The sequence below is a fragment of the Onychostoma macrolepis genome, chromosome 06, assembly GCF_012432095.1.
Source record: "Onychostoma macrolepis isolate SWU-2019 chromosome 06, ASM1243209v1, whole genome shotgun sequence".
NCBI lineage: Eukaryota > Metazoa > Chordata > Actinopteri > Cypriniformes > Cyprinidae > Onychostoma > Onychostoma macrolepis.
Window position 1 is genome coordinate 18,496,742 of NC_081160.1, and position 250,768 is coordinate 18,747,509.

The 250,768-nt window shown below is 36.3% G+C and overlaps 3 protein-coding genes across 31 annotated transcripts in view; all 3 read right to left on the reverse strand.

The window, feature by feature from the left end:
• The window catches only part of sgip1a (SH3GL interacting endocytic adaptor 1a), a 79,406-nt gene extending 64,153 nt beyond the window's left edge, over positions 1 to 15,253 (reverse strand). For 18 of the 20 annotated variants that reach the window (XM_058778284.1, XM_058778289.1, XM_058778303.1 and 15 more), the window contains exons 1-2: positions 15,002 to 15,253; positions 14,207 to 14,350 (exon numbers count right to left, since the gene is read on the reverse strand). The gene's annotated coding sequence lies outside the window, so the exon portion shown is untranslated. Of the gene's footprint in view, positions 1 to 13,166; positions 13,255 to 14,206; positions 14,351 to 15,001 lie in introns of all 20 variants that reach the window. The other 2 variants (XM_058778285.1, XM_058778283.1) reach the window with 1 other exon arrangement.
• Positions 15,254 to 20,246: 4,993 nt separating this feature from the next.
• On the reverse strand, positions 20,247 to 176,596 carry pde4ba (phosphodiesterase 4B, cAMP-specific a). 7 transcript variants are annotated; one of them, XM_058780150.1, is made up of 17 exons: positions 176,214 to 176,596; positions 139,250 to 139,345; positions 127,340 to 127,575; positions 62,105 to 62,299; positions 61,008 to 61,044; positions 60,848 to 60,918; positions 59,258 to 59,307; positions 34,588 to 34,700; positions 27,113 to 27,206; positions 24,616 to 24,791; positions 24,424 to 24,522; positions 24,154 to 24,318; positions 23,965 to 24,064; positions 23,724 to 23,878; positions 23,478 to 23,600; positions 23,167 to 23,349; positions 20,247 to 23,087 (listed from the first exon to the last, which is right to left on the reverse strand). In XM_058780150.1, exons 2-17 carry the CDS (start codon positions 139,289 to 139,291, stop codon positions 22,710 to 22,712), a joined length of 2,217 nt encoding a protein of 738 aa, XP_058636133.1. In that variant the 5' UTR covers positions 139,292 to 139,345; positions 176,214 to 176,596; the 3' UTR covers positions 20,247 to 22,709. The 7 variants fall into 7 exon arrangements, with proteins under 7 accessions (XP_058636133.1, XP_058636135.1, XP_058636132.1 ...); XM_058780152.1 differs by lacking the exon at positions 176,214 to 176,596 and adding an exon at positions 172,650 to 172,694; XM_058780149.1 differs by lacking the exon at positions 176,214 to 176,596 and adding an exon at positions 171,904 to 171,933.
• A 13,819-nt stretch (positions 176,597 to 190,415) lies between these two features.
• On the reverse strand, positions 190,416 to 234,830 carry lepr (leptin receptor). 4 transcript variants are annotated; one of them, XM_058779230.1, is made up of 20 exons: positions 234,710 to 234,830; positions 215,964 to 216,034; positions 211,893 to 211,945; positions 210,213 to 210,407; positions 209,081 to 209,198; positions 207,872 to 208,053; positions 206,054 to 206,199; positions 205,507 to 205,645; positions 201,552 to 201,824; positions 201,353 to 201,458; positions 201,055 to 201,266; positions 200,241 to 200,392; positions 199,767 to 199,920; positions 195,647 to 195,729; positions 195,340 to 195,556; positions 194,717 to 194,920; positions 194,512 to 194,589; positions 194,169 to 194,262; positions 192,959 to 193,034; positions 190,416 to 192,768 (listed from the first exon to the last, which is right to left on the reverse strand). In XM_058779230.1, coding segments are annotated over exons 2-20 (3,255 nt in total). In that variant the 5' UTR covers positions 215,966 to 216,034; positions 234,710 to 234,830; the 3' UTR covers positions 190,416 to 191,997. The 4 variants fall into 4 exon arrangements, with proteins under 4 accessions (XP_058635213.1, XP_058635212.1, XP_058635214.1 ...); XM_058779229.1 differs by lacking the exon at positions 234,710 to 234,830 and adding an exon at positions 219,301 to 219,656; XM_058779231.1 differs by lacking the exons at positions 215,964 to 216,034; positions 234,710 to 234,830 and having other exon boundaries at positions 210,234 to 210,407; positions 211,893 to 211,965.
• Positions 234,831 to 250,768: the final 15,938 nt, after the last annotated feature.

A 250,768-nucleotide genomic window follows, 5' to 3' on the forward strand; every position in this document is an offset into this window, starting at 1 on the left:
TAAGAGGCTCTTTAGTCATGTTTATCAATCTCTTTGAGACACAATCAGCAGCGTATTTAGGTGCTAAATGACTGAGATGGAGAATATCAAAGAAAGCAGATAGACAGCAATCTGAAACATGAAAGAGCAGGCAGGACAGAACAGTCCAATTATTTCTCTGCAGAGGACAAACACTATAAAAAGAACCCAACAGAACACACGCGCACACACACACACACACACACACACACACACACACACACACTGTACAACCAGGTATATAAAACACAACACAGAGATGGTATCATGTGAATCTTCATGAATAAATATTATATAAAAAACTAAACAAAACAGAAACACTCAAAAACATAAATTAAAATTAGTTCCTGTAGTTCAACTGGTAGAGCATGATAGTAACAACACCAATATCATGGATTTCATCCTCAAAAAATGAATGTTGAATACACCGTAAGTTGTTTTGGATAAAAGCAAATGTAAATATAGGCTATTGTAATGAATCTGCCTCCTGCTGTTGACTTCTTGTCACTGCATGCGATGTAAATAAACCATGACAAGCTGTCTATGTTAGTTTTGCTTCTAGGCCTGTTTTGGCAGATTCATGATGTGTCTATTAAAGATCTTGGTTATGTAATACAGTTCTGTGGACATGCCTGGGTCAGTGACACTGCGCGGAGGGCATATTTATATCAGTTTCCAATGAAATAATCCTCAGTTTAAAGTTAACAAACTAGACAGATACTTGAAAGGTCATGTTTCTTTTTACACATTTGTTAGAAGCTGTAATTCAGCAATTTAAAATGCATTTGTAAGTCAAGAATATATATTAAAAACCTAAAGAACATAAACATCTCATATGGCTTGTTTTAATGAAGTGCCAGTTTATGGTATTTGCTAGCTACTATTTCAATGGATAAATAAATAAATGAATACATACATAATCTGCTAAATTTAGTGAGTAACCAGTAAATATTTTGAACATAAAAAGCACTGTGCATGTCAAAAATAAAATTATATTATTAAAAGAAATGTGTAAAACATCAATAAAACTGAATCTCAGGCTGAGAATAGCACCCTACAAACTATTTCTCTAGTGTGCATCATGTATAATGTGCTCCGTTTCCAAATTTTCTATATGCATGGAATATGTGGATGACAGACTACTGTACATTTGCTTAAATGTGTAGTACATAACAGAGCATGCTGTGTAATACTGTATCCCATAATGCAATGCACTCAACTTGACCTTACATTTCAGTCTAGCAAATTAAATTTAAATAATATAAACTAAAATAATAAACTAAAAACATCAAAAATACCATCAACTCTTTCTTTTATATGATCAGACTTTTAAAAATTAAATAATCATACACTTGAAATTAAAATCAAATTTAATTAAACAAATCACTCATAAATTAAACAAACATACTTCTATTTCTGAGATAATAAGTGGACAGCACTCAATTACTGCATTAATTGTATTGAGGTCTGGCAACAATTTAGCACCCCATTCAAAAATATTAATAATTGCATATTCAATAGTGCTTCAAATTCTTAAAAAAAACATAGAAGGCAGTATACAGGCAGTATACACTATATGCAGCATGCAATTCTGCACTGCAACAATTCAGTGCAATACTGCCACCTTGTGCTATTTAATGTAATTTACAGTCGTCGGCTTGTCAACGCAAGACATTCTTTGTATTTTAGACCAAAAAAGAATATTATATTAAATCAAATAACTACAATAGATGCCCTTATGTAAATAACAGATACCCCTTCTCTTGATATTCTTCATTTTTTGGTTTGGTAAGAATGTGTAAGTTTGCTCCTGACTGAATTAACCAGAAAAACAAATGCACTTAGTATATGGGATGATGAATCTGCAGTTTAATGGAACAGAAAATGTCAAATAGTTGTAGTGAGATTTACTTTTTAATTCAAACAGTGCTAAGAATACAACAGAGGTTGCATTTACATACATGTTCACTGGAAACTAAAGGAACTAACTGTTTTTGTTGTTGTTGCTGTTGTTGGTACTTCACCTAAAAATTCTGTTCTTTTGTTATGTACAAATAAAAGAGCCTTTTGCTGTCAGAAAAGGCCTAGGTTTTATCAAAAGCCACATATTTTGTAAAACACTTCTCAATGTTGCATGAGAGATTCAAGCTATGCTGACACTATTCTGTCATAAGGTTTTGGGAAAATATCTGGGATGGGAGAAAATTTAACAGACAGAAAGACAGATACAGCAAAAGACAAATATGTGACAGTTTTTAAAAAAAAAGAGACGTAACATGTAGCCAGCTGTGATATTCTCAAGTCCCTCTTCTATCTCTTTCATCCCACTCTCTCCCTCTCTCTCTCTCACATCTCGGTTTTTCTCCTGCAATTCTCTCCTCCTCCATGTTTGCTGGCCTACTTTCCCCCTCAAGTGTTATTTTAGTCTCCAATAGATGGCAGGCAGGCTCTGGGCATCTGGATCATTAGTCTTCACGTACATCGACGCAAAGCAGCGACCAACTGATTTAGAATCGGGCGAGTGCGTGTGCTGGGTGTGCACCTGTTTGGCCTTAATTGTGCAGTAAATGGCTGCTTATCTGGGGATCTTCAGAGGGTGTGCTCGACATGCAAACGTGTAATTCTGCCACAGTGCTGCAGGAGTCAAAAAAGGGCCCCAGAGTGTGTCCGAGTTCAAAACCGCCCACAACCGCCCATCTCACTGGGTGTGATTGTCCCTCAAGACAAAGTCCACCCATAGGCGTTGAGAGATCCCTATTTAGGGGGCCTAAATCTAGTCAGTGGCTTTCACAGGCGGCATAAGGGGACAAAGTCTTGACACGTGCACTGCATTTCTCATCTGAATGCTCTTGGTTCCAGTGAAATTAGTACATAAAACGCAAAATACAAAAAGGAAAAACTAATAATAATAATAATAATAATTCACCACTACTGATATTAAAAACAGATTTAAATGTATTTTCTACTATAATAAATGTTAATCTTAATTTATAAAAGTCATGGTAACACTTTACTTTACTTAAAGTAGTTTTAATTCCATATTAGAATGATTTCTGAAGGATCATATGACACTGAAGACTGGATTAATGGCTGCTGAAAATGTGTAGCTTTGCCATCAGAAGGAATAAATTCAATTTTAAAATATATTAAAATAGAAAACAGTTGTTTTAAATTGATATATACACACATTACAATATTACAGTTTTACTATATTTTTGAATAAATAAATCCTTGGTGAGCTTAAGAGACAAAAAAAATCACTGTTTAAAAAAAAAAGATTAAAAATCATACTGTCGTTTTAACAAAAAAAAAATATATAGAATATTAACGTTGTAACAATCATCTGTATCAATTAAAAATGATTCTAAGAATGGCCTTTTAATAATGAGGTGTTTACACAAAATTATATCGTCAACAACTCACTGGCATAGCCAAAGGATGAATTCCAGTAAAAGACGTAAAAAATTGTTTATGATAACTTCATATCTTTTCATCTCAGTCAGAGCCATTAGAGCTAATGAGGTCAGCACTAAATAGGAAAGGTGATGTATGCGGGTCACTCGCTTACATGAAACATACTCTTATAAACAATTTTTAAAACCACCAAGTTACAGTTTAAGTAGCTTAAGTCTCATTTGAACCTTTTTTTCTGTTTTAGTTTGATATTCAGCATTTGTTGCTGATATGAGATGCTGTGATACGCTCTAAAAGCTGGTCAAGCTCAACTCCTTTTGGTCAGCAAGTAGGCAGGAAGTGAGCTGATGAGGGTGTGTGAAAGTGTGAGACGACCCTCGTCCGTCTTCTACAAGGCATTGCTTGGCAAACGGCACGTAGGCAAAGGAGAGGAGCAGACGGGCACGTCGCTAATCTTGCCATCGCTCTGCACCAGGAATGTTGTTTTGGTTTGGGTCACTCCCGTAATCATCGTCGCTCATCGGCAATGGAACGAGAGCCAGTGTTACACAAAGCTTATGAAGACGTGGGGACTTTCCACACGTGCAGACGTGTTTAACAGTTACCCTTCAGTAGTTTTGGGTTCAAGAGAGGTTATGACTTCGTTCGTTTGCGCTGATCTCAGTGCAAGCCAGTCTGAATCAGCAGTGCTGTAAATGCTGTGAAGAGATAAGGTATCCACCACGTTCTAGAATTGTAGATGATGTCTTTTCTTTGCACGCCTGTCTGAAGAGAACAGACAGAAACGTCATGCCCATTCAGACTGACTGATGTGCCTTCTCAGATTGTTGAGCCCAATGTATTTTTAATGCAACTCCCTTGTGTCTTCGATAATTAGTTTGCATGATTACTGTTGCTTAAAAAATTTGACTGTCTAGATTCCTGTGGCAGAAATCACCTATTCAACATGGATAAGTGAAGACAATCCATGAATCATTTAAACAGAATGCCACCCTCATGTCAAAACTCTCATGATTTTTTTCCCCCCTGTGGAACAAAGAAGGAATTACTATCAATATAATAAAAATGCTTTCATCCATACAACAAAAGTTCATCACTGACTGCCAAATTTATCATCAACCAGTAAGTAAGACCTGTGAAGATATGTTTGCCATGACACTGCCGTTAAATGTAAATAACCAAAAAATTGGCACCATCATTTAGTCTAAGAAGACACTGAGCTATAAGTATAAATAAAAATTCTATGACTGATGCTTACAGGTTCTTAATAACTGCACGTTTAACAAATCCTATCCCTGTCTTTTCCTACTTCCTATCAATTAAAGGCATCTTTTAAAACTCCTTATATAATCAAAATAATAGCACTTTTAAATTTTAATACATTTTACTCCAATTTCTATTAGTGCCTAATGAAAAGTCTCCCCATACAATACTAAAAAAATAAAAAGAGCATAAGTACATATGAGAATCTAGCAATGACCTAATATAAACCACAAACTTTAAAGCAATATATTTTTCACCTCATTAAAGAATCATTTAAAACTAGTTCAATGACTGCAATAAATTATTTCTGATCTGAACTGATCTTATTAGCGATATATTCATAGAAAAAGACATAATCAAAAGAATAATGTACATTGAGCCATTCATTAATCACAAAACAAACCCAGACACCGACGGAAGCATAGGAGTATTGCATCATCCTGAAGGAGTTTATTTTGTGATAATGAGCAGCGGACTGAACATTATACTTGCATGACGTTTTGCTGAATAAATAATAAATGGCCATGAAATACTGATTTGAGTTGAAATTACTTAATTTAATGAGAAGAAAGTGCCACGAGAGCCATAAGCCTGACTGCTTGCTAGGAACAGCAGTCAAATGTACAGTTTTGAGGTCATTATGCCAAAATATTAGACTACAGAATGCTGCAATCTAGTGTTGTCACGGTACCAAAATTTCAGTATTCGGTACCGATACCAGTGAAAATCCACGGTTCTCGGTACCAATTTCGGTACCACATGCTAATTAAAAAACACACTATTTTTAATAATAAAGTCAAACAAAAATAAAATGTACAAAAATCAATGCCATTTTTTATACTTATTTAAATTGCGTTTCAAGTTTTTCCGCAAGTAATAAAAGTATGAAAAACAGTAAACAGTAAAGTTTCACCCAAATTTAATTTGTCTTTTAATTAGTGAAATTTAAACACATTTTATTTTTTTGGTAAATAAAGGGGATTTACTATTCAAATTAAAATATGGAAGAAATATATTGTGTGATTATTTCTTTAAAAATAAATATTTTTTTTCAACAGTAGTAATAGTATCACATACATTCTACTAAATAATAGTAATATATTTCTGGCACAATGTCTTTTAAGATAAACCTTTATTTTGACGGGTTGCCGTGAATACCTTTAAATTTCTGTGTGTAGCTATATGATATGACGCTGGTTTTACTCAAATGAAACGGTAAAATGTTCGTGAAGTGACTCTCAGAGCAGTTCTGTAGATGTTGTTTATGTATTTATGTCCTCAGTGAGATGGCAGATGCTGAAATCACCGCGAGCATCACGCGCACTTCAGTGTGTGTAGTAAAAAAAAATAAATAAAAAAATAATAAAACACGTGCGTCTCTGCCATTCATTCATTCACACAGAGACTCGCAGAACATGTGGGATTCATATCTCAATCGACTTTTGCGGCTTAATATTTACAGATACTAGTCCATGCCGCGATTTGATTAGTGTAATGACCTACTTTTGATTAATTCATCAATGTAAATTCAGTCTTTATAACTGGATTCCGAGATTCCGTCTGCATTTTCTACATCGCGGAAAACCGACTTGGTACCGAAGTACCGGGTATTTTGACATCACTACTGCAATCAACCAATCAATCAGCATCACATATATTGATATTCTAAAGATTTTTGTAATCTTCACTCACATGATTTATTAATAGAGAGAAGGTCATGTGTGTTGACTGTCCCCGAGAGCACGGCTGAGAACGAGACAGTGGAAAAGTTTAACATGCCAGTCTTATAATTTGAATTCTCTAGAGAGGGTCTCAGTTTAGGACCTCTAATAGTCTGGTGTCATTATAATGTGTGTGTGTGTGTTTGTTTGTATATATTTAGTTCTACTCTCAGCAGTTAGCGGTTCTAGATGAGACCTTAGGCCTGAATAAACAACGCAGTAAATGTACTTCTGTACCCCTCCCCAATCTCATTTCCCGCATCTCCCTCACTCCACACCTAAAGCAGAGTATACTTCCCATAAACTGGGCACACTAACTGCATAGGGTAATTTGTGGTTAAAGGAATATTTCATACATAAATGCACTTTTGCTGAAAATGTACTCACCCTCAGGTCATCCAAGATGTAGATGAGTTTGTTTCTTTATGTGAAGAAATTTGGAGAAATTTAGCAGTGCATCATGGATTCTCTGCAGTGAATGGGTGCCGTCAGAATGAGAGTTTAAACAGCTGACAAAAATCACAATAATTCACAAGTAATCCACATGACTCAAAAACAATTTTTAAAGTGAAAAGCTTTGTGCTTGTACTAAACAAATCCACCATTAAGGCATTTTAACTTAAAACCATCACTTCTGTTCATATAACCAGTTTATAATCTATAACAACCAGAGAAAAAGTCCATCCCCTGTTGTCCTCTCACATCAAAATCCACCGATAGCACTGTTTTGGGCTGTTTTCGCTTATAAACGGTGCTTGATCGGTGCATATTTCTCTCCTTTTTCAGATAAGACAACTTTTCCCTGGGGAAAGAAATATTATGAAGAGAGGACTCTCTTAGCGGAAACAAGAATTTTAAGTTAAAAACATCTTAATTTATTATAAACACGCAGCGAGCTTTTTCACTTCATATTTGTTGATATCAATTACTTGTGATATTTTTATCAGCCGTTTGAACTCTCATTCTGACAGCACCTATTCACTACAGAGGATCCATTGGTGACCAAGTGATGAATAAGCAAGTGTTAATAAGCAAATGATAATAAGCAAGGTGACAAATGTGTTACAATGAAGAAACAACTCTTGGATGTCCTGAGGGTGAGTAACATTTGAGCAAATTGTTATTTATGTAAAGACAAGTTAAACGAGTAATCAACTACTTGAAGAATATTAGTTTAGTACATACTCTTTACATTAATTTTGTGCAATATAAGTGGTATAAGCAAAGACTTTGGATATGCAAAGACGGTGCACACCGATTACTTATGAATGGGAGAAAGTGCAATGCACAATTTGGCGGAATAGTCCCACCTTCTGAATAAATAAATCAATTACTAATTGGTAAACTCATCCAATCACTGCAGCTGCTGTTATAATACTGGTTTTGCCTGAAAAATATTTTTTTTTAACACTACTTCAGAATAAGAAACAACATTTATGAGACAGCTGTCACATTTCATTGGTGATTTCAAATATGATATTTATTTGCAAGCTTGGTGGACTGAAATAGCTGCCCGAGAGGCATTTAAAAGATGGCCGCCAAGAGAAATGACTTGCCTTAAGGGACTTTTTTTTTTTAAGTGACGGCGTTGCATGTACCAATCCCATTATCACTCAATATTGTTTCCTGTCCCGTCTACTGTTTCTATCATAAAACAGAGCTCATCCATCTCGGCCCTCTGGCATACTCTTCTCCATTTATGACTGGATCACTATAATTTGGGTTGTGCGTATGTAGTGACGGAGAAGTGCCTAACTGGCACAAATAACCAGGTCTCTGTAATAGATGTGGGATTTCTCAATCTAAATAAATGCACAGTGAACTGACACTTTTGGCCAAGCTCTATTTCTAGACTCAAGAGGAAGAATCACTTCCGCCATATGACCCTCTGATGGACCCCACATTGGTTAGGTCAATTGTGGGGGTCGGATCTCATGAGATTGTAGTACTAGAAGAAGAGATATCCGGCAGAACCACTAGGGAACCTGTATGTAGGGCACTCCTACACACTAAAAATCTGCATTGACACATGAAAGAGAAACGATTGCGCCTGCTTTCCTCCTTGAGGCAGTGTGGGAAAGCATAGGAGCTTTAAAGAAACACACAAAGATGCTGGCAGAGACTATGCTTGTAGGTAATCTGGCTCATTTAGGGCCAGTTAACTAGCATGTGATAGAACATTATGAAAAACATTTTTTGTTGCATGTGCAAAGACACGATGAAGAGATTAAAATGGGTTTCCTTCCCTTTTTTTTCTTACCAAGAACTATGAGTATACAAGGCTTCAACCCACTCAAAGACTGAATCATCTAACCCGAAACACAGCTCACCAAGAATATTCCAGCATCTTTCATCGTGCTTTTCCATCCGGCAAGGCTAAATAGTAATGATTTTCTCTGCTGACCTAGTCAGTTCAAATATGAACTTGCCCAAACAACATCAACCAACTGTCCAACCAACCAACTACCTGTATGTGTGATAAATATATATTCAGATTTTCTTTTTTTTATTTGGTTGTATCAAATTATCTGTTTGATTTCGGAATAATAGCTTGAGAATATAATAGTTGTGCAAAATAATTTGTTGATTTTAGCTCATTCTAACTGAAGCTTTCTAAAGTATCCTAAGTTAATCACTGTAATTTCATCATCCATGTTTGACACAACTGTCCAACACAATAAAGGCAGTCATATAGAATATTGCATAGGTTATTTTCTTTAGCATTTCTGCTGTAGTTAAGACAAACTTCCTTGTTTTCGATCTTTTCTATTATCAGAAAATGAGTGCGTCAATATATGAATTTACCACAGTTCATTATTTCACAGTTCACAGATCACAGTTCAGTAAACTTCTTGATTTTTTCAGTTTTTGTATTTGTGTTATATACAGTGCATGCATAATTATTATGCAAGTTGGCCATAGTTTTTTTCCAAGCACATTTGACCAGTTCCAAACCACATCAATCTTAATAACTACTATTAATTTTGTATTTAATCATTTATAAGTGACAAATAATTGTTAACTAGGGCTGGAAGTGAAAAATGCCTCATATTCAGGTGTGCATAATTATTAAGTAGGTATACTTTTACAGGTAAAATGCGCCAAAAAAATAGATTTATCTCACACTGAAAAGTCAAAAGTTATTATGGAAAATATATGGGAAATATTCAAAACTAATGCAATACAAAAATTGCAAAATTAAATCATGACCACTGGACAGAGAAATGCTCATTGGCTTAGCAGGCTCACAATAAAAAAACAGGTGGAGAAGAAAAGATGCATGTTAACAGCAAAAGACTTAAGGTATTGATGGATGGATGGACGGACGGACGGACGGATGGATAGATATTGCTAAATAATTTTAATCATCCTGTTGTGTGCCACTTGTAAGTCTGTTGAGGGACTCTAGCAGGCCTCTAATCGTTTAACTTAAATTTAGAATACACTGAGGTACAGTAGAGCTACAATAAATCCAATATTCCATTCTATTAATGTATTGTATGTGTGTGTGTGTGTAAACTAGAGGTCTTCTCAGGTCCTAAAATCCATACCCGACCCCAACGTGCATAAATAATTTTTTTTACATTTACATTTAGTCATTTTGCAGACGCTTTTATCCAAAGCAACTTACAATTGGGGAATACATAAAGCGATTCATCTTGAAGAGGCAATCAGACAGATGAAGTGCTTGCAACACCAAGTCTCAGGCATTGTTCAAATAAGTACAAACTACCAAAGGAAGGAATAAGTAAAGAGAAAGATTTTTATTTTTATTTTTTTAAGTTTAGGATGAAGTCAAGTGCTGTCGAAAGAGATGAGTTTTCAGTTGTTGCTTGAAGATTGACAGGGATCCAGCATTCCGGATAGGGGTGGGAAGATCATTCCACCAGCCAGGAATGGTGAACGAGAATGTTCTGGAGAGTGATTTTGAGCCTCTCTGTGATGGTATCACGAGGCGTCGCTCACTAGCAGATCTCAGATTTCTGGAGGGGATGTAGATTCTTAATAGAGAGTGCAAGTAAGCGGGTGCTGAGCCTGTGGTTGTTCTATATGCAAGCATCAGTGTCTTGAACTTGATGCGAGCCGTGACTGGTAGCCAGTGCAAGGAGATAAAGAGAGGTGTAACATGGGCTCTTTTGGGCTCGTTGAAGACCAGTCGTGCCGCTGCATTCTGAATCATCTGTAGAGGTTTGACTGTGTTTAAAAAATATTTTAAATATTTTAAAAGATTTTAAAAGATAAACAGACCTGATGAAATTAGACCCGAGTCCGAGCTTACCTGACCGGATTTATTTTTGAACCCGACTGGACACGAATGTAAAGGCATTGACGTGTGCACAGCCTGCAGCCCCGCATCAGTCCGGAAAATCCCGGGGTCCTGCTGACTGATTTGGCCTCTGCTCCATTACTTTAATTCAGTTCATTCACTTATTTATTAGCCTATTACTTTATATTTTTGCCTGCCTGATGGATTCACATTATTTCTGAGTCTGGCTTTCAATTGTAACCAGTGGATTTGAAATAGGTATAAACGTGATAGTTTTATAAAAATGAAATCGATAGGTTAATAAATCATGGATTTGCTAGTTTTGTCTGCAACGTTATTAACCTCATCTCCAGTGAAGGGCTTCTGCACACAAAAAGGAAAAGCCTTGCATTAACACGCAGCGAAATGAAGTGAGTGGATTTTCCAGATGGATCTCATATCTATAAGATGGATTTCTGAGGTTACAAACATATGTTCCTTTTTTACGTGCGTTTCTCAAAAATGCAAAAACGCATCCGGGAAAATTTAAAAGAATTCGTGTCTAATCGGGTCCATTTGGGAAAAGCACATTTATTTTAATTACCCGAAACCCGAGGCTGCTAATATCGAACCGAAACCGAACCGTGTCCGAGGAACTCAAAGAAGTTTTGGACCCGAACCCGGGACCTCGGGTTTTTGGATCCAAGTGGACCCGTGAAGACCTCTAGTGTAAATCCACAACTGTTTTAAATGTCCCACACAAAGGTCTCTCCTGTCGACCTCATTCTGGGATGAACCTTTTCTAAGATGAACTGGGGAGCCATTTATCAAATATGTTTTCCTTTCTCTTCCAAACTTTGCTTTTGTAGAAATGCAAGGAGCTGTTAAACCTTGAAAATCAAGGTCACAGGACACTGGCAAACGCTCATTGGTATAGAGTGCTGATTTATGGGACGTGAAAGGAGTCAGGCAAACGCCAGCTGCTGCAACTATTGCTGAGCCATGACTGGGTCAACAGAGGTTGCGATGGCGGTATGACAAGTATGACGTACGTAACGGTTTGGTTTCGGTTACAGCCACCTTGCAACATCATGTCACTCTGTCGTGCCAAGTTGAAATGAGAACAAGCAAAAATGTCTGCGCAGCGGCAGCATCGCTGTTTCAATTACAGAGGGTTTGAATCACTGTCACTTGCATAATCTGCTTAATTAATAGCACAGCTGTTGCTAGGCATTCAGACATCTCAAATGAAACATGGTTTGTTTTCAAACTGTGTCATGTTTCTGTGCTGTGTGACTTCAAGCTTTCGAAAAAGGATCTGATAGTTCCCCTCGCTCTTCGACGGAGATGAGTGTCCCCCATCCCCCCCCCCTCCTTCTTATGACAACTTTTTGCGATTCCGATTTCACTTTAATGTGGACTTTTGCAGGGCTGTGTCACAAATTTTAACCAGCTGTTAGATTTCCTCAGGTAAGTGTGAGTAAATATGGTACTGACTTCAAATGGATCCTCGTGAGCTGGGAGCCATGAATGGCATGAGCAGCCAAAAAAAAAGTGTCAGCTCAGAAAAAACTGAGACTTTTTTCTATAATTAAAAACAGGAATCATGCTTTATCATAATTTTAAACTATTATAAATCTCAATAAACTATTGAAAAAAACTCAAAATTGTAAAATGACTAAATAGAGCAAAAAGTTCAAATCAACTGCCAAAATGATTATTTGATCAAAAACAAATGACCGGTTAGCAATTTTCCTTGCTAAGCTGCATGTGTACAAGGACTCTGAACTTTTAATGTTGCTCCAGCATAAACAGAAAAAAAATGTGTTTGGGGGAAATAGAAATCTATCTGATTTTCTTCATATATTGAATATGTGAGAAAACATGAAAAAAAAAATGCGGCATTGCTTAATTCACAAAATAAATACATTTAAATAAATTTATAAATTAATGTATTTTTTTATTTTGTAGACCATTTAAATATCTGTTAAATAGCTTAATCAGGGTAGTATTAAAAAAATGTAACAAAAAAAAAAACTAAACTAAATGTGTCTTTTATGGTCCCTCTATTTATGAATGATAAACATCAGATTCTGCAAGAGTTGTGTAAATTAATCAATTAAACACTATATATACCTTTGTACCTTGTTGTTTCAAATAAAAGTCCCTCAGACAGGGTGTTTACCAAAATCTAAACTGCATTGGATGGTTTCTTTGTAAAAAAATACACAGTGAATACTTAACAGGTTGGATTCATGGGGTGTTTCTCTTTTCACAACAGAAATAAGTTTTTAACATTAACAACAAGAAGCATTACAAGAAACATTGCTGGTTAGTTAGTTAAAGAGTCTTGAATGCAAAAAGTGGATGGTCTGACTCTGTAATGTCACAGAAAGCATGTCTTGGCAAGTTACTAGGTCATATTTTGTGTCTTGTCTTGGGCAAACGCTACCCTATATTGGATACGTGTAACCTGAGCTGAGTGTGTGCAGTGGGTCACGTACTGTACTGCAGATCTCAAGGAGGTGTTGCAAACGGTAGTTCCCGCAAACAGTAGCCCATTCAACTTAAGCTGTCATCACGCCCTTCAGTCTTTACAATGCATTATTAAAATAGAAAGAATCTCATGAAAATAATACACTTTATCTGACAAGCTACCTAACACAGCATGTTTTCCACAATGTTAACAGTAATGCAAACCTCTGAGGATTTCATAGCCAGCACAAGTCCTTACTTGTTACAGTCTATCTTACTGCAGCTGGCTACACTGGTTCCTCTTAGTGAGAAGACATGCCTGCTTTTAAAAAACTGAGAATGCGCATAGTTTTGAAAATACTGTAAAGAGACTGTGTATTAATTATGCCCTCTGTGTTGAATAAATTTGGATTCTTGTGGTGTTGTGACGGGATTTTAAAGGGATAGTTCACCCAATAATGAAAATGATGTCATTGTTTACTCACCCTCATGTTGTTCCAAAACTGTATGAGTTTCTTTCTTCTGTTGAGCACAAATAAAGTAATGCTGGTAACCAAACAGTTGACTTCCATAGTAGTTTTTTTCCATACTATGGAAGCCAATGGCTACCGACAACTGTTTGGTTACCAACATTATTCAAAATATCTTATTCTGTGCTCAACAGATGAAAGAAACTCAAACAGGTTTGAAATAACTTGAATAATTTGAGAAAATGATGGAAGAATTTTAATTTTGGGGAGAAAACTGAAAAGAGTCACTGATGAAAATCAGCTGGTTTTCTTGAGCAGATTTTGCCATCATTTTGCCATTGTCCATTACGTTTGTCTTGGAAATCTTTTAGGCCTCCAGGTTAAAATGTAGAGTGATCCCTATATTTGTCTTAACATTTTACATTTAATAGAATAATAGAGGATATCACTAATATTAGCAGGCTTGAATCTATGCATTTTAAGTGGTTATAATAAAGATTATCATACATGTCATGCAGCTACTGTATTGCTTAGCTACTGATAAACTCCAAAACAAAGTAAACAACAATACCTTAGGTAATACAGATCAAACTATTTACCATGACTTTCTTGAAATCTGAGGTCCTAGGATCGAAGGAAACATGTTGTGGTCGCCATGAGGTAAACCCGCATGTAAACAGAGAATAAACCTGCTGATCCAGCACGACTGCACTAATTCCCCTCTTCACCTGCTGTTATATCACCTACGTAGACAAAAACACAACTGTTAATCCACTTTTAAAAAACGATGTACAAAACATGCTTAACATATTTTTGTACACTAGCATAAAGGATGTAGAACTGCAATATTCAAACCATAAATCCCAAAATACTCCAACTTCCCCATAATTAGCCTTAACAAATCTCAAAACCACATCCATATTCACCCCTAATACAATGACTGTCAAACAGAAACCCATGGCTTCTTCAACACAGTTCTGAAGGACAGTATCTTAACCTAACCTAAAAAGTTTTGAATAGCCTAACCACACTAAATAAAAAAATAAAATAAAAAAACTTCCCATGGATGGGGTATGAAAAATAAAGCTAAAAATCATATATTATCTAAAGTTATATAATAGCTCATGCTAGTTTTGCTCCTTAAAAAAAAAAAAAAAAAAAAAAGTAAATATCTTGTTTTAAGCATGTTTACATGTTGGTTACTGTACAGAACAACAATACAAAGAAATAGGCTACTGATGATTTTGTGCAGTGTATCACGAAAGCTGACATGATTTATTTGACATCGCTTTGTCGAAATAGAGTAGGAAATAAAACATCCTCACATTAAATGAAAACAGAACCACCTCCCATAACTCTAAATTAAAGCACAACAGCAAATGAATCCACATTACCACATTTCCTCGGATTCCTGCTTCGCGCACTGTCTCAAAAACACCCGCCGCCTGTGTGTGTGTGAACCTGCCCTTCACAACATAAACAAACTCTCTCACACTACTAACATTCACAGAAAAAGAAAACAAAAAACTCCAGCTTTCGCTGAGGCGCAGATCCGACAAGACAATTTTTTGTAAAGTATAAAGAATCTGTATAATATTGGAGAGTTAATTCAAGATTAAGACGTGACTAGCATTAGAGAGAGGAAACTGTTGCCACGTGATTAAGAGACACATTGAGACCGATTGGACCGATTTATTATCCACGTATTATTTTCTAAAATATAGATTCCACTACACTAAAATGTTATGTACATTGTTTTGAGAATATATGGATTATTTTATATTAATATAAATATTAAAATTAAATATGAATATACTTATTATATATTAAATATTAATATACGTATTAAGTGACGTATTAATATTCAAGATACGTTGCATTAGTAGTGCTGATTTACTGATTAGCCAGCAACACAAATGCTTAAAATGTAGTTTTTTGTTGTTGTTGTTGTTTTCCACCGCAGAATGCTATTAAACACAATTCATAATCTGAGATTTGACGGAAATGTTCATGACTTGACTTGAAATATGACAAATGACAGAATTATAAACACTGAAGCTTAATTATTTTGATGAATTGTCTTTGGATAAAGGTACATTTGTTTTCACACTGCTTGCTGTGGGTCATTTTCTCTGTTCAGAACACACAGATCAATAAATCCACATTGCATAACCAAGGCAATCCCGGATTGATCGAAAATCCTTACAGCAGTCACACTCAAATGGCATCGTGCCTACCCTTATGTAAATGTGAAATCATTTTGCCTTAGTGTTTACACAAAAAGAGGAGGTTTCATTTCTTAAAAATTTCCAAAGTTTAATACAGAAGTGTAACAAGAGTTACAGATGCAGTCCAGTGATGAGGTTGCCATAGTAACTGCAGATCATCAGAGGCCTAAGACATTGTGTTCTAGCGCAGCCTGTACTGCATGCGGCTCTGATGTTTGTGGGAGAGACAGAGGATGATTAGCATTCAACATGATATCATACGGTCACAACTCATGATATGATCTCTCTCTCTCTCACTCACTCTGCCTTCTCTGTGGGGAATCAAGACATTTAAGGTTTTCATATAAGGTTCACATCACTTTTGTAAATGTAAATCACACACACATTCCAACACACTAAATGAAGCATAAAGATGGCTAAACATGAGTGCATTTTCTAAATGGCTGTTTTATGCATAGGCCTAATTTGTGTGTGTGTGTGTGTTTGTGTGAGTGTGTGTTCACTCGTACTGTGGGCCAGCTGAGGCCAGGCACATGCTGCATCCACCAAATGTCAGAAAGCATTTCGGTTCCTCATTTGAGGCAGAGCATTGTCCCCCAGGGGAGAGCAGCTTCCCTTTCTTCTCCTCCTCTCCCTGCTTTATCCATCCTTCCCTCTGTCTGCCAGCTTCACTGCACTGCACTTCTCTTCCCGGAGAAGACACAGCTGAGCGGATGCAGGGACGTGTGGGTGGAGGGAAAGAATCGTTTAGAGAATTATGCAGCTAGATGATACTGCGCCATTTCACATCATTTTAAAATTATTTGTTAACTTTGAGTATTATTCAATACTTATTCAATAATGAGTTGATAAATGTAGTGTATCATTCTTTATGTGCAGTTAACTCTTCGGACAATGTACAGTTCAATGCATAACACATTTTTGGACACTTAAAATGACTAAATGTGATTTTATTAGATACAACATACCAAAACAAGTGGCTTATGCAAATCAAAAATGTGTTTGTGGTGTGAATTCCTTTAAAATACCTGCCGGCCAGTTTGATATTTTGTTATACAGTCAAATGCAAAGATAATCATACTTTGATACTTTTAAGTGTGGTTTGCTCTCTCTCTCTCTCTCTCTCTCTCTATATATATATTATTATTATCCCCCACCACCACCACCAAATAAATAATTTTTGTCATTTTTGGTTGCATCTCAGTATAGGCCTGCTTGTTTATTTATTTTGTGGAGACCAGGGACAGTTGTCATAATTTTTACATCAGTATATATTTCAAAGGATTATTCATTCATTAATTCATTCATTTTTATATTTTATTTTTTGATTAAATTTATTTATAGGCACATACAGTGCAGGGTAAATAAGTAAATAAATTAATGCATGAATGAATGGATGGATGAACGTTAATTTAGATTTTTGATGATAGTATGCTCCACTACTATAAAAGATTTCACAAGTCTTAACCTTTTGTTTAACAGAATGTTTAAACAGAATGAATGAATAAATGAATGAATCAGGTACATTAATATGCAAATATAAATCCATTGTTTTGGCCAAGAGTTATTGCAAATAAACTGTTGTATTAAATAACACACTGTACATTATCTGATAACCTGTTATTTATTTATTTATTTATTTTAGCGCTGTCAAACGATTAATCGTGATTAATCGCTTCCAAAATAAACGTTTTTGTTTACATAATATATGTGTGTGTGCTGTGTGTATTTATTATGTATATATAAATACACACATGCATGTATATATTTAAGAAAAACATGGTATGTTTATATATTAAATAGATTTATATATAATATGAATTATATTAATATTATAAATATATAAATGTAAATATTTTCAAAATATATACTGTATAATAAATATACACAGTACACACACATATTATGTAAACGAAAACTTTATTTTGGATGCGATTAATCGTTTGACAGCACTAATTTATTTCTTTAGGTTTTTCTTTATTGTTTGTTTGACAGTTAATTATTTAAAGACAGCAAAACACCCACACATCGCTTATATCAATTGTTTTTGCTTCAGTATCAGGCTGCTTGTAAACTCCTTGATTGTTTCTAGTAAGGGATGATGTCTTGGGCTGCTGTGCAACTGTGAACAAGCAATAAAATAAATCAAGCAACCAACCAGCACGCAGACTGGAAAAATCTCCTCTGACACGCCATCAGTGCTGAAAGCCTAGACAGCTGCCGCATGAGAGCCCAGTGAGGGAGCACTGCTGACCCGCAACTAATGAGTGTGGAAAATGAATTTCGTAGCACTCTCTGGTTGAGTACATCAAACAGAGAGTGAGTGAGGGAGGAAGGGGAGATGAAGAAAGAGGAGCAATGTAATTTTGTCGTCCAGACAGAACAGAAGAAAGCTCTCTCTGTGGAAGGCCTTTTTGAATCCATAAGTCTAAATGGACCAGTTTAAAAGACACGCCGTTTCTGGCCATTTTGGCACTCTAGGCCTGTCACTGGGGGTGATTTCCAAATTTGTCACAGCAATAAAGAGTAAAACAAGGAGCTCTCACCAAGCCCCTTGTCTGACTCCAGATGGGAAATTTCCAAGAAGAATGGAAATTGAATATTTTTAGACCCCTCGGTTTTTCCCTTTATCAATCTGAAAGAAGTTAAGAAGTCCTTGCATTATTCTCCATCCCGTTGTGCTGTGCCTCATGTTTTTAAACTCACATATATTTTAGATTTTTATTTTTTTGCTACACAATTTTAATCCATTAATCTAATAGCCCTGATTTAAATGTAAAGTTAGACTAAGTTTAACAGAATGTACCCACCTGATACACAGTCCCATCAACCCATTTTACTAGAAAACACAACTACAGTATTGTTGATCCCATGCACAAAATGATTTAGGCATTATATGCAATATTTATAACCTACTGTTGTGACTAAACCACCCAAATATTCCTCACATTAGTGTGTGTTTGGGTCTGTTTGTATATGCACACACACTTATGTCAGTACGTGTTTGAGTGTTTTATGGATTTCATTTTGAATCGATTTTGGTGAGCAGGGTGAGCTAGACATCTTTACGGGCAACAACTCACAAGGAGAAAGACTGTCAGTCTCTTCTCCTAATTGGTTGGAGGTTAAAAATAGCTCTGGCTAGCCATCATGAGACTGATTTACAGCCTTCATTTACAAGGCTAACACACTCTCAGGGGGTTCTTCGAGCACTCTGCATGATGTTTCCAAACCCTTAGTTATCCATAGCCGTGGAGGTCCTACAGTATTCAGCACTCCCTCTTGCATTTATCAGTAACAGTAACCGACTCAGTCATAACATTTGTCGATTGCTTGCATTACAGCAAGGTGCTTGAGCATGAGAGAGGCCTACTTGGTTATTTTATGGCAGGCATTTTACCTTATGGTTCTCCTATAAACATCTGGAGTCAGTTGAAAACATGTATATGTATGTATGTATGTATGTACGTACGTATGTGTATATATATATATATATATATATATATATATATATATATATATGAAATGTGAAGGATCCTGGCCTGAAATGGCCCATGTTCCTCTGACTCTCTCATTTTACCTTTCTTCTTGCCTCACATAAATTCTTGAGATTCTGGGCAAAAGGCCTCAAAATGATTCACACACAGAGATTTTACTCGGGACTGTGTCATTTGAGGGCTGACTTAGCTGGAGGAACAGAACAGGACTGATATTCGCTGGATGCAATGTGACCTGTCACACTGGATTCAGCTTCAAACAAGACGACCACACAAAGGGTTCAAATGCAAATCTGATGACCTCATTTAAGTTCAAGGTTCCTGTTTTCACATAATACTGTATTTTATTTGTCTTTAATATATGAAGCTGATATTTATATTTTTAATGTTTTTGAAAGAAGCCACTCATGCTCACTAAGGCTGATCTTATTTGATAAAAAAAAAAAAAAAGAGCAAACAGCAATATTGTGAAATATTATTTATGATAATTAAAATAATTCCTTATTACTATCAGTGAAAGCAGCTAATACTTTTGTGGAAACCGTGATACTTTTTTCAGGATTCTTTCATTAATAGAAAGTTCAAAAGAACAACATTTATTTGAAATAGAATTTTTAGTAAAATTGTAAATATATTAACTGTCTTTTTTGAGCAATATAATGCTTCCATCCTTACTGAAAGAATTAATTTCTTTTTAAAAAAATCACTTTTTTTTTAGTGTTGTATGAAATCATGGCAATTTCTTAAAGATGCTCATATGATGTCATTATAATAAAAGGTATTGTATTTATTGTATGTAATGTTATAATATTTATATCTATTTTACTGTTATATTGTTAGAGTAAGTGCAAATTGACAAGATATTGATGTTCATGTAACATAAAAGCGATGAAGAATGAGATTAACACATGGAATATATTCATGCTTTGTCTTTAATCACTTCATAGAAAAGTAGCTTCAGATTTTATTGAACACAATATACAATATTATTACCATACATTGTGTGAAACATTGAATATTCACCTGCAACAATGTGGGATAACCAGACGATAAAAACTCATCCCTCATGCAGATAGCACTAATTCTGTTGAATCCTTTTGGACGCAAATCGGACCAAAAGATCTCAAACATAGATTAACAAAGTTATACTGACAATTTGAATTTCAAAACTGCTAACAAGGTCAGAAAAATAGTTCACATTAGCACAAATAATTACAGAAGATCACATTTTCGTAATTATATCGATTTCACATTGTTGTTCAGAGATTGTGACATTGGTGACCAATTCCTCTCCTGTAAATGTGCATTTACAGGCCACTTCTGAGCCGTTTTTAGCAATCTCCATTCAAAATGTTGTATATATTTGAGGGCCACATTCTGTGGAGAATCTCGTGAGATACTGATTTATCGATGTTACACCAAACAGTGATACACAAAGCTTCTAATATCTGACAGATGTCTACAGTATGCATTTATGTCTTATCTACAGACTCTCCCCGTTACCAATGGGTCGCGTGTCTCATAGGCTACTGTTCTGGGCAGTTGAAAATTGTGCAATATATTCATACATAGTATATATAATATATATTTATTTATATTAAAACATAAACAATATTACTAAATAAAACAGACTCAGTCCAAGAGCCCACTACACAAGAAACACCACCAGTTTTAGGTAATGCAAGTGCATATAAATTAATCCATTTACAAAGAAACATTTTTTTCTTATGTACAGTCAACGGTAATAAATACACTGTTATAAACAGTAGAGGACCAATCTGAGCGCATATAAACAAAGTGAATGGAAGGAGTCGTGAAAAGCGTGGGCTGGTGATCAAGCGACCTGACGGACGCTTGCACACACAAACACAGTAATGTGTAGACACACACACATATTTATATATATATATATATATATATATGTGTGCAAAAACATACATTTGCATGCTACTTTGGCCATTAAATGTTTCCAATGTTGAGACTTTGAGTGTAAGGTAGGTAAAGTACCTCAAAGTATGAACTGCACATGGTGACTATATGTGTGAGACGACAATGCTAATGTCAATAGATTCATTATAAAACTGGCATGTTGAAAACTGTCGAGTGAAATTGTTGAAGTACTAGAGGAAATATAAGTGAGAAGTTTCAAACCTTAAGTTTTTTTTTTTTACGGGATGGGGAAGGAAATCAATTTACATCAGTGTTTTTATCTGTCTGAAAAGTGAGCCAATCACAAGAAAAGATAACATATTTGATTTAGAAGACAAGTGAGGAAATGTTCTGTATCAAAGTGTGTAAAAAAGCTACAAAAGCTAGTTTAGACTGCTTTTACTCTGTGTGTCTGTGGTATGATGGGAAGAATGAAAAACTACTGCTGAGAGGAAGACAATTATGATGAGTCAAAAGCAAATTAATGTTTAAGTGAATAAAGCTTTGGCTTCCCCTGTGATTTTGTACATTATGAGACCCCTGGTGATTGGATTTTTTTGGGGGGTGGGATTGCTTGTATTTTGTTTTACGATCTAAGTAAATGGGGTCTTCATATTTAAGGGTATTTAAAGTTTTTTGTGCAACAATGCATTTACCTAACACAGATTCTTTTACCCTAATGTGGGATGGGATGATGTACGGATCCAAATAAACAGAGTTTGTGCTCATATTTAAAAAGTCCGACACAAATGTAGCTAGAATAAACAGAAAGTGCCTCTGTCATCATTTCTTAGTTTTCTGATCGTTTGTCAGATGTTTGGATTATTAAGTTATATTGCCAAACAAAGGAAGACACTAAGTTCTCTCTCCAGCGTAGATATAAAACAATTCTGCATGTTCGGTCTGGTTTGCTTTAGAAAACGAAAACATTTCAACGTACAGTTATACTAAAACGTGTTCAATAAATAAAAGACTATTAAAAAGACAATAGTAAAAAGGCACACAGTCTTTAGACAAATGGTACAGAAAAGTAAACAGTTTCTCTCTTTACAAATACTTGTTCTTCAGTAGTTCATGTTTGACCTCATCACACACACCCATAGCTTTACAAAAAGTTTGTGTTGGTACAAAAAAAGAGAAATCCTCTCAGTAGTGTCTACTCCTCACCACCAGGTAAACAAACAAGCAAACTGTCCACGTTGGCCCCAATCCTTCATGTTTATCAAAGTCGCCTGTCAATTGTTCAGGTCCAAAATGTCTGCAGCATTTATTTCCTGAGAGCTCCTACCAAACTGTCTCCAAACGTAAGTGCAAGGAGGGCAAGACATCCTCCTCCCACGAGGGCCTAAAAAAGCACCCCATGTGGGCTTTTTAAAAAGCATCAACTGCAAGATTGCTCCTCTCGCAAGGGAAAAAAACAGCTACCGCCTATTAAGAGACGCTGAGTCCTATGTGTCGACAGGTGAGGCGTCTTCGGTAACTATCTGGATGTGTGTAGTAGATTCCATTTCTTCCCCTCTGTCTTCTTCTTCTTCTTCTTCTTCCACATCCTCTTCCTCGTCACCCTGACTCTGTTCGTCTTTTTCCGTGCCTTCTGAGTCCTCTTCCTCTAGTGTGAGCTCAAACTGGAACTTGTCAGGCCCTGAACCCCCGCCATTGCCTTCTTTGTCGGGCTGGTAGAAGGGTGGGGAAGGGCTCTGGGGGATCATGCTCTGGTACCAGTTCCGATTATCCTCCAGTGTGTCCAGGATATCCTGGGCATCCGGATGCACCAAGTCGGCCCAGGTTTCCCACAGCGGGTGGACGATGTAGTCAATGAAACCCACCTGAATAGAAAAATGCATTAGATGTTGTACTTCAAATATGGTACTCCATGAGACCGTTACATCTCGTACAGTAACTGACCTGTGATTTCTCTACCGAGGCAGTGTGTTTGTCACACATGGGGCTGATCTCCATGCCACGCTCCCTCTCTCTGTCACCCTGGTGAAAAAACTCCTCCATGATGCGGTCGGTCCACTGCCGGTACAACTCTAGAGACTTGGTGGGATTGCTCAGATCGGCGCAGTGAACCATGTTCCTCAAGACCTGAAGTAACGTCACAATTTTAGACAACTGCAGTTCATCATGTTCCTCTAATTTATCTAAATCCTCTCAGTTGGAGATCATGAAATCATTGGATTTTCCAATGGGAAGGAGAACAGAAAGACTTGTACCTGTATCCTGTCTGTGTAGTTGTCCAGAAGTAAAACTCCTGAGCTTGTCACTTTCTTCGTCTCTACCATGGTCTTCAGATCGGCCAGTAAGCTCATGTGCTTAGACATGTCTGTGGCAAGTACCTATTAACAGGAAACATTGAACAATATGTGTTAGCATATAAATCATTGCAATGTAAATGAAAGCAGATGGCCAAAAAGGAAGGAAGGAAGGATGGAAGGAAGGAAGGAAGTGAAGAACCTCACCATGTCGATGACCATCTTTCGGAGTGACTGCCTCTGTTTCTTAGTGAGGTTCTGGAAGATGTCGCAATTGTCCTCTTGGAGAAGTTTGAAGCCCACAGCTAAGTGGTGGTTCTCCAAAACGGACTCATCGTTATACATGAGCGCTAACTCAGAGTCTGTAAGAAATTAGCAAATATGCAATTAATTTAATTGTCTCCATAAACGTTATACTGACAGTAGGGTGGGAATTGAGAACACTCACTTGTATTGATGAGGAACTGGTTTGAAACTCCAGGATGGTCCACATCATGAATAGCTGCTGCAAAAATGGCTGCCAAGATCTCAAGATCCGTGAAGACAGCCTGTTTAGGACAAATTGAAATAAATGGTGAGATATATGAAATCCTCAGAAAAAACTCAGAAAATTGCACCTGAAGAAAAGCGTTCTTACATCTAGAGCAGGTGTGGACAGCAGAATGTGAGTTGACTGGGCCACATCAGCAGCGTGAAGGCTGTTATGATAGGCCACATCTTGGTGGTAATGATCCTCAAGGGTCATCATATACATCACAAAAGTATCTGCCGGGATCTTAAATGTTTTAAGCAAGTCTCGTTCCTGTTACAGAGAGAAGCAATATTATTACAATCTTGAACAATATGACGTTTTTGTTGCAAAATGTTGGAGGTCAAAATCAAAAAAGAGGCTGGAGGAAGAACTGACCTGGAAGATGGCGTACATAATGCAAGTGAGAGGCCGGTTGTTAGAATACTCGGAAACTGTAAAGATGTTCAGGCCCCATTTGTTCAGGTCTTCTAATTCCTGGAAAGAGAAGACACAAGGGAATGAGATCAAGAGACATTTTCAGCTGAACACACCTAAGAGCACTAAAGTATTAGTCAATCTTCTACCTACCTTTGACAGTAAATCCTCTTTGTCGGTTTTGACGCCGAAGCGAGCGATGCCGCAGTTGAGGCTGGGCCCGTGGGATACTTTCTTCACACCACTGATCTGAGTCATCAGCTGCTGCTTTTTCTTCTTCTCGCGGGCTTTAGGTGTAGGCGAGGGAATCTCCACGTCATTCTGCTTGTCTGTGAGGAACAGCAAGAACCAAATGATTAGAATGATTTTGGTCTCTTTCCTGGTGGTTACTAACCTTACACTCAAATTTCCAAAGACAATGTGGACAACGAACGTTTGCTAACCACGGAGCCGAGATGGTCCTCAAATCTTTCTATACAGATCATGCACAACTGTGTCAGTTGTTGGCAGATCACATTCCAGATTACTCAGTCTCTTCATTGTAGTTTTCACACAGACGAGACACATACATGCCCGCACAAAAACTCATTGTTGGGAAACCGACGGCCATGTATCGTGTTTCCCTTAGTGACGTAAGCAGACGCCTTTGGCCCAGGTGCAGCGCCACAGATGAATAGCTCACATCTGCACTCAGTTCGTGTGCTTCTCAGGATTCGTTGCCCTCGAACGGCAGAACAGACACCCAATTCACAGCGACTTTGCCACTGAGCTATTCAAGCAGGGTTTGCCCCTCCTTTCCTTCTCCTCTAGTTCCACTCTCCATTTTCACTGTGACAGACCTGTCAACACACTGCAGGGGAGCCCATGTCTGCTTCATATGGTATCTCCAAAGGTCAACCCTCAGGAGATATAAATTGACAAAAAATGGCGGCACAGCAAGGGCATATCTCAGGGGCAAAAATGCCATAAACTTTCATGTTAGGGATTTCCTCGTGTGGAAATGCTAATCCAAATTCTCCCAAGGAGCCACAGGCCATGAGTGGACTGAATTCTTATTTTCAGTTTCTCAATTACTGCAGATAACGTTGTTCTCTCTAGCCATAAAGCTCTGACACGTCGCTGAAAGACTGCGATAACACCTGGTAATAGCCTCTGGCTTGATGGGGAGTGAGAGGAGGCGAAATATGAGGGTTGGTTAATTCATTACTGTCATTATCCTCTTCACTCATATGTCTCTGTTAAACATGAACCCGTGCCGTAATCAGCACTGCAGTCATTCAGATGGGCTTATATCCTGAGTGAAGAAATGCGAGGCGCCCTATTACAATGACGGAACGGAAAGGGACAGGGATGAGGGAGTACTCGTTTCTCTTTCATCTCAAAAGCTTCTATCTGTTTTTCGCTCCTTCTCTTGTGGTTAAGATGCCTGATCAAGAGAAAATGCCTCCTATCTGATCCCACAGAGCATTCGCAGTGCTCATTATAGCCAATTTGCTTGTTTTCTCACAAACATCCATCAGAGCTCTTTTTTCTTTTCACCTCGTTCCTTGCAGGATTCTCTGTCACATGTCATTCCACGTCTCCTTCTCATATAGAAAAGCAAACAACCAAAGGCAAGCCACATGTACAGACTGTGTGCACAGATCCAAGATTTCAGAAAAAGAAGGAAAAAAAGGAAATTGACATCATGGCCGGGTCAGATTTAATCTCATCTCTGCTAAACTCACGTTTTGATGCAGACAGCGAAATCACAGAGGCATAAAGACAGCAGTCACACGTGACAGCGCACAGATGTTTCACAGCTAACATTTAATCCCAGGAAAATCGAACCACGTTTAGTCCCAAATGATCCAAACACAAAGTTGTACACCATCAGAATGGACACCAATATTTTTTGCAGATTTTGTCATCAATTTTTTTAATTTACACTGCAAAAACATTTTTAAATTTATATTTTTGCCTTTTTATCAAGTAAAACTTATAACTTCTAATGTATTACGTTTTACAATATTTCATACAAATTTGCTTAAAGTAAATGTAATTGTTATTTTTTGTTTTCAAAAATATTTTATTAGACCTAAATACTGATTAAAATTTGGGGTTTTATGCAGTGAAACGGGAACTCACACTGCGGCAAGGTACATGAGTGTTTGTGTGTTTAGATGGGGCATGCGATGGCGTCTCGATGAGAACACAGGAGCTGGATGAGTCACAGGTTCTCTTGCCTGGATGTTCCGTGCTGGGGGGTTCCACCGTCAGCATTGCTTTACAGCAGGATCCCATCCCCCTCTGTCTCTCCCTCCCTCGCCTAACTCTGCTCTCCTTTCCACCCTCCCCTTCCTCTTTTCCAACTGCTGCATTGGGAATCTCTCTCCTCATGCAGAAACGAAGTCTGATGCCATCTCACGGCATTCCACAAACAAAATGAACCTTTGTACTGCATGTCTTATCTTTTAATATACAATACTTTCACAACTAATGGATTTATTTTTTTCGTTTTCATAGCTTTTCGATATACAGCATCAGTGAGTCTAAAACGCAGTTCAGCTCTGGAAATGACGCAGCCAAAATTCAATCCACAATGGCGTATACTGTATATAGCCAATGTTTAGTGATGATTTAGCAGAAGAGTGAATTTGTGTGTGATTACCTAGGAAGGTGTTGGAGATGAACTCCGACACCTGATTGCCAGATCTGCTCATCTCAGAGAGGTGCGTCAGCTCCCTGTTCAACATTCTCTTGAACTGGAAAAGATAAAGAGGGAGAATCATTAGTCAAAAACCCCCAAAAAATGTTCAACATTGAATCTTCAGCAGGGCTGCCATTTTTCAAGATTTTTAAAATTCCTTTATATGGGCATGCATTTACAATGAATAATGATATAATGAGTAAAATACCGCAATGCGTTATGGGGTACAGAATGTTAAATATGACCAAATATATAATATAATAAATGTAAATAATCGTATTTAAAAAAATCGTATTTAATATCTTAACTTCTAATAACTTATCTCTAAATATCTTAATATCTAATATATTTAAATCTCCTTTTAAAAATGTTCAAGCATGTATTTTAATGCATTCATTTCTCTTGTTTTTAAATAAATCTGTAATACCTCATACCAAGCATAAAAAAAATGCAAATGCATAAAGAATGAGAGAGAAGTGCAGTACAAGAGACCAGGTAGACACTGGTTGAGATTTCATTGGTAAATTGCAATTTTCAAACTGTTGCCAAGTTTAAAGTTATTTTTTCTTTAGCATTTTTTTTTTTTCACATATAATGTATGAATATATGTTCCCAAAGCAATGATGTGTTTCCAAAAAGATGCAATGTTGGCAAGAAATAAATAAACAAATGCATATATAATTAAATAAGTCAAAAAAACGGCAGCCATATCCTGCGCAACATCTCTGATTTTTAAACTTCATTAGTACAAAGGGATAAATCACAAAAACAACCCAAATATAACTGTGCTTTTGACATCCAAATCAACATCTTAGCCAAAATACAACAGATTCATTTGAAAAGAACAGCCCAAAATAGAGCTCGGATCTAGACATTCCAGCACAGGATGCCACACAGCGAGACTTGCTGTAGGTTTTCCTCCTCAGTGTCTCTCTAGACCACCAACAAACACCGAACCAAAACCAACCTCCATTAGCAGACCAAAAACAGCTTAGTAGCCGCCATACACACCTTAATGTAACCCCAGGATACAGAGAGAAGGTAATTGGCCTCAGGCATTTTGGATCGTATTTAAGCTCCCGAAATCCACAACAGCACACTCCTATACCACGAAGGAAAAGAGCCAGAGAGAGGCAGACGAAAGGGATTCTTCTGGTTGGGAAAAACGAAAAATCCCCTCTTCTCTCCTCTCCTACTCTGCTTGGTATGGATTAGTAGCCGGAAAGCAGACACAAGCCGTCTTCACGGCAGCTCTCGGCCGAATCGCTCTGCCGTTGACTGTCCATGGCTGCAGATACGAGCGGGGGCCGACAGCGGATGGGAACACCCGTCCTGGGCTGGAGGATGATCCAGAGAGCGATGGCCGGAGCTGGAAGCGAAGCGGAGGGTCTGGAAGTGCCAATGAATTATGGAGGAGATGAAGGAACAGTGGAGCAGAGGGAGGGAGGGATGAGGGAAAAAAACGCTGGGATGCTCATCTGGCTGGAGGGGGGTCTTCCTCTGCTGGATTAGTGCCGCTCCGCTGCTGCAGTACGCTCGCGCTGTCTCATCATCTCGCTCTGTCTTTCTCTCTCTCCTTCTGCCTCGCCCCCTCCCTCTCGCGTCTCTCCCCTGGTCTCGAGTCTGTCAGCCCCAGCAACACGCTCCACGGGCACATATGATTTGACATAGAGATGGCAGAGGAGGGGGGGAGCCCCTGCTTTGTTATGCGGGGAAAGCGCGAGAAGAAAAAGACACGTAAAGAAGGACAGAGTCTAAGGACGCCCTAGGCTTTTTGGGAACAATTCATCGACTTTAAGGGATTCCTAATCGAGTACAACTTGTAAGAGCGAAGATGGGAGCTTTAGATGAGTCTGGGTTCTTTCAGGCTTGGTCAGCCTTCTTTATTGCATTCCAATAATGCATGAGGCTTCATATGGAGGCTTGGATAATTGCCTCTCTTTGTCTTTTTTCGGTGACATCAACACCCCACCCACAACTCTCTCTCTCTCTCTCTTCGCCTTTCCGTCTACATCCAAACACCAATTACACCAACATCCCAACGCCATGGCAACAGCGTCATGTGACATGGGCTGCCGCTGAGGCTTCCCTCCCTCCCTCCCTAGCCTCCAAAGATGGCTGCCCAGGAATCACGAGGACACCACTGCGTCTCAATAACATCTGCCAAATAAACCCTCAATTCATCACAACGGGGAGGAGGCAAAGGGCCAAAATCAATGAGCCATCCTTGATAAAGCCACCTCAGGCAGAGTCCAATGACAGGGAAAACCCTTAGTGAATATGAGGAAAAAATAAGCCAATTGTTTGATTAGGATGGTGTTTCGATGATTTAGCTGGTCAACTTATTGGTTTCCTAAATGGACAATCTTAAATGTACCCAAAACCACTAAAACCAGCAGACCAGACCAGGCTGTCCTCATCATCCTCACCTATGATGGATAAAAAGGTGCATTTCTTAACCCAAAAAAACACTAGATGCATAATTACACAAAGGATTTACATTGAAACAATGTAACTCAGGAGCTGCTTGTACATTTCATAAATAATTACAAAGGAACAGCGAGTAATTTTCAATTAAATATGAAATCTTGAAGTAGAAAGACTGAAATAGCATTTTCTTGTAAACAGAGCCTGTTTTCGCCCCTTAACGCAGAGAAGTTGGTCTCAGATTTGAGGAGCTAAAAGGTTTCATGCAATGTTTTTGGATTCTCCAAACTGTGAAATGTATGTGCGTGTCTGTGTTTGTGCGCCTTCTTGAGAAAAAGAGAGTGGGAGGGAGAAAGGGAAAGAGGGGGGAAAGAGAAAGACGGAAAATAGCGAGAATCTCTGCATTATGCTGCAGTGGGGGTTCCTCAGCGATGCGTGAGACGTCTAGTCAGAGCTGTAAACAACTCTGACATATCAAAGACGCGCTGCCTTCCGCGGCTCACATTTCTACTTATCATCCATATCAGTAAATCCATGTGAGTGTCTCTCTCTAAGCTCTGTGAGGAACATGGCTGTGGGGGTGGGGGGTTTCATTCTGAAAGACCCTTCAAACACTTGATTAAAGATAACTGATTCTATCAGCTAACAGTATAATGCATTTAGAGGCAAAAAATTATATATTTAAGAAATTATATCTGGATAGTTGACACATAATGATCTATATGAATGTATATTCATCTGTCCTGTAACCATTTTCCTTTATTTTTTTTTTAACTACTTTATTTAAATGATCCTACAAGGTCATAATTTTTAATGCAAATATTCTTCCCACATTTCCTTAAATATGTAATTACCTCAAAAAACCTACCTTGTAATTAAAAAATAAGCAAATTGCTTTTTAAAATTGTTTTATATGGAGCATAGCTTGTGACACCAACAAACGTGTCAACTTCCCAAATATATTTCATGTTAACAACCCATTGGCAGCAAATATGCATATCATAATAATTTTTATATACCTAGATGCAAGTTTTCATTTGTGCATTTCTTTAAAATAGGATAATCAGCAATTGGATGTTATTTTATTTTCTCCACTAGTGGGTGGTATAAACCCACAGATATTAAGTGAGATAGATTTGTGCGGTCACCTCACATTGTTCGCCGGCGGGCTATTCAATCGGTTTGTACTGTCATCATGACCTTGTCTAATGTATCAGTGTGTTTGATGTAGGACAGACAAGTCAATCAATCAATCATACATTTCACTTTTCAGCTGTCCATACTGTCATTTGAGATCTGTGTTCTTACTTCCACCTCTCTCTCTGTATTTAAACTTGTATGTAAATGTCACAGTACACTTTTCTTTTTTTTTTTTTTAAATAACATCTAACTACAGTAAATGTCTCGTGTACATCATCTAGTGAGGAAAATCCCCATTTGTTTCTTGGTCAGAAATTGTGGGAGTTTTGTTGCACAGAATGACATCACTTGAAAAGCACATAATTGCAAAATCGGCAAATTCTTAACAGCCATTGATATATGATGATCGCTGGAAGAAGACTTTGAAAGACTGTGACGCACATTGAGATGACAAACGAGTTCTCTGGTATATTAGAACGGCAACATCAATAATGACATAACAGCTTCTGAAGAAATCAGCAGCTCTTTGTGTGCCAAACCAACAATGCCTGAGGATACAAGCCCAACGTTTCACTTCCTCTAAATTTCTCAATATGTGCACAAATGTGTGTGTGTGTGTGTGTGTGTGTAAAGTCAACTAATGCACAAAGTAAAATAATAAGTAGTTACTAAATTACAGACTAAAACATTTGAATCTGCTTTAGTCTCAATTATATCCACAATGAGGAAGCAATCTAAATCCATTAAGATTATTAGGGAATTTCAACTGTTTAAAATGGATTGTTTCTGTGATTATCAGAAAACAAAAATAAAAACACTCAAACTGAACATTTAAACAACTATTTTAACAACAATTTGCATGCAAGCTTATACTGGTGCTCTCAGTCTACAACCAACTAAATATGCAGGAACTTTAGAAACTAACACTAGTTTGACTTGAGACCATCAGCTCAATATTACATGGCTCTGACTGACTTCTATTATAGATGTGTGACTATACAACTCATTCGTTTAAAGTTGTAACTTATAACCACACTGTTTTATCCACATTGTCTTGTTTTTTATCCACTCTATATCTTATCCACATTGTAACTTATCAACACAAGAAAGCACTGCGCAAAAAATAAACCTTTCCAAGAATTCACTTTTCATCTATAAAGCACACTTATCATGAGTATTCAGAAAGAAAAAAATCAAAAAGCTACTTTAGACAATAGGTATGTCCTTGAAAAGTCCACAAAGTAACATCTAACAAAAATGAACAGCCCACTAACAACTTCTAAACGTACAAAACAGAGGCTCACCTTTTTCCAGCAGTTAACTTTTCCAATCTTTCTCTGATCTTTCTTCTCAAAGCAGCAAGCTCCCATTTTAAGTGAGTTAAGTTTTCTAAGTCCTGCTTGCTGTGAGTCTGTGTCACTCTGGCTGTCTTGAGTCTTAAGTTTCAACGTTTGACAGGCGCAATAGCGTTACTGACTAATTTTGAGCTGTGAGCGCTGACTATCCTTCAGTGTGTGAGTGTGTCACTGTATACACACTCCCCCTCTCACCTTGGGACCGCCTCCTTCCGACACACACAGACACACATACACTGGAACTCTAACCCCATTGCAACATAGTTTATATGGTAAATAGAGTGCAATCAGATCAAGCATACTGATGTGATCTCACAAAAATTTGAAAGTTTTAAAATGTAGTTATAAGCTGCATCCAAAGGAAATGGAAACTTTTAATTATCCTGCTTTTTAGATCTTTCTCCTGAGGACTTTATTAATTTCACATGTCCCCTCTAGAGTTTTTAAAAGAGATCTCAAAAAAATGTAACAATCTAAATTTTTTTTAAAAAGTTAGATTTATAAGAAAGACTTATTATAATAATTCAAATATTAATATTACATTAATTTTATTTAGGAATTTCATGACAAACATCTGAAAAAAAAAGAAAAAAAAAAAAAGCCAAAGAGTAACAATGAAGCTATAAAATGTATGCAAATTTGTAAAATTCATAAAATCTTTGCCATTTCATAAAATTTGACTTTACTTGTTTCAAAATAGTCTGAAAAGGAACTTTTCAATTCAGTGACTACATTTGGGGATTCATGGCCATGGACTTTATCTATTTAAACAACTTTGTCAATTTATTGTAACAAAAAGAGTGAGTCTGCAGTTCTGTTATCTTGACTGGAATATCCAGTTGACTGAAACAGAATCTACATATTACATGTTGGCAGAGAAATCCTGGCACTGATACTGTATAGATTTTACATGCACACACAGCTAAAGTGTAATACACATCAAACGGCACAGGCGTTCAAAAGGGCAGAAAAAGGTGAGACGTCCTGGTATTCTCTGTACAAGTCTGATGGCTATCTTTATGTGTTATTTCCACAAACTCATACAAAAGCTCCCAGAATATGAGCATGTCTTGAGCCAATCATGACACAGTCACAGCTTTTGTAAATGTCCCATTTTCTTGCATATGTATTGCATTGTTTATTCATGAATATTATTGTTGGCCTGTATGCACCGAAATAAAATGATGAATATTTTAGTCAGTTTCCAGTAAAATTATATACACCCTTCGACTGATAATTTTACTTTAGATGCAAAAAATAGATAAAATAATAAAAACATAATAAAAAAAGAAATGCAAATTCTCTTTTTTTCAATCTTAATAAAAAGCATTAACATGCATATTTCCATGAAAAGTAAAATGATCATGTTTTAAGGATGTTTAGATACTTTTACTGGAAAACACACCAAAATTCATGATTAAGAAAATTATTAACAGTAAGAATTCTGGGTCATCCCAAAATCCGTCCCTTTCCTGCATATGTATCTGTATGATTGAGCCTCTGAGTGTGTGTGCGGGAGTTAGTGTGTATTCATCCCTATTGTCTGCAGTAAAAGTCCCTGTGCTGCAGTGTATGCCTGTTTGACGTCAGCAGAAGAAGAAACAAACAGGGAGTGCGGCCTTGCCCTGCCATACAGAACTCACTCCTATTGTAGTCTGGACCCGGCTAGAGCTTAGGAAGGAGACAGGAAACCTGAGTCACAGCTGCAGGACATACACACACACACTGTGGAGCTATGCACTGAATCACATGAGATGACACTGACAGCGACGTGAAAACAACACATAGTATTTAAAAGTACAAAAAGGATGATGAACAATTGGATCAAATTCAATTATAGTGCATATCATTTTGATCTTTGATTATGCAATAAAGTGCTGTACATGTATTCAAGTCTAGAAAAAAACAAAAACAAAAAAAAAACTAGATCTAATAAAAAGTTAACATTTAACGTCATAAACCTCATTGTTAATATAAATCGGCCAACAAGCTGTCAATCAAATCAATTTCAGAGCATACCGCAGTGCACAGCATTTCCAAAGCATCATAAAGGGGTGTGGAAAAGAGAAGAGACATGCTAAAACCTGTTCAGTACGCTGGGAAGACTTGCTAACACATTTATACAGACAATGTGTGAGACTGTTATGATAGTAAAGTGATGTGGCGTCTCTAAGGAAGCCTTATACTTCAAATACCTTGGAAAACGCACCATAACTAAATCATAATAAAGCTTAGAATTTCAAATCTATTTTGCATATTCAAACAGATTCCATCTGAAATCGCATTAACCGCTAGAAAACAGCAGCCTGAATTTTTAATGCAAGCTAACTGGCACCAGGACCGACTCTCAATAGCTCCATTCACAAAGCGGCCGTTGAGAGAAGCATTGCAAACAAAAACAGACTCTAAACTATCACGAAAAGTTTTTGTGTACGCTGTACTGTGCAAGCATCCTCTTAGAGTTTTTACAACTTCCAGAGGAGCTCTTAAAAGTGATGTGCTGCATCTTCTCACCTTGTTGGAGGCCATGTCGCTGACGGAGCGGTATGTCTGGATGGTTTCCAGCTGATCCAGACACCAGTCCAGCTCCTCCATGGTCTCCACGGCCAGCTTCTGGTAGGACTCGTCTGGACAGAGACACACAGAAACGGGGGAACCGTGAAAATCCTGCTGCACGGCCACTCGAGCACAGCCCGCCAGACGTTCCTTCATCCTGGGCTCGCACACACACACGCATACGCACACACACTCCCAGACTGTATGAGAGAGTGAGAGTGGGTTCTTCTGAGCGCTAGCTGTGAGAGATCTCCCCCCCTGCTCGCTCCCTCTCATTGGCCTGGTCCTTGTGGCTAGGTGATACTGCCTCTTTGGCTTTGTGCCCCTTCCTCTCACCCCCTCCTGCCTCTCTTGGTGTCGCCCTCTCTTTGCGTGCCACTCTCACTCATGTCTGAGAGTTGGCTGCGGTGGGGTGATACAGCCTTTTGGCTCTGTGCTTCCTCATTTCACTGCCCCGTTTGGCATTTATCTCTCTCCCATCCCTTCCCCTTTTTTTTATCATTTCTGGCGCTTGTAGGCTCTGATGTCAATAGAGAGGAGACAAAGGGGGGTACTTTGCAAAGCTCGCTGCATAAACTTGTACGTAAACACACACACACACACACACACATACTTGTTGTGAAAAACAATTTATCTTGTAAAAATGCATTAAATTAAAACTGAATGCACATTTTAAGACACAAATATTCACTGTATATTCACTGTGATTTCGCTGGCAATATAAAATTAAGCTACATCTTGATGATTTAATTTATTTGTACATTTTATTTAGGAGATCATTAGGTTTCCTAAAGGCGATTTTCTGGAAGACATTTTATTAGCATCTTTATTTCAAGCTTTAGTAAATTTGATTTCTGTGAATCAGATTCATTTGCATAACTCAAAAATGCACCGTGTACTTTTTGCCCTGCATGGCATTTTTGTATTTTTCATGTATTTAAATGTTTTCATAGAACTTACACTACTGTTTACAAGTTTTATTTTGAAGAAATTAATATTTTTATTCAGCAATCATTCAACTGATCAAAACTGACAAAGAATTTTACAAAACTATTACTAAACTATAACTATTCATCAAAGTAAATAAATGAATAAAAGTAAAATTAAGTTGCAAAGCTGTTTTCATAGCTGTTTTATTTATCGTTATACTGGTGCATATAAAAAATATATTTTTTTAAAGGGAAAAAAAAACATTATTCCATTTTTAATTAGATTTTTAAAATATTTAGCTTTTTATATTAATCATTTTAAATCTACTTGGAAAAAATACCTTTTAAATATAATGGGACATATTAAAAAAGATGAAAAGGCTATACTGTTCAACCAAACAAACAACAAAAGAAACAAAGGCAACAAAAAGCACATTTACACACACAAATGATACACCAGCACGTTTTATCTTGCGCTTGAATTAATGTCAAGATGTACGTAAACGGGTCTGCATCATTCCTTGCACGCCACAGAAATGTATGAAGCATAGGCGTGAGCTGTGTGTGTGGGTCTTGTTGAAGCATAGATGTGTTTACAGCAGAGGGGAGTTTGGTGAATCGGTGCCCTGTGGCTTTGGGACACAGACGAGCCCTTGTGCGCGTCTGACTTTGCTGTGGTGGGTCTCCTAGTTGCAGAACAACACAGCAGCAGAACTTTAGCAAGGCCCTGTCGAATGACGGCACTTCTCTCTAATCTCCACACGTTCAAAGCCACACAAGCATATTTGCTCTCCGAACACCAGGAGAAAAAGCTCTTTGGTGTGGGTAATGCTTTTTTTCTCTTTTTTTAAGCGTATGGAGAGGTACCTGTAGACTACAACACCAAGGCAATGTCGAAAAGCTGGAAAGCGGATTTTCTGAGCAAGATTTACATTCTCACAAAACTGGACAAAACCAGTTTTATACCTAAACGAGAGCAGCTAAGCATAACCAGATTTTTATATTTCTGAAGAAAACTGCCATAATGCTAGGGTGCGTGTGTGGATGCCAGAGCATTGGTATACGGTTGCTGAGGTGTTCTGTGTGGCTTGTAGTGCATTGGTATCCGGTTGCTAGGGTGTTCTGGGTGGTCGCTAGGTGGTTGCTTACTGACCCAAGCCAAGAGACCACCCTCAAGTCTCTAACATTCCCGTCTCTAGATAAGACTCAAGTCCCAACGTTAAATCCAGTTAGCTTTTGAGAATATTTACATGAAATACTTCAATTAGTTTAAACCATCTAATCTAAATCAATCTAAACTATTATTGAATTATGTTCAATAGAAAAACAAAGACATAATACAAAAGCAAATGTAAATAATACTATAATGGATGGATGGATGGACGGACAGACAGATAGATGATGGATGGATGGATGGATGGATAGATAGATAGTAACAATTAAGGTTTAGTTAACTTCATTTATTACTGCAAAGAATAGTTATGGTGTATCTTTTAAGTGTTCTTGAAATTTTATTCACTTTTCTTCCTCCTTTCATTTCTATCCATACACCGCTCTGTAAAGGTGATATGCATACACGTCTTGGGTCTGAAATCTGTCATTATGAGGCAAAGCATGTTTGACAGGACCAGTGAGGTGTCTGACCACATGTGCGTAAGAAGGGTTTTTCCCTTTCTCTTCCTTCGAGACGTGCACAACACAGACAGACGCACAAGCGCCGATGGCCCTAGCAGATTCGGAAAAAGGAGGCAACGGTCCAGGAAATATGCAGACATATGGCCATGCTGCAGTTGCCCACATACCATGAGGTCATCCAATTACAGACAGAAGGGGACAGATTTCAGCTAATAAGCTGCCATTACACATGCATAAACAAACAAAAATAATGAATAAATGAAATAATGTGCATTAACCACGCAGTTACATTTACCAAAAATATGAATATGTATTCAGCCAGTCAAGTGATCTCAACATGGCAGCCACCATGAGTGGGTGATGCATCTTTAATTAAAATTTTTAAATTGAATTTACATTTCTAGGCCTAGATTTGACTACAGTCAAATATTATATTACAGTATTGACCCGAATATAAGACAATGGTTTTTCCTTGGAAATACATCTGAAAAAACGCGTTCGTCTTATATTCAGGGTCTAGACTTTGACATGTCAATAATACACCCACAACAATAGGTGGCGCCAAAAACGCATAAAACGAGTGTGCCATGAAATATGTAATGTAATGTGTGTTTTAAAGATCGCGAATGAAAACAAATGAAAAAGAAAAGCTTACAGCAGCATGATCGTGACTGTCATGTTAGCCTGATGGGACCAAACTTCCTCTGTAAGTCATTTTAAAACATAAGACAGTACCCAGATTTGAAGACCACAATAAGATTTCACGTCTACTGATAATAACATTTTGGTAGGCTACTATGAGATTGATAGCCTAATTGTTATATAATTCAGATGGGCTACCTGTTATTTCAATGGTATATCAAAATTTTCCAATGTCATTGTTGGTACATTTTACCAGTATTTACCATACTTTCAAAACAAAAATTAGAATTGGAAAAATATGCAATATGAAAATAATTTAAGAATAAATGTGTTTTACAGAGAGAAAAAACAAGATTTGGTTTTCAAAAAGCCTTTTTCCAACAGGTACATCTGGAAAAAGGGGGGTCGTCTTATAATCAGGGTCATCTTATATTCGGGACAATACGGTATATACAGTGCCCTCCAAAAGTATTGGAACAGTAAAGACAAAATTGCTCTGTTGGCTGTGGAGTCAAGACATTTACAAATATGATTAAAAGATGAATATGAGACAAAACTACAGAATGTCACATTTTATTATTGGGTGATTCAACACATAGATGTTTTACCAAATAAGAAGTTCAGAACTTTTAGAGTTTCATCCCTCTATCTGATGTGAGCATAAGTATTGGAACAGTTGCCTCACAGGTCTTTCTAAGTGATCAGCTGTGTCCTGTTGCATTAATTCTTCAGATATTAAAAGCAGGAAATGTGTTGTATCAGTTATATCCATTACTTCTGCATTCTGAATCTTGCATTCGATGATGACACACACAAACAAGGATGAAGATGAGGGAGCTGACTTTGAGAGAAAAGCAAGCAATTTGGATGCTAAAAGAAAAGAGGAAGTCAATTAGAGCTATAGCAAAAACAAAGGGCATGGAGAAATCAAGAGTTTGGAAACCACCAGCGACACCAGCAACCAACAACTACCTGATCGACTGAGAAAACAACAGTAGTTGATAACAGACAAATCATAAATACTGTGAAAATTAACCCTAAAAGACGTGTCTGTAAAATCACCAACAACTTGCTCTGACAATCTACTCTCCTCAGGAGACTTTGACACAGAATTACAGATGCTACACAGCAAGATACAAACCTCTGACCAGCACCAAAAATAGAAAGGCAAGACTAGAGTTTGCAAAAAAGCACAAAAGTGAGCCAGAAGAGTTTTGGAACTGTGTTTATGGACCAATGAGACAAAGATGAACCTTTATCGAAGTGATGGGAAAGCAAAACTGTGGAGAAAAAAAGGGAACTGCAATGATCCCAAGCATACAGCCTCATCTGTAAAGCATGGTGGAGGTGGTGTCATGGCATGGGCATGCATGGCTGCCTCTGGAACAGGCCCTCTCAACTTTACTGATGACTTAATGTATGATGACAGTAGCAGATTGGATTTGGAAGGGTACAAAACCATCTTGCCTACCAATATTCAAGAAAATGCCACCAGATTCATTGGGAAGTGCTTCATATTGCATCAGGACAATGAACCAAAACACCCTGCCAGTTCAGTCAAGGAATATATAAGGGCAAAGAAATGGAAAGTCTTAGATTGCCCAAGTCAATCTCCAGATTTAAATCTGATTGAACATAAATTTCACCAGCTGAAGAGGAGAGTAAAGGCAGAAACTCCCCAAAACAAGCAAAAATTGGAATTGGCTGCATTAAAGGCTGGGAAAAATATTTCAAAGGATGAGACTAAGAGTCTGGTGATGTCTATGGGTCACAGACTGTTGTGATGTTGTGCGCAAGGGATCTGCAACTAAATAATAGCATTTAATTTTTTATATCTGCCTTATGTTCAACTGTCCCAATACTTATGCTCACATCAATGAGTGAGATGAACTCTAAAAGTGCTGTTCTTTTTATTTGGTAAAACATGTATGTGTTGAAACGGCAAATAATAAAATGTGACATTCTGTAGTTTTGTCTCATATTCATCTTTTCATCATATTTGCAAATGTCTTGACTCCACAGCCAACAGAACAATTTTGTCTTTACTGTTCCAATACTTTTGGAGGGCACTGTATGTAGTTTTTTGTTTTCTTCAGTTATACAACTTTTAATGATCATTTCTCGGCATAACTATTTGTGTGTGAACTTGACTTGCATCACTTGACAAGTGTAGGTGTGGTGTTATAAGAAAACGTATCAGCATACCGAGAGGTTGGGTTTTGCGGCCACAAACTGTGTTTGCATATGTGTCATTTGAGGTTACTTCAGATCACAAATATCAAATCATGTCTTCTGGTCCTTTGAGGGTGTTAATGCCATGGCTGCGCGCTGTGCGTATGTTTGTGAGCTGTCGGATGTGGTGTGTGTGGTAACAGCTGTGTGTCTGTCTTCCTGATGTGCACTGAGAATTAGTTGAGAGCATGTGCTTACATGTGTCATTTTCCCTCTCTCACTCTTTCTCTCATTCCTTCATCTATGCCCCTCCTGAATTCATGCGTAGTGTCTCAACGCTTAGTCAAGCAGTGGAAGGATAAACTATAGCATTTCCAATAAAGAGGAAGCATGACGACTGACGTCAGCTCAAATCTCAATGGACCTACTAAGAAAACACTTCCTCTGGTTCTGATTGTAAGAAGAGAGGGAGAAAGAAAAGAAAGAAAGAGTTGGGGAAATTCTGGAAAAGCTTGTTTGTAGCCAAAGGACATTGTGAAACAGCGTAACAGATGGGTTTCTCTCTGTGAGAAGAGAAAAACTGATGGCTTGGTGAATTTAAGGGAAATAAACAATCTCATTTAAATTACATCAATTATATATAATTCAGATTTATTTAAAAAAAAAATATGAACAATGATGTAGCCATTTGGGACTGGAGACACTTTACTAGATGATTGACTCTTTACCAAAAGTCAGTACATTAATCTTTTTTTATTTATTATAAAATATATACTGGTAATTTAAAATAAGGAAATTCCGGAGAAAGAGAGAGAGAGAGAGAGAGAGAGAGAGAGAGTGTTTTTCATTTTAGTATTTTAGTATTAGTATTTCATTTTGCTTTCTAAAGACTAGTCAGAAATGATCAGTAATGATGTCATTATGATAATAATGTAATAATGAGTAATTATGATTATTTTACTGACAACCATATTTTTAACAGTAAAAAGAAAAAAACATACTCCTAAATAAAATAAAATAAAATAAGCGTTCCTATCTTGCGTACTTTTTAAGTATAGTTTGTATTTTTCTGTGGAGCTTCTCCTCACTGTCATCTTGCTCACTGGTAAAATTCTCTGTAAAGCTATTTTGGAAGAATATTTATTGTCATAAGTGCTATAAATAAATAGGTTGGAGAGGTTTGTGCATATTTTACTTTAAAAAAGAGTCTTATTTGCCATTGTACTGTAGGTTTTAGAGAGATGCTCAAGAGCGCCCCCCTTGTGTCCACTGTGCACCCACACTGGCGTGGACCTCACAGTGAAATATTACTCAACAGACGATGCAGCAATGTGTAGGATTGTGAGGGCTGATAGTGGCAGTAATTTCTGACATTTTTTAATCATACGGACAACTCAATATACAGCACATACAGTAGCTCAATTTCTCAGCCTGAAGCATGGATAAGAAGAATTGGAGGATCTTGATTTTTTTCAAAATGAATGTGAAAGATAATTGTGTAATTGAAACCGTACACAAAGATCTGTGCTCATTTATAATGTAATAACCCCTCTCAACAGATGTTACACACTAGATGCAACAGTGGAGCATCATAGAGTTCAGTTTATGGTGGTTTCGTCTCAACATGGCAATTCAAACTGTTTCAAATAAAATGTTTTCCATTAGGAGGCAGAAGCCACTGTTTTGGCTCTGCGGACTTCAACAACAGACACATTGAATAAACGAAGAGTGCTGGAAAAGACCGCAGTGAGACGACCCGACCACATGAATGGGAGTCCTCTGCAGAATTTGAAATGGGTGCTTGTTGAATTGGGCATGTTAGACCACACAAAACATGAGACTTTGAAGCCATATTTTTAAAAGAGAAAATGGCAAAGGACAGCCAATGGGCAATACGTTATTGAGGGCTGAGCGTTTTTCATTAAAAGGTTGGAATATGTTTCAGAATTTCAATGTTTAATTGTTAAAACATTCTCTTTTTTCCCAGTTTGTGATACAAACTTGGCCCCATTTCCATGTGTGGGTGTGAGAGAGACAGAGACCAGGCCAAATCCACCCAAATTAAAAGCCTGTTTATTGAAAAACAGCCCCCTCAGTTCTTCTCTCTCCATCACAGAGCTGTCCGTCAGCCTCTCTAAAACTATTCCAGACATATTCCACACTCATATACAAGGGTACGCTTCAGAATCAAGAACCAAAACTCGGTAAAATAACTGCCAAGCCTGAAATTATAGGATGCGGCATGGCACACAAAGAACCAAGCAACAGTGATCTAAAACTCTCGCTCAGTCTTGACCCAAACCCTTCTCCTCATTCTTCACCCATTTGTTCAGTTATAGTCAAAATCGCCCCTTCATCGCAACACACATCTGGCATCTCCAAGCTAAAAAACTCACATTTGCCCAATAAGGCAATGAAAATCATAGCAGGACTTAAGAAATCAGTTTTGTAAACATAGGTAGAGCTAGAAAACAACAACAGGAATCAACAGTAGGTCCATATTTGGAGTTGTAACAATGGTTTTCATGTTGGCAATCAATACTATTACATTAGTATTGATAGATAGGTATATGTAAAGTTTCGTTATAAAGGTGCAGTCACATTTGGCATTTCTATCTGTGAAATCCAGTCATTTTAATAGGAATAGACAAGATCAAGAATGAAAGATTACAAAGGTTTTGAAACAGGTTCAAGTTGGTCATGTACATTAACAAAAGACAACAGACCTTTTTTTGCAGAAATTTCCCTAATGCCTTTACTTAAACCCACATAAACAACATTCTGAAAGCGTTTTATTTCCCCTGTACATATTTTTATGAATCTTTTACAGAATATTGCATTCATAGAAACTGACTGGTTGATTTTATTGTATATATAATCACTAAGCAAAAATTAATAAAACATGTTAATGTTTGATTTGACACCAGTTAAAGATGTGTATGTCTCTAAAGTCTGTATAAAATGGTTTACAATCCTTTTTAGATATTGTCAGTATGTTAATACTTTACATTTCAGTGTCTATCCAAATGCAGCAAACTGTTTGTTCACTTTATGTACAAACACATAGAGTCCGCTTGAGATCACTGTTGACAGTGGCATCTGGAAGTTTCCAGATTTGTTCCATTAAATTCAGAATTGATGAGCAGCATTTCATGAGTCAATAGTCAGTTCAGTAAGGGGACGTGGGGTAAGCGACCACACAACATCCAAACTTGTATTCATGAGGTCCTGGGTGGTTAAAGCGAACATACACACACAGGGAAGGCTTTGTCCTTTCACCTGGCTTGAACCCTGCCACCAAAGTCTAGAGTATTGACAGACCTCAATAGGGCTGTTGTCAGTAACTCGCTGACCCATTCCAACCCCATTACCATAGACTAGGAAGCCAACATAACCCAATTAGTTCTAACTTTTGTCAGGTTTGGTTTTTCTTTCACTCTTACCATTACTGGAACAGCCAACGGAGATTCCTGAGGGAATCTGGGGTCAGCAGCATATGATGATGTGCAATGCTAGAAGAAATTCACGATGGATGTTTTAATGGATACCAGCTGGAGTTGTAATGATTTTGGGATCGCAGCCAAATAATGGGTGAAATCAATTTGGAAGTAAACATTATGATGTCCTACCCACAAGGGCAGAGCGACACTCTCTCATACTGTATGTGCATATTTGTGACTGTACGTCACTGACACTTTAGTTTTTTAGTGTTTACAAGCAAAAAAATATGTTTAGAGATGTAGCAAATGTATGTAAGATTCTTGTACGATTAAAAAAAAAAAAAAAACTCAAATAGTGCCTCTTGGCCACTCTAGTTTGAAACAACCCTGAGGGTAAAAGTGCCTTTCAAGGGTGCAAAAATTTTATTTGGAGTTCGCCCAACATTTCAATTCACATGTAACTTCATCTGTGTTCAATAAACAAATCCATATGAATGAAAGAACTAGGGTGGAATAAAGGGTGGCAGAGGGGAGTTGGGTGGAGACGACTCATTACCAACTAAAAGCTAAAAACTATTTTACAGCATACACTGCAGTAAAACAAACCTGCAGCCATCATGCTCACCACTGTTTCATCACTCTGGTTTTTCTTTCCCTTTTAAGAAAACAGGATTGACAGGATATGTTAGGTGCACACGAGAGGAAAGATTTACGATCAACATGTCAAGAGCATCCCAGCTCATTCACCTGTGATTTCCCATAACGCAACAATGCCAATCAATCATACCGCTGCTAAAGCTAAACTTAAGGTTTAGCTACTTAAACCTACTGTTTTTTGTTTTGTTTTGTTTTTTTTACATATACACATATAAAGAGAGATTCATCGTAGATTAATATGCCAAAAGCGTCTTTTAAGATTAGTTACATTTCTTCATGCTTTACAATTATCTCTTCACAAAAGTTAAAGTTTCCCAACAACAACAACAACAACAACAAGGTATATTATACCTTTAAGCTGGCAGCAGACAACTTAATAGAGATCATTAAAGGAATAGTTAATCCAAAAATTATAATTTTTTGACACACCAACATGTTTTTCCAACCCTTTTTCATCACACACAAAATGAGATGTTGGGCAGAATGCCAAATCTACTTGTTTTCATACAACAACAGAGAATGGGTAATTAAAAAATTACGTCTTCAGAGCCAAATGGCATTGGTTCAGGCATATCACGGGACCAATCTTCATACACTAAATTTGAAAAAGGCACCTGTAAATAAGTTTTGAAAGATATAAAAGATTATTTTCTGTAAATGACTCCGGAAGACTTATTCATCTGTTTCAGTCATGCAACTTTTCTGTTCATCTGTCATATTTATGACCATTAGCGGGGCAAAGTAATGGCAGTGAATACAAAAACACAGAGGTAGCAAGAAAAAACGGTTATCACTGGATCCGTGCCAGGTCCCAGAAAACATTTTTAAATGCATATGCCCCACCAAATCTAACATTCATGGACTTTTTTTTGGTCACACTTTATTTTAAAGTAAAATTCTTGCCATTAACAAACCATTAACTATGACTTTTATAGTATTGGGGTAGGATTAGGGATGAAGAATATGGTCATGCACAATATGTATTCTTCATATCTGTTAATAATAGGCATGCTAATAAGCAACTAGTTTTGGTCAATGCACTTTATCGAATTCTCTCATCAGAAACAACAAAGTGCAGATGTAGCCTACCTACGTGCGATGTAAGAGATTAATTCATCATACACTGCAGACAACATCACTGATTATAGCTTATAGTTTTTTTAGAGTGCTTACACTCACGCTTCAGTAATATTCTTTGATCATGTAAATGTTCTTTGTTCACTGTATAATTTGTTCGTTGTTTGAATAATAGTGGACATGTGCATCATAATTAAACTTAAAATGTCTTTTTATTAAACGTGATCAGCTTAAATTCAAATTTAAGTCATATTAAAATATTTTGCTGCAGCACCCTCAGCGCCCCTAGTTCCCGCGGCCATGGTTATAAACATGGCAGATGAGTGGAAAAATCATGTGACTAAAACAGCTGGAAAATTGTGTGTTGAATAAATCATATATTTATTATACTTATTTTTTGGAGCAATCACCGTTGATTTTGTTGTATGGAATATATCCTTTGTGTTTCACATCACATAACATTGTTTAAATATGGGGGTGAGTATGATTAAATTTGGTTGAACTAATCCTTTAATTAAAAGTTGTGAGCAGTCAGTGTAGTATAACAGTGTGTTGTCTAATGTGAAGCATTACGTGAATGTTTCTCAAAAGTGGAAAGTATGCACGTGTCGGAAGGAACGTTAAAAAGCCTCTAATAAAATTCTAACCAACAAACCTGTTAGTTCACCTGCATTGGCATAAACAACTTCCAATAAGTTGACTCACACATGTTTTTATTTGTGATTTATTTCCTCATTCTCATATTCTGAGAAGGAAATAAAACTTTGAGCCACTAATGTCATTTTTGTCTAAGTTCTCTTAAATAACTGGAGACTGTTTTTCCCAGCTGTCCATAGAAGATTTAAATCTGATTAAAACACCCAAACAAAAGCATCTACTCCTAACTCTCTCTGTCTTTCTTTCTCTTTGAGCTTATTTGAAGACATGCAGGCCATTTGGCAGGGTTGTTCATTGGGGAAGGGCAGTTCGTCTGCTTTATGGCTGTGCTGACGTCAATGGCATAACTCAAATAGTTAGCAGGGTGCATGCTCCCAGCTTTCAAAAGCTGCACCACAGCTGAGCCAATGCTAAAACCTGAGACAGACTTCTCTCAGACAACAGTCTCAGCTGACATCTGTTCTTCTCATTGAATACTACTCATCTTAAAATGTATATATTTGCTAATAGATTCATCAACATGTTGTCTGGACAAAGCTTGAAATACACAGTATATAGAAAAGAGGTAGTGCTTTGTGTATTTAAGATGCTCATTCCTGACTGGGACTTTACACTTTTTGTTTTGAGATTTGAAAGCGTTAGGTCTACAGACTGACAGCAAAAGACATGACTCTTTCTAGCTGACTCTAACACTTGACAGATTGACTGACCCATAATATCTCTGCTTTTCCAGCTATGCCCCTTAATCCCTGTGAGTAAAGATAGCAGAGTGTTTTCGAGCCATAGACCTCTTGCTCCTATTGGCATGATTAACTCTGTTTGAGCTAGTGGAGACACCAAAGTCATTGAGAAAAAGAGTCAACAAAGAGCACTGAATTCTTTACAATTACACCAACAAAATGTGACAAAAATAAGAATTCTCATTTTCAGGCAGACTTGAATTCCTGCATCACTGATTTTAACGTATGTTAGGGAGTGTAAAGTCAGTTTTAAAACACTGTTGTACTCACAAACTGACTCTTGCTAACACGGGAATGAGCAGGTCAGTGCTGGTAACAGATGCCAAGGTTCAGCATAACTCCAGATGCCAAATCATTCATCTTAAAGAGATAGTTCACTCAAAAATGAGAATTCTGTCATTAATTACTCACCCTCATGTCGTTCCAAAACTGCAAGACCTTCGTTCATCTTCAGAACGAAGAAGAAACTAAGATATTTTGGATGAAATCCGAGAGATTTCTAACTCTGCATAGACAGCAAGGGAACTACCACGTTCAAGGCCCATAAAGGTATTAAGGACATAAAATAGTCCATGTGACATCAGTGGTTCAACCTTAATTTTATGAAGCTATGAGAATAATTTTTGTATGCAAAGAAAACAAAAGTAACAACTTTATTCTACGATTTCTTCTCTGCCGGTTTAGTCTCCACTGCCTTTCACAAGAGTACCGCGATGCATACATGTGCATTCCTCTGCTTGTAAACAAGGTGCAGCGCATGTCGGTTCTACGACCGATATCAGAATAAAGTTGTTATTTTTTATTTCTTTGTGCACAAAAGTATTGGCAACACTTTATTTATAAAGCCTTTATGTATAATGCATTATAAAAGTAGTTTTAATGCATTAATTATGCCTTGTAATGCATTATACAATCTCATGAATAATTGTAACCACAGTTAATACATTATAACACTTATCAATTCATTGTTACACTATGCATTTTAAATTAGGTTATAATTATTTACGACAAGATATAATGTAATACAACGCACATTATGAATAATTATAATGCATTATACCCTATAACAGTGGTTCCCAACCTTTTCATATGCCCCCCCTACGTACACATATGGTAATCTGAGCACCCCAACCCCCATTTATATTTATTTATATTTTATTTATATGCAATAATAATATAATTTTTTTTGTCTCTTAGAAATGCACATTTGACATTGAGTTGACAGTAGTAGTTTGAGTTAGGATGCAGATGTAAATTTATGTTCATTATCAAAATCAGTTACATCTGTAAAAATTGCAACAACCTCCTTTATTTATATGGTGAAATTTTTCTGACTGTTTTTGAGTTTTATTAAAATTAACCATTGTTCTTCCATAGTAGCATACAATTACATCATGATAACCAGACATACCACACATATAGCACCTCAATACTGTGGTAAAAATGCAACTATATGGTTTCTTTTCCCTCAGGTTGGGAACCGCTGCCCTATAATAACCCTTTTTAATGCATAATATATAAAGGCTTTAAGTAAAGTGCTACCAATTCTCGTAGCTTCATAAAATTATGGTTGAACCACAGATGTCACATGGACTATTTTAACAATGTCTTACTACCTTTCCGGGGCCGTGAACATGTCAGTTGCATTGTTGTCTATGGAGGGTCAGAAAGCTCTTAAAAATATCTTAATTTGTGTTCCGCAGCTTAACGGAGGTCTTATGGGTTTGCAACGACATGAAGTGAGTAATTAATGACAGAATTTTTGGGTGAACTATCCCTTTAAGACCTGCAATGTTCTATAAACCAATGTCCTACAAAGGCCGCCAAAATATAGAAAATCCCTGTTTAATGGTCATTGCCAACCCAATCTCATGAGAAACAGTGGGTGGATCTGGCTGCTGGGAAAGCTGTGGATTCCGAAATGACTAAGCAATCAGAATCGCTTTTGTCAGGTTATGAAGGATAAAAAAAACACAAGGTGGTGATTTCGTAAGAATTTGTAAAATGTGATTGTACAGAAAACATACAAAGCAAAGGTGCACTCTGTCAGTGAGGTAGATTGTACAATGTACAAATGCAATTGTATGAATTCATACGAATTAACCACATATTCGCCAAAACGAAAAATAGTTAGCCATGAGAATGTGTTTGTCATTCCCTAAAAGAAAAGTGCTGGGCAAGGCATCCAAAATGGAACCAACGATTATCTCTAGCTACTAACACAGATACAAACCACAAGAACATTTCATGCAAAATCATATTTGCATACAACATTATAATATCTGTTCACTAGACATTTAAAATATATTTGACTATTCAAATTGTAAATATACAGTACACACACACACACACACACATATATATATATATATATATATATATATATATATATATATATATACTAAGAAATTATGTAAATGTCTTGCACTTAGTGAAGAACATTCCTGAAGTTTCTGTAAAACTATAATAGATTTGACTAGACAAAAATTGATAGAGAACGGTGAGTTATGTAATATTCCTTTGAGAGAAAAAGGGTTTGTGCTGCCATTGCAAGATATCAGCAAAACAGTTTAGGAGCCCTGTGTCTCAACAAACCTATGTTAGTCCTTCAGTACGAGCATCTGAACAATCCAAGGTGATGTCAATGGTGGAGTGTACAGTATATAACATTTATATTGGCATTTGAAAACAGTCTTTAGACTATGCCAAGAGGTTTGGTCTTATTGTTCATACCATAATTATTACATAGTGGAACAATGTGGGGTTCAGAGTGAATCCAGCTGCTTTTAACAACCAAATAAAAAAAATAAAAAAATTATAAATGCCATCTGTCTGGATATCAGATGGGCAAAATGGTGCATCAATACATAATGTAGACGTGCATGACGCACTTTGCGTGTTACAATCCAGCCTCCGATAACTCCAACAATCCCCTTTGTGCAAAAAGACACTCCTCTTGCTGGAGACCAGAGGTGTTTGAAAATATTATTGATGATGTCACGCCGTCTCTAGGGGTCTTGTGTGTATAAACACAGTGCAGGGCAGGGATCTGAAGCCTGTTTGGCACCCAACAGTGGACCAGGGGCTTTGGGAAGAGAGTGTGGCATTCCACACTTTCGCACACAGAATCAACACACATTCTAGACATCAGTCAGGCAGTGGGGCTGTGATGACATGTACACATTTCACACAAACACACTCGCACACATCAGTTAAGTCAGCTAGTGGTCAAATACTGAAGACAAATGCAGATACGGTCACGTAGACACATAAGCCACGCACACAAAGGCCAGGGAGAAACGTCTCTAGACTCTACAGCTACATTACAAGGCCCTTACTGGGTAAGGATGTGGTGTACTTAAATATCACTGACCCATCATGGTCTTCCAGCCTCAAAGGGTTCCATTCTGTTGACGTTTTCCCACTTTATTGCCAGACCCTGCCTGTTTGGGTGGGCTGTTGCTAGAGCGGTTGCTATGGCACCCGAGCCTGAGGTAGATGATGAATGGAAATGATTTGACCAGAGGTACCATGTTGTTTTCAAAAAAGAGGTTTCTACTACTAAGTTTGTAATTCCTCTCCTGGAATGAATATGGCCGAGGAGTTCTGGTAGATTCAACGGTTTATACGGTTTGGTCCAAAAGTCACTTTTATTATTTGATTTGATTTTTGCAAAAATTTATTTGATTAGTGACCTATACATAGTACAAAATTATAAAGATTTTTTTTTTGCAATTTCTGTCAAGAAATTTCTCTCTTTTTAATCTATTTTTTTAATGCTCAAAATCTTAAAATTGTATTTTACGGTTTAAATTACATTCCAGATTCTGTCCAGGGATCACAGATGTTTATTAATGTGCACTGCCATGCTTAAAAATAAAAATAAATAAATAAAAATCTTCAATTTGATCTCAGATGTTTGGACCCCATTGCATGCCAAGCAATATTGCATGCTCCAACTAAACAAATATCATGCACAAACACATAAGTAATGACGCACATGCTAATGGATGGATCCTGCATCTTTTTTATGGAAATAGGGATGTAAAACAACAGAGCTAACCAGGTATGCGTGTTTTTGCATATCCGTGCAGAACAAACAGGAAGAGTCTGTCTTTCTTCCTGGTCATAACCATAAAATGTCTTCTTATGGTCTTTCCTGCGGTAAATGAGCAAGCAAGTGGAAATACAAAGCTCATTGTTTGGAGCTTTTCATAATCTTCACCTCCTACACCCTGGGTGCTCTTGTCTTCCATCAAGCTGTGAGATGAACTTTATTCATGTAGCATTGGCAAATCAATGGAGAAAAAAAGAATTAATAATATACTCTCATAAAATTTCTGTTAATATGGAAGGGAAATCCGAGTTCATGCCTCCAGATAACAGAGGAATTAGCCAAAATATTTGTGGCCGCTCAGTTTCCAAAGTCCCATTTGAATTCACAATATTTCCACTCATGCGCAAGCTGAACCTGCGGTTTTACACGTGAGGCATTACCTCTCATGCCATTCTGAAGCATGACCCCAATAGCCGTGACGATGACACTGACGCAGGTTGTCGCTCCCTTGGGTGGACCACTATAAAGACCACCATTGTGATATCCAGTGAAAACAACCTCCAAAAACAGCCCTGCCAGATAATACCAGATGGGGAGTTTGAGTGTTTTGTTGAAGCTAAAGCCGTTAACGCTAAAATCATTAGCCAACAAAACCCCTGCTGAGGAAATAACTTCAGCGAGAATGCTACCCACAACATTTTGATCTGAGATCACATTTCACCCTGTCAATCCTAATCTAAACCATTAAACCCAAACAAGCAAGCCATTCCTCAAGCTCTGACGCAAAATCAGATTTAGATGAGCCACACTCTGATCTTTTCCACTTTATTATAAAAACATAGAAAATGAAGCTGATTCAGGTTCAGCATGAATAGCTTGCTACTGACGTAAGCATCACGGATCAAAGCTTGAGTTGTGGGTTAAGCTTGGACGTGTGGCACGTGAACAACCTGCACACATATTCAATACTTTGAGCGCACAAGAGCGCTGAGGCGAGAACTTCAAGGGTTTTCCCAGAAAGCATTCCCAGGCCACTTCTCCCTCTCAATACATCTGAAGTCAGTTCACACTGACAGTGACCTGGAGTGAGAAAAATGACCAGAACCATCCCTTTTATAATGAAAATGGTTGATTTTTGGAAAAACGTGAAAAAATAACTTTGTAAATGTGCATGTCATCAAGCATTAGCAAGATGGAGAAAACATTGTTACTGTGAGAAATACACGTTCTATAGTGTATTCTGCATTGTGAATGAGATTTATTTTCACACCGATACTCGTTCATCTTGTTATTCATTTAGATGATGTTTCGGTAACACTTTATTTTAGGGTCTCTTAACTAGTTGCTAATTAGCATGCATATTAATGGAATATTAGCCATTTATTAGTAGTAATTAAGCACATATTAATGCCTTATTCTGCATGACCTTATTCTACATCCCTAATCCTACCCAATACCTAAACTTAACAACTACATTACTAACTATTAATAAGCAGCAAATTAGGAGTTTATTGAGGGAAAAGTCGTAGTTAATAGTATATAAGTGTTCCCTATTCTAAAGTGTTACCGATGTTTCTATGCAAAGAAACGTAAAAAATGAGCAAACTTTTGTATAAGTAAAAAAAAAAAAAAAACACGATGACATGGGGACACATTATGTAGAAGATAGCAAAAAATATTGTAAAAATTAGCATTAGGACCAATTCTCACTATTAACTAGTTGCTTATTAGGATGCCTATTAGTAACATATTGGCTGTTTATAAAGCACATATTCTGCATGACCATATTCTACATCCCTAATCCTACCCAATACCTAAACTTAACAACTACCTTACTAACTATTAATAAGCAGCAAATTAGGAGTTTATTGAAGCAAAAGTTAATGGTTTGCAAATAGTGAGATTTCCACCTTAAAATAACATGACAAAAAAAAAAAAAAAAAAATGTTCATGATATGGTGCAATATGCACTACTACAATGTACATAGCAACTGAGGGACCTACTATAAAATGATCTAAATCAAGATCACTTTTTACATAGACAATATTACTCAAAGTAACAATGCAGTCCGAAAATGTGGGGGCTACTATGAGTAACTGGTTCTGTAATGGTGACACTTCAATGAAGAATTCACCCTAAATATAGACCTAGACAACCATTACTAAAAGTGACAGAAAAGAGCATCATGGAAAAGAAAGAATTTCCCCTGGGGAAAAGGAAATGGATAGTTACTGGACATAGGAGTGACTGCTCAGCAAGTCTAGCACAAACAAACATGGACAGCCTAAAACTGTGCACCCTGACTAGTCCTGTGACTGGAAGTGTCACTATATCTAGCTCATGTAGTAGATACTGTAACAGAGCAATGGCAGGAAATGATCACCATGGCAACATTGTTTGGTAGCACTTTCAGGGTGAATCGCACACTGGTATCATTTCAGATTAAAATTAATTGCACGCTGGTCAAGGTGCCCTTGACCAGAGCTTCCTGGCACCATGTTTGGGTGGATCTGGCTGCTGAGAAAGCCGTGGATTCCAAAACGGCTAAGCAAACAAACAGAATCACTTTTGTCAGGTTATGACAGATAAGAAAACTTTGAAGTGAAGTAAAGACTAATTAAATAATTTTCTTATTGACAAGCTTGGTTGGACTGTTTGTCCTTTCGGAAATAAAAGAGATGTTTAATAACATGCCATTTCATTGCACTCAGATGTTTTAAAGGGCTTAGTTTTGACTTAAGTGGGGAAAGTCAGCCAGCTCGACCCCACACTAGGCCAGCCAGCTGATAAGAACCTTGCACTGTCCTTCTCTAGGTACTCTGTGAACACATTACAGCTGTCAGTCATTGTGGCTTCTTCTACGTGCTGCAGACAGCACTTTTCTGCGGGTCCTCATCTCCCTAATCTTACAGACATATTTATGTTTTACAGAGGTAACAGTAAGCTGACCTTATAACTGCATGCGTGTGAATGCGCAGGCTAGCTAGGATGTGATAAGGAAACGGCCATGAAGTTCATTTGCGCATTACCCCCTGTTTATCATTTCATTAGGCTGGCACAACATCTTACAAGAGTCATGAAACATTCACCATCATCAAAAGACTTCATAAAAGTCCCCATAAAAGTGTTTCACATGTGCTTTGTTTCATAAATTCCTGTATTCCTGAATCTTCTGAAGTACCGAATATGCATAAATGTTTTAAAGTAAATGTTTTGAGTGATGATTAGACGATGTGTCATGATATGTCAGATTATCTGATTATTTTTAATGCTAATACACCAGAAAATGTCTGGTCCCACTTGGGACCTTGTGGCCTTAACTACTATGCACTTACATTTAAATGAATCATTTGGTACAATGCAATTATTGTGTACATAGATGTTTTTACATTGCACATTTTTAAAAAATACTCACATGTAATTACATATGTAATTAATTTCTAATTACACTGTTGACCCATCCCTTAAACCTACCCATGCTCACTAAACCGTATCCCACCTCAATAGCAGCAAAAGTGTTTTGCAATACAATATGAACACAATAAGCATATTGTACTTATTTTTTGATGTAAGTACACAGTTAAGGCCACTTAATATAAAGTGGGACCAAATGTTTTAATGAAAAAAAATTACTTAATTTAAAATTATGTGGTGGATTAATAAAATATGAGTACGTTTATAGGCATACAAGTTCACTGTGTGCTTCCACACCCTGAATTATGCTCTATAGCAAGTAAAAGTTTTATCAGAAAGTCCTTGAGCACCAAGAGCAAGGAAGATGGGAATAAGGAACCTAACACATTCCCTTAGTTTGCGAAACAATGATACTAACGAAGTGCAACGAACCCTTCTACTGGTTTTGCCTGAGGTGTTTTTTTCCGTATAGAAATACGTGCGGAGATGTCAGTCATGAATTAATCTCATAGAGTAAACTATAGTCAAACACTGCTATTGTATGCTTCTCTGAAACGTATCTCTCACAAGCCAGAAAATAATCTCCAGGGCTAATCTGCCTTCTCTGTAAATACTCTAGATGTTGATCTATGATCAGTTCTCCAGATCCAAATCTCCTCCTTATCTTGTCCTAACCCCAGATTAACCGCTGCAGTCGTTAACATGTCTGCTCTCTTCAGCATGAAGAATGGTACGGTCTTACCTGTGACTTTCCTGAGCTCACAAAAACACTGAAAACATATAGTACCGGCAATTCTGGCCATCACAACAAATTCCTCATACACCACAAATCATGGATAAATGAACCCTACAAACACATACAAACCAATGTGGAAAAACTCATTCTGCGGATGCAAAAAGGAATGTACAATATTAAGCTCATTGTATACAGTGTAACAAACCACAAGGCACCTGATCCAGCAGACATTATGAGCGCGTGTGTGTCCGCATCAGTGCGTGTTGAAAGAGAAGACAATGGTATTTGTCAGTCTACATCCTATTTTCCCCATTTGGTCATTAAGCCACAGACAAGTTCATCTCACGACCTGTGTGTGCGAGGAATTAACACTCGCACACTGAAAAACACCTCCTGGGTTCCGGAGGATTCCAGCGGTATGGGAAAAACAGGAAAAATCTGCGCTCTCCTTCCTGCCCAATGACCCTGTTTGTATGACACACAGGAGGCAGTTTAGGTGCAGGCAGTAAGTCAGTGGCTCCGTCTCATTGTCTCGGTTATGGTTACATCACTACAGTTCTGCATGCATTGGGGGGTTACATTGTGAATGGAGATTACTGTCATTGTTTTCTGTCAGATTAGTCCCTCTATCTGCATTTAAAAAACATAAATAAATAAAAACAGCCTTGTCATTGCAAAAACATAGATACTTTCTCTGTTCCAATATGTAGTGAACTGCCTCGCTAGACTCTAACTGGTGATTCACAAAAAAACTTTTTTTGTGTTTAAAAGGTCAGTGGAGTTCCTGTAAGTTTTTTTTTTTTTTTTTGAAGTTTCCTTTATTTTAAAATAAATACCACGTTTTTAAAGTGGGTGTCATGCACGAGATGAGAGATAAGATGCGAGGTGTGAGCGTTAACGCGTCTATCTACCGCATGTTTACATAGAAGCAGGGCAGAGAAAACACTAAGTGTGAACAGCCTCTAACAGTAATAGCGATTTGGAACTTTCTACACAGGAAGCAACTTTGTGCCACAAAATCCAGACTCGCTATTAATTTAATGGAGTTTTACATTAGCATGTTGCTACGCCGAAGGCCCGTTCACACCAAGGACTATAAATATAACAATAACTATAAACTATTGCTAATCGTTTTAATTGTATGAGAATAGGGAAGTCCACACCAAAGCAACCAAAGAATGTTATTGTTGGAATCACGTTCAGAGCAATTTTTTGTCATCTGATGAACAATAAAAACATTGACAGCACTTTTAGCAAAAAAAAAAAAAAAAAGAAGAAGAAGAAAAAATATTTGCTATTTTTGGTACTTTTTGGTACTGAATCAAGGTTTTTTTTTTTTATGTTGCTTATTGCAATACATTTTAAGATTGCCTTAACTGTTAAAATGACATGTTATGCTGCCTTGCTAGAATTTGGCTAAAAAAAAGGTGTATCTGGAGGAAGCATAATATAGAACAACCTTAATAAGCCCTTTTGAACCCTTAAAATATTGCCTCTGTAGGCAGCGTACTAGATTTTGGAAAAGAGGAAGTATCTATGCTTTTGCAGTGGCAGGGTTTTTTTTCTAAATAGAGATAAAGGGACTAAACTGAAAAGAAAACAATGACAGCAGTCTTTTTTTCTTATTATGCATCACAAAAATATGATTGAAAGTAGATTAGACCTAGAATAATTTACAGTACATTAACACACAGGCACTTATAATTCTATTGAATACTGTTGTAATATATTTTACATACAGTAGCATACTATACTGTATCATTTATCTGAAACATAAAAGTTTTAAGAAGCCATGCAAAACCTCTCCAAAAAAAGTGCCATTTATGTTGTAAACAAATGCATTAATTCTGCATGACAATCACATTTTTTCAACATAACGAAATTAATGGCTTACTAAGAGGTGACTAAGTATGACGTTTTACTGGCTGCATAATAGCAGGCACTTATCAGAGGCCGATCAAGCCTGAAGAGCATCAGGAAGTGAATCTCAGTCCACCTGGTCTAAGAGGAAGTCAACAAAGCCGCATGCAAGCTGACTGACGTCAATCACAACCCACTGCACCTGACAGGAACTCCTATTGACTGCATTTCTCATGCTCTTTGCTTCAGTATAATGCCACTTACCACTTTTCTTCTAAATTACGCATTGAAGACACGGTCCCTTTTGCCGTAGGCCACACTTAATGCTGTTTGGCCTGATTATTGACATTACAAGTGTGTTTTACTGAAACTACTCAGTGTTACATGGAACTGAACTCCTGTGCCCTTTATACTTTTTCCTCCTGAAACAAGAACATAAACGATAGACACACAGACAACATATTATATCCCTTCCCTTCCACTCTATTCGATTTTTCCTTCTTTCATAGAAACATATTGATTGTGATTACAGCATCCTAATTACAACCACCAAACCAAACTGTACAGGTCAAACACCAGCAATCTATAGTCTTTGTTCAACCTTTTCCATATGCTTTCAAGCATATATATTTTTTTTATGACACAAATTTGTTTGTCAAGATATTTGTCAAGATAGGAATTGTTTGAGGAGAGAAAATGTGATCAGGACGCAAGCCAGATTTGAACCTGTCTCCTCCAAGTGAGTGCCAAGGCTCAATGTGCCCGTTACAAATTAGCCCATTTTTCTCTACCTTATATTATTTTTTTTACACTGCAAAAATTATGTCTATTACTTAGTTTTTTTTTAGTTTTTTTTTCACAGTACAATGTTATAATTTAAACAAGACAAAAAGTCTTGATCTGATACATAAGGTTGTGTTACAATAATACAGTCAACTACATAATCTTCTTGCATCTCATTAAACAAATCTTGCTGAAGATGACATTTTTATGCAGCCTCTTTCTTCTATTCCTCCTCTAAATGTGAACAATCTCTCTCATATTATCCTTCAGAAATGACCTCACTCCGCCAAGGTTTTCTTGACATTTCTAAAAAACAGTCTGGGCTGTATAATAGAGGCTCCAGTGAATGGCCTTGTTCTGTTTAGTTAGCATAGATTACAGTTCTTCTGAAATCTCTGTCTGGCGTGTTCTCTGATATCACACTGGGAGCCATCCTCAAGGACAGAGGGTGAACTATGAGGAATTTTCCCACCCGTTATACTAAGCCTTCTGCTGAGGCAGGCCTGTTTGTCCGTTGTGTTATTGTATTTGGCAGGTGTGCATGCATGTGAGAGACCAACACGTAGCAGCCAGGGCCTTTTCCTATAGTCTAACACGTTCTGTGCGACTAGACAAAACAGCCACTAATATGGGCACTGTGCTTGAATGTGTGTGTATGTGAGTCTACTAAACATTTCAACACTGCCGGGCCAATCAACAGAAGCTGCGGTGGAGATGAGTGATAGAAGAGGGCAATGGTGTGGGCAGTCACGTAGCATGACAAGAGGTCTCTCTATCATTAAAAATATACTTAAAAACAGCACAACAATAACATTTAAGATGGAGTTATTTTAAAAGTATGGGAAATGTCTTTAATCCAAAGAGTAATAACTAAATATCTAGGATTTGACACACTTTTAGGATAAAACATTTAATAAGAAATCTTAGGAATTACAATCAACAGTCAGTATTTGAAATTCTGCACTCGCTTCATACTTAAAGGAATAGTTCACCAAAACAATCAAATTTAGCATTCAATCACTGTGTAAGCACTGTAAACGTCTGTGTAGCTAATAAAAACATCACAATAATTCACAAGTAACGACACATGACTCCAGTCCATCAATTAACATCTTGTAAAGCGAAAAGCTGCGTGTTCCATTATTAAGGCGTTTTAACTTTAAACTTTTTGCCAGTCCATAATCCTTAATAACACTTCCTTCGGTAAAAAGTCCATCGCCTCTTGTCCTCTCACATCAAAATTCAGAGACATATTTGTTTAGAACTGTTTCGGACAGTTTCTGCTTGTAAACAGTGCTTGATCTGTGCATATTTCTCTCCTGATTCAGATGATACAACTTTTATCATAGGACAAAGCAATATTAGGGATAAAGGACCAGTATTTTAGATCACAGCAACAGTTTGAAGTTAAACAAAATGTTTTAAAAAATGATGTGTTTGTTTCTCACACAGATTTTCACTTCAGAAGATGTTACTTGATGGACTTGAATCATGTGGATTATTTTTGGATTATATTATCAGCTGTTTGAACTCTCATTCTGACGGTACCCATTCACTACAGAGGATCCATTGGTGCGCAAGTGATGTAATGCTAAATTTCTAAAAATCTGTTCCGATAAGGAAACAAACTTAACTACATCTTGGATGGCCTGAGGGTATAAGTAAATTTTCAGCAAATGTAAATTTTTGGATGAACTATTCCTTAAAATCACTTTGCTATATTAGCATAACTTGTAATTTAAAAATTCTGAAAAATACAAGGATTTTCACTAGTGCTCTACGACTTTTGGACCTCATTTTTAATACTTTTTGCAGTTATAGATCTTACCAGGTAGGCACACTCTGGTGATGGGGGGCTGGTTGGACACGGGGGACCTCCTGAAAGAGGAAATGTTGAAGAATTGCTGAAAATGTGGTCGAATAAATACAAACAAACAATTATGACACAAGCAGAAAACCCCTAAAATTCAAACACTTCTGTGTCATTCCTTTGCGTCATCTCTAACTATAAAAGGATGCATAATGTCAAAGCAAAGAGCATATTTCCACATTAAAGAAGAATGAAAGAAGCTCTATTCAAGCCTGTGCATTTTGCAATATATTTTCTTCTTAAGTGCATCATGGATTTGATGTGACACTCCTCTTTAATACAGACGTATTATTATGATATCACAGGGTGTGTCTTCTTTTCCGTACATACTTCCGTAGAATTTCCCTGCAAGCTCATCTGAACCGGGTTGCCCTTGGACAGACTAGCGAAGAACCCAACAAAAGCCTCTTAACAGTGCGGTATAGTTGCCCTGACGTAGATCCATGGTTATTTGGAAGGGCAAAATAGTTCTTCCATGAATAACACCAAGTAAACACCTTTTTCCCCGTTTACCCTCATTGCTCAGGTGGAAAAATGGAATTTAGGGGCATGTGGAAATCTTCTCTGTAGGCAAGTGATTTTTGGCGGGGATTTGAAATCTTGAAAACTGGTGACAAGTTAAGTGGAAAATGGCTCTAGTGAAATGTCAGTGTGCATGGGTGGCTGAGTCCATAAAACAACTGATTGGAAAGACTGCCCTCTTGTGGTTGGTCTTACAAACAACAGAGTGGACTGTAAAAAACCCCAAAATAATTAAAATGTCTATATATTTATTTTTTTAAATGAATAATAATAACTACAACTATTTTTAATAAATTAAGAACACTAATATTGTACTACATTTTATGAAGCTTTTTTTTTTTTAAATAATTTACATTTTAATTACAGCTTAAATACAAGAGATGTGAAGCACATAACATATTAATCAATTCATACAATAAAAGTGTTTTATTTGAGCTTTTAAGACTAAAATGGCATTTTAGCAACATTAAGAATACTGTTTCAAGCTTTTATTTGGTCTGCGCTACTGACATCATCCCTGTTGGTGGAGTTTGGTCCATGTAAACAGTATTTTGTGGATAGTTATATCATATTACTCTCTGGTTTCATTACAGATATCGTGTGCAAGTGACAAGGTTTAGCAGCTTTGTATTGTCCGAGGAGATACAAGATTGGATTTAACTTTCCTCAGGTTAAGCGATTTTATTCTTCAGGCTGGTAAGAGATTATATCACACATTTTGTGGTGTAATTTCTAATACATTTTTCAATTTTTAATTTGCATTCCAATATAACACCTTGTCCCACAGACAAGTCCATTACTGCATGCACATTTAAAAAAAAAATTTTTTTTACTGTGGGGCAAGTCAAAAATATTGCAAACATTACCGTAATCAACAGAATCAACAGAATTATTATTTTTTTGAACATAGAAATAATCCTTTAAAAATCTGTTATTTTTTAGAGACAAAAAGTTTGAATTTAGTGTTTTTGAATTGTCTATTTAAGTTTAGATGAAAGTACAGCTTCTGTTTACAATAATACTTACTTGTTAGATGTGCACTGAACGTTGGTCAAGACAGTAAAGTTGTTTCTGACACTTCGAAGGCTCGCTAGAACCTAGAAAAAGACAAAAACGTTGAGGTAAAACCAAGCACACGTCCATCTGAAACATAATCCTTAAAGAAACATGACACTGATGTGTTTACCTGAGCAAAAGGTGTGACTATCAAGTCATCCCCATGCCTGTAATCAAGTGAGAATACATTAACATCTTAAGCGACTGACACTCAAACAAAGCATACACTATAATTTAAAGTCAACATGAAAACAAAATTGATCCTATTTACTTTTTTAATAGATGTTATTGTGAATATTTCAATGGCGAATACTGGTTAAGACCGGCTCTTTTTCTGAAATGATTTTCCTTTTCTGCCTGACATCTCTTACGCCATGCAGACTACTGGAAATGCAACCAATAACCAAATAGCTATTAATTGTTTTAGCAAACTCCTATTCGGTCTGGCTACATTCCCGTCCTGCCTTTTTTCATGGTAAACATCTAGTTTTCAATAAGTAATACTACCTCACGCATTAGACTCATTGTCAGATGAGTCTCCTTTCAGTTTCAGTACCCTAAATGCCACCAAAAAATGGGTTACCAAGAACAATCCAGCACATTCCTCAGGGTTCAACAGATATTTGGCATCTAAGACTCTGGAAAATGCGTTCTTATATAATTCCAGGCAGTTACTGCCAGAAGGCTTGGGAAATAAGGCCTTGATTGAGATACGTTCTGGCATGCAAATCTCACTGCCATGAGCAGCAGCGCATAAATCAACTCCACTAATCAGCCCCGCCTCCACCTTTACCCCGCAGAAATGTTTGGAAACAGAAATACTAGCGTTGATGAAAAAAGAGGCATATTAAACAACTTCAAAGTCCTCAGATTACCAGATGCTGGATGGTTTAGTTGTGGTGACAAATAAATTAAAGTGCTTTCCCAGTAACTTGGCTCATTAGCGAAGATGATTCAGTAAAGTACAGTAAAGTGTTTGTAAAAGTACAAAAGAAAAGTAAAGTAACTGAACTTACTAAATCCATCCTTAACAGATGCAATGTGCAGGAAAAACCCACAAAATGCCACATTTTTCCCTTAAAAAAGCTTAAACCAACCTAGGAATGTTTGCTGGTCTTAGCTGATATAAAACCAGCAAACCAGTTCAGGCTGGTTCTAAATGTTGTTGTTTCAACAGGTTTAATACACAAAAGTAGCTCTTAACACATTTAAAACAACTTTACTCACAGTTCTGAGGCGATAGAAGAATTTCGAGACATCGACTTTGGTGAGAGGTCATAGTCACTGTCTGAGCGGTAGAGGAAGGACTCTCGCCGCTGGTTGTGGCCGGGAAAGTTTGTGTGCAGAACCAGGCCAGAACCTGGTGAGGCCTGGGGGTCCAAAGGACTACAGCTTGCAGACGGGCCATTTTCCACATCGAAACTGCAATGGCACAAAAACAGTACATTAGAATTAAGGTAAGAACGCATACACCTAAATGCTGTCATTTTAACATACACAATATGTGACCCTGGACCACAAAACCAGTCTTAAGTCGCTGGGGTATATTTGTAGCAATAGCCAAAAATACATTGTATGGGTCAAAATTATCCATTTTTCTTTTATGCCAAAAATCATTAGGATCTTAAATAAAGATCATGTTCCATGAAGATATTTTGTAAATGTCTTACTGTAAATGCATCAAAACTTAATTTTTGATTAGTAATATGCATGGCTAAGAACTTCATTTGGACAACTTTAAAGGGGATTTTCTCAATATTTTGATTTTCTTGCACCCTCAGATTCCAGATTTTCAAATAGTTGTATCATAACAACCCATACCTCAATTGAAAGCTTATTTATTCAGCTTTCATTTGATGTATAAATCTCAATTTTGAAAAATTTACACTTAAGACTGGTTTTGTCGTCCAGGGTCACATATTATTTCTATTACTTAATACACTTTTCTCTTACTGAAGACTAAGACCGTTAATTCCACCTTGGCCATCATCAAGATTCAAAGTTAAATATAGCTTAATGAAAATTTCAGGAGAAATACACAAGCTGTCCCCTGGGACCGGAGAGCTCTGGAAAGTCTCAAAGATTCCCAGCACTCGGGGCGGAAGCTCGTCTCATCTTTCCAAACCATAAGGAAACATAGTGGAGATGGTCTCAGCCCACATCAAAAAGAAGAGAAGCAAGGGGAAACACATTACGTTCAAGTCAAATAAACAGTTTCAAAAGAAGCTTGTGTTCGGTTCAGATGTGCTTGTGATTTCAGAGCTAACAGGGAGGAAGTAGCGATGGTCTTTACACTCAGAACGCCAGAGGTTTGGTGACCTTTCGCTGTTGCTCCAAACACTGGAGAGTCTCAAAGTAAAAAAAAAAAAAACAAGTTTTAAAGTAAACTAGGGAATAGGAGAACCATTCAAAACCAGTTCCTTGTTTTGCTGCTGTTGACCAATGGAAATTTACTACATACCATACAAACCACACACACACACACAGAATATGAATATTTCTCCAATGATAGTGAGAGTTATTGAGATGTTGCTGAGTGGCCTGATCCACGCGGAGGTCCGGCGTCTGACAACTAACAGCTAACACTGAATCAACATCCTCCTATTGTGCCCCTTTTTCCTGTTAGCCTGCCATTAACAACAACCATCAATAGCATTTGTGTGTTTTCACGCTGCACTTAACCCCGTTTTATCGTCTTTTTAAACCCAGCAAAGCAACATTTCACACTTGCATCTTTAAAAATGGGTAAGCACATTTCTTGCAGCCATGGTCTGGGAAAATGTATTCAGGACAAGCTAGATTGTACAGTAAAAGTCGTTATATAAACAGGTTGTGTGCTGTGTTTAATCAGTCTATGATACTGACACCTCAAATATGTAAATAAGAATATTAACCCAAGATTTGATACAAAAGAGATCTGAATTTATGGATAATTGTTGGGAAATAACATAAGTAAGTAACATAGCCTGCACAGCTGTTTTATACTCTAGGTACATAATTCCATCAAAAATAAGTCCAGAAGTTCAGATTGTCCTCCTTGAACAATAAATCGACAAAGCCTCTACTGGAATTCCCTAACCCCGGCATCTCTGCGGAATTTAATCTTCAAAACTCAATTATAAATGCATCTGTTTACTTGGTCTAACTGAAGTGTTTAAGCAGTGTGCCTTTGTCTTGTGACCACAATCAATTCATCCCTCATTTTCTTGCAAATGTTCCTGTCTAGTGTAGTTTTTGTCTCTGTATTTCTGTTTGCAGTGTAGCTTGTGGATATTTGTTCTTCTGGTTTCAGTTGCAGTTGTTTCGTGTCATGCATTATGAAGAATGCTATTTAAATGATTATTTTTAATAATCCTGTTAATGTCACACAAAGTACAATACAACTGAAAGCAACAAAACGAAATATTTGATAAATGAGATCATCAGTCAGATATGAGGAGTGAGACACTGCACTAAGAATAAGGAAAACCACAAACATTTTCTGATGTGGCCGCAATGCTCGTTTGACTGCATGCACAAGCAACACATAAATAAAAAACAGCAAATGTCTGCTGTCGCAGCTCTATACAGACAATAAAGGGATTTTTGGGGTTTCTACATTCATTACTTTCTATAATGAATAACACCCATAATGATAAAATAGTTATAACAAAACTTAATTCTATAATGTTTATGCTACACTGCTTAAGTGTGAACATCCAGGAAGGGTGTGATAAACCAGTAAATGACACTGCTTACAAAATACCATGTGAAACAGGCCTAAATTTTGGTGATTTCTCTCCCTACAATATACATTCAGCCTGCTTGATCATTTTTTTCCATTATATAGAAGGCTTTTATGATATAAAGCAAAAACCGCAGATGACTCAACATCAAATGCTAAACAAATGAATCTAATCAGATGACGCAAAGCCAGACAACACACTTGCACGGAAAATGACTGACTGGCAGTTGTTGTTTTTTCAGTGTGAACATGATTCTCAGTGACACTTCTTTATTATAGTAAATGGAAATTCTTTGTAACAAACTTTCAATGTGAGTCTGACAGACAACTTCATGAAGTAGCTGTTGTGTCTAAAGCAGAATACACTCTGGGTCATTTGAGCTCTCTGGAGAGGTCAAGACTGAAAAAAAACTAATAAAAATAAATACCAGGAAACGATACCTTTGACCTCAGCTGTAACCAGTATCTCTGATTCCCATGACATTATAATTACAGAGTTCATGTAAAGGGTGATAGTAGTTTTACACTGGGAGGAAGTTAACCATGATAAGTTAAGTACAAGTTAAGTACAACACGTAAAGTGGCCAAGTTGACATCTCACAACTTAAAGACCCCATGATGTAATGATGTATATATTGAAACAGGAAGTTTGGGAATTTTCAATAGCCCAACAAACTTACTTACTGTACATCACAACTATCAACCATAATTTTCTCATTCTAAAGATTGGACAAGAATCTATAGTGCAGGATGAGTCACAAATATATTTGATTTGTTTCCAAAAAGCGAAAGACTAGACTGTAACTTTTAAGTCAGAACTAGATATCTACTAAATGTTAATTATGTCAGTGTTTAGGAGTACACAAGCATATAGTCCATCTCAAAGAACAATCAAAAATGTCACAAAATACTCTAAAGCTTGTTCACTATCGCTCATTAACAGTGTTATTTTAGTATTACTTATGTAAGGGATAATCAACGGCTAGCTGTGCATTAAACGATTTGAATGCACGACGTGGAGGCGAAGAACCACCGGAACGATAAAAATGACGGCTATTTTCGTCTGTATTACTATTCAACTGTAACTGTATGTTACTATGGTTACCAATGTTAATAGGAAGCGCATTAATATAGAACGTGATTAAACTGACCTGGAACTACCTGTGCAGTTCAACGAATTTAATCAACACCTGCCAGCCAATCAGAATCCAGTATTCAGACAGACCATGGCATAAATACTTTTATTTTTATAGTTGCAATTTTTACTTTAATTTCAATTTCAGTTTGAGTTATTTTGTTATGCACGTTTGTTAGTTTAAGTTTTTTTCCCCTTTCATTTATTTTGATTTCAGTTTTAGTATTAGTAAATTTAGTACTTAAACTTTTATTTATTTCAATTACTTGCCCGGAAAACATTTTTAATTTTAGTATAATTTAGAGAGTTTTTTTTTTTTTTATTAAATATAAATATTTATGTTTTATTTTATTTCAGCTTTAATTTAATTACTGAAAAAATAAATATATATTTGATATATTTTTTATATTTTTAGTGTTGTTATAGCTAACTAAAACTATTTTTAAAACTATTTTAAAAATAGTTTCAGTTAGCTATAACAACACTGCTCAAAATATTTATTGTGACATGAATGGTTATCATCAACAATTTCAAGAATAATACTTGACATCAGAGTTGACCATTTTCATCAAAGATCCCTTTGTTGTTTTAAAGTTAAGATCTGACATTTTTCCGTGATTGCCTCACTTGTTTTGATTTGTAATAAATGCGCAGACAGAATATCACATGGCTTTAAGCTAATGAAAATGTTTTTCAGCGACTAAATAGAATTGTTTGGTGTTTATATTTTCACCATGAAACAAAAAGGAGAGAATGTTGTTTCCAGTAAGTATCTAATTAGCCTGTGACTGCTGTTGAGTCACTGTCTGGTAACACATACACAGCACAACAATAGTTCATGTAGGGCAGCTCCAAAAGACATCCTCTACTTGTCTGCTTTGCTTAAATCGCCACCACTCTAACAATAGTCCGTCTTCACACAAAGAAACGTTATAATGGGTTTCAAATCATAAAGGTCTCTGTGTCTCACATACGTTTTCAGTTCCTCTGCCTGTTAGTGGAACTGCTTGACAAAATTACAAAATAGACTTCACTGTAACATATGAGCAATTAAATTACATTATCAGGCATCAGATCTTTTGTAATGCTTGATTTGATCACATGTTTGTGGGGAAGAAGGGGACTTCTAAGGACTTCCAAGTTACACTGGATTCTACTCTGGCATCAAAAACTCAGAGACAGGAGAGGGAAGTTCATATGAGTCGGTCCGTGAGAAGATTCAAGGCTGTGGACCCTGCTTTAAATGGCATTCTACAAGACTGAAAAATGCAGAATGCTTGCTGATTTTCCATGACATATTTCAGAATAAACAGATGCCCAACTCTGGGGATCATTTAAGATGACGTGGTTGTTTTGAAGAAATCAGTTGGTATGCAAGAGAATGTTTGTTTGTGCCAACTTTAGTAGACTAATCGCAGGAGAAACACCCCCTGGAGTAATCGCTGGTGCCTTGCTTAACTCCCTGGTCCTAATGTCAACTTTACATGTGACCCTGGACCACAAAACCAGTCTTCAGTCGTTGGGGTATATTTATAGCAATAGCCAAAAATACATTGTATGGGTCAAAATTATCGATTTTCCTTTTATGCCAAAAATCATTAGGATATTAAGTAAATATCATGTTCCATGAAGATATTTTGTAAATTTCTTACCGTAAGTGTATAAAAACTTCATTTTTGTTTAGTAATAGGCATTGCTAAGAACTTCATTTGGACCACTTTAAAGGCGATTTTCTCAATATTTAGATTTTTTTGCACCCTCAGATTCCAGATTTTCAAATAGTTGTATCTCGGCCAAATATTGTCAGATATTGTCAACCCATACATCAATGGAAAGCTTATTATTATTTAGCGTTCAGATGATGTATAAATCTCAATTTCAAAAAATTGACACTTATGACTGGTTTTGTGGTCCAGGGTCATATATTTGCTTTTTTCTAACCTGTACAGTATGTTCAGATCACTATTTTAATACTTTTTTAATTAAACTAAAAACTATTTAATATGACTTAATCAACCAGAATGCACACGTTTAAATCAAAGTCATTTTTAAATGTCAAATCATATATACGGTAAATAATTTCGTAAGTTAACATGTTTTGTATATTATGCATGTGTATATTTTAAGTGTTCAGTTCAAAACCTTTGTACACCACTGTTCAAAAGTTTGGGGTAGGTAAGATTTTTTTAAAGAAGTTTCTTATGAATTTACTTGATGAAAAAACAGTATAAAAAAAACAATAATATTATATTTTAATATATTTTTAATATGTTATATTTTAATATATTTTCCTGCGATGGCAAGGCTGAATTTTCAGCAGCTATTTCTCAGGGCTTCAGAGTCACATGATCTTTCAGAAATCACTCTTACATGCTAATTTGGTGCTCAAGAATATTTATATTTAAAATAGTTGTTCTGCTTTTCAGGATTCTTCAATGAATAGAAAGTTTTAAAAGAACAGCATGATATTTTTGTAACATTATAAATGTCTTTGACACTTTTGGTCCATTTAATTCGTCCTTGCTGAATACATATATTCTTTTAAAAATAAAATATAGTTTATATTATGTATATTTTGTATTGTAAACTGTATGCATATTTGTGTATAAAATTCTGCATAGAGTCAGGAGAACATTATTCTCATTCATTACACATATGCATATGGTGAAGTGTCAAAAGTGATTTGACTGCATAAATAAAATCCAACAAAATATCTCTGACTTCAAAGGTTGTATTTAAATTTCACCAATTCAACACAAACCACATATGCTGTCTAGGCAACATATTGTGTAGGTAAAAGTACCTCACAGAGCTCAGTTTCAAGCCACACATTTCTGCCTATTAGCACAAATCCAAACAACGTGGAGATTATCTTTGTTGGCATTTGGAGTCATAGGAGACCTTTACACACCCTACCCGGACGTCAGAGCATGCTGTGTGTAAACACAGATGTTCACAAACTCATTCATTCATTCATGTGTTTGACAATTAGAGTATATATAAACATGCATTACACATTGACACAAAGATATATTCATAACTGAAGAAACTCATACACATGGAAAAACTGAAACATGCAACAAATAGCAGAACTGATTAAAAGTTTGAATGCTAAACGTTTACATAAAGTACATACATACATAATTAAATTAATAAATGAATGGGCCAGGGGATGACTGAATCAAGGTTATTATAGTTAACAAACATTAACAAAAAATAATAATAAAACCATTAAAAAATGCACTACTTGAAATAAAATTAGTAGCTAAAAAAAATGAATTCAATTAAAAAAAACTGTAATAGTATATTATAATAATAGTATAATAGTATCTCAATTATACAAAATAAAATAAAATTAAATAAAATTAAATTAAATTAAAACATTGATTTCTATGCAAAACCCATTTCCAAATATCTCATGAGAGGGTACTTAAAACCAATCTTCCGTCCAATTAGGGAAAAATGTTATCATTCCAGAAGCTTATTTTAGTTGGAATTGAGATAAAGCTGTGTGGTAATGTTTACCCAAACAAAGTAAAGCAAGAACAGGTCTCAGGTGTGAAATTACAGTAGAGGTGAAGGTATCAACTGATATCACAAGCACACAGAGTGTGCATTACATGCAATCCAGTGCATACACACAATAGCCGATGGAAAATGTACAACAGCTGTGAACAATTTGACTCTTATGTAAACACAGAGCTCCGTTTACTTACAAACACAAATTCACTAACTGCTTAAGTAACAAAAATTCATCACAATGAACTCAAAAATAAGCCCAGAAAAAGGGGGTAGAATAAGTAAAAGTACAGAAAGTGATACTATAGATGAAGATGACATCTGATCGCTATGTGACAAGGGTCCTGAAGAAAGGGACAGAAATTCATGACGTAGACAGACAGAGAGATGGACAAGTAGTGGACCATATTTAAAGTAGCACTTTGGATACGTAGCTGCAGTAATTGCATACATAAGCAAGCAGAAAAAAAAAGAGGGAGGAAGAGAGAGTGTGTGAAAGCATGTGAACCAGATAAGAGTCTGAGACGTAACAGAGTCAGAAGAAGAGGAGGTTAGTTCTAACCTTAAGGTGGAGGTGTGCAGCCTTTTCACCACCTCCTCACTGAAGTCAAAATGAACCCTGCCTCTGTGGCAGGGCGACCTGCGGAGCATGGCCCTGGAACACACCGCTGTGCTGTTCAGCGCGCTCTAGTAGCGTCTCCCCTGCATGACTCCCTTAACACTTAGTGCCCTCCCACAGAGCTCAACTTCACCGCACAGCCACTTCCTTTTGAAGTCCAGCTGCGCTAGCACTCAACTCAGCTCTGAGAGAGAAGACAGCCACACATGAAACCTGGGGCGGAGCTCTCAACGAGGAGTTGGAATGTCTCATTCCTAAATATCTGTTGCAGACACAAACAAAATACATGCAGTTTGATTTAATGTTGGACAGTCCACATTCCAGAAGGGTTATTAAAATCTCTTTCTGAATGCAGCAAATCGTGGTTGGAATACTTCTGAAGAAGCGTAAAAGGGGTTTGGGCTTTTTGCGACTTCTGAAATGAAACACTGTCTATTTCAGTGACGAACTTGTGGTAAGACTTATGAGCTGTAATGAAGAGGAACTAAAAAAAAAAAAACATCCAAAATGAGTGTTACTACACTGCAATTTGTATATATTGACCTACATTAAAATACTAATAATTATTGCTAATGCATAAACTACAGAGTTCAACAATTTAATTTGAACATTTTAATTTCCTTTGCCTGCCTAAAGTTGATCTGTAAAAATCTTAATGCATTTAATAATACTAATAATACTGTTAAATGTAATTATTTAGAAAATCTCAAATGAATATTAATTTTTTCTACAGTACATTATAATGTAGAGATGCTTAAATGCACTAAAATAACTGATTTTTAGTTAGCAGTGTTTTGCTCTCTCTCTCTCTACACACACACACACACACACACACACACACACAAAAGTAATAAATATAAAAAATAAATAATATGAAAATAGCATCAGCTACTTATCAGTCAAAATATAAAAATAATCATCATCTTATCACTTTGGACAGAATTTTTGTATCATTAGACCTCAATATATTAGAATCCTATTTGCAAATAAGACAAAGATTATTGTAAGTAAGTTTTACAATAAAAGTCTTTCTACTTTAAAAATTCATGTTTAATTCAATGTGCTACTTGCCATTGTGAGAGTGAAAATTGTCTAAAAGGAAATCCTACTTCAATTTTTTTCAGTGTATATCCTGTCTGTACAATTTATCAGTCAAATATATGAAAATAATTATCAGCTAATTGCATCAGATTTGTATTTATTATATAGTATGTTCTGTCTGTACGATATGCCTGTCTGCATAATAGTTTGACAGACAGCCAACAGATTTATTGAATGTCAGACAAGTAAAAGTTGATAGTGGAAAGATTTTATTTTATTTTTTATTTTATTTTATTTTATTTTATTTTATTTTATTTTATTTTATTTTATTTTATTTTATTTCATTTCATTTCATTTCATTTCATTTCATTTCATTTCATTTCATTTCATTTCATTTCATTGCATTGCATTGCATTGCATTGCATTGCATTGCATTGCTGTAATCACCTTACCTGAAACAAACTGACATCACACCTGTTGGACAGCAAAACTTGCCATTTTTCAGTGTGTGTGCTGTTTGACTTTTACCAAGAGATCAATCTGTGATGCTTAGAGCATCTGTTGTTCAAATGTCTTTGTGCTATGTGAATTCAGGGGTCAAAGGTTATCAGTCTGAATTTTGGTATGCAGTGGAACACAAAACTGCATGAGCTTGTGCTTCCGGTCTTGTGTTTCCGTCACATGCATATAAGTAGAGCATCAAGTATAGAGTATGCTACGTTGGCCGAGAGAGCTCAACGCGCAGCAACTTCAGAAAACACGTGCAAATAAAAAAAGAACCAGCAGATCAAGAAAACATCTTCAATCAATTTGTGTTGCAAATGCTCACAACACAACCTAATAAAGAATATTATTTGCAGTGCGTTTCTTTGTTTGGTTGTGTTGTGAGCATTTGCAGCGCGTGTGTTGTCAAATTGATGAAGTTGTTTTCTTAATTTGCAGGTGTTTTTTTCTATTTGCAGTGCGTTTCTTTATTTGCTTGTGTTGTGAGCATTTGCAGCGTGTGTTGTAAAATTGACGAAGTTGTTTTCATAATTTGCAGGTGTTTTTTCTATTTGCACCGCGCTGAGCTCTCTCGGCCATCGTAGAATGCTGCTTGCTTGCTTTTTTTATTTACTTATTTCAGTTTTTTTGAGCATGTGGAACATGTAACAAATTAAGTTCTGTAACGCACAATAAAAAATAGTCCAAAACTGAAATCCACTCCAGAAAACATTATTACCATCAATGAGAAGTGTTTTGTGTTATAGGATTACCAAACATTCCAATCATTCCTCCTTACTAGTCTTTCCTACACAACAAGTCACTGCTGTTTGATGTGTGATGACGTGGCGGGTTCCCAAGAGTTAAAGAGTACCCTGAAAATCTCTTGTGATCTTTAGTCATCATAAAAACTTGTTTAAAGATGACTGATCTGTCGTCATTGTGTACAATGCTAAAATGCTTACTCGTCCATGAGCTCTGCTGAGAGGAAATGAAGTTGTGAAGAGACACGTGAAGCTAAACAGAGTAAACTTTGACACAAGACAAAACAATTTCTAAGTGTGTAGTCTGAGCTGAGCAGAGGAGCAGAGGAGACAATGGCAGTGCAATGGCAGGAAGATCTGTCTACCGTACAGCTGATGATAATAGGAAAAGAAAGACTGAGTCAAACAGGCTGGTGTGAATTCAGAGTTGACTCACTATGAAAAAATGTCACATGACATGTCGAAATGAAACAATTAAACATCATTCCTCAAAATGTGTCTAATTCAAACATGCGAAAACGTAATAGGTTATAAATGAAACACTTCGCACTCTACACTAGCCTCAGGAGCCGTGATTACACATACGACTGAATCATTTATTTAATATGCTTACTTATTTAATATCATCAATTTAATGATTTCAATAAAAAATGTTTAATTAAAACAATGCAAAAGGAAATGGCTGTTAAGGGCTCATGGGTTTGAGGTGCACAGAAACCTAGCATGTAGTGCACTTACAACAGTGCACTGTATTGCCCACTAGATGGCAGAATTTACAAATATAGAAAATCAAGCGTCAAGTAAGACTTAGTTGACATTTAATAAAAACCTTGCCTGCTGAGTCTTTTATGATAATTTGAGCCAGTAAAACTTAATTGAGAAGAGATGATGAGCAACTAATTAATATGAATGAACTAATAGATCAAACTTCAACAATAAACAGGATGACTCACAATATGAGTAATATTTGCTTCTGCAATACTCCTAAAATATTTCATAACCCAATAACTCCCATGCTTACTCAACATCGTAAATAACAGTATATATTTTATTTTAATTAAAATACCATTTTCTAATCACTTGGCACACAAGAAAATACCAAAACTGTCTACCCTAATTAAAACCGTGGTATAAAGATTAACATTTATAGTTTTTTACGTCTTCAAATGTTCAAATACATAGGAAAATCCTACTTTACACATCTCTCACGCACATTAACCATAACAGTATAAAGTGTATTATAAGCTTGTGCACTTACTTTGATGTATTGAGAATTATGTTAGGTAATTGATCATTAATTAAATTGACAATTGAATGTTTAATATTTAATCCAGCCGATTTAAGGTGGAAAAAAACAAAAGTGCTGATCTTAAAGGCATAATTCACCCCAAAATGAAAATTCTGTCATCATTTACTCACCCTCCACTTGTTCTAATCCTGTGTGAGTTTCTTTCTTCTGTTGAACACAAAGAAGATATTTTGAAAAATGATAACCAGCTGACGGTAGCCATTGACTTCTGTAGCCGTTTTTCTCCATACTACTCAAGTCAACTCTTTGGTTACCAACATTCTTCAAAGCACCTTCTTTTGTGTTCAACAGAAAGAAAGAAACTCGTACAGGTTTAGAACAAACTTGAGTGAGTAAATGTTGATAATGTTCATTTTTGTTTGAAATATCCCACGAAGACACTCATCTCTGTCAGTGTGAACAGTAAAAGGCTGACCAAACAGGTTGAGGAGAATCAGAACAGTCCAGAATCACTAAACAGACTTCATCTACTTGGTTACTTTGAGCCGTTACTTACAACTAACCTCCATACTTGACACTCTGATACCCGAGTAGCACTGACACAAAGGAGACAAAGAGTGGACAGCAGCACGCCAGCTCTCAGTTCTAATGTCATTTCTCTGACGGTGTCTGGGGTTGATTGGTGATTGACTTTGAGGCGCTCAAGTAAACTGATTACAAATTATACTTGATTATAATTTCACCTCAAGTAGTCTACAGGAACTGTGGAACAGAAAACACGTCAAAAATATTGGAATTTAAAGTTTCTTTTTTATGGAAAATGTATTTTTGTTACTCTATAATTCTGTACTGTTGACAGGATTAAACTATTACTAATTTCCTCTAATTATAAACCTGAATAAACTGTAAACTCTGAACAAAATCTGTGTGAGCACTTATCGGTTAAATCGCCTTGACAAAATACATAAGATTTTAGAGAACCACTAACTTAAATATTTCTCCTAGATGTCTTAAATTGTTCTCTGTGAATATCACTCTTGCATTAACACCAAGCACAGTCATTGTCTTATTCTGTCTTAATGTGTTCTAAATCACTGAATCATTGCATAACATCCACATACCTGTCACTATAGGGGATATTTCACGGATTCATGTGACACACTCGCTCTCTCACTTCTAATCAAAGTGCAAAGACCTTTGTTTACCTGCTCTGTCTAATTCAATCTAACAAGTCCAATAGGAACTTCATGCATCTCTTTGATTTATTCACGGATGTGATGTTCTTTGACAGGTGTGAGACAGAGGACAGCCAAGGAGAGAGAGCAAAAAAAAAAGGAACAGTTAAAGGGACAGTTCACCCAGAAATGAAAACCCTGCTTTATCTGAAACCTTTTGATAATTCTGCATGAAGAACACCCTGAAATGACGATTATGAAAATTATAGGGATCACAATTTCTGCAATATTTACCTGATGGTTAATTATCCTAAAAATGTTTCCTTTTTATTCATCATTTTACATTATCTTGCACTGGAAGAAGCCTCATGCTTGTGGTTGCCAGATGTCAAGAGCTTAAATCCCCCAATCAGAGCTTTTTCTTAAATGGATACCTGGTGTTCTCCAGTCTGTTTTCTTTCATGTGATCATTTGTATTTTTTGCTGTGACTAAATCTTCAAGCAAACCTGAACTGTAATAAATCTGAACCTAAATCTTGACAATATCGCTTGAGATTGAATAAATACGTAACCTCTGTGCGTCAGAGTATATTGGCAATTTTCATTTTTGGGTGAACTATTGCTTTAAAGCAAGTGAAGAAAAAGACATTAAGAAGAAAAAGAAGCCAGGAAGGCTATTAAAATGTGAAAAAAGAAAAGAACTTGTGGAAATGAGTGTTAGAGGTCCTTGTACACTGAGTCTGAATTTTTTTTTCATATTCGACATCCTTTCCTATCAAAATGCTTGTTGTGAAAACGCAGAAAATCGAAACTGATCCAAGTTTTTTAATGACGGACGAAAAATTCAGACTCAGTGTGCAACGACCTTAAGGGCTGATCTTCTCCAGATGGGCACAGGTAGGGAAGAATGGTAGAAGTCAAAAGGACCTGACTCCCACTGTGAAGCCGGCTATCTGAGAGCCCAGCGGACCCAATCTACACGCTTTCACCTTTCACCGCTAACTCTATACAAGCTTATCTGACTGGCAAAAACACAGGACAGCACTTAAGTTTCAGCTGCTAGGATAACTGCCTGCTGATCATGAAAATGGCACATAACCGCTTCTCATTTTCATGAGTAATGCGGCCCTATCAGGTGTCTGCTGCTTAATGCGCAATGTATTCCATAATTGAGCAAATAGACTGTATTAAAGCACTGGGATCAGTTCCATCTCTAATACAGGCGATTTCAAATCTCACTTAGGATGGAGGTGAGATGGGGAAGTGGAGGTATAGGGATGCGGAGCTGTGAATTACATTTCAGGTCGATTTCAAAAAGTGGCTGAACTGGTAATAGGAATGCTTCAAATGTCAATGAGTCAAAGAGTTCATAAAAATGCTTACTATGAGTTGCATATGTATTATGAGGGATAATGTATAATCAGTAAAGGCTGTACCACCCTGAAGTTTTTTTTTGTGTGTTTGTCATAGTTACTGACTGTATACTACCCTGTCAGTAAAGTAAAAATGTCATACAGTATATTAGGTTATAAATATTTTATTTTTATTATTTTAAAATAAATTTTAATTATATTTTATTAAATAAATATTTTATTTAAATACAAATTAAAAAGCCATATAATAAACAATCTTGACACGCTAAAGCAGAATTAAATTTAGCTAATTATGTTTTTCCTATCCAATTACATTCCATGAATAATTAAATAAGGGTACTTTTAGATGGAAATACTGTATATGCCACAGTACTGAATGTGCCATATTCGGAGACCATCATATTTACAAAGTACACTAAGGTACTTGGTATTACCACAATATATGTCCACAAAACCATGGTAGTATCTATTGGTCCTTTTAGATGGAACTTTAATATACAGTATATGCCACATTACCAGTTGACTAACATATTCATATACCATGGTATTTACAAGACACGCCAATGTGTTTTGTATTACAGTATGCCACATATTTTTTATCTATTACAGCATATATCCAAAAAACTCTATATTACTATATCTATTTGTTCTTTTAATTCAATGCATTTTCTACATTAAATGTAATAATTATAATGGAAACTCTGTAAAACCTTGTTGATACTTTCTTTTTAACAGCCAAATTGTACAAACTCAAAAATCATGTTAGTTCAATCCACAAGTTACCCTGACTTCACTGTTTTCTGAATGTATGCTATAACAATAACAAAGTTTTTTCCATATCAGACACTTGTATTACACTGTTAGAGGGGTCAGCGCTGTTGTTGGACATGATATGCGCAGAGCAGAGTATTCTATGACCCTGTCACAAAGCATGCTGTAAGCTGATCTGCCATACAGGCACGACAGCTGCCTTCTGTGTGCAGCTTTTACAAATGACTTCTGAAACCAAATGTTTGAGGGGAGCATGTGCACCTAATCCTGTTAAACACAATACAGGTATATACAAGCAACAGTCTATCTTACGACAATTGATCTACAATTAGTCAACAATTAATTTCAACTAATCAGACCTGTAGCCAGCTATGAGGTCCCAAACCCGGTACATTTTTCATGTTCAAAAAAAAAAAAAAATTTCTGAATGACTAGTTTGCAAACTCCTTATATGAGTGTCTGCATGTATAATTAAGTTTAGACAGTTTGCAAGACGGTTTAGCCTGTCATATGAAAATGATCGCTCCAAGATGCTGCCAAAGTGAACAAGGCTTGAGAGAGTCATGAGTGAATGCGCGGGCGCAGCCTTGTTGCCAGATCACGCTATCATAAGCATTTTTAGACTTGTCTTTTACACTTAATTTGACACTTTAGAAAGTTAATAAAGTGGGAAGTTTCAGTTTAGGGTTAAGCGATATCTTTATATTATTTGCAAACGATTTGAAATAAATTCGGTTTATTATTATTTTTTGTTGGTGTTTTTGTTTTGTTTTATAGTAATATCTGGCAACACTGCATCACCAGCACTTAAACTGACAGTAATCAAAAGAGCTCACAGACAGGTTATTGCGGACAGGATAGCACATTCGGTAAGTCAAATGCAAAAGAAATCATGATATTATCTGTCGGAAACGCTATCAACGCTGTCAAAAACAGTAACATTTAACACTAGAACACAGATCTGTAGAACAAGTAAGTTAAAGAATGAAATTAAATATGCAAACACTAGCCATGAAGAAGTCTATGCTATTTCAGTAATAGTTAATTACAGTATAGTAGTATATTGTTGCATGATTAATAAACAACTGATAAAATTATCCACCCCGAACATACAGTAAAATATTAACAAATTTTAATGTAATAAATATGATATAATTGAACAGTGTTCATCCCTCAAAAACAGAGAAAACATCTTTCACAAACATCTACATCTCTGTCTCAATGAGTTGTATTAGTTAACCCCACCCCAGACCTCACTAATTTTCAAACCCTGGCTACCCAGTCAACAATTTGATCTCACAGCGATGTCACCATGAGCTCACGGGATACTCGTGATGAGGTCACAATGTGAGGTAACAGTGAGCTAAAAGTGTAACCTCACAGCGCCCTCACTGTGTGCTCATACTAATGTGAGGTCAAAGTGCACTCACTGCACAGAGACTAGGTAGCCAGCATGCATTGCAGCATGAAGCTTTTGATTGTCACCATTGTTGAGATTCATACACTGATTCTTGATGTCTCTCTTTGTTTTTAAATGACACAGTAGTTCAGAATGTTTGTGTCTTATCACGCTTTTAAAATCCTTCATAAATGATTATGACACTGCTGGATCCTATACTGAATAATTACAGAGCTGTTATTAACAACTTTAGATTAATAACTCCTCACAAAGACTGCATACCAAATCTACGTGATATTTGCACTGTTATCATCAGCAACAAACCAATATCACCTGGTTGCAGTCTCTTTTTGGTTTTCCTTGCCATAATAAATGTGCTTTACAAACACAGTTACAGCAGCCCCAAAAAACATAATGTTATAAAGTCAAGGCTCAAGAGCCCAACTAAAGCAAACACTACTCACCACGATGGTAACGTCAAACAAAACAATAAAACATCATCATCTAAATCTGTTAATTCTCAATAAGCACTTTTGTAGATGTCTGACAGAAATAAGAACCCCGCTCATCTTTTTGAGTTCACAATGAGCTCATATATTACTCACACTGTGAGGATCACCGTATGAGAATGGTGTGATGTCACTGTGATCATCGCGTGATCTCACGTGTTGACTGGGTACTGTTATGCCATTAATTAAATATATTTACTCTTTTAGATGGAGAGGGTCACCCTCATGGGGGCAGCCATTTTGAGATCACATGACCAGCCAAAAACAACACTGAATGTTGACCGACTTTAAATAGTACATTTCTATTGCAATGGCATCGGACACTTTTGTTTTTGCAAGGTGCATCATCTAGCCACTAGGTGTCAGTATAACATCCAAGGCAACTCTCATAACAACCACCAAAACAAACAGAAAAGAGTGCATCTTTAAGCAACTCTTTCAAGGAAGAGCTTCAGAAATTATTTTAAAACACCTGTTTAGTTCAGTGTAGTACAGAGAGGAGACAGATACACTGAATATCGCAGTATATAGAATATACTACTATATTAAATTAAATATATTCAAAAATACTAAGTAAGCGCCCACTTAGCTCTTCCATTAAGGCTGGTTATCAATGAGAGAGAGAGTGATGAGTATATATCAAGCTGAGCAAGAGTGAATGGGAGAGTGTGGCAAAAGGTCATACATTTTCATTTTTTCTGAATTGAAGAAATTCACTATTTTCTAAGAAATTACTGGAGAAAAGTTCTTTCACAGCCACGCTCTCTTGCCAAGTCTCCTCTGCATGAATAAAATGAAACCCCATCCACCTGGATCTCAGTGTGCTGGAGTTATAGGGTGCCATGTAGGCTTTCAAAATCCTTAAAAGCCTCTGTACAAGGAACAGATAACCTTAAAACTGAGGGCACTAAGTTTAAGAGCCAATTTTGAACATTCTGCTCCCAAAACACTGTGCAACTGTGCACCTAGAACATAAATTAGTTTGATTTGCCATTGCAAGTTACGCAAGCTAAGTCAACTAATCCAAACAAACGGTTTGGATACAAACAGCGGTTACAACCCTACACCCACATTCGTGCTTACCAGACCCAAGAGTGCCGGCGGTATGAGTAGGTACCCAGACTCAGACAAGACTTTAGAAAGCTCTTGTTGTCCGACAGGTTAAAATCCGTCATATTTAAATTCCCAACAGATTCAGCTGTTGTCCAATGGAAGCTCTTTGAACTCTAAACTCATCCTTCCACCAGTCAAAAACACTGGAGGGACTCAGGGTAGCAGAGAGAGGGTTACTGTATCTGTTAGTGGGAGTCTCTGGTTGCATTGTCAGTCGGTCACGCTTCTATCTCCTCAGGGGGTCGAGTATCATAGATCCGCTCACACCTGGCAGAAGAAACGATGTCTCTTGAGTGTACCGCAGCTCTTTACTTTCAAAAACAGGAAGACGGTGGCCTCTGCTCAGCAGTAAACAAGAAGATCCGGAGTGCAGGGGAAATCACACAGTCAGTAAGTCTGTTTCCAGTCGCACTTAGAGACAGAAGACACGTGCCTATTTTTCTTGCACAGTTTAAATGTTACTCTGATGGATTTTATCAACAAGTAGACTGTACACATGGTAACAGTCTAGAAAATGGAAACCAGACACCCCGCTGATCTCTGTGGTGATGACAGTCTCAGAGGATTTATGCTTTATCCAAAATCCATTATAGTTGTATCTTTCTGTCCTAAAGGAGAGAGATTAGCAGATGATCCCTTTTATTTGGTATCTCTCTGGCCCTGACTGGCTATTTCGGTTCTATATTTAGGACTATTTTCTGAGTTGTTTTTGTAGCTTTATTTAGATTCTGGAAATCTAGTTTTTGGGTGCATACTAATACAAAGCTATGGTTAAGATGTAAATAATGACAATAATAATAATACTAAATAATACTTTTATTCATGCATTAAATTTATCAAAACTGACATTTATAACATTCCAAATCGGGAATGTTATAAATCACGACAGATTTTAGCACAGTATTGCATTTTGTTAATGTATTTGGTCTTGGCAGAATAGATCTGCTAAGCTGCTGCTGCTGTAGGTTATTGCTGTTGTTGTAGATTTTTGCTGCTGCTGCTGTTACTGTAATCTAATTACTTTTTCTGGTGACGCAGTAAAGCAGGGGTACCCAATAGGTCGATTGCGATCTACCAAAAATGTGGGCACCCCTGCAGTAAAGTAATGAGTTACATTTTAAATGTATATAATTTGATTACAGTTACTTATGTCAATAAAATTACGTACAAATGCAGTGTTAAAAAAGAAGTAAAAATCATGTTTTGTGCGTCAGTATGCCCTTTAATAAATCACCGGAGAATGCGAGCTAAAATGAGAGTCCTACAACATTTAGATGCAATGAAAGGTTGCCTATCATATTTCAAAATGTTGCACTCGACATATTTTAGTCTGGCATTATAGTTTGGGAAAAGTTTAACAAGTGAATGTGTACAAGTTTATGTCACAGTAACACTAATAAAGTGAAAAATAAATGACTCATCAGAATGAGATCATCATTTGTATTAAACCGCATCGGCATCACAATTCAAGGTTTATTCCTCACAGTGCATCTTTTTCCAAAAACGAAAAGTAGCCGAGATGAACATGTTCGCGCGTCTCAAGCATGTTTTCACGCGGATGATTATCTTATAGCGCATGATGTGCGTAGGCATGGTCACATTTTAAAGGTGAGCTCAGACGGAAAAGACTGGAGAATACGTTGGTTTCATACGGATTATTTTATCAGAGAATATTTGTTTTCGACATAACTTACTTCATTTAATAATAGACACTTCAAGCTTTCTTTAGATATACTGTATTTTTCATGTCATTCTCGTTCATTCTAGTGATTCGTTTCAGGAAGATATTCACGGAGACTGAGAATGCAGAAAGCGCACCCTATTTGTTTTCTTTATTTTACAAAACCCCCAAAAAAATAAAAGTTTTGATGATATTGGGAGTGAATCAGGGTATACAAATAATAGGCCAACTTATGAATTTTTTTCAGTCAATATGAAATTAATGAAAGAACTATGAGTTTCTCTTTGTAGTGTATTTTTTAGGTTTGATAACTTGAAAAGTAAAGTAAACTTGAAAGTAAAGTAATTAGTTTTAATGAAGTAATTAGTAATTTGTAGTGGATTACTTTTTTTTAGTAACTTACCCAACACTGATAATAACCCATAGCAGGTCTATACAGGTGGAGCTGGGGAAGGTGGAGGGTTTCAGAGGAGCTCTGAAAGTGCATTGCAAAATGCTCAAGCAAATGCTAACCAGCCATTTAAATGTAAAGCAGCAAGCTCATCGGCTGCATATGTAACATGAACCAATCAACTTATGCCAAGTCGTTTATTGCTGTGAATATCATTAGTTTATGTTAAGGACCAATCGGCATGTGTCATCTAGAGTTTCATGACAGATCTTGGCATTATAATTGAAAACAGTTAATATTTAACACTATTACTGTTTGTACTGTATTTTTTATCAAATTAATGCAGCCTTGGTTAGCACAAGATACTTCTTTCAAAGAAACCTTAACAACCTCAAACTTGAATAGTATTGAACTCATTTACCCTTTTTAACATGAAGTGCCATTTTTTAACAGTTCTTGTTAATTACTATAGGCACCTCACACCCATTTCTCTCCCACTATTTTCCCCAGCATGCACCATCACAGTATGAATAAATCATTCTAATTGCTGCCTCATTGTTTACTGATGTTTGCATTATTTGCACTGATGTTGTTTGTTTTTAGTCTTCAGTTACGTGTCAGCATGTGTTTATAATTAAATGCACTTCTTCCTTTAATGTAAATGTTTATTCATTTTTATATGTGTAGCAAGCTGCAATCTTCTTATTTTGAAACAAACTCATCTAAAAATATCTTGCGGTAAAATCTCCTTAGGTTCTGTTACAAAGCAATGGTATGGATTTTCATTCTCATCTCAGTCAGTCTGTTAGCTAAAAAGATCAATTATCATTTGTTTATTGATTTGTTCTGTTGCTTTCTGCAAGTAGCATGCTGTATAAACACCAGTTGCTGACTTTTTGTGTCAGTCAGTGCCCTTTTGTGTGCTGAGTGAATCTCAAGTCGTTCACAAGTTTTATTATTCATTATTAAAATGTCACTCTCTACAAATCTGCTAAAATTGTTCAGCATTACTTCTATCAAAGTATAAAAACAAGAATAATAGCCATAACAAATTTCAATACCAGGTTTCAATAAGATTGTAATATCATTTTGTGTACAGCATCAGTCATTTTTACACATTTTGAACGAGACTAACATATCGAACGACAGTTGCAACAGATCATCATTCACAAACGAGATACCCTAGTTCATTCAGTTAGTTTACGAATGAAATGCATGGAAGCAAATCAGATCAATTCATTTACTTAATATTTTTTTAAAAACACTGACATGAACAACAAATTGTTTTCTTCTAAATATGATCCCTACTGCAACAGTAAAATATTCTTAACAGCCGTTTAAATATTTAGCCCTATTTTGCCCATCACAAAGATATGATTGCCTTGCAATTAGCACGTGAACTGATCTGTGAATTATTCAAATAACTACCACAATTTCAAATACAAGTTGTCAGTCTGAAGGACAGCTGTGAAAATGAAACTGCATTCCAAAGATATTAGACATAAAACAAATATGTAAAAAAAAATTATGTTTGGATGTGCGAATAATTGTTGGTCAGGAATTATTAGTATCAATTAGGGGTGGGTGATATGGCAAAAATATCATATCATGTTTTTTGTTTTTTTGTTTGTTTTTAAATATCACAATTTCACGATTTGATCATGATTCTTTGTCATGTTGGTTTTACTATTTTGTCTGAGCAGTGCAGCCAAAATAATTTCCCTATTCTAAAGACAAAGCCTTTCAAGGTAACAAAATATAAAAAAGAATGGTGGATATTTAGGCCAAAATGGGCGAAGATAAAAATCTTTGTCATTATTTTATCTTTGTTATTAAAAATAGGAACAAAGATACACATTACACACATAATATATGTCACGGTGCACACAGCAGGGAGGAACGAGGAGACGAGGATAACTCAAAATAACAGTCTTTAATGAAATTCCAACAACGGCAAGACAAGGCAGGGCAGACACACATGAAAAGGAACTAAACAGGCAGGAACTAAATACACAAGATAATTAACACACACAGCTGGACGAAATCATAATCAAACTTAACAAGGACAGGAAAAACTATATAAGGACACAAGAGGGCGGGAAACACACGACAGAGGACTGACAATATACAAATAAAACAAACAGTGCTTTATTTTCAGGTACAATAGGCATATTTAGCAGAAGCATTCAAGAAATTGAAACACTATATAGATTGATTCCCATTAAAGCAACTGTATTATTATTTTTTTCAGTCAAGAGTAGCGAGTTATTTTTATTCTCTTTGTGTTTTGTTGTTTTAACATTAAAAAAATACAAATTCTGTCATCTGTCTGTCGATTCTGTCATAGTGTTTTATATTTATACCATCATTTACTCTCTCAAAATTAGTTTTAACCTGAATGAGTCTTTCTTCTGCTGAACATAAATGCTATTTTGAAGAACGTGGAAAACCAAACAGTTGCTGATCCACAGTGACTTCCATAGTATTTTTTTCCTTCTTTCAAATTCAATGTGAACCAGCAACGGTTTGGTTACCCATGTTCTTCAAAATATATTATTTTGTGTTCAGCACAAGAAAGAAATTAATACAGGTTTGGGACAACATGTGAGTTAGTAAATAATGACAGAAATTAAATTTTAGGGTGAACTATCCCTTTAATGACAGTAGGCAGCATGTTTAGTTCTGTCCCTTTAAGGCCTGCACACATCCGTTTCTCTCTCAATGTCACGTGTGTGTGTTCCCATTTAGGTCCTGTTTGTCCTTATTTGGTGTAATTGCTGTTCTGATTATTATGCAGCGTTCCAGGCAGGTTTTTGAGCCCGTAAGTCACGACTTCAAACCACGACTCACGACTTTGTAGCATTCCAGGCAAGTCACAGTTTACCTAACGTTACCTTAACTTCAGCTATGCCCAACATTTCCATGTGGCGATATACTTTCACGACATACTTATCGTTTCAGACACATAACATTGTAACACATAATCGTGTGTGTGTGTGTGTGTTATTTATTATTATAATTATATTATTAATTTGACTGCAACGTTATATTGTCCTAAAGTCTATTTCTCACCGTGTACCACTTGCATAAACACCGCATCTGTCGGGGCTGCCATTGTTGTTTCGCAGGCTATGTGACGTCAGAGCGTGGAACTGGGGAGATGGTCCTCACTGCAGAACACAAGATCCAGGGGGTGGAGTTGGATCTAGATCCAACTCCTCCCACCTTACATAGACCTAAACCTACCCGTCTCCACCCCCTGATCCATAAACCCACCCATCCCCACCCCTAAACCTACCCATCTCCACCCCCTGGATCTTTTGTTCTGCAGTGAGGGGCTACTGGAACTGGGAGTACATTGATCGAGTCCGAGTTCACGGGGGGGAACTTCTGGGAAGTCACGGGTTTGAATGCCGTTCCAGGGCACTTTCACGGGTAGGAGGTTGGAAAAACACGGGTTACGGGTTGCTTGGAACGCGGCATTAGTTTCCATGGTTTTTGATGAATTACTCCAATCCTGTTTCCGTTCTTCCTAATCACGTTCCCTGTGTTCTCCCCTGGTGGTTTGGTCCGCTGTTATATGTCTTCCCGTGTTCCTGCGTTGGATTACTTGTCATTAAAAGACTATTTATTCGGACCTACTCCTTGTCTCCTCGCTCCTTCCTATTGTGACACTCAACTGTTTACTTTCATTTTAAACATAAGCAACTGAGCCTATATGACAGTATTAGCGCAAAAAATAACTTAGTTCAGTAATCAGGCGCTGTTAGACAGGCTTTTCAGTGCGCGAGCTTCAGGTGTACGGGCTCAGAAAAAGCGCACGTCAGACCAGCGCGTGAATAACGTTTAACCGGCAAGGCTTTAAAACACACGCATATAATGTATTTTTGTGATTGCGAAAAAGTGCAGTGTCCCGTGACAGTAACTCTACCGCTGAGTTAACACTGATGTGAGTGTATGTGGCGTTGTACAGTATATTGAGACGGATGTGAATGTGCGCTGTAGCGCGATACAGAGGTCAGTAAATGAAAATGGAGTAAAGCTGCACCTGTCAATCTAAATCTATGTCATGTTTCCCAGCTCAAAATGACTCAGTATGAAACATGGCAGACCGAACAGCTATACAGTGTTAGATGCCATACTGTAAATCATTTAAAGCACACAACATCAGCAGCATTAGCTATTTTTACATGGTTACTGAGAGGTTTGAGACTCAAAATGACACAGAACACAGCTAACTGTGATATTTGTGACCCTGGATCACAAAACCAGTCTTAAGTCGCTGGGGTATATTTGTAGCAATAGCCAAAAATACATTGTATGGGTCAAAATGATAAATTTTTCTTTTATGCCAAAAATCATTAGGATATTAAATAAAGATCATGTTCCATGAAGATATTTTGTAAATTTCTTACCGTTGTATCTCGGCCAAATATTGTCCTAACAAACCATACATATATGGAAAGCCTATTTATTCAGCTTTCAAATTATGTATAAATCTCAATTTCGAAAAAAATTTGTTTTGTGGTCCAGGGTCACATTTAATAAATAATGAAAATCATGTTAAAACATAATTGTACCTTAATGCTGGAGGCCACCAGCCACAAAACAGAAAAAAGGAGAAGGAAGTCAGCAGGAAGGAAGTGCCAGTCAACAGTAAGTTATTTCTTTGTATGCTTTTGTACAGTTATGGTTACAAACTCTCTCTGCCTCCCACAGTAATCTTTTGAGGGTCCCACTTTATATTAAGTGCCTTAACTACTATGTACTTGCATCTAAAAATAAGTACATTGTACTTACTGTGTTCATATTTTATTGTAAAACAGTTTTGCTGCTGTTGAGGTGGGAGACAGGTGAGGTTAGGGACAGGTTTGGTGGTATGGGTTGGTTTAAGGGTGGGTTAAGGTTTAAGGGATGGGTCAACAACAGTGTAATTATAAATGAAATTACAGAAATGAATTAAATGCAGGTATTTTTTAAAAAAAATATATAAAGTACAGTGTAAAACATGCATGTACTGTACACAATAAGTGAATTTAAATGTACACAGTAGTTACATTTAATTGCAATTAATTGATATTGCAATAATATCATTATCGTGAATTAATTTGACCACAATATTCATGTAGTGAAAATCTGATATACTGTAGTACAAAGATCTCTAGGCTAAGAGGTTTTGTATGTTGATTATGCATTATTGATTTTTTTGTAACTGGTTTATATTGGAGTACCTGATTATTAATCATACGAAACTGAATGAATAATTTTTAGTATTGAAAATAGCTTTCTATATCCTGGCAAAAGCATGAATACTTAATAATGTATTTCTCATTTTTTGAATTTAAACAAGGAGCAGTTTATGTTTTTGTCTTCTTCCCCCCTACTTGTTAGTTCCCTAAGCAAATAAAATAAAAATTTAGACTGTCGCTAGTGATTGATATCAGCCTTGGGTTGGAACCAGGACAGTCAAAGTTTTAATTTTAAAACTAAAATAAACTGTAACTGTTTTAAAAAATAAAACTGATTTAATTAGTTGACAACCCTAGTTATCTTAGTCTGTCATAAAAGGAAATCATGGAATTTCAACAGCAAAATGCAGGTGCTAAAAAATTATTAATTGCTTGTTGTTGGAGCAAAGGATATCAAAATATGCAGGCGTATCCTTAGAAGGCCAATTTGCCGGGTCAGGCTTCTGCAGGTGCTTTTTACTACAGCGAGACAAACCGCCTGAGACGATACCTGTTTCAGACACAGAAACCAATGCTGGAAATTCATTTTAGAGATGGACTTGGCTCTCAAAAGGCTGGCACATGAAACACAGCTGTTGCACATGTACTCTAGGGATGGAAGCTGAGTGCACTCAAACTTGCCAAAGGCCTATCCTGTTGGCAACGTCTATGCCATATGCTGCTTGGACTAGTCCCTAGTTTCTTCGGCTAGGCTTTAATGTAAGGACAAAAGCATTTGAACATAAGACACAATGGTCCCTCAGTCTCCAATCAGATTTGTATAACTGTGCTTTTGAACTCACTCTGAATTTGAGTTGTCAAGGTGATTGTGCTTCATGCGCACAAATTTGTCACTGAAGCATCATTAGACAATTTTTGAAAAAACTAAAACCATACTACCATAGAAACTTGCCCATCAGACAAGCAATTTGTTTGAGAACGATGCGCTGCTACCAAGGTAATGACATTTGATTAGGTCAGAGAACCAATTTTGGAGGAGGAATTGAACAATGGCCTTATAAAATGATAGTCCTCCTGAATCAACAAAATGTCCAGTCACCCCATTTTGGCAGAGGAGCTCATTTTGAGCTTTTCTGCTGTGTGTCCATACATCCAGACTTTGTGAACAGTGTGCAGTGAAATTGGAGCGGGAAGCGAAGCTGCATGATTACGGCTGGAACAAGAAGAGATTTTTGTTGGAGCGTCTCAAGTTTTCTCTCATTTCAAGATCACTCCATTCAAGGCCCAAACCTGCATGTCAACAGGAATTCATCACATTAAACAAAGAGTTAATAGACTATTAGGAGTCAGACTAAAAGAAAAAGGTAAATATATTATTTAAAAAAAAAAAAGAATGTCACATAAGGTTTAAATAATTAACATTAAACTAACAATGATTTTTTCCCCCAATATTTATTAATAAGATTAATTTACTTAAATGCACTATTGCTCATTGTTAATTCATGTTTGTTCATTATATGACCAAACATATATAATCTATACATTCAGTTCAACAGTTTCAGGTGAGGAGAAGACTGTTTCTTGAGCACCAAACCAGCATAAAATAATTTCTGAAGGATCATGTGACACTGAAATTCAGCTTTGCCATTACACAAATAAATTGCATTTTAAAATACATTTAAATAGAAACCAGTTATTTTAAATTGTAATACTACTTCACAATATTACAGTTTTACTATATTTTTGATCAAATAAATGCAGCATTAGTAAGCATAAAATACATCACTTAAAAACACTGAAAAATCTTTTACTTGAATGGTAATGGTTTCATATTTTTTGTGATTAAACACTAAAATAATTGTCAAGGTGTGTCTTTTTCATCTCCTCTTCATTAACAATGGCAAATAGAAAAAATCTTCAACAAGAAACATTTTTATCAGTAATTCTGTTGACAGGATTAACCCTGATGTGTACAACACTATCCGTTTTAAAGAGTACAGAGATCACAAGAGTTTCCGACATTCTGCCACACTTCAAATGCAGCTGAGGATGCCATGCTCACTCTCATATTCTCTTAAACCTGGTCATCTTAAGTCATATTTTACTCAAAGTCAAAGTAACCATATTAGTGCTGCAGCTAAAAACCCTTAACATGAAACACAATCAAAGGCTGAAGTTTTTCTCACATTCCTGTCAAACTCGCGCACACACACAACCATCCATCCAAATCCTGTCATTTCAAGAGTCATCTGTGGCTTTGTTCAGCAAATAACAGATGATTCACACATGCCGCACTACAAATCACTAGCAAAACTTGGCTCCTCTGGATGCAGCGGGTCCACAGCATTCATGATGATGCACAAACAACGTCACCACACTTCAGTGACATGATATTCATGCTCATGCTAGTCACGCTCAAGTCCCCAAGACAACCTCATCGTTTAATCACGTTAATGTCCTGCCTTTGTTTCCATGGTAACCAGGTTTGTAACTTTGCCCCTCCCAAAGCAAATCTACACCTAGTGTCTTGCATGTGTGGGTGGCTGTTAATATCAGTAACGTGGCTGACACACATTTACGTAGGTCAAATCGCTATACAGATCGCAAATAATTGTTTGCAATACATCAAACATGCAAGTTCATTATTGTGTATTTAGCATGTACTCCTCTGTGGTTAGAGGTGATAAATGGGTCCTGCTTTTTACCGGTACAGATATTGGCAATGTTGCAAGAATCTGACCCAGGTATAGGGTCTCTGTGTGTGCGTGTGTGTGAGATGCAGTCACCAGCTTGACAGAGACAAATGTGGATGGTGTGCTGTTGCCACACTAATTGGCTGGGTTAACAGATTACTGTGAAACAAGGCCAAGATAGCACAGCCGTTCAATAAACTAGCCTATATAAAACAGGTGCATGTGCACACTCACCCAAAGGCTGCGTCTCACCCACGGGAAACATTTGATGGTGATTCAGAAATAACCTCTGGACCCAGAACTAGTGGTAAATAGTGATACAACCAAATAGAGGTAATGTTTTTCCCAGAAGATGAAACATTAGCTCATCGTCATGAAATTTATTACACATTTGGCTGCATGACTAAGGACCAAATTTACTAAGGCTTTGTGTGGATAATAACACGTGCAAGCTTAATCTACTATAATAACGTAGTATATTTAGAGTACTGTCTTTTTTAGATGCATGTATTTATGGGCATGCATATAAGTTGCAAATGAATGCAATTGAAAGGAAGATTTATCATGCACAATAGGGCAAACTTTGAGAATGGAGAGTAGATACTGTAGACCTATATTATTTAAGGGATAGTTTACCCCAAAATGAACATTTTGTCATTAATTACTCACCCTCATGTCGCTCCAAACCTGTAAGACCTTTGTTAATCTTCGGAACACAAATTAGCATATTTTTGATGAAATACAAGAACTTTCTGACCCTGCATAGACAGCGATGCAACTGACACGTTCAAGGCCCAGAAAGGTAATAAGGACATCATTAAAATTCCTTGTGATATTGTTATATGCATTTAATTTATTCAAAGTTGCATTATTGAATTATCTTTGTTATTATATGAAGGTACACTACTGATTAAAAAATGGGGTCATCTTTATTTAATTAAATTTTTATATATAATTTTATTCAGAAAGGATGCATCAAATTGTTCTAAAGTGACAATGAAGACATTTATAATGTTACAAATTTCAATCTTTTTAAATGCTGCTCTTTTAAACTTTCTATTCACCTGAGTATCATGAAAAAAGTATCACGGTTTCTGTATAAAGCAGCAAAACTGTTTTTTACATTGAAAAATAACAAGAAAGGTTTCTTGGGCTCAAAATCTGTATATTAAAATGATTTCTGAAGGATCATGTGACACTGAAGACTGCTGACAATTCAGCCTAAAATAGTATTAAAATAGAAAACAATTATTTTATATTGTAATAATATTTTATTACAATACTGTTTTTACTGTATTTACGATCAAATAAATGCTTGGTGAGCATTAGTGAGACCTTAGTAAATCAAGTATTTTAAACTCTTACCTATATAGATCTATTTAGAAATGGAAATTATTTAATGAAGACAAATGCACTATGCTTCATTTGAAAAAAAAAATCAAGTCTGCTTTTTATTTTATGGAGTACTGTGGAGTACTTATTTAATAAGCATATGACAAACCAATTCATGTTGTCCTACACTAAAAATAACAGAATATGTGGAATAGAAGTGATCAGTCACTCAACAATCTACTTTGACTCTTACCGTGGCAATCTGAGACGATTCTTACTGGCTAAATGCACAGGACGACCTGCTTCAGATGTTTGATGTGCGCCTGGAAGGCTTTCTATGTGTATAAAATGTGACCTGTTTGCAGATAAAAGACTGTAGATTTAACTTCAAGCCCAGCAAACAGAAACAGACATGCATATACGCTTGCTAATTTGCAAGTCTGTGCTGAATTGGGCCCACTGCGAGGCACTGGGCATGACGCAAGCTAAACAAAAGATCTTTCCGTTGCCATGACTCTAAGGCATCAGATGACTGATATTTTGCTCTTTCTCCTTTCTAGCTCTCACCTGGACAGAAGCCCTCCAAAAACTCCCTGTATTTCCTCTTACACTTGAGAAAACTGCATCACAATCACAAACATAAGGACAGCATTTAATAGATTCTTCTAAAATCCTTCACTAAATTAAATGACCAATAAAACGTCATCATTAAATGCAATTACATTTTTAAGATTCTATTCCATTTACTGGCATTTAGCAGACACTATAAACCAGCACAAAAAAGGCTTCTGGGAAAGACAGATCACATGACTAGCATCAAACGGATGGGAATCCCACTCTGTGATGCATTTGCAATAGTGTTAAGCAATCCTTCCCACTTTACATCCTCTGCCATGCTAAATCACTCTTGATATTCTCCTAATCAATATGAAATACATTTCACAAGGCATTAGAAACGCAGAAGATTCGTTTTCATATGCTCTTATGAGTGCTCACGGAGTGCTGTGTGTATAAGCGGAAAATGTGGGTCGTTCCAAGAAGAGCGAAGCGTGCACTCAGGAACACTCATCTCAGCGTGATGTATCTTCAGAGGAACAATCACTTCAGAGCACACGAGCTGCTACTGCTCCAAACGCTTCTCATGTTAGAATTAAACCACTACAAATATTATGATAAGTGCAAACTAATTCCCTTCGAGGTCTCTAAATGACCAATTTTAAAGATGATGATGGTTAATAATAACATTCTCTCTAGTTAGATCAATTCTATGCTTATAAAGCAAGACGTGTGATGGTTTTTAAAGCAGGGCTGCTGATCATTGAGAATTGAATTAAAAATGTCTTTTAAATTTACATTTGATTCCTGAATTTGCTGGTAATAAACAGGATACAGACAAACACTTACTTTTTTAGTTTGTATATTTCATTAACAAGGTGGAAAAATGCTTTATTTATTTATTCTTATTATTATAAATATTTATTCTATATAAATATTAGATTACACTTTATTTTAAGGTGTCCTTGTCAAAGTGTAATTATATGCGCTCCTCATTTGGTCTTCATGGTCAAAAGTGACCGGACACCTGAAATGTAACTTTTTTTTTCTTCAGTAAAATCAATCTAATATATTTTTGTTCAATAATATGTTTTATTTTGTATTTTGAGAGAATTTCATGGTTCTAATTAATTAATTAATATTTATGCAATAATTATGATCAATTTGTCCCATTGAAAATAGTAAAAAAAATACTAAAAATGCAGTATTTCAGATGAAAATAGACACTAGGCCTTTAAAATCCAATTTTTGAATGCAGATTAGCACCTCCTGGTGTGAGCAAAGAAAGAAAAACATGTAATTTCATGGTGTAACCACTAGTTTCCTATATAGGACTCTATAGAGTGGCTTGTGAATTCCCTAGTTGTTTTTAGACATAATTGTTTACTTTTATTAGGTTGTGGATTTAAATATATGTTTAGGAATTCTCAAAGACTACTTTTGTCAAGGTTTATATTTTTTGCATCATTATTATATAGGTTTTGCATTATTATTACTACAGTCAACCCTGAACACAGAAAGCATTTTGTTACACAAAACATTAAAACTCTATAAAATGTAACAAAAATGAACAGGAATGCTTTATCAGAGCCGAATCCTTCTGGATCTGATTTCAACCTCTTATTTCAGTCTTCTAGCTCATTTTGGCGATATGGTTATAGCCATACCAATTCATTTGAGTGTGTATAATTGTGTATGTGTGTGTCTTTGAGTGGATGTATCTGTTTTACACTCTTGATGTTTTAGAGTATAACCCATTCCTTGCTGTCCACTTTTTTACTGCATTGTAGTTGAATTATTGATTTCATTTTACATATTTGCTGTGTTACAGTCACACCAGTCCCGTTCATTTCCTATGGTCGGTCATTTTTGACCGAAGATCATGAGTGTGACTATTTTTCTATGACCACTTAGCTTTTTCGAATCATGCCCTCAATTCTTTTTGTGTGTTCACATACCACATACCATAGTTTTGTACCATTCTGGCGAAGCTACAATTTTTTAAAATTCAAAATGTAAAATTCTCCGGTCAGAAATGACTGAAGACCGCACAAGGGTTAAGTATTAAGTAATATTAATTAACTACATGTACTTACTATATGGTTAGGGTTAGGATTAGGGTTACTTGCATGTAATTATGCATAATTTATTGTTATTATAATAGTAAGTACATGTAACATGTGTAACAAAGACACCTTAAAATAAAGTGTTACCAAATATTAAATTCAAATGAACATTGAAACAGAATGTTTTGTAACATACAAATCAATCACTTTGTATCCTTGCTGAATAAAAGTATTTAAAATATACATTAAAAAAAAAATTACTGACCCCAGTACTTTAAATTGAAATTCATTAATTTCCTCTTCCTGTCATTCCAGTTCAATTTCCTGTGGCATGTGGCCAATGCATTTCTAATTCACCTTCAAAAATGATGCATTCTCAGCAAGCATGCATGTGATTTCATCTCAAAATACCTTCAGGAATAGAAAACCATTGTTAGTTGAAATGGAATAGTACCAGTTAACTATAAAGTATGTTGGCTGGAAGTGCTGTGACAAAATATCCCATCCTAATCTGTGCCAGCACTACCCGGGAAAGCTTTCAGTGATGGAATGACATCATCAGTGACGCTGGTTCTTTTGTGAAGAGTGTGTGTGTAAAGGCTCCTTTTTCCCCATGTCATTGTCACACGGCACCGTCTGATACCCCCAGGTGGACCAGTGTTACACCCCTCCACATACAGGAGATGTCACATCACATCTCCTGGAGTCTGGCTCGAAATTGGAACCCATGGATCAAATCACAGCACCATAGAAACTATAACCTATTACACAATGCCAAAGTAAAGCCAACTTCACTGATCTGTCATGCGCAAGAACCAATGATTAATACCGCACCTGAAAAATCTTTTCTTTGTACAAGCTGGAGTGCAGACCTTTGAATGAGTAAAGAACTGAAAAGCTTTAACAAACGTAAGGCTTTTCTTCGTTCTCAAAGAGTCATTGCGCTCAAAAGGCATTGAGAATTTCAGCAAATTATGAAAATGTAAAGAATGGCCATGTACAAAAGATTCAAAAGAATCTGATTTCTAAAGCTTGCACATCATTCACTCTTTAAAGGAAAAGTGCTTACAAAAATGAAAATTCTTTGATTGTTTATTTACAAAACTTGTATTACTTCCTTTTTCTGTAGAACACAAAAACAGAAGTTTAGAAGAATGTTGATGCTGCTCTTTTCCCTACAATTAAAGTGAATGACAGAACATTCATTTTTAGGTGAACTATTCATTAAAACAAAAAACAAAAAACGAGAGCCATCATTGAGAGTGGTACTTGAAGAAAGCAAACATGCAAACCAGAGGTTCTTATAGGCTACCGTGCCAAATGTAAGTGTAAGTGAAAGAACATTTAAAGTCTGTGTGTAGGCAGTGTAAACCTGACTATAAATGGTAGCCTTTGATAAATGCTGCCTTAAAGGGATTTATAAGATTCATTTCAGGAGCAATTTTCTTAGAAGAACATGTATTAAAACTTGAAAGATGACTGAGTGGAGTAAGTCGGTGAATGGATATTAAAAACGGCCTCATAAATCTCAGGAAATGCCTGCCAAATGGAGACAGACCAGATCAAAGGTGAAGAACACAGGGAAGGGAAAACAATCAAAGCAAGCGGCTGTCAATCACACCTAGTATAAGGCAGCAAATTCCAGTACCTGAAACACATGACAATGTGCAGCTATTTCTCATGGTTCATTCTGTAATGTATGAATCATCTGAATTATAATATTGAACAATGAAGAAGATGAGAAGAATGAGATGGCCATCAGACAACAGTGGCATCCTAGTTATCAACATTACCATTCAAAATTTTGGGGTTGTTTTTGAAAGTCTTTTGTGCTCACCAAGTCTGCATTTATTTGATAAATAAAAGAAAAACAGTAATATTGTGAAATATTATCACAATTTATTTTGTTTTCTTTTTATTCCTGTCATGGCTGAATTTTCAGCAGCCGTTTCTCCAGTCTTCAGTGTCACATGATCCTTCAGAAATCATTATAATGTTGATTTCATGCTTAAGTAACATTTTTATTATTACCAATATTGAAAACTATGTTGTGCACCTTAATATTTTTTGGAAACCATGATATACCTGATATACCTATTTTTAAGGATCCTTCGATGAATAGAAAGTTCAAAAGAACAGCATTTATTTACTTTTGTAACATTAGAAAATGTCTCTACTGTCACTTTTTGATCAATTTAATAGTTCCTTGTTGAATAAATGTATTCATTTTTCTATCTCTCTCTCCAAAAAGTTGTCACCTTTGTTTCTATAGAGCTTTATATAATACAGATTGTATGAAAACAGCTTCACATATATAAATAGAAAAATTATTTTTTTCAACAGAATCAATTATGAAAAGTCAACTATGGAGACAGTTTGAAAAATAATAATAATTAAAATAAAAACTTTGAACTGTACTGTAATATAAAGTACAAGGAAAAAATGTTATATTATCTAATTATTGAAAAACTAAAATTGAAAAAGGTGCAAAAAATGATATTTTAGCCAAGTTAAAAGTATGAATTCTAAATTGAATGCAATGTGATATTAAAAAAAAAAAAAAAAAAACAAGCGAACCACAAAATAATGCCAAAATTGTGTTGTCTTCACTGGTTGGCACAAGAGGACGCCTTCCCTGAATGAACTCCTGAATCACTAAACTGTATATCAGTTTTCAATACATTAGACATGTTAACATTCATTTTCATGATAGAATGTAGAATCAAATTAAACATAAGAGTCTTTACACATTGTAAATGCCAGTGAAATCAAATACTACCATTTCCAGTATTGACATGAGACAATTAACCTCCGGGTGAACAATCTGGCTGGTTAAGGGACGCAAATGCCATGGAGCTTGTTTCCAGGGTAACCCTTACGGCCGTCCCTAGTACCACTTTCCGCTACCTACGCCCGCCATACAATATTGATCAGCGGCTAGAAATGGGCTTAGTGATCTTGAACCTGCAAAGTGTGATTTGATTTGTTTGCACCTCTGCAACCACAATGTTTCCTCTCTCTCCTCCCCAATGGCTATTTCGCTACAAAAGTCCTGACACTGTTAGTGGAAAACAGAGTTGTTCAATTTGATTAGTTGTGGCAAATGAAATGGAAGACATTAAATAAAGGCCACGGAATTGGAACACACAGAGAAGAATGCAATTAAATGGAACTCAACAAAACCCTAAAGCTAAAAATAACACTTCACTGAGACATATATTTGCAATGGAAAAAAGTGAACAGGAAATTGGCTCCGTGGATCATGACGCAGAGTAGCAGCCACTGATGGAATTGTGATAATAATCTACTTCTATACAGCCATTAAGCCTTAAAACTCCAAGATATCTATTTTTTGCAGAGTCAACAGCAGCAGAAAGAAACTCTACTCTTAAAGGTTTTTTTATGAGACACATTAAAAACGTAAATGTTATGTTACTGAACAGGGACAGGAGAAACAAAGCTAAGTGGCCCCAAGAAGCTGCTTGTGCAACAAAAGGAGATGGTAATTTCTAGAAGGTGGTATAAGCGGCCTGTAATTAAAAAGCTCATTGCCTCACTTTGACGGCAGCAGGGAAATAGATTCTGCATAAGTAATGGCAGCCACACCACCGCCAATTCCTCAGTAGTGTTATTGCAGAGTGATATACGATACCGGAGGTAAGAGTGTATAACTCCCTTCTCATTAACTTCACCTCCTCTTATGTAAGAGCTGGATCTCACTCACTAATAGCTCAAAGAGATATGGGGAAAGAGAGAACGACACGGAGAACAAGACAGCAAGTTGTAGAGAGTTAGAAGATGTGGGCACTTACCTAAATCCCATTCAGAAGCATGAAAAAGAAAAAAAGAAACAAAACATTTGTGTGTTAATGAAATGAAAACAGAGTATTAAACAGAAATTTCTTTTACATGACCTTAAGAGATGAATCTATAAAGATAATTTAATATTAAACGACTTTCACAAATATGGCAGAGATAGATAGATAGATAGATAGATAGATAGATAGATAGATAGATAGATAGATAGATAGATAGATAGATAGATAGATAGATAGATAGATAGATGATAGAACATTAAAACCATTAAAAAATGTTAATAAAAATTTTGCCCTCACAACTATTGTTTATTATCTAAAATTACTAAAACAGAAATATAAAAAATAAAGCTAAATACAAATATTTATTTAAAAATAAAAGTGACAAAAGTACATAAAAATATACAAATAATTATTAAAAAATATTCATTAAATTTGCTTATTTGTTTTCATTAATTGAAATAAAACTGGAATAAAATATGTAATAAAATATAAATAAATAATTAACAAAAATTTAACAAACTTAACTTTTGCTATAAGCTAAATAGAAATATTTATTTTACAGTAATAAAAATGACAAAAGCACATAAAATGTCAAACTTACACTAAAAATAAAAAAATAAAAACTGAAAATATAAAAATAAAAGCTAATTAGTAAACTAACTAAAAAAATTAATAAATACTACAGCAGCATATAAACGATAATAAAATAAGATACAGACAGACAGATCCCAGGAGGATAATGTAATAGTAACTGTAACTGTCAATGAAAAATCTTGAAAATATACAATCATAAATCATGAATATCATTATCATCATCATCATCATCATCATCCAAACGATTCGCTGCAGTAATTTACATCACTACATCCATCACCACATGTGCCGTCAATGGGTCTGTTATGCGACTGTTCTTCTCGCTGCCAAACGCCCCCGTTCCCGCCTGCCTCTCTCTCCCTCTCTGTTCAGGAACACTGCAAATGTGGTGGCACAGATGGCAGCAGTTGGCCAAGCTGGTGCCGTCTGTGAACGGGGTTCAGCAACTTTACCCAGCAGCAATGAACATTAGGGCCGAGAGGGGCATGGAATGGCCTGCCCCAGATATTAATAGAGGCATAAATACATTGCGGTTCAACCTGTTCCACCTGTTTCTCTGGGGCCTAGACTTTGCTCCTCTTTGCCTGAGTCAAAATACAGTGTGACATGTATGTTGAATTATTTATGGACACAGTCAGTCACGACTCTATACTAAACTAAAATGCTACTGTCTTGAGAAACTGATGTTGCGATCAGCAAAATTTCTGAATTTCAGCTTGCACACCAATTTAAAAATATAGTTTGGCGCATACTAATTGATCCCCCTGTGGGCAATGGCTCAGATATGCTCGGATAACATTCATTTTTATTAAAACCAATGGCCGTTTATATAATATTACTTGTTCATATTATTTAAGCTGAGCACTGTAATGAACACTGTCATCACGCACCATATATTTATGATATTAGCAAGGACAAAGCTGGAAGGTCATAGGCACAGATGTAATGAAAATATTTTGAAAGAAATATTGTTTGAAAGAAATATTTTATATCTATAAATTGCTCATTATACATTATCAAAACTGTTATATTGTTATGTCTTACAAAGTATTTGGAATTTTTTTACTTTTGGACTTTCTATTCATCGAAGAATCCTGAAAATGTATCTCTGTTTCCACAAACAAGCAGCACAACTGTTTTCAGCAATGATAATGATAAATGTTTTTTGAGCAACAAATCAGCGTATTAGAATGATTTCTAAAGGAGCATGTGACACTGAAGATTGGAGTAAAGGCTGCTGAAAATTCAGTTCTGCATCACAGGAATAAATTGCATTTTGAAATATATTCAAACAGAAAACAGATATTCTAAATTCTAATAATATTTGACAATATTTTTAACCATATAAATGCAGCTCTGGTGAGCATAAGGGACTTACCAACCCCAGACTTTTAAATGATAATGTAGGACTACATTACATTTATATAATGATATGAAGAACAATGACAATGTTTTTTGTATGTGTACCATACAAAATAAATAAAAAAACAGCAAATAAGACAATATGAGAAGGTCACAAAATATAAAATTGGCGGGAAATTCTGAAAGTCTGTTGGGTGTGCTATGTTCGACGCAATCAAACTTGAATTTAACCACAACATACATAGTAGCCCAGACATGCACATGCATACATTTTTTCTGTGTTTAAGCGTCTTAAATCAGGCTTGGATTAGGCCAGCTTTCCTAACCAACAAAAGAGCACTTGTTACAGGATGTGCAAAAGCTTCAGCAATAAAATCGATGACATAAGGGGCTCAGTCTGAATGACACACACTAATGAGAGATCGACCGATTGGCTCACATTCCTGAGTCAGGAAAACCTTTGTTAGAGATGGGCCGCGATGACAACAGGTTTATGGGGTGCAGTTACTGTGCTGAGAGGAGAAATGAAGGTAAAGAGGAGAGATGCCAGCGGTCAGCCAGATACACAACCTGCTATAATTTCTACCCTTGGCAAGCTGGTGGGCCTGTCCCCATAGCAACATACTGCGTATGTGAGGGGAATAAACTTGTGTGTGTGTGTGTGTGTGTGTGTGAGTGTGAGCGAGTGTAAACACAGGCTCATCTTAGTGATTTGTCTTTCAAAATGAATGTTTGACGTGACATGCTTTTATGTGTCCTGGGTCTCAAACATGGATAGAGTAGCTAGTGAAGGGATTTTAAATATTTGCTTATTTCTTTCTTAATCAAATGGTGTATTAATAGAGGGGAATTTCGGTCAGTGCTCAAACATTAGTCACAGTATTTTGCAAGATTTGGATGCTTTATGGTGAACCAGTTTTTGTTTAACCAGGAAGAACGATAAAATCTCTGGAGGTCATTTGAAGGTTGAGTGAAGTCAGCTATGCTTTAGCTTTTGGTCCATGTCTATTAATTTTTAGACCATCTATATGCTAATTTACTCCTTGAAACCTTTAGCAGATTTATGCATTTTAAGCAGATTTATGCTCTTCTGGGAAAATGGTCCAAAAATGATCGTGACCAAAAAATAATCCTGACTTCTGTTTCAAAAGGAAAAAACTGCACTTGTCAGTTCATTTCATGGTTTCCAAAATATAGTAAAAATAATGAAAGTCTTAATAAGTTTGGGAGTTATGCTGTGCTTAATTATGGTTTTAAAACACATTAATACATCAATATCTCCTGTAATCAAAGTTTTTGTTTCAATATTGATTTCTTTGACGTCAAATAGAGGTTGAAAAAAATCTTGAGGGCGAAGAACTTATCTTGCTGAAATGTTACCAAGTCTGAATTGACAATATGACAGACTATCCAACTTAAAGACCTCATTTTTCATGAGTCTAAAAATTGCCACTATCCAGCAGCTTCTTCTAAAGCAAAACCAAACATTCTTTCTCCATTTTCCATCCATGAGTGTTCAGTTCCTCTAATAAATATCCTACCTAGCAATTGTGGTTGTTTTCTTCTTTATAAAAGACAATGTTCATTAACATCTCACATTAATCACATTATAATGCATGACGCAACATGACCTCTCATGTTTTTTCATGATAAAACTCAGCTTTTTTTATGACTTCATCGTGAAACATTCTCTGGTAGGCGAGCAAAGGGATCAAATATGCTATAAATATTTTTATTAGACTTTGTATTAAACCTGTTCTTGCAGGCATATGTAATCTGTTGTACACTGTATAAAAATGTGCATTTGTTACCTTAAAAGAATAGTTAATCTAAAAATAAAAATTCTGTCATTTCAAACCTGTCTGACGTTCTTTCTTTTGCGAAAAATGATTATATGTCCATATAATCAAACTCAGTAGGGTCCAGAACAAATAATGAACCCCACTAATTTTCCTCAATGATTTCAACATGATCGTGAGTAAATGATTACAGAATGTGATAAATATCCCTTTGACAACCAATTTCTAATTTATCTGACCCTGATTTTAATAGGTGTGACCCATATATTCAAACTGATCTTTAATAGTAAACCATTTTTTTTTTTTTCAACTTAAAGCCAGTTAATTTAGATGTTTGCACATAGAGTCCATGCTTTAGGCATTTTTTACTAAATCTTCAACTCTGGCACTCAAATCAATGATGATCCTAATCCACCAGACATGTGCTAGCAATCAGAACAAACAGCAGTCACGAGCAAAAGCTTCTCATCAACAAAACATGCATCCAGCTGTGCTCAAACTGAATGTTTGATTTAGTCAGTGTTGCGGGAGACAGAAAAGAGGACAAAGCAAATCTACTGCTATTGGTTCTTTTTTATTTATTGTATTCCATGTGATGTAATGAATAGGAAACAAAAAGGGCCATTTCAGTGTGTACCTGAAATTTATTTTATCCGCTCTCTTTCTCCCTCTATTCTTCAGTTTCTGCGTTTCTCTCCTCATTGTTCTCACTTTCTGCACTCCCAGAGGAGCTGAATCATATTTAAGTTGAACGCTGGGTAACAGGTTAAAGTGAGACTGCATGACACAGCAGCTGCTGCTATCGACTGACTCTCAATTGGATTCATTTGAAATGTAACAGGCCCAATAAATCATCCAGCTAAAAGCAGCCTCCCAATAGCTGTCCTTGCTAACACGGCAACACGCGCACACACATTACACCTCAAAATTAGTGTGTCTGTGTTACGGCTGAACACCTGTAACTGCATATTGTTGTTGAAAAGTAAGTGAAGCACCTCATTTATCCTGATGATCTACATACACACATACAGCATAATGAGACACGTATGTATTGTGTCTCTACAAACTAGCAGGATAGCTGGCTCTTCAGTGTGTGGTGCATGAAGCCATCAACCTACTCTAGTGTCATGATGACCTGTACTGAGGGTGGTCTATATTTATTTCTGTGTGTTGGCCAGCCCTGGAAAAAAACAGGCCAGTTAAAAACATACTTTACAGCTCAGAGATACGATTTTACCTCAACTGTTAGGTATGAAGACTTTTATCTAGAAAGCTTTTTTTTTTCTCCAGAACTCAACAACATCAGTATCGCGAGTGAGAGTGTTTCTCTACATTTTTACATATTTCTCAATGTTTCTACATATGTTATATGGTGTGTATAAATATATTGGTACAGCAGGGGGAAACTTGGAGACTTGGAGAAAAGTTTATAAAGTAAACAAAATTAGATAAATATACTCTCACATATTTATACAATTTATTTTCACTGGTGTTACCTGTATAATCAGGTTGAACAGGAAATATAAAGTAAATATTTCATTCAGGTTATAAATGAAGAAATATTAAACAAAAGGTATTAGTTTTAACATTTCAAAATCGAAATAAATCTACAGAAATGATCTGATACAACCTTTTCAAACAGTATCTCTAACACTAATGCAATGTCACACAACTCGCACCATGAACACAGACACACTGAGACATAACATTTGATTTCTATATCAACTCTCAAAAACATATATTCGAAACAAATAAACATATTATAGTCATAATATAGTTAAAATCACCATATTATTATCTCTTTCTCGCTGTGGAGCAAAGCTTATAGTAGAGCTGTAATAAATGCTAATCAGAGAGAGACAGAGAGTTTCACGCTGCTCTGTCCTTACATTAACCTCTATGAGGGATTCTCATATATGCTCATTAAATCAGATTCTGGACACAGCTGATCAGCCGCTTGAGGAAGCATGTAAACACATTCCTGAAATGTGCTTCTCTTTCTCAACTCTATGACTCATACTCTAATATGTGTGTGTTTGTTTATTCTGATTTATGGCATATATTCAACATGAAAAGCTAGTCCACTGTGTAATCTAATTAGAGATGAAAACATGATGTTCTCTTCTTTCTAATATTACTTAATGCTGTAGATAACGTTACTATTAATATTGTAAACAATATGTTATTAATATGACATGAAACTGGAATAAAAGAAATTTCTTCAGTCTAGTTGTGAGTAGGCTATACAGTATATGCTATATATGTTCTAAACATATACCCTACTATATATGTTCAAAACATATTACAAACTTATACCCTACTGTTGCTTGTTTCTTCTAATGAAGACTATAAAACAATGAAATATTTGGGAAGACTCTATTTAAAGTATTTTTTGTTTTGATTAAAAAGAAAAGTATACACCCTAGAATGGTTAATTATGATTGTCTAAATATTCTAAAGTGTTATTTTTAGTGCTGGGCAACAGTTACAATTTTTAATAGCGATTATTTGCATGATCATTGTTATGCATAAAATTCAAAAATGCATTCAAAAGTAGTGTATTGTGCATTTTCTTCATTTAAAAGTACTGCTATATGAACAAAAATGTTTGTTCCTGCTTGTTTCATGTGAGTCATTATTATTGTATTCCTCCTTCATCTCCGTGCTCCTTTGCTCCCAAACAGTAGCAGATTGTAATAGAACAGCGGACCAAACAGAAAGTGAGCAGCGCCTTTTCCCTGTGTTTGTTTTCTGTTTTTGGAAAGTCTTTTGTTGTCACTGTTTGTTTCTCCCCACGGCCATGGAGATGGCCGCCGCATGATTCCTTACCCTAGCCCGTAAAGATCTCCCCTTCTACGAGTACGCTGGGGAATTCTACGGGCTCGCTGTGGCAACGGCGTGGGATTACGCCACCCTAAATTCTCTGTTCTGGCTCGGGGCCAACTACCATCGCCCTGTGGAGTGCTCGGGCCCGAGCCAGAGCCAGAACCAGCCCACCGCCAAGTCCGCCGGCAGATCCCCAGTCAAGCCCGCCGGCCGCTCCTGAGTCAAGTTCACTGGCCGCTCCGAAGACAAGACCGCCGGCCGCGGCTCCCCCAAGCCTGCTGGCCGTTCCAAAGTCAAGTCAAGTTTTCCGGCGGCGGCTCACTCAAGCCCGCCGGCTGCACCGAAGTCGAGCCTTCAGCCGACAGCAACCGCTTGCCTCACTCCAAATCAGAAGAGGAACCTGAGGAAAAGGCTGCTGGCTCCAGCACCAGAGCTCGCCCCTGTGTCGGCTCCAGCCCTTGACCAGAGTCCAGTGCAGGCTCCAGCCCCTGACCAGAGTCATGTTAGAGCTGCAGTTCCCCTGTTCCTGAGTTTAGCCCAGGGAGGGCTCCTGATTCCCCGTTAAGCCCAGGGAGGGCTCCTGATCCCCCTTTAAGCTCAGGGAGGGCTTCTGATCCCCAGTTTAGCCCAGGGAGGGCTCCTGATTTCCCGTTAAGGCCAGGGAGGGCTCCTGATCCCCAGTTTAGCCCACGGAGGGCTCCTGATTTCCCGTTAAGCCCAGGGAGGGCTCCTGATCCCCCTTTAAGCCCAGAGAGGGCTCCAGTCCCTGAGTTCAGCCCTGTAAGTTCCCCCAAGTATTTTTTTAGGGGGGTAGTATGGCTCCGCGGCCGCGGCCTCGGCCCCGAGTCTCCTGACCCACCGTGGCTTCCCGAGTCCCCTGACCCGTCATGGCCGCCCGAGCTCCCTGCTCTGCCATGGGTCCTGGAACGGGTGCCGCCCTGGAGGCCTTCCGTCCGGTCACCCTGTCCCTTGAGGCCTCCAGAGCGCCAAATGCTCTCATTGGTTGAGACGCGTGATGACACCCATACCAAGCCAGTATTGATCAATATCCCACCCCTCCTGTGACCCATGGTTTGTCTGTAGCCTATGTGTATTCAGAGCCAGTGAGCAACGGACTTACATAATAATAAAAAACTGCGTTAATGCACGATAAAATAATTGTCAATTATTCATGTCAATTAATCAATTAATGCGTTAACGCGATAATAACACATTAACTTTCCCAGCCCTAGTTATTTTTTTCTACAAATGCACACTGTAATTTAGTTCTTAACAGCAGTGCAGTTACATAACACAATATCAAACTATTTAGTATGTATATACAAATCAGCATATTAGAATGATTTCTAAAAAAAAAAAAAAAAAGATTCCAATAAAAACATTCTTTTAAATTGTAATAATATATTATTAATAATAAAAGTAGTAAGTAATAAGTAATAGTAAGTATTAAAAATTATGGTAACACTTTACAATAAGGTTCCATTTGTAAACTTTATTAATGCATTAACTAACAATGAGCAATAAATTTGTTTTACGTTATTTATTAATCTTTGTTAACGTTAGTTTATTAAAAATACAACTGCTCATTGTTAGTCCATGTTAGCTCAGGTCCATTTACTAACATTAATAGACACAACGTTTATATTTGAATAATATATTAATAAATGTTGAAATCAACTTTAACTAAGATTAACACATGCTTTAGAAGTATTTTCATTTATGTTAACTCATGTAGTTAACTAATGTTAACGAATGGAACCTTATTGTAAAGTGTTACCAATATAAAATTAAAAATACTTAAGTAATAAATGTGTAGTAATAGTAGTAATAATAATAATAGTGTAATAATATTTACGATATTAAATTGTAATAATTTATTGTATTTTCCATCAAATAAATATTGAATACTGAATCCTGAGCATAAAAGACTTCTAGCTACCTTTACATTTTTATATGTTAAGGTGTCTGCTGAATGTCATGAGTGTCACAAATCATTTCAAGTATAAAAAAAAATAAAAAAAAGTCATTTGCTCTCTTGCAAGGACTTGCATGTCCATCAAAGAATTCAAATCTCATTCTACTCAACATTTTTCTCAGAAATGAAAATACCATTACCCAAACTCACATTGTACACCAGTCCGGAGGACTGAAAACCTTTTTGGTATCACAGCATTCCACCAGGGAAATGTGAAACGATGACCTTCAAATGACGTGAGTGTTGCCATATACACTATGCATTCCAATGCTTCAGCAACTAAATGTGGGACTTACATTGGTTTCTTCTCAGTTAGGAATTAGGTCTTATATACCATGAAGAAACAATCCGTCCGCACGATGCGCAAAGGTATGGAGACATAAATACACATGCACGACTCAAGGACAAAAGTTGGAGAGCAATAAATGGATTTTGCTGAGTGGAGGAGGCTAACACATACACATGCAAGACACATACAAGCATACACGCTCAGAAAGAGCAATGTGCCACCTTCCTTGTCCTTGTTATTGTGGAATGGAAAGCTTTATTGTGATTACCAATGGAGAAAAAAAGACTTGCAAATTCACTAAGCAGTGCTCTGTATTTCAGCAAAAAAACTAAAGTAAACCAGTTTAAACTTCTTTCTATGCCAGTCTAGCTCTATGCCATGCATGAGTCATTGTACTTTACAGAGTAAATCTTTCCTTCTTTCTATGTAAATTAGGCTTATTTGTCCCATATTCAGGATAGACATTATATTGATAAAACAAACCAATCCAAGCCTCTCTACCTGAAATACATATTCAAATTCAATGAAAAGACCCTGGCTGTGGGATTTTTCAGGATGAGAAACCTGCAGAAAACGTGTAAATGTGCCAACTCAGGCTCACTGGAAAATGTGCTTCTACAAACATATTTGCAAAAATCCAAAAACATACAATATAAATACAATTCACTGCAAGTTTCAGCTGAAATGAACAGGTTGTAAAAAAAACAACAACTTTAATTCCTTTTCATGCAAATTATGATTATTAGGCGAATGATCATTGGCAGATTATCAATTGATAATTCAATCATACCGATAATCAAACAAGTTATCACCTCAAAACGCTTTTACGATTCATTGTGCATTATTTCTAATTTAATACATTTATAGAATATTACATGATTTCTGAAGGATCATGTGACACTTAAGACTGGAGTAAATTATATTTTTAAATATATTCAAATAGTCATTTTAAATTGTAATAATACTGTATTACCATATTTTTGATCAATTAAATGCAGCCATGGTGAACATAGAAGACTCAACGACCCCAAACCTCTGAACATTAGTGTAGAACCAAACAACTTTTCTAGGCCACAGATATGACTCATATTCATCTTATGTGATTGTACATCATTTAAATCATATTTTCCAAAAGTACTATTCATTTGTTTTGTGCACCTTTATGAAATGACTACAGTGGCAGTCTTCCAGTGTTCGCTTTTGCTCTAAACAAGTATCTGATGTGGTTTAATGCACAAATCTAGACTTTCGGTTTCACAAATGCAAAAACATCCCCATGAGAGTCTCACAGACAGCTCAGTGTCTACGCTGTGGTGGGCACAGGGAATGAAAGCAAGTTAAAAAACAAAAACCAAATTCGGCTCCCTGCTCTAATTATAGTTGTGATTTGGGAGTACAGTGTGTAGGAGAGTGGTCACCTGTGGTGTGTGTATATAGGTACTCCATAATGAATAGGCTGTTAATGAGCACTAAGAGTTTTTTTGAGGGAGTGGGTGGACTTTCTTAAGAAGCAAAATTGGATCTTGCAGGCACTAATGAGGCACTGGAAAACTGCACCGGACCGTGTACCATCAGTCTGTAGTGATTAAAAAAGAACATATATTCAATAAAAGGATACATGCTCATATTTAGAGACAGCTTTTGAATCAAAGACCAGATAAAGCCCCTAATAAATCTCTTGGCATTCACATTGGCAATCTGGAGAGGATGACAAACTGATCTGGCGTTACAGCTGACATCCAATGACTCAAAGTCCACCTGCCATTCTGGAAATGCAAGGACACATAAAATGCAACATACAGTCTCTTTATAAATCCTATTTCGATTAGAAAAGTTAATGTAAGATGTTTTGTTTTTAAAGAATTATATGCTCACCAAGGCTGTATTCACTGAATAAAAAATACAGCAATATTGTGAAATATTATTACAATTTAAAATAACTGTTTTCTATTTGAATATATTTTAAAATATAAATTATTCTTGTGATGGCAAAGCTGAATATTCAGTAGCCATTACTCCAGTCTTCAGTGTTACATGATTACCCATTAACAAATAATTTAATATGCTTAACACTTCTTATAATTAAATGTTAAAAAATTATTAGAAATTTATTACAAAGTTCAAAAACACTATTTATTTGAAAAGTGTTTTTTTTTTTTTTCACCTTTGACCAATGTAAAGCATCCTTGCTGAACAAGTGTTAATTAATAATTAATAATGCTACTGAATTTTACTGTTCTACTGATCCTAAATATTTGAACAGTAGTGTACCTGAAGAAAGCTAGGAAAGCTAGGCATTCCTATTCATGGATGATTTTTCCCCCGCACACTGTTCCACATAGAGGTGATAAAAATACAAGTGTGTAAAAATGTGCAATAACAATAAATGTCCCACATTACTGGCTAACTTGGGAGATCTTGATGGAGGGAGAGACAGAGAAACAGAGAAGTCTTGAACTTCAAAATAGAAAGGGTAAACAGCGCCATGATGTCTCAAGTATGCTTTAAATTAGAGCAGACCATTAGTTAATGTGTCCCGCTGGTACACAAACACACATGTCCGTTAAAGCTTTTCAACTGAAATCACTCTCAAACAAACAGGGAACACTAAGAGCAGAGAGTGCATTTGCCTTTTGGTTTATTCATGACGAAACCACTGCAATGGCAGACGCTGTAATGGTCCCACAATACAGTGCGAGGGCATCTCTCAACGGGGTTGCTGTCATGGTAAAAGTCGTTAGGTGAGTCAGTAACACAGCTACATTCAGACCGCAGACTAGTCTTGAGTTCAGTCTTTCTTGTGTATGCTTACCATGTTTAACAACAAAATGAATCAACTAAAAATACAACAAATAAAGGTAACACTAGGGACCAATTCTCACTATTAACTAGTTGCTTATTAGCATGCCTATTATTAATGTATTTGTTGTTTATTAGTACTTATAAAGCACATATTCTGCATGACCATATTCTACACTCCTGATCCTACAAAATACCTAAATTTAAGAACTTTACTAACTATTAATAAACAGCAAATGAGTAGTTTAGAGGCAAAATTCATAGTTAATGGTTTGTTAATAGCACGAATCGGACCTTAAATTAAAGTGTGTTATAAATATATAACATATGTTTGCAACATAATGGACATCATATAAACTCAAATATGCTCTAATCTCACAAAATCCATGTGGGCATTGAAAGATTATCTTTCCAGGGCATGCATGACATCAGCATCATTAACGTCAGCGTTTAAATTAGCTCTTCCTGTGCAGTTCTATATTTCACTGCCTCTTCTCGTCCAGCTCGCTGAGCCCACTTTGATATCCTAATCACGGCTTTGGGACAAAAAAACAAATGTCATAAGTGTTTACTTTCTGTCTGACACACATTGATTGATTAAAGATCTAGCAGACAGCAAAATAAATGAGTGGAGGGATGGAGGCTGGCAATGGGTGTCAGTAAACAGTAATCACTCATTTGAGGAGATAATTCGTACAGTCTTATAATCATGAATTTTTAATGCAGTTTTAAAGCCTGTATGAATTGGGAACAGTAACAATGGCATAATTGTACAGAAACTTTTTCAGTTTAAAAAATTAAAAAACGTCTTTTAAAAAACAGACCTGACTGTGTCTAGTGCAGTATACTGTTACTTCATAAAGACGGAAGCGAGAAAGAGTATTTTTTGCAGGTCAATTCACATTTTTGTTAATAGATAGCCTGTTTGGTGACATCAATTGTGAAACTTAGCTTCTCAAATACTGTAGTCCCTTGTGTGTGTGTTTTTTTTTTTTTTGTTTTTTTTTTTTTTTAAGTATGTGGGCCTTGACCGGCGGTCTTGTGAAAGATAGCGTAATAATTATGGAGTAGATGAGACTGCAGTCATAAATCCAGCTGAGAGAGTCTGCTTCCAGGAGACCCACTGTGTTCCAGATACTTCAGCCCTGGAGACTGATTAACTTGCTGGCAAAAAGTGAGTCTACCAGCCTGAAAATGTCTGAGAGCCAGAGAATGAGGTGCATTAACAACAACTGGCAAGTGAAAAGGTCACCTAGCTATTCTTACAATGTTGGCACAACATTTTCTTCTCTACAGTTGGGTTCAAAAGTAGTAATTATATGGTAAAAAAAAGAGCTAAAACTAATTATTATATTGATACAATAATATTTGTAATGAAAAATAATGCACAATAAAAGCATTTTCACAAGTGGTATCAACATTTTGAACCCCACTTATATAAATTGGCTCTATTGGTTGTTACAGCTCTGTCAATACATGAGAAAATTTGTAAACTTTATCTTTATCTTGTTACTATGAGTCATGATGCTGAAGTGAACACAGCAAACATAAAGTATAACACACATACGCTTTTTTTCACATCTTTAATTAAATGCACTGACAGCCTAACAAAGGAACTGTGAGTGTGTGTTTGCATCAGCATTATTGACACTTATTATTGAGTGTGAGGACAGAAATCACTAGTTCAATCTAAAGTGCATGCAACACAGGATCTGCTCTGTGATAAAGCTGTTAGTAAGCTTGTTTATCAACAAATGATCTTTTTAGCTCTTAACCCAAAACTTGCAACGTCAATTGAATGAGAGGAAGAGATGCTGAAACCATATTACTTGTGCTCTTAATCGTACTTCACCTCGCTTTGGTTCAAAAAGCAGTTGGCATTTGACCTTGTATGTGTCTAATGAGAGTGTTGCTGTGTTGGTTCTGTTTATCCTGTTACTCAGCACTTTGTTTAAAGACCACACCACCCTCCTCCCTTTAGTGCTAAAAGCAAGTCATCAATATGCCTATCGACCATGCTGTTTTCCTAATTGTTGTTTCTCTAAGTTCATGCCCACATTAGGCTGTATGCTGTATAAAGTATTAAACTCACAATTTTTGAATATGGAATCGTATTAGATAGTATTTCTTAATCAGAATATCACAATATGGGTAAATTTAAAAATAATTTCACCAGTTTTGCCCTTTTCACCATGTCAGGTGCTATGCACTTCTTTAAAAACACTACAATATGGAAAACAGGATATGGTGTTACAGTCTAGACCTTATTTTTTAATAATTAATAAATCATGAATGACAAGTAATAAATATATGCTAAATGTGATTTGCATGCAGTCTAGTTAGACATTTGTAATATTCCCTAACAAATATCACTAAAAAAATAAAAGTCCTAATAGGGGTCATATGATGCGATTTCTTGTTTTCCTTTTCTTTAGTGTGTTGTGTAGCTGTTTGTGCATACATAAGATTTGCAGAGTTACAAAGCTCAAAGTCTCCCACAAAAGGATTTATTCTATCTAAAAGAGAAGGCTGATCCAGACGCCTCATTAAAACACGCCCCCACATGTCTACGTCACGGTGTGGAAATATTTGCGTAATGCCGCCCAAATGTTTACGCAAAGAAAGAAGGCGTGGTTTCAGTAACCGCAGTAGTGTTGATGCAGCCATGTCAGGGAGACGCTGTGTGTTTCTATGCGAAAGCAAAAGCACTTTATTTGGCCTTCCGTAAGTAGATGCAATTACGAATCATTGTTAAGATTTGTTTACAAGATTACAAGATTTGTTTAGAACAGCACAACCCAAATGTTCGAATTTGTGCAACGCATTTTATGGATGACAGTTTTGTGAACCTAGGAGAGTACAAGGCTGGCTGTGAACAAAGGCTATTTCTAAAAAAAAAAAAAAAAAGGGTAAATTCTGACTTTGCTCTGACAATCTGGCACTTCTGAATCAGCGACTGTAAGTATGTTTTGTTATTAGTTCAAGTATTTGCTATTGACTTTTCAAATGCGGAGTTTTGCGCAGTGTAGAGTAACGTGTTGTGTGTGTGAGGGGAACAGGGTCACATCACAGCAGAGTGAACAGCCCGTCAGAAATCATAGCACGTCAGCTGTCTTAACCGTGGCTTGTGTACTGCATCATCACTGTGTCTGTCACGCGACTCTGTTCCCCTTTCGGGCTTGAACTGATGGTAAAACTAACGACATTATTAACTGTCTTGATATTTACTTTGAAAGCTGAAGCTCGCAATTATGGTAAGGGGCGTTGCATTTCTGACGCGTGCTTGTGGTGTTCGGCCAATCACAATGCACTGGGTCAGCGGGCCAATCAGAGCAGACTCCACTTGTCGGAAGGAGGGGCTTTGTTGAAAATGACGCGTTTGAGATAGGCGGGGCATAGAGGACCTACAATAATGTACAGTATTTGAAAAATAATGTGTTTTTTGAACATTAAAGCATGTCAACATATTCTGTTACACCAAATATACAAAATAATGATCTTTAAATCTAAAATGTGCTTGGATATAAAACAAGTACAAAACAAGCACATTAATTAGCACCAATATAATACAAAATGATAAAGTGTACATGCCCAACTAAAAAGAGATAAAATCTGAATATTGCCCACATTGTGCTTGGATTAACACAAAATATAATTTCACACTAAAAGGCTCAAATTCTTGATATGTGCCAAGAGCTGAGATGTGACCCGGAATTTGACTCAGGCCTGTCATATTAAAGAAAGCAAATATGTATGAGTGTGTGTGTGTGCGTGCGTGCACTTTTGTGCATGCACAAATCTCTCTTCTTCTCCCACTGTTTTGAATATCAACCATTCCAGTCCAGTGGCCTGATGAATCCAGTAGGCAAAGGAGCATAAACACTGACACGCTGCACAACACAAAGTAAACAAGCACTTTCAGACAGACTAGGGGACAGGAAGGCTAGTTTACAACACAAAATACAAAACACGCCAACATAATTAGCACAACTGGCCCATTTAAAAGTCACTGATGTGTCTTATAAGCATAAAAGCTAGGTTTAAAATCAGATTTCATCAAGCAAATACCGAGCCAAGTTTAAAGTGATGCAGAGACATTTGCATTTGCCAAAAATGCCATGTGAATAAAACCCTTTCATACTCGGTTTTGCACCAAAGCCACAGTAACGGAACTGAGTAAAGGAAAGGAGTTGTTTGCTTAACTTTTAATAGAGCGTACCAAACTTTTTTTTAGGATGCTTCGGATGTTTATGTATGCTAATGCAGTATAATGTCTCCCACAGAGAGAGGGAACAGATCCAAATATTAGGCCCTGGGGAAGCAGAATGAAAGAATATCTCATTAGATGAAGAAGAAAGCAGATTAGTATGAAAAAAGGGGAGGATGTTGATTTTTCTTGTTTTAGATACAGCTGAGGGAATGTTAGCGTTATATATTTAGCAACATCTGCCTTGCACGGTCCTCCATTTCGAAATATGCGTTTGATAACTTTCAGATTTACATTCAACACCTGAAGAAGATTGTCTAACCATCTCTAAATTCAAAATGTTTTTCACTGTGTCATGACCGAGCAACAAGTAATTTGTCTGTTCACACTGACAGTGTGAATCAAATGATACAATCAGCTGAATAAAAGAATTGGCTCCCTTTAAATTCATGAGTTGGAATTGTAATTAAATTGGCCATGCGCCACAAGACATTGAATTGGAATTTGAATTAAAAGGACAGAAAGTGGAGTTTGCAATGAACTGCATTTTGAAGAAATGACTTTAAGGGATTCTGGGAATTTTTCTAAGGGATTCTGTCTTTCTATTACACCTGTAAATTTCAGACTTTTTAAACTTTATTTAATTTTTTTTCTTTTAACTTTAAAGCCATTTAGCAGATCAAGAATACAAATGAATCAACAAAAAATGATCAACAAAATATAACAACCAAAAAAACCATAAGAGAAATGTGTCAGAGACATGGCACAGCAATTATGGCACATACCCACTGTAAGTGGTGCTCATGTGAAAATTGCAGGTTTGAGTCTGACCTGCAACATGTCTCAACCCCATTGCCCCTCTCTCCCCCAAATGTCCTGCCACTCTCAAATATATCTTAATATATTTAATATGAACAAAAACACATTTAAACTCACACTTAAGGTTAATCAGAGATTGTCCTTCCATTTTCGTCATTTACGAAGGGATGAGACTCTCTTCAGCGATTTTCCACACCACTGCACTTATCTTTTCTCCACCTCCATGTTCATGCACCACCTCACTCCCTCAAGACAACCCTGCCCCCTCCTTCCATTCCCGGTGTGTGTTACCTAACACACCATGGACCAAACCATGAACAGAACTATGACACAAGCCTCTGTTCACAATAATTCAGATGCTCTGTTGCACAAGTTGTGAAACCACTGGTTACACAATGCACATCTGTGATGAGATGTTCGATGAGTTGCAAAAGTTCCATCCAATCATCTGAGGACATTCAGGCTGCATTTAGACGTAGCATCTAGGTCAAGAAAACCACTTCTCTATACACAGGTTTGAATCTGGCAGATTAAAACAGGTTGAAAAGATGACAACCATAACCCAAGGCTATAGTATTCCTTTAGAGACCTGCTATGACATTTCATATCACTCTGATTCCATTTGTGGTCCAATTTATGAATAGTTGAGATTGAAAGGGTGCGCCTCCATTGACATCGTGCGCAGCAGATTGGTGCTAAATGTCTCAGCCACTATAATCATACAAATCACTGCAGTTATTGCAGTCTGCACCATTAAAGTCCCTCTATTAAACGCTATTCTGTCTGTGTCTAATGGTTGTCTGGATGAGTAATGCATAGGTGCTGGTGGCTGTGTATGTTTCATGGTGTAATCCAGTCGTAGTGTGTATTGTACCTGACACATTAAACCTTAAACACACTCTACGCCTAGCTAACTAAGCAGATGAAGCGACACATTTTACACACAGAATGGATTTGAAACAGTCCTCCCATAGAGGTACTTGTGCGAGGAATATCCAAGGCTCAATTCCAAGAATAACATATCTTACCGGTTTAAATTCCAGGCGCTAAAACAAGCACAAAGCCTGGTCCACTTCACATACATCATGACAAAACCTTGCATTCTAGAAGATAAATCTCAAATATTCTTGCTCACGGTCACTATTTTTCAGTTGGTCCAATAGGATCTCTCATAAAAAGCGTCTCACTGTTCCATTGTTGTAAAAACATAACCGTAGCAAAAGTCTAGACAGGATGACAAATGTTCTATTTACTAAAGGATAAAAACCTTCCGTGTCACATCATATCCTGCCCACATCCTCCTAGCACTGATCCAATCTCTCCAATAGACAGGAAGCATCTCACGACACAAAGCTTTCATTTTGTTACAGTTAGCGATAAGAGTGGATATGACTCTTGCTATGTTATTATTTTGAGTGACGCAAAACCTTCTTTTCAAGCTGATGCTTTGAGCGGTCACACTTTTACGAGAAATGACAAGAATAGCAACTCCTTTTTTAAATGAAAGTTTCAAATAATTAATATGGAGGAGAGTTTATTTGGCATCAACATCAACTGCCTTACATCCACTGCAGTTCAATGCCAAAATACATATACAATTATAAAATACAGTTACGAAGTTATAACATATTTTTATAAATATAGTATTTTGTCATGAACTAGATGTTAAGATATAGATATACAAATATATATGCATATACACATATCCATTTTGAAACGTAGTTTCACAAAATCACAAAAAAATTACATTACACATATAGTATATATACATTATATGTATCAATGCAAAATTATTCAAAATATATAAGAAATATGTATATACACATTAAAAAAAATAATTATACTTTGGGTTTGACTGGACTTTGTTTGTTTAGGCTACTGACTTCATGTCAGAATTCATGTCTACCATTTTAGCATAAAATTCCTCTAAATTATATATAGCAGTTTGCAGAGAAAGGGTTAACAGTCTTTACTTGTTCCTGAAAGGAGACTGAGATGGTTCCACTTAGAGAGAGCAAAGAGAGCATCGCAATATGTCATGTCACATTGACAGAATTACCCTGTTGTTTCAGCTTCTCTGGCAGTCAACACATCACACATTATTCACTAGTTTCTTCACTAGATCTAATGTTGGTCATAGAACTACGATAATCACACCTGCAGTGACAGCACCCTTTAATGACCCATAATAACATTTGCCCAAACTAATTCAGTGTCATTCATAAAAAAAACTGAAACCCTCCCCATTTACACTTCCTCTTGCGATCCTCCACTCTTTACCCTTCATACCCCAGACAGGCTTACCAGGTGTGTGCGACGGTGAATCGGCGCCTGTGGCGGCTGCCCTTGTTAACCATGAGCTTGCGGAAGAGGCGCGGGGAGCTGCGGGGAGATATTTTGGGGGAGGTGATGCGCTTGTTGCCAGCACCCAGTCTCGGAGGCTCCAGCTCCAAATGCATGTGCTCCTTAAAGGTACGAATGCAGGGGTCCAATTCCGGAGCACTCAGCTCATTGGATGACATGGTGATGCTGCGGGTTGAAACAGCCCTATTTCGCCCTTTCTGAGTCACACTACCAACTATTCCCTCCGTTTCTCTCAGTCAACTAGAGGTTATGCCATGCAGGCTGATGTTTTGTGTGTCAGACAGGAATAAATGTGTGCGCTTGAGCTGCTCTATTCTCTCGCTTCCTCTGTCAGCTTAGGCTTTCGGCAATGCAGTAGAATAATCCTCTCTCGTTCAGTTCCACTGACACACTGAGAGCAGTCCCCGTCAGTGCAGTCACACCTCCTTCCTGTGAGAACAAGAAAAAAAGAAAAACACGCTCTCTCTCTCTTTATCTATAACCACACCTCTCTCTGTCTTTCTCTTTTTAGGCAAAATGAGATAAGAAAGACTGTCTGTCTCTCCTACACAGACATAACTGACTTCATAGGATCTCGGATGTCCAGTGTTCTTTCTTTTATTTAGGTGTCTGTCTCCCTCTCAGTCCTCCTGCTCCGTTCTCACAGCTCCTCAGTCTCGCACTTACTTCACTCAGCTCCAGGAAACTCCATCTTAAATTATTCAACAGTGGGCAAGAGCAGGTCTTCTCTCCCATCAGCGGCTCCTCTCTTTAGGAACTACCAGGTAGAGCTTCTCGGGATGCAGGGAGGAAACCCGGAGGAAGGAATCGACTGAGCGCACCTAATTCTGCTACCATAGGTGCTGTCTGCTTTGTAAATAAATGGAATAGCTTTGAGATCCTTGTATTTAAAAAAAGCCATGAGAAAATGTGCATAGTGACGGTAAAAGCTCCGCCCCTCCCTGCAACTGATTGGCTGAGCTGTGGTTAGTTTGATGGGTGTCTCTGGCTGAATTCTGATGAGGGCGTCTGCCCTTTCACAGCTCGGTGGCGTTCAAGACACTGATAAAAGAAAAAATCCAAAAAGCAATTTAAGCCCAGGATTAGCAGTGTCTGGGGAAATAAATATTGCTATGAGGTAAATGAAGGTTTAGATACTAAAGTGGCTGGTTTGAAGAGAAAATAATGGGAGTGAACTGGAAAGAGAAAATTATTTAAATGGAACATACAGATGGACAGAAAACAAAAGCAATTTAAAACAAAGAGAAAAAGTCATGTGTGAATTCCTTCAATATATATTTAACTGAACATGCTTAACTTTATCAACCACCCAGGAAAATCAATACACAAGCTCCTTTCAATAACATTTCATATTATATGTGTTCAGATATTCAGTCAGAAAGCACCTAGACACCTATACACCAATAAATACCTAATGAAACAAAACCGTGATGTGATTTCTGGAGGTGCATTGTTGAATGCCCTTCAAAGCGCGTTTGAATGTGCAACAGCATACCACTCGCCCTGTCTGACAGCAACACAGCAGGATTATCTCCGGCTCTCATAGAGACATGCTGAAGAATGGAAGTACGTTAGCCAGCTATCAACCTGCCAGTCAACACCCGCCGGCAGCCAGGACTTCACCATGGAGACGAAGGAGAGGAGGAAGTAATGAGAACAGGAAAAAATGATGAATGAGAGGATAAACAAAAAAGTTGGAACAGATAGTAAAATCTTATATTTTATGAGCTGTTTTGACAGATCTTTCAACACAGAAGACCTATGATATATAACAAATTCCCTTATTTTAGCAAGCAAAGATCTGGGTTTAAACTGGGTTGAAATTCTGAAATTGCTATGAAAGAGGAGAGAGACAGATACTAGAAAGCCACTGAGATCAGTTTGACTATAAGTATCAGTATGGATGGAATGAGTATCAAGTTGTTTAAGGGCTACTGAACCTTTAGTTGGTCTACTGCATTCATCTTAACAGGGTCTACTGTATTCTGCTGCATTCACTTTAAACAAGGTCATCATAAAAATTCACTATGATTGAAGTTTTGTATATCGAATGAGGTTGTGTATATTGAAAAGTGTAAAGGGACCAAGAACTGAACCTTGAGGCACCTCAGTGATTAGCTGATGAGTCTCAAACATCCTCCTCTCCAGGAAACCTTAAGGCCCGGGTACACTTCATTTTCTGTTTTCTACTCCATCTAGTGCACAGTTCAGCATTCAAGCCATATACTATATGGACCATGAGTGCTAATGGACATGTTCGGCACTCATGTACTACCCAGTGGACCTTTGTTTTTTGGAGTGCTCAAATCACTCACACATTCGCTGTTGTATGTGCACAAGTCCGTGCAAAGTGTGTGCAGACATCAACGCACTGTAATGAAAATTGTTATACGAACGTAACATAAAATAATGTTTTTTTTAAATAATATCTAAGTTAATTCTTGTTCAAAACAATCACGTTAGCAAAGTTTGTACTATTTTCTGCTTATTTTGAAAAATAAAATAATTAATATTTGTTCAATAAATATAATGTCATTAAAATATGTTAATATAGAAATACATTTTAAAATACAGAAACAAAATTATTTTAATAAGTAAAGCTTGTCATATGACATTCCTAAAAAGAACATTATTTTGTGTATTTGGTGTAATGCAATGTTTATGCGGTTTAAGGTTAAAAAAACACATTATTTTCCACATACTGTACATTATTGTTGCTCCTCTATGCCCCGCCTTTCTGAAACATGCGGATTTTTACAAAGTTCATCGTTCTGAGAAGCCAGGCGTGCTCTGATTGGCCAGCTATTTAGTGTGTTGTGATTGGCTGAATACCTCAAGCGTGAGATGGAAATGTTACGCCCCTTACCGTATTGTGATGCCGTATCCCCGCGCGACGGCACAAAAACAATAAGACCCATTACAAACGAGGCAATTGTTGGATCCAGTGGGGACATAATTACTAATTATAATGACTTATACTGTCTTTTTACGCGTCGCGTTGAATCACGCCACGTAAACATTACCATGTCTGCATTTGTGATCAGAGAAACGACAAACAAAAAGCACTACTCTACACAGCTCAAAACTCGCGTTTGAATAGTCAGTGGCAAATTCTTTAAATAAGAAAACGTACTTTTAGGCTGTGAGTCAGAAGCGCCAGACTGTCCTTGCAAAGTTGTAATTGCCCCACTTTATAGAAACAGCCTTTGAGCATAGCTGGCAGGCTACTCCCAGGTTCAGGAAATAGTCCTCCGTTAAAATACGCTGCACACAGTCTAATATTTGGGTTGAACTGTTCTGGAACAGTGTTGTAAATACAACTCAACCACTGCAGTGCGCAATTGCGTCAAAGATCAGACAAATCTGCATGTGCATCTTGAAAAGCAGATGTTTTGGAAAGTGCTACGCCACGTTTTTGTGCCATCTAGTGGTTTAAATGAAAATAATATCAAAGGCGCTTTTTACCCCGGGGGCACATTTAGCCCCGTTGTACCCTAATCTGCTCTGTATTACCCTAAAGATCTTGCCCGATTGTGGTAAACTGGCTCCTACAGAGGGGAAACTGGGGCTCTTATTCTATTTATTGACACATCAACTACCCTAGGGAGATAAAGCCATAGTGGAAAACTACAGTGCAAATCTGTAAACACCATTTTGAGGACCCTGCAGGTGGTATGCCTTCCATTTAGCAGACACTTCCTTAACCAACAGACAGTCTTCTGGGATCAACCTTCAGTAAAGTGGCTTACTAAATGGTAACAGTTCATGAGTCACTGCTGCTAGGATTTGAACCTATAACCTTTGAGTTACCATCCCACATTTACTACTAATCTACTACTACTACTACTACTACTACTATCCTTAGTAGGAGTTTGCATTATTGTGAAATCCAAGCCTCGTGTAGTAATGTGAGTCTAGCACCGAGTTCAATGACAAGGAATGAGATCAAGTCACTCTGACTGACCTTTCTGAGTTGTGAGCCTATTCACTGATGGAGTCTTAGTGGAGAGGTCTTACATAACTGAAGGTCTTACATAAAGACATTTCCTTACTGCTGACTGCTGCAATGAGGGAAGTCATATGGCTCCCAATGCTAGCTCATATAGTAAAAAGGATGAGAGATATTGAGCACCAACAGGGACATTATGAGGAAAAATAGAAAGCTAAGACGAGAGGAATGAGAATGAGGGCAAACACAACCCCTGCAGAGTGAAATTTAAAATCATTTCACAGGATTAGAATTTGTTATAAGCTGTCTCGTAAATGCTTACCAACATCTACCAACTACATTTCTCACCCTGCACAGTGCTGGGTATTAAGTATTTTGTGAACCTGTAAGACAAAGAAGATTCCCTCTACTCTAAACATTGAATGTATCAGTTGTGGTTTCTGCCTATAATATTAAATAACGTATCAAGCTACAATGAGATTAAATTAATCTATTTTTGCAGCCACCAAAAATCCCTCTTTTAGAAATCTAGATATAGATACACAAATTAAGTCATTAATTCAACCCAAAATATTTAACATACAGTCGCATCACTTTTTTTTTTTTAAAGTTTTGGGCTTTTCATGCCTTTATTCAATAGGACAGTAATAGAGAGCAGACAGGAAAGCATTGGGTGGAGAGAGGGGGCGGGATCGGCAAAGGATCTCAAGACGGGAATCGAACTCGGGTCGCCGTGAGCACAGTTGCGCTATATGTCGGAGCACTAACCACAAGGCTATTGGCGCTGACACAGTCGCATCACTTTCTAGTTTTCATAAACTAATTCCCTGTTAAGAACTTTAAGATTAAAGTTTGAAAATCTCCAATTGCTTTGCAGTGTAAAGATGTTTACTATAATCTAATTACCTTGATGGTGCCATTGCAATATTTACAAATGAACTGCAATTGGGCTTTTTTCTTGCACTCATTCGCATGTGATTTTTTTGTTCAACCAATTTCTATTATTTTATTTTTATATATGTAACCATATATTGCTACTTTTTCACAGCAGAGACAACACAGAAGTTGTGCTATGAATTAACAGGTCATGCTAATTTACCTAACAATGGCGAAGCAGCTTTGATGCTGTTTTTCATTTACACAGAACCAAAGCAAAACAATTAAATGCAAATCTAGTTTAATTATTGCTGTTGTTACTGTACTACAACCGGTACTACTCCTGGAGTTGCACTGAAATGTTAGTAAATTGATTCAAATGATTAGAATTAGCACTCCACTCCACAGCAGGAGACACTGTAGTTGACAATGTGGGAAATGCAGGTCAGTTTGATTTGGAGGATAGTTGATTACTGCAGGCCGCAGCCAGCCTCCATTACTTGGTCTCTAAGCACAAATCAAGCCTAGAAACTCAAAAGCTTGATGCCTCTAATCCAACAAAATTGTTTGCGCACACACAATGTCTGAATGTGACCACAGTGTGAACACGTTCTAATGGTACAGTCGGTGTGTTTGTTTGTGTGTGAGAGAGAGTGTGTGTGTGTGTGTGTGTGTGTGTGTGTGTCTGTGTGATCCAGCCATCCATCATCTTCACCCTTGTCTGATGGCTCCTCTGGCATTTTCAGGTGAAGGGTCATATGAAAGGAGATGTCTTAAAATCCTCCACTAAGAGCTTTGAAGGACACCATCAATTGACAAAATCAAAAGCCTTTGAGAAAGATGATTCTAATCTTCCACAAGAAAGGCCAAGAGTAATGAAAAAACAACACTGACTGGGAAAGAACATACAGTACATGAACATACAGACAGCGATTTAACTTAGCAGTATAAATGGAAACATTCCATAGACTTCTATTGTTTTTATTTACAGCTTGTTATCAATACTATAACTTTACCCTTCATTTTTACAAAAAAATAAAATAAAATGTATTTTTGTATCATTTTAACAAATGAGGATGTCCCCTAAAGGAGTATTTATCAGATTTACTGAGTAAAATGGCTCGCTTCTGAGTACAAATCTGACCCCAAAATATGGTACACAAACACACACAAACCAAAAATATAATATATAGGCCCGATTTCACAGACAGGGCTTAGATTAAGCCAGAATTTGGCCATAGTTCAATTAAGACAGTAGCTTTTATAAATATGCCTTAGATAAAAACATTACTGGTGTGCATCTTGAAAAACAATGAATCTAACATATTTTAAGATCACTCAAAATATGCCCAGACAAGCATTTTAGTCTGGGACTAGGCTTAAGCCTTGTCTATGAAATCGGGGGATAGTTTCTACATTAGTAATGTTATTATTAGTGATAGTTTGTAATGCATTATGTATTCTTCTAATTACTTTTCCTGATAACACAGTAATGTAATGTGTTACACTTTAAATTGTTGTAATTTGATTACAGTTCCTCAAATAAAATGTCAATAAAATTACATCACTTAAGTTACTAATACAATGTTAAAAAAAATATTAAAAAAGCAAAAATCATGTTTTACTCGTCAGTATGCCCTTTAATAAATCAACAGAGAATGCGATATAAAATGCAGATGAGTCCTACAAAATGTAGATGCAATGAAAGGTTTCCTAACATATTTCAAAATGTTGCACTCGATTTCACATATTTTAGTCTGGCATTATAGCTTGGGAAAAGTTAAACTAGTAAATGTTTTTAAACAAGATATAAACAAGTTTATATCACAATAACACTAATATAAGTAAAAATAAATGACTCATCAGAATGAGATCCTCCTCTGAATTAAGCCGCGAGTCACATTGCAATCTTCTTCTGAGGTAAATTCAAGGCTTATTCCTCACAGCGTGTTTGGCGTGTTGTTCCAAAAACGTACATGAACTTCATGAATCTTAATGCTTAGTTTGCAGAGGTGATATGGGCATTTGCATGTTTGTACGTCTCAAGCCTGGTTTCATGTGGTTGATTATCGTATAGCACAGGATGCGCCTGGGTGTGACCACATTACAGATAATGAACTCAGACAGGAAAGACTGTACATCAACTGGTTTCAAACTAATTACTTTATCAGATAATTTTGTTTTTGACATAGCTAACATATGTCTTACTAAAAAGACACTTCAAACTTTCTTTAGATATATTTCCCATGTCTGTGTGCCAAGTATTTGCTGAGTTTTCGCTCATTTTAGTGACACATTTTAGGAAGATATTTGCGGAGACAAAAACTGCAGAAAGCGCACCCTATATGTTTTCTTTATTTTACAAAAGCACAATATTTTGTTGGTACTGCAAATGCATACATATAAAAGACCTTTTACAGTTTCAAATGATATATCACTATTATCTGTATGATCAAAAATTACGAAACATTATCAAGAAACGTTATCAAGAAAAAATGCAAATGATCATTCAAGTTGCTGTTTTAATACTTATGTAATTTTCCAGTCAATATTAAATTAATGAAAGAACTATGAGTTTCACTCTGTAGTGTATTTTTAGGTTTAATAACTTGAAAAGTAAAGTAAACTTGAAAGTAAAGTAATTAGTAATTTGATTTTTTTTTTTAAATGCAGTAATCAGCAATGAAATCAAATTGCAATTTTAAAGTAATTAGTAATTTGTAGTCAATTACTTTTTTTCAGTAGCTTACCTAACATTGTACATCATTAATCATGTCATTTGAAACCCATAAATTTTTCCTTCTTCTATGGAGCACATTGACAAATATTTAGCAATAGGTTTAGGGATTCTCAGATACATCAAAAAATAGTATTTATTAAATATTTAACTGATAATTTATTTTAAAGCCTATAATCAACATATTGGCCAATGTAAACATTGTTAGGGTGTTTACATGAACTCACTGGTGTAAAATTGGTGTATACACACAAACTGGTCCTTTCAAGCCTCGTTGACTACAACATTCTGTTAAACTTCTCTTTTTGTGTTCCTCAGAAAATAAAACCAAGCACAATTTAGGGTTAGTATATTCATATTTCTAAGAGATGATGACGACTAAAAGTCACAGAGACAGACGTGTTCTTACATCATACAGCAATTCATCTTGCAGGAAGTGACAGATGAGGACTAAACAGACCTCGATCTGACCCGGACACAAGAGCGTGAGGAGGTCTCTTGCCCTGAAGCCTTGTACAATGGCACTTCTGAATGAATCTGCCTCATACTGTCTGCATGACTTGATGTCAGAAATGTTTCCTTCTTTCTCTCTCACACACACAATCACACGCACACAATAGAGCGCTCAGTCCCGAAAAATTGGGTAAAGTCACTGATGAATTCGCTTGGCAGACAGCTCAGTGCCCTGTAGTGTCTGTCCTCCAGCATCATTGCTTATGCCTGGCCCATAAAGCTATCCCACAAGCCACCTGGGAGCGCCCAAATCAATCTGCAACGGAGTCACGTCAGCAGGAAAATAATTGTGCTCCAAATATAGCACTTTCCCTAAACCTTGTCTCCTGATTCTCCTGACACACACATCAAACAGACAGCTCTAACAAGAGCAGAAATGCAAGAGTGTGAGATAGCAGGGCAAATAATGAATGCTTGCCAGGGTGTCTTTATTCGTTTGTGTAATATATATGTCCAGTATTCTAACTGGAATAAAGTCATACTATAGCTTATGAAATTTAAGTCAATTTTCACTGATTATGAAAACTGATATAATCTTGGTCTGTTTCTCTCAAACACCTGTAATAGGGTGGTATGATTCACTTTTTTATTTATTTTTATAATTTTGTCCTTGACAGTCCTCATACACTTTCATTTTATGTAAAAGAGAGGCCATGATATTTAACTAGACCTCTTATGTTTCTGGGAGAACTGTTCCTTTATATAAACATTATGAGACTAACATCCAGATCTTATCTCAATTTGTCATCCATTTGAACGGCCTACTTTAATACATTTTATGACAAATGTGGGTCTGGAGTGTTTTTTTGGGGGGCAGACTGATGAATGCTCGTGAGGTTTACCAAACCAGAGGTGTCGCACACAGAAATACCTGAGAAGAAACACCATGACGTATTTTAGTCTCAATGCTGCCCTCCACTGGCAAACAATGACAACAACTACCAATTTAATGCATGTACTGTAATCTGATGGAAAACATTTAGCAAACACATCAAACTTGTGTGCTCTAAAGTTGAAATACTGAAAATCAGACCTGTTTATTTTCAGACAGATAAAACAAAAATCTCATTTGTGGCTACACTTATAATATAAAGTATTATAAGTATCCAATCACAAATTTATTTTGGACTTATTGGTGCATTTGCTGTGGGCCCATCATCCATTGCAACTCACTAATTGCAACTCTGCTGTCAAATCACATCTTTTTAGCAGACAAATTAAAGGAAGAATGATTAATTGATGATTACAAACCAGCTGTTGCTGTGTTGCCAAGCACAACCAGACAGATTTCCCTCTTCTCAAGGCAACAAGACTGAGCAGCTGCAGCTTAAATCACCAGTGCTGGAAGCAAAACTAATATATTTCATCTCTTATCATGCAGCAATTTAGGATTTCCATATGTACATATGTTATATGTAAAGCATATTGCAGATGCTAAGACAAACAAGTACATTAGAAAGACCGAATAAAACATTTAAAGGAATAGTTCAACCAAAAATAAAAATTCTGTCATCATTTGCTCACCTTCCAAATACGAGTTTCTTTCTTCTATTCAACAGAAAAGATATTGGTAATCAAAGTGTTGACGGTAGCCATTGACTTCCATAGTATTCTTTTGTCTCCATAATTTGGAAGTCAATGGCTACCGTCAACTGTTTGGTTACCAACATTCTTCAAAATGTTTTCTTTTGTGCTCAACTAAAGAAAAAAATGAGGTTTGGAACAAATAGAGGGTTAGTAAACGATGACAGAATTTTCACTTTTGGGTAAACCAACCCTTTTGGTAGATTTCAAATAATTTAATACTGTATAATATGTGTGCTAATTTACAAGCTTTGCAGACACTTCTACATATCTAAAGCAAATTATGCAAATCATGAGTGATGAGAATCAGCATCAGAAAAAGCTACAAATTAGCGGTGAATTTTTCCTCCTGAAACATCTTTCTACAAAAGCAACATGCAGTCACATAAATCAGAACAGCCTACATAATATATATCTACATAATATGCAGATAAAATAAATAAACACTTAATTCATGATTTACTGACCAAAAAGAGAGAAATAAATCTATGAATTAAATGCCAGTGTTGGAGATTTCTGCACTAAAAGAGACACCAAAACTGGCCGTATTCCTATGTTGACTTGTCTAAGAAATGTGCATGTCCCACAATCCATACTCAAAACCATAATCAGCAATGCAGTGACTGGACGGAAACATATTTACATTACAATACAAAGAATAAGTCATTTCTGAACAACCACTCAAGAATACATGTTATTTTAAAATATATTAAAACAGAAAACCATAATGTTCGAATGTAATAACACAAATAAATGCTGCTTTGATGAACATAAAAGACTTCTAAAACTTTAAAAAGCTAAAAAAATTAATAAAAATAAAAAATCTTACAACCCCAAACTTTTGAATTGAAGCATATTATATAGCCTATACATTTATATAATATAAAAGCTTATATAATCTAATTTGCTAAATTAATTGTTGTTTCCAAACAAGTTTACCAAACATTTTTTTCAACAATTGTTAAACCTCAAACAATATAATAAATGAATCACAGAACCATAGTGTTTAGACTCTTCAAGACAAAAAAAGTACAAAAGTCCCTGCATTTTAAACTGAGATGGAAGAAAGTTCCTTAACATCAAACATTTTACACACATCTTTTGTAATATATCAGACTTCTGAAATGAAAGTTGAGGAGAAGTGAAAGGAGCTGATTGACACGGACTCACCACTCAGAGTCCACAGGTGTGATGTCAATGCGAGGTGTAATGAAGGGCAGTGTAGTTGGTCTTGCCATGATCTCGTCATCTGGACTGCGGGACCTCTCAGTCTGCCGCCATGATAAAGGAGGCAACTGTAGGTTACCAGAGAAACGGCGCCGCCTCCGCCGCAGGTCCACCCCCAGCGTGCAACCCGAAGAGGTGAAAGATTCACTTAGTCTGCAGTCCGGAGGCTCTTTACTGTCCTGGAGTGAAAAAAGAGAGGTAGGTAGTAAAAAATGTAATGCCATGTCAGCAGATGAGGCTATTTTGATGGCAAGAGCTTTATTGTGCATGTTCTGCCAGTTACATAGGAGTTGCATATATACAATAAAATAAAAGCAAGTAAGAAAGAGAGAAATGAGAGAGCAAAAAGGAAAATTGCTATCAGTGTACTAAAGATTTGAATGAATGAATGAATGAAACAAATGAAGACATTGTAACGTATTTCATACCACTAGAGGGCGCCAAAGCCTTTCACTCAACATCAACTTCTCAACTCTACGTCTATGTTTCTTGAAAATACATAAAATGACATTTAACAGACGTCTGTTGTACAGACAAACGCTCTAGATGTGGGAAAAAGTTTAAACAAAACAGAAAATAGCTGTTATTAATATTTTAAATATTAGGATTAGATGTGTCAGATAAATCTTCACAGTCAAATATATTCAGTGTTACAAAATTAAAACAAGCACAAAAACGTGATATGGTACAGTTGTGTTTTTTGTATGTGATATATATTTTTAGATGAATATTGAAGTACTGGTTAGCAAAGTACTACCACCTAAAAACCAACGTATTACCAAGATACTTCCATTGTACATTTTGTAAGGAAAGGGAAAGACAAACAACTCCCCCACAGAACTGAGATATGAGAAACACTGCATTGATTGATATATGCTGTAGTCACTCTAATAAATTTGATGTGTTCCGGCGTACATGCTGTTCATTTGTGTGTACTGCAAAACCATGACAAGCAAAGACTTCTTTCAATTTAGTCATCCTCACGAGGTGCACACAAAAACAAACACAACCGGTAGTCACCAACAAATGATTCATATGCACTGGCTCTAGTTCAGTTTGAATCAGTGTGATGAGTTTTTCTCAGAGGTTATGCGAATAGAATATTTTCTCTTCCTTTATCACACACATACATGTAAACAGCAAACTTCTAAGATACAACACGCTCTTAAAAATAAAGTGATACCTAAAATGAAGTGAAGTGACATGGCCATATGGTGACCCATACTCAGAATTTGTGCTCTGCAATTAACCCATCCAAAGTGCACACACACAGCAGTGAACACACACCCTGGGGCAGTGGGCAGCCATTTATGCTGCGGCGCCCGGAGAGCAGTTGGGGGTTCGGTGCCCCAGTCGTGGTATTGAAGGTGGAGAGAGCGCTGGACATTCACTCCCCCCAATTCCTGCCGGCCTGAGACTCGAACTCGCAACCTTTGGATTACGAGTCTGACTCTCTAACCATTAGGCCATGACTTCCCCAAAAGGTATACTTCAGGTATTATTATGCACTTTTAAAGTACTAATATGTACCTTTAAGGTACTAATATGTATCATTTAGGGTTAAATTAGGTAAAAAGATGTACCTTAGGGTTCCACCCCAGTGACAGCTTTGTATGTTTTTAGTAATTTTTGATTATTTTTGATTTATGCTATTTTATTTGATACTTTATTGTATCTTATAAATATTAAAAGCATATAATAATATCTTTCATATAATCATTTTAATTTATATAATTTATTTCTAGTTATTTTAAGCTCTAAAAATACTGAAAATAAATACTAATATTGCAATTTTATTTTTTATTTGTATTTATTTATTTTTATTTTTTACTTTCTGTAAACAAAAGAGTTGGAAAAGCAGCTTTGTCATTACAACAGAGCTACCAGAAACATCTTGTGGTGCCTTCAAATATTGCATTTGACAATGAAGGGCCTTGTTGTCAAAAAAGTTGAGAACTGCTGACAGAGAAAGCGCTAACCAAGAGGACTGTGTTGCCCAGATTGTTTGCTCAATCCTTTAAAATTGCAGTACTAAAAAAAAAAAAAAAAATTTTATTAAATGTATTTATGCATTTATTTACATACAGTGTGTGCATGCATTTATTAAATTTACAACCCGAATTCCGGAAATATTGGGACGTTTTTTAAATTTGAATAAAATGAAAACTAAAAGATTTTCAAATCACATGAGCCAATATTTTATTCGCAATAGAACATAGATAACATAACAAATGTTTAAATTGAGAAATTTTACAAGTTTATGCACAAAATGAGCTCATTTCAAATTTGATGCCTGCAACAGGTCTCAAAATAGTTGGGACGGGTGCATGTTTACCATGGTGTAGCATCTCCTCTTCTTTTCAAAACAGTTTGAAGACATCTGGGTATCGAGGTTATGAGTTTCTGGAGTTTTGGTGTTGGAATTTGGTCCCATTCTTGCCTGATATAGGTTTTCAGCTGCTGAAGAGTTCGTGGTTGTCTTTGACATATTTTTCATTTAATGATACGCCAAATGTTCTCTATAGGTGAAGGATCTGGATTGCAGGCAGGCCAATTCAACACCAGGACTCTTCTACTATGAAGCCATGCTGTTGTAATAGCTGTAGTATGTGGTTTTGCATTGTCCTGCTGAAATACACGTCATCTGGAGGGGAGCATATGTTGCTCTAAAACCTTTATATACCTTTCAGCATTCGTAGTGCCTTCCAAAACATGCAAGCTGCCTTTACCGTATACACTTATGCACCCTCATACCATCAGAGATGCTGGCTTTTGAACTGAATGCTGATGACAAGTTGGAAGATCTCCCTCCTCTTTAGCCTGGAGGACATGATGATTCTGGACCATGTTCGAATATGGCTTCCTTTTTGCATGATAGAGCTTTAGTTGGCATCTGCAGATGGCACGGTGGATTGTGTTTACCGACATTGGGTTCTGGAAGTATTCCTGGGCCCATTTAGTAATGTCAATGAATCATATCATGCCAGAATCCAGAATCATGCCGATGGGTGATGCAGTGTCGTCTGAGGGCCCGGAGACCACGGGCATCCAAAAAGGTCTTCGGCCTTGTCCCTTACGCACAGAGATTTCTCCAGTTTCTCTGAATTTTTTGATGATGTTATGCACTTTAGATGATGAGATTTGCAAAGCCTTTGCAATTTGACGTTGAGGAACGTTGCTTTTAAAGTATTTTTTATGCACTCTTTCACAGATTGGAGAGCCTCTGCCTATCTTTACTTCTGAGCGACTCTGCCTCTATAAGACATCCCTTTTATGTTACAGACCTGATGTCAATTAACTTAATTAGTTGCTTGATGTTCTCCCAGCTGAATCTTTTCAAAATGTCTTGCTTTTTTCAAAATTTATCTGTTTAAACATTTGTTATGTTATCTATGTTCTATTGTGAATAAAATATTGGCTCATGTGATTTGAAAGTCTTTTAGTTTTCATTTTATTAAAATTTACAAAATGTCCCAACATTTCCGGAATTCGGGTTGTATTTTCCTAATTTCCTATTTATTTATACGCAACATCCAATATATCAGTTATAGCTCTGTGCATGTGAAACCATTCACACTATGCTGTGTGCTGTGCTGTTCCAACACAGTGGTAGTGAGCAAGATGGGAAGATATGTGGGCAGCTGAAGATGTTTGATAGCAGACCAACACTGGCTGGAAAGCATAAGAAACTCGCCAGAAACTGATATCATCAGTACAGCTGAGGAAAGAAGAAGAGTGTTTCTGCATCATCTGTCAGGAACCACAAGAAAAAACTCTCAGAAGTGAACACAGCTTGATGTTATGAAGAGGAACTCTGTTGACAGGAGCTGCTAAAAAGCTCATCTAAACAGACAAAGTTGCAAAGCTCTGGATGCTAAGACAAGAAAACACTCCAACACCCCTCTTTACTAGAACCAATTCAAGGAGAGCAATTCATCTGAAAATAGAGCAGGTGGAGGCCAAATAATGCCCTAACCTAATAGAAAATGCATTGCCCGTATTCTTAAAGATTCTAAGAATCCTCTCAGAGAGCTCCTAATTTAGCTTAAAAATTTCTAACTAGGAGTTTTAGCTTAAAAGTGATTCAGGACCAATCTGAGAGCAACTCTGAGCAAGGAAAAGACAAAAACTTTTATCTCAGTGAGCAGGGGGGCTGACCCCGTTGCTTGCTGTGACACAGTCTTTTGAAGACTGTGATTGGTTGGTTGTCCGAGGAGGAACTAAAAGAGCGCTTAGTGCTAAGATTTTTCATGAATACGGGCCCAGATCTCCATATGGCGCCAAATTGTAGAAATATCTGTATAAGTCTTCCACTCCACACCCCCACATAGATCAGATTTTTTTCCCCCTTAAAGCCTTTCCTTCAAAAAACTCTTAATGTAGTTCCTTCAACAGGGACTTTCATGTGCTTCACTTTGCTGCGTTTGTCCTTAAATGTATTGTTCACTTTGAATGCTGGGAACAATTTGCTATCCTTCACATCACATCCTGGGTGGATGAATCATGCTGAGAGTCTCAGAGTTCATTTCAATATTTCAAAATACTCCGACATGGATTCTGCAGATAACTTCAAGGTTTGGTTCGTTCTCCAGTTCTTAAACATGTTGTTTCTGACAAAACGTGTCCTTGCTAGAGGTGACTATAAAGACAGATGTTACAGAGGCCTTCAAGCATCAAACTGATTTCAAAAGCACCATAGAAGTTCATCAATTCCTCCAGCAGACCACTGGTCTATATGTAGCACCATGGTCCTGTGAGGCACGACATTTCAAAAACAGTAAAGCTAAGCTCACTTGAACTTGAACTTAAAAAGCAATATAAAAATTATTTGTATAAGCCATATACGATATTCTTTTGAAAGCCATAGGTTTATGTAAAAGACTAGATTTAAAGTCACCATTAAATCAAAATTGACTATTCAGATTGGACTATTCTTTAACGAGAAATGTTGCTGCAATAAAATAATAGTTATTAATAGTTAATAATTATAAATAAATAAATGATATATATATATATATATATATATATATATATATCATATACATACATACATACATACATACATACATATAATATATATATTATTTTAGTTAATGATAATAACCCTACCTGTCACTCACATTGTAGTAATTAAATGAAAGCAATAGCAAACAGAAACAATTAAAAACAGACAAAATCAATTCCCACCATACTTTTTTTTTCTCATTCAAGAAGCCATTTCACTCAGATATACATCACAATAAGTAAGAAAAGATGACTGCAACTACTGTTTCATGCTGATTTTAACCTGTTATTTACTGATAATCTTGATATCTCTCCTCTTTTTAAGCAGTGCTGGTCATTTGTGAATGAGTCAGAAAACAACATCAATCAGTCTGATCCATTCTGATTCATTCATAAATCGAAATGATTCGAGGTATTTCAGTTGTGGTAGCGGTAATCAGATTAACAGCTTACTGGAAGGGAAGATTTTCAGTTAATAATTATTTCTATTTTGGCTTGTTTCTTCTCACACAAAGATATCGTATGGCTTCAGAAGAAATTGGAATATAGTACATTTTGATGATACTTTATGATGCCTTTAGACTTAAAATCTTAGGCTTCCATTATTTACTAGTAGCTGTATCCAAAACAGCAACAAATTTTCATTTTGGGGTGAAATATTACTGTGTCCTTTAAACACAGTGTTCAGATTCCCCTTCAGTCAAGGACGAATATGAAGATATTTTGCAGATTTAGATGCAACTATGAGCTCATGTCGTCTGGCAAAGGACATAATCTGTATTTGAAAGATTCAAACATTAGCTCACGGTAAACGTATCATGTTGTGATTGGACAGCGTCCTCCTAGGTTGATGTTATCCGGACCATTGGCTCAGCCCTGTCTGTGCATCAGAATTACAGCATTTTGTCCCCAAATGAACTCAGAGGGAGAGCACAGGAGCACGACGGAGCAATCAGCCAGACCAGGGATGACCAAGGTGACCTCCTGAGATTCCCTGTGTCTGGAACACTCTGCGGTCAGCTCGCAGCCAATGCCTGCAGTCACCCGAGACCACGTTCTTTTTTAATTCATTAGACTAATGCAGCGGCTCTCTGAGCTATAAAACAGCCCTGTGCTCTACAGACAACCTTTTCTCCTTCAAACTAAAATTACCCAAAGCACAGGCACTCAACCATATGGTGCTTGACTCTCTTTGACTTTGTTTGAAAGAAAAAAAACTTGAGAGAAAAGTGTTTCATCAAACACAGAACATTTATGAACAGCATATGATGTGATTGTCAAAATATCAAAATTACAGTAGTAGTCCAGCAATTTTCATTTCTAGTCCTCAAGACCCATCACTCTGCACATTTTGTATGTTTCTTTTATCTGACACATTTAGTTCAGGTCATGGAGTTCAATCAAATTCTACAAAATTAACCACCGCTAGTCATTAACAATATTCAACACCAGAACAAAAAACTAATGTTATTGAACAGCCTACTCTCCTTTATTAAAAATGTCATGTAATAAATTTAAATAAATAAAAACAACATTATTATTAATTAATCTCAAATAAAAATATAAATGATTATTATTATTATTATTATTATTAAATGCAGTTTTATTATAATTAGTTTTATTGCTTTTATTTTGTTTAATACTAATATTAAATAATGGCAACTATTATTTATAATAATAATAATAATAATAATAACAACAACAACAATAGTTTTATTGCTTTTAATTTCATTTAATACTAATTTTAAATAATTACAACTATTATTTATATTGTTGTTTACTACTAAAATGTTTTATTTAAAGCTATAATAATAATAATAATAATAATAATAATAAATATAAATGATTAAATGTAGTTTTATTTTCCATTAAGTTGTTGTTGCCATTATGCCATTAGGTAAATAGTAATACTTACAATTATTATTAATATTGTTAATATATACATTGCTACCCATTACTACCACCTCGGATACAGAGTCAGATGCACCGTATGAAGACTGCAATTGTTACTTTTTTTAATCAACTTTTGAAATTCCTAGCATAAATCTACAGTAAAATGATTCTATATACAAAACCCAAGTGTACAGAAGACATACAGTACTTTCACAACTAATTACATGTAATCCTATAACAAATCCTGTATAATGAGGTAAGTAGCTTAACTATGTTTAGTACCTTTCTGAATGGCTATTAGTCCCATTATCCCAAAGCAGATAAAGAGAATCATTAAAGGTGACTGGAGAGACAGAAGAGACACATCACACTATGGATGTGAGTTCAGGGGTTCGCCTCATAAACCAAAAACCAATAAATTGGACAGACCCAACAGAGACTCTGAAGGCAGAATTCTAAATAATGCCTGTAACAGAATAAGAATTGTATCCACTAATAACTGACAGTCAAAATAGCCATTACATTCCATATGCACTTAAAACAGTGACAAACAAACCTCCCTTCACAAAGTTTTAAGCTTTCAAGGGCTTAGTCAAAGACATGGCTTAGCAATTCAAACTAAGTTGACCAAGCCAAATTATTGAAACACAAACAGCGAAATACCTCAAATATTGGACAGAAGCAACATCACAATGCACAATGGCGGAATATTTGAGCAGAGTGACTAGGAAAAGTATCCAAAGATACAAATGAAGTGGAAACAGAAGTGCACTTTTTGACCTCATGTTTGAAATACACACAGACCAGGGACACTTCATTTCACAGCCCACCCCAAAGACTTCCATCTGAAAGCACACAAGGACAAACACTCAGGCCTGCAAGGTGAAACTCTAGCAAGCTAAACACCATCTGCAAGCTATGAGGAGCCCTGATATCACAAAAGGGCATGAACCAGCAGGAAATACCAACCATAAAATGATATCAGGTTTAAAATGTCTTGTTTGATTAAAAGTCAAGCATACACCGCTCTGTATAGCCAAATCATTTGCAAAAATAAGTTTGGAACACCACTCTGTCAATCAAATTCAAGGGCTAGAAGTAACTGTCATAAATAAATATTAATAATGAGTAATGGATGGGGACCCTTCTGCTGAAAAACAGAATTGTACATACATAATGTTAGTAATACTTCGCCAATATAAGCTTCTTTTTACCATTCCAATAAAACTACTTGAATCTTATTCTGATAGTAAGAGAGAAAAGCAGGAGAAAAGCCTGCTGCTGTTTGACATTTATTTCACTGTTTCTGTGGCTTTATCAGATGAGCCCAACACATGATTGCACAAACAGAACACATGTATTTTATCACATATCCTGCTGCTAACAAGAGGGATTGTCAAGCATCAATATGTGACAAGCAAAGAGCAAACGCAGAAGCAAGAGGCAAGGAAAGCAGAGAGCATAGAGGAAGGCTCAGTAGATCAAGAGTAGAGCACTCAAGCTGAATCTGTGCCCATCCATCTCATGGCTAAGTAGGAAACCAGAAATATAACACCAAACACAATACACAATAGGCAGTTCTATCTGGCAGCATCCTAACTGAACCTCTCATAAGTGACTAATTTGGAACGCTCTACATAGGCAGCAATCCTTGAACAACACAAACAGCATGCCACATGGGAGTGATAGTCTAATAAGCATAAAATACACAGCACACACAAATATTGGGTAAAATAGCTGTAGACTGAACTAGGTGATATGTAAATATTAGCCAGTCCCACCAGGATTTCATGATTTTTTTTTGTGTGTGATTTTCGCCATTAAAATTTGTATATTTTGTGCTGGAAATTTGCAATTTTTTTTCGGGTGTGCGACAGTCAGTAGGTATTGCATTAAAGGTTCACCTAAAAATATATATTTTTTATACTAAAGAGAAGAAATTGAGTAAAGTCGTTATTTTTGTTTTCTTTGCACACAAAAAGTATTCTCGTAGCTTCATAAGATTACAGTTGAACCAAAGTGAGCACCAAACTGACCAGGTCATGTGATTTCAGAAAACGAGGCTTACATCATATTATTTTGAAACGTAAACTGATCTCGATTCAGTTTAATCTTTTAAGTTATTAAATGTTGAGTGGACTTTTCTTTAAGTTCCTTAAAGTTTAAGTTCTTTACAATCTTTAATGATATTTCATGATATATTAGATTACACTTTAATGATGCATTTATCCCTATGCATCCTAACCCTAACCCATTCTCAGTGCATTTACAGTACAATGCTTTAAAACACTCATTCATGTTGAGACTCGGATTAATTGATTAGACATTTCACTACTCTTATAAATAACTTATTTCTAAAGATTTATTTTGCCTTGCCTTCCATTTTGGATTTATTTTTCCACTGAACTCATCTCAATGTTTCATACAGTAGGATTGTATTTTCTATAAAGGACACATGCCACGTTGCCTTAGAATTTGGAAAACTGGGTATTTTAGGTGTCAGCATGATTAAAATACTTAGATATTAGATCAGCATTTGCATCCATGATGCCTTAATATGCCACCCAAATAAGAAAATCACTAGGTTTTGGATCAAACCATGTACTCTACAACCAGAATTCTCTGCCATATGAATTCAAAATATTGAGTCTGATAGTGCTCTACGGTTTATATTGAATATTTTATGTTAACAGTCGATTTGTATGGGCCTTGTGGTTAGTACACAATCAATCTATTGTGTTTCATGTCTTCATCATGTCAACCATTGGCAACAGCCTCTATCAATTTTTAAACAGCTCTGTGAGCTCAATGTAATGGGTCCAAGGCCACAGACCATACTGCAGCACATTTAAAGAACAGCCTCATCAAATAAAATAGACTGAAGAACGTTCAGGTGGAGTTAAATCAGAGTGCTGATAAAGGATCAGCTTTACACTTACCATGTGCTGACAGAAAAAGTATGTGCTATATCTACTGAGATGGAGTGTGCAGAGCTAAGAGGGCATTTTCAATTTATTCTCTAAGGGACTCGCACAGGAATTTTGAGATAGACAAAGGAGCACAGAAAGCAAGGAAAGTGTCAAAAAGTTGAGAAACGTTCAAGTTGTGCAAATGAGAAGTGAAAAACGCTGGCCAGCAGCTAATAGTTGTGATGTGAAGGAGTGACAGTCAAAAACGTTTCAAAATCTTTTGACGTACTCAGGCTTTACATCACATTGTTACATATCACTAGTATTTGCACACTTTTACTCTAGCTAGGTCAGTAGTAGTTTAAAAACTTCTCAAATTTTCATTTTGAACTTCACTTGTAATTTCTGCCACAAATCAACAACAACAAAAAGTGACAATGAAGTGCACGTCTTTAAAGTGTGATGACAGCACACATTTGTCTTTGAGTGCAAGCGAGAGTAAGAAGATGAATGTCATAATTTCCTTGAAAAGTCTCCTGCAAAACACAAACGTCCTACTAAAATCTTTAACCTTCATGTGTCAAAAAGAGACCTTTGGTTTACTTCCTTAGATAATCCCCAAACACTGCTTCCAAATGTCATCAGGCATTGATATTCACCAGCTACTGTGTACTCCTTTGTAAGATGTATATGTTTGTTAGCTCAAGGTTAGTTCTAATATTCTAATATAGTAAATACTGGTTTCTATGTGATGTAAAATATTGGTTATTAAACATTTACATTTGGTTAATCTTGAATATTTGGTTACATCCTCTGTAATAAGGATAGTGTTTTGCAAGGTCAACTGACACGACACAAAAGACCACAAAGACAAAAGCTGTTGAAAACACTACAAGACACATACAGGAAATCAGGCAGCATGCAAACCAAGAGGAAGCCAGAGATGATAAAAGATCTGCACAGTCAAAAAAGAGTGATGAACAAGTGAGGGGATGAGTAAGAGAGACAAAGGAAGTGCAGTATATCTTTACTGTTTATCTTTACAGACACACATCTTCCTACAGTCTGATTGTCAAGGAACACTTTGTATGGTTTGATCACTGACTCAGCTCTTATCTAGGGACAATTTCTCTGCACCTATCCATCTCCTCTACGTCTCTTTTAACTTTCCCCATTCCTTTCCACGTCATTTTCTTCCCAACCTCAGGGATATATATCCACTTCTTGATGTCCTTGTCTTCACATATGCTTGCAACAACCATTATAAAGCCATTTTAGGTAATAACCATCATATTTTAAGAGATGGAGTTCCTGAATTGACTAGTTGATTCAGTGACTCATAATGACAGTCACATGCATCGCTCCTGAATGAGCGTTTGGAATGAGCCAGTTCAATGATTGACTCATTAGGTTCATTCCAATTTGCGTAGTTATGAACTATTCTGTGCCTTTTTGTATTATAGATAGTGCATTTTAAATATCCAGATGATGCATTAATTTAAACGAAAAAATAAGTGTGGGGTGTTGAAATCTTCTTGCACTCGAGAGTCGCGACTTTCCATAAGCTGAAGAGGAGCCATCCGATTTCAAAGCTGGATGACAAAATAATTTAGCAAAATTCATACACTACACGGAAGAGTAGTGCAAAACATAATGATGTGGTCACATTAGTGAAATTTCATGAGCGAAACTGGTGAATAAAGGATCACTGAAAAATCCCCAACATCAATGCACAGACTGACAGTTTTCTAAAACATGCAAACACAGACAAGCAGAGTGATACAAGTCACACAAGTGGACTAAATATCAGCCTTCTTGGTGCAGTGCACGGCCAATCACACAGTATGTCAGAATACAGAATTATAAATTAGCCCCCAAAAAAGTATATTCACAGGTGTCCCCCAAGGATCTATTCTGGGTCCATTGCTTTTTACATTGTATATCAATGATCTTCCATCTGTTTGTCCCAACACTAACACCCAAATGTATGCGGACAACACTTATTTATATTTTTGGAAATGCATGATTCTGTATCACTAGTACTCACCTCATTAGGTGACACAGTCAGAACGCTTCGGCTTTTCCTCATCTTCTGTGAAGTTTTCCTCTCCCTGTCTTGCACAGGCCTGCTCCGCTGACACTCCTGCACAAAACATCAACACAAACCCACACAATCAACTCTCGCAGCAAAGACAGAAAGAACAGAAGAAAGAAAAGACATCTGACCTTGCTTGCTCGTGAGAGAGATGCCTCAGGGTAATGTTAAGATAGAGAGTCTTTCGCTATTCTTTAGTGAGAGTGATAAAGAGAGCAGCACAGTTTGTCTGCAGTCTGACAGTGACAAGCATCTCTTAAACCTCCACAGCCACCTCTTTATCAACTTTTACACTAAATATTTTTTCCAGCCTGTCTAAACTGACTGGCAAAAAGTTGTTAAGAAGATATCCCTGTGCAGAGACTGTTATGGAAGCATTTTTACATCCCTTGTGTATGATTCACTTCTGTAAAATATTAATTCAAACAACAGGGATTTACACCCTAAAAAACACGGGTCAATATTATTTACTTAAAATGCAGTACATGAGGGTAAAGTGTGACATTTTTGGGCCACTAATGGTGCCAAACGAAACTGTAAAAATACCCTTTGTTAAGCCACACCTTAAAATTGTTAGTGACCAATCCTACCTTTGCAGCTGTTGCCATGCACCATTTTGCTCCTGTCTAATGCAAGTCTTTGAATGATGTGAATGCTTGAAAATTTTAAACACAGTTCTACAGAAATTAACCAGAAATATTGTAAATTATTGCTGCTGGGCCATTTATTACTGCTAAAATGTAAATAATAAGAAAAATGTTTTTTTGTTTTTTTTCTTTTTACAATAATGTTATTGTAATGTAATTGTAGTGAAAAGATGTTACCCTACATTTATTTGTCTTAAATTAGATGCATGTTATGTTGTGTTTCTTTCACACACCAAAATGCTAAATATAAGTACTTAGCAATATCATAACTTGTTCCATCCCACATATTAATAATTTTCAATCACTTTTTACTGCTTTATAAGTACATTTGACTGAATTATACTAGTTACATAAGTCTATAGCTGAGATGTTCTGGGTGGGTCATTCTGTAAACAGTGCAAGGGAAGGGTCATTTAGAGGATCCTGCTCTTCTATGATCGTGTACTGAATGAGAATTATTATACAGATGGGCTGGTTTTTATAGTTGAGCAAATATGGGACTCTGAATGAATGAAATATTGCAAACCAGTTTGAATATGATTTTCAAAAAGCAACATTAACCAGCAGGAAAATAATACATTGACAATGTGTTGTTGCTGTAAATTGGAGCTGCTCAACTGTAAAGACACCAAATGCTTTTGAAAATTCGATTTAAGGAACATTCTATTGAAGAAGAAAAAAACAAGCAAGAACACTGTCTGAATAAAGCATATCTTCAGGTCAAAATGCATCAGATTTAGAAAATAAATACATGTTTGCTCTGCACAATCTCTACAGTCAGCTCAACTCAGGCCTGTAATGTGCCAGTCTCATTCCTCTCTTTTCCTCTGTCTTCTTGTCAATCTTTTTATTCTTTTGGCAAAATAAAAAACAACAAGGACTACAACAATAACGATAATTATAATTCAAAGTAGTGTCGTAAGAAGTTTTATTTCCCCCTAAGTAAACATTAATGAACTTGGCTGAACATCTTGTTTTTTTTTAATTTAGTCATCTTGCCACGTCTGTCTGCAGCCACTGCCAAGGTTCTCTCTTCAGTATCTCTTTAAGGTTGTGTTCTCTTGTCAATCCGTCAGCCACTTCCTAGCTCAATCCAAAGCCAATGAATGTGACGGACAGTCCAGGCCATAGGGAATTGGGAATTTGGCAGCTGTCTCTCAACAGCTGAAAGCCTGAAAAGCGTGACTCCATAACCACTTTCTATTGATTTGACCTCTGCTTTATTATCCTGTCTTGTTCAGTGTGCTCTCAGCATCCTGACCACACTGACATTAACCAGAGAAGGAGTTAGATGGCCTGTTTTATGACAAATAAAAGCCAAAGTTCTGTCATGAAACTCTAGATGGTGAAGTCTGATTGGTTCTAACTCAATCTGACAATGATATCATTATTCATATGCCGCAGCTGATTGGTTTCTTTTCATATCAGCAGCCAATGAGCTTGCTACTTAACATTCAAATATTTGGCTAGTGCTTGCTGTAGCAGTTGCAGCGCTCTTCAGAAACCCTCCACCTTCCCCAGCTCCACCTGTAGATCAGCTACAAGATAATTTCATATATGTTAAATGAGCAGCAGCAATAGGCTATTTCTTACACGCTCACAGCAGCATGCTGTGGATGTATTGGCAGTAGCAAGTCTTGGTACTTGCTCTGCTGCAGCAGCAGTGTTGCAGATCTATTCCGCCAAGACCAAACACATCAATATTGTCATGGACATTACCACGCCAAACTCTCAACAGTTGTGACAGAAATTATATTGTGAGATATAAAATCACAATGTGAGTTTTAAAATTGCAGTCACAATTATGAGATATAAAATCACATTTAAGGGAAATATTGTAAGATTACATTGTGAGATATAATGTTGCATGATAAAATGTTGTATACAGGATATTATAACTTGCTTAGATTTGTCTGGCTGAATGAGAGCCAAAAAGTTAAAGCTTAAAGGTAAATCTAAAAAAAAAAGGTAACACTTTATTTTAAGGTCTCTTAACTAGTTGCTAATTAGCATGCATATTAATAGAATATTAGCCATTTATTAGTAGTAATTAAGCACATATTAATGCCTTATTCTGCATGACCTTATTCTACATCCCTAATCCTACCCAATACCTAAACGTAACAACTACCTTACTAACTATTAATAAGCAGCAAATTAGGAATTTATTGAGGGAAAAGTCATAGTTAATAAGTGTTTCCTATTCTAAAGTGTTACCAAAAAAATAAAAAAATCATCACCCTTTGAGCTTAGAGGTTCAAAGTGGTCTGCACTTTCAACTAGACTGTTATCAGAAACTCTTGAAATTAAAGGCCCAGGAGTCTGACAAACCTCTCATATCCATTTAAAGAATGAATGCACATGCACTGCAGCATCAGGAAAAATATCAGCCTCACAGATACTCCACAGTCTGAGGGCCCAATTACCTATTTACCTATTCACCTCTCCCCATTCAAAGAGTAAATTAATGATAAATGTGTTCTAATATAATAGTGTAGCTGCCGCAATCTGCACAATCACCAGCCCACAATAGAAATAGAGGTGAGTCACTGCCAGCTAAATTACCATTCCCATTAAATCAATATACGCCCCCTACTAATTACAATGTCTTGTACAGATGCAAAACAAATATGTTAGCATCTGTGGATCTCAAATCCTTTTTTTCATTATGTTCTCATGTAGACATTGAGCTCAGTTTCACACTTGTTTGTTATCTGGTTTATTATACAAATATTTGCATTTTGCATGGATTCTGATTGTATTGTCTTTTGTATTCATATTCAATTAAGCAATAAACTATCAATAATATTATGTGGCTGTATATATTTCTTCATCTTCTCAAACATCTGAGGGAGTTTTTTCTTGCCACTGTATTTTGTAAAGCTGCTTTAGAATAACAAGTACTGTAAAAAGCACTTTGCAAATAAATTGAATGAATTTCGAAATAAGAGTTGGTTTTTCTTCTACATAAAGGTCAAGTTTGTTGTTTCGCTCTTCGCTTGCGTTGCTCACTTTCCAACAACAATATTGAGCTTTAAAACAGCCTTACATGCACTGACGAGCCTATTCTCATTAGACAAACACATGAAAGGGTTATAATATTTGATGAGTCCTTTGAGTAACAGCATAATCTGGTCCCACTGCTGTCGTTTTGCCGTTCTTCTGTGAAAGGCTCTGACATCCTGAAAATAATTACTGTGACTAAAGCTCTTCTTTTGCCAGATGTTTTGACATACGACAGGCAGCATGTATAATGCTCCTTCAAGCAAATGTACATACTCTGAGACAGAATGTTTCAGTCGTTAAACACAATTAGTTACAGTCCGTTTGAATAAAGCAGAACCAGCAACAACTCTGAACAAAACTGTTTCTATGAGACAACGTATTGATTTTCACCATTATTATCCATATATAAACAATATAAATATTTGTGAAGAAAAATAATGTTTTTGCATTCCGCTAAAAGAATTTCTGGTAACACTTTACTTAAAGCCTTAATGTGTAATGCATTATAAAAGTCGTTTTAATGCATTAATTACAGTGGTGTATTGTAACGAAGTAATAATACTTTGTTACAGTACTTAAGTATTTTTTCGGAGTATCTGTACTTTACTTGAGTTTTTATATTTCAGCCAACTTTTACTTTTACTCCACTCCATTTCCTAATTAAAATGTATACTTTTACTCCGATACATTTCCCCGAAGCATATTCGTTACTTACTACAAAATAGAAGTCAGAAGAACACATAATGCAAGAAAGCAGGTTTGACAAATCAGTGGTCTGGTGCTTGCAAGTTTGACTCCTAAAAACACCTTTGCTCATTTGTAAACTAGTGCACAACTGCAAATGATTCATTTTCCACTCAAGTCGAGTCTGGGGTGTGCGGTATACAGTATATCTTCTGCGATAATATGGTAAGTGTTGTCAGGGGCGTCATGCACTCATTACTTTTGAGGGGCATGGGTGTGGGGTGGGGGGGGTTGTCATGTGACACACAGCAGCCACAATAGACTTAGCATATGTTATATTTATTTTTTCCTTTTTATTCAAACATTCCCAAATGCATTAACTATATCATGAAATATCTCGATTCTAACCTTTATAGATTATGTTAGTTGATCTATAGTCAAAAGTAGCCTAATAATGTAATCTATTAACTATGCATAAAAACCTGTCTGTTTACTTAAGTAACAGATATGGGTGTCGTGTCATAACATATTTTTAATACGACTGACTTTATTTTTAATGTGAATTTAACACTGAAAGTTATTGTGAATAAAAACATTGCAAGTTAGGCTACAAATCATAACACTTTCATTGTACAGAAAGAGAGCAAAAGAGCATTTACATTATCAAAGAACATTTTCACTGACAGTCTAGAGTTCAAGCACTCTCAAAAACTCCCATTAAAATCACTGAAGTTGTTTACACTGTGAAATGAATATCTTACTTACAGATTCGTACACAAATCTGCACTTTATTGCTTCTGACAAGAGAATTCGCCAGAAAGAGGTATTCATAAGGTCAACAGCATTGTGTGTGATTGGTTATAATGCGCAGTGCTGTAAAAACACATCTGTCTCTGGCTCAGCGCCAGCCAGTGAACACAGATTTGTATTTAGCAGCTGATGATAGACGCACTGAACGTTCTAATCATGCTGGTATGATTGTATCAAATATAGAAAATATTAATCGGCTATTTTTTGTCTTTTGGAAGCTGCATTCAAAATCCACTTGGCTCAAAAATCTGAGGGGGCACGTGCCCCCTAACTTTGAATGGGCATGGCGCCTCTGAGTGTTGTTGTAATAGGGTGACCATACGTGCCATTTTTCCAGACGCATATCAAGTACGCTATATCACCAAATCACACACAGAGTGCACGCACGTAATTTATTAGTCTATTAAAACTCAACATTCCAGGCATACTAAATTGTAGACGACAAAAATGCTTCTGTATGCTTTTTATATTTATATAATTTAATATAGTTAACTTAATCTATATCACACAAAGAGTACCGTTTTTCTGCAGATATCAGCATGATAACACCTTTAATAATAATTTTATACCAGTTCAGTAAAGCAATAAGTGACTTACATTTTAGACATAATATTGCTTGTTTTTGCTCAATTTTGCCAACGAAAATAGTTCCAAACAACGATCACAGCACTGTTTTGGTCTCTGAGCAATGGACGGTGTTTACTCATTGAATGAATCAGCCCTTTGAATGAATCGGTTGAATAAATGATTCATTGATTCACTCATTAACAGAGTCAAATGCTTTGTTCCTGAATGAATCAGCCCTTTGAATGAATCGGTTGAATCTCAATGACTCACTCATTAACAGTCACTTGCTGCCACCTACTGGCGGTTTTCATTTCACATTTCGACTATTTTACTTTTCATGTCTAAATATTTCAAATATCAGTATTCAACGTTTCATCTTAAAAACAAAACATTAGGCCTATTTATGCATCTGTAACTGCACTTTAAATGCATCCATATCCCCTCTGAGCTACACTGAACTGTGTAAATACATCTAAATGCTATTTCAGATGCAGATTCCAGAAATGTTTTCTTATGTTGTAATGAAAGACACTAAGTACCAGGTGAAGTGCTTCTTATTCATACCCAAAAATACAAAATGGAAGAGAGTTAAAACTGAACACAATCTTGCTTCTCAGGCTGTGTATGAACATTTTTTATATATATTTATTTGCTTCTTTTTCATTTTGCATTTACTTGTACTTTTACTTTCAATACCCAAGTACGAAAAGTATTTTTTAAATCTTAAACGTACTTAAGTACAATAAATATCACGTACTCAAGTAATATTCTAAACGGTGACAACTTCTACCAAAGTCATTTTCTGGTAAGGTATCTGTACTTTTACTTGAGTATGGCTTTCAGGTACTTTGTACACCACTGATTAATTATGCCTTGTAATGCATAGTACAATCTCAAGAATAATTGTAACCACAGTTAAGTAAGGAATAATTGATGACGGGCCGTTGAATTATTAGAAAAATAATGCACACCCGAGGTGGTGATGCGGCCACGATGCAAAGTGGGTGTGCATTATTTTTCTAATTTTTATTTGGCCGGAGTTGATTATTCCGCTTATACTACGGTTGCCACACCTCAACAAATCGATGAGATGATAGCCTATATTTCAAGGTATTTGTCCGGTTTTTGTAGGCTACTTAAAACGCTATTGTGAGTAGGATTAATTTCTTCCGCATCTCATCCAATGCCTCCCTTGCTAATTCCAAAAGGCATTTTAAACCTAGTAATGGAGGCTTGAGCCGTTGATAGCAGATTATTGCAGTTAATAACTAAATTAATAGAGAGAGAGATTAGCATGTGAATTACCTCTGAGTCTGTGCATCTCTCAAAAGTGTTCGGCTAATGTCTCGAACCTTACTAATAGTGAAATTTTAAGTTCATTTTCTTCACGAACAGCGCCGTTGTTACCTCACTTGTGAAAAGTCATAGTTTGTAAGTTGTTAAACTTACTGTTACTGATAAAATCATCAGAGAAGCGCTTACAACATTAGCGTGTATTTTCGCGTGTGTGCAAACTGTATGTATGTGCGTGTGTGAGGGAGAGAGAGCGAGAGAGATAGAGTATGTGCTTTCTGTACATAATAAAACTTAATTTTGTGGCAAAAACATGGAAATGAGCTGTCGTTGTTATCAAATTTCTTACTATATTTATTTGTTTGGCCAGTGTCGTTGTGGGTTTTGGTTATTTTGCTGTTGTAAGACCTTTGAAATAACTGAAATAATTTGGCAAAGTGATATGGACATGTAATACGGTCAAGAGCTACCTGGAACTACGTTCGTTGTGCGTTTCCCTGAAAATAGTTCATCAACCAATCAGATTTAAGCATTCAACGGCCCCGTAGTATAATACATTATAACACATATCAATTCATTGTTACACTATGCATTTTAAATTCAGTTATAATTATTTACGACAAGATATAATGTATTACAACGCACATTATAAATAATCATAATGCATTAAAAAAATGTATAGCTCTTTATTGTGCATTATACATAAAGGCTTTACAGTTGTTGTTTTTTTACAATCGCTATGACATTTTTTCCAATACTTCTAATAATTTTCCTAAACTCTTAACACACCAACACACCTACAACACACAATTGACAAAACAGTTAATTTCATGTTCAAAATCACACATTGCAAACTAAACTCTAACACTAATTTTCAAATTACAATAATATACTAACACAATACACTACACCTACCAAAACACTGCAAACATGTCTCAAAATCAAATTATTATTCCAAAACACTAACACATGTTCCAACAGGAACATTTAGTCAATCATAGCATAATATAATAAAAACACTGAATGGAATTACAGAAACTGTTTTATTTTAGGTGTCAGGTCTGACCTTACATTAATACAATATATTGCGCTAATCATAGATTGTGTTTTACACTACAGTTTCTTTTTCTTTTTGAGTTTAGTAAATGCACGTATTTTGTTTACTTTGCTGCAGAAATTCAATAAAAAATTTCAATGACCCATCTGTATGAACGGATTATGGGGAAAAAGACAGAGACAGAATTGCTGCAGTAAAGGCTTTATTTGCAAAAGGACATTAGAAAAACAAGAAAGAAAACAAATCAAATAAAGATGGAATGGGCCAATTCTTGACGATAGCTAAGGACTCAGCTGCTGGGATTGAGTTGGGCAGGGCATTCCACCAGGAGGGAACAGTTAATGAAAAAGTCAGTGAAAGTGATTTTGTGCCTCTTTGGGATGAACAATAATGCATTGTTCACTTGCAGAAAGCAAGTTTCTAGAGGCACATAGGTCTGAAGTACTGAATTTAGGTAAAGGGGTGCAGAGCCAGATGTGGTTTTGCAGGCAAACATCAATGCCTTGAATTTTTGCAAGCAGCTATTGGTAGCCAGTTCAAATTGATAAACAGAGGAGTGACGTGCGTTCTTTTCGGCTCATTAAAGATTAGTCTTGCAACAGTATTTTGGATTAATTGTAGAAGTTTGATGGAACTGGCTGGAATACCTGCCAAGAGATCATTGCAATAGTTCAGTCTGGACAGAACAAATTTATTATTATTTGCATAACTTCAATCAGCTGTTTCTCATTAGCAATGGAATAAAATACAGGGGACATATTTGTGTTTCAGTTCACAATATATATACAGCTGTTCACTTTGACTTTAGCCTATAAGTTAGTTTTAGAACATGATGTTATCTGTTCTGACATACAGTGTGAAATCATTTGAAAATTTGGCAGTAAAATTACATTGTTTTGGTCTTGGTTGAGGTTGTGTGTAAAAGAAGTTCAAGCTTTTGAAATTTGTGTTAACTGTATTCATTTTGTGTCAAAGCAACAAGAAATGTGTTAATTGTATAGTCTACACAGACGAATGTTGTGCTAACTGTGTTAAGAGTTTAGGAAAATTGTTAAAAGTATTGAAAAAAATTGTCATAGCGATTGTAAAAAACCTGTAAGTAAAGTGATACGGAATTTCTTTTCTATTCTATCATTTATATAAAAAAATCTGAAAGTGTATTGCCAATATATGATTCAATGAAAAAGTAGAGAGGTTTTTTTTGTTTGTTTTTTGTTGTTGTATGTACTGTAAAATGTCAATACAGCTTTTATTTTTTTATTTTTTTATTATTACTTTTATTAGTTTTAGATAAAAATTAAATAAAAATTATTAATAAACTTCACTGCTCTTTCTCTATCTTTTGAACCATAGAGTACACTAATCCACACACACACACACACACCACTTTTTAAATATTCATTCATGGTAGTTATAAGCAGGTATTATTATTTTTAATTATGTATTAGCAAAACTCCTTATATAAAATTTTTTCAGTAATCTAGACTTTCCTTCATTCCTCCAATAATCTTGATCTTGGAAGGGAAACTGCCAAGCTGTAGCTGTTTCTAAACTGCAGTCACTAACAGTTGGCCAATCATCATGTGAAAGTTCATTGAGGAAACCTAAATATACTTCCCAGACCAGATGAGGGTTAAAGCATTTGAAATGAAATTGCTGATATACCACAACAGTTTTGACAAATAATGAAGAATACTTGATTAGAAATTCAAGTCATGGTATAGTCACAAACTCAGAGAAATATTTTGTTGATGCTATACTTCCTTATTGCTTTGTGTATTTTTAACATAGGGAACATTCCCATGGGAATGCTTAGTCAAAGTCACGCACACCCATTTGGACATCAAAACAAACAGATAATGATTACGGTTGGATAATGGGTCTTTAGTGTTTAATCTGCCCTAATGATCAAGACTCAATGAAAATGACTTCATAGTCACTGGGCTGCTCCCCCTCCAGTGAGGCAATTTAGGTTTCCTTAATAACCTGTGTCTGTAGCAGGGGATTTCGTCTCTCCTTCTCCAGTATAGCAATAATCCAGAGTGTAAAAGGGGAAAGGTTTGCATGTATCAGGGAATACCAGCATTTCTATTGAACTTTAAAACTAAGAGGGAACCTAGATATATATATATAAAGAGACATTAATTCCCATATTAAAAGTGACTTTTTGTGGTAAATAAGCCCAAATTTGCTTACAACAAGTGGACACAGCAACACTAGTTAATTTGAAACACCTCTGCTCAATTATTATCATGACAGGCGGTAAAGAGAACAGAACACCTCCAGAAAGAAGCAAACAGGTGGTGAAAGGACATCTTTTCCCTACAAACCGTAATGTTCCTCCATTAACACTTTGCAAAGCTCATCTGAACTGGTACAAGATACACAAAGAAATCTTTAACAGGACCAAGGGGCATCATACAGGTTTGGTAAAGTAATATTAGGTTGATTAGACATGCGTGCTAAGAAGATACGGTGAGTGGCAATAAACGCCACCTTGAGAATATTAGATATTTGCTTCACAAAAAAATTGTGTTTTTTTCATACCTTCCTTTTACAAATACTCTCATAATCTGGTGAGATTTTTGTATGAGCAAGTCCTGCAACACATGGTATGACCCACACAAAGCCCTGACCTCAACCTCATCAAGTCAGTTTGGAATTACATGAAGAGACTAAAGAAATTGAGAAAAATGCCAGCCAAAATCCACAGCAACATTTACAGGATGCTTAGAACAACCAACCTGCAATTTACCTTAAAAACTATGAGAAAGTGTACTGTTTTGAAGGCACCAACAAGGCTGTTATCGTCAACTATAACGAAAACTATTAAAAAAAAAAAATTCTTAATTGAAATAAGGATGAAATAGAACAAATTATAAATATTATATGAAAAACTTTAAACAAAAATGATAATGGAAATACAGTAAATACAAACGGGCCAGATTTACTAAACGGCGGTAATTAGCGTTAGAGCGCAATTCCATAAAAGCGCCGATAGGAGGCAAAAATTCTGCGGGTAATTTAATAACAATGCGCACATTAAAGAACACAGATGCAGCCAGATCATTTCCATAATGATCTACCAAGAGCAGCGCAAATTACCGCTTGCTTTAAGACGTGCTTTTTTGGGCATTAAATAATGGCGCAAATACCAGTAATTTGACGAGCGCAAATGTTAGTAAATCGCGTTGCATGATTCATTTTAATACTCTGCTCCTATAAATTTTGCATCTGAAATGGAAACTCCTACAAATGCATATTCAATACGGTCAGCTGCAAAAATATGTCTCAAAAGACGTTTTGAGCTGGTGCAAGCTGTTAGTAAATCTGGCCCTAAAACTGGAAGAAAAAAACCTAACAAAAATAAAAGCACATAAAAATGCATTAAAATATTAACTGAAAATATAAACTGAATATCAACTGAAAATATAAAAATAAAAACTCTTTAAAAAATATGAATACAAAAATATTATAGCCTAGTATATAAATAATACCAAAAAAAAAAAAAAAAACATTATTAGGGCCATTTTTAAAACATTTTCATTTGCAGCAAAAAACAATTGCACAGTACTGTGCTTCTTTCCTGCTTATGACTGACTTCTAAATGAGAATACAAAATGAGAATGTTTCTTTGAAAGACTATCACACAGCTCAAGCCTGACATTATCTGCTGAAAGTGAAAATAACTTACTATTTTATCAAGTTGTTTACAATGCCATTACATTCCTCCAAGCAATTTATCGAGGTAACTGAAGTCCATTAACTTCCCAATTAGAAAAGCTCTTTCAGTCAAAGGTGCTACTTTGCTTTGCAGCTTGCTTAGATTTTAAAGTGTGGTTGATGGTCAGCCATACACCACAGTTTTATTTAACCGAGCCCAGATAACATCCCTCAAAGAAAGCCTGACATCAGAAACTCCAGTCTGCAAATTATGCTTGTGGCGAATGCTTTTATATCACACAGTGTGAGCGGTGTGCCAACACCAAATCAAAAAACAAGAAAAAAGCAGCAGCAAGGAACAGATGCTGCACTGTTCTTTGAGCAAAACGTATCATTAGAAAAGTAAAGACTTTTAAAAAAATAAGTGACAAGGATTGGAAAGGCAGAACTTTTTTGTCACTCAATAGTCTGCAAACTTAATACCTGAACACAGGAGGAGGTGCAGACATCAATTACAGAGCACCAGCAACAACAGTGAAACAGCACAGGAGCTTGTTAAACACACAAACAAGGGCTCCAGGACTATTAAAATTATTAAATTTTTAAGGTGTCAAGGAGATCACGTGACCCCAGGGGCGGACTTAACCAATAAGCGAGGTAAGTGACCGCTTAGGGCCCTGGGGAATCAGGGGGCCCCATCTGAAATTGGCAAAACATACTTGCAGCGTTGAGCAATGTAGCCGTTCACAGACATATCCGCTGATTTCTTGAACGCAGTGACCAGAAGTGTTTAAGAATCCACTCACTGATCAAAATGCAGAGTTTTTGTCAAGTGCTGAGTACAAGGTTGGGCATCATCATTATAACAAAGTGTAGATACGATGTAAATAAGAGATTCATTGTGCAGTGTAGAGCTTATTGAAATGAGTGACAGCTATAGTGATTATATAAGGGAGCGCTCTTTTCGCGCATTCTAGGCTGTATAATACTGTCTGACTGTCTCAGAACAAAGATATTCACCTCAGTAAAGAAAGTATTGTGTTTCAAGTAACAATTTTTTTTTATCTTGATGTTTCAAAATAACTCTCTTGTGTGCTTTTCCTAGGCACACCGGTGCAAACTGCCGCGTACTCGTATAAATGCACGAAAGATATGACTGGAGATTTTCCCTTAATAACAGGTTTCATTTTCGATTTGTTTCTTGGCAAACCCTACAGTATGCCTTCAGAACACTTGGAATATGGAATGAGTTGCATGGGATAATTTTATGTTTGTAAAAAGATTGGAAACGTTTACAATTTATTAAATGGACAAGTGCAAGCATTTTTTTTTGTTTTTTTGTTTGATAATGTCTTCATTTGTGATCTCAAAAAAATAAGGTAGCCTAATTTGGCTTTAGAACAGCATCAGGTTGACTAATTACTGGTTGTGAAGGGATAAATAAACTATAAACTAGAGCAAGAAAGCAAAATAAGGGTTAAGCATAAAAGGACACATAGTTATTGTGTGGGGGCCCCATACCTGGAATTTAGGGCCCCCAAATCACTAAGTCCGCCCCTGCGTGGCCCTTCGACAGCAATGCACGCGTAGTCCTTCGCTCTGCACTCCGTCAAATATTACATAATCCTGTCAGTAAATTTCGAACCTCTCTATATTTAACCCATCATAAATACTTCAACAGTCAAAGACAATCGGAAAAGAGAGATTGAGCAATCGCCACTAAAGAAAAAATTTAAAGAGTCCACGGTATATCGACAGTGCTATCGCTAACGGTATCAAGCTAGCACTTAAAGAGCAACACAGTACTTTGGATTCAGTTGTGGCCTTGACAGTAAGAGATGAGGTAGACTCTGTACTGACCCCTGCGTTGCGTGACTTGTGTGCGGACATACAAGCGACCAACAGCTCTGTTAAAGAGCTAAGAGCGGAGCTTGAGGGACCGGGTCGATTCCGTTCAAGCAGCTGCACGTGAGGATAGGAGGACAGTCACAAACTTAAGAAATCAGCTGGAGCAACTCACTGAGAAGATGACGGACATTGAAGCTAGGAGCAGGAGAAATAACGTGCGACTGGTGGGGTTGCCGGAGGGGGCGGAGGGCTCCGATGCAGCTGGTGGATCCCTTCACTGAAAGGCCGTGACATCGAGATTGTATGACGGCCCATTGCATGATGGAAGGAAAAACTCAGATCGGCCGTGTACTCTCATCTTCCGTGTGCTAAGATGGCATGACAGATCGGCGATCCTGAAGGGTGCTCGGCAGGCATATCGGGTGAAATACACGCAGGACAATGTCATGCTACTATTTTTTCCCGACTTTAGTCCAGCCACAACTACCAAGAGAAAGAGCTTTAATCCAGTCTTGAAGAAGATGACAGCACTTGGTCTCCAGCCCTTTCTCACCTATCCGGCGGTAATTAAACTACGGCACAAAGGTGAGCAGATGATGTTCGACTCTCCTCAGAAAGAGGAGGATTTTATCAGCTCACTGTCACAGAAGAAGACAAATGCTGCAGCTCAACAAAGCAACGGGAAAGCAGCAGCCAACATCTCCATCTCTTCGGCCCAGCGAGAAGAACTTAACGACCGGGATGGAGGTGATCCATCAAGGACACTTGTTAAATCTTTTTTTATTTATTTATTTTTTCTTTCTTTCTCTCTCTCTCTCTCTCTCTCTCTGTCTCTCTCCTCCTGGGATATTGTTCCTATATATCCGGCACAACTGTCTCTTTACAGGTAAGACTAACACCCTTTTTTTTTTGGAGGGGTCTAATGGAGAGTAGGTTTAATTACAATAATTTTCGACTATGTGGGCCTTTTGGGGACATGTCTTGCATTGAAGTGGACCGGTCACGTATCATCACCATTTTTTGTTGCTCAATCAGACCTACGTTCTCAGTAATGTGCGGTCTGAGTTGTTTCTTGTTTATAGTTGTTTGTTGTTCCTGTTTCTGTGTTGTTTTTATTTTTTACAACAGACATTCATACTTTTATTTATTTTACCTTATTTCTAAAAGGATTTTTCATCTAGGTGGTTTGGTATCTAGAATACACACCAGCGTTTACATGTTACTTACAGAATGGGAGTGCTGTTGCTTTTCTTCACTTACTGAATAAAGTTTTGGGATTATGAATACTCGATGCATACTCTAAATATTTTATCATTGAATGTGTATGGCCTAAATTCTGCTGTGAAACGTACTATTAGAATATTTACACCGTAAATCGATTTCCTGTGCACTGACACAAGAGACACATTTAAAGCAATCTGACGTGGCACGTTTCCAGAATAAGTATTATAAACTGGGAGCCTACTCCTGTGCTCTTAATAAAACTAAGGGGGTGCTTATCCTTGTCAAGAGGAAGTTACATTTAACAATTGAACATATTGGAAGTGATGAGGAGGGTAGATTTGTTTTTATCAGTTGCAAGATACATAATAATAGGTTAGCATTGGTCTCTATTTACGGTCCGAATGAGACAGACAGTGAATTCCTTACAAATATTTCTAGAACACTACTTGAGCAGACTGATTGCCCTCTAGCGGTGGGTGGTGATTTTAATGCTGTCGTAAATTACTGTCATATCAATGCTTTGGATAAATCTCAATCTGATACAACAGTCAATCCATCTTCTAAATTACTGAATAAATTTATCACTGAGCTCAACTTAATCGATCTTTGGAGAATTCAGAATACTAAATCTAAGGACTTCACTTTTTTTTCTAATAGACATAAGACTTCCTCTAGGATAGACTACATATTTCTCAGCCCATCTTTAATTTCGTCTAATTCCTCCATCTCTATATTACCAATTTTATTATCTGATCTGTGTTATGCAATATTCCTCTTTCCGATATTAAAGCCAAATCCCCTATATAGCGCTTTAACATATCATTATTAAGTAATCAGACCTTCATTACTTCTCTAAAAGAACGTTTAAAGGAATTTCTTGAAATTAATATGCCCTCTGATGTGGATCCTCAAATACTGTGGGAAATGACTAAGTGTACTATACGAGGATTCTGTATATCTTTCTCTTCTACTCTTGCCAAAGCAAAAATTCACCAGTTTACACAATTAGAAAATAAAATCCAATCACTACAAAACCTACAAAAACAACATTTTACTGAGCAACAGGCTACACAGCTGTCCTCTTTAAAAGAAGAATATGATTTACTTTCACACTCAAAGGCGGAATTTATCTTACATAGGACTAGGCAAAAACATTATTTTGAATCAGAGAGACCTAGTCGCCTATTGGCCCTTAGGCTAAGGCATATATTAGTGAAATAAAATCATCGGATGGTCAGGTTGCCACGCACCCTGCGGCGATTAACGACATATTTAAAGGTTTTTACACAAATCTGTATATAGCCGAAACATACAGTATTTTTATGAACTTATTTGTAAGCAGTATTTAGATAAACTGGAATTGCCTCGGATCTCACAGGTAGATAAAGAATCTTTGGAGGCCCCATTAAGTTTGGAGGTCTAGATGTCTAGACAAATTGCCGGGTCTAGATGGTCTCCCCCCTGAATTATATTTGGAAATTTGGGATTTGGTAGGGACACTTATGCTTAATTCATTTAATTAAAGTTTTTGCTTCTCGTATGGAGGAGGTAATTCATAGTTTGATCAAATCAAGGAGGACCAATCTGGTTTTATCAAGGGGCGCAGTGCATCTGACAATATGCGTCGACTCATTCATATTCTTGACTTTGCAGACTCTCATCCGAGCCCTTGTGCGTTTTTTTCACTTGATGCAGAAAAAGCCTTTGACAGGCTAGAGTGGAACTATATGTGGGCAGTTCTGCAATGTTTTGGCTTCGGTGAACACTTCATTTCTATGATTAAGACATTATGCCACTCACTTGCAGCATCAGTCTTGACTGGTAATATTACCCCCACACTTTCCCTTTACAGTGAGGAACGAGGAAGTCACCAGTAATACTGCGCAATATTACTGTTTTGTTCTGTATTTTGATCAAATAAATGAAGTCTTGATGTGCAAAAGATATATACTATTAAAAATAGTAATGTGTCCAAACTTTTGACCAGTACTGGACTTCTGTATGATAACAGAAAACTGGCTAGCAGAAAGAGCTTGAGCTAGCTAGCACACACCTCATAAACTGCCAATGAAATATTGTTAACTCGCTTAGATTTTTCATATCTGATTTACTGGCTAGCTAGCTACTATATGAACACTTTTTGGTATTTACTAGTTAAACTTGAATCCCATAGATCAAACATATTTAGAATATCAAAATATAAAATCATAATATACCTAGAATATGTAGTCTTTGGGCTCAAATGCAGCAAGTGTGGCTTCAGAGAAAATGGAGGGGAATCCACCTCTTGGGTGACACGAGGGATTGTGTGTGGGGGAGGGTCATTTTTAGATTATCTCACCTAAATGTTTGTTCAGTCAGTGTATTTGTTTTTACTATGGTATAGCCTAATTTAGTTTCACAGTATATTACACACAGCACAAGGAAGTTTCAAACATAATTTTTGTAATATTCATGTAATTTACATGAATACTTACCAAGATGGACATTTTGATATTTTGTGTGCAGGATTTAAGAAATGATCTATGCATGTTATGGAGGAATGCACAGTGCATGTAGGGGGTGTGACCTGCATTAAGCAGTGTGCTGTGTGCATGTGATTGAGCAATGTGTAGGGTAGAAATTAAGCTGAAATTATATTAAATCTGGTTGTTTTAACCAAGATTATGCTGCAAGATTTTTTTCTCAACTACATTTAAGTTCCCAGTTCCTGCAATTTTGCAAATTTCCAGTTTATTCCCGTTAATTCCTATATATTCCCATTAATTCCCATGGAAATTTTCCAGTCTTGAAAATTCCCGGAATTTTGCAACCCTAGCTGTGATATACATATACATATATATATATATATATATATATATATATATATGATAACCAGGGCCTCTGTTCATTTCAGACATTAAGAACTAAATTTTGTTTATCAGCATCCGCATATTTTTTCTTTCTTCAGTTACGTTCTGCTCTCAAAGCGTATGGAGTTCCTTAGGCATCTCACGTTTCCTCTCATCCTATGCGGGATTGGATTGCACCATCTTCTGGTCGGCCATCTGTTTCCTTAATATATAATAAAATTATTGATTGCATTACAAAACCTCTTTCTATCAAATCTATTTGGAATACGGAATTATCTGACCTTAATTTATCTGTCGACTGGGAGAGAGTGTGGTCTGACCTCAGCTTAACATCTAAAAACTTGGCTCATCGTCTTATTCACTTCAAAGTCATTCATAGAGCAGACATAACTCCTTACAAAAGATTCAAAATGAAACTACAACCAAATTTTAACTGCCATATATGTAATACTGCATCATCAGGTACTTTTCTTCATATGTGTCCTATCGTCATTAATCTATGGACACATGTAAACCTCCTTACTACAAATTGATTGCTTTGCTAACCCAGGTTTGTTTCTTAATTATGATTCTGGTCTCTGTATAAGCTTAATACATGAAAGAATGTTGTTTGCTGGTTTTACACATGTGTGGAAAAACGTATTGGATCCATAGCCTCCTGAAAATAGTGACTTGTGAATGTACAACAGCGCGAATTAATGGGGCCAAGCCCTCTACTATTGATGCTTGGCAGGTTTTTTTTTTTGAACATACTCAATTATATATTTAACATACTCTCTCTCTCTCTCACCTTTTTGACTGGATTTTTGAAGTGTTGATTGTATGTCTGTTGTTTTGTTTTGTTTGTTTTGAATGGATGTTGTGACGTTACGTAAAAAAAATGAATAAAAAGTTGATGATAAAAACAAAAAAACTATTTTTAAGGTGTCATCATCTGATCTGTTAAAAAGTTAATGAGAGACTTATTGCACCCAGCGGGTCAGGTGATGGTAGATCTGTGTCTTTTAAATTCTTCCCTATAGAGCAGAAACAAGTTCCTGAACGTCAGAACAACACAGGAATCAATGTATATGAAGGTACCATGGAAAATGTCCTGTTTGTTGAATCTAATGTGTTGCATACAATGGATTCCCAGCTGACATAATCTCGCCACCAGACACCAGTCACACTGGCATTCTGCTCTCAGATGGGACATGGGTGAATACAAACACCTCTTCCCTTTTGCTGCTTCTCCAAACTGGAGTTCTGAGCTCTCTGGGGAACCAGTACCAAGAATTATATAACCGCATCAGGCAATGTAGTTTTTGATTAGTTAGACATGCTATCTTGCTAATAAAAACTATTTTTTGTTTAAGGACTATTAATTCTGAGCTTTTCCCACAGTTTTGGCTGATAACCATGATATTGTTTTCCTCTAACAGATGCTAAAAACTCTACCATTTGGAGCCAAAAAGCTTCTTTTTGAAGAATGCTGCCTTTAAGTGAATCTCATATCTCTGATTTAGACATTAATTGTTAAGACATAATAATGCAGAAGTAATCAAAAGTATATTGTAACCCAATATCATTTGGGCTTTTAATACACCCAAATAACTTTGAAAACTTAAAATTAAAGAGATAGTTGACCCAAAAATGAAAATTCTGGCATTAAGTACTCACCCTCATGTCATTCCAAACCCGTAAGACCTTCGTTCATCTTCTGAAAACAAATTAAAATATTTTGATGAAATCCGAGAGCTTTCTGACCCTGCATAAACAGCAACAGAACTACCATGTTCAAGGCTCAGAAAGTTAGTAAGGACATCATTAAAATAGTCCATTTGACATCAGTGGTTCAACAGTATGAAGAATATTTTGTGCACAAAGAAAACAAAAATAATGACTTTATTCAACAATTCTTCTCATGGCAGTCTTCGACACGCATTCACAAGGGTACCACAATGCATTGTTGTTGAATAAATCGTGATTTTTGTTTTCTTGGTGCACAAAAAGTATTCTTGTATCTTTATAAAATTAAAGGTGCAGGTGATTGTCTTCAGAAACATTTTTTGTTATGCTGATTGAAAGTCTCTTCACATCCCGATAGCAATCATTAAGTTAAGTGGTCTAAAGGTATTTATCTCTATTTATATGTTCTGTGGAAGGCGTAGGACCAAGAAATGTTCGTCCAATCAAAACCGAGCGTTTTAATTGGCTTTCCTATCTGCCTGTCAACGTATGTATTTGCATACCTCTGCGCACCCAGTTCGCGCAGACAGGATACGTCATCAGCGCATTCACATACGTTATTGCAGACAGAGCGAGAATGGCAGACAAACATCAACAACCCGATCTTCCTTCCTGGTATTGTAGTACTTTTACTAACTGTAGTATAAAGTTGTCTCACCAGTGAATGACACATGATGTAGCTCAGTGGTTCCCAATTCCAGTCCTCGTGCCCCCCGATGTCTCGCTTAGTTAACACACCCGATTCAGATAACCAGCTACGTGCATGAACTGTGTTCCGATTGACATGCTCCCTACAGTGTTCATTGCTCCCTAATGTTACTCCCTGAGCAGGGGAAATCTGTTGAAGTTTACTTCACTTCAGAAACATTCATTCACGGATTTGCACTGCGCAGCGTCTTCACACACAGACTAAACTTACTAGAGAAGTGTTAAGTGTGACATAATATACCTCTGTAAATAAATACTATTTAAATTTACGTCTCACACACTTTAATGCCCTCTGTATGGAACATATAACTTCGCACTGGAATCATGGTGGAATATCCGGTGATGTCCACTTCGCATGGCACTTACGGTCGAATAGAACAAACGACGCAGATGATAAGAGATATAAAATGTACAGAGCGGGGGGCTCGAGAACCGCTTATGTAGCCTATTGTAGTAAATTTGTCTCTGGTATTCTGGTCTGTGAGCGTATATCCGTGCAGGGGGCGTGGCTTTAGATGGCGATTGCAGGGAGGGTGGGACGTTCGCTTTCAGTGCTTTCAGGCTAAAGTTAGCATTTTCCAAGATCTCCTACTGCACCTTTAAGGTTGAACCACTGATGTCACATGGACTATTTTAATGATGTCCTTACCTTTCTGGGCCTTGAACGTGGTAGTTCTGTTGCTGTTTATGCAGGGTCAAAAAGCTCTCAGATTTCATCAAAATATCTTAATTTGTGTTCCAAAGATGAATGAAGGTCTTACGGGTTTGGAACGACATGAGGGTGAGTAATTCATCACAGAATTTTCATTTTTTTTGTGAAATATCCCTTTAAAAAAGATGAAAATTATTCATTCATTTCACTTATTTATACCTACCATCTAAACAAAATGTTTGCGGTACATAAAGCAAACTGTGAGTTTGAACGAATGTATATGTGGTCACATTTTCAGAACATTTAGGAGACAAAAATGTACAATGTCTACTGTCAATAGTGTAGTAATATATATACTGCTCAAGAAGTCACTTTCAAACCAATCTGCTTTCTGTTGGTCAATACAGCAAATTCGTGTCACCAACTTAAATACATTCAAATATCTTCCGTCCTCACGCAGAATTCACTATTGTGTAGATTCCTATTTAAATGACTGGATTTCTCCAGCAAAAAACCATCAGCGTTTATAAGGACTATTTATAGCAAAAAATTAAATAAATAAATAAAAACTTTTCAAAAATATAGTGTACACTGCAGTCTCTGACCTCAAGGCGATTCAGAAAAGATGAAGCACTGTCTGGCCAGGGGAGATTTTGGTATGGAGATAAAGGTTAGGATCATGATATTTTGGTAGTATTATATGTGAGTGTATATTAGCACAGTTTGTTATTTCCTTTTGGGATCCGATATACTATCATACAGTGACTTGTTACTTACTATTTTAACCAAATCCTCTCATTCTATTACAAAGGAAATCTAAATTAAATAAGTGTGTGCATCAACTTTCTTCTTCTGTGCAACTGCCTTTTCTCCATGCCCAGCTGACTACAGTGAGTATGCAGGTTGGCTAGGCAGTTACTCACCTCTTTGATATTATTCTACATACTAACCTCATAATAGAGTGAAGACTGGTAATTAACCTAATTACACATTACATACTGTTGAAGGACTGAATATTTGACACTTTACTTAATAAGTTTCACCGTAACGTAACCCTGCATAAGGAGGAGGGTCAACAGAACTTAGCCTGTAACTGTGCAATGAGACTAAATTGAATTCCTTGTCAATGTAGCCTAATCAAATGGGCGGGCAGACCAAATTAATGATATAATATTAACCCTAAGTGAAATTAGCAATAGGTGTGGAAGATAGAATCGAATTCCTTTGATTCACCTGAACACGAGCAGAAAAGGTGAAAAGCACAAGCAGACAAAGACAGACAGTGGTAATATAGGGAAGAAGTGCACCTGGTGATGATTCTTTCATTAAAAACTACTAAAAGGTTTAATCATATTCTGATAATGCATGATAATAATAAAATAAAATAAAAAAATATATATTTGGCTATACTTACCTTAGAAATCATTCAAACTGGTCTTTTAACAGAGGTATTGATACTGGCAATACTAACTGTGACAGTAGGTGGTATGAGAAAAAGAAAAAGATGTTATATTCTTACTCTTTCTCTAAGAAATCTTGTCATTTTATGCACAAAACCTGACTTTACTGTTCCTGTATTTGTGTCTGCTTTACTCATTTTTTTTTTTGTTTTGTTTTTTGCTTTAAAATGACAAAAGACTTGTTATTGTATCTATTAATTGGAAGCTGTGAAGCATGGCATTCATAATGAATACTAAAAAGGAAAACACTGTGAATGTGCTTCTTTCAATCTATTCAACTTACAGCATTCAACTGTTGATAGCATGAATTATTTAAGCACGAATGCATCATGTTCTGTTGAATGCAGTCACACATGAATCAGGTCAGGTTCTGCGATGTATCTTAAAGATCATTACAATGTCTAGTCAGTTATAGACAGAAAACACTGACATGAAAAGCCAGTCTTTTTCCTGGTTAAATAAAGGTATTAAACATGAATATGCCTCCCACTGAAGCGTGCCAAAAATCTGAAGTGCAGATTACTTGAAAACCAGGCATTAATCTATACCATATAAATCTATAGATCACTCTCAAATTAAACATCCAGAGGCTAAACTTCTACAGTACGTGCAAAGCTGATGTAGCCTCTGCCCCAAAATGACACCAACTTGTTTATTGACATCTAGTCAAGCAAGTAATGCCTTTAGGGCTGTATTTAATTGCATTTCTGAATCATAGTTTCTCTCCGTATTACATCTGTCATTAAAAGCTATTTGTGCATATATATTAGCTGAGGCAGATGAAAGGTCAAACGAACATTGAAATAATTGTGTAAAAATTGCTCATTACATCCTGAACACTAGAAAATGCTTGCTGTCTGAAAAACATTTAAAAAAAAAAAAAACACATAGCCTTTATATGAGTTATCATTACAATAGTCTTTCAGTCATCAAGTTCATTGTGTTGTACAAGGTTTGTTTATTTTAGTCATCAATTTAACTAAAAAATTGTAACTTGGAAATACAAGTGGTCCTAAACAAAATATAGAGTACTTTGGACATTAAGAAAAAGGATCTATTTAAAGAATTTGCCTTCTCCATATCTTGCTTCCATTCTATAGTTGCATTTTCATGTAAATGTACAGCAGATGCAGCTGAAGGGAAGCCTGATTTCAAAGGACAAAGCTTTAGTTAGCTTTTACGAGTTGAAATGGAACCAAGCTGCCAAACTGAATGGAAGAATTATGGCTGCTGTCATAAGCTCATTCCAAAAAGACCAGTGCCACTTCATCCACAACTAAAATTACATGTTGAGAAACACATATATTATAAATATTTTCTTTGTGTGTGCATATATTTATGTGCATGTTCGTGTGGGCATGTGTTTGTGGGTGGTTGACGGGGCACGGTTATTTAAATGTCCAGATTTTTTAAATGAACATCATTATGAGCATATGGTGTGACAGAATGGCTTCTCTCACATTTACACTGAAATAAATACAACGAAAACAAATCCCAATTTAGGCTGAAAATATCTTAAAGGAAGATACAGAGTTAAACACAAGTCAAGCTCTATCGACGCCAACTGTGGTCTGCTGTCAATTAGCGAAGAAAATAATGTTGACTCACTAGTGTTGTCTAAAATCTTCCCATCCAATTACGAGACGTAGCTGGTCAGCAGCAATAAATCAACATAAATTGAAGATTCGTGGATGAGTGTTAGAGGATTCATATATATGAATCAACTATAATTTAATATTTTTTAACTGTAATACATTTTAATACATCATTTAGATAGATAACATGTATACTTTTGTAACTGCACACAACAGACGATATTCTGAAGAATGATGAAGCCCACTGACATTCATTGGAAGGAAGAAAAAAAAATAAGAATGAGTAAATAATAACAATTTTAATTTATGGATGTACTATCCCCCTTCAATGGCCAAATAAATAAAAAATGATTTAAAGCTAGTGTGAATATACACTATCTTGACCACAAAAAAGAAGACTGATGAATGTAGTTAGAGACCACAGACAGGCATTCTGCTGCTACTGTGTGTAATGGAAAGAAAATAGTCAGACAATATCCCAGAGGAGACCATTTCTGGGGTTTCTACACCACCGTGGAAACCTTTCTGTCAGTGGTTTCATTCTCTTTTTCATTCTCTCCCAGCTTCCGTCATACACTGTCTTCTTACATTTCTGTGAAAAACACATGCAGTTTTCTTTTTGTCCAGCCATTTCATGCAATCTCTCCCACTTGCTTCCATTGTTTCCAGCCCAATTTCCCTCTCTTATCCTCCCACTCTCCTTTTCCATCCATCACCTTCTCTTGTTATTTGCTCTGAAAGTGTATGGAGAAACGTAAAAGCAAAGACACGGCAAACAGAAGGTCCCTGGAGCAGTGCTTGTTCCGCAACAAATATTTTGCTCAAAGATCATTACCTTTGAGCCAGCTGCTCCACCAATTTGAAGTCACCGGTGACTGGAAAAAGGACGAGGTGCTTTGAAACTGCGCTTTCCAACTAATTACAAGGTGTTTTCTGAAAATCCTCCCAAGTGGAATTGTCTGTCTGGCATTTTACTGCCTCCTACCTACTCTTTCAAATCCACCCAAGTATTTCTGTCCCTTTCATCACATGTGCTTTTCTAATCCTGTTTTCTATTCAACTTACTGACGTTTCATCTCATGTACTGGTGAACACCAGATGGTGCAAGTTGGCATATCTGACAGTATGAAAACAAACAAATTTAACACAACACTTAGAAATTCTTGTTCCATCATACCAGGGGTCTTCAACAGGGGGTCTGCGGCAGTACTGCAAGGGGTCTGCCAATTATTTTTTGCAAAAAAATGTGTTTAAAAAGTATAGCATTGTTAACTTCAACCACAAGATAATAAAGCTAAAATGTAACTTTTTTTATTGTAAAACTGAAATGTTATGTACAAGTATATAGGATTCTACACTTCAAGAATAATTAATATGTAACATTTTTTATATTATATTATATTATAATAGCTATAGCTATATACTATTATAGCTTTTACACAATATGTAAGAGATCCCCTATTCCTGATCTGTCAACCCCAAAAAACATTCACACCACTATATGAAAACCCAAAGCCACCGCCTGACAACATCATGAAATATTCATCACAACTAGGGCACGATTTCCATAGACATCTCAGAATGACACACTAAGTACACCTGGGAACAGCATGCCAAGCTGTTGGCTCTTGCCAGCAATTGACATTGTGATATAGTGAAATGGCTGGCAGAGAAGCATTCAACATCTGGCCCAGCAGAACCTGAGCAGCATTGGCTGGATTTTGGGCAGACTCTCACAGGAACATATGCTTTAGGTTCAGACACATATTCAAACACTCCAACTAGAAAAATGTAAATGAAAAAAACATTCTCACAACAGCCAGCACTATGTGTATTCATAAAACAGAAAGGCTGTGTAACAAATCCTTGTTCCGCCAAGCGTTCAGATCAAATATGCTGTCACAAAGGAATAGTCACAAAGGCGCTAACTGTGTTTTCTACAAATTTTCAGTGGATGGCTTTAAATGCAGTATTTAATTTGTCAGTTTAGGTTTGGGTAGTTCTGCATAGTTGCCACAATTTTTACTATCCTAGACAAAACTGCATAGTGACATATACAGTGTTTGCACTCTTATTCAGTGACTAGCTCTCTTAGGTCACTAAGGGACTTTAAAGGTTTGTATCTAAAACAAAAACTAGAAATATGATTAATATTATTTATACTGTATATATATATATATATATATATATATATACACACACACACACATATACACACACATACACATACACACACACAAAAATCTTATATAAAAAGTCATTTTAGATATAGCCTTGGGGTCAGTAACATTTTTTTAACATATGCTTTTATTCAGCAAGGGCACATGAAACTGATCAAATGTGACAGGACATTTATAATGTTGTTTTGAACTTTCTATTCATCCAAAAAAAAAAAAAAAAAAGGTTTTATGGTTTCCACAAATATATTAGGCAGCACAACTGTTTTCAACATTGATAATAATAGGAAATATTTTCTGAGCACCAAATCTGCATATTGATCAGAATGATTTCTAGGATCATGTGACATGATTTTTTTTTTCTTTTTATTTATTATAACATATAAAAACATTAATATAAATGTATCAACATAGTTTTAATTGTAATAATAGAATAATAGAATATAAGAATAATATATACTATTTTTACTCTATTTTTGATCAAATAAATGCATCCTTGGTGAGCATAACAGATTTATCAACATTAAACATTTGAATGGTAAGGTGTTTTGTGTTTGTTTCTTTTAACATATTCATTTAGTGTACAGTATACTATGACTTATACTCGTGGCTATCCACAGCCTATGTATTAATGAGAGAAATGGCACTTTTATAACATCTGTACACAATTCCCCACAATAAACACAGTTCTCCAATAAACCATCTCGGAGCAGCTTTCTTATTCAATAATCTATTAAAGGTTATAATAGCAGAGCTGAAACCAGATAAATTCTCAAAAGGCCACACATGCGGGCATCAAACGGAGTAGCTTGGCCAGCCTCATCATGATGTATTAGCTCCTTCCAGACACCCTGTGGAAAAAACAGGTTTCCTCTCTCCACACACACACACACACACACACGCCTATAACTCACCACAGAGTAAAACATGACACAGCCTCTACACACCACATTATGTGCCCTCCTCCATTTTCTCTATGATTAAAAAGCTAAGTGGATGGATTTTGGATTCAGTTAATTATCCACATGCAGGATCTGAAGCTTTAATGGAATACACTGTTTACTATTTACATCATGCTGTCTCCTAAAGACCTCATTGATTTAACTATAGACCTTCAATGAAAACAAAGCGTGTCAGCCTTTTAGAATCCAATCACTGCTGCCATTTGACTGTGAATTTTTTTTAACATCCACCTTGGTCCTTTTGGTTTCATAATATTCTCAGGGCCACGGATTAGATTTTCTTAGGCTTTAGCTTAATTCTGCATATCCAGTCTCTGCTTCCCTCTGCATTTATCATTTTCTAACAAAGATGATTTAAGCCAAACTGTGAACCTAGGATTTTATTTTAATTTTTAATCTGAATAATTGGTGTCCTAATTAATTTTCGCTTGTTAAAATACTTCCATGCATTAAAATCTAAAGAGATAATCTGACTTCAGCCATGCGTCTGAAGCTGAGATCACGACAAATCATCTCAACAGCAGCTTTTCAAATCACTGTCACTGTTAATGCCATGGTGAATCAGGTCAAGCCAGCACTGCGCACTGTGCTGCTACAAAAGGAAACTGTCAATTGATCGGATACAATGTCATGTACATTCAACACAAACACTGTGCTCAGTGGCTCTCAATTAAAAGCCACTTTAATCAATAACAATGGAGTACATTGTTTTTTTTCCGAGTCAAACCTTGATGTAAACCTTGGCTGCAGTTTTGGGCCTTTGGGTGATTTATGATGGTTAATTAACATGTAAAAAAAATTATAAATAAAATATTTTAAATATTAATATTAAATATAAAAAACAGAATATTTTTGTATGTATTTTTTAACTAATAAAAATTTGTAATTTCAAACAGTAGCATAGAAATTTACATTACACGTAAATGTCAGTCAATGACACAAAACATTCTCTTCAATACAAGCTAACATGCATATTGAGACATATTGTGACAACATACTCATCAGGGATTTTTTTTTTCTTTTTCATGTGAATGGTGACAGCCAGAGGCACACAGGCACAGATCAACCCTCATGCGTTCATACTTTATCTGGCTTCTCTCTGTTTGAGAGCCAACCACCCTGACTAACTTGCTAATACACGCAAAAACACATTCACATAGACCATAAAAAAAATACACTAGATCCTACAATTCCATGTGCAATCATCTCCAATCACTACTGAGTTATAAAGGTTCTGCATTTATAACATTACCTGCCAAAACTAAATGCTAAATGAGCTGCATATTGCCCAAAAGATAGAATTGCATAAGACCTCCAGTAGGCAAATAAAATAGATTAATCTTGACGTGAAGAATGATCCAATCATTCTGTCTAGAGTAGACTAATGAAAATGCCACTCAAACAGAGGCAAATTCACAGTTGACAAAATGCATCTACTTATCTCATCAAAAGAGAATAAAACTGAGCCGTTGTTACCATTATAGATTTATTGAACTGTGTTACATAAAACTGAGTGGACCAGGGCCAGTGCTGACAAACATCTCCTGCCTAATACGCGCGGTGTTCCCAAGGTTTTGTGCAAAAGACACAACACTTGGTTTGGCACATAAATAGGCTAAATAAAACAAACAATTGCAATGAGATGGCATCATGGGACAATGCTCTCAGGGTCTTCCCTCAAACAAACACCTAAGAGCACATAACGGCAACTGGATTTAAGTTGTATAGATGCACAAAGATGCAGTCTACATGAGAACATTAAGATTTTAAATGGTAAATTGTAGTCACTGTGTTAATTAACAAGTGTTGTTGTTGTTTTTGTGTGGTTGTTGTGTGTATTGCTGCAGCTTTGAGTCCAAGACAACTTTCCTGTAAAGGACAATAAAGTATAACTCTAACTCTAACTCTAACAGCATGTGTGGTAATGTCTAGTGAGAGGAAATGGTTATTTTGTCATTGTTACCTTTAAGGCAAATAACTTTAAGCGGAACAAAAAAAAGTGTTGTATCATCCACATTTCAGTTTGCTCTAAAACCAGCATGCTTGCAACCACAACCATGCAACTTTGCACAATATCAGCAGCAGTGGCCTGTCAGGCTGTTTTACTTGATTTCATTTGCAATCTAAACAAGTCTGCATGAGAACTCATTTATAGAAACATTCATTTTGTACTATCTTTGTCATTGTGTACCCTTTCAATTATTTCTGTGAATCAGTTTAGCGGTTCAAGAAGATGAACATGGGCATATTATGACAATCTTCAATATAGAACAAATTATAAATGTTATATTGAGTGCAACTGGGGTCAAATTTAAAACCTGTACTACAGCAATAACGGAAAGTTTCATAAATTTTAACCTCATGGTCATAAAGTTGAGAAAAAAAGAAATGAAAAAGAAGAATATTAAGAACATGAAAACATAATAATAATAATAATAATATCAAACAAAAAATAGCATCTCTGATAAGCCTATGGTAATATTAAGGCTGCATCTGTGAGTGTTTTCAGAAACAGCAGAGCATAATTGCCTCATTAAAAGGGTCATGACATATTTATTTTATTATTTTAATATGTCCCTTGAGGTTCGCTTTAAATGTTAATGAAGTTTTTTTTGCACAAAAGAGTAATATATTAACAAATTCTGAAAATATCCATTTTAAAACTTGTCAGTAAACAGTCACTGTTATGAATGGCTAACATAAATGCATAGGAAAAAGTATCAACACCGGCTATTGCAAAACTGTCACTGACATAAAAACTGAAATCCTTTACTTATGATTCGCGATGTAGCAGCTGTCAGAACTAATGCAGTGGCCACTGTGTTATCTTTCAAAAAAAGTTTATTTGCAAACACTCCAACAATCTGCATTCAAATGCCACAAATAAACATAATCCTCTGATATGACTTTAAATGTTATTAAATTATTTGTGCACAGAGGCATTTTAAATATGCCATTTAAACCAGACGTGTCAAAGCAAATGTTCCTTTACCCTTACATTTGTCCTGTTGTCAGGAGTAGCTCAAGTGTGTGGAGTACATCAGAAATTGAAGACAGTACGTAATTATGGGTTCTATTTGATTTTGAGTTTTAATATTACAAATATCTTCATACCTTCAAGACTAGTCTAACAATTAGCTTTTTTGTAATTCATAAAATCTTGCAAATACATGTGACGTAGTTAATTCATATGGCCTTTTAGGTTCCTTAATCACAAACCATTCATTTTACAGGTCCTCCAAATGTCAGTCATTTATTACACAATTAAAAAATGAAGCTACAGCAGAAATACTATAAGGGAAAGGAGACTAATAAATTAAATGAATTACTTCATTTAATTTGATCAGACTTTTTATAATATAATATTTTAAACTGTCGGAGGTTACAGCAATTTATGTTAGATGCAGCCCTATCACTTTCTTATGTTAAGTGTGAATACAAAGCTAGGAAAAAGCTATAGGTGACTCCGAGTCTCATCTCTGGGAAATTTGAGGACGCCCTTTATCTCCATCTTCATGCATATGCAAACAGACAGAGAACCAAACCCAATAATTAATGTCACCCTGACCCTCCTCTCATCAGCCCATGGCCAAGCTCACAATAGGAGTCCGTGGCAATGAGGAGGTGCATGAGTACTACTGGCAGAGAGTAATGAGACGCACCTGCTGCTTATTGCACCTTGTCACCACTGCCAAAACCCCTCCATCTCAATCTCTGCATCAGTTCTAGCCCAGTGGTAAAAGGTGCCCTGACTTGACAAGATCCTAAACCTACCCTTAACTAACCATATTGAGCCTATATGGCAGATCAGCCTGTTGGGCACAAGGCAGTGTGTATATCATGCCAATTCTGTGCACGAAGAGCTTGTCCTTGAGGTCCAAAACAGCACACCATAACTGGGAAGCCACTTAACCAATGACCACCTGGCCCTGCTCCTCTGGACCAACAAAACAACCATTCTGTCTTGCATATAGGGCTGCAACAAACGATTATTTTGATAATCGATTAATCTAACGATTATTAGACCGATTAATCAACTAATCGTCGATTATTCCACTGATTAATCAGTAGACTTTGTTTGATTATTCAGCTTTTGCAACTAGTTAAAATATTAAGTTACACATATTCTAACATAAATAAAGGTCACTTCAGCTTTAGAAAAGCATATTATGTAATTACAATTATTATACAATTAATTGGTAACACTTTACAATAAGGTTCATTAGTTAACATGAACTAAGAATGAACAATACTTCTACAGCATTTGTTAATCTTAGTTAATGTTAATTTCAGCATTTACTAATGCATCATAAAAATCACAAGTTGTGTTTTTTAACATTGGTAAATGCACCGTGAACTAACATGAACAAACAATGAACAACTGTATTTTTGTTAACCAACATTAACAATGATTAATAGTTAAATGTAATAAATGCATTGTTCATTGATGTTAATTAATACATTAATGTTAACAATTGATACCTTATTGTAAAGTGTTACCAATTCATTATACAAATAGATGTATTTGGCACACAAAATGAGATGACTGACAGAGACACTCTCTCACCATTTAATTAGCTACATGAAAAAGTAACTGAATGACACATCTTTCACATTCTGCCTAACATCTCGTTTTGTAAGTCATATAGATAAGACCAGGGTTTAAATTGGGCTGAGCCCTGGCACATAGACTCCAGGGCTCGACATTAACGCTTCATTAATGCCAGACAAGTAACATGATTAAAACATCAATAACCAAAAATAGCTATGTAAACACCAAAACGCAAGTATTATTTTGATTTTATTACATTTAGTGAGTGTTGAATAGTGGATATGGCTACTGTATATAATGCATCTATTGACAGTATAAGGTTGCGCTGCTGAGGCGAGGTTCACGCAGCTCTCGAAGAGAAATCAAAACGCGCAACACTAAGAAACTCAGCATACTGAGGTAAAAATTCAAAATGGAAAGTTTTTATATTTAAAATACAGATAGTTAGGCAACAGCACTCACCATTACGACTGTTTAATAGTTCTATAAACAGTTCACTGAGCAAATACAATAATATTAGGTCACTTACATTTTTGGCGGAACCACAGCGCATCTCAAAGCAACCATCTGATTCATTGCTGAATGATTCAGTGTTTTGAACGAATCGGTTGCGATAATAAACATCTGGGCCCGTATTCATGAAAAATCTTAGTGCTAAGAGTTGCTCCTAGTAACAAAATTCTAAGAAAATTCTTAGAAATGTGGGTGTTTCCCCTTAAAATTAAAGAAAATATCCTAGACAAGAAAAAAGTAATTCAGAAAGCATCTTAACCCTTAAAAGAGGTCTTAAGGTCCAAAATTGTTAGGAGTACGGACGAGGACTTTTAAGAGGCTTTTCTTTAGCTGTGGAGAAAATGGACGAAACATGAAGAGGGAGAAGAATTGTGTTGTACACAATGCATGACTGAGTTAATAAGATGCTACACATTAGATCGTGCAGGGATCATGTTTGTGACCGATCGTATTTGAAACACGCTAACATCTCCGACACCGCGCAGAAATGACCTATAGCGCCAGAAATGGACGTAATCACTACAGTAACTACATTAAAGGAACACTCCACTTTTTTTGGAAATAGGCTCATTCTCCAACTCCCCCAGAGTTAATAAGTTGAGTTTTACCGTTTTTGAATCCATTCAGCCGATCTCTGGATCTGGCGATAGCACTTTTAGCATAGCTTAGCATAGATCATTGAATCCAAAAATGACCAAAGAGTTTCGATATTTGTCCTATTTAAAACTTGACTCTTCTGTAGTTATATCGTGTACTAAGACCGGCGGAAAATGAAAAGTAGTCCCCAGCTAGGTAACTATAGCTGGGGACTACTTTCAGGCGCTGCGTAATATCACTGCGCCTGCTGCGGCCATGGTACGGCAGCAAAGTTCCTTGATTATTACGCCGGAATGAGAGTATAGTTCCTAGCCAAATCGGCCTAGAAAATCGCAACTTTTCATTTTCCGCCGGTCTTACTACACGATATAACTACAGAAGAGTCAAGTTTTAAATAGGACAAATATCGAAACTCTCGTTTTTTTTTAAAGAATCTCATAGTTTAATGTAGTTGTATTTTTCAGTGTAAATTATTTAATTTGATAACATATAGATAATAACAATCACATTATTATAATTGAATTTATAGATTAAATGTAAGCATTTGAAATGAAAGTTAATGAGATTAGTGGGAAAATGCCCTCTATAAAGGTAAAGAAAAACTAAAAAAAAAATGCCCTTGGATAAAATATAAAAAACATGCAGATTTATAGCCTATGTCACAGCTGATAGAAAACCGATGAGAATATTGCATTAGAATAAATCATATTTTCAAAAAAAAAACACACACACACATAAAATATATATATATATACACCGTATATTCATCCAAACGCCGCTCACGTTCTGGTGCAATTTCTCTGAAGCGCTATGTCTGTCTTCTTCTCTTGAATTGCATCCAGGAGATCTGAAATACAGTCTTGCGCTACAGCGCCACACCGGTCAAACCGCAGTATTGCATGCTCTTGCATTAGGTCATATGAGATCAAACGATTACTCGACAACAAAAATATTTGTCGACAATTTTTTGTTGTCGATAATGTCGACTAATCGTTGCAGCCCTACTTGCATATGGAGGTCATTGTACTCGCCTTTTGTTTGAGCCTTTACAGTCACTCTCAAGAAACTTTCAGCCTTTATATTTGTATTTTTGCCAAATAAAAGACTCTCTGAGGCATGAAACTGCCAGTTTCTTTGTGCCCTTCTTCAATCCCTACCACAAAATAAACAAGAAACTAATCCATATTTGAAGAATAAAGAGGTTTATTCAGTATTCTAGATAATTTTTTTCCAACAATGGACCGAAGTAATGAAATGTATGGTTTTCATTAGCCAAAGTAAACGAACAATCAGGGAGATTGATGACAACTGCCATGCGCTGAGGTCTAACAGATGAGGTACTGTGTAGGTTCTGCACCAACAATTATACATGAGAAATCATAGCACACAGTACAAACTACAAGAAAAGCCCTTGGGTATCTGCTTAGGAAAGCAACACATTCAAATTCACCAAGCCTGTTACAAATACACAGACCTCGTAACATAGACGCACATGTTCACAACACACATTCAGTTGAGTGGGACGGCAATTCCCCACACTCACACATAAAAATACACACATTCCTGCAAGCCAAGCAGTGAATGTGTTATTCGAGTATAAAATTCATCAGGCAAACCCTTTATCCTGTGTCACTGAGGGTCCATCTGTTCAACCAGGGTCTGAATGATTGTCCATGAGATGATGGAAGCAAACATGCTTGTCTGAACAGGACAAGAAATTATGAGGAAAGCCTCAGAATAGGAGAAAAGCCATGTAGCATTAGGAGGGCAAACTAAATCACATATGATCTCTTTCATATACACTCGTTCTTTTGGACTTTTGTGAGATCTTTAATTTTTCATCAGTGGTTTATTCTGTCATAATATAACACAATAGTTGTTTTTCAAAATGCAAAGTGCACATTAAGAGACACAAAAAGGTTAAATAAATGTCATGTAATTTGATTAACCGACATTTTGTATGTACTGTATTAGCATCACCTAATCAAATTAGGGATCTTACAGCAAGTTGCTGATTAGGGCCTAGAAAATATATGCGTAATATTAATAAGGAGTCTCTGGACTATTATGTGAACAGGGATAATAATTACAAGGGAATGTGATTATTTCATCTGGATTAACTACTGAAGGAACTTAATTTTTAGAAATTATTTTAGCTGGTTAAAGGTACTACAATGAGAACAAAATTGAACCCATAACAGCTCCTTGTGGAACACCATAGAGATGCCATGATAAGAATGTATCAGACTTGTTTGCCATTTCCGCTAAAATTCTATATGAGAAATTACCATAATACTGCTGAACGAACCGAACAGCTTTTTTATTATGTTTGGGCAGAAGATATGTAAATATTTTATATGTCAGCAATACAGATCGTCTTATTAGTTATGTCGAAATGTGATGTATATTGACAACAACACATGGTGCAGATAATGTGTGAGATACATGTGACAGAATGGAAGGGGGAAAGTAAAATTATTCGACACGAACAGTTTAATGTGGTCATATTAGAAAACCACACACCAATTTACTACAGAGAAAACAAAGATGGAAATATAATGTGGTTATGTGGAGATAGATGGTGGTATTTCCCAGGGCTCACTGCCTTGCCAGCTTACAGCACTTCGGTCTGCTGTTGTTGGCCGAGCATTGAAGACTTCAAACAAGCAAAACAGGGTTTAAGAAATGCTTACTTCTTTCTACTATCATCATCATTTTATTGCAAGGATAACTGCAGACTTTAAACAAACATTTTGCATGGATGAGTAGTAAGTCAAACTGAAAGACAGTACAACTGGATACTGAGTGCATGCAACAGATTAAAAGCTAAATCTGACAGATAAATATTTCTGGTGCATCAGATTAATTCCTAAAGCAATAAATATACTAGAATTAGACCATTTTGTATGAAAGATTCCTCCCATAACAGTCATTTACCTTTTCAATCATGTAATGTTTTAATGGTTGTTTTAACGGAGTTTAAATGTTTTAAAATAGCTCATTTTCTTTTTAGAATGGTTTGTCATAAACAAGATAATCAGTCATGCTGATATTCTGTAAAAAAAACAAACATGCAAGTGGCATTGCTTTTATACAACAGTTCAACAATTAAAAATGTATATTAATTAATTGGTTAATAATAATAATATATCAATATAGATTAACATACATTTCAGACACATTAGCCAGTTATTTGGTATACATCTACATGTAAATGAGTAGGCCTGTGTACATGTAATGATATATGCTCTATAAATGCTAAGATTCTTAAAATGCCAATAAAAACTGCAGTATTGCTCCAGGTCTTTATCACTTTATTAAAATTACACCAAACAAAGGACAAATGTTTACTTTTACAAGCCACCACGTATTTACGAACTTGCAGTGAGAAGTTTAAAGCTAGAATATAGGCTTCTGTACGTCATCTGCCCGCAACGAGTTCTGGGATTTCTAATGGTTTGATTCTCTCAAGTCTGCATTCAGTGCATCCTTAATATCAAGAACACATTATAGTCTACTTTCATGCATCCTCTGTAGCATACTTGTTGTGTTCTTGAATACTGGAATTAAACTTCTAAGGTTGATGACGACGTAGTGTGAAAACACAAGATTGCATAAGAATGCACTTTAAGAAATTGGCCCTTTTGTGTCAACAAACCGCACACAAACTTAAAACCAGTCTCTATTTCAATCTACAGAGATTTTCCATCCGGTTCCAGCTCCACCCCGGGTTTTCCATGTCCCACTCACGACCGAAGGAAACCCGCTCCAATAAGTGATCGTAGAACGAAAAACACCGAAGCTCCGACTTTCGAAAAACCCATTAGCCTACTTGCGGCAGAGAAAACACCGAATTTACAGATGAATTAATTTGAGGTCGTTCCATTTACAACGGGTGTCAACTGGTCTTCTTTACTTGAAATCCCCCTGTCATCCCTGCTTTCCCATTATGAATTAACTCTTTTGATTCCAAACTAACACTTGCAAAGACTACATTGTAACGCTGCTGTACAAACGGAGACAGAATCATGGAAAAAAGCACTCAAAAAGTACCCATCTCGTTCATGGTACTTTTTCTTAATATGTTTGTTGTAAATAAAACCCGCTGTTATGCGCGTTGGTATCAAATCTATAGAGCAACTTAATTAGACATCGCTGAATAATCCTAATAAAAAGCCCTTCAGCATCCCAACTGAGAATCCGGAGATGCAAACACACACACTCCCGTATCAAAACAGAACACTCTAATATAAAAAATAAAAGCAACAGTATAAACAATAGAACAAAAGCAGGAACAAGCATCTGAGAATCACATTCTCACCTCAAATACGGATCCACTTTCTTGCGCGTGGGAGACAAAAGAGGCACAAAAGGATCCCGTTTTAAACTCGTGATCAAGAACACGAGTGTTGTGCCGTTGTGTTTGTGTGTGTATAACCCATGAGGTGGACCAGAGCCGTCAATGAAGAAGCAGCAGCAGCATCTTCTGTCCCGCTATAGAAACCCTCTCCGCTTCTGTCCTTCAACACTGCTGCTCTCAGACAGTCTGAACTGGTACACGGAGTCCGTGCAGAAACAAGCACTCCAACTACATTAAAAAAGATGCTGGGATTCGGTTTCGGTCCCGCTTTGGCAAGATGCAGGCGGTTTTCACAAGCACCAGGCTCGCGCTTTCGTTTCTAGATGCTGACTTGCTGAGCGTTCACTGTGCCTGTCAAAGCAGAGGAGGATCTCCAATACAAGAGCGCTTATAAACACTGAGACGTGGGATGCGTGTGATTAAGTCACTGGATGGGAGGATGAATGCTCAATTTACTGCATTTATTTTATGTTCGTCTCTAGGCATTGGTTCAAACAGAACATTTGTCCATTCCTGCATGAGTCATTTAGACTGGAAATTGGGGCAAGTTGTCACTTTTTTTTTTTTAGGGTGGGTGGTTTCTGAATGCCAATTATATTATAGGTAGACATTTAAGCATTGGCTGGAAAAAAAAAATCTCTTTCTTGAACATTTCCACCACTATTGCTCAGGAAAAGAGATACAGTTCATTTAACACTCATTTCATATAAAAAAATTATAACAATTATAAAATGTATAAAATCTAATATTTTGGTCAACAAAAACGATTAATCGCGATTAATCGCATCCGAAATAAGTTACATAATTACAAATTTACATTTATTTATATTTATATTCATATAAATTATATAATGTATAAATTTACTTAATATTTAAACGTAACATTTTTCTTAAATATATACACATGCATGTGTGTGTATTTATATATACTTAATAAACATACACAGTACACACACATATATTATATTATTATATATTATTACACAATTACCAAGTTAAGTCTGTCATAACTTAAATATATTGGGTTTCTTCTTCACATATGTATGTGTATATATGTGTGCATGTGTGCATATGTGTATGCATGTATGTATATATGTATATATATGTGTATGTGTATAGTAGAAACTTAATTTCCTGTAAAGCTGCTTTGCAACGATTGTATCGTAAAAAGCGTTATACAAATAAACTTGAATTGAAACTTGAATTGAATTATGTAAACAAAAACTTTTATTTTGGATGCGATTAATCATTTGACAGCACTATATTATATTATACTATATTATATTATTATGTGACAACTCCCCATCCTGAAAATACTTGTCTTGAGAAGACGGTTCAGATTTTTGGCTAAATCTTTGTGTAATCTTTGTGATACGATTGACTTTGCCTGAATATACAGTATGTCAGTGTGTGTTATTGTGTTCACTTGTTACCTAGAAAACTAATCAGAATTAGAAAAAAAAAAAAAGAAGATATTTAAGAAAAGAAAGAAAGAAAATAAATCAATAGTAAAAATATATTGATTTGAAACAGACATTTAAAACCAACACTAAAAAAAACAAGTTTTGACTTTCGACTCAAAACCTTTGTTGAGACTGTCCTTGTGACACACTTCCCTGTATGACAGCTAGCCCTGATTCACAATATAGAGTCATGTGATGAGCAGTGCTGGTCTTGTCACAGTTTTTCCAAGAGCTTTTATAAATCAACTTGGCAGAAACGGACACTTTGTTGAATATAGTGTTACACAGTGGTCAAAAAGACAACATTGCACCACAAGATATGAAGAGGATGTCAGTTTCCATATTGACTAGGTCTGTTGATTCTAGCTGTCAAGCTGACATAGTTTAATTACACTGATTCTCATAATTGTTTAAATTATTTAACCCAAAGTATTGCAGTGTTTAGTTTACCTCATCTTTTCTCAAGTTTATTTTTTATGACAAATTTATTGTTGTTTTCACATTACTATGGGAAATCTCTTATGGTGGTTGTTGGCCAGTACATTATTACAGCAACTTTATGTAAGTTTTTTAACTTGAAATGTCAGTTTCAAAATCATGTTCTGATGAATAAGGCAAATGGCTTCTGTTTCTTTCCCATGCTTGCCCGTAAATGTCTGTTTTTGTAGTATGTTCTTGGAGTTTAGTGAGCGGTTACGAAATTGCTTTACGGCAACAACAAATGCGCCTGAGCAGCTATCCACTGTAATTACGACAGTAATTACAAAGATAAAATTGAATTGAATTTCCTGACTTAACTGTAGGGGGCTCTATAGTCGCACAAATGAACAAAAGTAGCTTAAAGTTTGAATTCTGTAACTTGTGAATGTCCAATTAGGCTAATGTACATAAAATTTCTAACAGCAACATTTGAGTGTCTACATATCTAAAATATACAGCTGAATACAGATGAAACAGTCTGGACAGTTTTCAATGCTCAATACGAAATGAATGAACAGCTGAATGATCCACATGATTATGAGCCTTATTATTCTATTATGCAAGGTCATGCATTAGAAGTTTCATCATGAGCGTTTAATTTGGCAGACAAGGCACTATAAGAAATCTTCCAGACGTTGAAAGCACACGTAATTGCAAGGTAGTTAAACCTTTATGAATGTTTTTCACTGATCATTTCCATAATCGGCTTTGGAATCACTCTACTTAGCAATAAAGCATTGATTAGACGCTCAGACTACTGATGGCTGAAAATCCCCAATAACGGCTGGGGAAGACGAGTTCAGGGTGACTGCTCAGGGAATTGGGACAATGCCAGGGAGTGTGTCAGTAACTAAAGGCGGGTGTTTGAGGTGGCCAGGCAAAGCCTAAAGCTACAGCCTGGTTGCATTGTTCCACTGAGGATTTAGAGCTTAAGCACCATGACCATGATTAAGAAACAAGACCATCTGCTATCCTGTGTCCGAATGACAGGGTTTTTCACATGCGCACTCTCTTTCTCGCATGCACACACATTCATTCAAAACTCAAATGACAAAATGGCACAAATATGTTTAACATGGTCAAGCTTTCATGCATTAACATTTATGGCCCACATTTTACTAAAGCATCTATTTTAGTGGCAATGAGAAAATGCTTTATAGGTACAATAAATGATATGTTTGGATTGTCCATCTAAACTTCTAGTCCACTTATAAATGTTTGTGGACAAGAACATCTATTCAAAAAATGTCTCTCTCTGTGGCACACTGACATTGTAGACAGATGGAGCTTGACAAATAAGACAGCATTCGATTTCTCAGAAACATCACATTAACTCTAGACAGAGCAGGAGGATATCAGGGTCCCTGAGGACACAATTACACACACTGTAACACCAGCACTGTCTTCTCATTAGTAACCAACCAGCAATTAGCCTAGCGATTAATCACCCCCACAGAGGCCTTGTTTAGATTAGAAATCAAGATTTGTTTTTACATGTGTTTACAGAGTTCACTGGAATAGCAGTAGAACATACTGTAGGTCATAGCAAAATACCAATTAATTTCTTAAATCTTTCTGAAAACTAAAGGAAAATGCTTTTTTCAGAAAACATTATTTCTGTCTTGACGTGATGAAAACTTTACTGAAATACACACTCATGCTTGGCTAAATGGGGCATTCTATAGACTTCTATTGTATTACACTTTTTACAATAAATAAATAAAAAAATAAAAACTAACTAACTAATAAATACTTTATTTTTATATCATTTTTACAAATGAGAATATATTCAAAAGAAGGTTTTATCCAACCCAGGCTCACTGGAAAAAAAAAAAAGAAAAATCTCGGTGGTGACCTTTCTGCAAAATAATATGTTGTTTCATGCACTTTTCATGTCACTTCCGAAGTTAAATGTCCAATAAGTGGCACTAAAACAAATGACCATGAATGTGGCAACATTTTATTATGCTGGTTGTTATATTGCAGCAGATCAGAAATGATATGTCCAGTAAGTGGCACTAAATGCTCTATCACATTAAAAATAACATATCACCTAACCCAAAACCTTTCTTAAATGTAACCAATAGTCTTAACAAAAAACAAATGTGAGATAAAATGCTTGTAAAGGAACCATGCCTCTTTGAGCTCTTATTGTGACTCAAGTGCAATGCTGTACGAGGTGAGCTATTGAGCAAGTTTACTACATCAGAAAAGCCATACATATAAAGCTGACTATGCAATTCAAATGTCAAAATGTATTATGGTAAAAGTATGGTAAAAGTGTTTTGATGTAATGGCATAGGTACACAAAAATGTAGATAATGCATGTTTTCCTGAAAGAAATTCAGCCACAGTCGTTTTGGACCCCATTGACTTTGGACCTAATTCTATAGACAAAACTAAATGTTGTTGTGTTCCACAGAGGACAGTCATAGATAGGAACCACATTTAGGTGAGTAAATTATGACAGAATTTTGCTTTTTGGTGAACTAGTAGTCTTGCCTTGTGGGGATTGTTGCAAAGTAACAAGACAGCAAAGATGCAGTTGCAAAAATGAAAATAAAAACATTTCTTTGGAAGAAAAACATGAAATTTTATTGTGTAATTTTATTATTATTATTATTTTCCTGTTTAAGTGTTAAATAATCTTTTTGACTCAAAGTGTAAGCTATGTCGTTGTTATGCACATTTTTTACACCATTACGGTGAAATCACATTAAGTCAAAGTTTGGAAAGACTACATCTGGATTCTCCCACTGTAGCAGCTGTGCATAAGAGATTCTTTGTTGTTTTTGGTTGGCTTTATGTTTGCATGCAAGCATTTTTCTTTCAAACCACATATTTAGAATAAAAAGTGCAATTACTCATTCAGGTGCATAAGCAAGTATAGCATTTACTATTTTGCCCTGTTTAGCAGCTCAAAATGAATGCTCCTTAGGCACTGCCTGGTACGCGTTTGAATATGTAAATGATAGTAGCACTAAACAGAGACTGATGCATGGTGATGTAAGCGTGATGAGTCATGCCTCAGGGTCGAGCGAGCAGTTGTTGCGGTGATGGCCTCTGATTTGGGTGGGAGGCTGTACTCTGGCTGCTCACGCCTCTTCCATTAGATGAGTAACACCACCCCACTGGGTGAATAGTACTGATGCACTAGAAGCTCTAGTGAAGAAAACCTAGTCATCGACTCATCGTAATACAGTCAATAGAGTTAAAATCCAAAATGGAGATTTAATGAAAAGACACTGAAGGTCATCTCACCAGCATTAGGCAAGTGTGTCATTTTTTGCTTACGTTGTGGGGACCAAATGCCTGAGAATCCAAACGTGGTCTTTCCCAACTTTAATGTACTGTGGCTGATTTCAATGTAAGGGTGTTAAAAATTTATATAATATCTAAATAACTGGTTTCATTCTAGTCAAAAATATTACTTATAGGAATTTCCCTTTAACAGAAAAATAAAAAAGAAAGAAAAATATTTAGAAAAACAAAAAAAAAGCAATGTTTTTGTGATGTTGTAATGTAATATTTTGTTTTAATTTGTATCATTGCTGCCATATTGCTGCTGATGCCAGGGTTTAATACTAAGTCACTTGATCATGTTTTTAATACATTTCTTAAAAATAAGGACCCCTCATGCATTGTGTCAGGATTGGACCTGTTTTGTCATGTGTTGCCTCTGTTTCAGTTCCTGTTTTTCCATATATGGTCTTTTTCCTGTTGATTGCCTTATGATTCCTTGCACCTGTGTTGGTAATTATCCTGTGTATTTAAGTTCCTGTTTGTTCCTTCCTTTCTGTTGGGTCTATTCGTTGAGTTTGTGCATTTGCTCCTGGTTCCATGTTGGCTACCCCTTGTGTTTTCGTCAATAAAGATGGTTTAAGATTACTTGTGCCTCCCTGCAATGACCAACTGTGACACATTGTCCCTCCCTTAATATCTGATAAAATATTAAAAATTAAAAACACATTTAGGGGTTAATAGGAATCAACCAACAAATAATATGTGAGGGTAAGATTAAATTTAAAATAACTCCTTAACTGCACATTTACATTTCTACACTTCCTGAAATATTCAACGGCATAAACAAGTGGGATGACATTGAAAATGACAGATTCCCCTCCGTTACACAAATTTCATGACATACCATAAGGACACTTATGGCTAGGAAATCTCCAACCTCACTCAGCCTGCCAAACTATTAAAAAAGCCTTCAAAGTAGCAAGTGTTTCCTGCTGTCAGAAGAAAGCACTATAATATAATCAACCCTGGCATGCCACTGTGATTAATAATGAATAATCATCCTAGGAGCACACACACATGAGGAAAAAAGTGAGAGAGGGGATAATATTTAATATGATGACACAGAAATAACATTTTGTGGGGCTATATTCCACTTCTTGTTTTAAAAAAAAAACATTGTAGCTAGAGGTGTGAAGTCTCAGCCTGCTGATTAAGTTAATTACTAGAACTGAGAGAGAAGCTGATTGCACATCAGGACAAGGGTAATTAACATCATTTGGTAAACAATGTTCTATTAGTGTGGGATGCACCTCGGCAAAGAGTGATTCCCCAGCATCCCCCTCCTCCCAGGCCTTATCATCTGCCAGCCATGTGTGTGTGTCTTTGACATGTAGGAATTATGTTTATGAAATGGAATGAAAATTCAATTGTTTACCATATGCATCATCATAGCTCAGAGTAAAGTATGTGAAAACATGCACAAATTATGAATTCATCCAATATGAATTCATATGATTGGTGATATTATATGCAGTATATATTCCAGGGGTGGGCAATATCCTGGCAGACACGATTAAACAGTAGGAATTTTCGACTATCGTCTTTATCATGGCCACATGCATATGTGACATTGCAGTGAAAACGTATCACTTGCACGTGTCATTAAGCAATGCGGTTTAAAAACAAGTGATTTTTAGCGATTTGGATTTTGAAACACCATCAGCAGCGAAAGAGAACTAATCACGCTATATTTATTATGGATGCATGTGCTTTATTTGATTACTTTTGAAATGTTGAACAAAAACACCCGCCTACTCCCATTCTAAAGATTGGAAGAGCAAGGATAATTTTTAATATAACTCCGATTGGATTCGTCGGAAAGAAGAAAGTCATATACACCTAGGATGCTTTGAGGGCGAGTAAAACATGGGCTAATTTTCATTTTTGGGTGAACTAACCCTTTAAGTGAAAGCAAACAAAGAAAACACATGTGTCAGAGTATATGTGACCCTGGACCACAAAACCAGTCTTAAGTCACTGGGGTATATTTATAGCAATAACCAAAAATACATTGTATGGGTCGAAATTATACATTTTTCTTTTATGCCAAAAATCATTAGGATATTAAGTAAAGATCATGTTCCATGAAGATATTTTGTAAATTTCTTACCGTAAATGTATACAAACTTCATTTTTGATTAGTAATATGCATTGCTAAGAACTTAATTTGGACAACTTTAAAGGCGATTTTCTCAATATTTAGATTTTTTTTTTCACCCTCAGATTCCAGATTTTAAAATAGTTGTATCTCGGCCAAATATTGTCAGATCCTAACAAACCATACATCAATAGAATGCTTATTTATTCAGCTTTCAGATGATGTATAAATCTCAATTTCGAGAGATTGACACTTAAGACTGGTTTTGTGGTCCAGGGTCACATATAGGACAGGGCAGCTCTTAAAGTGACAGCAGTGTCTGTCATTCATATTAATCAAACAACAAAAGAGAGAAAATCCTATTTAATCACGGACAGTTTACTTGTCTTCAGTGAGCTTGAGTTTTTTTTTACTCTAGTATTAGTTTTTTGTGATATTGACACTGGAGACAAGAATTATAAAATTTCTATGGTATCAAAAAATGTTATATCATAAAGCTGTTGTTAAAAGCAAAAAAAAAATATATATATATATATATATATTGTGATTTATAGTTATAACATTACTCATATCATGATTTAAGATCGCCCACCCCTAAAACAATTCCTCCTCAATATATATACCCACCTCTCTCTTATTCCTTTCAAACAGATTCTTTTAGATTTAGATTCTATTCACATCTGTCCACTACGTTCCTTTATGAAATACGTTCCATTACTTCCTCTAGATCTGTCAATTTCCACTCTTGTCTTTCCAATATCACTCTCCTCCTCACATGCACATACTTAAACATCTCAACTGTATCTCCTGCTTCTCTACTTTCTTTATACCACTTATCTCCCTTTCTTCACTCCCTATCCTTCTCCTCATTGGAACTTCTCCTCTTATCCTTCTATCCTCTCATGATCCTGTTCTCTTCCAACTATAAGCCTTTTTTTCATCCATATACACCCTGGAATCATTTATTCATCTTATTTTGTTAATAAGCCATTTTGCTGTTCTTGCCATCCTCTCCATTTCCTTTCCTCCTTCATAAGTCACCCTCCTTTTGTTCTGTCTATCATTTATTCTTGCACTTGAGCTAACCACTGTGCAGTGCGGTCATCATTAATGAGTCATTTGGCTGTCCAAACACGGCCATTCAATCATATCATGCTGATATCCTTCACCTCAGCGGCTGAATCTAATGAATATGAATGGGAGTCCTAGTGTTACAGACTCTTCAAAGGATTCAAGCTTCAGTGGCCAGTGAAAAAAAAACAGAAAGTAAACTCAGTTTAACAATCTACACTCAGGTAGTTCGAACAAGAGGTTTCAGACTGTTTGATGCCAAAGACCCCGGAATATAATGATCCCCTTCAAAGGAACCTCCGTTCCTAAAATATGAAGGTTGCTGTATATTATAAGACCAATTTATATACTGTAAGAAAGAAAAATTGTAGAAAAACAGATGATGTCTTGGAGGGAAATTACCATTACTTTTTACATTATGTTTACAGACATTTCATTAAAATCACAATGCAATGCATAATGCAAAATACAGATACAACACCTTGAAAATGAATACAGAAAATTCCTTCATATTAATATGGTACATGGGCATTCTTAGAATGTACTGTGTTAGAAAAAAAGCAAGAAATTACACGGACAATGTTTAAAAAAAATAATTCATTAGTTTTTGTATTGTAAACCCAAATTAAGTGATTACAATATTATCTGGGAAATATTTACTTAATTAAACTGCTAATGTTTTATTTATTTATTGTAACCAACTATCATAGCACAGTCTGTAAAATGTACAAATTTGAAGAGAAAAATAAAACTATATTGATTTTAATATAATAAAATACTTATATGATACAACGTCAGCAAAATGAAACAGTAATAATGTCAAAATCTAATTTTAATAAAATGTTATTTGAAAAAGTAAACATTGATTTATTTTTATTATTCATTTAAGTATTGCTATTCATTCCTTAATATTTTAAATACATTGATTTGTTTTTGTTTTTTGTTTTTTTATTTATTTTTTTTATTATCAGTAATAAGAATAATTATTATCATTATTTGTAGATGGCAATGAAAGTTTGTGGCCTGACAAAATACAACTTTAAAGCCTATAAATATAAAACCAAATTGTGATTAGATTAGTTTATGCATGATATAAAAATATCAAAATACAGGTAAGGAGCCTTTGCAGAGGAAACAGCATCTCCTTCACTCTTGGAGGACATTGCCACATGATAATAGATCATGCGAATTAGACTGTGCAACACCTTTGAAGCATCTCAGAGGAAGAATTCATCCGTACCTAGCTGAAGGGGACAAACCAGCTTCATGTATTATTTAGAGAGCATGATTCACTGTTTTCATGCTCTTTTAAAATATTAAAGTGACAAGATTAATACAAAACCATCCATATCAAACTATCACACACACATATATAGGTGTATATGCACCATAGAGCCCAGGATAACTAAAGGGCTTATGGGAACACAATGGTAAGAAACCCATTCTCATTCCCAAGGCGTCACAAACTAAAGCATGGTCAAGCACTGTGCATGTCACTTTTAAGACTCTAGACGTCACTATATTGAGGAATTAGGAACTCAATTGATTTCATTTGCTCGCCTTATGTATCAGATCGATTTATTTATACTTTCACAAATATTTGTAAGCACCAGGCAGACAAAATGCAGTCCCAGATAACAAAAATGTGTTCCAAGAACTTTTTCCAAACATTCCCATTGTTATAAAATTCTGAATGTTCTATGGACGTTTTAAAACAAAGCAGTCGTTTAGCTGAATAGATGTAATTTGTGAATAAATTGTGACTGTAGTTGCATATGCTTTGTTATATATTGATAAATGTTTAGGGTGATAAAGGTCACAGGTGCTCAAAAATAGTCTAATGTAAATAAAATTACTGTGGCTGTTTAAATTGGAAATCTTACCCCAAAATATAAGTCATAATGACAAAATTATATACATTCATCATAATAAAATTCCCATGCCATTCACATATGTGTAAGCAATGGAACTCCTATTTTGTCAATATATAGGTATATGTTTTTGATGTATTGGGAGTGAGAATGATTTGTGGTATTATGGGAAATGTTAGTGAGTTTTTGCTTTTATATTCTATTTATTTTTCATGTAAACTTGAATGCGCTATGAGTAGCTGTCTTCTTGTCCTTCAATTACTGAAAGCTGAGCACGAACATGTTCCTATATGTCAAGTTACGTAACGTGTTTCTCAGCCCTGAGGAAAATAACCTTGACCGATCAGTCAACCTTCTGATTTGTTCAATGATTTCTTCCTTCTATTTCTGTTCTGTTTTAAACCACCAATCCCATCTGTTACTCAAACACATTGCCATATAGAAAGCAGCTATCACACACACAAATAAATAAAGAAATAAAAATCAACGTTATGCTTTTCTTTCTCGTCCCCATCTACGTTCCCATTTACTGTAAACTTTCCAATATCTATTTGGATGCTATTCCAGTGCTTATGCTTCAGAAGGTGATTTCTTCTACTACCCACAATACTGATGATGACTTTAGAATCACCACTTTGCATCAGAGGCTTTCAATATGAAAGCATTAGAGTTCCTGTGCAGTCTAAGCGAGGTCCATCAGATGTAACCTAATGGAATATCTCATACAAAATGCCGATTCCTGCAGGAGTCGAGTCCAATTTTTGGACTGTTCGCTGGATGAAAGAGCCACTTAGCGGCACTTACTGGTACCTGTACAAGCGCAGCACAATCTGATTCCATTTCAACCCATTTAGTCCTCTCTACCCTGCACAGATTTTCCACTGAGCTGTTTAGTGTCTCATATTTGATCTGCCTTTATGAAAGCTTCAGAGTTACTGGCCATAAAGGTTGAGCAGAGCATTATTCCCAAATCACCGAGGCACATTTAGGCCTACCGGTAATAAGACAAGGTGAACACAGGGTTATTTATGGAGGAAAGTTTTTGTCTAAACATTAGATTTTGTGTCTGCTGTGAAATGTCTCTGTACATTCAGACTTCTAACCATTAGGGTGAACCAAATTAGATATGACGCAAATCTCTAAGATTATTACACCATTTTCTGGTTGAACGTTGCCTCAAGGAACACAATCATTTCATGTAATAAAATCTCCTTCCCAATAGTTTGACTGGGCTGTAACAAGCAGGTTTTGCTTCCAAATCTTGACACATGAGGTTATGTTTAGGGGCCAAGCTATATATCTGTTGGTTTTCTTTTGATTTCTTTGTGTTCTGGCTTGGAGTCCATGGCAGCTGTGAAAAAGTTTTGGCAGACAGGTTAGGCTGGATGGATATCCCTGAATATCTTGCGAACCCTCTAGCGCACCAACAGTTCAAAAATGTAATGTACAGTTTATCTAATAAAAGACCTAAACAAAATATAATAATGTAATTCTTTGGCATATATCAAGTTCAAAAGTGTTTTTTATTTTTTTTTAACTCCCTCCATCTGGATTGTCTGCCATTATGACATTTCACATTTTTTCCCCTTGTTATGTGTTTCCCAATATGACTAAGATCATCTTTGCACCATGCGCACCATGTCAAAAATATTAAAGTTATTCGCATGTAAGGCTTCAACATATGTGACGTGAGGATGCCATGTCATTTACTAGATGATAAGTGACAGACACTGGTCAGAAATTGAAGTTGGACAACAGAAACAACATTAACTGTTACTCAATTAAGTTAATCAATCAGCCAAATAATCAATGTTAGTGTTTTTTGTAAATTGTAATTAATAATTTTTATTATTCAGATCTATTTTTTCATGGACCACAGATTTGACAGTATATTTTTTTAAAAATCACAAAGCCACAAAATTGCACTGTACTCTACTGTTAAATGTTTGTGCCCAGTAAGATATTTCTTTAAAGAAATAAATACTTTTATTCAGTAAGAATTCAATAAATTGATCAAAAGCAACAGAAGAGACTTTTAGATTGTTCCATAAAAGGCTATTTCAAATAAATGCCATTCTTTTGAACTTCAAAATCATCAGATAAACCCTTTAAAAAAAAAAAATTAATCTTTCCACAGAAACATGAATAATAGAAGAAATGCTTCTCGTTCCTTCAGAAATCATCCTGATTTGGTGCTCATGTGACACTGACACTTTGCCAATACAGGAATGAAAACAGTTATCTAAAATTGTACTATATTGCACAATACTACAGTTTTTATTGTATATTTGATCAAATAAATGCAGCCTTGGTGAACATAAGAGACTTCTTTCAAGGGATTGGATTTGAGGGATTCTTTAAAGCACAGATGTGTCTATTAGTTGAGCTGGATAAGCAGGATATAAGAATGAGTGAGCGTATGATCAATTGACCTGTCTCTAATGAGATCGTTAAAGCTGTCTTAAGTAGATTACAGAGCGTTTTGATAAAGTATCAGACATGAGGAGTGCACTCAAACCTGTTGATTAAACCATTATTGGATTTTGGCCCTTTTTATTTTTGGAAAGCTGAAAACAGGACAATTCTTGGATGAGATACAACTATTTGAAAATCTGAAATCTGAGGGTGCAAAAAAAAAAAAATCTAAATATTGAGAAAGTCATATTTAAAGTTGTCCAAATGAAGTTCTAAGCAATGCATATTAGGCCCTACCAATCAAAAATTAAGTTTTAATATATTTATGGTAGAAAATAAGAAAAATCTATAATTTTGACCCACACAATGTATGTATTGTTGGCCATTGCTACAAATATACCCATGCTACTTATGACCAGTTTTGTGGTATGTATGTATGTATATTTATTTATATGTATTTATTTATATGTGTGTGTGTGCAGGCCTATGTATATATGTATGTATATGTATTATTTCACAGTCATAGCTGGCAAATATTCAAGGCAGAAAATAGGCAGTTGAATAACTGAGCCACATTATTGTAAATACTTCTCTGAAAGGTGTATGTTGGCATTTAACAGTGTTACAGTGCCGTCTGTTGGTCAAAAGTAATGAAATTTATCTCTATTCACAAGAGAACCATGGTAGCCAAATTAACAAAATAACTAAATAAAGACCAGCTAGGAATGACCAGTGTGTATTCGCGAACCTTTTGCGTGCATGTGTGGGAAGTTGGTTTCACTCAATACTTGCAGTCAAATGTAAACATGAACTCTTTGGCCAGACATCGTTGTCAGACAACGTTTACATTAATTCAGATTAAATCTCGATATTTTCACGTGTGTACTTTCTGTAATCGGATAATGCTACAGAAACGATCTCTGTTCGGATTTTTTTTTGTTTGTTTGTTTTTTTGAAAGTTAACTCACTGAAATAAATGAATTTACTGAGGTGAAGTGAGGACTCGCGCTGCTAGAGACGCTTTCCCGTTGGCTGTGCTCCATTCATTCACGAAATTAACCTTCTGCAAACAGAGACGCAGAATAGAAAATCTCTCTATGATTATGCGCGGAAGCGGGAATTCTCAGATTTAGTAGCCTAAATGGAAATTGCAAACATATTAACCCATAGCGCCCTCTTCTGGACAATTAATAATACAAGAACACAACAGAAATATTGTCATTTCCTTCATTCTGCAGCAGGATTGGATTCATTCGTAAATTTGATATCTTAATCAAATTGTATGTCTTATGTCTTGAAATAAATCAGCCAATCTTTTGGTATTCTCAGTGCAAAGACATTGCGGTTTAAGGTGGCAGGCCTAGTTTATGTAAACGGGTAGATGAATAAAAAGCTTCATTATTTCTTAAAAGAATATGTAGTACTGTAGTAACTAATTTAAGAACAAACACTGAGCCATAACTGCAATAAATAGTTTATTCTGACCAGAAAAATATACAAGAAATACGTGTATACTGTACACACATTCTTACTGATACTCTTAACATATATAACCAGTTTTATTCACTGAGTTACATTCAACCCTCATTTCATCAAAAAACACCATACACTGAAAACAGATGACATTTTGTAGACTCAAAATATTTGAGTTTCCAAAGAACACAGACCTCACTGACAAAATATACATTCATATTGAATGAATAAGCCCAATGTAAATGCAGACATGAGAGGCTATTTCTTCACAAAGCTGATATTTTGATGGACGCCTCTTCAAAAGCCCCTTCACTTATGATAACCTGGACTCGATGAAGCACCTGAAATGCACAAACAGCCACTAAACCGTGACTGTGTCCACCACACTTCAGACTTTTTCTTGCTTCATTCCAGTTACGGGTCTTTACAAGATTTTACTTCAGTCTTTGAAAGGTTCCATGTGATGAAGATGGAAAGCAGCGAGTTCCTGCAATGACAGGCCGATCATCAACCTGTCACTGAGACATTCAGAGTTTAAACTGTGCTTGGATGCCCTTATCAAACGAGCCTGGGAAATCTGGCTGTAAACCCTAAAAGGTATAATGTATTAGGGACAAGTCAAATGGATCTTAAAAGAGTCATTTGAAACAATGGGTTGGTAGGAGGAGTTTTTTTTTTTTTTAGTCGAAGGTTGAGGGTGGAAAATAGGGCTGCATAATTAATCAAAATAAAAACAAAATAGCGAAATGGCTTAGTGCGATTATCAAGTCGGGAAGGCTGTGATTTAAATCAAATATATGCGCTGCACGTTTCAGAGTGAAGCGCAGCACTGTTTTCTTTTACATGTGAATTGGTTTCAAATAAATGCTGCTTCACATAAACTCATCTCTGCCGTCTTATAATGCGCATTGAACAAAAATGCAATGTGCGTCAACCATCTTCACAAACTGGTAATGAGAAGCTGGATGTTGTCAACAAAAGAGAAGCTTTAAAGGCTCCCTGCAGTATTCTCTGCAGCTGATAGTTTAAATTAAGAAACTAAGACAGCCATAAATATTAGTACTGTAATTTTACATTCGTGATCTAAAACAAAATTATTATAGTATTTATTTAAATAGACCATTCTGTATTTTACAGTTACTCTAATATTTTCCATTTAGCAATAATAATAATAATAATAATAATTAAAAAAATGTTAATAATATTAATCATGATTTTATAGTCATATTGATACATAATCACATTTTTGGCCAAATTCTGCAGCCTTACAAACAAGCACAGAAAACCTGGAGCTAAAAAAATAATTTAATTGTGATATTTTAAAAATCACAATTTTATCAGGAAAACAAATTGCAATTAGATTCTTTTCCAAGATCATGCAGCCTTGCCCTTAAAAAAAAAATAAAAATAAAAATTTTAAATTGAACTCGCAATTTTTATTAAAAAACTTTTTTTTTTTCTCTCAAATTGTGCAGCCCTAGTGGAAAACCACTGAGGCATTTTGTGGACCTCCATGCAATGAAGAAAAACATTATCCCATGTTACCAGCAAGTGGTGCTGTTGTTATTATTTCAGGGTGGATTAATGCATTCAGTCCGAAACTGAGGCAGATAAAGAGGAATGCTGTGAGATACATTATTGGAATCGATGGCTGTGGAATTTTTGCCTTCTAGAAGAGGCCTGGCATCCACCTTCATAACTATTTCATTCTTTTCCTGTTCACCCTGTGTTTCCTCAATCTCCTCCTCATCTTCTTCCTCCTCCTCCTCCTCCTCCTCTTCGTTCACCTCGAGGTAGTAGAGGTCTTTAGCTACACCTGTGCTTTCTGATGCTTCATAATCTTGATCTGATGTTTCCGAAAACTCTTCCACGGAGTTATAGGAGCTGGAATGGCGGGGATTGGCGCTGTCAGAGCACACATGGTTCTCCAGGTCCCAGAGTCCTCCAGGGAAAGAGCCAGAAATGTCTGAGTTGTTGGCAGAGAAGTTGCCTTCGTCACTGGAGCTGCTCAGACTCTCCTGCTGCTTTCGAAGGAGACTAGGCTGATCGGAGAGGAGAACGGTCGAGTACGTCACTGAGGACTGGCCTGATGTTTCTGGAGTAGCAGCAGCAGTGGAAGCCTCCAGAGACAGAGGTTCAGAAGAGTCTGCTAGAAGGGCAGAATCTGTAATTGTTTGGTCTCCAGATTTATAAATGGGTACTTCATTGTCTTTTTCATGTTCAAGCGTAATAGGAAGAGGTTTCTCAATGATTTCCACCTCACAGATGCTCTCAGAGACCAGCAGCAGTGGACAGGCAGTGAGACCTTCTGAGTGAGGGAACAGGTTTTCTATGGTGTCAATCTGCAAGGAGAAAGAAACAGATATGTTGTGGAAATGTACTAACCAATATGTACTGAATGTGTTAAAACTCTTTCTCTTTTCTCTTTCTCTTTAGAGAATTAAACAATGGTTCTCTATTTGAATCTGGAATGGATCTACTCCATTTTTAAATAGGGGGGAAAAAATGGTTTTTATGGTTGGTCACACTGACCTGCCTGAAGTCCATTCCTTTGGCCCAGGAGCAGTTGTTGGGGTTTGGAACATCCTTCCACATGAGTTTTCTCATCCTGTAAGAAATATGCACAGGTCAAGCACTGTTTGCAAGGCAAAACTGTTCTATACAAATATGCTGGTGGATTTTTTTTTATTATTATTGTGAGAGGACAACAGGGGATGGACTTCTTCTTTTTTTTTTTTTTTACTAGAAAAAACATTCTTGTGAAATATAGACTTGTGTTTTGGACAGAAGCAACAGTTCTGTTTCTTACAAACACGACACGTAGATGTTTATTTTACTTGAAGTTAACTGATGGACTGAAGTCATGTGGATTAGTTATGGATTATCATGAAGTTTTTTTATCAGTTGTTTGGACTCTCATTCTGACGGCACCCATTCACTGCATAGGATCCACTGGTGAGTAAGTGAGGTAATGCTAAATTTCTCCAAACCTGTTCTGAAGAAGAAACAAACTCATCTACATTTTGGATGGCCTGAGGGCCATAGATTCATTTCAATATTCATTTTGATGTGAACTATTGCTTTATCAAATTCTAGAGTAGATTCATATTTCATCACACACATTGTAAAATCCAAACTTAACAAAAATGAATTTGCACTTTTGCCACTCCTTACAAGAGGTACACAAAGTCACGATATTACCTGAGAATCAAGTCTAAGCAGATGATAAAATGATTTATATGTTACCTTAGTAATTATCTCTGACAGAACTTGTGAAATATTTACCCTCAAGCAAACTACTCTATTGCTAGGAATGAGTATACATTGCATACTGTAAACCAATTTATGTACTTTATACCTGACGTCCGTTACAACCAAAAATCCTATACAAATCAGCTTACAATGCCTTACTTTAATTCAAACAACTGGCCTTACAAAATCAATATATATTGTAGCTTCCAAAAACATCTTAAAAAGTTAATCCAGGTAGATAATTTTGTAATATGATTTGACTGTATTTTTCTTTAAGGCCATTTTTAGCCTTGGTTTTCCTCTCTAGATTAACCCATTATCCATTGGTACAGTAAATACAGTGGTAGAGCAGGGACCTCCAGTTTTAATGAGAACAAATCATTTAGCTTTAAACAACATCTATAAGCATTTAAACTATTTTGACAGGCAATATACAATGATACTGTAACTATATTTATTTTGACTGGAAGAAGTTAGTTGTAAGTCTTACTGGTTTTGTGACATCAGAAGAGTGACAAACAGCACCACTGACAGGAACGCAATGATCAGTAGGAGTATGTATGCTGCAGGGTCGCCCCTAGTAGCTGGATGGCAAAACCAAAAAAAAAAACATTTTTCTATCAAATCAACATGATTTTCATTTAATATTTTTAGACAGCCATTGGCAAAATGCGTACTTCACAAAATTAATAAATGTTCTAGATAATACTACAGTGTTTGTAAAGCGGAGTCTACTCGCCAAGCACCAAAAGCACATAAAAATGTCTTCAGGGGTTAAATTGATCACATGATGACGTCAATGCATTACTTGATGTCACTGCTGTAAAACCCACCAGTGTATCGCACCGGCTCCCCTTCACCATCCACAAACACTGGATACAAGGTGAACTCCTCTGAGCCATAAAAACGACCTGTACAAAAACAAATTACACTGTCAAAGATCATTTACACTGCTACGGATAAACCTTTTTTATTTTTGTCATGTACTGATATGCAAATGTGAGGAATGTGTGAAGAATATCAAGCAAAATATCATACGGCAAAGGGAGAGATCTCTCGATGCGGACTGAACTCTGACCCACTGCAGCCTCTCAGTCAAAGACACATCCTTTTCAGGGTCTTTTTTCAGGTCTAGCCATTCGATGACAAATGACTGAGGCACTGGATGATCAGATAACAGGCTCCAGGAAAGATACACACAGCTAGAATTTGCAACTGCGCTGAATGAACGTACACATTGTCCTAGAAAAGGAAAGGACGACATGATTAATTCATACAAACAGGGGAATCTATATAATTTCTATGTGAAAAACACTGAGGGTGCAGGAACAGATAATAATAAGCAGGAACAAAATATCAGAGTACCTTACTGTTATTATGTTTCATTGAATATGTGTAATACCTAAATCAAATCTCCATCCCAACCAACCCTTTCACCAAACAAACAACACCAAGCTTCTATCAAAACAATTACCTGGAAAAATAAGGGCTGGATGAATTAAAGCACCATCAATAGGCGCATAAATAGACACATTTTGTTTGAAGGCAAACAAAACTTCTTGTGCGTAAAACGAAAATATTGATAACATCAGACCGCATTAGACAGAAGTGAAAGAATTTCGCGTGATGTTACAGGAAGGGTATGAAGCAAGTCAGCTCACGTTTGGGTTGATGCAACAACGTCATGTTTCGATTCCGTGCAGAGATGCCCAAAGCATTGCGAGACATAACTGTGATTGTGTGTGCTTCCTTCCTCCACTGGAACGAGTGAAACTGAGCCAATGTTGTTTCATTTGACCACACAGCTATGCCTGAGGCCTGGTGTTCAATCACCAGACCCTCCACGCAACTATATGGATTTCCTGCTAGGACAGGCTGCTAAAAGTGACAAAAACATTCAAGCTCAAACTTTATACATCACATTTATTTTGTTGCTAGAGTAAATCAATCAAGTCAATCTTTACCAACCTTAATAATAAGTGTGACGTTTGTCACACTCCTAACAGAATCCTCTTGTATAACGCGCCAGAAGTCTGGTCCCATCTCTGGTGCTGAAATGACACACCATACAATCATGATTATCTCTTATGCTCAAAAAGGTATGGTTTAGAGATATAGGGATACATTTTTAAAAATGTTTTTGATGAAAAGAATTCTCTTACACTCATCAAGGCTGCATTTATTTGATCAAACATACAGGAAAATATTCCAATTTAAAAGAACACAATCCTTCAGAAATCATTCTAATATGCTGATTTGGTGCTCAAGAAACATTATTTATTATTAATGTTATAAATGTATTTATTTATTTGTTCACTTTTTAACGCCATGCCAGAAAAAAGGCTGTTTTATGGCGATCTCTGAATAAATTACAAGGTATACAATTAACAAAAAGTTATAAAATACATTTCAGATCTACACTAGACATAAATTTTTAATGTTATAAATAATTGTGCTACTTAATATTTACTAATATAGTAATATAATACTTAATGTTTCATAAGATAATAACTGTGCAAATTGACAAAAAAAAACAAAAAAACAAAAGGGAAAGACAGAAATGAAAAGGCATGCAGGACTTCATGCACTAATAAATATTTTAGTCCACCACAAAGTAAATCTAATCATAGGTGCAAATTACTAATATAAAATAATTGTTTTAGAAAGCAAATACTATAAATATAAACTTTTATACAGTATTTTTTTTAAAAATAAAAGTTTTATATTATTAAATGGATATTAATATAAACAATAAACAAATTTAATTAATGTCAATTAGAACATAGTAAGCAAGTTTCTTTTCCCCCCCTTTTCCTTCATTTAGATAGTATAATCATAGAAAGTAAGGAAACGATTAGATTGGAGAGAGAGGAATGCTATCTGGAAAAGCTGTAACTTGAACTTGGATCAGACAAATCGCTATTGCGCCATATGGAGTGCTGTCTACAAGGCTATGACTTCAACATTTTTGTTTTTCTAGAAAGGTCACCATATAATTTGAACAGATCTTCCTTATCTGTTATTTAGAACTAACTACAAACTTCCATTTAAGTCTTCTCTCAGCTTAGAAAATGTGTGGCAAATTCCTACAACTCTGTAACAGACAAGAATGACTGATTATATCCTGTAATGCTGATGGCAATCTGCTAACAGCGGTTACTGGCACAAGCAGGCAGCTCTGCACTAATGTAAAGACATTAGAAAGGTGCTGTAAAGAGTTGAAATTACAAATGGTATTACAAGCACATACTGATCTTCATCCCAGCAGTTATGTTCCAGTTCACTTTCTTACAGTGATAGGTCATGGTGGGTGATATGTGGTGCAATTTCCATTAATCCCAATGGACTTTCTACCGTAATTTTGTTAAATTCAAAACATTCCTACTATGGAGATAAAAGTCAATTAAATTACGCAGAGGCATTTATATGATTACAATAAACTGCAAATTAAACTTTGCAGCTCCGGAAGCTACACATGAACTAGTTTAGTCACTGAGTAACTCATATTTAGGATGTCTGTATGTTTAATATAATTAAATTAAGAAATAAAGACTTTTTAGGGCAGGTTTTAAAAAGAATGTTTACGTTTTTATTATTATTTGAAATTGTCATCAGCCCTCTCGTAAACATTATGTCTGCTTCATTCCTATCAAGTTCCCACAAATTATAAAGTTACTCATCATGACTCACAGACATACAGATGGATATTATGAAGCAGGTGTGTGTTCAGAATAAGTATGAAGACTCACATGGGCTTTCAAGGCTAAGATGAAAGAATGGTTTCTTTTGTCTAATCTTATTAATTGTTTTTATCTTTTCAAATCAGCTGGCAAAGATTTTTTTTTTCACCTGCATATTCTTTCACCAGTTACAGTTTGGTCTGGCTTCATTGATTTAGATTTTGTTTAATGCTGCTGTCATATACAGGTGCTGGTCATATAATTAGAATATCATCAAAAAGTTGATTTATTTCACTAATTCCATTCAAAAAGTTAAACTTGTATATTATATTCATTCATTACACACAGACTGATATATTTCAAATGTTTATTTCTTTTAAATTTGATGATTAGAGCTTACAGCTCATGAAAGTCAAAAATCAGTATCTCAAAATATTAGAATATTACTTAAGACCAATACAAAGAAAGGATTTTTAGAAATCTTGGCCAACTGAAAAGTATGAAAATGAAAAGTATGAGCATGTACAGCACTCAATACTTAGTTGGGGCTCCTTTTGCCTGAATTACTGCAGCAATGCGGCGTGGCATGGAGTCGATCAGTCTGTGGCACTGCTCAGGTGTTATGAGAGCCCAGGTTGCTCTGATAGTGGCCTTCAGCTCATCTGCATTGTTGGGTCTGGTGTCTCTCATCTTCCTCTTGACAAGGTCAGGCGAGTTTGCTGGCCAATCAAGCACAGTAACACTATGGTCATTGAACCAGCTTTTGGTACCTTCAGCAGTGTGGGCAGGTGCCAAGTCCTGCTGGAAAATGAAATCAGCATCTCCATAAAGCTTGTCAACAGAAGGAAGCATGAAGTGCTCTAAAATTTCCTGGTAGATGGCTGCGTTGACTGTGGACATCAGAAAACACAGTGGACCAACACCAGCAGATGACATGGCAGCCCAAATCATCACTGACTGTGGAAACTTCACACTGGACTTCAAGCAACATGGATTCTGTGCCTCTCCACTCTTCCTTCAGACTCTGGGACCTTGATTTCCAAATGAAATGTAAAATTTACTTTCATCTGAAAAGAGGACTTTGGACCACTGAGCAACAGTGCAGTTCTTTTTCTCCACAGCCCAGGTAAGATGCTTCTGACGTTGTCTCTGGTTCAGAAGTGACTTGGTAGCCCTTTTCCTGAAGATGTCTGAGCGTGGTGACTCTTTATGCACTGACTCCAGCTTCAGTTCTCTCCTTGTGAAGCTCTCCCAAGTGTTTGAATCGGCTTTGCTTGACTGTATTCTCAAGCTTGCAGTCATCCCTGTTGCTTGTGCACCTTTTCCTACCTAAATTCTTCCTTCCAGTCAACTTTGCATTTAATATGCTTTGATACAGCACTCTGTAAACAGCCACACCTTTCAGTAATGACCCTCTGTGACTTACCCTCTTTGTGGAGGGTGTCAATGTTCGTCTTCTGGATCATTGCCAAGTCAGCAGTCTTCCCCATTATTGTGGTTTCAAAGAACAAGAGATACCCAGAATTTATACTGTAGGGATGGTCATTTATTCAAACTCAAATGTAAATATTCTAATATTTTGAGAGACTGATTTTTGACTTTCATGAGCTGTAAGCTCGAATCATCAAAATTAAAAGAAATAAACATTTGAAATATATCAGTCTGTGTGTAATGAATGAATATAATATACAAGTTTCACTTTTTGAATGGAATTAGTGAAATAAATCAACTTTTTGATGATATTCTAATTATATGACCAGCACCTGTATACTGACAAAGTACTGTGGATTTCATCATAAACTTTCCTTACATAAATAATTTTCTTGTGATCCCCACACAACAGTAGCTGTTTATTTAATATATTATTTATCCACCTTTTTTCTGAGTAACCGACGAGCGCCGTCATGATGGATTCCAACTTCTGTTTGGATGCTGTCGCATTCCGGTCTCCATAGAAATCCATGTTAAAACGAGGTAAAATGATGGCACCATGTGCTTTTTAAAACCATTTTCAAAGGTTTAACGTTATATTATCTGAAAATATGTTCATTTGACTATGAAATGTAAAGCATCGTTCCAGTATGAGTCAGGTGAGACTTTTCCTGAACGTGGGTGAGACTGCATTCAGGAAAAAGGTGGATAAAAAAATATTATTTCAATTCAGTTATTTTAATATGCCTTAACTTAAAAGAAGTTTTTTTTCTTCTTGTTTTAATTGATCTGGAGGTAACAAAAGCTACTTTTTAACCAAATAATTTGAGAGTCTGCAACCATATCGTAACACTATAGTGGCTCTAAACATGTTTTCAATTTCATAACCAAACAAGATGCAAAATAATGCATGCCTCTTATAACTTATGGAATATATAGGCTAAGTAATAGTAGAACAACTATATTGATAATGTTACCTTTCCTGTTGTAAACAACTGAAGTGTAACTCATGCTCCAGTCACTCCAATATCCAGAGCCATTCAGTCTTCTACAGCGAACTTCTACTTTGAACTGAACACAGGACTCTTCAAGCTGAATCTCTGCCTGCGGTTCCAGAAGAGGACCGATGACCTGTAAGGGACATAACACTCATCTGTAAATGCCACAGAAAATTGCAGACCTCATTCCTGAGCACAGAGTGTAACCATCTTCCTTCTGAAATCTAAAAGGGATATATTGAAAGAGGAAAAGATCTTAATTTAGGATCAATTTAGTTTGTCATTTTAATTCCAAACATCTCTTATACAGATAAACAGATCAGATCACCGTAATTCATTTCCTGCCCTCTGCAATTAAACACTATGCATGAAGCATTTACTTAAATATATTTTATTCAGCTTTCTGGTTTCATTGTCCACCTGAGACCCCAGCTTCCAGAAACTTCTTCCTACCTTCCACTGTGCATTTGCCATATCACGCAAAGCCACAATGCGCAGCTCGTACTGCATGTCGTATACTGGTAAATGGGGGCGTCTCCAGCTTACACTCAAGGTTTTATTCGGCAAAGTGGTTGCTTCCAGGACAGAGGGAGGAGATGGTTTCACTGGAAAAAAAAACCACAGTGGAAACTCTTATTCAAGAGATCATTGTTTTTTCTTTTTTTTACTTTCAAAACATTTCACTATGATCAATAATATACACTAACATTCAAAAGATTTTTTTTTAAAGAAATTAATACTTTCAGTCAGCAAGGACACATTAAACTGATCTAAACTGAATGCAAATAAATGGTGTTCTTAAGAACTTTCTATTCAAAGAATCCTGAAACAATATATATAACAGATTCCTCAAACAATAAGCATAACCAGTTGTCTTTAACTGTGAAAATACAGTTTAATACAATACAGAAAATACAATACAGAGCACCAACTCAACATATTAGAATGATTTCTGACGGATCATATGACATTGAAGACTAAGTAAAACAAAATGTATTAAAATAAAAAAATAATAATTTTAAATTGTAATGATACTTCACAATATTATTGTTTTTCTATATTTTTGATTAAATAAATCCAGCCTGAATGAGCATAAGAGTCTTTCAAAAACATTCCAAAAAATCTTACAAATTCCAAAGTTTTAAACAGTAGTGTATGTTTATAGATATATTTAATTATATTTACTTTATATTTACTATATAATCAAAAGTCAACAGAATACTGTCACTTCCAAATGGAATGCTGCTGAAAAAACTTTGGGACTCACCATAGTCAATGGGTGCAACATAGACAGGAAATGATCTCACTTTGCCACGCCCTCCTTCCACTTCCAACCAGATTTTGTGGCAGGAGAACAGACTAAGGTTTCTTAAAGTGCACTCTCTGTGGTCTCCTGCTCCAGATGGACACTCCATGTTTTCTTCAGCTTCTTCGCTGCCCTCTATCTCTGATATGGTCTCACACACTGATGTATATTGTCTACAACAAAAAGTAATATCTTTACCATCTTTGCAATAAACAATCTGGATGGAATAGGAATGGATGAACTATGATTGTGTTCATACCTGTAAAGTAGTCTGACTTGTGCCCAAGCGCTCTTACTCCATTCACAGCTCATAGTGTCCACCTCTGAATTCCTGCTCTGGCAGGTAATATCTGCATTAAACATCCCTGAAAAAAAGAGCCAATTTTATATTTTCTAGCTTTTTAAAAAAGCAACATTTTATTACATTTCTTTTAAGAGATGTCCTCCATAAAGCTTACCTTCGGTGTATATTTTGGCATAGGCGATCATGCACTTGAACCTCTCTCCCCACTGGTGGCAGCACATCAGAGTATCAAACCCTGGTTCATCTACTGTCACAGTGACTGCGCTAACCTGCTCGTTGATAACCCTGTACTGGCTTTCCGGAATCTTCACCTGCCCGTTAAGCATCCACACAGCTTTGCTAGCGCTCCAGCTGCGGTTGTGGAAGACGGCATAAACCATTACCTCTGACCCTGGTGTCGTGAAGATTTCAGCAGGGATGTAACTGACTTTAAGGAGCAGAGAAAGATAGAGAAAAATTTAAAGCAGGCATTTTGCGCAGTAAACTTGCAACTAAATAAACCAGACTTAAAGGGATAGTTTACCCCAAAATGAAAATTCTGTCATTCATTTCTCATACTCTTGTCGTTCCAAACCCGTAAGAACGAGAGCTTTCTGACCCTGCATAGACAGCCATGCAACTATCATGTTCAAGGCCCAGAAAGGCAGGGACATTGTTCAAATAGCCCATGTGACATCAGTGGTTCAAGTTACGTTAGTAGTTATGTTGCTGTCTATGCAGGGTCAGAAAGCTGTCGGATTTCATCAAAACAATCTTAATTTGTGTTCCAAAGATGAAGGAAGGTCTTACGGGTTTGGAAAGACATGAGGGTGAATAATTCATGACAGAATTTTCAATTTTGGGTGAACTAACCCCTTTAAGAATAGCATGTGGCATTATCAGCAAGTGGGCGAATCTCTTGACAACATGTCTGGTTCAATTTTCATCCCAAAACAAAAAGACCAAAATGTAAGAAATTTCAAATTTCAAAATTTATCCTATTTTTGTACCATTAAGATTTATACCATTGTGACCTTATTTTCATAAAAACTAAGCATATTTCTTCCAAAATTAAAAATATCATAATACAGCTGAAATTTTTACTTAATTTGCATTTTTCATTCTTAATCTTTTATTTACATCTTTCATTCTCATTATTCTTAATTATGATTTTCGACACTGTAATACAGTAATTTTTACTGTATTGTACTGAAATTACTGCAATAAAATGTTTGCAACAAACATTACAGGCACACCAAATACTACTAATATACAACTTTAAATCTGAAATTTAGTAATAATAATAATTTACAAATATAAATACTGGATTGCCGTAACACTTATGCTTAAAATAATGATGTTACAATGCAAAAAAAATTTTTGTTTGATTTTAGGATGAAATATGACCTAGACATGCTTCTGACAGGTATTGAGATTGACCCTTGTATTGATTTTTTATTTTCCTTCGTTCCCATCTTGGTCCCTTGCAGCAAAATGAAAGTGGGTTTATTTTAATGCTAGAGAACAACCTGAAGCTTAGTTGCTATGGTGACTTGCACAGCATGGATTCTGAAAATATACAACCCAACTGGCATATAAGAAAAACAATGAATGAAAAAGCTTACAAACACATACAAAATGACAGGTGCTACATGAGTAATGCATCAAAGTAGGACAACAGAGACAGAATCAAGTCTCTTGTGATGTTAAACCAAGCTGAAACAGTTGAAACATTAACTAATATGCAGACAGCCCAAAGTGCAGCTAAGTGCAGCATTAGTTGGCAGCAGTATTTCAGACTGGCTATTCAACTGATTTTTTTTTTTTTTTTTTAACTTTTCTGTATATTACTCATGGGCACTGCTGTGGTGTAGGCATTTAAAAGCAAGTGATAAAAAAATAAATAAAAAATAAGAGATAAATAATAAAAAAATGAATAAATAAATAACCCACCTGATTAGTGTTAGTATTCAGCTAAGATAATAAATCAAGCTCTATTCTACCACGGGACAGCGATTATATGTTACAGTTTATCTCAATTAAGAATCTTCTTAGAAGTTGCTTCATGTTTCAAAAAAATGTTCATTTCATAATCCTGAGTCACTCTAAGGTGCATGTGTGTACATATGCTTTGTGCGTGCTACAAGTGTGTGTAAGCCATCTGACAAATTTACAAGCAGTTTATATGAATCTAAACATTCAGATGAATCTAAACGTATTTTTTGTTCCCTTAAACTTGAGTATGAATCATTTTAGCTCACATTCAACTTCAATGAATTTAATGAATTTTACTGGCCTGAGAATGAACATGATGCCAAGCAAAAGACTTTTAATATGCAAACTGGGTTTCCATTTGAATTATGAAGGCTTTTAACAAAAACTATTTACAAGGATGAATCTCAGCCTTCCTAATAAATCTAACATAGACAAGGTAAAAGAACTCAAGGACAGTACATACTCTGGCTTGGTAAACATTTACAATACCTTACCATCTAGGAATTCATCTAAATATTCTATTGTATTTTTTAAATTGGTAATTATGAACATGAAAAATTGGTTATTTTATGTAAATGTATGTGTAACCCCTATTGTACAGTGCATGTCTAGTTTAAGAGTATTAAGTATGCAAACACCATATACCTTGCAAATACAATGTCTGACCTCAGTTCGCAAGCAAATAGCATATTAATGCTTTCACAAAACATTAGAAAACTGACTGTTTAGCATTATAATTAATTCTGAAAATTAACAGTGAAATGGGTGCATCTTTTAGAGGACAAATCAAAGAGATACTGCGAGTGCAACAAGCCAAAGCACTATACAGATGCAAAGTAGCAGAGATTATATACAGTATAAAAGTAATTATCAAACGTCAAACTCTTAAAGTGGATGCTTAGGGCAGACAATGGATCTCCCTGAAAGATAAATATAACTGGAACAGCAAAAGCACTCATTTGCATGAAGTTTGACATACACAAAAGCCACTTTTAGACTGAATGATGTTAGGTTAAATGTGTCCACCTGTGCACTCTGTTGTTGAGAACAGAAGGCTGTAAGTCATGGGAACATGAGGCAGCAACATTTTGAATACCCTTTCATAAATGTCAGTATTTGCATATATTTACTTATTCACTATACCTTACGAGTCATTAAATGGGAGGAGGTCTTTGATTCTGGAACTAAATTAATTCATTACCTAAATGTACACGCATATAGCATAAACAGAATTAAGCCTGATTCGGACGGTAATTGTTTCTCATATATTGACGTCTGTAAAAATAAATTTACATTTCACCTCAGTGATAAAATTCATGGATTTGGACGGCGATTTATTCACAGTGGAGGAGCGAGTTCTGTGAGCCTACGAACCCGGGAACGCGCTGCTCACATGGCCAGTCACATGATTGTCTGTCATAAATAAAAATGTATTCTTATTATTGTGTAAAATGCATTTAAAAATACTTATTATTATGTAAAATGTATTCTTATTATTCCAAGCATATTTTATAATATATAATCCTTTTTATTATTTATTTAAATCTCCTGTTTAAAAATAGGAAAATAAACGCGCTATAGTATTACATAATTATACGCGATATATCTGTTTGCATACCTGCTGCTGCCATAATAAAGACCCATTTCGAATGTTTACGTGCTTTTCTTCTTTTTCTGCTCCCAGTCACTGTGTTTAAGCAGTCATGAAGTATTGTTCTTTTAAATACTTTCCAGCATTTCAGAGATAAATATGTATGCAAATTACACCGAAGTACAACATTACCTTACGGTGTTCAGGAGTGCTCAAAAAGGGTCTAAACTCTGAATTTTGAATCGATTTCTTCTCGTAAACTCAGAGATGTGGATTCGGACGGCAATTAAATTACCACAGGACCTTGGTGTTTGTCAAAAAACAATAGGTATTTCAGCCAGGGATTTTTACAGGGGTGGTGAGAGAAAAACACAGACATCCTGACATTTGGACGGCATTAAAATCACCAACTACCCCCTGTAATACTGTATTGCACTGTAGTCTATGTAGCATTGTTTAGTGCTGAACGATTGGATAGTGTGAGAAGCAATTACCGTCCGAATAGGGCTTTAGTATGTAAAATTCATGTATTGCAGATCCTTACCATCCAGTGTGAAATAGAAAGGTTGGCTCCAGTCACTCCAGTAGTTGATGTGGCTTTGGCAGCGCACTTGGACCATGTATCTGATCCCAGAACTGAGCTCATTCAGAGGCACCCAGGAACGACTTTTGACCTTCACCACCTAAAAGAGCCATAGTTCAAACAGATTCATTCACACTGTGTAGGTTAAACAAATAACTATAGCTAGCAGAAGATGTGAGTAATAGTCAAAATATTTTATAAAGGTCCATTATAAAACCCTTTCACATTTTCTTTAACAATTTTGTGGGAAACTCTGCAAAAACTTGCTAATTTAAATATGTTTAAATATTATTAAATTGAGATTTAACAGTCATTAAAACAGTATTAATCATCAACCATGCAAGAACTTATGCATGTATAGAATTGTGTGTATTACAGGAATTCTGATTCTGTGGAAACCTGCAAAGCTTTCTGTGGAATTCTCTGGGAGCCTGTAACAGTTCTCACAAATATTACTTTGTAATGTTATTACAAAACATTCATAACACCAACACATCAGTTAAATTACCTCCCACTGCTGAAGTGAGGAATTGGATGAGTATCGGATCTCATAGCTTATGGCATCACTGTCAGGTTGTGCGTCACTCCATCTGAATATTACTTCGCCTTTAGTTGTCACATCATAATGCAGACTGACAGGTGGCTCTGGTCTTCCTGCGAAAGGAGGATATGTAAAAAATATTTATATACCTTTAAGAGTAATCGTGATTAACCATAATGACCATCAAATAAACCCTGTAAGGCCTACAACAACTCTATGTCTTGACATCCCAAAGGTAGAACACAGTCTCATAACGATAATAAGTCTCATCATTTTTTTAATGATCTTTATGAGATTAGTTTTTGACATTTCGCCATTCATGAGAATGTCTTCAACGGCTGTTATAAGAGGGTGGGGAATCTACTGCATTATGTAAAAAAGTTGTGGAGGGTGTGAATACGGCAAAAATCACCAGTTTAACATCTTCACACAAAATAGTTTCACAGGGGAATCCCCATTATTGAAGACTGGCAAAACATCTTTAGCAAATGGAAAACCAAGCCAGATACCTCCAATTAAAATTCATTAATTCTACAACGGTCCGATGGTGAACCATTTAGAGAGATTAAGAGAGTATGTCACATTAAGTACTTTTATGATGTTTTTTTATGAGCTTTTTTGTCCTTTCTGGAGTTTGACAGCTGCTGGTTTGGATATTTCACTAAAGCTTGTAACGACATAAAGGCACGTAAATGATGACAGAGTCTTAATGTATTTGCTGAGTATCCCTTTAAATCTCACTAATCTTACTAAAATGTTACAAAATCTTTTATTGTACCTGTACAATGACTAAAAAAGAGCTTGACTTAAGGTTTGGACCTGGTGAGTCGTTTAACCATGCCATTGTGAAATTCCATTTCAATCCACTGCCTGGAAAAACACTTGAACAGATGTGTATTCTTTAGCCTCCAGTTCTAAAGAACAAACACACCTGTTGCCCTGGCATCAGTCTCCATGAACTCCCGGGCTACAGTCATATATTTACAGGTTACTGTGAAGATGATTTTAGTTCATAATATATTTTCACAACTGTTTCTTCACAAAAAATAACTTTGTTAAAAAATAACATACTACAAGCTGTATGATCAGTCATTCGTCATTTATGCAAATGTATTACTGTAATATTTTACATTGGTCAGTAAATGAAGGAAACTTATGGTTATCACAAACAATATATAAAATGTTTGGCCATTTCTACTTGAGTTATCAAACTAAAACAACAGTTTAACTCAATTATGAACAAAAAAAATTTAGCAGTTTTCCCTGAGAAAGGTTTGTGTTATGAGACCATGTTTAAAAAACAAAAAAAGGAAATAAGTTAACTAAATCTGCAGTACATTTTTGCCAAAACGAAACTCAGCACTTCTAGGAACTTTACAGCCCTCAAAGTAAATATGGGAAATGAAGGAAATGAAATAGCTGGTTGCACTTTGATAACATAAGACTAACAAAATCAGCATTATTCGCAGAACTGTTCTGGAACTCACTTTCCCGTTCAGTCAGCCGGAGCTAAGCAATCAGATTCCAGTTTTTACTTAATGATTTCACAATGACAGAGCGATAAAATTATAGAACAACAGATAGAACAACAGATAGACTGACAGAATGGATAGAATGATAGATACACTAACAATAAAACGACAGAAAGATTGAACAAAAGACAGAACAACAGACAGAACAATAGACAGAATGAGAGATCGATAGATCTACATATGATAGATAGATAGATAGATAGATCAGAGATGAAGCTTTAAATAAAGCTGTAAATCATAATGCAGTTCTTACGCAGATGGTGTGTGCTGACTTGCATCTTGGGTGACAGTGCAATACTCCCATTTAAAGATATACTGATGTTCAATGAGACAGTTGCATCATTGACATGAAGAGAAATGGAGCACATGGCAGTATCTTCCCCGGCACACTGAGTAGCATGGTTTGCTTCATCTGAAAGTATATTCATCTGTACACTAAAATGAAAAAAAAAAAAAAAAAAGTTAATATAAAATAATTAAAACTTAATATCCATAACATTAGATTAAGCCTCTAAGGCTGCATTTATACTGCATGGTTCAAGTGACCCAATTCTGATTTTTTTCCTCCCATGTGGCACAGATCAGATATGGACCACGACCGTGTAAGCAGGAAAAAAAATAAAAATCACATGGATTCTGATATTCTCTGATCGGTTTCAGGCCTCATTCATATGTGGAAATAAATCTGATATGAATCGGACACAAATGTCCCTGCCTTTGATATACAATCACTGATGAACGCATTTGGTTTTAATTACTAAAAAAAAAAAAAAACACAGACGATGTGACATGCTTAACAATATCTATCACCCGAGTATTATTCCACTCGCAAGCTTTCAGCGGAGCTGCGTACATCACTGTCCTGAACAATTTGTTCTAGGCTATATAATTATTTTGATGTATAGATGTAACTATTGCATTAAAAACGTTTCCATATGAATTCCATGTCAATAAATTAAACTCAATGTACTATTTAAATTGATTTGTGATGTCATATATGCTATTTTTGGCTTGTTTCACGAAGTGCAGTGTAAAATGCCCACATCGGATACGGGTCACTTTTAAAAGAAATGTAAGCACGTCGTCCAAAAAATCGGATATAGTCACAAAATCGGAATTGGTCATCAAGACCTGCAGTGTAAATGCAGCCTAAGTAACTCATGCAAACAAAAATATTTATCATTTGGTGTCCTAAGTTTGGGATCAACACAGGCTAATTATTATCACAAAGGAAATAATCACAAGGTTAGAATCGTTATATAGCAGAGAAAACGTAAATAAAATGATTAGATCATTTAAAAGTTGACCATTAATAATATAGTATAGAGTCTAGATGTATTACATCACCTGCTTAATCCCCCCCACATACACACTTAATTTGTCCTAAATCCGATTTAAGCTCAAATAGGCACGACAGCCAATCAGTTGTCTGTGGAGAGCAGAATGAAAACAGAGGACTCACACTAATTGAGGTCTAACGGTGAGCAGACTTGCAGCGGCTGCTGCTCTGTGGCTCTTTGCATTACAAATCAAATTTGTCTGTTCACCTTCAAGCCAGCACAGGATGTCCAAACAGTTTCCTGAAAAGAGATTGCATTCCCTTGTTAGCTTCTTTCATCACAGCCTATCGCAATTAGAAACCTCTAGAAATAACATCTGCAAATTATTCCTATCAGAACACAGCCTCATTACATGGTGTGCGAATAACATGAAAGATACAATCACGATGCTTTGAATCAACATAAAATATTAATTATTCATCGTCTAGTTGAAATTCTGTCAGGATTGTTTTTAAGTTTTAGACTTGCACTAAGTTGAATGCTTTATATAATGTTAGGGAAAAAAATAAGCATCCACCTCTGAGTATTTGTATTGATTCCTTTTCTGTTTTTGCAGAGCAACTTCACATCTTAATAGGATTGCAAACCTTAACTTATTTTGCATTTAAATGCTGTAAATTTATTTGTAGACTTTAATTATTATCCTGAGGCCTACCGCAGAGAAGAGAAAGTAATGAGAATTGATTAGCATATGTAATGGCACCCATCTACTTCAATCCTCTCGGTTTCTCTGGTTCACAGCTGTAGCTAAGAGACCTCTTCACCTAACAGGTGAATCTGATGCAAATACAAACATAACTGCTTTTTTGAGACCTTGGAATTGCAAGACTAAGTCATAAATTGCCCTTCAAACTAATGTACAAAAGTTTGGAGTTATGAGATTTTTAATGCTTTTGAAAGAAGTCTCTAATGCTCACTGAGGCTGCATTTATTTGATCATAAACAATAGTAATATTGTGAACTATTATTACAATTTAAAATAACTGTTTTCTTTTTGAATATATTTTCAAATGTAATTTTCAGCAGCCATTACTCCAGTCTTCAGTGTCACATGATCCTTCAGAAATCATTCTAATATGCTGATTAGGTTTACAGATTATCAACTTAATTAGAAAATAAACAACACTGTGACTAACAATGTTTTTGACAAATATTACTAGTTCAACATTTTACAAGCATGAAAAACTTTACTTTACATGATCTTTCTTCATTTTGAAAATGAAATCATTCCGAAAGCACACAAATTGATTTTACCAGAAAGGGTGGGTGATTTACTTGAGAATTCTGGTTTTGTAGCATTTAGTAGCTGACACTGTCCTACAGGAGGGTGTTCAGAAAGACCATCGTCAAGTGTCTGAGCAAAGGGCAGCTCACAACATAGCACAGCCTTCCACTTCAGGTCTTCATAAACACCTTCACTGCCATCAGAAGGACTCAAAGCAGCAAGACCTGGAACACAAGGATCTCAATCTGAGTGACACTGATTTGCAATACTATTAAAATTTAACAAACAGTGGGGAAAAAAATCTTAGGGGACACACAGACCTTACGTATAAAAGAAAAATCTATTGATAGATTCAATTCCCAGAAATGCTCAGAATTGAACGTTCCTCTGAAAGCTACTCAAGGACGACACGACTGTGTAGGACTGCAACATAAGCATGCCATCATACAGTATATTTCCAAACAAAGATTTAGTACTTCTGAGTTTAAAAAAGTGTGTACTTACTCAAGAAAATTAACACTTCAATTTTGTTTTAAATAAAGAGCACAATTAATTTATTAAATGTAGAGTGTTAACTTTCTGCACCACTACATTTATCACTTGGAATTGCAAAAATAAGTTTCCTAAACACTCCCCCAACTTCCATTGGTTGTAAGACTGATGACCCCGCCCCCAAATAAATGCCAATAGTTGTGTTACTGTGTCGGGCTGGTCAGGATGATCAAACAGAGCAATAGTGACACAGTATTTACATTTTATATCAAATGGCATGCTCACAGTTGTCCCTGCATATTATGCTAGGATAAATATTTTGGCATTAAAATGTATACATTTCTGGCCAAATTATTTTTGTGATAAATGGCTGATATTACTATTTTCTATTTACTAAGTAAATGAACTAAAAATAAAATAAATCAATAATCAATAAATCAATATTTTGATTTCAATTTAGGCATCACAACAATATACCTTATGGTTCAATATGAAAAATAGGCCTAGATATTAATTTTGAGATTTTCTAAAGATTTCAGCAATGTTATCAAATTATTTTTTAAAGATAAACTTTGTTATTGTGTTAAAGTGTTAGATGATGGAAAAAGTAATCTAAATGTAAATAGGTAAAATGCATATTCACAGTTTAGGTTATATAAACACTGATCGATACCGATACTATTTTTTTTTTAAATCACCGATATCATCCGATAATCAATGTGGCTCTGATATATTGTCCATCCCTATTCATTTAAATAATTACAATAATATCCATTTTAATTTAACATTATTCAAAGCACTACTGCACTACTGTTACCCTGAAGGCCTATGGGCCTTTCTCATCTGTACAACTGTCTATATGTGAGGCCCCTAGGCGACCGTTAAAAGTTTATAGTCTGATTCATGATGTGGGTGTAATCATCTCCCTCCCACACCCCTTACTTTCAATCTACCTCTCTCTCTCACTACCTCTCTGTCTTCTTCTATCTCTCTGTCCATTCATCAGCCTCCTGCACTCTGTGCGCTCAACCATAACCCACACTAATGCATCTCTGAGGTGGGCAGAGGGACTGCTGACAGCTGGTGGGTACCCAGCATACTATGTAGGTCTTTGCTTCGACAGCAAATAGGAAATGGAAAACAATGAAAAGATGCTAGATACAGAATTTGAATGAAAACAGGAAGTGTAATTTTAGCTTAATGCATCAACGACTCACCTTGTGAAATGGTAATGAAATTCACTAGAAGAGCAAGCATGATAAACAGAGACCTGCGGGAAAGAGAGGACATTTGTAAAATGGTTCAGTATAGATATGACTCACTATCTTCAAGCTCAAACAGCGTGACAGCTTTTAGTTTACTCATTATATGACAGAGTCCCATTCCAGTGCTGCCTGAGTCAAAAGCACTTTTGTTGTTGTTTTTTTGAAAATGCGTCGAGCTAAATTAACTCGATTTTTACATTTTCTTATTAAATTCTGAATGGAGCCTATATAACGTCAGCATCACAATGCTAGCTTGTTGCTATTGTTTAGTATTATTTACATACGATTACTTTTTAATTTTTGTTTTCATTTTAATTTTTAGTTTGCGTTTTAGTCATTTTATGTGCTTGATTTTTTTTATGCGTTTATGTAAAAGTTTCTGGTCCCTATTGACCTATTGAAAAGTCACTGGGGACCAACAACTGTTTGGTTACCCACATTTTTTAAAACATCTTTTTTAACAGAAGACAGAAAGTCACGCAGGTTTACAACAACTTGAGGGTGAGTAAATGATGACAGTAGGGATGGGCGATATGGCCTAAAAAATGTATCACGATAATTTCAGGTATTTATTGCGATAACGATACCAATGACGATAATATATATACAGTGAGGAAAATAAGTATTTGAACACCCTGCTATTTTGCAAGTTCTCCCACTTAGAAATCATGGAGGGTCTGAAATTGTCATCGAGGTGCATGTCCACTGTGAGAGACATAATCTAAAAAAAATCCAGAAATCACAATGTATGATTTTTAACTATTTATTTGTATGATACAGCTGCAAATAAGTATTTGAACACCTGTCTATCAGCTAGAATTCTGACCCTCAAAGACCTGTTAGTCTGCCTTTAAAATGTCCACCTCCACTCCATTTATTATCCTAAATTAGATGCACCTGTTTGAGGTCGTTAGCTGCATAAAGACACCTGTCCACCCCATACAATCAGTAAGAATCCAACTACTAACATGGCTAAGACCAAAGAGCTGTCCAAAGACACTAGAGACAAAATTGTACACCTCCACAAGGCTGGAAAGGGCTACGGGAAATTGCCAAGCAGCTTGGTGAAAAAGGTCCACTGTTGGAGCAATCATTAGAAAATGGAAGAAGCTAAACATGACTGTCAATCTCCCTCGGACTGGGGCTCCATGCAAGATCTCACCTCGTGGGGCTCAATGATCCTAAGAAAGGTGAGAAATCAGCCCAGAACTACACGGGAGGAGCTGGTCAATGACCTGAAAAGAGCTGGGACCACCGCTTCCAAGGTTACTGTTGGTAATACACTAAGACGTCATGGTTTGAAATCATGCATGGCACGGAAGGTTCCCCTGCTTAAACCAGCACATGTCCAGGCCCGACTTAAGTTTGCCAATGACCATTTGGATGATCCAGAGGAGTCATGGGAGAAAGTCATGTGGTCAGATGAGACCAAAATAGAACTTTTGGTCATAATTCCACTAAACGTGTTTGGAGGAAGAAGAATGATGAGTACCATCCCAAGAACACCATCCCTACTGTGAAGCATGGGGTGGTAGCATCATGCTTTGGGGTGTTTTTCTGCACATGGGACAGGGCGACTGCACTGTATTAAGGAGAGGATGACCGGGGCCATGTATTGCGAGATTTTGGGGAACAACCTCCTTCCCTCAGTTAGAGCATTGAAGATGGGTCGAGGCTGGGTCTTCCAACATGACAATGACCAAGCACACAGCCAGGATAACCAAGGAGTGGCTCTGTAAGAAGCATATCAAGGTTCTGGCGTGGCCTAGCCAGTCTCCAGACCTAAACCCAATAGAGAATCTTTGAGGGAGCTCAAACTCCGTGTTTCTCAGCGACAGGCCAGAAACCTGACTGATCTAGAGAAGATCTGTGTGGAGGAGGGCCAAAATCCTCCTGCAGTGTGTGCAAACCTGGTGAAAACTACAGGAAACGCTTTGACTGCTGTAATTGCAAACAAAGGCTACTGTACCAAATATTAACATTGATTTTCTCAGGTGTTCAAATACTTATTTGCAGCTGTATCATACAAATAAATAGTTAAAAATCATACATTGTGATTTCTGGATTTTTTTTTAGATTATGTCTCTCACAGTGGACATGCACCTACGATGACAATTTCAGACCCCTCCATGATTTCTAAGTGGGAGAACTTGCAAAATAGCAGGGTGTTCAAATACTTATTTTCCTCACTGTATATATATATATATATATACACACACTAACTGGGGGAAAATCCGGTCCCGTTCCACTCCCGGAAGAATTACTCCCATTCCCTCCCACTCCCGTTTTTTTTTTTATTATTATTATTTTTTTTTTTTAATTAATTTATTTTTGGCCGAAATCTGTCAGTTACAGTCACAGCGTGCCCACCTTAGTTGAATAAAAACCCAAAATGTAGTTTTTTGTTATTATATTGAACTGAAAGCCAGTTTATGCAAAGTGTAGGCTACGTTGCACACATTAAATTTTATGTAAATCATCCATGCTAACACACACGTTTTCTATTTGAATTTTGTTCTTTCATTTGAAAGTAGACATTTCACTCTCTATAGACCTAAAGCGCACCCTGTTTGCTTTAAAGCGCAACGTTTCGTTGTTATTCTGAGTGTAAACAAATAAACGTAGAGTCTTTACAGATTCGAAAGATGTATTAGGCTACTTTTATCTGTATGACCAAAAATTACGGATATTTTAAGAGCAAGTGAGCGCACCGGCGCCTGTCCTGCAGCGAGCGCGCTATTCAGCTCCACTCTCCACACAAACACTTCAGTAGCGCACATTTCTCTATATTAACATCGTATTGAGCGACCATGTAAAGTTGCTACTACGTACATCTTTCAGATGAAAAGCCATATTTGAGGTCGATGAATGATAGTGTGTATTACCACACAGACCAGCCATTAACGATCTGTCCGTCACGGACTGCGTCATTCACTTAACCAGCCACACCAAAGCAAACAGGAGGAGAGCGAGACAGGGCAACTAGTTCCGAATTAAAATATACAGTTTATAGTTTATTTATATAAAAGGTATATTTGTCTATAAAGTTGGGTATCAAGCGCGCAAAACTATGTCATCAACTAGACTTATCGTTATTATCGCGAGGAGACATTTTTATCGTGAGGAGAATTTTCAACGGTATATCGCAAACGATAAGATATCGCCCATCCCTAGATGACAGTTTTCATTATTGGGTGAACTACCCCTCTAAATGTGGTTCACGAGTTTGCCTGCCCATCTAATCCTGATGGTTAATGGTAAACAAACTTGGTTTGCTGTCCTCAATGGAGGCTCAAACCCAATGCTCCGCTTAAGCTCCGAGTTTAAAACCCCACTGCAGTGCTACATAGAGGGAGAAAAACAGAAATAGAGGAGGAGATGGGGAGGTGGAAGGATGCCGGAAGAATTGTCGCTGGGACAGCACAATGACTGCTACTTATATAGACTTATATAGACAGGACTGAATGATTAGCCTCCTCCCGAACCTACATTTGGAACTTCATTTGAGGACAAAGGTAAATTAACACACACAAACTAAACATCCATTACCAGACGATAAATATCCAGTATCATCTGATAATGATAAATGTAAAAATCTGTAATATTATTTTTATTATATTATTATAAGTCTATTTTCAGTAGAAAAGTTTAAGTAAGATTGCTTAAAACCACACAGCATGCCTCTACCCATCAAGCTACATAGTTTGGAAAACGTTAAGAAAAGGAAGTTAGAAGAAAGTGTCATCAAACTCAATCTCTTAAAGAACATTTGTCTTTCATAATCTTTCAAGATTTCAAGAACTGGGTAATATTGTGCAATACTGTGCAATGTGTGTGCAATATTACTTGGCCAGTTGTACTTATTCCACAACAAAATGACCAAATTACTCACAGAAATACAAATTCCCTCTCATTAAAAATTTATTAATCACTTTGAAATGAGTAATCAATGATATAAAGCAACACTCAAAAGAAGCCATGCTAAATTCCAAGCCCTAATAAAATCTAATTAGAGATACTTACATAATTTCATATGATTGTGAGCATCATTTCTCTTCTTGATGGAGTGATGGAGTATAAGAGAGGAATGGCCTCTGTGTGAGAAGATAGACAAATTTGATTTAAATTAAACACTGAAGAAGAAGAACGCAGGAATAGTTTTACTCTCTTAAGGGATGCAGAAGTCAGAGTCACTTAAATGGAAAATAAAGCAGGCAAAACTTTTCTGGCATGCATTAAACATATCAGGCAGTAATATGACACCGGCTTCAAGTGAATTACTCTGCTCTAACTATATTTGCTTTTGATTCCCTGGCTTACTCTCTCTGATGAGACAAGTCACCTTTCTTGTACAAGGCAATAGCATGCATGACTGCTTCCCTCTTGGTATCAATTTCCTCTGCTCCTGGATGTACTGAAATGCTAGGTTAAATTAACAAAGTGCAACACTGTTTTGATTGTGTGCCTGCGCAAACATGTTAACGACAGCAACACCCATGTTTAGCATTTCCTGCCATTTTATTCTGAGCAATATTGTGAAATCTAAAACCTGTTTTGCCACAATGCTGCGATGACGAGTCAGAACACAAGTGACCTAATAAACTACGGAAAAGCATACAAAAATAATGCTGCATAACCTGCAAATAAAACACTACAGGCCCCATAATGCAATGCTTTTTACGCCATCTGTTAGAGCCACCTGGAGTTACTGCTGAACCAAACATGATATAAGATAATCTGACATAAAAACAGGACAGACGTGAATATGCAGGGAGACAAGGCAAGTGGCCATTCACTTCAGTAAAGCCTTTTTTCCAGGAAGGCTCTTGTGAACATCTCATATATTCATGTAAAGTCTCCTATCAAATATCAAAATAACTTTCATGATGTTCAATTTTGTGTCAACAACATAAAACCAAATGCTCACCAAAATGAATATTAAATCGGGCAGAATACTAGAACATCTCAAAGCTGAAACATTCAGTGTTGCTTGCTTTGACTGTTGCAATGAGGAGGGAAAACTGTAATATTGTGAAGCCACTCAATGGAAAAAGTCCAGATGTTCTGGGATAGGTCTAATGTTTAACCTACGTGTAAATTAAATGGTGCAGAACTGGGAAATGTTAAAAATAAATAAATAAAAAAAAACGAACAATGAATGTTAACCCCTAAATGACCAATTTAAAGTGACACAACGGTGATAATTAATGCTCTTAAGGGATCTGAACCCAAAATCTTTCAGTTACAAGCCCAGATCTTTAACTATTTTAGTTACAATTATTTTTAATTAGAGGATTAAGAATTAATCATTGTATCAGAGTTAATAATCAACTGGAATAATTACTCTTCTCATTTACTACATAGTCAAATGCGATGCCACATCCAACAGACATTCTCTACTTGATGGGTTCCTTTCAAAAACTGGTTAAAAAAAAAATCAAATCACATTCAAGTTAGACAGAAGACCTATCTTAACACATCTGGACTTTGTTTTCCATTGAGTGGCTTCAGTGTATCACTGTTTCCCTCCTCACTGCAATAGTCAAAGCAAGCAACACATTGAGTGCATCAGCTTTGAGATGTTAGCATTCTGCCTGAGTTAATATTCATTTTGGTGGTGTTGACACAAAATTGAACCATTATGAATAATATAATCAAATTAAAAATGTATTTCCACTGTGGTACGCAAGCTTCTGGTATAGCATTCTCTCATAACAAGCTATGGTAGTAGCAAACTCAATACAGTAGCTATATTTTATATATTATTAACTAGTAAACATAACGTTTTGGTATATTATGTTAAACCATACATTGTAATTATGAGTCCAAGAAGCTCTAAATAGCTTTAGTGTAAAGGTAATTCGTACAATATTCCTTTGTACTGTCATATAACACTTCCTCAAGATTTAATTTTGAGCATGATTTTCTCACAATTTCCATACACTGTGCTGCACCAGAAGTTCTGTGGCCACTGAGGCAAAATGAGGTGGTGATCGTGCATAGTCCATCACATTATGCTGACGGTTTCGACAAAAGCATATTTTGCATATACTGTCTTTAAAGGTTTATGTGAGTTATGTGAAAAAAAAAATCGCCTGGATTTAATGGGATTTTTACTTCCGGAACCAACTGTTGCACTCTAGTTAGAGATTGTCATAACTGGATCATCATGTAGTTGCTTATATCCCAGAGTTGCAATAAACACTCCAAAAATTCAAATGTGTGTTACTTTTTGCTTTGGATTATCCTTATTAGTAAGGATGTTTGTTGTAATCTCTTGTACCATTTCAGTTTTCTTCAGTTGCATGATATTTAATTTTTTTTTTTTTTCTATTGTTACTTATACTATGTCTGTATCTCAATTTTCTGTACATTATTGTACCATGATATGCAACTGCAATCATGTCTGATTGTCTACGGTCCACTTAACTGATTAATTGATTGTGAAAGGACTGTTACGATTATGTGAATCGACTGTCTATTGTATTTCGGCTTTTGTACAGCGTCCATGAGCTTGGGAAAGGCGCCATATAAATTAAACATATTATTATTATTATTATTATTATTATTATTATTTAAACCCTAATTATAATTCATTTTATAATCTGCTTAATTTACAAAAAATAATGTATTTGCATTAAACAACATTAAAATTAATTTGTATCTCTTATTTGCTTCGTATGGGTTGATAAAACAGCCAAACAATGAAGCTGTAATCATACTTCCATTACATTTATTTGTAACGTCTACTGTTACGCTTGTAACTTTTTTTTCTCCATCAAATCCTCAGTTCACTCCACATGACTATCAGCTCATTCAGCCCTTCTGTTCATTGTGATCGGACACATCCAAAAGAGATGATTCTCAGTTCAAGGAGTCGGTTCAGTGATTAGTTGACTCGCGAACTGCTCGGACGGATTTGTAAACCGGTTCAAAAGATTCACTAAAAGTTCCAACTCAACAGAACGACTCGTTCACGAATTGGACATATGGCCACGGACGGAAGCACTGACATTGCTCCGGACACAAAGGAGGAAACCCCAAGATAATGAATAATACTGCCACTAATATTCAGCTACAAAGTAAATCCACAACATGAATCGTTTCAGTGTAACATTAATCTGGAAGAACATTATCCACTTACGACTGTTTAGATAAGCACGCACAAAACAGCTCACTAAATTACAAAAGGTGAGTAAAGAAATAGGAAACCAATAAAAAGGTCTTCGTGGTTTTGTGATTAAAAGATCTCAAGCGCGATTAAGTGGCTTGCTAAAAGTGAAGGACAGTTTTACCGCTATTACAGCTGCCTGAGCTCATCCGCTTGAACTCAGAGTGAAATATGTGCAGAATGTCTCACCTGAGGTGATCGCACTCTGGCTGTCCGTGGATTTGATCCAACTACACTGGCAAAGTCTTACTGTACGTGTCCTACTTCGCTTAAAAACGAGGAAAAGGCTCCAGATCCAGAGTTTAGCTCTTCTTCCTGTAATGAAGAGTGTCTGTGGTCGGGTATACAGACTAGGAGAGGCGTGAGACTTTCCTAATGTTTCCAGAGCTCGGCATCCTGAGCTCGAGCGCTGCCGCCGCCGCCGCTTTGAGGGAGGGGCACCAGCTACGGAGCGTATTGCGTCACACCATAATCATCTTCATTGTTTAATTTTTGGCAAGGGAAAGAAAGTCTGCAGCATTTGTTTTATTTAACAACGTACACACCTTCCTAGAGGAAATGTTTGAATACTTCTTTATTGTACTCTATTCCAGTGAAATTCACTCAGCTAGCCTAAATATATTCTGGTTATCTAGCCTAATTTATTTATTTTCAGCCGTAAGCGCTTAAGAACGAGCTACATAATAACAAAATAAATAATATATTTTAGATGAAATTTCTCACAAATACTGATAATGTGGTATTTTTAACAATGATATACTATAGTTATTGTTTCAACAGATCTGTAAAGGGTAATAATCAAATATACTGAATAATGAATCGGTAATTGAATAAAATGTATCACTTGCACTGTTGCAGTTTAGCGACATTACGTCATCCAAATGACCTCAACATGCTGTCATCACCTAAAGTGAGCGCGAGGAGGCTCCCACGTGACGTTTTATGCATGATCTTACATGGGATCAATGTGGTAACCACACGATGAGGTCAAATTAAATTTAGAACTAATACTTAATCCATATCTCACTTATGAAAACAGATTTGTGACCCTGGACCACAAAACCAGTCAAAAGGGTAAATTTTGTGAAATTGAGATTTATACATCACCTGGAGGCTGAATAAATAAGCTTTCCATTGATGTATGGTTTGTTAGGATGGAACAATATTTGGCTGAGATACAACTATTTGAAAATCTGGAATCTGAGGGTGCAAAAAAAAATCTAAATATTGAGAATATCGCCTTTAAAGTTGTCCAAATTAAGTCCTTAGCAATAATCAAATATTAAGTTTTGATATATCTTCATAGAACATGACCTTTACTTAATATCCTAATGATTTTTGGCATAAAAGAAAAATCTATAATTTTGACCCATACAATGTATTTTTGGCTATTGCTACAAATATATCCGTGTGACTTATGACTGGTTTTGTGGTCCAGCCAGGGCCACATTTATTAATATTTAGACCCTATCACTTATTATAGCTTTTCATAACACAAGCAAATATATTTGATTTCATCAATATTTAGGTATATTATTAAACTTAAGTATTATAGCAATATTAAAGCATTTATTTGTCTCTGCCTTGACATCTGTTAGACCTTGGATGATGTTGAAGCCATGGGCGATTTTCAGTTACATTAAATACTCACAAACATTTGAGTCACATATAAATGGATAAACAAACACCAAAGTGGTACAGAAGTTGATAATGATGCTCAGAGGCTCAAATGTTTATCAACCTTTATCAGCCTTTTACAGGCCCATATACACATAATGCTGCTACAGCCTGTGCTCACAATAACCATTTAAATGCATGACATGCACTATGTGGCCCCTCTCATGCTGTGATCTAGACCAAGAACACCATGTATCTCCACAGAAGTTCACAGCAGGTTGGAGACAGTCAGCAGGATGCAATTTTGGTGGCAGCCAGCTTATCAAAACCTTATCAAAATCAAAACTTTAAAATCCATTACCATAGAAACATATTAGGATTAGACATACAGCTGTGAAAAATAAAGATATATATATACAACTGAAGAACCATTTTCAAAATATTAACTATATGGACAAAAATATTGGGACACACCTCTTAATTAAATTCATTCAAGCATGGTACTGTGATAGGATGCCACCTTTGCAATAAGTCAGTTTGTGAAATTTCATCCCTGCTAGATATTCTACTGTCAACTGTAAGTGGTATTATTGGAAAGTGGAAGAGCAGCAAGTCCACGTAAAGTCACAGAGCGGGGTCATCGAGTGCTGAGGCACATAGTGCATGGAAGTCACCACCACTGATTCCATAACTGAAGAGTTACAAACTTTCACTGGCATTAATATCAGTTCAATGGAATGGGTTTCCATGGTGGAGCAGCTGCATGCAAGCCTCAAATCACCAAGTACAATACCAAGTGGTGAATGCAGTGGTGTAAAGCATGGTGCCACTGAACCCTGGAGCAATGGAAATGTGTTTTGTGTTTGGCAGTCTGATGAGCAAGTCTGGCGGATACCAAGAGAACGTTACCTGCCTGACTGTCACATATGGTGGAGGAGAGATGACTGTTTTTCAGGAGCTAAACTAGGCCACTTCTTTCCAGTGAAGGGAAATCTTAATCAGCATACCAAGACCATTTTTGACAATGCCATGCTTCCAACTTTGTGGGAACAGTTTGGGGAAGGCACTTTTCAATACCAGCATGACTGTGCCCCATCCAATAAGAAATGATTGGATGAGTTTGGTGTGGAAGAATTTGACTGGTCCGCACAGAGCCCTGACCTCAACTCTATCGAATAACTTTGGGATGAACTGGAATGGAGATTTTGAGCCAGGCCTTCTCGTTCAACATCAGTGCCTGACCTCACAAATGCTCTACTGAATGAATTTGCAAAGCTTCCCATAGAGACACTCCAAAAACTTAAAAAGTATGGTGGCCCAGTAGTGCACAACACAATAAAATCTCTGCAATGAAATCACTACAAGACAACGCATGGGACTAATTTAATTGTGTTGTGCTAATTTCACTGTGTTGTTGATTGTTTCTGTTGTATTACCCAATTCAATTTTTGAGCCTGGTCAGTACCTGGATGGCTTGTTTCCATTGTGTTGTGGCTTGTTTCCGTCATGTTGTGCTAATTTCATTGTATTGAGGCTTGTTTCCATCGTGTTGTGCTAATTTTGTTGTGTTGCGGCTTGTTACTGTTGTGTTGTGACTTGTTTCTGTTGTGTTGTGCTAATTTTGTTGTATGGCAGCTTGTTTTTTGTTGTGCTAATTTTGTTGTGTTGTGGCTTATTTCCTTTTGTGTTGCAACTTGTCTCCGTTGCGTTGCGATTTGTTTCCATTGTGTTGTGCTAATTTTGTTGTTTTGCAGCTTGTTTCCATCGTGTTGTGCTAATTTTTGTTGTGTTGTGGCTTGATTCCATTGTGTTGTGGCAATTGTTTCTGTCATGTTGTGCTAATTTTGTTGTTTTGCGGCTTGTTTGCGTTGTGTTGTGTTAATTGCATTGTATTGCGGCTTGTTTCCGTTGTGTTGTGCTAATTTTATTGTGTTGTGGCTTGTTTCCATTGTGTTGTGCTAATTTTATTGTGTTGTGGCTTGTTTCCATTGTGTTGTGCTAATTTTGTTGTTGCGGCTTGCTTCCATTGTGCTACGGAGCTACGTTCAACTTAAGCTTACAATGCTATTGGGAAATGCAGCCCAGGTGTCCCAATACTAATAATTTTTTTTTTTTTTTATCATTTTATCATTATATTAGATGATTCATCCATTTAGTATTAAGGGTCATGCCATTTTTTATTTATATTTGTATCATCCATTAATAAAACTGACTAAAATGCATTGCAAATAGATGCTTGTTTGTTTAAAGCAGTCATAGCATTCATGTTGTTCTCCCCACAGGCTTTGCAAGGTTAGGTATTGCCGCAGTAAAAAGTGACAGCATAAAAGATGCATTTGTGTGGGTATGTTTGCATGTGGGCTGCCAATGTTAGGTATGAGTCTCAGCGTAGTGTAGGTGTTCTTTGACAGCAGGGGGGTTGACGCTCTCCTTCTGCCCAGGTCTGACCATGAAGAATGAGACTAGTCATGCATAGCATGAGCTGTGGTTAAATCACTAGCGCCTGGGAAGCCCTGCAAAGTCTGAATGGCGAGGGCACAGGAGCATCACCAAGGGAGACATTTCAAATGAGTCATTACATGGCCTCTAATACTGCATTATGGCTGCACAGCAACTGTTGCACCAATATGCAATGATTGTTATGAAGTAATAGCATTAGAAATTCTTCAAAATGCCACGAGTCTACACTGAGAAAAATGATTTTGTGGTGAAGTAAATACTACATAAAAACAAATGTAATTTCTACATTAAATAATTTAGTTCAGGCAATATATTTAAAAAATTAAGTAAATTCTATATTATTACTCAATTTAAGCTTGTAGAAATTAACATTTGAACTTATAAGTATATTTTACTTAGAATTGTTTGTTATGTTTACAAGGATTCTATAAGTTATGATCCCGTTTTTCCCATCATGCACTGGGGCATGAATAATTAAAAAGGTAACATTTTTCACTGTTTTTGAGTTGTATTTACACTATTTTATGGTTGCTTTTGTTGTTAGATTTAATAACTTACTGTTTTGTGACATCTGGAGTTCATTTTCTACTCAAAAATGACCCATTCATACTTGTACACTATTCACTAATTGTTACCGTCATTGTGTATGGTGTACCAGGTGAAGTCTCTGTTACTTTCAGTAGTAATTGTTATGGGTGGACATATTAGTTTAAAAGGATAACAAGCTGTGTACTTGATTACTTACACGTTTGAACATATACCACATGATTTCATAGCATGTTTTTTTCCCCCAGTGCTACATTAAGTAAATTTTATAAACCGTGATTGAGTGAAATGTAGCAGTACAGGTACTGACCAATATTTGAAGATCTAAAATAAGTTAAAATGTTATTTAGATTCAACTCAATTAATTAAATCTTTAATATAAATGAGTTTAAATGTTAAATTAACACAACTTGAAATTACTTAGTAGATTATATCATGTTGCATGTTTTAAGTAAAGAATGTTGAGTGAACTCAAATATTTAAGTTCATATAACAAAGATTATCTTGTTTATTTTAAGTAAAATTGTTCCAAGTTGGGTTTACTTAAAAAGTGTGATGCAAAAATGGTGCATATATATTTTAAGTAAATCTAACACATCAGTTTTACCAGTGTAGGAGAGCATTGTGTTTATCTGTTGTAACTCATATATTGCATCTGTCATTTCAAAACACTGTAGGGGTGTAACCCCGGAGTCCTTGCCAGATTCCCTCCACTGGCCGTTATCAATCATGGTCTCCTAATAATCCCCATCCACTTGATTGGCTCTATGTCTCTCTCTCCTCTCCACCTGTAGCTGGTGTGTGGTGAGCGCACTGGTGCCATTGTCCTGTGGCTCCTGTCGCATCATCCAAGTGGATGCTGCACACTGGTGGTGGTTGAGGAGAGACCCCCCAACCCCCCACATGATTGTAAAGCGCTTTGGGTGTATAGCAATACACAATAAAGCGCTATATAAATTCATCATTCATTCATTCATTCAGTTCAAGGCCTGTGTCACAATATGCACACTATACTGTATTGTAGGTGAAATGAAGTTCTTTAAGAATTGTTCACTAATACACTCTTTGGGGGAACCCAAGATGGCTCTTCTGTGGCATTACTGCAAATACATTTACATTTAGTCATTTAGCAGATGCTTTTTTTTCTTCTTTTTTTTTAACAAATGAGGAGAACAATAGAAGCAATCAGAGCAACAAGAGAGCAACAGCATACAAGTGCTGTGACAAGTCTCAGTTAGATGAATAATAATAAATGAATAAACAAATAAATGAATGACTGTTAAATGAGTAGTATGCCCAAATTTGTGTGGCAGAAGCAATTATTTAGATAAAAGACTGAGGTATGAGTGCTCAAATTCTTTACTTAGCATGTGAATGATGTCATCTCTAAACATCATGATCCAGGAGGGTTAAAGATATGACCTCATGCACTCACTATGTCATGTTCTCCAGAGAACTTGCATGTGTGGCGTTAATAAAATATTCAGAAGTTTGCTCACATTTTAGTTTTGGAAATAAAGGAGGTCAAATACTCCCTTATTCGAAAACACCACCTATACAGAGGTAGATGGTAAAGTGAAACCGTTGTAAACACAACAAGCTCTGTCAGAGATTTGTTCCTTCTGGGGAAGAAATGAAGCAATTGGTGAGGGAGAATTTTACGGCATGCTAAACACAAAAGGAGATTTACAGTCAATGACTGAGACAGTCTTTCCTTTGGCACCCAATGCCCAGGCACCATTCAAAAGTGTCCTTGTTTTCACAGGGTTGAGATATATATTACAAGGAGGACTGTGAGATTTATGGGCTAACTAATGAGAAGAATAGTTACTGTAATGAGGTTGCAAAGCATCCACTGCGTGCTGTGGCAATAAGTGCAAGGACTCGGGAACAAAATGTCAGCAATATTACATTGGCTCAGCCTTCTGATAGAAACAGTAACTCTAATTTCTGATGTTATTGGGTATTTTTCTAGATTACAAGATCACAACTGAACAGCAAGGAAGACAAATTGATAGCAGGAAGATAATAATGATCATTTGGCCAATCTGAGAAATTGTATATATGGAATAAATGTTCTATTTTCAGTGTTGGCTGTTACATCAATCTTCTCAATAACAGGATACATTGTCTGTGAAACCAATTTAAACCCTCTGAACTTCACCTCTCTTTCTTGTCAGTGTAGTGCGTGGTCTGCTAGCCTTGAAAAGGTCAGTAACAGATTTAGTTGTTTAATTCTGAGTATGAAGCTGTTGGTCCCAGACAAACTGACACATATTTGACGCGTATGTCACCATTTCAATTAACCCCCTCTAATGAGCTGACTCATAGCAGCATCTGCTTAATCACCACAAATCAGTGCACATGCACAGTAGGAAAAGGATTCTGGAGTGTTTTAAGTTATAGTTAGAATCAAAGGAGGATATTTGCTATACTGTTTGTGCTACTAATCTGTTAATTGTGTAGAGTAATAAGTTTTAAGAGATTTCTAAATTTGGACATTTAAGCTATACTTAAAGAAAAAAAGAGCAAGTAAAAATGCATTTTAAATGATAAAACAATAATAAAAAACTTGAACACATTTTAGTTATCAAAAGTTACTAGCAGTCTGGACTTACTAGCCACCATGTTGGCATTGTCATGTGACCTACATTGTCAGTTTCGTCGCTTCAGTTTCCAATGTCCATAGAATTCGCACTTCAAAATTTTGGCAGAAATAGTATATGATCCGTACTTTTCGATTATAAATCAAATACTACTCATTTGACATACTACTTCTCACATAATATATTGTAATAAAATGTGCATATACAGACATTGGGTTAAGGTGGTTATAAATAATAGTTGGATTTGATAAAGTACCAAACTGTTAAAAACACTAATTAAAAAAAAAAAAAAAAATTCTCAGAACCACTTTTCTGACTTGTTTTTGTGATTATTTTTTAACAAATGTAAGGATTAGATTTGTTTCTGACGAGATTCTGAAGTGCATATCCCATAAGGCCACAGAAAAGGAACAACACCACTGACAATGTAGGTCACATGACAATGCCAACATGGCAGATAGTACGTCCGGATTGCTACTAACTTTTGACTAAAATGCGTTCAATACATTTGATCTTTATTTTTAACTGTATATTTGTTGTTTTATCACTTAAAATTACTTTTTACTTGTTCTAACTTTCTTTAAAATAAATTGGTCTAACGTTTTGTTACATTATACAATGAAATTCGTACATTTGAAGTTTGGCTTAATTGTCCAAATATGTCTTTGGGCAACTGTATATCTGATGTTATTTCATCTGAAAAAAAGAAAAATGGGGAATGACTGGTGAACCGGATATTTGGCATGTACTGATAAGCCTACACTGAAGGCAAAATTGTGGCAGTAAAAAAATAAATAAATGAATAAAACTCAGCATAGGCTCAAGATAAGGCTACGTTCCAATTATGTAAATTAGAGAGAAGTGCATGAAATTTTAGGATCCAGACTGCTAATGCAAAGCCTGTTAGTTGCTCTTACTGTGTTATTGTGTCCTTGAGAAAGGCACTTAACACTGGGTTGCTCTAAGGGGTCTACTACTGCAATTGGTGTACCTTAGGCCACATTGGAAAAACAACTTCTGCCAAATGACGCATAAATACATAATAAGTGATCATTTCTTCCCTTCATGTCTGCAAAGGTGCTAATCATAGGCAATCATTTCTTTCCTCTGAAATCATACAAGAGAGGTCCTTTTTTCTGACGGTGGAAGGTCTATACAGTATGTTCCCACCTTATTATTGTTGGGTCTGCGCCATGTTGCTTAATGGGTCCAATATGAATGAATACCTGTGTGCAGACTTTGATACATTGAGATCCTAAATTACTCTGGGGGGACTTATGCCAGTTTATGCCACTTTAGCGCATAGTATTCCGATGAAAAACTCCACATGTCTAGAATATATGCAATCCAGTTTAACCATGAGCTAAATGTTCTGGACTAGCACTCTAATGGGATGACTTTGAGTGCACACACACCTCTTTTCTATAAAGATTTCACCTTATTCTGTAAAGTCAAGGACAATTTTGGGTGTATTTACCCATATGCCATTGAGTGATTTGCATAATCCCTTTACTGAATCGTATGATAGAACAAAACAGACAGTGGGTGCTAAAAATTATGCTATCTGTGGACGGAATTTTTATTTGTGAACCCTGGGCTGTTGGTTTAAGCCTCCATCATGGCTGTTCTGAAAAATGACGCAAACTGGAATATTGATGACTTTGTCTTCCAGCATATATAGGAGAACGGAATGCATGTCAACAGATCAATAATTGGATTTGCTTTAAGCACCACGGGAGACAGAATAAATAATGCTGTCTTCTCAAAGAAAGGAAATTACCTCTAGCCTAAAGGTTAATCACACGGTTTACGTCATAATAGGTATAGGGCTGTTTTCTGGGTTAAATGGTGCAGTTGTCAGTCTAGAGTTCCATTCTTGGTGCACATGGGTTTGATGAAAACATTTGAGCTCTGGATTTCTTCTCTAAAGTTTGTGTTATGATTTGTTGCTGATATATGAGTTCAGTGACTTCCAATTAAACTTTCATGTGTTTTACGTTTAATATGTGTGAGCAGGAAAACTGCAGTACTATCAGGATTAGCTGTAGACTGCATGAAATTATACAGTCTGGCTCATAAAGTCATGTCACATGATTGACCGGTGTATGCCAGCTGGCTAACCTAACTCAAAGATGTTCATTTCCCAGAAGTGAGCAAATTTAACAGTCTATTTTACGCCAAAAAGTAAGGAAAAGGAAAACAATTCAGATAAAGTGAAAGTTAACGCTTGAAACTGCTGAGGAGGTGATTCTGTTTTTTTTTTTTCTCTGAATGTTTTTATAACAGGGACCACAGCAAATGACATTTCCATGCACTACCTTCCCCTGTCTTACAAAAACAAATAAAACCATTTCACAGATCCCTTAGGTATGAGCTTATTTACTAGTTTTTACAGTTTGTTAGCATGTTTAGCATAAAGTATGTCCATGGTTATATAACAGTATAAGCCTGGGGCTAGTTGTCACACTTGACTCCAGTAAAAAACAAACAAAAAAAACAACAACTATTGAACATTTTCACCCTTATTGCACAAAAAATGCCCTAGCCTATATAAAGCATATTGTACCAGTATACAAGCTGTCATTTTCTGTGAAATGTAACATTCTGTCAGTCCTCTGTCGTGTGTGTCATGTGTTCCCGCCTCTTGTTTCCTTATTTGGTTACTTAGAGTAGAGCTCTGGGTAGGGTGGGTGGGTGGGTGGGCAAGTATGTGGCCATGGCCGCCTGAGCTCCCTGCACCGCCATGGCCTCCTGAGCTCCCAGCCCTGCCATGGCTTCCATCTATCTGTTCCGCTCTGGAGGTCCCCGTCCTGTGTTCCTGTCTAGGTCTGTCCTGAGGGGCCTCCAGAGTGCCCACAGAGTAATGTCAGTCCTCTGTCGTGTGTGTCATGTGTTCCCGCCTCTTGTTTCCTTATTTGGTCATGTTCCTGTCCTTAAGTGTGCTTATTAGTTAAGTCTTGTCCAGCTGTGTTTTCGTCATTATCACTAATTGTCTTGTGTATTTAGTTCCTGCCTGTTTAGTTAGATTTTGTCTGGTCTAATCGTTATTCCCCGGTGTTCCTGTCTGTGTTAACCTTGCCTTGTCCTGTCCTGATGTTCTCATTAAAGACTATTTAGAAGTTTATCCTCGTCTGCGTGTTCCTCATTCCTCCCTGCTGTGTGCACCGTGACACATTCAATGTACAATATTTAATCCAAAACGTTTTGTTTCTTTGTGAACTAGCTCAAATTAGCTGGTTCTCCAGAAGGAGCAATGTCCTCATTTGGCCTTAGCATGAACCCACTGGCCTTCCAAATTTCTTTCCCCATCTTTGTTCCTCCAGCTAGCATCTATACTCATAATGCAACACATACTGCGTCAGTCTGCTTCATTGTGTTGTCTCTGAGACACACTGAAGTAATAAAGACTGGGTGCAAGGACTCTGAAACAAACAGGTTTGATTCACCAAAGCATCTTTCGCCCACAGCCAAAGAACGTCAGGATGCAATGGTGAGTAAGTAAAAAAAAAAAAAAAAACCTGTGGGAGAAAGTAACCTTCATCAGTGTGTGAACTGCACCACACAAACAGGGGTTCTATAGAGTATGGCCAAAATATGCAATGTTTACTACATCAAGCGCAAATGTTTAAGCTATACAAAATATATTCAAATGACAGTTCTGTAAATTCAGAAACCAGAGGTCAAATAAATGTACACGATAAGAATCTGTAAATGTAATCATTTGAAGTATACTTAGATATTACATTCCATTTATCGTTTTACCAAAATAAAGAAAAAAGTCATAGGAAACACCCCCCCCCCACCCCCATTTTTCTCAGTTTCCTAGAGTTTCAGAAGAGATCTGATCAATATTTCACACTTTTGCCCACATAACAAAGTTCAACATTTTTCCTTGGTTTTTGTTTAATCTTGTGGCAAGACAAATATTTCAGTTCATATTTTAAGAAGCAAAGATAAACAATGACCTTCTCACAGGGTTACATGTTGCAAAGCACTAACAGTTTCTTGTCTTCTGAATTATCTATTGCAACACTTAGGGTCTGGTGTCATCAGGGTGGCCTGATTATACAACAAACAAGTGGTTTTCGTAACTGACATCTTGCTGGCAGACAACTGAGCAGTAATGTATTACATAATGTCCTGCATTCAAACTTTCCCAGATGTGTTTAACCAGAGCCTTTTCTCGAAACATAAAACAGAAGCCCAATCTTACTAATACTGACACCTAGTTTGGCTTGAGAATAAATTAAAAACAAGGTTTAAGTAATCTGTTTTTTTGATTTACTTTCAGGTTACAGCTTATAACTGTCAAAACAGCACTTTTCTCTTCTTCTAGCCTAAATAAAATTAATTTAACATTCAGAGCTCTAAATTAACCACAAATTGTTCCACTGGCAAAATGTCAGTTTAACTATATCCAAACCATTGAGCTGAAAAAACGAAGTGCTAGTGGGGCAAATGGGAACACAAAAATTATATTTGTTTTGTAGTTTCTTATGAGAACCCTGGAAATGTGAAAAATTTTTCACGATCGCATCATGTAGCTCCACCAACACTAAAATCTCATTGTCCTTATGCATCACCCCTCATGTATATTAAACATCCAGCATGGACAAGAAGAGACCGACTGTGGAAGTGGACATGCAGTCAATATTATATGACAAATCCCTCAGTTTGCACAATAAAAAAGACATACGCTTAAGTGTCATGGAAGTCATAAAAGTATATGATTTTTTTTTTGTTTATGCTTCAACTGCTTTGTAAGCACACAAACAGAGAAGACTGCTCCGATTGGCCTTTTTTGTGCCACATCACACCCCATTTTTTTTTACATGTGGACAAAAAATCAGGAAATTTGTCGCATTGCTGCTGGTAAGGACACGTTATTGCACATCATCTAAGCTTATAGACTTCATAGCCTTGGTTCTAATGTATAAATAATTTGAATCATCTAAAGTCATGTCAATGAAGATATGAAGTTATGAATACATGCATAGACCATAAAAGCTATATTAAACTGTTGGATTCACCCACACAATTCTACATTATGCATGACGAGGGAATGCATGTGCGCACTGTACAATGCAATTTACATTCAGAGTCTCGTATATGAGCACCATTCATCCAGCAGGTCGGGGAATTTGGGGCCTGTTAGACTCATTCATGCACAGCACAGCTCCATTTTTCTGAATGAACCAGCTCAGGTTATGGAGCCAAACTAAATAACTGATGGCATGTGGGCAATAAATCAAAGAATGAGTTTACAAAATGCTTAAGAGAGAGCAGCTCAACACTTTGCAGAAAACATTTATTTGAAAATATTTCCTTCAAGACAAAATGAAAAAGTACTTGAGGTTAAAAGTGATTAATATAATCTTCAAAGAAGGAAAATGAGTGTGTGTTTGCTATCTAGTTAATCTTGTCAAAAAAATGGTAAGAAACTAATCTACATATATTACTAATCTAATATAATTAGTGCTGTCAAACGATTAATCGCATCCAAAATAAAAGTTTTTATTTACATAATATATGTGTGTATACTGTGTATATTTATTATGTATATATATAAATGCACACTCATACAGTGTATATTTTGAAAATATTTCATAGATTAAATATGTATTTACATGTATATATACAATTTATATTCTATTTAAATATATTTAATATGCAAATATAACATTTTTCTTAAATATATACATGTATGTGTGTATTTATATATACATAATAAATATACATAGCATACACACATATATTAGGTAAACAAAACTTTTATTTTGATGTGATTAATCGTGACTAATTGTTTGACAGCACTAAATACAATATAATATAATATAATATAATATAATATAATATAATATAATATAATATAATATAATATAATATAATATAATATAATATAATATAATATAATATAATATAATATAATCAGATATACATTTAGATAGGGAAACTAATCTAGATTGGATTAATTACATGGTATAACATTGACGTGCATTCAGTAATTAACAATATAGACAGACCATTGCTAGTATTCATGTCAGTGACAACAGAACAACACTTAAAAAGTAAACTATTAGCGTTGGGATAATGGAGTGCCGAAGGGGTCTTGGCACAAGCTCCTGCCACCCACCTGACCTGACAGCTTGGCCCTAATGGCACATAATATAGCCACATACTGGATTACACTGTCACTTTAATGGAATGAGAGCACACCGCACTGATTCACTAATGCTAATTGATAATTGGAATAAGACAGCATGCATGTTCCTGGAACTGCTGAACAATTGTTGGATGACCCATCAACAAAACAACCCTGCATCCTGCACTAACGGCCATTCGTCTGGTCCTCAGCTTTTGTGCTGAAGTCATTAGTGTAGTGAAGATAATCATATGAGCCATTCTCATTCTGCTACACATTGAAAAGACTAATCAGAATTTGAATTCTGAAATCTCTTTGGCCTTAGGAATGAACCTTGTGTGTTTCAAACTTTTGCTGTTTTCCTACAGAATTAAACCTGATATGCCAAAACATAACTATTTTATGAGGCAGTGATAGTGTATGAATTTGAAATTGCTGAAATCTATGAATAAGATCATTTGAATTAGCCACCAGTTCACCAAAATGTAAAATAAAATAAAAATGATAAATTAGCATGAGAGTGTGCTATAGAGAATTCATATACAATACCTGCAAAGTATATTTTAGTTACTACCCTGATGATAGAGAGGGTTTTCAGATATCATTTGTAATTTTAGAACAGCGTTTTTGGATTTTTGAAAATTAACTGAGAATACTTTATGGACAAATCATACATGTCAATCCCGAAAAACATGAATTTTGAAACCACTGTGTGCTTTAAAAACAGATTTAACTAAACCAATAGGATTAATTAGTCAACTGTTAAGGGCTGTGTACCTTCTGGTCAATTGATTTTCTACTTAAAAAGAAATAAAGAGAAATTAAAAATTCTTAGATTTTCATTTTGTTTAAAAAAACGTTTCTCATTTCTCATTATTACTTTTTAGTAGAAAATCAAATGACCAGAAGGTGCACGGACCTGTTAACCTGTTAGCAATTTGCATTTTTAAAACATACGAAGGTTTCAAAATTCATGTTTAAAATATGAATGAGTGTAATTTATGCTTTAAACATGAATGTCTCTTGTCTGGCAATGTTAACCACAGACCTTATTTGGCTCTTAAATTCAAAACCGCTATGCTAAAAACTCATTAGAAAACCATGGCTAATTCACTTTGGGGTTTTAAGAGTAAGTAAAAAATAAATAAATAAATAAAAAAAACATGCTGAATTAGATTGACCTTAAAAGACTAGCATAGCTAAACATTAGTATATGTTGTGCGTATTGTATATGCATTCCTCGAGCTCAAACAGTAGAGCACAGTGCTAGCAATGCTAAGACGAAAAGTTTGATTTCCAGGGAAACCAATAAATGTCTTAAATGCAATGTAAGCTGTTTGGGGTAAAATCATCTAAAATACGTGCATGTGAAGTGTTTGGGATGCTGGTGTGTTGGTGAATCCATCGGGCTGCTTAATCAGCAAGACTTCCTTGGTCCATTAGACACCACACAATAGTATCCGGTCAAAGATGTCTGTCTTGCACGTTTACATTGAAAAACAATTTAAAAAAAAGCAGTGCAGAGAAATACTAAAATATGTATTTTATAAACTGTTGTTGTGCCGAAAATCCCTGCCAGATTATTAGGAGTGGGGTTAGGTTCAAAATTCAGCTCAAAACTGACCTTTACACAAGTAAGTAAAACACTGGGCGATCATCAAGTTTAAACAGTCCTCATGCAAGTGTTGACAAAAACAATGGGCTTTTACCTGCTTCTAAAATTAAATGAAATTTTGAACAGTCTGCTCATAACACTTCAAAGACTAGATCAGGATCTGATATGATGCACTCATTGGCTCCCTTTCTGTCCTTATAGGACAACAAAACAATCCTCAGTTCTCCTAGTGCATGATGAACTGAGTAAACATATGACATAACACCTGAAGCTAGGTTTCAGTTTGACTCAATCTGGTTAAATGAATCCTTTTTATTGACGAACTGAAACCAGGGACCCAGGAATGGATAGATAGAGCAATCATGTCCACACATGTCGCATCTGTTAGCCATAACAAACTAAAATGAAATCCTCAAATGAATTTTCCACCTGGTATCACCGGCTGTGACCTTATACATAGTTTCTTTATAAATCCTACTTTTATAGGCTTCAAAAATGTACCTTATCCAGCAGTTACAGTATAGAGCTACCAATATATAAATGATAACTCAAGAATAAGCAAGAGTCAAGAAGAAAATGCCACTGATTTGCCAAAAAAGTTGAGAAGCTTACCTATTTAGTTTGTATGTGGCCTGTGCTCTTGAAAAGTGAGAAACCATCAGTCAATGTTTGTGAAAAGTAAGAGAGCTTAGTTTTGTTCCAGTGAATTTGTAGACCCCATCTCTTCTTTCCCATGGGTCTCTAGGCAAACATGGAGCTATTTTGAGAGGGAGTGCCAGAAATACACACCAATCAACTATTAGTGAGTGTGTGTGTGTGTGTGTGTGTGTGTGTGTGTGTGTGTATGTGTGCGATCTGGCCAAAGACTTGTTCTGAATTTGCCAGGCAACAAATACTGGGTTTTAAAAAGTAATACATTGTTTACTAAAAATATCTGTATGTGTTTGCATATTCACGATGATCACCTAGATCAACCTGACACTAAAGATGAAGACAGATCTGTTTTCATGGATGACTATGTGCCAGCATGGTTCCTCGACGTCAGCAAAACAGTGGATTGAATATACAATTTTCCTGCTGGAAAATGTTTGTAATATATTTTATTAGGCAGTTGCATGGTTTGCATTAAAGTTAATTGTTTAATGAATAGTGAATATTTATAACAAAAAGGAAATATTCTCAGTAAACATTGTGAACTATAGTATGGCATTTTAGTTCAACATGATGTTTATTAGAAATATTTGCCTTTCTTTATACATTTTTTGCATACAGTCAAGATTCAGGTCCTAATCATTGTTTTTCAGGTGGTAAACATTGCATTGCATTATCTGAATAAGAATTTATCACGATCTCTTTTGCAATTTCTCACAGTATTTCAGTTCACAGCTGTTCACAGCTATCTGGTGATCTTAAATTTGAAAGCTTTCTATTCCTGACGGACGGAATAAAGGGCCCCATCAAAGCTACCGGGTGAAATCCTTACACCTGTTATTCTGGCTCCAATGAAACATTTCCCATAAACTTCCCCCTAAGTATTTATTATTTCTACTATTATAGCTATTTTCCACAGCAGCAGCTGCAATATGTATCCTGGTTAACAGTAAAAGAGGATGGAGAACTGTCTATTTTTAGTTTTCCTGGAACATATTCAAAAAAGTGTTCAATATCAGCTTAATTTATATAAACGATGGGAAAACAGTTTGAAGACATGGGTAATTGACATGAAATAGCAAGCAATAACACTGCAGTGTGCAATTATTGTGCAATTTTTATGATTTTAAATTAACTGCAAAGACTTAAAGACTTAAAGACTTAAAAATAATAATACTAATTTGTCACATATCAGGTCTATACACACACACACATATACATACTTAAAAATATACTTCAGAACTACTCCTGCTATTTATTACTAGCTTCAGAGTTATGATGTACACTTTCCAGTCTGATGTTCCTTAAGTATACTTATTCTCTGCCACAAGTACAATAACCCTGAGCAGATGTGTCCTCATAAGAATATCGTTAGGTTTCTGCTGCAACCTTGAGTAAGCTTGGAGGAACATTTTCTCATTCGAACATGTGAGATGAATAAAAAGAACCATTAAAATTCTTAGTTAGATACAGCAAAGCTACGGGAAATGTCACAGTGCCAATGTTGAATTTGCAAGTAGGTGCAGTGATCAAGGACTGAAATCACACTTCAAGGCACTGATAACTTCCATATGTAAAGCCTGTCTGACTCAAGTGTGTTTGGGTAAATGTCGTCATGTAATCTCACATAATGAACCAACAGTTCTGTTTGGTTGGTACTTATGATTCAAAACCAAAACTCTGGCTCATAAATAATTTACTCACTGTTTAATCATGTCTGTTCTCAAGACTTTGAAAATATTCTGTGGTTATGCTATGCATTAATTCAGCTAAAATTCGTACATTTTGTACAATTTATGCCATACTGTGACAACTGATTGCTTATGAAAGACAAAGCAGATATAAAACAGTTTCTGACAGGTTAAAAAGATAAAAGGGATCAAATCAAAACACCAAATCTAACCTCCAGTTTGCGTTCTGAGTTTTTCAGTTGCAAAATGAATTTTATGACCCAGGCTATAGCCTATATAATTTTGAGATGAGAACGGCTTTTAGTTTCAACATACCAAGAATGTGACAATTGTGTTATAGGTCTATTGTAGGACTTTTTAAGTTTAATAAACATATAGTCTGATATAGTTTAGACTGCTTTTACTCACAATAGTCGTGTTCTCTTTCAAACAATCGCTCGTTATCTCACTATGGGAAATGCCCCAGGTGTGATAGACTATGGAAGCACCAATTACACAACGTCTGTCCGAAGGACGGACCAATTCACAGCTCTTGACAAGGAGTCCACCCCCTCCCTATATATACAGCTGTGATCCCCGAAATAGCATTCTTGTTCTCTTCCCCGTGAAGACTTTCCTTCAGCACCTAGGCTGCACTGCTTCAGTTCATAAACGTACCGTCAAGGTTGACAATGCCGAACGCAGTACAGTCAAAGAAAGAGTTGTGGATTCTCCGGCAGTGGGCCTCAAACCAACCTGAAGTGGTAAGCCATCTAACTAAGGAGGCTCAGTCTACCAGTACCGAACTGTGGTTGTCACAAAGGGAAACAGAAGTTCCTGAATCCACTCTGGGTCTGCACTGGCACTGTCCCACCGACACTCTAAGGTACAAGCACCATCCTTTATGGACCAGTATGGACCACCCACAATGCGCAATTTATATCGGATCCTTGCCAGCCAATATGACCCTTTGGGCTTCATTCTACCCTACACGACCAGAGCAAAAATATTAATCCAGAAACTGTGGGCTAAGCTGAGAGAATGGGACGATCCTTTGTTCCCAGATGAACTTTTGCAGAGCTGGCTACAGTGGGAGGATGAACTTAAATCTCTTTCCTCCATTACCTTTCCCAGATGCTATGTGACTCCAGAAATGGACAATGACTCTGTAGTGAGAGAGATACATGTGTTCTGTGACGCGTCAGAAAGGGCCTATGGTGCAGTCTCATACCTGAGAACAGAGAACGGTCAAGGCAAGGTACAGTTAACATTCCTAATCGCACGCTCCCAAGTTGCACCCAAAAAACAGTTGTCAGTTCCCAGACTTGAACTCTGTGCTGCACTCTGCAGAGCTCAGTTAGCAGAGATGCTAAGAAAAGAATTTACACTTGAATATCGCAGGATTACCTTGTGGTCCGATTCCACCACAGTACTTAATTGGTTGCAGTCAGATTCCTGCCGGTTCAAAGTCTTTGTTGGCACCAGGATTGCAGAGATACAAGAAAGCACAAGTCCCCAGGATTGGAGGTACGTGGACTCTGCTCTGAATCCTGCAGATGACCTAACAAAGGGAAAATCGCTTGCGGATCTAACCACTCCAAACAGATGGACCAATGGACCCCGTTCCTCTTAATGCACTCTGATCACTGGCCAAAGAGTCCTGCTGACAGCTCTCTGAAGGATGACTCAGAGTTACGCAAGTCAATGTTCTGCGCCCTAAATGTCCGTTCTCCAACACAGAATTTCCTGATGCCAGCCAGTTTACAACTTACAGAGAATTACTGGAAGCTACTGCACGCTACTGCACGATGGGTCCATGGGGTGGCAAATTGGGAACCACTAACAGCTGAAGATTTCCTACAAGCAGAAATACTTCAGTGGAGAGCATCCCAGCTGGATTGTTTCTTCGATGACTTCCAATGCCTGAAACGAGGTAAACCTCTCCCTCTCATTGTAAACTGCTCACCTTGAGTCCAGAGCTGGACAAAGAGATAGATGTTATTCGAGTGGGAGGAAGACTTCGACGAGCCGAGGCACTCGACTCGACTCGACTCGACTAAGCACCCAGTTATCCTTGTCCCCAGTCATGCCCTTACCAAGCTCATCATTCAAGATTATGATCACCAGTTGAAACATGCAGGCCCAGAGAGAGTCCTGGCTGAAATCAGAAGTTTTGGATTCTGCGTGGCAGGGAGGCCATCCGCAATCACCAATTTCGATGCACTGACTGTCGGAGATGAAGAGCCAACCCAAAAATCCCACAAATGTCAGACTTGCCTGTAGCTCGACTTCAGCTATTAAGCCTGCATTTTACTCCACAGGGATGGATTGCTTTTGACCCTTCTCAGTAAAGACTGGACGGAAAGTGGAGAAAAGTTGGGGAATAATTTGGAAGTGTTTGACAACCAGATGCGTCTACCTAGATATACTATAATGTATTGACTCTGATTCCTTTCTCATGGCATTTAGAAGGTTTGTGGCATGTAGAGGAACACCCTTCGAACTTTGGTCTGATCGAGGGACTCATTTTAAAGGCGGAGAGAGAGAATTGCATGAAGCTTTCAAAGGTATGTCGCCTGACTTACAGCAACAGTTAGCGAAGCAGAAAGTTCACTTCCGCTTCAGCCCACCTGGAGCCCCACATTTTGGAGGAGCATGGGAACGGGAGATACGATCTATACCAGACCAGTTTCAAGGAAGATTGTACTTCCTGCCATTCCTGATGATGTAAATACCTCATAATTGCGGGCCATAGTACCTAAATTTGGAGGCAGTTGTACAAAAGGCCCTCCAGTATGATATATAGTCAAGTATGTATATAGCTCATTTGGAAGCATTATCTATTCTGTCCAGTGCGTGGCAGCATACCCTTACTTAAGTTCATTGCAAGTATTGCATCAGCCGTAGCCTCCATTGCGTTATGAGGAAATTGCCAGAAGCTCCGGTCAGGTGTGGACTGTTAACGCTTGGTTTCTGCTAAATTTCAATTGTTCTGATGATTCCTGAGTGGTTTTAGTTGGTGTGCGTCAATGACGATATGTAAGTGCTCTGTTTATTATTAATGTCACTGAGATTGTTTCTAGTCACTGATTAATGTTGTGATATGTGACGATTCATCTTAATGCTAAGCTAATCATAACTGGTAGTGAAAGACGTCATTTGTACAAAGTTTGTCTAGCATTAAACGATCATTCACAGTGACTATTCATATTGTAATAATAGTCATCTGTGGCTGCAGTCGATTACTTTATAAAGATAATTTCTGTTGTAATGCTAATATACTGTATATTATCCTAATATTATTCTAATATTGTTTGAATGTCTTAGCGTGTGTGCATAATACTGTGCTATTTGGGATGATATTGCAGTTAGTAATTATTCCTTCTTTCTGTTCATTTTAGAACCACATCCATATATACCTGTTTGCATATTGTGTAGTTTGGAACCACACAAAGAAATCCCTGTATGCCATACCGTGCTGATTACTGATTCTGATATAATCATCCAAGTAAACCGACATCAACCCGATATTGTCTCCCTGAGTTGTGATTGATATCCTGTAGCGAATACAACATATAACCAGCTAACTAAGTCATCCCTATTTCTTCTGTACAAGGATAATGACGTTTTATCAGTGGCTAGCCCAGTTTCACAAAGGAAACCTGGTCTCGTTCAGGACCCGTCTTCGACTTATGGGCATGATGGCTTCGTCACTGTCGGTGGTCCCACTGGGCTTGCTAGAAATGAGAGATTTTCAGCGTTGGGTACCTGCGAGGCGCCTGTGTCCTCGCAGGCACCTCTCGTGCAGAGTAAGAATATCCACGGAGTGTGTGGTGGCTCATCATCAGTGGAGAAACCCCTATGTATTCTGGACAGGGGTTCAGCTCACTGCGTGCGATGCACATTCCGGGAGTCCTGAATGTTGGGGCAGATCTCCTGTCAAGGGGAAACCCGTTATACGGAGAATGGGTACTCCACCCACAGGTGGTGAATCAAATTTGGGAAATGTACGGCAGGGCCGCTGTAGATCTCTTCACCTCGCAGGCAAATACAAAATGTCCGCTATATTTCTCTCTCAGGGACGAAACCCTGTGTTGAACGAATGTGTTGCTATACGCATTCCCACCACTGAGTCTAATTTCTCCCATCCTAGACAGAGTAAGAGAAAACGGATTATCTCTCCTTCTTATAGCCCCACGTTGGCCGGGGAGACTGTGGCTAGCAGAGATTGTCCAGCTCCTACCTGGACAGCCATGGAAAGGAATGGAAATTGCACACTTTATGTCCGGTACGAGTGTTGCGCTATTATGTAAACAGGACACAATCGTTCAGGAAGAATGATCAGTTATTCGTTTCATAGGCTGATCTCCTCGCAGTGCCTCTCCCAATGGATGGTGGAGGCGACTGAACTAGCCTATACATCTATAGGTCTTCATTGCCCAGAGGGCTTAAGGGCCCATTCTACACGAGGGATTTCTACCTCATGGGCGTTGTTCAAAGGGGTGTCGTTGGGAGATATTTGTGCGGTGGCAAGTTGGGCTTCCCCGCACACATTTATCAGATTTTACCGCCTTGATGTCACTGCGCCTTCATTGGCTCATGCAGTTCTTAAAGTGTGCCCTTTGGAGAATTGAAAGATTATCTTTCTTTCTTTTCGAGTCTATTCGGCGGCTTCAGAAAGCATGCATTACGGGAGTTGGCCATATCATTCCCATAGTGAGATACAGAGCGATTGTTTGAAAGAGAACATTAGCTTACTTGCGAAACCCCGGTTCTCTGAGAACAGAGCAAGGTATCTCACCAAGCTTCCCTCCTCGCATAACATGGGGGAAGAGCGTGCTTAGAATGCTGTTTCGGGGATCACAGCATTATATATAGGGAGGGAGTGTGCTCCTTGTCAAGAGCTGTGATTGGTCCGTCCTTCAGACAGACGTGTAATTGGTGCTTCCATAGTCTATCATGCCTGGGGTGTTTCCCATAGTGTGATACCTCGCTCTGTTCTCAGAGAACTGGTGTTACGCAAGTAACTTAACGCTTTGTTCCTAAGTGTTTTTAACAAACCAGCTATAGCGAATAATTCAATGATTTGATTCAATGATTCAGTGATTTGACACATCCTCTGTTGCTTTAGAGCAGGGATCCTCAAATCTGGCCCACGAGATCCACTTTCCTGCAGAGTTTAGCACTAACCCTAATCAAACACACCTGAGCATGCTAATCAATGTCTTCAAGATCATTAGAAAATCACAGATAGGTGAGTTTGATAAGGGTTGGAGCTAAAATCTGCAGCAGATTGGCCCTCCAGGGAAAGATTTGAGGAACCCTGCTTTAGAGTCTTGGCCATTATGATGCAACATTCTTTAGAATAGTGTAAATTTGAGTGCAAACAAGATTATAATTTGTAGCGAGTTGACGAGTGATTGTGAGTAGCCTCTTCACCTTGGATTTGGGGATTTTTCATCTAATCAATATTTTCAATATTTTTAGCAGGGTAATATTATTGTCTCGATTTATGTAATATGTATTGTGTCAATATGTCCTACTGTTCAATGAAACTGAAAATAAATAAGCATAGTGGTCCTTGAAGAATTTGTCGGAGAGGCTGTTATGCTCCCATGCACAGACAATAGGGTATATGTCGAACGTCACCTGACCAAACCCGGAAAACAGGTCTCATCGCTTCCGCTTGTCGGAGAAAGTATTAATAGCAATATTAAATAATGGCGATATCAATGGACTTTTAAGGTAATCAGTTAAATTAGCTAGCTGTTTTTATTGTTGACGTTTTATTCGACTTTTATATATAAATGTTATTGAAAAGAATAAAAATAAAAATAATTTATATATCAATCCACATATGTGATGGACATTGGTAATGATTATCTTTAGTGTCTACTTTGAAGGCATCTTAAGTAAAACAGCTTCATATTTAACGGGGCATTTGCAAAACGCGTGAACCGGAAGCAACGAGACCTGGTTAGCAGAATACGGAAGTCTGTTGCGCATAACCCCTATATCCTCCGAATCCTTAAAATAGTCCAGATAATTAATGATGCATATCTCTCCGATCACAACTTGTCAACAGTCAAGCCTAGGTCTATTCTGTAAACCTATAACTGTCTATTTGAAGAGTTTATTTGCAAAAACCAATAAATGCCACTTCAAAAAAAATGCCGTGCCGTGCATTATTCTCCACATATAGCGCGATCTGAACCCTAAACACGTTTTGTCAAAAAAGCCGGTATAGGCCCTTTTCACACTGACGTCAGCTAACTTCCGCTTTTCCGCAAAGCAGTGGATCTGTACTTCCATTATACCTTTACACCGGCAGACTTCTCGGGAAAATGCGGGAACAAGTTGAATTAAGACTAATAATGTTAATGTCCTTACAGTCGGTTTCTTTTGCGAACGTTGTTCTACATCTTTGCTTTAGATGGCTGGGAGGCTACCCTGCAGCAATGGTATAGATTTGCTTTCAGATTTGTATGATAACGTTTACGTCTCCACACAAAATATATACTTAACCTTTTGACTTGTTATTCGGTTTATTCCCTGGATAATTTATTTGATTTAGTTCATTTGTTGCTGTTAATATTGTAATAGAGAGTACACGGTGTAAATTCTCTGTATCTACATACGTGTGTAGTTGTTCTGCAATAAAAAAGACAAATGTCGTAATTTTTTTACTATGGGAAAAATTACATGGACACAAGTCATATTTTTTTATAATAAATATTCTCATATTTCAAGTTTCATATACATAAATGCAAGTGGTCTGAAAAGAAACTAGTATTATCCAGTTCAAGAAAAAAATGGCTTTATATTGAAACTATGCAAGAAGGACCGCCGTCAAGCTGTGGTGCTACTTAACTATGGACCTTTACAATTACTTAAAGTTTAATTTATCTTTACATGTATACCCCTTTTTTTGTGAATTATTATTGATTGATATGATTGATCATATTTTATGTTCGGCTATATGCAATGTGATCTTTAAAAAACAGCTGATGTGTGTTTTATATTTATTTACATAAATGCTCACAAATCTGTTTTTAACAGTAAACGCTTTTATGTAAACTTAATATATTTATTATTTATTTATGAATTAAATTGTATCATGTTTATCAAAATAAAGCGGAAAAATATAGACCCTGTTTTATTGATATTTAGGTAGCACTTAATTTTACAGTACGTGTACTTCCCTGGTACATACATGGTAAATATTTTGTACCTACAGGCAAAATGAGTAATTTTCATCATAGGTATACCTCAACTATGAGAGACAAAATGAGAAAAAAAAAATCTAGAAAATCACATTGTAGGGGAAGACAGCGGCCACGGGAAGACAGCGACCACCATCTCCATCTCTTCGGCCCAGCGAGAAGAACTTAATGACCGGGATGGAGGTGATTCCAGCTGCCCAAGAGAGGATAATAACAAGGTGGACATGGACACTTGTTAAATCTCTTTTTTTTTTTTTCTCTCTCTGTCTCTCTCCTCCTGGGATATTGTTCCTATTTATCCGGCACAACTGTCTCTTTACTGGTAAGACTAACAACCTTTTTTTTGGAGGGGTCTATTGGAGAGTAGGTTTAATTACAATAATTTTTGACTATGTGGGCCTTTTGGGGACATGTCTTGCGTTGAAGTGGACCGGTCACATATCATCACCATTTTTTGTTGCTCAATCAGACCTACGTTCTCAGTAATGTGCGGTCTGAGTTGTTTCTTGTTTATAGTTGTTTGTTTTTCCTGTTTCTGTGTTGCTTTTATTTTTTACTACATACATTCATACTTTTATTTTACCTTATTTCTAAAAGGATTTTTCATCTAGGTGGTTTGGTATCTAGAATACACACCAGCGTTTACATGTTACTTACAGAATGGGAGTGATTTTGCTTTTCTTTTCTGTACTGAATACAGTTTTGGGATTATGAATACTCAGTGCATGCTCTAAATATTTTATCATTGAATGTGAATGGGCTAAATTCTGCTGTGAAACGTACTCGTGTATTAGAATATTTACACCGTAAATCGATTTCCTGTGCACTGACACAAGAGACACATTTAAAGCAATCTGACGTGGCACGTTTCCAGAATAAGTATTATAAATTGGGAGCCTACTCCTGTGCTCTTAATAAAACTAAGGGGGTGCTTATCCTTGTCAAGAGGAAGTTACATTTAACAATTGAACACCTCGAAAGTGATGAGGAGGGTAGATTTGTTTTTATCCGTTACAAGATACATAATAACAGGTTAGCATTGGTCTCTATTTACAGTCCGAATGAGACAGACAGTGAATTCCTTACAAATATTTCTAGAACACTACTTGAGCAGACTGATTGCCCTCTAGCGGTGGGTGGTGATTTTAATGCTGTCGTAAATTACTGTCATATCAATGCTTTGGATAAATCTCAATCTGATACAACAGTCAAATCCATCTTCTAAATTACTGAATAAATTTATCACTGAGCTCAACTTAATTGATCTTTTGAGAATTCAGAATACTAAATCTAAGGACTTCACTTTTTTTTCTAATAGACATAAGACTTTCTCTACATATTTCTCAGCCCATCTATAAATGCAGTATAAATGTGAATGTACAACAGTGCAAATTATAGATGCTTGGCAGTGTTTTTCCTTTAACATACTTGATTATATAAAGGAATGACTTGTGTTGTTTTTTATTTTTTCTCTCTCTTCCTTTTGACTGGACTCTAAAGTATTTGATGTTGTGATGTTGTGTGTTAAAAAAAAAAAAAAAGTTTCGGCTTTATACCGATTTGTGTAAAAACCTTTAAATGTTGTTAATCGCCGCAGGGTTCGTGGTGACCTGACCATCTGATGATTTTATTTCGCTAATGTATGCCTTAGACTCACATTCTTTCAGCCTAAGGGCCAATAGGTGAATAAGTCTCTCTGATTAGAAATAATATTTTTATTTAGTCCTACGTAAGATAAATTCCGCCTTTGAGTGTGAAAGTAAATCATATTCTTCTTTTGAAGAGGACAGCTGTGTAGCCTGTTGCTCAGTAAAATGTTGTTTTTGTAGGTTTTGTAGTGATTGGATTTTATTTTCTAATTGTGTAAACTGGTGAATTTTCGCTTTGGCAAGAGTAGAAGAGAAAGATATACAGAATCCTCATATAGTACACTTAGTCATTTCCCACAGTATTTGAGGATCCACATCAGAGGGCATATTAATTTCAAGAAAATCCTTTAAATATTCTTTTAGAGAAGTAATGAAGGTCTGATTACTAATTACTAATGATATGTTAAAGCGCTATATAGGGGATTTGGCTTTAATATCGGAAAGAGGAATATTGCACAACACAGCAGAATGATCAGATAATAAAATTGGTAATATAGAGATGGAGGAATTAGAATTTTAATTTTGTATGTGGAAATCATCCATTTGTCCAACCCTCTTGGTCTTCTTTAGGCGTAAACACATGCGGTGATATATATGATAACCAGGGCCTCTGTTCATTTCAAACATTAAGAACTAAATTTTGTTTATCAGCATCCGCATATTTTGTCTTTCTTCAATTACGTTCTGCTCTCAAAGCGTATGGAGTTCCTTGGGCATCTCACGTTTCCTCTCATCCCATGCAGGATTGGATTGCACCATCTTCTGGTCGGCCATCTGTTTCCTTATAAAATTATTGATTGCATTACAAAACCTCTTTCTATTAAATCTATTTGGAATACAGAATTATCTGACCTTAATTTATCTGTCGACTGGGAGAGAGTGTGGTTTGACCTCAGCTTAACATCTAAAAACTTGGCTCATCGTCTTATTCACTTCAAAGTCATTCATAGAGCATACATAACTCCTTACAAAAGATTCAAAATGAAACTACAACCAGATTTTAACCGCCATATATGTAATACTGCATCATCAGGTACTTTTCTTCATATGTTTTGGGAGTGTCCTTTCGTCATTAATGTATGGACACATGTAAACCTCCTTACTACAAATTGAGTGCTTTGCTAACCCAAGTTTGTGTCTCAATGATGATTCTGGTCCCTGTATAAGCTTAATACAAAAGAGAATGTTGTTTGCTGGTTTTACGGCTGCGAAGAAGACAATAATACAGAACTGGTTTACACCGCACGTGTGCAAAAACATATTGGATCCACAGCCTCCTGAAAATAGTGACTTGTGAATGTACAACAGCGCGAATTAATGGGGACAAGCCTTCTACTATTGATTCTTGGGAGGGTTTTTTCTTGAACATACTCGATTATATAAAGGAATGACTTGTTTTTTGTTTTTGTTTTCTCCTTCCCTCTCTCTTTCCTTTTTTACTGGACTTTTAAAGTATTGATTATATGTCTGTTGTTTTGTTTTGTTTGTTTTGAATGAATGTTATGTTATGATGTTGTGTGTGTAAAATAAATTTAAAAAGTTGATGACAAAAAAAAAAAAAAAATTGTTAAATAATCGTAATTGAGGTAAAGTGTTCAATTAATCAAGGTTTTGATTTTAGGTCAAATCGCCCAGCAAGACAGCAGAGCATCAAATGAAAGAAGGAACAAAACTTCACTTTGCACTTTGCTACTGTTACTGTGTTTTTTGATAATGAATGGAACAATAAAAAACTTGGTGTCTTTCATCTGAAATACCTGTTCCCTTTTTTAAAGCATTGAAACAGAAAAAACTAAACTGTAGTTTTACTATTTCAGAATTGTATTGAATGAAGCATCACATAAATAATCAGAAATTGGTTTAGAATATTGAGACAGATTTATGCCCTGAACAATAACGTTTCGTCACTGCCCATTAGGTTCTTCTTTCTTGGGATGCTTACAATTTGAAGGTGTCCTTTTCCTCGGTGACATAAGGGCAATAAACGTGATGATGAAAACCCAACTATCCATCCAGTCAGCCATTTTCACACTGCTTTCCAACCCAAACAAGAATATGGCATAATAACATAACTTTCTGTGTGCGTGCCTCGGATGTGTGTGCTCAGAAAACCTTATATCAAAAGTTTAAGCATATGATTTAAAAAGCATGATTTCAGAATGATAGACATGACAAACAAATCCAAACAGATGTTTTTTAGCAGTGTCTGAGGAACAAGCTGTCAAGGCACAGCCCTATTCTGGAAAAGGGGGTGGGGAGAAGCAGCTCATTTGCATTTAAAGAGACATGCATGAAAACGTGTTTCTGCTTCCTCTCAAAATAGGCATTTTCAAAATGATATAATAAACGATCTGTGGGGTACTTTGAGCTGAAACTTCACATACATTCTGGGGACACCTGTGACTTATATTACATCTTGTAAAAAGGTGCATAATAGGTGTCCTTTAATGTTAAAAATTACTATATTTATATTCTAAACATGCACACTGGTCCAAATTCTCAAGATGCTGAAATTTAACCCAAGAATAATTCATTAATTCAGCAATACTCAAATCTGGCGAGATCCACTTTCCTGCAGAGTTTAGTTCCAACCCTGATCAAACTCACGTACCTGTGATTTTCTAATGATCCTGAAGACACTGATTAGCATGCTCGGGTGTGTTTGATTAAGGCTAGATCTAAACTCTGCAGGAAAGTGGATCTCGTGAGCCAGATTTGAGTATCCCTGCACTAATTAGACCAAATCATCGATGTGGTTTACAGTCAAGCATGTGCTAGTGATCAGACTGTTGGCCTCCATATCCAGAGATTTCCATCAGTTGACTCTGCTACAATGTGATTGCGACTCTGCTATAATCGAACCCTCAGCCTTGGCTCAAAATCAGGACATTTTCCTGGAGGACAGCAGTTGAATCTGCACAAAATTGGCAGACTCTTCAGAACTTTCACAATATTTATTTAAGCTACTGTCAAAATTAAGGCCCCTGTTTGCCATCCTGACAGCTGACAGCTTTTGTGCTGTATTCATGTTTCTCTTGGATCGCAAAATCATTTTCCATTTTGCGCTAAGCACATTTTATTTTACTGTCTCTCATAAAGTTTTCTGGCCTGACTCATCTCTGGCCTTGTTAAAACTTCATCCATCCAGCCCACTGACGTGAATGAGCCTGCAATGCCAACTGAGAGGGCCGAACAAAAGGATATAAAAGAGGATACAGACAATTACATATACATATTCCTGTCTATGCACAGCTCCGGATCTTTACATGAATATCCATGCATATGAAGCACATGTCATTTTGATAAAGCAGGTGCGTCACAGTGCAGGTGCATGGTAATGAAACTGGCATCTTAGTTCTGAACAGAGCAAACTCCATCAAGCTGTGCTCATGAATTGCACTCACACTAACAGAGAGGGAATCAAATCAGACAATAAATGATCTTCAAATCATCTCTGCCATTATTTGCACCATTTATTTTTGGAGGAAACATAGAATTAGATTTTGATGAGTTCATGCTGATCACAGAATGAATTACATTGACTCTGGAGTCTAAGTAAAGTCTAAAGCTGTTGTAAATGTAAGAAAGAAATGCATGCAAGTTTGGAACAACATGAGGATAAGCAAATCATGTTTTGGTATGCCTTTATGATGATTATTTCTTGTCATGTCTTTAAAAAAGCCTGAGAAGAAATCTACCTGGACAAGTATCATGAGATCTGGAAAAATGTTACAGAAGTCAATAAGAAAACATTTTTATGGGTTATAGGGGATAGGATTGGTAATATTTTACGAAAATAGAACAGATTCCATCAATGAACCTCAAGTACTGAGAAGACCAAAGGACAGGTGTGCTCTATAAAGATTAACAAAGTGGAGATGTGAAGTGTTCTTGAGCTGCAGATTGTGAATAGAAAAGTTGTTTCACCCCATTACAGTCACTTACATGAGGATGACTCAGAGTTCCCTTGTTTTAAGGACCAGTGCTTACACAAGAGCTTCTTTGTTATGGACCCTCAGTGAAGGAATGACTCCACTTCTTAACATAATGACCCGGTTCATTCAGCATTATTATCTGGGTCCAGATGATATCTGTGAAAGAAAAAAAAAAAAAAAGCTCGTTACACTGTCTGGATTTACAAGACAAAAATCACTGACTGTAACAAGTGATGTAGTGAAGACTATATTAATGCACTTCATTATGCTGAGCTGTTATATCCATAACACCCTAGAGTGCTTTACATACAGTGCTTTTAAGTCACACAAACAAACTGAATACCCTACAGTAACAGGAATTGCTTGGTTTAACCTGCTATAGAACTAACTGTAAAATTACAGATGGAAAATTTTTTAATTACTTTCTATTATATACCTTTTGGCTTCTGACAATTTTAGGTTGTAGTCATTTAAGTCAACTGAAATTATTTTTGACAAATCATCTAAAACTTAAATCACATTTAAATGCACACATTTAAGTACATTTTAAATGCAGCTTGTAAAGTAGTGAAACAATGTCTTAGTGTTTTAAGACATTTAATGCACTTAGTGCATTAAAAACATTAACATTTTATTTTGTCTTTCGATTGTTCTAAATCCAAGGACTATCAATTATGTATGATATATATTTTTATATATATCATACATACATATATGTGACCAAACACATGTTAATATTTCCATCTCTTCCTTGTTGCCAAAAATATCAAGCATATGGCAAATGAATTAGAATTTTATTTTTTGAAGATGTACCGGTTAAACATTGTTTTTAATGCAGTTGTCTTGGTTTCATTTATAAATGACAATGTTGCATAGAGGGTTAAAGGATTCTGGGAAATTAGGGTTGTATGTAGTGGAAAGTAGATGATCACAGTATTGCTGCCATCTTGTGGGCACTACCTCTAACCACAGCTGAGGGGATTCCCAAGGGTCAAAGGTCAGTCTGCCACAGGTTAAGAGGGCACAGCACTGATGAAATCTCACTAGAGCAATCCGTGTTTAGAATCAAAATCAAAGAGGGTCAAGCAAAGATTTAATCTTAACTCCCTTTCTCTCTGGACCAGCGTGTTTTGCTTTTTGAGCAGATTCCTCTGCAAAGTCACATATGTTCCACATCAGACTTCTCTGATGTTCATCTTTTTTCCTTTTCGGTTTCATCCTTCACTTTACTTTCACCCTAACAAATTTTGATAATCAAAAACCCCCACATTCCAAAGATGTGGGCGGGACATACCGAATGAATCAGCCAATGAAGAGACATCTGATGACTCAACAGGATTAGTCAGGCCTTTCATTACATTCTTTACTACTAATGTATTGCACTATAAACTTTTAGGCGTAACATGCATCTTTCCTTGCAGGCTTTTAAGAGTGATGGCATTGCACTTTTAATTTGTACATAACTTTTGAAAGTCAGTTATTGTATTTGAATGAAAGAATACATTGAAGTAAAATCTCCAAGTAAAATTTGTAATTACAATGT

Excerpts from the sequence above, each read along its gene's own strand:
- pde4ba (XM_058780149.1), bottom strand. Across the intron at positions 59,308-60,847 it reads GTTCAGTGCACATCTAACAA|GAGGTCCCCCGTGTCCAACC; the intron begins GTAAGTATTATT and ends TTCCTCTTTCAG. Across the intron at positions 23,601-23,723 it reads GAAAGATGGTCATCGACATG|GTACTTGCCACAGACATGTC; the intron begins GTGAGGTTCTTC and ends TCCTGTTAATAG.
- lepr (XM_058779227.1), bottom strand. The coding sequence starts at position 211,965 with ATGTCCTCTCTTTCCCGCAGGTCTCTGTTTATCATGCTTGCTCTTCTA. Across the intron at positions 210,408-211,892 it reads TTTCATTACCATTTCACAAG|GTCTTGCTGCTTTGAGTCCT; the intron begins GTGAGTCGTTGA and ends CTTGTGTTCCAG. Across the intron at positions 206,200-207,871 it reads AGTCAGCACACACCATCTGC|GAAGACCAGAGCCACCTGTC; the intron begins GTAAGAACTGCA and ends CTCCTTTCGCAG.